At 41.4% G+C, this 245,017-nt stretch overlaps 15 protein-coding genes across 31 annotated transcripts in view; 7 read left to right on the top strand and 8 right to left on the bottom strand.

The window, feature by feature from the left end:
- Positions 1–18,456: 18,456 nt before the first annotated feature.
- rbis (ribosomal biogenesis factor) lies at positions 18,457–21,335 on the bottom strand. Its single transcript, XM_019254166.2, has 4 exons — positions 21,208–21,335; positions 19,491–19,606; positions 19,289–19,405; positions 18,457–19,196 (listed from the first exon to the last, which is right to left on the bottom strand). The coding sequence occupies exons 2-4, from the start codon at positions 19,599–19,601 to the stop codon at positions 19,128–19,130; spliced, it is 297 nt and encodes a 98-aa protein (XP_019109711.1). The 5' UTR covers positions 19,602–19,606; positions 21,208–21,335; the 3' UTR covers positions 18,457–19,127.
- Positions 21,336–23,239: 1,904 nt separating this feature from the next.
- On the top strand, positions 23,240–29,489 carry LOC104931498 (carbonic anhydrase 1). Its single transcript, XM_010746514.3, has 7 exons — positions 23,240–23,510; positions 23,763–23,960; positions 25,460–25,578; positions 26,082–26,174; positions 26,269–26,331; positions 26,416–26,571; positions 27,966–29,489. Exons 1-7 carry the CDS (start codon positions 23,483–23,485, stop codon positions 28,083–28,085), a joined length of 777 nt encoding a protein of 258 aa, XP_010744816.2. The 5' UTR covers positions 23,240–23,482; the 3' UTR covers positions 28,086–29,489.
- A 29,200-nt stretch (positions 29,490–58,689) lies between these two features.
- rdh12l (retinol dehydrogenase 12, like) lies at positions 58,690–65,884 on the top strand. The gene is made up of 7 exons (XM_019276261.2): positions 58,690–58,848; positions 59,116–59,231; positions 62,542–62,697; positions 62,778–62,882; positions 64,723–64,932; positions 65,026–65,218; positions 65,463–65,884. The coding sequence occupies exons 1-7, from the start codon at positions 58,835–58,837 to the stop codon at positions 65,563–65,565; spliced, it is 897 nt and encodes a 298-aa protein (XP_019131806.2). The 5' UTR covers positions 58,690–58,834; the 3' UTR covers positions 65,566–65,884.
- Positions 65,885–66,974: 1,090 nt separating this feature from the next.
- On the top strand, positions 66,975–75,707 carry LOC104937073 (phthiocerol synthesis polyketide synthase type I PpsD). The gene is made up of 6 exons (XM_027273971.1): positions 66,975–67,095; positions 68,436–68,589; positions 69,061–69,221; positions 69,303–69,509; positions 69,619–69,800; positions 70,154–75,707. The coding sequence occupies exons 1-6, from the start codon at positions 67,038–67,040 to the stop codon at positions 75,674–75,676; spliced, it is 6,285 nt and encodes a 2,094-aa protein (XP_027129772.1). The 5' UTR covers positions 66,975–67,037; the 3' UTR covers positions 75,677–75,707.
- A 1,420-nt stretch (positions 75,708–77,127) lies between these two features.
- pks1 (polyketide synthase 1) lies at positions 77,128–84,460 on the bottom strand. The gene is made up of 6 exons (XM_010753227.3): positions 83,780–84,460; positions 83,541–83,694; positions 83,286–83,446; positions 82,994–83,197; positions 82,725–82,906; positions 77,128–82,643 (listed from the first exon to the last, which is right to left on the bottom strand). Exons 1-6 carry the CDS (start codon positions 83,835–83,837, stop codon positions 77,142–77,144), a joined length of 6,261 nt encoding a protein of 2,086 aa, XP_010751529.2. The 5' UTR covers positions 83,838–84,460; the 3' UTR covers positions 77,128–77,141.
- A 312-nt stretch (positions 84,461–84,772) lies between these two features.
- Positions 84,773–92,708, bottom strand: LOC104937072 (ATP-dependent zinc metalloprotease YME1L1). 4 transcript variants are annotated; one of them, XM_027274178.1, is made up of 18 exons: positions 92,458–92,708; positions 90,376–90,495; positions 89,838–90,006; positions 89,624–89,725; positions 89,419–89,528; positions 89,135–89,285; positions 88,885–88,992; positions 88,406–88,579; positions 88,138–88,290; positions 87,917–88,049; positions 87,769–87,831; positions 87,260–87,372; positions 86,778–86,933; positions 86,520–86,671; positions 86,291–86,417; positions 86,127–86,200; positions 85,801–85,887; positions 84,773–85,707 (listed from the first exon to the last, which is right to left on the bottom strand). In XM_027274178.1, exons 1-18 carry the CDS (start codon positions 92,611–92,613, stop codon positions 85,567–85,569), a joined length of 2,289 nt encoding a protein of 762 aa, XP_027129979.1. In that variant the 5' UTR covers positions 92,614–92,708; the 3' UTR covers positions 84,773–85,566. The 4 variants fall into 4 exon arrangements, with proteins under 4 accessions (XP_027129979.1, XP_027129981.1, XP_019109694.2 ...); XM_027274180.1 differs by having other exon boundaries at positions 88,909–88,992; XM_019254149.2 differs by lacking the exon at positions 92,458–92,708 and adding an exon at positions 91,001–91,317.
- A 93-nt stretch (positions 92,709–92,801) lies between these two features.
- Positions 92,802–99,039, top strand: mastl (microtubule associated serine/threonine kinase-like). Its single transcript, XM_027274412.1, has 10 exons — positions 92,802–92,921; positions 93,798–93,937; positions 94,027–94,115; positions 94,200–94,306; positions 94,409–94,565; positions 94,674–94,822; positions 95,287–96,327; positions 96,979–97,120; positions 98,055–98,168; positions 98,882–99,039. The coding sequence occupies exons 1-10, from the start codon at positions 92,802–92,804 to the stop codon at positions 99,037–99,039; spliced, it is 2,217 nt and encodes a 738-aa protein (XP_027130213.1).
- A 1,747-nt stretch (positions 99,040–100,786) lies between these two features.
- Positions 100,787–107,762, bottom strand: acbd5a (acyl-CoA binding domain containing 5a). The gene is made up of 13 exons (XM_010753219.3): positions 107,617–107,762; positions 107,297–107,420; positions 105,869–105,989; positions 105,086–105,158; positions 104,873–104,990; positions 104,276–104,509; positions 104,001–104,195; positions 103,666–103,760; positions 103,348–103,570; positions 102,708–102,910; positions 102,434–102,493; positions 102,204–102,313; positions 100,787–102,114 (listed from the first exon to the last, which is right to left on the bottom strand). The coding sequence occupies exons 2-13, from the start codon at positions 107,391–107,393 to the stop codon at positions 102,102–102,104; spliced, it is 1,542 nt and encodes a 513-aa protein (XP_010751521.3). The 5' UTR covers positions 107,394–107,420; positions 107,617–107,762; the 3' UTR covers positions 100,787–102,101.
- Positions 107,763–109,169: 1,407 nt separating this feature from the next.
- Positions 109,170–156,691, top strand: abi1a (abl-interactor 1a). Of its 10 annotated transcripts, XM_027273978.1 has the most exons (12): positions 109,170–109,437; positions 121,717–121,884; positions 137,470–137,646; positions 142,005–142,019; positions 142,660–142,763; positions 143,295–143,441; positions 148,785–148,885; positions 149,839–150,003; positions 152,878–153,159; positions 154,543–154,629; positions 155,641–155,826; positions 155,917–156,691. In XM_027273978.1, exons 1-12 carry the CDS (start codon positions 109,321–109,323, stop codon positions 156,090–156,092), a joined length of 1,725 nt encoding a protein of 574 aa, XP_027129779.1. In that variant the 5' UTR covers positions 109,170–109,320; the 3' UTR covers positions 156,093–156,691. The 10 variants fall into 10 exon arrangements, with proteins under 10 accessions (XP_027129779.1, XP_027129781.1, XP_027129780.1 ...); XM_027273980.1 differs by lacking the exon at positions 154,543–154,629; XM_027273979.1 differs by lacking the exon at positions 142,005–142,019 and having other exon boundaries at positions 109,174–109,437.
- An 804-nt stretch (positions 156,692–157,495) lies between these two features.
- Positions 157,496–162,506, bottom strand: pdss1 (prenyl (decaprenyl) diphosphate synthase, subunit 1). Of its 2 annotated transcripts, XM_010752764.3 has the most exons (11): positions 162,249–162,506; positions 161,175–161,242; positions 160,824–160,956; positions 160,600–160,730; positions 160,326–160,467; positions 160,136–160,247; positions 159,945–160,054; positions 159,764–159,844; positions 159,502–159,615; positions 159,322–159,402; positions 157,496–159,017 (listed from the first exon to the last, which is right to left on the bottom strand). In XM_010752764.3, exons 1-11 carry the CDS (start codon positions 162,390–162,392, stop codon positions 158,877–158,879), a joined length of 1,257 nt encoding a protein of 418 aa, XP_010751066.3. In that variant the 5' UTR covers positions 162,393–162,506; the 3' UTR covers positions 157,496–158,876. The 2 variants fall into 2 exon arrangements, with proteins under 2 accessions (XP_010751066.3, XP_027129813.1); XM_027274012.1 differs by lacking the exon at positions 162,249–162,506 and having other exon boundaries at positions 160,824–160,981.
- A 688-nt stretch (positions 162,507–163,194) lies between these two features.
- Positions 163,195–168,503, top strand: LOC104936694 (UPF0061 protein YdiU). The gene is made up of 19 exons (XM_010752766.3): positions 163,195–164,335; positions 164,419–164,537; positions 164,620–164,748; positions 164,829–164,893; positions 164,980–165,036; positions 165,115–165,213; positions 165,574–165,641; positions 165,727–165,814; positions 165,913–165,982; positions 166,143–166,215; positions 166,300–166,383; positions 166,477–166,606; positions 166,693–166,737; positions 166,826–166,907; positions 167,014–167,106; positions 167,324–167,400; positions 167,487–167,530; positions 167,623–167,702; positions 167,789–168,503. The coding sequence occupies exons 1-19, from the start codon at positions 164,086–164,088 to the stop codon at positions 167,909–167,911; spliced, it is 1,776 nt and encodes a 591-aa protein (XP_010751068.3). The 5' UTR covers positions 163,195–164,085; the 3' UTR covers positions 167,912–168,503.
- A 484-nt stretch (positions 168,504–168,987) lies between these two features.
- Positions 168,988–193,145, bottom strand: apbb1ip (amyloid beta (A4) precursor protein-binding, family B, member 1 interacting protein). The gene is made up of 14 exons (XM_010752765.3): positions 192,507–193,145; positions 187,273–187,332; positions 185,606–185,693; positions 183,846–184,132; positions 181,879–181,956; positions 180,345–180,504; positions 175,793–175,914; positions 174,389–174,463; positions 174,145–174,288; positions 173,703–173,813; positions 171,428–171,526; positions 171,220–171,343; positions 171,050–171,111; positions 168,988–170,003 (listed from the first exon to the last, which is right to left on the bottom strand). Exons 2-14 carry the CDS (start codon positions 187,330–187,332, stop codon positions 169,374–169,376), a joined length of 2,040 nt encoding a protein of 679 aa, XP_010751067.2. The 5' UTR covers positions 192,507–193,145; the 3' UTR covers positions 168,988–169,373.
- A 2,850-nt stretch (positions 193,146–195,995) lies between these two features.
- On the top strand, positions 195,996–202,518 carry nell3 (NELL (neural EGFL like) family member 3). The gene is made up of 5 exons (XM_019254160.2): positions 195,996–196,501; positions 196,590–197,273; positions 197,861–198,420; positions 198,726–198,792; positions 199,028–202,518. The coding sequence occupies exons 2-5, from the start codon at positions 196,616–196,618 to the stop codon at positions 200,557–200,559; spliced, it is 2,817 nt and encodes a 938-aa protein (XP_019109705.2). The 5' UTR covers positions 195,996–196,501; positions 196,590–196,615; the 3' UTR covers positions 200,560–202,518.
- A 13,158-nt stretch (positions 202,519–215,676) lies between these two features.
- On the bottom strand, positions 215,677–232,906 carry gad2 (glutamate decarboxylase 2). Its single transcript, XM_019254182.2, has 16 exons — positions 232,081–232,906; positions 231,767–231,829; positions 231,477–231,623; positions 230,654–230,887; positions 229,508–229,598; positions 228,684–228,796; positions 228,055–228,170; positions 227,225–227,304; positions 225,887–225,941; positions 225,661–225,777; positions 223,784–223,848; positions 223,618–223,696; positions 223,379–223,528; positions 222,903–223,010; positions 220,882–220,971; positions 215,677–218,710 (listed from the first exon to the last, which is right to left on the bottom strand). The coding sequence occupies exons 1-16, from the start codon at positions 232,154–232,156 to the stop codon at positions 218,537–218,539; spliced, it is 1,758 nt and encodes a 585-aa protein (XP_019109727.1). The 5' UTR covers positions 232,157–232,906; the 3' UTR covers positions 215,677–218,536.
- A 690-nt stretch (positions 232,907–233,596) lies between these two features.
- myo3a (myosin IIIA) overlaps positions 233,597–245,017 on the bottom strand; it is a 62,454-nt gene continuing 51,033 nt past the window's right edge. For 3 of the 4 annotated variants that reach the window (XM_027274364.1, XM_027274365.1, XM_027274366.1), the window contains exons 25-37: positions 244,520–244,576; positions 244,198–244,272; positions 243,909–244,114; positions 243,428–243,539; positions 243,016–243,178; positions 242,834–242,920; positions 242,638–242,761; positions 241,261–242,554; positions 241,045–241,189; positions 237,755–237,846; positions 236,603–236,643; positions 234,853–235,083; positions 233,597–234,328 (exon numbers count right to left, since the gene is read on the bottom strand). In XM_027274364.1, coding sequence (XP_027130165.1) covers positions 234,214–234,328; positions 234,853–235,083; positions 236,603–236,643; positions 237,755–237,846; positions 241,045–241,189; positions 241,261–242,554; positions 242,638–242,761; positions 242,834–242,920; positions 243,016–243,178; positions 243,428–243,539; positions 243,909–244,114; positions 244,198–244,272; positions 244,520–244,576 — 2,742 coding nt within the window. In that variant the 3' untranslated portion in view covers positions 233,597–234,213. The remainder of the gene's footprint in view (positions 234,329–234,852; positions 235,084–236,602; positions 236,644–237,754; positions 237,847–241,044; positions 241,190–241,260; positions 242,555–242,637; positions 242,762–242,833; positions 242,921–243,015; positions 243,179–243,427; positions 243,540–243,908; positions 244,115–244,197; positions 244,273–244,519; positions 244,577–245,017) is intronic. The other variant, XM_027274367.1, reaches the window with a different exon arrangement.

Below are 245,017 nucleotides of genomic sequence, written 5' to 3'. Positions count from 1 at the left end.
GCATGTGTTGTGCCAATAATCTGCTAGAGCAGAATGGCGATTTTCATCTCCGCAGAGGCTTTAACGAAATCAGCGGATTTCACGACAGCAGTGAAGGATGAGACGTCGCGGAGACATGAAGTTCAGTCAGAGGCTAGCAGGCCAACATAAGCCATGGTGGATTATATGACCTTTATGGATACACAGTTGATTTATCAGTGTCAGTACAAAGTCATATTTTTGTTATTTTACTACTAACGTTACATGAACAGACATTCGCAGTACGTACATGACGCGCCTTCGTGAGGAATCAAATCGTTTGAATGCTACAGTACATTCCACAAATTGTTTTATTGCCGGCGCAATTTTATGCCTGTTGGATGATATTACATTGATTTAGAGGCGGGAAAGAACAATCACTCCTCCTGTCCCCCGAGCTGCGAAAGTCATCAGGGTTCTTTAGATGACATCCATCACCGGCTAATTTAAGATTGAAAACATGTCACGGTGATGTATAGCGAAGGTAGAGCGGAGAGCGGGTCGCGTCGTGAAAAAGGTTAATCCAGTTAAATCTGAATCAGAAACAGAAAGCCGCGCTTTATGTGCGGGTTCGGATTTGCAGCTTCAGCAGAAAATGAAATGTCACGACGAGAACTGGAAATCAAAAAGACAAAGATGAAGAGCCGAAAGTTTGATTCTTGTGCAGGAAGAGGAGGAGCAACACTTCAAGAAACTTCAAGAACTGTGCAGAATATAAATGAGATGTAACGTTAGGAGTAGATTTCACTTATATAAAATGGATTCAACAGAATTAGATTACTCTGATATGGTTTTAGTGCTATATATAGAAGACAAAAAACACCTTGTATCATAGCTTTGTTAATATATTTCAATTGTTTTTGGTGTAACCATTTTTGAGGCTGTTTTCTGTTTTGTAAAGCAGAATCGTGTCTTCTTAAAGGTGCCCTGTGAAGTTTTCTTGTAAATAAATAAAAGTTATGTTTATATTCACTGTTTCCATCTAAAATATATGACAAAACTAGATTTAAAAATATGTCAAACTGTGTATTTTACATCCATTTTCACTCTCTAGCAGTCTTCTTCTTCGTTGGCTTTACTGGTGCATCGTTTGTTTTTTACTCCCAACAACATCACTCCACACAGCAGCACTACGAGAGATCAAAAACTCCACAAGGTACCTTGAGGTTCTTTGTTGCTAACACAGTTTTTCAGTGTAATTTAAGACTCCCCTCCATGTTTCCTTACATACTTTAATCTGCGATTCAAGCAAAGACTTCCTCTTTAAGATGCTCTTCTATACGTCACCTTGACAGTGTGTGACGTCTTGGGTAAGATTAAGCTATTTGGCATTGGGACAAAGCTTTCCAGGAATTAAAACTTAAGACTGAAGAATGAACGTCACAATGAATCAGTAGCGAATGGATCTGCAGCTGGAAACAAACCAAAGCGGTACGTTTGTCGGCCGTGAAACCAAAACAATCGACTGAAAGATGCTAAAAGGGAAACTGCTTTGTCTGTGGGTTCATCATCACAAGTGACACCTTTCACATCACATTAGGTCTCGTAACTTTGGTGGATTTTGGACATCGGTTTATTGACACTGAGCTGTAACTCACCAAAAAGCAATTACTGTCAACCTGGTTCATATTTTTGGCATTGTATGTGTATATTTCAGATTGTATCTCTTTAATAATATTTTCCGTCTTTCATACTTTGTGCTGCACATCGTTTCCTCTCTGTACAAACAGTTCTACCTCACCGAAGTCATTGTTATTATAAGAAAACATTAATTAGTGCGGCTTTTAATAAAGCAGGATAAAAACATAGTATTTATTCTTGTATCTGTGTTTACAGTAGTGTATATATATATATATATAAATATATGATATATATATATATCTGGCATTGTAATTAAAATATGCAGTGAGTGTAAAATTAAAGACATGAAATCAAAAACTAAAAAAAAGGAGAGACTCAAATAAAGTGGCAAACAGCCAGTGTGTGGAAGTGGAGACAGGATGAAACACATCTCCCCATGCGGTGGAAGATCTAACTGCTGGAAACAAGAAGGGAGCAATCCTCATTACCTATGCAGCTGTGTGGGCTGAGTTATCCCTTCAGTTCTGCACTAATTGCTCTGAATCAATAAAAGTGGATAATCCAAAGGAAAAGTTCTCAGTCATATTCAGGGCATCGTGACCTTGGGAGCCACTTGGGTACGAGAGACGAGTCGCATTTATCTGTGTTTTACGCTTTGCAGAGGAGCAGGTTAGGAATCATCGAGCGAGAGAGAGGGTGAGACAGGCAGTCAGACAGATGGAGATAAAGGGAGAGGATACATTTTGAGTGATGTCCTTTGAAGCAGTGTGCTTTTGCTACATGCCTCAAGGTGTCACTTCATAATTGAATCCCTTCCTTTGTGCCGCGGTGAGGCCAAGGTGGCTCGGGGACTGCCCGAGGACGACAACGTGAACACCTCCCGGGCCCCACAGGCCACTGTTTCCCCCTGCTGATAACACTGTACACCACCCCCCCTTCCTGATAACTGGATGGAAAATGGGATGGAAAAAAGAAAAAAAAGTTATTATGCATCTCAATGGGGAAATGATAACATAGTACAGAGAATTGTCACATTATAATTATGAGCCGTGAGTGGGTAGAAATGGAGCCCTTCAGGTTTCGTGACTGAATCCGCTCCTGCTTCAATTACGTTCTCGAGAGGCCAATGTCCATTCATGCATAGCCACAAATTATTGTCATCATAGTCCCAAACTGTCGTATCTATCATTTACATTGTGACAAAATAAGGTGAGAAAGGTAACATGGTGTTTGAAAAGGGAGTAAGGGGAAATGTGAAATCAGCACGAACGAGGATATTTTATGTAAGTAAAATAATTAAGATCACAGGTTTTAGCAGCAAAATCAGAAGAATCAAAAGTATTCATTATTTAGGAAGATAGTCTGTGTGACTGATGTATCAATATGTATTTTTAGATTGGTAATAGTAGGCTTTTACTGTTGTAGCTTGGCGAGGTATACCAAGTTTTAAGCAGTGAAGTGAAGCCAAATACTGCAGCTCCTCAAACGTCCACTTGAGGCTGGCTACAGAAGTGAGTCAGTCTCCATAAGTCCCCATGTTAAAGCAAAAAATAAACATGTTTACAGCCTGGTACAAAAAACAGTTTTGGTCTCTGTAGCTAATTTCTGACAACTGTACTGAGGCTGAATTTATATACAACTCACCTGTTCAGGTTATATTAAGGCTTAAAGTTGTGCAGAATTAAGAGCGTGGTTGCTTTGATTGGCAGGTTACAGAAAGGCACAAAAGCCCGCCTCAGGTCCACAGATGAACCACGTCTTTGTCGATATTTAGATTAGCCAGTTGCCGCCAGAGTCCCGCATCCATCGGCACTCTAAGCTCCACAGCGGCTCCTCCCAACCCAGGCGTTAAGGTCCCTTCCAAAAGGTCACAAGATCAATCTGAGGGGTTGTGAGATGATTAACAGGTTATAAATCTAGAAACCTTTTTGATGTCAGGGTTGGGGAACTCTGGGGAACTCTGTCCAGCTTTCTCAATCTTATTTAACAAGTTTCTACTCACATTTTCTATAAAATATTGGATGTTTTATCACTCTTGATGTCCTCATTGTGCTTGTTTCTTTTCTGGTTTCAGGTCTCAGGTCTTTTTGAATTGGTAGAGCAGCTTTAGAAACCTCTCAACCTCCCTTTTCCAATGTCAGGATTAGAGTTGGCTCTGTAACTTTCTCAAATCAACAATATGACATTTACACCCACTTCATGTAGTGATTGGCTAGAGGTTTGAACTTCTCTCTCAAGACTTTTATTCTTTAGAAATCTAAAGGCCGAAAAGTAGCTGTCAGAAAAATGTATAAAATTAGTAACAAGTTTAATATTTCCCACTGAAATGTTACCTACCACATTGCACCACTATGTCTTTCACTCTGTATGAGGGGGAAATGAGCTTATAAGGAATATATAATGAAGAAATTAGGTGAAACATACATCATGTGTGAGCAATCGTCTGGCTTTTTCTCAGCATGTTATATATCATATATACCAAAACTGCAGATCACAAAGAAGTAATTTTACAGTCTTACCCTCACTGCCAAGGTTAGCCATATACAGCCAATGAATGATTCACTTCTTTACTGTACTGGTCGTGAATGTTCATCATACTTTTCCCGACTTCTCTGGGCTGAGAAGAGGAGAATAAAATGAATTTTCCTTGATCCATTCTAGACTCATTCCAAGGCCAAATTGGCTATTGATCTTCGTCTCTTTGTCTATTAAGGGAGAGTCTTGCATGCCAAAATCGGTCACCGCCGTGACGGCTGCCCATATCTCAATGCTGATTGATTCTGTGCAAGCTGTGGCCGACTGGGCCAAACCAAGGTTGATGGGAGAGGGGATGAGGATGATTGTCCGAGGTTGCTGTCAGCTCGGCAGTCGATACACATGATCAGTGGAGCAGGGATCCACACAGACCGATCCTTTTGCCTCGTTTCTTTGGCTCGACGTTACCCACACCCTCTGTGTTTCTGCCATCAGTTGAAAAGGAAATGGATACAGAGAGGAAGGTTATTCCATTCATCCGTTCGGACGGACTTGATGCAATCAATAGTGGCAGAGTGGAATGATGGAGCAGTGGCTCAGGCAGTGCAAAGACTTAGACTGTGGTATTGTATAAGAAAGCAGAAGAATGGAAAATCCTCCTACTGTGACCTAGTGAGAGAACAACAGTCGCTTTGATTGCTCTTTTCTCTGAAAGAGTTTTCAACTGTGCCTCGTGGCCTTCGCTGAGAGAACATTGATTTTCAGAAATCCCTGTGAACTTCAAGTTATTTTTCCCCGTTCATATCCAATTATCAGAGTTTGGACATATAGACATATGAATAGTTTTCACAACTTTATACTTGACACATGGATTTTTTTTTTTAAGTAGTCCAAGTCGTGTAATCTAAGGTGAGATCCACGGTTGTCCTTCAGGACTCACGCTCAAGTTACAACAACAAAAATCAAAATTTCACCTCAAGCACTGTACTACAAATGCGAGTTATCTGTAACTTTATTTGTCCATTTTATAGTACTCTATAACTCAGTATATTTCATGGGGAAATATTGCACTTTTTATCCTACTTGACATCTATAGTTGTAGTTGTTTTAATATGATCATCTTGACACAATTCTCCAGTTATATATCACTAACAGGGGGACGTCATCTGCATAATGATTTACTTTTGATACTAAGAACATTTATTTAGTGGATAATGCTTAAACCTGATTGGAGTTTCTGTCCATGTGATTCTTTGATTGCTGCACTATGTCCACCTGCTAGTTGATAACTGTGTCTGTCTGCTGTTTGGTGCTGGGTTGGTAGGATTAGAGTTAGTTTCTGAAAACAGCTGCCTGATGCACCTGGAAACAATGTTTTACAAGAGCATTAAGAGTGGACCAAAACAATAAATTTCTTTTTTTTTTCCATTGTTAAAGGTTTAAGTCCTAACTACTGCGCTGTCAAAGGCTGCCATGGCCTTTAATCAGAGTGGTTTTGTATTTTCTGTTGAGTCATTATGATAGTATGTGCATATTTTGTGAACAAAGGGTTTCCTGTGGTGTCTAGGCTGGGGGTTGGGCTCCAGGTGCTCTCATTACAGGGATGGGTGTGGTGCTGTGGAGCTGTCTGCACACACCTGAAGCTGATCATCTCGAGCAGTATTTACAGGCTGGCCTCCTGCATGCTGCTGCCAGATTGTCACCGCGTCGTGGTAGATCAACTAGGCTCCTCATAAGACTTTGTAAACTGAGATTTATCTGAGTATTGACTTTTATTTCTGTCTCCAGACTCCAGCTCTTCGCCCTCCTCACCACCAGGCTTCTGCACCAGTCCGCCCCAGCCTAAACCCCTCGACGGCCTCTCCCTACCTCGTCCCCGGCTCAAGCTCCCCCCGTGAGCTCCCCTGCCCCTGCAGCCTTCCTGGCGCCCGTGGCACCCCCCTGCCCCTTTTTCCCGTGGTCTAATAAACGGCTGCTTATTTGGCAAACTCTGCTCCTCTGCATTTTTGGGTCCACTACCAGCGAGACATCACAGTTTCGCTTCATTTAAAATATATTTTCTATGAACTCTGCCGTACACTCAAAGTTCAAGCTAATTAGAAAAGTGTCTGTCTTGGGAGAAAGAAAGAGGTTTGTTTTTGTTTTTTGCCACCTTGAGATGGATATTTCTTCAATTACTGGCTACTATGGTATCCAGTAAATTCCTGTTCTGTGGTATTACATAATGAAATAACAATCATCAAAAATACTTTCAGAGATGGTGCTGCTTTGGAAAAACAGCAATAAAATGTTCCGGGTTTTGTAGCATGTCGAAGAAAGAAGTTGTCATTCAGTGATTGCGTGCCTGTCGAAGCAAACGGGCTGTTTCTGAAATGTCAAATGAAACGGGTGCAACCTTTTCGAAAGGTTAAGCATAACAAGGGAAGCCCTACTGTACAAACCCCACCGCCTGACAATCAGTGTGGCCCCAACACAAGATTAACCTCCCTGCAAACCGACGGAAAGATAATAAAGACATCAGGATGGAAGCCGATGATAAATTCAGTCAGATGAGTCTTCATCACAACGACAATATTAACGTCAGCTCCAAAGTATCAATAAATCATGAGTTACACTGAAGGTGGCTGCTGAATTTAAATTTTATCTCCATGCATAATTTGATTTTCCCAAACAGCTGCTCGGGGTAATGTGGAGGACTTTGTGGGAAGGTGAGCTCTGCAGGATCCAACGAGGGAGGAAGGAGCCAAGAGATAGTCTGTGAAACGATGAGAGTGGCTTGAAACTGGCCTGGTTTAATGAGTTTTTTAATTAAAGGATGTGCTGTGATCGATTCCGAGGCTGTCTATGTGTGAAGTGGCTGTTGTTTTAAATGAGGTGGGATTAAACTGGAGTCGTTGGTATTACGGCATACTGCAGGTCAAATACTCACGTTACCGCTTCTCATTTCAAAGCAAACACACCTGTAATCGCTTTGCGGTGTCTCGCACTGTAATGAGGTTTGTTGTGCTGCCATGTCGAAAAATCAATTAACAAGTTTGCTTCTGAAATGACATCAACACATACTCGTCCACAATGAACATTTGTCCTTTAACAACTACTGTAAAGCTGCACTAATAAATATTTTTATATTCCCATTGGGTCAAAGAGTTGTCTCTTTGCAGTTTTCAGCTCTACTGGGTGTTTTTGCGACTTTCAGCTCATTGTTTTGGTTTTGTGGTCCATACTGCAATACTCCAAAGAGCTAAAAGAAGAGTTAATATGTTAAACTTGTGCCAGGCAGGACACTGAGCCCACTATGCAGACCAAAACAGGAGTTGACTTTGAAGGCTTTTATTGCCAAGACACAAAACGAACAGGAGGAGTCCAGGAGGGAAACTTCAGGGTAGGACGACGAGGACAGGTGAGCAGACGAGGGTAGACCGAGTACAGCTAGCAGGACACTTCTAACAAAGACGCTTGAAAAATAGTTTCTTCAGAACCAGTACAAGAATAGTTACCAACGACAAACTGGTGGAGTCTGGGACGGTAAACCTGTGTTAAATACTGCAGGAGCTTGATGAGATGATGAGATGGAGGTGTGAGAGTATCACTCTGTGTGGGATCAAGAAAATATGAATTATGTTTTGAAGGTCAGGAGTATCGCCTCACCTGATCTGGCTGGACAGACAAATCAATAATCCTTGCCTTAGTCTATGAATCACTGGTTATAAAGACAAAAAAATTGATTTTAATCCACCGGTCTACCATGGTTTTCTTAACTGAAAACAATCAAAAATGTTGTTATATTAATCAGAATTCAATAGTAAAATAGTTGTTGATGAGTAAATGCAACTGATTATTGTTTCACTGCCTCCTCTGTGTTCTGATGACACTAACTTCAACACTTCAGGCATGTTTTCTCTCTGTTAATGGATGCAGCTATTCAAAACGCATTTTGGATTTCAGAACCAACTCATTGTTTTTCAAAATAAGTCATCGTGTCGTGGGGGAAATGACTTGTAAATGTGCTGTTCATGATGACATTACGCACACGTTCAACTTTATTCCAAATCCAATCTGAAGACTCCACATATCAATACGTCGCGTGAGAAAATATGTCCGCGAGGTCATTAATGGCGTTGCGAAGATGTGCCGTACCGAAAATGGAACGCAGATGGGTTTTCGCACAGTTCATTACTTAGATTGCCTTTCTGAAAGCACACATTGTCAGAGTACAGTGTGTGCAATGGTGAGTCATGTAATGTACTGTATGGGCAACAACAACAACTGTCTGCCGCAGCTCTGAAGACCACAGATGCACCGCTGTGAAGCAGAAAGACAGGGCCTGCTGCCTGTAGCGCAACATCAGTGGATGTTCTTTCTCTTATTGTTGCTCGCTGAACATTTTTCACTGGTAAATAATGAATCATCTGTTGATAGATTTGGTGTTACATGTCCTGTTGAACCTAACATTTTAATTGGATTGCTGATCGATACTTACAGCCCGCCGGAGAACGTCACTCGGAGGGTGTAAATGAAAAATGTATTAATTGAATATCAAGTATTTCAGTTACAGTGCTGGACTGAAAACAGCAGTTATTTAATTGCATAACTCGATTATATTGTCCAATACGTGTATTTCCAGCAATGATTTCAAAGGACGGATGCCAAAAAGTCAGATTTGGAAAGGAAAAGAGAGGTTTGAAAACGTGAAACATTCATGGAAAGATGAAATATTCTACCTCGTGAAAATGTTCACAACCATTCTGAATGGCAAAATTTCTATTCAGCACAAAAGCTGTGAGCGAAAGACTCTAATTGACTGAATGAAAGTGAGTCATAGCTACGGATGAATAGCAGAAAAGGTCGAGCTGCACAGTAAACACTTCACTGTAGGTACACACTCCTTATTTATATTCAACCTTTAACAACCCAGCTTTCAGAGTTCAGATGTGTGCTTATATTCACATTTGTTTCCTCCTTTTCGGTCCAATGCAAGTCCCGGAAAAAAAGGGGGGATGATGTTGAGAGTGAGAAGCAGTGGTTAATAAGACATTAAATAAAAAACTGCTCTCAGTTCCACAGTTTTCACTCTTCACACATTTTAATATGCATCAAAATGCTCCCACAAGCCCAAAATGTAAAAATGTAACCCACAGGAGCAACAGCTTTGGAGCTTTCACTTTAACTGATAGAAGACTAAATCCGTCTTTTCACTTTCCACCTTTTTAACTTAAAGATTCTGCCTTAATTGAAACATTTCATACGCGTATTATAAATCATTACGTTCAGCTGTTCCTGCTGCCAGTTGGTCGCTTCACTCTACATGTGAAGCTGCTTGAATAGAGACTTTTAGTTTCTATTCTTTAGTTTTTTTATATTTACAGATGTGCAGGGTTGTTTGTGCGTCTCACAGCCACCGTAGAGGACGAGGCGAGAGGGTTGCAGTCAGCAAATACAACAACATGTTCTTGAGGGTGATATCTGACATATGGATTGAATTGTTTGAATACGGTCTGTCTAAATGTCATTATTGATGTGTCTCTATATGTTATTTTTCTTTCTGCTGATACCCAGTATCGATCCACTCTCAGCTGCACCACCCATTTTGTCTCTGATGTCTCTACCTGTGTGCATCTTCACTTCCCTCCATTTTAAGTCATCTCAGTGCAAAGCGGCGCTCCACAAATCCATTTCTTCACAACACCTCTGGGCTCGTCACCTCCCCGGGGTGAGGTGAAGCCCCGCTGTCATCATCTTCTCTCTCTGCTCGTCTGCAGGTTCAAAAAAACTTCCCCCGCTCTCGTCTGCAGGGTCTGAAGAGACCTGAACACAAGTCGGGGAAAAATGCTGGAGGATTTGAAATCTCCGACATCGATCATCGTACAAGTGTTTTACATCATTTTAGTTATTACTGCTAAACCGTTTAAAGACTGAAAGATTCCTATTTTTTAACATTTATTTTGGTGACAGCCAAGCAGTCGTTTACCAGGTATCACCTGTCAATCGAATGCTGTGTGCAATATTGTGCAATCTTTTCTTAGTTTTGCCTGTGAATGAAAGCTGGACAGTGATAGCTGTTCATGCACCACTTCTATATATTCCGTGATTTTTTTGGAGAAATATTAACAACTGAACAACTGCAGGAATTTTTGGAGCTCATCAAAGCAAAAGTCTCCAAATTCAGTCCAAATTTCTGATTTGCCAGATTAGCCACGTCTATATTTGGAGCTAAAGCTGCAGCTGAAATCATAATTATGTGGTGTCCTCGTGGCTTTTAGTGGTTTAGATGCAGACCATATACTGTGTCCAGCTGTGGACCTTTGCTACACATCATCATCTTCTCCTCTCTTCCCTTATTTTCTTCCACCTCTATCCAAAATGCCTCATTACTCAGGAAAACCAGCTGTGGCAAGTGCAGCGGGTGAAAGCTTAGACCATGAGGTGTGGAAGTGAACTGTGGATGTGGATGTTTGAACAATTTTATAACTTGTCTTGGTTTTCTCTTCAAAAACTGTCAAATTAAAGTGAAATATCACAATTAAAATGTCAAGAACTATAGAGTTACTGAGATTTTTAGGCAAGGTTTTACAATTTTTCTGAAATAATACAGCTACACATTTAATTACAGATCATTTTACATACATTTCCATGTCATTTAAGAAGAAACTAAACAAAGAAGAATCTAAGAAGCAACTTTTTTTAAATGTCGTCGTTCCAAACATATCTTTCAAGATATTTGAACATGCCCAAAAAATGCAACATGATATCAACTTTAAAATGTACAACCCTTGTGCCAGAACCACCTCCCCTCCAGGCTACAGTCCTGCAGGTCTTTGTATCATCTCCCCATTCAGCTTCTCGCTCTCTCTTCCCTGCGGCAACCTCCACACTGCTCCTGGAGAGCCTCAGCTCCTCCACCTCCAGGATCCGTGACCATCCTGTGACCTGTTCACCCCGATCAGGGACAGCAGAGTCTCCTCTCCGTCCTCGGAGCCTTCCTCTCATCAACAAGCACTTCACGTCCATCCTTTTCTCTCCTGAATCACAGACCTCGCTCCATTATTCTCTGGAAATGTTCATGCCTTGTTACAGAAATGTATGAATACCATTTCCATCTGTCCTTGTGCTTTTGTACAACTCCTCCCTCATGTCTAATGCTTGTAATTTTGGCGAGATACTTAAAATGCAAATGTGGAGAGGTCAGTTTTCAATTGAACCACTCACTGTGAGAAAAAAAACAAAAGAATCATTAAATGATAATCACACAATTAAACAAAAACGTGAAATGAAAGTGAATTATCATGAGTGAAATGTCAAAATCTACAAGTTTAAACTTGTAGATTTTGACATGAAATGTCAAAATCTACAAGTTTAAACTTGTAGATTTTGACATTTCATCGTTTCAATTGTGGTTTTACAGAGAAATGCTGTAATTTTACAGATTTTCCTTGAAATATTACGATCAAACAGTTTGGCTGTTAATGTACAGATTTCTATATAAGATTTTCAAAAGACAAACGTTAATGTACAGATTTCTATATAAGATTTTCAAAAGACAAACAAACAAAAAACAACAAAAAAACAACCAAAATTTAAAAAACAACAACAACAAAAACGGAAAACTACTGTAAAAAAAAAAAATCCATAAATGTACTTTTTAAAATTTTTACAGAACTATATCTAGTTATAGTTGATTTCAAGACAGCTCAGAAATGCCCTGCAAAATAAGAGACTGTGCAGAAAATACAAGTATGTATGTATGTATGTATACTTGTATTCAGCACCATCACATTTACAAACTTTTTACTTCTGTACCCTCCCTGTAGTACGATAGTTATCCTCTGCCTGCTAGTTCTCATTTGTACCCAAGGGAACTTCCATAGAAGCTGTTTGGAAAACGGGAACAACACAAAGTTTCTTGTCTATATCGGATTTTCCTACAATTCTGGGAATTCAACACAGAGCATTGTTGTTTGGCCGTCCAACAACAACACAACTCTTGACGTCAGACCTCGGCCAAACAATGAAACAGTCCACATGGTGATGATGAAATCTGAAGTGAACATTTCTGGGATGGGAACTCGGACTAAGTTTGTAGCACTAGTGTGCCGAAACACACCGCAAACTAACTTTGAATTTCAAATGATGAAACAGATGAAAGTTTTCCTTGGTGCATCGTGAAAGTTGTGAGGAAATGTTTCACTATAACGTCTCTTAAGATCGTTTTTACTAAAAAAAAAAGAAAATCTGCCAGCAAAGGGAGTAACATCAACGATTATAATAAAGTCCAGTGTGATTTAAGGGGCTGTATTTACAGAATATGGCAGCAATTGAATATAATATGCATGCAAATATATCTACAACTTAATGTTGTTACATTAAAATGAGCCTTTCGTATCTACAGACTCTCTAGGTCCTCTTCCACGGAGACTAAACAGGCTTTTATTTTTCCCACGTTTTGGGGCCACCATAGTTTCTCCGTCATGCTGGGAAGGAGAGAGCGAGGCAAAATCTCTTTCAAGATATTTGAACATGCCCAAAAAATGCAACATGATATCAACTTTAAAATGTACAACCCTTGTGCCAAAACAACCTCCCCTCCAGGCTACAGTCCTGCAGGTCTTTGTATCATCTCCCCATTCAGCTTCTCGCTCTCTCTTCCCTGCGGCAACCTCCACACTGCTCCTGAAGAGCCTCAGCTCCTCCACCTCCAGGATCCCTGACCATCCTCTGACCTGTTCAGGGACAGCAGAGTCTCCTCTCCGTCCTCTGAGCCTTCCTCTCATCACCCTCTCCATCCTTGTACCATACAATTATAACTGCATCCGTCTGTGAAATATTGTTTAAATGTTGCATATTTCCGCTTTTGCACACAGACAGACAATAAACACAGAACCAGGACCATCAGGCAGGAGGCACGACAGCCTTCAGACAGCAGGATGATTTCTATACGGCTGTAAACAGTATTTGCATTGTGGCATTGCTTCTTCTTCGAACAGATCTTGCAGCACTTTCTCTCTTTGTCTGCCTGCGTGTTTGTCTGTGTGCTCATATGAGTGTGAAAAACAAAGAGACAGTGAGACAGAGGCAGAAATAAGTGTGCCGTGTTTTTTTCTTTTCTTTTTCCCAAAAGCCCTGTTTTTAGACGCTGACATCTGACGAAGGAGGAGGGGATGAACAGATGTACTTTGTTCACGCGTCTGACAGGTGTACCAGCTCTCTCCTTCTCTCCACTTTACTGACAAGCAAGCAGGCGCTTCTTTCCAGATCTCCTCTGAGCCGTGCACCGCTCCTCCTCCCTCTCCCCGTCCCTCAGCCTCTGGCCGGCCCACAGTACCTGCAGGTGGGACCTCACCGGCGACTCTAGGAAACGTGCTCAGGATCCTATTAAAAAAAAGCAACTCTGTGTGCTGTGCTCTCTGAAGTGTAAAGCCTATTTCATTCCCTACGAGCCAAACAGCTTGCAGTCGCTTGACGCTCTGGTGGTTTGTTGCAGATGGAAAATAGAGCTGCAGAGGCTCGGGTTTGTTTGTTTTGGCATTTGGTTGTGATCCTGATGCAGTTTTGGGGGTGACGGTGTTCTTGACTCGGCTCAGTATTTGAGGCTTGTACCTATAATCTCTCGGTGGTCAGTCTGAAGTTTTGCCATGTCCAAATCGCAAATTTGAGATTGTGAGAAGTTCTGAATCGGACTTCAAAAATGCTTTTTGTGTGTCCCTGTGAGCCGGGTTTTGGTTATGATGCAGATGTCTATACCTTTTAATTATAATGTGCTTAAATGGATTCAGAGATAACTCTTAATCTTACAGCAAAGGTCTAAAAGGAAGTGTTATATGTTTATAATTTGACAGAAAGGCTTTTAAACAACATTTTATGCAACTTAGACGCCCGTGCTTTCCAGAAAAACATCTTTGTAAGGCAACAGCAAATGATTATTCAGATTTCAGTGAATGAATTTATTGTTTTGTAAAAGTCAAAAGCTGGAAGTGACATCCTCAAACGTGTTGTTTTGTCTGTCTCATCTTACATTGATTCAGAGAAGCAGAAAATCTCACATCGGAGAAGCTGCAACCTGCAAAATATTTGACATGTTTGACTTCATGCTGTGTATATTGTCTGCAAATGATGACTGTCAAGTCTCAGAATCAAAGGTGGAAGTGGTGTGATGTTGCGATGACTGTACCCTCATCCCAACCCGTACCCAGAAGTTTTAGTCGCTTAAATGCAGCCAAGCATAACCAGAGAGGAGCGGCTGCAGAATTAAAACATAAAACACATTGCTGGTCTCAATGATTTGCATGTGAGAAGACGTTGAGGTATTTCGGTTCATCTCGACAACATTTCAACAACTACACATCAACACTTGGCAGATGAATCACCTGCAAGTCTAATTTAGCCTCACCAGATTTAAAGCAGTTCATCTCTAAATCTTTTATTGATTTTTGGCAAAGCTGGGCTGAGTTTTTCTGCAAAGACCTAACTTGATCTTAAATTCTGTTTCTTCCACGACCTCGATGCAAAGACTGCAGAATCTCTGTCTGCGATTCAAAGAATAGAGGAGACAGGGCGAAATAAAACAGTAAATCACCTTTCAGTGACGTCATTTTGAGAATTCAGACCATTTTAATCACGGCTGGCACTTAAATACTTTAATTAACTCAGCAAAGACGAAGATTTTGTACTGTACCCAAGGTGAGAACTATTCCAAAAAGGTCTTTGCAAAGACGTCCCCAGTGCCCAGAAACAAACTTAATTGGATAATTCAATTAACTTTTTTAGATATATAATAAAGCAATGAATAAAAATCATCATTCATTACCCGGTCACAGATATAAACTATGACAATGTTGGTCGAGTAATAGTTTTCTCTTATTTGAGTTCCAAGTTCTTTAGGTTTAATGTCAAGATCGGGATCTGGGAATGAATCGGATCCTCAAATAATTCCTTGTACCGCGCATCTATATGGGTAAAAGTGGTAAAATCTGTTCTCTTCTCTCCTGCTCAAAGATTTTCAGATTCAACGTGTTTAAACTTACAATGCTGGCTAGCCTTGTCACATACACAGACCCTGGTTTTATCTGAGGTTTTTTTGGGGAGGACAGGACTCTCGATCAAAAACCAACGAAGGCACGGCGAGCGGCAGAAAAACTTCCAACGCTGAAGATTGAAGCAGAATATACTGATGCGAGATAAAAGTCTGCAGATGTGAGAGCGTGAGGAGAATTCTTTCTCTGGGTTAACTGTGATGACAAAGTGAGACATTAGTGAACTGAACGCCGGCCTGGAGAGAAACCTTTAATCATAATTTGGCTGTCTAACTTGTTGGCAAAATGCCTTAAAATACATTAAAGGACTCATTTTTAATGGGAACAGTTGTCTGTCAATGACAAGTCGATGATAAAAATGCGTTTCAGTATCGAGGATTTCACGGGCAAATATATATTAACATGTTTCCCTTTCAGGCAGATTTATCTGATATGTAGCCCGCGCCGCACACTGAGGCGTTAGAGATGTTTAATAGCCATGTCAAGATAACTTTTCACATTTTATCGCGGCTAATAATTCCATCTGAAAGCCATTTTGACCTTTCATTAATTCAATGGCTTTTTTCCTTTCAGTGTCTTTGCGTTGGAATAGTTCACCGTGTTCTCTTTTGACGGATCAAATAAAACCAAGCTGCCAGAAAAGCATTAATCATCTAGAGGCACATTTCAATCTGATAAACGTACGCCCTTGACACCTATATTCATTTTTTATTTTATTTTTTCATTTTAAATAGTTAAGAGAAGAGTGTGTCACCATCGAGGCTTTTGTGAGACGCTGTGATGTCTGGTGGTTGTGACGACCGCCGCGATCCGTAAAATGGCTGTGAAAAGCAGATCTGCGTAGACAAACACTCGCCATGTGTGTGTGTGTGTGTGTGTGTGTGTGTGTGTGTGTGTGTCAGACAAACACAGCGATTCTTATTTCTGTCACAGGGAGGAGTGCAGGTGCTGTAACCTTTTGCTGCAAGTCCTGTCAGAGTGAAAAACCCAGCTGTGCGCTGGGAATGACATACTGCAAATAGGCCTTCAGCTTCTTATTGGCATTCAGAGTGCCTAACACTCCTCTCTCTCTCACACACACACACACATATATAGAGATCCACTTCCTCGCTTGTCACCATGCATATTGATAAGCCCTTCCAGAGCACCATCTCGTGGACATTTCCAACTTTGGTGCTTGTCTAAAATGTCACTTTTGATTACGTTCAATTAAGCGACTGACTTGATCAGGTTCAGTCTCTCTTTCAATTATGAGTCTAATTTATGGAAATCAGTTCTCGAGCATCATTAGCATTGTCTGTCTCTCTTTTTGCTCAGTGAGACACACTCAGGTCTATTTATAATTTTATAACTTAAAGTTTGAAGTTGGTTGAGTTTTAGTTTTAGGGTTTTTTTTTGGCGTAATAAACAGCAACAAAAAAAAAAGACAAACACAACCCTCATCCGGCAGCTCACCCACAGTTCCAGCTGCCCCCCCACCACCAGCTCACGTAGATTACATTCAGTGTGTTAGTGCGCTGGCATGATATCCGTCTCCCCAGGGTGTGTAGTGGTGCAACCCCGCTGCCTGTGTTGTGGTGCAGCCATCTGGATCACAGTGGGGAGCATCTGACACCTTAACACTGCATCTGCTACACTCCTCCACGCCAATCGTTTCCAACCGAAAAGAAATAAACGTCTCTGCCCCGGAGGTGTTGATCTGATGCATTTCAGAGCAAATCTGTCATATCTGTTGTTTTGATTTCCCTTTTTATTGACACTAAACACAGTTTTTCTTCTTCATGAGGTCACATGTTTATATCTTTAAAGCTGCTATGATCCATATTTTTATATTAACAAAAGCATAAAGGGCTACTTTGAATGTGGAATTAATCGCACCAAGAGATCTCAGCTTTATGTAGCGTTTTAGGCTCTTTCAGCTCATTGTTTCGGTTTTAATAGTCTGCAACTTAAATTTTTTTTTGGCCCGCTCTCATCAGCGCTGATTTCAGACACACCGTTTTCTAGATAAATTTCAACTATTATATCTGCCCAGCATCAAATCGGCATAGGCAAACAAACTTTTAGCAATTAGTCTGTGAACCTATAACAGCATTTAGCAGCTAAAGAGCCGAGATGTTTCCCTCAGGGATTGGTGGAGACCAAAAAGAGAGTGAATACCAGGTGAACACAGAAGAACGACAAGCAACATTTGTCTTATCGTTCAAAATTGTGAGAGATGCCAACAAGATAATTGGCATGCAGCAGCTCTTTGACAGACGAGTCCTACAGAAGGCTCGGTCCATCCTGTCTAGCCCTGACCACCCATTGTTGCAGGAATCTATTTCTCTCCCGTCTGGACGGAGATACATGCTACCTAGGGCACGAACAAATAGGTGTAAATTCTCCTTTGTTCCACGTGCAATCAATGCAATTAATTTGCACAACTCTTAAATTGCACTGTTCTTGTGGCATTCTTTATCTTTTTATCTTTTATAGACTTTTTGCCTTCTGTCACTTATATTCTAACTTCATTTAGGATTGTTTAAATCAAGTTTTGGTTGCTTTACTTTGCGTCATTGTTCTATGTCACTGTTTGTCTATTTATTGTTTGTTGTGTAAGTTGCATTGTCACTGCAAATCAAATTTCCCCTGGAGGGACAATAAAGCTCTGAACTGAACTGAACTTATCAACTTAAAGGGCGAATATGTAGGAGTGTTTAGTTTAGTGGTGAGGTGGTGACCCTCGTCTTACAAGTGTGTAGGAGAAACTACACTTTGTGGATATGCAGGACTCATTCTGAGGTGACAAAAACACAATAATATTTATATTTAAGATGATTATACACTAATAAAAAGATATATATTATGTTACATTTCTGCCTCTTACACACTGGACCTTCAACATGTGATGCTGGTGTTCTTAAAGCTTCTTTCTGCTGCCCCCAAGTGGTCAAAGAAATCTTTCAAGATTAAGAGATCTTCATTCATCTCCAACATGAAAAACTCATTCTTAGCTTATTCATCATGTCATCAGTCATGCACCGGTTTGTTTACCAGCCTCGTTTGTGCTCTCACCTTGTGCTCGGATTTATTGACCAACTAACTCAGTCAGAGGTCGCCACGGAGACAAGCAATCAGCCAGGCACCGGTACCCGTGACCTCTGATGTCGAGCTGCTCCAGCAGGATGCAGCAGCAGAATACTGATAATGTCCCGCTACTCACAGGTGGTGTTGAAAAATCCATACTTCATCTTCAGGAGCAGCCATGATAGAAATGATAGTCCGAAGCCTTTAAATAGAGGTGGATGAAATATCGGAATAAGCTGCACAGCACAGATTGCAGCCTGTAAATGAGATGAACCAACACCTCGTCTGTGCAGATTTACAGTTTAATGATACATGAAATATAAATGTTTTAGGATGAAATGTTTTCTATAAGAAGAAACAAAACTCTTTGAAGCAAACACTTCGTTACAAACATGAGTCACGACGATCTCCTTTGTGACTTCGTTTACACTAAATCCAAGGCATGAAAAGCACGAGGATAAAAAGGTGTGGACACCTTGAACTGCCTGGAAAAACAAAAACTCAAAAGAGAGTATGAAAAGAAAAGAAAAATTGCATGATTCTTTTGATGATGTTCTGTAGAAATTGCCTTTAATTGCGTACGGATTGAAGACGGTGAAGGACGAGGCAACATTTCAACAAGCAGAGCTTAAAACAGTCGCTCGGTTTCATCGTTTACGGTCATTTTCAAATACTCTCTGTTTACATTTGCTCAAATTGAAGTTTTGCGAGTGTTCTTTGTTTATATGATACTTAGAGAATATTTTTGTACTGTTGGTTTAAAAAAAAAGAAACAAAACGACATCAGTTAATCAAGAAAATAAGTTAGTTGCAGCTCTAAGAGAAAGCATTTCTACAAAATGTTCTCAATAAAAATAAAACAATATCACAACCGACAAGTCTGTAAATTGTAATTTCTTTGCATTGATTATAAAGAATATTCCTTAAACTTTATGACAGTCCCGCTTTCATGGTTTATTATAGTTGAGAGAAGAGCTGAGCAGCATTGTCCATGTTGACAGATTCCTTCGGTGGCTCCCTGACAACCTGGCGAAAAACAAAAATAGAATTATTATTAATCAAACCAAGAGAAATAAAACATCGGACGATGAATGCAAGTTTTAAATTCACGTCTCTACCTGTGTTTGTTTCTTCGGCGGAGGAGCGACAGACTTTGAAACACTCTTAACGTCCCGCTGGACCTCTGTGAAGATCTGGTTGAGGTTCTCCACCTTCTCATTTTTCACAGCGTTGATCTGCGAACGCACGAAAAGATTCCAGAATAAGTAACAAACGCTAAACACGATAAAAAATATATGCAGTAAGAAGAAAACATCTTACATGTTTGAGCGTCGTCTTGACGGGTTTGGCTTTGTTCTTCGGCTTCAGGTGTTTGTTTGCAACCTGAAAGACGTTCTTGTGTTTTTTCCCCTTCTGCTTATTCTTCCCCATGTTACCTGTGAAGAGAACGACAATCACTGAGGAGGGATTTCATTTCTATTTCTTATAATCTCTGTTTGGTCCTGTGTTTGTTCTGTGCCCCTGCTGTGTTTGCTCTGAAGTGGTACAGTTTGATCTCACAAGGTACGCTCTGTAAAAAAGACAGATGTTGATCAGAGGCACATCTGTTCACGCCCAAAAGTCCAACCGTCGAGACAGAGAAACATAAAAGTTGAACAAAACGCATCACTGAAGGCTGACCTCCTCAGTTTGATGCACAAATGAGACGTCTAGACGTTTACCGAAGATTGCACCAGAGTCGAGTTTTTGACTCATCACTCAAAAATAAAAAATATCAGCTGCTTTTGAGAAGAGTGCCATAAAAACACACAAGCAGTAACGATAATAAACTTCAAAGAACAGCAGCTTCAAGCTTCATTCTTATCATTTATTATTCATGGCCTGCTGTTATATCTGTAGATGTGACACTAAATATTATTTTCTGAATGATTTTGTTACAGAGAAGAGAAAGAGTGACACGTTTTAAACGTCAATGTGACTTTGCATCACTCATAATAAGTCACGTTTAAAAATGAAGATGAGGTTCAGAGTTGTATCAACGTATTTCATACAATTTATTCTTTATTATCTGACTCCAGATGTGACAGAAAGGAAGAACTGGTTTTTAGATTTGTTCACGGCTGATTGGTTTAGATTTGGTCATTTTTTTAAATAAAAACTTGAAAACAAAATTGTTCATTTGCATTTGTATGTAACTTTTTTTAATGTTAATATCAGCATGTTCACGTTGTCAAATCTGTCTCTCTTTAAAAAAAGAAGTTTGGATAATCTTTTATTTTAATCATCCAACCATCATAAATGTTATTATACCATATCCATTGTGCAAAATGGGGAAACTCTAAAGCTTCTTATTCTTCTTTTATTAATGAATTCAAGATATTTTTTTCATCATTTAAAAAGCTAAACAACAAGTATGCCAAAAACTTTAGCCTAAATATTTCTCCTTTACTTTCTCCTATTACCTTTCGTGCTCTGTTTATGTCGAACTTGTATTTCCTGTATTTGATTTATTTGCCTCTATTTTATTTGTTTAATGATTTCCTCTAACTGTTTGTTTGCACTCAACACTGTATTGCTGATATCAATGTCCTGTTTGAGAGTTTGTATTCGATTTTGGTATTTTGCTTAAAAAATAATAATAATAATAATAATAATAATAAAGTTTGGACACCGCTCATCCAGACAACCTGACAGTGATTTTTATAAATAACTTTAACAGATTTCATCATGAAGTGTGAATCAATGTGTCCAACAGACAGAACAGAATAAAACAGACGTAGATAGAAAAAATTAAAATAAAACACAGAATAGGACAAAGACACCAGACAGACACAGACAAATATGACAGCTGCTAATATCTTTATATAAACAGATCTGAAGAACATAACCTGCGTGTTGCAGAAACATTTAAACAACATTTACTGACTGACTCCCTCTCTGCACGGGGCTTTGTGTTTTTCTCCGTGTCTCTCTCTCAGTGTTGATAAGTGACTTCATCATGAGTTATTTGTAATAAATAATAAATAAACATGTTTACCTGACCTCGCGCGGAGCCGTGGGTTGTTGTTGTTCCTCGTGCTGCTCTGAACGTGCCTGAGCTACGTACTTCCGGTGCGACCAGCTCTCTCCGCCGTGTTAGTCACGTTACATCAAACTCTTCTTCTCACGGCGATTATCGCCAACTAACAGCAGAAATTAAAGTTATTGTAGGAGAAGGAAAAGATTTTTAATTTTTTACATCAATTATTCTGATTTTCAGTCGATCGCTGGAAGTTATGCGCGTAATATGTGCCTTTATTTTGAAAGCGACTTCGTGCTGCTTCCGGTGTCAACGGCTGACCGTTTGTTTGAAAAATTGTAATAAATATGAATAAATATTTAATTAAATATTAATAAATAATGATCTTATAATTATTTGTGTTTATTTTGTGGTCGTAAAACTAAAACATACTCCGAATATTTGATTTTAAAGTACAGAAAACTGCGCAAAGCTAGCCGAATAAAACAACAATTCTACTTCCGTTTGTTTAAAAAATAAAAGCACAAAAAATAGTACACGTCTAAACATGACAGTCACTGAGTTGGGCAACACGTTGCTCTTTAGGGCAACATGAATGCATGAACAATAATAATCTAATGCATTGAGTAACTTTCAGTACATTTTTCCTGAGACATTTTCAATGCTGAACACTTCTAACATTTAATGACATCCTCATAAAGTATTATTAAATAATAATTTATTTTTACAATCTGTCTGTATAATTAGGAGAAAAGACTTTACAAACAGGTAGAACAACACTGTCCTATTTTAACCTGTTTTTAATGTTGTATCTTGTATTTTGATACTTTTATGGTTCTTTTTGTTTGTTTTTTTTATTTGCTGCTACTTTTATTTATTGTAAGGTGTCCTTGGGTGACAGAAAGGCCCTATAAATAAAATGTATATTATTATATTATATTATTATTATTATTTATATTAGTATTTTATTATTAGTATAGAACCTTTATTTTGAAGAGAACAGCGCAAACATAATTGGCAGAATACTCAATCATAAGATAGGGGGCGCTGAAGGCCCACCCACCAATGACAAGCAAACTTTGAGTGGTAAATTTGTTTTATCAGAGAAGTTTCTCTTATAATGTTATTTTGTAATTGGGGAGTGATATGAAGATCTACATCTATAGTGCATTAGTTTATAAAGTCAAGACACTTGAAGCCATAATTCATAATATTCAGTCAATTAAGAGACTTTCTTTGAACACCTGTCTCGCTGTCTCACTGACCGGCAGCAGGTGGCGCCGCAGCACCACCACAGCTGTGTTCACTGCAGGTGTATGATTTTCAGAAAAAAAAAAAAAAAAACGGACCAACCTTGAACATTGAACACTGGGCTGTGTTGCCAACTAGAATGTAATCTGATTACATGGTTCCAATACTTTAAATGCAAGTATTTGATTATTTTTTTTCTCTATATCAGTGGACAAAAAGTGTGTGGATGTCTGCTGCAGCACCATCACTGACAGACAAGTCATAATGTCCAGCAGGAAACAATTAATAATAATAATAATAAGTAATCATAATTACTTTGATTGTTTTATGAGTTTGAAGTTGATGTCCCATTGAGAAATATAGAGCTCTGCTGTTGGTTAATATTCAAACGCTTCCCTCGGTGATCCAACAAGTGATAACTCATATTTCATAATAACCTTTTTTTGTATTTTATGAGTATTTGACACCCATCTACCTTTTTTGTTTCAGCCTTTTTCAGCATTTTACGCACTGGCCCTGCTGTTTTCTAATAGATCTCCATAGCGGTTCTTTCTATTATGTCACAGCTGAAGCCGACTTTCAGTTTGAAGGTGACACTCTGCCACACGCTGTCAATGTGTAATTCCGTTACTTCCTGACGCGTCAGGCGAGTCAAAAAAAAAAAAAAACCCGTTAGACGAGAGGTGAAAATGCGCTCGGCACGTTGGATCGAGGAACATTATCCAGCTCGGAGATGTTAATGAGGATATTAACAGAGCGACGGATTATCAAAAGAGAGAGGGGGAGGAGGAGGAGGGTGGTGAGAGAGAGAGTGTCATTGATCCACAGTGTTGCAGCGTCGCGGCGCATCTAAACTCCTCCCGGTCATTGCGCGGACATCATGTGGCCAACAAAAGCCTGACACCCGCTCACCAGGGGAACCCTATATAAGCTCTGCAGCTGTCAGGTGGAGGACACTGGCTGCTTTGCGCTGGGGGAACGACTCGCTATAGGGGAATTACGCCTTTTAGATACCCACAGATCCAAAAAAAAAATTGTAACAATGTCTTGGGGATACGGAGCAGACAACGGTGAGGCGCTCATTTGCACATAAAGAACATATGCTGTTATAATATAAGGAGAGGAGTGTTAATCCCAGTCATACCAGCAGGCAGTGCATAAATGGGAGCACGGGTCACTGCACAGATTTTTCTTTTTTTAATTCTGCGCATTTTTACGCACCATCCCCCCAAGATGCGCAATTTGTTTAAACAGAAAACATATTTATTATTTTAATATTCCAATAATCACAATTTTTATTCTCATATCATCATTTTTTTTAGGACCTGAGAAATGGGTTGCTAACTTCCCTATTGCCGATGGACCCCGCCAGTCTCCCATTGACATCGTACCTGGTGAAGCATCATTCGACGGAGGTCTGAAGCCGCTCAAGCTGAAGTACGACCCCTCCACCTGCCTCGATATCCTCAACAATGGACATTCCTTCCAAGTGACATTCGCAGACGACTCCGACAGCTCAAGTTAGTGTGACATTAATATTACATGAATACACAATCTGATGTGTCGCCTTAACCTGCAGAAAACACAATATTTGCCTTTATTTCCAATTATCATTGCAATGTTTGTAGATATAATAGAAGAGCTGCGAGGTTATTGTTGCAAACAAAGACAATCAGGGTCCTGATGATGGTTTGTGAGGACGCAGTAACCTTCAAAACCTTCCGCAGCTCTGCAGCTCCAATAAATCTCAAGCATGTTAATATTCGGTTAATATTTATAGGAATGCATGAGTCATGCGCCCCAGTTTCGCATCCATACAAAGCATGGAGGATGCTGAACAAACAGACTAAAACTGATTTTTTTATTTACTTTATTTTATTATTTATTTAGTATTTTGATGATTTTTCACATCTTTTTTTTTAAATAGAAGAAAAGTGGGTGAATACGCTCTAGGGGCTCTATTCATAAGGTACTAATTGAATTGGTAATGTAACCCCTGGTAAACCTTTCCCACGCCAGCTCCTTTCTGCTGCCAGGGGAGGTCAAAAGCGCAAAAGAAACGGGGGTTAATTCTGCAAACAAACGCTGTTTTGTTTAACTATTAATGCGCCAAATGTGCATGGTAATGAGCCGCAGTGATAGAGCTGCATTTTCCACCCACTTCGTCATATAAAATGGAGATTGCATATTTTCTCTCTGTGCAGTTTCATTTAAATTCATGCGAGATTTCAGAGAGAGGCTTCTTTTGTGTCGAGGATTTTGAGGTTTGGTTGTCCTGATGTTGAGGATAATGAAGAATGTGGTTACATAATCAGCAGTCACGTGGATTATTTCTGTTGGATGCAACAAAAATAAGAATGTACATGATGAGTTGGAGCCTTTTGAATCTTTTCTTGGCCTTGCCCTTCTAAATAAAGGGCAAGCTGCAGGTTTGCACGTCACCCATCCATCATGTGTGCACAGTGGAAAAATTTACCATCAAAGCTTCTGTATTTTTATTTTTCCAGTAATCCCTATAAGTCACACACACACACACACACACACACACACACACACACACACCCTCGGCTTGCTACAGGACCAGTTCTCTGCTTTTTTTTTGTTATTTGAGGCCGACTACCAAGAAACAAATATCCTGTTTGGAGAGGACAGTGTGTGTGTGTCAGCATTTCATATCGCCACAAATAGAACAATATACAGGATTATCTGCAACTGTTTCATTTTTTTTGGATACTGAAAATAGCTACATCATTGTAAGGAGGTTAACAATACCTGCAGTGAGTGCAACCCTCAATCTGAGCCGAGCTTACACAACAGGAACTGAGTCTGCCTCCCTGAAACAGGAGAATAGTCTGACACAAGTGTGTGTCTCTGTGTGTCTGTGTGTGTGTGTGTCATCCTTGTGTTTTTCCCATTTTCCGCCCAGAAAAATATATTTCACAAACCGTGCACATACTGCAGCACCACCCACGTTCAGTGTGTGGCGTGAACTGACCGCAGATTTGTGTTTGTTCTGCAGCTCTGACAGACGGGCCCATCTCAGGGATCTACAGGCTCAAGCAGTTTCATTTCCACTGGGGAGCTTCTGACGACAGAGGCTCTGAGCACACCGTGGAAGGGACCAAGTATCCTGCTGAGGTGAGGATGCTCTGAGCCAATAAGGATGCTGACGTGGAGAAAAAGGCAGATTAGAGTTTTTAACGTTTTTCAAGAGGAGAGCTGCTCTAATCTCTTTGGTTGGATTAAAGCATAAATGAGAGATGAAAAAACAATCTCTCATTCTCAGATTAGACTTTGGCCTTTCATGTTTTCCATTTTACTAACACCCACTCAAAAAGTAGCAGCTCTTTGCTTGTTATTTCTTGTTTTTTTTGCTTGAATTTAACCTCAGAGATACATAAAGTTATCTGTGAGCAAATGTATGTGGCTACTCTCTTTATATATAATCCCCAAAATGTTAAATCAAGTTTTAATCTTCTATTTCCGCCTCTAATCTGGACCAAAAAGCTAAAAAAACTATGTCATCTATAGTCAAAGGTTCAGTTACCAGCTCAGAAATCACAAAATAAATCCACATTTCTGAAAATAGATCAGAGGAATAAAAGCTTGATTTTTTATTTATATAATTCATTTATTCTCAGCTGCATCTGGTGCACTGGAACACCAAATACCCCAGTTTTGGTGAGGCTGCTGGCCAACCTGATGGGCTCGCTGTCGTTGGAGTATTCCTGAAGGTGAGTAGAAATATAGTATTCAATATTACAGTAATCATAGGACAATTCATAGTTTTGTTTGGTGATAATCATTCAACATTTTATTGTTTTTCAGTGTGGTGACGACAACGCCAGTCTCCAGAAGATTCTGGACGCCTTCGATTCCATCAAGGCCAAAGTATGTTTCTATAAAAAACGATATTTTTTTTTGCATTTGATTATTTAAAATAAAGAATTTAACTGAACACTTGACTGTTTTCAGGGCAAGCAGACCTCCTTCTGTGGCTTCGACCCCACTGCTCTGCTCCCCGGTAGCCTAGACTACTGGACATATCTGGGCTCTCTGACCACACCTCCTCTGCTGGAGAGCGTCACCTGGATTGTCTGCAAAGAGCCAATCAGTGTCAGCTGCGAGCAGGTATGGCTTCTCACAGCACTCATTCAGCGTTGGCAGAAGGATTGGCTGCGTGCCCACACGGTCTAGAATAGCCCTGTCTGCAAATCCTCTCTTATACTACGATCTAAATCAAGGGCTTAATTGTTCTGATTAACTGCATGGCTGGAAAGAGAAGAAGAAACCACTGTAGTGGGGAGGAAATGCAATACAGCAGCATATATCACTGTCTTGGTAAATCAAGAGAATGAGGGCAGACAGGAGTTCTGATAGGCCTCACCACAGTATTTCTGAGTCAGTATGTGGGGAGTCAACAGGAAATGTTCGATGTCCGACCCACATATGCTGCAGATGAGTGTGTGATTTAATCCATAAACACAGGAGACATCATACCTGCATTTACTATAAGTATTTACGCCTCTGAAATGAATATTTGACTTCCAACCTCTCATTAATCTCAATTTAACAGCCCCCACGGAAGAGTTGTCCTTGGAGTCTTTGGGCCATGTGAAAATTAACACTGCCCGGTCAAATGTTTATTTCATGGCGACGAGCACATGTCTCAAGTGTAAACATGTGAGACGTGTGGACATAACCTTTAGACTTGGTTGTAATATAAGACTGGGTAAGGAGATAATTACAAAGACGTCATTCATAAATATAAAAATTTTGAAAAAAGTGATGAAGTTATGCTCTGTTCTAGTCTAAAACACAAGAGCACACAATAAGCTGTGTGTATTATACTGAAGTATCTGAAGCAGTGTAACACCCATGAACTAATTCATTAGTCAATGCCTTAAATAGATCATCTGACACGATCTTGGAGTGGCTTGTAAAAACAAGTTGACAACTTCCTTCCTAGAAATAGTTCAGCACATAACCCTCCCCATAAAAACACAACTTTTCATAGACAATTAGCATCAAAATGTTTATACTTTTAAATTTTACTCTACCATTTGGTTCTAAATTTTGGGAAATTTGCATTTTCTTGCGAGGAGATCGCTACTATTCTTTTATTTGTATGCTAAATATGAAGCCGTAGCCAACAACCACGATTTGTTTCAATTGTTGAACTTTAGAGGTTCTGGTTATTCTTGGACTGAGTCATGCTAGCTGTTTCTTTCTGTTTATAGCTTTTGTGCTAAGCTAAGCTAAGCTAACGAGCTGCTAGCTATAGCTTCATATTTAGAGTACCCACATGTGGGGTATCAATCTGCTCGTCTAACTTTGGCAAAGAAGCAGATGTTAAGCATTCCTCAGTAACACAAACTGCTAAACATAAATCCTCCAGTATAAGGCTCTGACTTGAAGTCAGTGACACGTGCTGCAGATGAAGAGATCAGTAATGTGTTTGCTGAGTGACAGTCACAGGAGGACGGCAGTAAAAACTAACAAGACTGTCTTCTCCCTTTTCACAGATGGCCAAATTCCGCAGTCTGCTCTTCTCCGCTGAGGGCGAGGCCGAGTGCTGCATGGTGGACAACTACCGTCCTCCTCAGCCGCTCAAGGGTCGCTCTGTCCGTGCTTCCTTCCAGTAATACCCCCCTCCCCCCTTTTCTCTTACCCTTTTTCTGCCCTGTTGCCCTCTCCCTTCCCCCTCCTCCCTTTAGTCAGACACCCGGAGTTACCTCTCTATCGAGCCACAAAGCACACATATCTCTCTCTCCGTCCAAATTTTTTGAAAAGAAATTAAAATTCCTTTCCTTTTTCTTTTAATGCCGGGCAGTTCAACTGTGAGATGAAGCACTTACAGGATTTTCATCTCCGTTTTGTATGTGTGCAACAAGCCAGCAAAGATGCCCTGTCATAATTTATTTCGTATGACAAACACTTCACGGAGGCTGTGACACGTTTACTCGGATTTAGCATCTGGTGACAGATAGAAGTTTTTTTGGAAACGTTACACCGGTGTGTGCAGATCTTCTTTGTGTCGGGCCAACAAAAACGCTACAAAGATGATGAATTGTAGCCAAAAATGTTCTCTCTCTAGAGCCAGCAGGAAGCAGAAAGCATGTGTTAGTTGCAACAGACAGGGGGAGGAGGAAATATATAACCTACTGTGAGGATTGCACAGACACATAACGCTCCCGCTGCCAGTCCGTCTGTAATCTCTGACCGACTGCCAGCCCGGCCTCTGCATCACAGCAGCTTAATGAAACACTGCAGCCGCCTCCATCACAACAATCCCCCTCACACAACATCGCACACTCTCAGACATGATGCCTATAGGCACTGACCTGCTTATTGATTTAAATTCAGTGTGCAGCAACAAAGGGCATGAGGACGTGCAACTGCTGCCTAGCTCATAACGATGGCTTATTTCTCTAAATCTTCACGTGCGACACCCCGTGTTGTGTCATTATTATGTTTTTGATTTTTTTGTCTCTGCCTGAAAGCTTATGCAAAATAAGTCTTAAGTGATGATTCCTGAATTATGTTTTGTAACCAAAAGATGCATTTTTGGATGCCCTGGTAATATAGCAATAGAGAGGAATGATCCTCCTTTACCAAATGAAATGAAAATCCTTCTATGTGTTTGTTTTGCAACCCCATCGTGTCGAGTGCTAAAGCTTAAAAACGCACAATCGCCTTGTGGCCGATGCCATAGTGGCTGAGCACAAAGCCAAGGATGAAATTACTCTGCCAAGAACGCTGATGTCGAGAAGAATCTGCCAGTAGATTATAGATTATAGCAACAGCCTGGTGTCGGGCCCTGAGTAGGAGAACAAGTAGTCGTGAAAACCTTTGGTGTTAGCCCTGTATGCATTTGTGAAACAAAGCTGATGTACTTCCAGGAAGATTGTAATTAACATAAAGAAAAGAAGAAAACGCCTTTTGCCAAACAATGTTAGGGCCATCCCGTGAGAATGTGTTGTCATTCTATTTTGGAAGTGGACGTTTTACTAGTTGAATAAATATATTTTATGACTAACAAACATCAAGTGTTCTGTCTGTTTTGCTTCTTTAAATATACCTGAGCAAATGCTCCATATCAGGTATATAATGACGTTTTATTGCCATTACTTCCTCTTTAAGATATATATATATATATATTTTAGTACATTGTGGTTTCAAGGTGTTATTAGATCATCTACTCCGGTATCTATGCTGACTTGTTTTAACTTATCTCAAAGACTAATATATGGAAATGAAGTCAAACTTCCAGGAAGTGTCACTGATGTTATCTTTAATAAACAAATTATCATTTGTGGACCTTTGCACAGCCTCATAAAAATATATGTATCTGTTGTGCTGCTTCCAGTCTTTATGCTAAGCTATTGTGGTGGTAGCTTTATATTTCCTGTAAAAGGACAGATATAAAAATGATATTGATCTTCCTATCTAACTCAAATCAATAAGTTTATTTAACAAAATATCCAAATACTTGAGTAAAAGTAAAAGTTCAAGTAATAGTAGCAACACCAGTGTTGTTCAAAGTCCTGCATTTGAAATGCTGACTGTTGAAGTAACAGCTATGTAGTTTATTGTGTGTCGTGAAATATAAAGTATCAGAAGAAAATACTCAAAGTACAAGTACTTCAAATTCGTGGTTTACAGCATTGGCATTATGTGTAGCTATTTTAGAAGCAGCTGTTGGGATTTTGTAAGTACGTGTGGAAATATTTGCTAAAACAATAACTGCTTATAATCCAAAGTACTGCAGTACTCTCAGCAATGGGTAAGGTGTAGATTCCTGTGTCAGAGTAGAGTTGCTACATAATATTATGGCGTGTATAACTGGGCTTATTTCAATTTACAATCAATAATAGTTGAACTGCAGAGGGAGACTGTGCAAAGGTGCAAAGATCGACCAGAAAAGCCACGATGTACCATCTCACAATGGTGTTAATTCCTTTATGAGTCATTATGACTGCTAACACTGATCAGATGCAACAGGTGACGATCTCATATCTTCATGTGTGGGCAAGAAGACACTAACACTTCAGTGTATGCAAGATTTTAATCAACGCTGGCATTTCACCCTGTTTGAAATGCGAGCAACGCTTGACTTCTCACCTCTCTTACGAACCCCTCCACAGGAAGATGAGACCGATTTTAATCAACGGAGCTTTTCTACCTCCTCTTGCTTGAGGGTGGGTGTTACCTAGTTTTTTCAGCTGGTCTTGAGACTCTGTTGAGGAATGTCTGTGTCTCTGGTGTTCAGGAAAAGTTGGCTTGACCACACACAGCTCTGAATAGAGCTGGACTTGTCCCCAGTACATCCTCACCGGCGCCCTCGGTCATCCCGATGGAGCGCGTGTCCTACAAAATATCAATAAAAATAAAAGCTATTGACTGTCTGGCTACTCCAGTCAGAATCAATAGCAAATTGTATAATAATAATAAAAATACTATTTGATACAAACCAGAATGGAAAAGTTCACCAGTGATTGCTTGTGGCAACACTGGGAAAAGTTTTATAACCAGTCACAGTAGGAGACAGTGACGTCTGGATTTCCTCTGTAGTTGAACCAGTTACACATCAGTCCGTTTTGTAATGTCAGGCCTATGACATAAGAGGAACTTCTGCCAATCCCTTTTAAGAAATCCGTTATGTCCTGTAGTTGAACCCTTCCCACTTAGACACTTTATGTCCGTCAAGTTTTCTGTTCTCTTGAATGTAAGAACACCTGATTAAGGTTGTCGAAGACCGCAGTCGTGTAGTTGACAATCTAGAAATGCCAAACACAAACAACCATTTCTTCTTTATCCAGCCACCCTCATGCACCCTCACGCTAGTTGTGCATGATGTCATATTAGTCGAGTCATCTAAAAATTTTATTTCTGTTTAATCGATTGCGAAATTAGTCGTGAGAAACATCCCTACACGTGATGGATATATATTATTTCATAGTTCATGTTCAGCATCACCCGTGCCATGAGCAGATACCTTCAGGCTTTCCCTCCCTTCCCCCTTCTACACACCTGTATCAGTCCTGCAGTTACCTGGGCTGCGTTCAAGTGTGGCAAAATGTTAATTCAAATCAAAACGGCTGTTATATTTGTTGTTTGGAACGATTTGGTAATGTGCTCGAGCCGGGTTGCACCCTGTTCAAGAAAGCATCGACCAACAGCGCACACCGTCTTCAGATTGAACGTCCTCCTGGTCTCCTCCACCTCCTCCTCACCTGCAAATAACTCCATCATCACCATATTTACCGGCCTACTTCCTTCCTTTGCTGTTTGCAAGATTATAAGTTGAGTCACCGTGTGTTTTTCATGTTCTTGTTTTCTGGAATCAGTCACTCTGTTGCAGATCGACTGATTCCAGGCTGTCAACTTTCAATTGACATTCGACAGCTTCTATATATAGCAGGGCTGTTTCTCCTGTATTTGTTAACTTAAGAAGTATGTTTGTTCACCCTGAAGTCTACAGTATCCTTTGTTTATCTGTTTACCTAAGACCTGTACTCTGTAGTAGGTTTTTCTCTTTCTGGTTAACCTTTTGCATGTTTATTGGACTTCACTGGAATCTTGCCTTGGACTGTGGCCTTCTGGTTTGGATCCTTGCCTCAGTATCTTTATTTTTGCATCAAGCTCTGCCTCGGTTGGGTCCTTCCCTTGTATTCTTACCCTGCTTGTACCAGCTGTGACGCTTTTCTTCCAGTATATTGCATTTGTGCTTGTTGCAGACTGATTGTTTCCAGTGGTTGACTTGTAGCTTCTGGGTTTCACCCTTAAACTTACTGATTTAGGTTTAGTGTTGACGGCGGTGCTGTCGTGGACAACATTTGTGCCTGTGTTAGTCTGTGGTTAACTTAATTATCTTCCATAAATAGTAGGGCTGTTTTTCCTGTATTTGTTAGCTCTAGGTTTGTTCTTTTGTTTGTTTGGAGTCAATTTTATGTTTTCTATTTTGGCCTCTGGTTATTTTCCTGCGTGAGATCATTAACTGCACTTTTTGCTTACAGCTCTGCTCTCCACGTCACGTCCTTTTATCATCCTCCCACTAGGCATCGATCACCTGTATCCCTCCCACTGCCATTCTCAGTCCAGCTTCCTATTTCCACCGTCTTGTTATCTCACCAGTGCTGCCTTTGCGTTGCATCTTTTTTTATCTCCCTTGGTGTTGTGACAGCTGGGTGAGGGGAAAAATCCTGCTGGGTACCATCATGTAACACAGATGTGGCCACGCTTATTTGCATGGTTTTGGTCTCCCCCTGAACACGTGCTTGTCATAAATTGATGAGGATATAACACAAGGTTTTGTCATCGTCTGCGGCAGCGTTTGTCAAGGTCAGAAACTTCAATGTCAAAAGAAATTTGTGTCAATGAGACTGGACATGAAATATGTCAGACATTGGTGTTCAAATAGATTTTATCGAGCACATAAGGTAATAACAAACACATCAGGGTTCATTCTTTATGGTCAGTGAATAGCAGCAGCACAACACGGTCAGCATGTCACACATTTTTCCCCTCCGGGCTTCTGACCAGCCGTGCAGCTTGTTGCGTAATCAAGCGTGGCAGGCGGGTGACATACATGAAGGAGACAGGAACCACGCACACACACACATCTGTGATCTGACAGAGTGAGGGAGTCAGAGGAGGCCATCTAAAAGCACACCACTGCAGTGCACGGTCAATAGATCTGACATTGCACTTCTGTGTGATGAACGACCGGGGTGAAATCTAACCTCTATCAAGGGCAGCTCAGTCCACTATCACAGGGGAAGGGATGAATCAGCCTTCTAGAGAAGCACTGGTACTCATTCAGTCAGGATATTTAGTATAACTATTAAGATAGTTACGATACAGTATAATTCAGAACTTTGAGGACATTAACAGACCTTGCAGAGAGATCGTTCTCTCACTTGCTTTTTCCAGGAACAATAATTAACTTATAGAAATAATCAAAACTATTGTCCGATCTGTGAACTTGTCAGGAAATCGATGAGTGGTCCCGTCTTTATCGAGCCTGCGGTCCTTCTTAGAGGTGGGTGATTAAGTGACGGCGATAACTCAGTCCGTAGGGAACCAGATGGCACGTGGTTCAGACACCATGTGCTTCACGTTCTTGCTTTCTAGTTTTCTGTCCATCTGTTTGCCTGACCTGCACCTTGGAGCCTATTTTTGGCTGCCTGACCTGGCTGTTTGACCTTTTGCCTGCTGTTTGAACTTTGGATTCTCGCCTCCTCTCCTAGGTTCGACTGCGGCCTTCTGGTTTTGATCTTTCCCTCTCTGCCGTAAGCCTTTCGTGTCTTTATTTTTGTGAACTGCATCGAGATCTGCTTCAGTTATCTGCACTTGGATCCTTTGCCCAGCTAAATGAGTTCGGCTCACATACTTTCTTGTATTTTCTTCCAGTGTATTTCACTTTACAACATTACAAGAGAAAAGGTTTTTAGATCTAACCAATCTGTGACGGTGCTGTTGCAGACTGACTGATTTCAGGGGTTGCCCTTGTTGACAATCAACCCTAAACCCACTTATTTAGTTTTAGGGTTAACAGTTCAACAACATTCATGCCTGTGCTAGTCCTTGATTAACTTAAATAGCTTCTATAGATAGCTGTTTATCCTGTATGTGTTAGCTTAAGGAGTTAGGTTTGTTCTTTTTTATTCTTATTTTGGCCCCTGAAGTCTTCACATCCCATCCTTATGTATGTGCTGTGTTTCAGCTCCTGCTTTGTGCAAGGCACTGAACGCCCAAACTGCTTGGGGCAGCTGATTAGCTGTGTATCAGCCCCATCACTCGTACAACGTCCCCAACAACTCGGTGTGTGTGTGTGTGTGTGATAACAGTAGAGAGTTAGTCTTCTTCACATCAGACAACTGGTATTGTGGTTTTATGTTCTCTCAGTGGAGGCAACAAGTCAACAAGCTCTTGTTCAGGAGTTGAATTTCATTAACGCTGTCTCACCAAGGCTCCACATGAAGATTTGATATCCCATTAGTGCATATATCTGATGCAGTTTCATCACCTGAGGTTGTATTATGTTCGAGTTTAAAGTCGGGGTTTGAACAATCCTGACTTAGTGGCCTTGGTGAGAGATGCCTGAGAACTCCATCTCATGTGTCTGTGCCGTCCATAGTGAACCATATGTGAGGTCTGACCTTAAAACAAAGTAACTCATAGGTTTGTATACTACTATAACGATATTTAATGGTCTATATTTCTGGCATTTTATGGTAGGAATGTGTGCTTTTATAGGTGTATGTATGTAACAATGTTACTGATCGGTCATGTGGTGGTTGATCAATCATTTCTTGCTAATGACAGAACATCTGTTGTTGCTTACGGAGGTTTTCAAGGCCTGAATCCATTTTGTTTTCTCATGAGGAGCTTTCAATGCACTCAAATTCACTGGTTCCCATATTTGTTCCAGTGATTCACCATTTGTAGGAGTGTAGGAGTGTGTGCAAGAAAAAGAGACGTGTGGGAGGATTAAAGTGGAAAAACATTGCTACATGAGTAAGTTGGAGTTTCCCCCTTGAACGTGAATTCCTTCAGACATCAGCGTGAAAAGCCGTATGAACGATATGTTCATTTCATATCTGCTCCTGTACCAAAACTCCCCGTGGCTCCACGTGTACGTACGTATGTCTAGAAGCCATCGGTTTAAAGATAGCATGCAGGAAGCCCTCCACTTTGCACTGAGCATTTTTCAAACTGTGAGCAAGAATGGCCTCACGTAAACATTTCGAAAGCAAATTTCCTCTGTAATTTCCTGCCCTCCCTCTTCATTGCCATTGTGCGTAAACATCCACTTATAAAGAAAAGTGATTCACTGACATATTAGGAAGATCTGAAGTGCACTGCGACTAAATAGTGATTCATTGTACTCCCTGCTATTGTTTCTTAAGGAAATAAATCTTTTCGACACGCTCTGGCCTTTAGCCTGGCAAAATGATGCATGGGATACATTTAATTTAAACAAATGATTTATTTATTCACCATACATGCAACTATAAACGAACTCTGACCATATTTGTGACTCTGAATGCTCGAGAGGAGCACAAGTAACTGTCCGGTTCAATGAATATGTCAAAAATGCATCGCATAAATACAAAGTTTTGTTGTTGCGGTTGCAGCCGAGACACTTTAGGACAACAGGATATTTGTCTCAATGATGTTTTCACATGTTAATCCATGGGGACGATCTCATAATAAACAGTGAAGATGTTCATGAAGTGGAGCACTCTATTTAATTTCTCATGAGAAAAAGCAAATAAACACTGCATCTTGTCCATTAGCTGAAATGAAGATTTAGCCATTAATCATCTCCCGTTGTGGCCTCTCTCTCTTTTTTTTCTTCCTCTTATCCTGCTTTGTTAAAAATAGTATCTTTGTTTGGTTCCTACAAATAAAACAGCACAGTGTGAAGCTTCATCTTGAAAGCGGAGTGACATAAACACAAGAGGAAACAAGAGTTTGACACTTTTTATTCACGCATTGGCTTTCTCGTGAGTATTAATAGATGCAAAGCAAAAACATGACGAGTCTGTTCTGCATTTCTGCGCGAGGCCATGAGCATGATTCTGCATTATGCATGGCAAGTCCACATGGGCCAAGTGCGGCTCTAACTTAATGAGATCATGGGATAATCTCCGTTAACTGCAGAGTCATGCTACAGGCTGCTCAGGCATATGTGGCATTCACCGGACACACTATGACCGGTATCCGTTTATATTTTATTATTTATTCATCCCACGTCTCGGCCAGGCTGGAAAATTCTGACTGTGCATGTTGCGTGTGGTCTTTTTCTAAACCCATAATCCACAGGATGCTTATTCATTCGGCTGTTGTCAGTGGGCACTAAATGTCATTTTTCCATCCAAAAGTCTTTAAAATGTTCCAGTTTTTTTCCAGCTAACCACTTTCTTCTTTATTCCAGCTGCAATACACAAGAATCTAGGTCATTTTTACCGTTTTCTTACGAAATCGATGACTCTGCAAACCCTTGTGCAATGCCCAAGAGGAAACTGCCGTGTTATGTGCCCAACCCTGAAAAACTGAACATGCAAAATGTTTATTTAGAAGTCAAAAACTGACTTTATAGTGGCGCAGCTCTTTTTTTATTGATTACCATATTGGCATTGTTGAATATGACATCTATAAACATGCATATCCCTCCTCCTACCATCACATATGACTAATCATTTATGCAAACTTATTTGAAATGACATTCCTGTGATCTCATAGTTGTACTATTTTCATTCAAAACAAAGTATTAAATGTTTCTAAATGTATTTATTTAATGAAATAAACTTCCGCCGTGTAACAACCAAGGGAACTCAAGTACTACTAACGCTACTACTACCACAGTTTGAGAACCATTGCAATACAGCAACTGTTTTTATCACCATGCACCTTTAAACAAATATGCCTTTAATGGTTTAAAAAATTTTCCTGAACACAATTAACAGTCAGTAGAAGCAAGATGTCATTTTCTGTCCCACTCAATGTTACCTAACCCAATATAAAAACATAAATAATGCAAACAATCAAACTGATTTGTCTGTATATGTGTCAATCAATCAGTGTGTCAATTGGCTACAAAAATGCTGCAGTCATGGTGTCCATGGTGCATGCGTAGGTGTATGTACATGTATGTGTGACACATTCTGGCCGCAATCCACCTGCCGGGAGCTGATCGCGGCCTTTTTTAGACAATGCTTGTCATTCCACCAGAATCTCGCTCAGGTCTATTTTTGGCAAAAAAAAGCTGCGTTCAGCAGCACAGAAACCGGGTGATCCGGTCAAATTTCAAAATAAAACACCATGTGCAGACTCCCAATCATAAAAACAGACGGAAAGGAAACATGGGTACAGAGAGAGAAGCACAAAAATCAAGGAAAGTGACCAAATCTGAGCAAATTAGCAAGACCTGGCAGGCAAGGAGAATGGACCAAAACGCCATGTACCACTTTGGGGGTTTGAAAATTAGGAATCATGTCCTGTTGCACCTTAATGGATAAGGTGCAGGGCAGCTGTAGTTGCACCCATACTCACGGTTGTACCCTAACTCCGGCCAACAAGAAACACTGCGGGGGGAACTTGTCTCGGGTTGACGTCAGTACTGGTTTCCACTAGCATCGTGCTGGTTGAACCTGTGCCACTGCATGTTAAGACTCAGCTGTACTTCCTGTTCATGACGTTAAACATCTACATTTATGTGTGTTTCCGTTAGGGTAGGGTTGTTTCCATTATGCATCTACAGTATTATGACTTTCTAAGACAGCAGGATTATCCAGTTTACCGTGATACAATGGTGGCTCTAGCGTGAATTCCTTATGTTAGAGAGCCCAGTAGCTGAGTTTGAACGTGAGATCCTGCGGCAGACGCAGTCCTTGTGAAGGCCATGTGACATAACATGAAGTATCGACCGTGTGCTGTTCGGCGACATGTGAGGTCCCTCGTGCTGATATCTCCTGACAAACATGACAATATTTTTCACTGATAACGGAGGAGAAGGTGGGGGGGTTTGATAGCGGAGGGGTGTGCCGCCTTCGGAGGCCGCGTACAGCACAGGAATAACCTTATGTAGGTCACCTACACAGAACCTGACCTCCTTCTCTTGCTCCACCTCCTCCTGCTGCTCTGCTGGCCATGCTGATAAGAAGAATGAGTCTATTCAGTGAGCTATCAGCCCGGCTTGGTTTGCTTAGTGCGGTTGTGCCAAACCTGTACCAGTCCCAGCTTTCTTTTCTTTGTCCGTTTGATTGTTCCTTCCTTGACTCTCCTTCTTTCTCTCTTTGTCCCTCACTTTTTCTCACACACACAAGGAGACAAACTTTCTGTGAAGGGATGTTTCGCCTGAATAGATAACAACAGACGGTCATTCACTTTCTCATTCCTTCGTCCCTTTGTGCCTTTTTTTTTTCTTCTCCTTCTTCTCTCCAGTCACTCAGCTGAAAGACTCTTCCTCTTCTTCACGTCACCACGGTTATCCTCCGATTCCCCACTTTCTTCGCCGCTGACCGCACAGTTCAAATTAATCCGGACGGATTTCTGTTCATGCTCCCGTGCTCTGTCGGTGGTATGCTGACTACCCATGGGAGTAGAGTTTCCTGTCGAGCCACAGGAGGTCATGTCTCTCACGTTACCACCTCTTAGGTAGAAAAGTGTAGCAGCATTTGCTGTTCAGCTGTTCGTCTAAAGAAAGGTGCTGAATGCAAAGACTTTGTGAAAAATTCCTCCATGATGTCAAAGCTTTGATTATGCTTTATTACTTTAAGGGAGCGGTCAGGGATTTATTTTATTCTTTTAACGTTTAAGTGGTTGGACCATGACTGCAATCAGAATTTAAAGGCGTGTATGTGTTTGTTTTGGATTGTGTTTTACAGACCTAATGTTTGATTTACTCTCCGCTATCAAACGATTACTGTAATCTACGTTTTAGTCACCATTTTCCTGTAAATGATTTGACAGGCCTTTATTTAAAGAATGTGACTGTTAAGCACAGTACCAGCACCAAAATCTGCCAGAGCACTGAGAGAGTGATTTATTTATTTAGCTTTTATTACACTGTAAAACATGTAGCATTCTTAAAACGAGGTATAAGTAGCTGTTATAATGTATAAATGTGTAGATTATATTATGTATAGATGATATTTCATGTGTCACCTAAAGTTCAAGATGAAAACCGGATCTAAGTTTTTAGCAAAACTTGATTTTGTCTTCAGTTTCTTATCATATAGCCTTTGTAACACGCCTGCAGTCAATCTTCTGGATGAATGAAAATATGTTTTGTTACATCATGTATGTAGGATAGATAAAAGGAGGACAGCTTTGGATAAAATAACGTTTTGAGTTTAGTGAACCCGAGTCAGACTGTTGCACACAGATGTCCATTAACCCGGATTGTGCTGGTTTCAATCTAAAATAGTCAAATAGTTGTCAAGACTGCGAGTCTAAAGGATATGAGTCTTTGACAAGTGTTCAGTGATTGTATGCATGAGTAAGCATGAGTGAGAGTGCCCCGGCTGGATTACCAACCTAATGGCCCTACAACTGTGCAGGTCATTTGATGAAAATATTCTTGATTAATATCCACCGATGAAGCACAAATTAACCTGAAATAAAATGTTGAGGACCCCTGTGTTAAAATCTACAATAAGAAAGCTTGTGCACGGCACCTGATCGGTACAAAAAGACAAGAGAAAGTGTGTCTTTTCTAAAGAGCGCACAGCCACGATGCATAAAACGGTAAAATAGTTTTGATTAGGCCAATGTGCTCTGTGCAAACATGAAGGACAGCTTTTATATTTATAGTTTACCAACTGAGGTGGACGTAAACACACCCACACGTCGTTATAATAAACAGTCACTGATGACGGTGTAAACAGATAATTATTTCTGGTGCTAAATGTCTCATTACAGCGTTTTTAGGTTGTCTTTAGGTTTTTTAGGACGTATCAGACAACAACAATATGTACACGTTGAATGCATATTGTAATCATGTACGTACTGTGCTGTGTGTGAGCAGCCCTCGTGAGAATAAGTCAAAACACGTCAACAAAAGAAGTCAAATCTTATCTTCACAGAAAGACTCATGAAAGCAAAATGGCAGCCCTAGAAGCTGTGGAAGAATGATGGTGACGTGACATGTTATGTAATAGATACAAGATAGTGACTTTATGGATTTACAAAAAACATAGGAGACATTTTTTCTTATTCAGCTGTCACCTAAAGTGCTTTTGTCCTCAATAACGCGTTGAAAATACCGTATATGTCTATAAACACATCAAAGTCGGGTGAAACAGTGCACATTGTCCTAAAGATAAAAATCAAAGCCTCACACGTATCACACAACATCTGTCACCACACCACCACTCCGACAAAACAACACAACAACTGTCGATACGTTTGACAGCAGCGTTCGTGTCTGGCGCCATGGATGTAAGGGAGGAAATTCCTCCAACGTGGTAGCAGCCTACAGACAGATCACGCCTTTGATACACCAACAGCCTAAATAGCTTCAATGGGAAGGAAAGGAAATGAGCGCCGCAACATGGGGCGATGAGGTGATAAAGTGCGACAGCAGTGTGGCCCTCATCAGCTTTCAAACAGGCCGGAGATGGAGAGAGAGATCCTCGGGGTCCCATGACAAGTGATGTGTATCACACGCATGAAGCACATGTAGTATTATCTAATATGTTGAAAGTCACAATGCACATGCCTACGCACGATTCAGCCGTGATTAATGAGCTCCAACATGAAAAGAAGCTCCCATTTCACCGTCTTGTAAAGGTTAGGTTCATAATTAGCTTCAGATACATTCAGGACATCTGTGGCATCACTCATAGATCTGAAGAGTCCCAAGAATGGGCAAAGACATGGATCACTAGTGGACCTGAATGAAGCCTGGGAGCTCAAATCTGTAATGGCATCCACGCTCTTAATCCTGCAGAACTTTAAGCCTTAATATAACTTGAACAGGTGAGTTGTATATAAATTCAACCTCAGTACAGTTGTCATGAACAGGGAAACTGTTTTTTGTACCAGGCTGTAAACATGTTTATTTCTGCTGTGAAGTTGGACATTTGGACATGGGGACTTATGGAGACTGACTCACTTCTGGAGCCAGCCTCAAGCGGACGAGAAGAGGAACCAAGCGTAGGTTACCGCTTGGTTCTGGAGGAAACTTTAATTAGTGGATGGACCAGTTTTGACTTCTCAACAGAGATACGGTTGTGGATGGATGGTTGGGTGTACAAAGCAGAGGACTTTGACATTAAAGACCAGGATTTAAAACCTGCATTTCATGGATCTTAAACCCTAAACTCCTTAAAGATTAGGGTTTCCGTAAAAAAAGTTAATGTGCCATAATCTTTCCATAACATCCCAAAGTTGCTCATTGTTGTGATGGAAAACTAAATCACATTTTCTGCAAATCATAGGGTATTTTTTTATGCATATTAGTTGTTAATAAAAATTCTGTTTACAAGACATGATTCATGTGTGTGTTGGAGCATTCTGATCATTTTGTTGTTGGCACTTTCTTTGCCAACCTTCATGTAAGCATGAGTGAGACATCCCAGGCTGGGTTACCAACCTAAGAGCTCTACAGCTGTGCAGTTTTTGGTCATTTGGTTGCAGATTTCTTGATTAATATCCACTAACGAAGCACAAATTAACCTGAACTGAAATGTCGAGGCCCCCTGTGTTAAAATCTATACAAATCTATACAGCCATGTGTTCCTGATGGGTCACAACAAAATGCACAGAGACTGTGAGAAAATACGGTGATCAATAGAGGCCAGTATGAAAAATGCAACAACCACAGCATCATTTCAAATGTAACCAAATAAAGTTTTAAGAGTCTTCATATAAAATTACACACATTTTCAGAGCCTAAGAAGAAGAGAAGTTTCTGTTCTCACTGTGCCAGGGGGAAGTGGCAAAACAACCAAAACAAGTCGACAGGCAGCCAACAGGTCATTAAAAGTGGACCTGGTTACATCTGCTTAAACTTTTATATTAAACCAAACGAATGGGTAAGTCGCCTGCACCATAGCCTCATTCTCCTGCACTGCCACTGCACCCACTTCTCTGCAGCAGTAACTCTCACTCAGACACACACAGTGCATCAGTGCCACACAAACTAAAACCTAAGAGGAAGTTGGTTATTTGCTCTCAGACTTGTGGGTGCAATGGGTTTCACATCATGTGTGTCACCACCAGCGGAGATAAGGTTTGTGTTAAGACTTTACTATCATTTCCCACGGAGTATGAGGAAGATGGAGGTGAATCTGACCTGAAAAAATGTCGTCTAACGTAACACGTCTCTTTATTGCGGCGGGCAGATGAGCACAGTTCTCAAAGTGAAAGCCATAAATGTGACGTTGATTGATGTGTTGTGGAAACAAAGGATGAAAAGTGTCGCTTCAGTAGATAATGAATACAATGAACTGATAAACTTTAAAGCAACATGAACTTTGGTGTATGTAACGTTCACCATAAACCGACAGCTCACTGAGCTTCTGTGTTGTTACATAATGGTTAATCTTCTACCAAGGTTATATTTCAGTCCACCAACAGAAAGACGAAATGTAAAGGCTAAAAAACTCTCGAGTTCTGAATTTTATTTATTTTTCTTTAAACGAACAAACTTCAGTTTGTTTTCGAAGCGCTCAAACTGCATCAGATACGATAATTCACAGGGCGTGGTTGTCCTTTGTCTGCTCCAGACTTCTGGCTCCATATGTTGGTTCTCTGATAACATACAGTTGCTCTGATAACGTACAGTATGTTCTTCTTGGGGAGACTGTGAGCGGGAAAACTACCCTAATGTATAGATGAACTGTTTAAACCGGTGGGAAACATGAGAGATGTTCATTGTTTTATTTTACTTTATTAATTTGATATCTGAATGATTATTCTGCCTCCGTTTTGTGTCCCTGAACCACTGAACAAATTTAACACAATATATATTTAGTAACAGTTTTGGAGCTTTCAAACTCGTCGTCATAAACAGATGAAGATGTGTTTTTACTTAAAAATTTGACTTAAAATTTTGCCACAAGACTTAAGAGTTAAAATTTGTTCATGAAGACACGATTGTAAGCTCAAACACAGCGACTAATTGGTGAGGAAATTGTGTTTCCATGGACAAAAACGAGTGCTGAGTCTTAAATATGTCAAATATTTTATCATATATTAAATGATATTTTGAACACAAACGTACTTTAACAATTTGAATTCAAATCCTCGATGTGAGTATTTAAATCTGTCATCATTACTCCAAATATTTACTCTGTACTATGTTTAAGATGCTTGCATTGGTTATGACAGTGGCTGCAGTACTCGCTCGCAGTGCAGGAGATGCCGCAGCATCGTCTGTGCAGCCGAGCAAAAAACTGAACACAGCTGAAGTGTCATCTACAGCGACTCGCCTCCAGGCCCAGAGGCTGTACGAGAGAACACGAAATGACAGCTCCATTGTAGATGTGACAAAGAGGAAGACCTCGAGGGTCGAGGCTGCGAATCCGTGGGATGGAAGCATGTTCGTGTGGATGGGAGGAAGGAAAAGAGGCACAGGGAGAGAAATCACTTACAAAGATTGCATGGACAGAATCTCCAAAGGTTGTGAGCTTTGCTGTGTGTTCCTCCCGTTTAAGCAACAGTGATCTGTGATGATGCAAAAGAAATGTTCACTGACAACTTAAGGTGCACTTTGGGATTTCTCTCAAGCATACACGTGTGCACAGTCCTGCAGAAGAAAGCAATAATTCAACATGTGTAGTATGCTGGCTCATTATCATCAATAACAGGTACCGGAAATATGAATTTTTGCATCGGTATCTATGATTTCAGTCTAAAAATGCAAAGCGTCCCAGGGTTGACAATCTTCTCGAAGTCGTAAGATTGTATTGTGACCCACCATGCATAAAGACACTGTGAGTTCGAGTGTTGTTGCTGCTCGGGGATCAGTTTAACGAAGAGTTGGGAGGCAGGACCGAGCAGCTCGCGCCTACTTTTCCACTTAATTTACGAAGAAACATTAGAACTGTTTGTTGTAACAATGTGGTCACTTGATTTCGTCACATGATCACCGTTAAAGATGGATAAACGGCGGGACTTAGCCGGCTCTGAGGCTGTTTTCCGGGGGAGGGTTGGCAAACTGGACGGGAGGACTGACCTGGGTCACGGTGACCATGAGGTGTACTGCTGTAGTTTTGTTTTGAAGTGTTGAATCAAACTATTTAAAAAGCTACAAATGCCCCATGTATTTTGTAACAAATTAAAGAGGAAGTTGTGTTTTTTTTTTAAAAATTAAAACAACTTGTTACACAAAGGGCACTACTGCTGCGTCACCTCACAAAAAAAAAAAAGGCAGGAGGGGGATGTTTAGAAAGCGGGTAATCAAAAATTATGTAACTGTGTGCTTCCCCTCGGCTGCTTTTGATGAGTTGTTCTGATCTCTTTGCAGATAATGATGATTGCAGTTAATTATCAAGCTGCAACAGACGGAGGCATCAGGATGCTGGTCGGGCGTTGTTTCCAAAGCTGCTGCAGAGTTACAGATTTTGACAGGCAGGCACACACTCATATGATTTTATAAGCAGTTTTCATGACATGAATTTGACATTAACTCTTTCACACTTATTGTGCATGACATTTCTCTGACCTACACATATAATGTCGCCATAACAGCCATCCAGCTCAAAAAACAGATACCGACCGTGTCTCGGTGTTGGCAAAGCAAACACGAGTGGCTCCGTCATTTGAAGTAAAAACAGACTAGAGTAATAACCCAGCTGATTGCCATCGCACTTCCTCCCCGGTGAGCTCCGGGGCAAGCAGGAGGAGGTCACCGACCGGCCTCCTTCTCCTGAAACCAGATCCGATCAGTCTGTCAGGCGGATATCAACACAAACTGATACGGTAGAGGGGATGAGGGAACAGGTTCGCCCAAAAAATGACAGAGGTATTTGTGGATAATGATCACACGTTATCTGTCACAGTGCATGGGGTGGCCGTCAGAGTTTATAGGTTCATGGGATGCAGAGATATGAGCATGTAAAGATTTAAGTGTGTTATTGTGTAGGACCTTTAGTATTCTTGTCTTCGGGTCCTTTAAAATCTCTAGAAATGCTCCCACGTTTCAATCAGAGGTGAGTTTTGTTGCGTGTTTTATAAATGCAGCCAAGCATTGTTTCAGACAGTCTGTCAATAAAGGTGCGCAGACATAACGAGCAGCCAATAAATAAGGGAAAACTTGTTCTCACCCCCGGCGAGCGCAGCGCTTGTTTCGGAGGCTAATATTTGGAGTCACAACACAAACTCTTCGCTGTTTTCTTCGCTGGGATTACAACACTCTATTTCCTTTTTCTCAAACCATCAGCGATTTCCTTAAGACGATTATGAATGAACAAAGGTCTGCATTTATCAATAATTAAGGCAGCTTTAATTGTGTTAATTCAGGGATGGTTTGCACCTAAGGCTTACTTCTTTTCCTTGGGAATTTAACCTAATCCCTGAATATTTCTCCAGGAAACAATGAAAACCATTGTCAAAAAAACCCTGTTGTCTTATTCTCAGTTGTGGGTCAAGGTCGTTCTTAAGATCTCTCCCCAGAAGGTTGATCTCATTATCTTAATATAGCACACAACAGGGTTAATCCAGATGCCTCTCTTTGCAAACTCACAGTCTGCTGGCTGTAATTCTGTTCGACTTGCTCACTGACCGTTAAACGTCTGAGGCGGACAAGTTTAATAAGATTTCAATTTGCACCTCGGACTTTAAACCTTCCCTTAAAGACATCTGACCAAATCTGTCAGCAAACATGCATATCAGACAGCAACATGTCTGAAAAACTTCCCACTGGACCATAAACCCATTTGTCCGACACCTTGTTGAACTTATGTTGGGTAACTTAACAAACTTACGTATTTTAACCCAAGTTATGATTTTTTCTTAGACCAAACAAAGTAGTCGTGGTACTTGACCCTATAACCAAACTGCATCTTTTACAACAGTTGTCAGTGTCAACCATGTCTTATTATTATTGTTACTATGGCGACAAAGGTCACCATACCACCACATGTCTATTCCCTTTCCTGCACGTCCAAATCACCAGAGTGTATTTTTGGAAAAACAGGCCTTCGGAGCTGTGTGGTTTTGTTTTTGGAATAACAGGCCGTTCAGTCCAATGGGACTTTTTTGGGGGGATTACTGTGGATTCAGAAGGTCGTCAGCTCAGTGATACAATGAGTCAGCGTCACCTGAAGACTATACGTTTAAAAAATAACGAATGTAAAGCCTACTCATCGTCTCTGCTCGTGGTTACGGCTGCATTTATCCGCCACATCTGAATCTCAGTTGCATTGTGCCACGTTAACATTTCTGGTTCTACTGCATCAATTTTGATGCTTTCTATGAGTCAGATAATGTTGCTGTTCAATAACAAGGGCGACATTAATGTCAGCATATTAAATTATCTTTCATTGGATCGAAGGTTAATGACCAGCACGTTATTATTTTTATTGTGTTTTATTCGATCTCTCTCTGTCTCAGAGCGAGAGAGGCTTTAATACATCGTTTCCACAAATTGCACAAAGAGGATTAGCATTCGAAAGTACCGCAACAATCAGTCCGGCCCTGATGCAGCTGGGTTGGACCTCGGATCACCTCTGCCTTTACACAACAGGCCATGCCCGTTCACCACAATGCTATATTCTGATAATAGTAGCACACAGCAGTTACTACTGAAGGCGATTACACCCGAATAAGTCATTTGTAGTGGTGGTTAGGAGGCACAGTGTAAAGCCCCGCGAAGATAAGATATGGCGAAACGTTATCGACCTGTGTGAGCAAATGAGGTCATTGCAGCAGTAAATGTTGGCAGTGAGTACACAAAGGACATGAAATAAGCACTAAAGAGAGGATGAAATCTAAAAATAGGATCCTCTGTTTGGAAAGAGGAGACAGAGGCATGGGAAACGTGCAGATTTCTTCACAATATCACTGTTAAATAATATTTATTTCATTACTCGATTACATACGGTACAGGTGGATCTATTTGTGTCGTGCAAACTGATCTTACCACCCAAAATTGATTGTTTGAGTACAAAAAAATCTAAATAAAGTTTGTTTTTGCAACATTTATCTATTTCCAGATTGACTCCTCTCGGTATAAATCACAGACAAACATAAATTTCCATTATTTGTGTCTTTTAGATTCATAAGCTCATTATAAAAGGACCTTCCCAGCTCTGGTTATGTAAGTGGTGCCCATTTTATTATAGTGGTTGGTTTCAACCAAAGGGATAATCCATCATTTTGTATTATGAATTATATAAAAGGGTTTCCAGGAATCTGATGCCCTGTAGTTATCAGTGTTCTCCCCCCTTTTGTTCATTTGTCCAAACCATAATTCATCAGCAGTCCTTTAAAAGATTCATGTACCGTATGGTCACACCCTCACACTAGACCCCATTTCAGGCTGTAATACAGAAACTTATGGTTTGTTAGTAAAATACATCCCAGAGCAGACACTTTGGGTCCAACAAAAACACATTTTTTATCACAGTAAGAGGCCTTAGAGAGCTGTACGTATAATATTTTCATTCTAACAGATGGTCTTCCTGAGAAATTGAAGGTCTCTCTCGTTACCTGAGGGAGACCATCTGTCCAAAACATTGTTAGTCATGTATGCATAAAATAAAACAAGTTAGGGATTGAAGAAGACAGCACTATGGTGTAATTTCTCCCTCTATTTAGTCCCCAAAGAACCGACAGACGCACTTTTGTGGCTCTTACAGGACTAAGAATCTTTTCTTGTCAGTAAATCAGCGGGAGACGGGTATCTGGGAGCCAGAAATGACGGGTGTGGGGTATTCAGCATAAACGCTGCGACGTGCCAAGCTCCCCCCTTTTAAAAAGCACTTTTGTGCACTATAAGTGGGAGGCACAGACGCAAGGCCAGCTCCCTATTGTGCTGAGGGCTGAAAGCACAGAAGACACCTGCAGTGACACACATTGTCTGTGTGCTTTGTAAGATGAATAATGATTTCAGCATCTTTTCTTTCTCTTTTATTTGTTCATTTAACTTAAAAGATTTAATTTCTTTTCAGAATTTTAACCTGAAATGATGAGTCGAATGAAGAGTTCACTTCGCTTATCAAATTAAGGTAAGCAATTACCCAATACGTCTCAAAACTCTCCCTTTTTTTGTAGTTTAAAAGATACATACATGACGTAAATGTGTCTTTATGTAAAATTAAGTTATGGCTGTTTCTTTTCAAAATAATTACAAACTAAGATGAAGGTATTTATATCGCTCCTTCACCCCAGACTCTTTTAAATTAACGCAGATTCAACAGATCTAACTTGATATTGACTAACTTGATTTCTACGTTCAGGTTTAAGGAACTTCAGTCAGCTGGTTTTACATTTTCAGAACTCATAAGATGAATTAATTATTAAAGTTCAGTTCAGTTAACTCACATTTGAACCGCCCTAAAATGTGTCACAGTAAAACAAACTTTCAGAGCTCCACTTTTCCTCCCTCGTCCCCATAAATCAACATTTCTCCCTTGCATACACACAGTTTTTAATTGTTTAAGAAAGCCAAAAAAAAATAAAATAAATAAACCCTTTTCCCGTTACAAAGTTCAAAACTAATTAATTATTGAAACAAGAGAAAATCTTTTAGCCGCTTGGGGTTTGTCTTGTTGTTGGTGATGGTCAGCGAGTGTTTAAACAAAAGCTTCCTTGGTGATGGCGTGTGATGAAGCATCTGCTGAGACCTGAAATTCCCTCAGGGACGCAAACATGAATGGAATATCAATGATCCATGGCTCGACTGTTTTTCTCCTCTTCCAGAATAAAAAGAAGTGCCAAGAATCGCGGCTTAAATCCTGTTTGTTATGCTCTCATTCAGATGCATATGAACCCTCAGCCTTGTGCTCCGGCCCTAGCTTTCTTTTGAAAGTCCTAGTTTTCTGTCCCTCTGTCTCTGCGGCTCATTTTCCGTGAGTGTGTCCTCCTGTGAATAGCAAAGAGCTTTCTTTGCCGTCCTGTTTGCAGCTGACCACTTCTTCCTTTTTTGCCGACGACCAAACTTTGCAGAGGAGACGTGCTTTGCATGGTAACACTGAGGAATAAGACGTGTTTGGGTCTATTCATAGTCATGCTTCATCTTCTGCATGTAGGATGTTGAGATGTTACTGAGTATGGAGCTGTATACAGTATGTATGTGCGGTGTATATATGTGACGATTTATTGCCTCTTTGCAAGCAGCAGCAGTTGTGCATACTTGTCTGACATACAGTGTGGTGCAGTGTTTAACATAACACCTACTAGTGGATTCACTGCAGTGGACAAATATGGCAAATTTCCAGGATTTTGTAAGCGAGGGCTGCAGAGGGAACAAGAACAGTGCTGCATTCAAGGTCCTTATATATCTGCAGCATAACTTTATGATCAAAAAACCCACAGATTGATCAGGGTTGAAATCTAGTTCAAATAATAAAAAACGTGATTATGTGAAATCCCTGTAGGGAAAACATTCAATCAAATCCGTGTCTTGGTGGAGTTCACTGGTATTTGCCTTTTTAACGCTGAGAGTCTCACGGCGGCTCGAACCGCCTGAGAAAGGTACATACAACATGTATGCACTTAACGAGCTGTCGGCGAACATACACTGACCAGACCCGGTTTCATGTATTTCCTGTGCCCGGTCCTGCAAAAGACAAACAAAACTCTCAGTCTAAACGTTCTTATCATTCTCCCTCAGCGCCTCTTGAGATATCTTAAGTTTCCCTTCATACCGTCTGTGTTATCAATCATAATAAATCGTCCTGAATGAATTCAGCGATTAAGTAACACAGATTTTGGACTGTCGTCAGCTGTGACTGTAACATAACCCCACTCAGATTACAAAACAGTGTCCCCCCCTCTCCAAATCCAGTTGCTGCTAATGAATCATCTGGATTCGGTTTGTGTATTTTTGGACCCCGTCTGTCTGAGAAAAAGACCGAAGAGGTCAACGTCGTTTGCTGTTGCATGAGGGAGCTGAACTGTTATTACTCCCCCACTTTTTTAAATGTTTTTTCACGCCGCTCATCCATCACAAGCCTTCAGACCAAACGTGCACTTTATCATGTGTGTTTTTGGGTCCTGTGAGCCTGTTTGTGTGTGTGTGTTTGACTGCAAAGTGACCTTTTCCCACCAAAGGAACAGGATGTACTTGTTTTTGTGTAATGACATAATTATCTTATGTTCGTAATTACTTTGCGCAGTTTAAAATGTTGCAGGTGGGTAAGCAAACTGAATGGTACACAAAATACGTGAGCATACCGTAAACGTGTAGAAATATCTGAGTCAAATCACTGAACAGTAAATGTTGTTCTAATATTAAATATACTGGAGAACCAAGCAGCCTTACTGTAAGTAAGTTAGGTTGCAGCCAAGTTCTGACGCATTTTAAGTTGTCGGGAAGAAAATCATCTAAATTTAGCAGCAGGTTTGGCACATAAGCTTAAGTTAATAGTTGATACCCTCGGGTGGAGCTGCTGGTTAATGACACCCACCTCTTACAACCACTCTGACACCCAGTTGGGCTCAGTTCAGTAAGCTGGGTTCAACATTTCAAACTTTTCAGATCTTTTACTCGAAGTTATCGCCCTTAAAGCTGAACTTATAATAAATGCAATACTTTCACTTTCATGCTTCACTGCTCAACCTCATCTCCGGCCCCAGCGGACAGCTGAACACTGATCTGCTCGACACCACGAAGGGAGTGACAAGTTAGCAGCCAGCGAACTGTGAATACAGTTGAGCATTTAGCAGCTGACAGATAACAGATATTTCCATCAGAGCTAAAAAAGGAGAGTAAATATTAAATTTGCATTTGCCAGGTGAGCAGAAACACGACTCCAAATCGATGACAATGTTGCTCATTGTCGTTTGGATATGTCCAACACATTCGCTGTATCCACTTACTGAGGTCTAAGGAAACAACACGTCAGTGTGGCATTTCAAGCTTGTTCCTGGTGGTTCCCGAGTGTTTGCATGCACGACGAAATGAGGATGAAGACGAGGATTGCAGCTTTAAAGGACAAGTGTGTAGGATTTATTGGTATCTAGCCATGTAGTTGCTTGATTCTTTCAGAGAAGAGAGAAAGAAAAAACAATGATGGCCACAAAGCGTGTGAAAAACACTAGAGGTCCTTTCTCAAGGATGTTCTCTAGAAATGTGGTGGTTCGAAATGGTTTACGCAAGAAGAAGACCCACAGCTTCTGTCGACATACAGGGCTCAATCAAATGTAACAAGAACATAACGATTCTATTTCCAGGTGATTATAAACGAATGAAATGCATGTTATATCAAATCTTTTTGCAATATTATGTAAAAAGAGCCGCCTAAATCTGACCGATGGACCTTTATACATATTATGTATTTACAGTGCTACTCCTCAACAACAGTAAATAATATTTGATGTGTTTACCCTGGCATGGAGAGGCATAGGACAGTATCATCAGCAAAAAGAACAAAAACAGCAGAACATACATTACAATACAGAATAAAAGACATTCATAGATATCCACAGACAGCCTACAGGCACAGATTAGGGATGAGCCGTGGTTTTTCTAATTAGCATATCAAATGTAGCCTCAGTACTTCCAGGCCATGCAAAATCATCTAAACCAAGAGATAATAATTTGTTTAGTTAGATATTCTGGTCAGCATTGAAATGTCCTATTCATTTTCCACAAATAGAAGCACAGAGTGATGCATTTTATCAAGAATCTTCAGAAAACTGTAACGTCTTTGTGCCTCGACATCTAAACTGTGATCATGGAGGCTGCGAGATAAGATTCATTAATTAATTAATTAACTCTCAATTTCAGGGAGGCTTAAAACCTGGGTAATAGTCACTCGATTTTACTGTTATCAGTCTATTTAATAGGCACACATGTTGAAATCACAATATGTGCCGCTCCACCGTCTTTCTCTGATGAATTACGACGTGTAAAAGTCGAATCATGAGAACAGCAGGTGTGGGAACAAACGACACAGCAAACAAGCGGGATATAAATAACATGATATAGAATAGCATCATAAACCTCATGCTGACAGAACATATGAACTGACTCAGTGGAGTAACGGGGGTTCCCAAACTTTTCATGTCAAGGACTCCCTACATAAGTCCATGTACGGTCTAATCTGAGAGGGTGCGTTTTGATTGGAGATAATAAAATCATTACAGGCAATCAATTATTAAATATGTTAGTATCTTAAAGGATCGCTACAGCCAAATCTATTTCTTCCTTAACTTCCATAAAATGGGATAAAATTTCCAATTTCCTATCCCTCATTTTGCCCCAGCAACAAACTCAAACAACTGAAACTGAACTGTATTCTGTTCTAAATAAATATATATATCATATAATATCATAAAAATAATATCATCCTTAATTTATTCATGTATTTATGTATCTATTAATACTCCTGGCCACAGTGGGAAAGTTTAGCCATAAGTCACAGATCATAAGTGCAGCACGGGGATCAGATGATACAGTTGCTCAGCTGCTGAAGGGTGAGTCTGATGGATTACCGTTGATGACTTAGTGCTCAGTACTTGATGAAGTTCATACTTAGTGAAGTCGTGGCAGATATGTTGTAGGAAGAGGAAGCTCACACTGGATCAAGCTCAGAGTACTTACTACACAAAGTTACATTTTAACTGCAACTCTTGGCGGCTGATGAAATATATTTGCCTGTGTAAAATAATATATTAGCTCGATGGCTCAGTTATGTAAGAGCGTGCCGCTCCCATCTGGAGTATTTGGCAAAGGTGATGTCTGGGATGACAAGGGTAAAATAAATGTCATGAGGCAAGGACATGTAAAGATAGTACAGGCTCGGTTACTGCGCGGTAAAAGGGTACAAGAAAAAGTTTTTCCCACCGCAGAGAGATCATAAACTAGTGAATGATTAAAGAAGTCATTAAAGATACAAAAACCAAGCTGCCAGATTTCACAAAATGACCATCAGGACTGCGACACATTAACTCAAATCCATCATTTTAGTTAATTCTTTACACTGAAATAAGATATTGCATCTAATACTGCAATAAAGCAGCCAGTAAAACAGGCCAAAGAAGCACATTAACGCAGCTCTGAACTGCAGTATTGACTCCTTGAGATGGCTCTATAAATAGCACTGAACGCCTGTTTCCTGGGGCTCTAATGACTGTCTGCACACCCTCACAGAGCAAAATAACCTAAATTCACAGCAGTGCCATTTGCAGTGACAATCTTTGATGGACGGAGCAGAGGAAGACATGAAAGGCTCTTTGGTTGGTGTTAAAAACGACGCCCGCGATACTGACTCAGTTTTCTGGGTCAGGGTGACACAGATGCTGCGATGACGACGACGAAACAGTGAAGATCAAAAGCTGGGTATGAAATGAGCGAAAGTGAAATGTGGGCCGCCTCTTCTTGTGTATTTCAGAAAGAAATCAAAGGCCCTGTAAACATAGACACAACTCTACCTGCTGATTTGAAGTGGACGGCACCGAGTGATGTCACATATTTATGTGCACCAATCAGGATTTAGCAACATTTGACATGTTGACGTGAGAGATCTCAGTGTGAACTGGCCACATTTTGAATTGACCCGCTGAGGCAGAGTTGCAGCAAACACCCACCCAAGGTTTGTTGTACAGAAGTGTCTCTGTCCCTCCACCGACTTTCAGCATCGCATGATGTAAAAGTTGAATTATTTCTGATATGACAATTGCAAAAAATTGGACATCTATTGCACGTCTGTCCGTCCTGGGAGAGGGATCCCTCCTCTGTGGCTCTTCCTGAGGTTTCTTCCACCTTTTTTCCCTGTTAAAGGTTTTTTGTGGGCAAGTTTTTCCTCACTCGAACCAAGGGTCTAAGGACAGAGGGTGTCACTCCCTGTACAGATTGTAAAGCCTCAGAGGAACATGTACTTTGTGACTTTGGGCTATACAAATAAAATCTGATTTGATTTGAATTCACAGACACTGAAGGAGACAGAAATGTCAAAGTTTGGCCAAATGAAACCAAAACCGTTTTTTAATTTAGTTTAAATGACCCTTAAGTGTAAAACCAAGTCTAGGGTACAGATCAATCTCAGGTTTAAGACACATTATACAATATATGTGATAAAGGGTCAAACAAAACCTGTAAATGAAGCAGATTTGAACCCATGAGCGTCAGTTGTTGTGTAACATACAGTCTGTTTTTTCAAAAGCATGCTCTGTGATCTATATCTACGAGGGAGGAAACACTTTCACCTTCACATGACCTTCCAGTCTTTACAATGTGGCGATTTCTCCAGAGAAAAAAACGAAATCTGGTGTGAGAAAAAAAAAAAAAAAAAAAGCTTCAGCCCAATTACAAAGGAACTGATGTGGCAGAGCTAAACGCTGCGGTGCGTTTCAGCCAGCAGTGCCGTGGCGAGATGAAGGGATCAGTCATCTGGTGTAAAACAGGAACACTGTTTAGCAAAAGAGACTGTAATTATGAAAGCATAGATCCGTATCTCAGTGGAAATGGTGCAGCAGTTTAAAAAAAAAGCTATTACAGGTCGAAGATTTGGATCAGTAAAGAGGGGGACGGTCGCAGCACAAATGAATGGCACCGTTTATGTGTTATGCAACCATTCAAAGATGTGGGGGAGGCCAAGAGGGTGAGAAACTAAATACAGAAGCAGAGAATGGAGGGGCGGTGAGGGAGGTGGGGGCTGCTGACAGAGCCAGACTAAACAGAATATGAGTGGAGGATGAGCCAGTTTGTCTTTACAGTAAAGGTGATATGAGGAGATGGAGACACGTGGATATATTTATCATGTCCCACGGCTTCAGATAATTTGAGGTTTTGCAGATGACAGATCGCTGCACAAGCCAGACTGCTGGCCGCCTACGTGTGTGTGTGTGTCAGGGATGTGACCTTGGAAAGATATTGTTATAATGTAAACAGCAGGGTGGCTCGTCCTGCGAGCTTTGCTACTGACTTTTTCTTTTTTTAAACACGGTTATTCTCTTAATTACTATGTTTCAAGTGTTTATGTGGCTCTTTAATCCCAACTTAGTCAGACTTTTATATAAAGTCCTCCTCCACTCAGAAAGTAGTTCACTTTAAAGTCTTGACTTTCATTGATGTGTGTGTCGAGTTTAACAATAGAAAACTGTTCGTCTGTACGTCTGGGAGCCAATCACAGCTCAATATTCAACTTGGGGTTGGGTTAGACGCCGTGAGTGTTCTTCATTCATTCAAGTATTATTCAAAGTCTTTGTGTATGTCTTGATCACTGACAGTATAAAGGATGGACAGCGTATCTGTGACATCACCCACAGGTTTCTGAAGAGTTGTGGCTCTTCCATGGATCATCAGCGGTCCCAAAGCATCCACGCTGTTATTTCTGCATAACTTTAAGCCTTAATATAATCTCAACAGGTGACTTGTATATAAATTCACCCTCAGTACAGTTGACATGAACGGGGAAATTGGCTATAGAGACCAAAACTGTTTTTTGTACCAGGCTGTAAACATGTTTATTTCTACTGTGAAGCATGGGGACTTATGGAGACTGACTCGTTTTGAAGCCAGCCTCAAGTGGCCTCCCAAGGAACTGCTGTTTTTGACAACCATGGAGGTTGCCTCTTGAAAAAAGTTTGAGGGATCTTTAAGTTTTTGTGTTTTGGGGTGTTGTTTAGCTCAGCTGGTGGAGCAGCGGCCCCATGTACAAAGGCTCAGTCCCTGCCGTGGTGGCCCAGGGTTCGAATCCGACCTGTGGCTCTTTCCCACATGTCATTCCCCATCTCTCTCTCTCCCCACATTTCCTGTCACCCTTCAGCTGTCTCTATCCAAAAAAAACAGCTGAAAGCTTGAAAAGTTTTTGTGTTTTACTTGTTCTCACTTATGATTTATTGAAAAGTTTTTGTGTTTTACTTGTTCTCACTTATGATTTATTAATAAAGCACCCTGTGGCTTTGTTTTGAGGAAGTAAAGAAACACGTATTTTTAATTTGTCGTGATGAAAGCCAGTTAAATTTGATATGAAACATTAATAACGCATGTTGACAAAATGCCATTTGTACGTTATTACAGCTGTCACCATTTCTTGGGTGTGTTTTGTTGTTGCTGTTACTTCATCATATCAACACGAGATGTTCTCCTTCAGCTCTCACTTGTCCCTCTGTGTCTTCTTCTCCCCTCCCCTTGTGTAAAAATAAAATTGTGCATCCTCTTACTCTCCATCTGCTAAAGTAAAGTTAATAGTCCCATTATAGCTAATGGATTGTTCTCATGGTTTATTCAGCACATCCTCTTGCTTCTCCATTGTGTTCGGCCTCCTAATGCGGCGCCGGGAATGACCGAGGTAAACTGTTATGTCTGATGTTTGTTGCCCCTGATGACAAAACAGTGACCCATCAACAATAGCAAGAACATAAGAGGGCAGCAACAGACAAATAAACACACAGATGGTTATTCAAATTCAACCTTTTCACTTGAATGATATGACGTAAATGTGAGTTTTTGTTGTGGGTACCACTCGATCCACAGAAATATCAAGATGATTTCCTGCGAGGTGATCACAATAAAGTCCAGCTGTCATCCAGTATATGAAATAATGATATATGAGAAATTAATCAGCAGCCACTTACAAACGCTTCCCGTCCCCAGTGTCCACCACTTGTTGCTTAAACAAACATGGAAAGGGAAGTGAAAGAGGGGAGGCGGAGGCACAATCAGGAGAAGAGATGTCCCACACACACACACCTCTGATGTCACACTCATACACTCCTTTGCTGACTAATTTTGCAGAAAAAGGGGGAAGGAAATGTTTGCTTCTGCACAATCAGCTGATGGCCGGAGTCTGTTTCCTGTGCTGATGACCTTCTGGTCAAAGTATAATCCCACTGTACGCTGTAATAACGTCTCTATCGTATTAATGAATGAACCATTCATGATGTTTTGGTGGAGCTTTTGGAGAGGCGTGACAGAGAGAGGCGATTAGGTCATTTGTGTTTGTTGCAAATGATTTGCCAGCAGAGTGAGATCTCAGCCAAGGACAAGCTCTACCCGAATACCAGCCTGTTAATCTGTGTACAGACACAACACAGCAACCCAGAGCTGATGTTAAAGTGTAACAGGCTCGCTCAGCTGATTCATGGTGGGAGATGGTCACTGACTGCCACCTGCTGGAAGGAGCCTGAAATACTAAAGAGGGACGGGAGCTTATGTCTAAAGACATAGAGAGGACATAATCTTGTTTATTTAAATCATAATTTATTGTAAACTGGATACAATAACAATACTTTGTGCTGTAATATTAAACGCTTAATGTACTGCACATGTTATACTGAAGAGTATTTATAGACTGTAACTTAAGATAGAATTGAATGAATCAAAACATTAAAATAATAAAATATATATTCAATTAGTTTTGCTTATATTCTGTTCTGTTTTCTGCTGTCTACTACACTTTACGGTGCTTAATTATTATTGAAACATAGCAGACTGAAGATAAGATAAGACAGACTTTAGTGATCCCACAAGGTGCAATGTTAGACATGTGTCACAGCAGGTCACAGAACACGAGGTAGACAAGAAAAGTACTCATGAATAATAAGAATAAAATATAAAAAGTATATAGTGATTATATAACAGAGAAACAGAGGTACATTCTCAGAATAACTATAATGACTTTGTTTATAGAGTTCACAAAATGTTTTACAGAGCAGCAGACCCAACAGAAGGCCTTGAAGAATTAATGGAAATTAAAACAGATTCCACAGAAACAGGCAGAACAATGAAAAGAAAAATTAAAAACAGCTATTCACTGATGGTCTGGGAGCTTCAAAAGAAGAAGAAGAGGACAAAAATAATAGTAATAACATGGGGGACATAGACAGGAAAGATAGTAAATAATAAATAAATAAATTATTAAAATAATAACATAAAAAAACAAGATAATACTAAACTAAAAGATTAAGAGATTGTAAGATAAAAAATGTAAATAATACTAATAAAAATAAATACATTCTATCATGCTTGTGTTTCATCACGATTAAAGCTTTCATCTCGTAATAATACATTAAGAAACTAAACTTTAAAACAGGGTACAAAAACAAGAAAACACTATTTTATTATTATCATTTATTATTCTATTAGTAGTCGTCGTAGTAGTAGTAGTAGTAGTAGCAGTAGTAGTAGTAGTAGTAGTAGTAGCAGTAGTAGTAGTAGCAGTAGTAGTAGTAGTAGTAGCAGTAGTAGTAGAAGTAGTAGTAGTAGCAGTAGTAGCAGTAGTAGAAGTAGAAGTAGTAGTAGTAGCAGTAGTAGTAGTAGAAGTAGAAGTAGTAGTAGTAGTAATATCAGTATCAGTAGTAGTAATATCAGTATCAGTAGTAGTAATAGTAGTAGAAGCAATAATAGTAGTAATAGTAGTAGAAGCAATAATAGTAGTAATAGTAGTAGAAGTAGTAGTAGTTGTAGTACTATGTAAACGTATATTTACATAAATAAATAAACACATGTTGTTGTCTGTGCTTGTCTCCGCTCCCCACCTGTCCGGCACTCCCCGCATTAATAATCAAACACCGTCACCACCAGGAGGGGCGGACCCAAACATAAACCTCGAACCAATCAGCATCGTCCGTGAGGGACGGCGTCACCGCCGATTGGCTGAAATCTCCTGTCCATCAAACATTACTACACTGCAGCACTTCCTCACCGCCCTTTGATTCTCTGACCAGCAGCTTCGCGTTTGGAGAAGTTTGAGAGGAAAGGAGAGATTTACGGTTTGTTTACGCGTGTTTACGGGCAGACAGCTGGCTGTGGGTGAGCAGTGACATGCAGGCTATAAGGTGAGCCCTTCTACACTCATAAAAACACACTAACTGTGTGAATACTGCAGTTTTTAAGTGGTGAGCTGACTTAAATACTTCATCAGCTGATCCCAGGTCTGTTTATTTACAACACAATGACTTCATCTAATGCTATAAAACAAAAAAAAACAGTGAATTAAAGTTTGCCTGTGTGTGTTTATATAGAGGGTGTGTTTGTCATGTTGAAGCAGGACATTTTTCTGCTGTGACTCAGTGAGGTAACAAAGTGATTTCTCAATTTTTCAGAAACTTCTTCCGGGCTGCCTGGTCCTCTGCTGAGAGGCTGGAGGACAAGACCGTGCTCATCACTGGAGCCAACACTGGGATTGGCAAAGAGACCGCCATCGACCTGGCGAAGAGAGGTGTGTGTCCTGCTGCAGCCTGAAGTTTGGATCACACACTGGGAAACACAGTTTGTTGTTGTGTGACAGCTGTTTTTAACTCATGTTTTTGTTGCAGAATCCAAACACTGATCAGTTTTTCTCTATCAAGTCAAGGTTTTGAACTATAGGATCCCAGTTTTCTTAAAAAATATGAAAAATACTGTACTTAACAGCAGGGGCGTCACCTCCAAATCAGGCCCCCTCTGTGCAGCTGATGTCCCCACATCTCTAGGACCTAACTATCCCATCAAAAGCTTTACACAACTCTAATTAAAGGCTTGCAACTGTTTTGCATCTTTGTCCATGCATGCAAGTCTGCATACAGGTTCACTATTTGATGCAAGATTAAAAGCCACCATAAAAATGTGCTAAAGGACATTTTTTATTTCACTTTTACTGCCCAAAACACGTAAAAAAACAAAGAGATACTTAATTTAATTGCTATATTTGAAATGTATATACTCAATGATGATGGTTTAATCATTTTATATTGGTGTTTACCTATTTTTTGGGGCCCTTGTTATTGTCCTAACTTTTCCTCCCGTACACGGCGCCCCCTGCTTGTTTGTTGAATCCTCGTGTTGCTGTCACTGCGTTCTTCAGCATCACTCAGATCTTCTACAGGAGGAAGTTGTTCGAAAACTGGCACTGGAATTTCAGCTGAACGAGGCGTTGGTCTTATAGCTGACGGTAGATTAGAAGTAGAAGTAGTAGTTTTACTATAAGAAGTAGTAGTAGTAGAAGTATTAGTATTAGTAGTAGTAGAAGAAGTAGAAGTAGTAGTAGTTTTTGTTGTTGTTGTAGTAGTAGTAGTAGTAGTAGTAGTAGTAGTAGTAGTAGTAGAGAAGTAGAAGTAGTTAAAGTAGTAGTAGTAGTAGTAGTAGTAGAAGTAGTAGTAGTAGTAGTAGAAGTAGAGAAGTAGAAGTAGAAGTAGTAGAAGTAGAAGTAGTAGTAGTAGTAGTAGTAGTAGTAGTAGTAGTAGTAGTAATAGTAGAAGTAGAAGTAGTAGTAGAAGTAGAGAAGTAGAAGAAGTAGAAGTAGTAGTAGTAGAAGTAGTAGTAGTAGTAGTAGTAGAAGTAGTAGTAGTAGTAGTTGTTGTACAAGTAGAAGTAGTAGTAGTAGTAGAAGTAGTTGAAGTAGTAGTAGTAGTAGTAGAAGGAGTTGAAGTAGTTGAAGTAGTAGTAGTAGTTGAAGTAGAAGTAGTAGTAAAAGTAGAGAAGTAGAAGTAGTTGAAGTACTAGTAGTAGTAGTAGTAGTAGTAGTAGAAGTAGAAGTAGTAGAAGTAGAAATAGTAGTAGTAGTTGTTCAAGTAGAAGTATTAGTAGTAGAAGTAGTTGAAGTAGTTGAAGTAGTAGTAGTAGTAGTAGTAGAAGTAGTAGTAGCAGTACTTTTATTTATTTTTTGTTAAATCCTGATGTTTTCACTAAACAAAAATATTAATAATAATATTACATTTTTTATTTCATAGGCACCTTTCTGTCACCTAAGGACACCTTACAATAAATAAAAGTAGACAGCAAACGACGAAAAGAACCATAAAAGTATATCTAGATACTATATTACATAAATACAACGTTAAAAACAGGCTAGAATAGGACAATGCAATTGAATCAGATGGAAAAGGCGATTATAAACAGGTGGGTTTTGAGTGCGGACTTGAATTGTGAGAGTGAGTTGATGTTCCTTATGACGGGGTGGGGGGTAGAGAGTTCGGGTGGTGAGATGGGCGGAGGGTGGACAGTCAGGTGAATAGAGGAGGAAGATCTGAGGGGGAGCAGCAACATGGAGAAGATCCGAGAGGCGCGATGGTGGTGCGAGGTTACGGATGGAGCAACAGTAACAGTCTGTGCAATGATGTTTTTGCAGGGTTGTTTAGGCATTTATGACGAGAAGTAGCAGAAGCAGACATGATCTGGAACAAAGAAAATATAAACACTAAGATGGAATAGTTACAAGCTTTGAAAACTACAGAAACAGCATCAATAGTATGCCCATGGTTACAAGGTTAAGAAATCCTCTTCGTTCCTACTCTGCTGGCTTGCAGATATTGATCGTACTGACCTATTGGAAGCTGCAAACACCTCTCACCACACTGTCTCAACTGTGACCGCGCAAGCAAGTTGCCACGTAGCTGTAGATGAGTCCAATCGTAATCAGCTGGCAAGTCTTACTACAGCTGATCAGTCAATTTTGCTTATCTGGAGGGTCAGCTGTGGAGAAAACAATTTTGCAATTTTGGAATCAGCATGCCAAAATTTTTATCAGCATAAAAATCTAACTCTCTAACTAACAAATTGTTCCCCAGTGTTATAAACCAACATAATTACCCTCGCATCAGCAGAGACAAACACACCGCTTCATTCGTGTTGCTCTGTCGTTCTCCTACCTGTCCGCCTCACGCACATTTAAACATTAGTTTCTCAGTCAATTAAGTATCAGTCACACAAGAACCAAGACTTCATGAAGTACAGTCTTAAACTGAGGGAAATGTTTTTAAAAGGTTTAAATCATGAGATATCCGACTGAAGTAAAAGATGACACATTTCAGTCTCTGTGCTTAAAAATCGTTCATATTCTTACTTATTAGTTGTTTAGTTAATTGTCTGTGAAGCTTAATATGTGACAGGAGAAACGCATCTTGCTTTTATGTCGTATAACTATTAATTTTCACGCTGCTGCTTCACACAGTGCAGATATGTAAACATATTAAAACACAGCAAATCAGCTCAAACTCCATTTTAAAATACAGGTTATGTACCCATTCTGTCACAAGGTGGCGCTCTTAACCCAAATCACATGCACCGTCTGTGAGCGCACGCACCAAACATTGCTCATCATCTGACATTTTGTGTATGGCGTTAATATGACAACCACAAACAATGCTGATTGTCCTCTCTAGCTGTCGAGCCTCACAGACATCCAAACATTTGTTATTCCTTTAATTAAATTACAGTAAAAAGGAAGTAGAAATAAGAATGTGTGTTAGGTTTTACTCCCAAACAATTCATGAACTGTGACGTGTTCATAAAATACAGTTTAACACTGACACAAATGTCGTTTAAACCATTAAATATCGAACTGAAGACACAACAATGATACTGAGTACTCTGTACCGTATCAATTCCCAGCATCAACATGAAATCACAAGACACTACATCTTGTTAAAAATCGGTTAATAATGTATCATATATCATAAAATCCAGTACACACATTTTGTGACTGCGTACACAAAACCTTTCCTCCACTGTTTTTTTGTTTTTTTACAGTATTTGTCATTTTTCGGTTTCAGGGGCAAAGGTCATCATGGCGTGTCGCGACATGGAGAGAGCGCAGGCCGCCGTGAAAGAAGTCATCGAGATCTCCGGCAACGAGAACGTCGTTTGCATGAAGCTCGACTTGTCGGACAGCAAGTCCATCAGAGAGTTCGCCGAAGCCATCAACGAAGGTGGAACAGTTTGCTGCACGCACACTTTAACAACACTTTAAGAGGCGTGACGTTTTACCTTACACTGCTGTTTTCTGCAGGAGAGCCCAAACTCAACATCCTCATCAACAACGCCGGCGTGATGGTCTGTCCTTATGGGAAGACGGCGGACGGCTTCGAGATGCAGATCGGCGTCAATCACTTTGGTAAACTAAACTATGTAGCCTCTTACCTGTGCAAGGAGTTAAAGGTTTGTGAATGTTTGACTGAGGTTACCCCGAGTTAATTTTCCAACTGGCCTCTTCCTGTAAGCATCTCTAATCGTTTCAGAGGAACTCTATCAAATTATAACAGAATGAATCAACATGCAGATTACCTTAAAGGAAATTTCATTTTAATCTTTTACAATGACCTGTCCGTGATCACCCCTTTATTATACTTTACTTTTTTGGAAACTTCCTTTGGTGATGCCTGATAAGATAAATTCCTGTATGTCAGATAAAGAGTTTTATCATGAGAACAATTTTCCAGCGAGGTACAAGGTATCAAAGTTTTACAGACTCTTAATAATGCTCTAGTCAATAAAAGTTTATGACGTCTGTCTTCTTGATCGACACCTGTATACACACGGAAGTCCATTGTTCCTTGTAATAGGTAGAAATGTGTTTGAAAAGACAAGGAAGGAGGAAATAAACCAGATATATTACTGGAAATTACCTTAGCAAGATTTTTTCCCCCATTTTGTAGCTGTCCAGTAGTCCAAACAATCCTGCCTGTTTATCATTTACCTGCCGCGATGACCTGAATGAATCAGAGACTTTGATGTGTGTGAAAACAACCCAGATCTTTGGACCCTAACTGGACTACTTACATGGTTTAAGCTTAACCTAAGAGGCCTTTTTTAATATTTCATCCACCCCATCAGCCGCTTATCAGCAAGTGTTAACTCAGTATAAGACAATACAACAATATTCAGCTTCCTAAATGACGTTTTTAAGTCGAATCGGCTGAACACTATCACCTTTGTACAGGTAAATTACGTTTATAGAGTGCAAAACAACAACACAGACAGTGAATGAAGAGAGAAGAGAATATAATGTCACTACATGAACCACAGAAATAAAGATCATTTTAGAATCTGTGTAATTAAAACCCAGAGACAAACTCTTTGTTAGACATTAGATATTAACAAGGTTTGAGATGTTCAGCAGTGATTCTTTGGAATTTATCAAGTTTGTAAATGTATGTGTTTTTCCAGTTTAAATCATTAAGCAAAGTCCTTAATATCATGTTGGAACCCGGCCCACTGATATCTGTTTTCGGAGTACACCGTACTCTGACTCGTCTCACTAAGAAAAACTCTGACGTCGTTGCCTTTTCCTCGCTTATAGCCAGCAGACGCATTTTGTTACACTGGAAAAGTCCAAATGCCCCTCCTTCTGCTTCTTGGTTAAATTGTTTAATGTCTTTTTTATCTTTGGAAAAAGTTAAATATTCTCTAAGCGGTTCAGCAGCCAATTTTTTTATCATTACTTATGTCAGCACCCTCACCTCTCTGGATTCTAACTAAACTGATTTGACGCATCAAGTTTTTATTTAACTATTTACTTATTATTATTTTCATTATCTAATTTTACACACTGAGCATCCTTTATTTACTCGTCAATTGTCCTTAATATTAGTAATATTCTTTCTCCACTACCTCTTCTTATATGTTATATTATTTATTTTAGTCTATTATTAATTTATTTCCTTCTTCCTCACCATTCAATTAATTTCCTCATATGTATTTTTACCTATTTTCCTATTATCTATATATCATTGTTATTATTTATTTATTTTATGTAATTTTATTTTATTTTTTTTTTCCTCTCTCCCTCATTGGTTTTGGGAGAAGTTGTTTTTCTGTGAAATGAGGATCTCCAATAAAAAAAATTATATATATATAAAAAAAAGTTTGTAGATGTAAAACATTTGTTTGTTACGATATCCTCTTTCTGCTTTTTTCAAACTCTGGATTTAAATCTGAAAGTCTTTGTCCTCCAGGTCACTTCCTGTTGACACATCTGTTGATCGACCTGATTAAGAGATCGGCACCGGCCAGGATCGTCACCGTGTCGTCCATGGCTCACGCCTGGGGCACCATCAACCTGGAGGACATCAACAGCGAGAAGAGTTACGACAAGAAGAGAGCGTACTCTCAGAGCAAGCTGGCCAACGTCCTCTTCACCCGCTCGTTGGCTAAGAGACTAGAGGGTTTGCATTACGTCTTTATCTTTGTTTTGTTTTTTTTTTAGTCGATTAAACATCCTGCATTAGATTTTGACAGACTCGTCACTTGTCTTTCAGGCACGGGTGTGACGACGTATTCCCTCCACCCCGGAGTCGTCCAGACAGATTTATGGCGCCATCTGAGCGGCCCTCAACAGTTTGTGATGAAGGCGATCAGTCCTTTCACCAAAAACTCCACCCAGGGAGCTCAGACGTCCATTTACTGCGCGGTGGAGCCGTCACTGGAGAAAGAGAGCGGTGGATACTACAGGTAAACACAGAGACGGCGCATGTTACATTTCTGCTGTCTATGGAGGTCAAGAAGATCGTTTGCAGCGAGCAAATAAAAGTCTACAAGTTGATTTCTTTGAAACCTGAAATATCAAACATGTTTATTCCAGTCCTGCTGATCATCTCGCCACCTCTTGGTGGTCTCCAAGTACCAATCAAGCCACAGAGGACATGAACCTTAAACTCAAGAGGTCTTAAGTTGCTCATCTTTCTTTCTATTGCAGCGACTGCGCTCCCGCCGACTGCTCAGCGGCCGGTAAAGACGACGACTTGGCGGAGAAGTTGTGGGCGCTGACCTGTCGGCAGCTGTCGATAGAGTGGGAATGAAAAAATCACTCTGCAGTCTTAATCTTACTTCACTGCCTGTCGAGAAATAATGTGCACTTATCTTTAACATTATTTAATATACAGTATTTGCTCTTTTTCTAATGCAAAGTATATATTAAGGTAAGGTTTATGAGTCAGATGTCTAAATGTTTTTCTGTGTCTGTATTTTCATACATTAAACCAAGTGTTACTCTCTTTTGTGTCTGTCCTCTGCACATGTTTGATATCTCAATTTATTAAATTTTCTCTTAGAAAACACATTTTTGCCCGACTACAAACCTTTGTTTTACAATGGAGCGAATAAAGAATGTGTTATTCATTTGTTATCCTTGTGAGGATTCATTCAGTGCCATAAAATGAATGTTGAAGAAACTAGTCCTCTTGAGACAGCTGTGGAAATCTACTGACATGCAATCCAATGTCCATCTGGCAAAGGTACCGAGGACTTTTTGACTTTTCGATCGAGATAAACTTCTCCTATCATCTAATATAACATCACTTCCGTCCACATCTTACTTCCGCATGATAAAGTCAACCACAGCTGATAGATTTTCCACCCTGTTCACAGGAATATTAGCCTGTCTTTATCATTATTATTATAATTGTTATAACACACCGTATAATCTCTGAGTACTGCAGCGGATTGATAAAGGCAATAAAGATAAAAATAATCATAATGATAAAATTTTGCTTATTTTTCTGGAGTGCATTACTTCTAAGAAACTACTAAGGAACTTCCTTAACATACATCAACCATCTCTATACCTGGTCTTTGTTTGTCCTGATATTTAGTGTAATTATTGTTGCACAATGTGTCCGAAGGTGACTTTGCATACATTATTTATGGCCATTATTGCATTGTTTGTGAAAAGAAACAATGCATAACCTTGTGTGCATTATATCATTTACTGCAGTATTGACTCAAAAACATGCCTATTGCTTAACATATATATTTTATGTAAAATGTGGTAAATTATTGTGTCTAGATGTCTCTAAAGTTTCACTTATAAGTGTCAGCAATAAACATTTTAAACTCGATTTCCTGGGTCGTCTGGTTGATTGTTAGTTATGACTATGACGTATCACTGTGATAAGCTTCGATGAAACAAGACCTAGAGTAACCTCATTGTTTGATGACATATTGGTTCAATCATTTGCAAGGCGCTATAAATGTGTGCACTGAAGTCCTTCATCTCCATGGTCACGTATACAACCAATCATTAATGTTTTATAAAGAAAAGAAGCTGGCTATAAGAACGATCGGCGCAGCCAGCAGTGATACCATCACTGAGAGAAAAAGCAGTGGGATGTAAGGATGCACCGGCGCATGACAATACTGGACTAATTGGATAATTTCAAAGAATGCAAATTTATTTCTGGATGAGATGTTGCTTGGAAAAAAAGAGAGATGCTGACATGATGCAGTAAAGATTTTTGATTTTTCTTTTCTTTTTCAGTGATGTTCAGTCACAATGGAAGAAGCTGAAGACGATATTGCAGTGGTGGGCATTGGATGCAATTTCCCAGGAGGTAAGCTATTTGAATTTAGAAACTTATTTTTGTTTTTTCTTTTTTTGTGATTCTTAATTTTTTATTGACAGATTTTTATGATTTATAGATTTCTCTCTGTCCTTTACAATTTGTGAGAGGTTATAGCAAATATCATTTCAACATTATTAGATCAACAGACGCACAACCTCTTAATCATTATCAGGATTCACAAAAATCAATCGCTGGTATTTCTTTCTTTTTCTTTTTTAATATTTTTATTAGGAAATAAGGCACAGTGGAACAGGAACCAATGTTACAGTTACATTGAGTATCACGTCACATCCGCATCACATTTGGAAATGTAAACATATCGATACAATAGAAATACTGTGGATCTTTATGAATGAAGAGTCAGACATACGATCTGCCTCCTAGGTTGTTTTCTTATTTTATAATAACTAAGGACTCTTGTATGTAATAAGTGAATAAGTGTTTAAGCTACAGGGTGTAAACAAAAATACAAGGGAAACCAAAAGACAGGCGAAGGGAAAAAATAAACAGACAAATAAATAAATAAATAATAATAATAATGATCAATCAAGAGGCATAGATTGAAGAGAGTGGAAGAATGTCAAAAAGGGAAGCCACTTGTTATCAAATTGATCAGAGTTATCTTTCACTGAATGTCTGATCTTCTCCAGCTTTAGAAAAGACGTGGTGTCATTGAGCCACTGACTGCTAGAGGAAATGGTGTCTTGCCAGTAAGGAAGTAAAAGCTAAAATATCTAATTGGTTAGAGGTAAACCGGTTATGTTCCTCTGGGAGCCCAAATATGGCGACATGGGGGGGGGGGGATTTTATGGTCATTGAAAGTATTTAAAACACATTACTGCAGGGTCGCTACAATAGTATCAAAATAGTTCTGCCAGAAGCAAACAGCCTTGACTTTGGTAACTGGTGAGCAATCATCATAAACTTTAGAGATGAGTGACTTCTGAAGCTCCTCCCACTGTAGACTTGGTGGTAATGAGGGAAAAACTGGAAACAAGGCGCGAGCACAGAGTCTAATTTGAAAGTAATGAAAAAGATGAGAGGGTGGGAGATGAAATTCTTCTGAGAGCTTCCCCATCTTTGGAGGTCAGATTAAATTTTAGACATTAAAGGCAGGAAATTAGCAGAAAAAAGAAAAATCGCTGGTATTTCTAAAATGGATGTTGTGGATTTTACTTTGCTCAAATTAAGTTACTGTAGACAAATCATGTATCTCAAGTTCTACCCTTTCCATCATTTCCAATTCTTTGACTACAAATCAGCCCAATGTGCGGTTATCATATCAAAAATACAACATTTTAAACATGTATATGTATGTTTCCAAACAGGAGAGGGACTTGACAATTTCTGGAAGGTTCTCATAGAGGGGAGAACCTGTTCTGTGACAATTCCCAAAGAGAGATTTGACTTAGCCAGCTGGTATGACCCTGATGACAACAAAGCGGGTAAATCCCGCACGGCCAAGGCTGCTCTCATTGACGGGTATGATCTTTAAAGTTTATTATACATTTGACAGCTCTTCTTATGTGTTTTGTAAATGTACTGTATGTATATAGATAGTCTTAAGACTTTTCTGCACTTTTTTTTTTCTGCCTGTTCACAGATGAAAAATTTAATTAGCCTTTTTATTATCACCTGTTCTTGAGGTAGACACAGTGAAACATTTTTGATCTCACTTGCCTCTCAGGACTTTTGAATTAAATATTCATAGAAATGATTTTGATTACTTAAAATAAAGGAAGGGGCTTTCCTCAGCTCTGGATCAACTTTAAAACCACGTGGTGTGTGGAAACCCCCTTTCTTCAGGTTTTAATCCTCTCACATTGTCTGTGCTTAACCAGCATCCAATAGAATCATGCTTCTGATTTTCTCATTTTAAACTACAGCCAACACCAGGTTAAGTAATCTCACTTAAGGCAATTAAGGTATTGAAAAATGATTTTATGTTTTCAGGTTCAATGAATTTGACAACAGGTTTTTCGGCATCAGCGACAGTGAAGTGGAGCAAATGGACCCTCAACAAAAGCAGCTCCTTCAGTGTGTCTACAGGGCTTTAGAGAACGCTGGCATGCCCATGGAGAAAGCCAGTGGGACCAGGACAGGAGTGTTTTTTGGTAACAGAATTATCTAACATGCAATAACATATAGTTTATGTGCACTTCTCCTACAGTTCTTTTATGGTGCTTTTATTACAGGTCTAATGAACAGAGATTATGAGACAACCGCTACACAGGTCCACCCGAGTGTGATCAACCACTGGACTGGCACAGGGTTCGCCATGAGTATTGCTGCAAACAGAGTCTCCTACATCTTCAACTTCACTGGGCCCTCACTGGCCATCGACTGCGCTTGCTCATCATCTCTCGTGGCTCTTCATCTTGCCTGTCAATCCATTAAACAAGGTTTGTACAGTATAAATAATTAAAGACACTTTTTGGAGCAACCTGTAAGGTAACTGCACTGTACCGCTCCTGATGAGCAGTTGACACCCTGCACCCTTTCTCTTATCAGGCGATTGTGACATGGCTGTTTGTGGAGGGGTCAGCTGTATAATAGAGCCAAGAGTGTTTGTTGCTCTCAGCAAGGCCAAGATGATCTCGCCTGACGGGACCAGCAAACCTTTCTCCAACAGAGGAGACGGTTACGGTAGAGGTGAAGGCTGTGGTGTTGTTCTCCTGAAGCCGCTTAAAAAGGTCAGAAAGTGCAGAGTAATAAACATGCCACAGTTTCCTTTTCCCTTTTTATTGACATCCAATTATATAAACTATAAGACTGATATCATTGGACTAATATCAGTTAATAACTAACTGACTTACTATAACAATGCAATTGATTCCTTTTAAACATTAAACATTCTGGACAATTCCTGTAAATGTAATATTAGGGACTTTTCCTTGTCCCGCTTACATAACAAGTCCAAAACCATTTTTGACAAATTGTACTGGGACTACATAGTATAATTATTCAATTCCCATGTCATTGTATACCAATATAACCCATTCAACAGTGTCAAAAACACAATACTGTCATTGTTGTCACTTCACAGGCTATACAAGACCATGACCATATCTGGGGTATCATCAGCAAAACAGCCGTCAACCAAGACGGACACTCAGTCACTCCAATCACCAAACCGTCCATGACCCAACAAGAGGATCTCCTGCGCAGAATCTACTCAAAGTCTGACCTTGCAAATGTCCAATACATAGAGGCACATGGGACTGGAACCCCGGTTGGAGATCCAACAGAGGCAGGAAGCATCTCAAACGTCATCGCTAAAGCCAGACCTCCTGGTTCAGCGACACTGCGGATTGGATCTGTGAAGAGCAACATTGGACATACGGAATCTGCTGCTGGAGTAGCCGGACTCATTAAGATTCTCCTAATGATGAAGCATGAGACCATTGTTCCCTCAGTTTACTATTCTGAAGAGGCTGCAAGTGTAGATGCCAAAGCCTTGAACATTAAAATTCCTAAGGAAGCAGAAAAGTGGGAAGCCTCTGGTGCAAGAATTGCAGGGGTGAACAACTTTGGCTTTGGGGGTACAAATGCTCATGCCATTGTCAAACAGCACAAGCAGTCCCGCATTGAGCAAAGGAATGACAGGAAACAGGCAAAGTATTTTGTCATGTCTGCAAGTTCACAAAAATCTCTTACTCTGATGATGGAAGACACCATTAAACAGATAGAAGATAGCAAAGTTGATCTAGATGCTCTGCTGTACACATCAGCTTGTAGGAGGAGCCATCTAAAACATAAATACAGAAAGGCCATTGTGGTTTCATCTGTAGTTGATCTTAAGGAGAAGTTAAGTGCCACCGTGGGCAAAAATATCAGCACGTCCTACTCAGATTCAAGGTTAGTGTTTGTCTTTTGTGGAAATGGCCTCACTTACCATGGCATGTGCAAACAGTTACTAAAACAAGAGCCTGTATTCAGAGATAAGATCAAAGAGGTTGCACAACATTTCCTCAGATTGAGTACGCTGAACATCTTGGACACACTTGAGAGTGAGTTTGAGGGTAGTGACTTCAAAAGCCCACATGTTGTCCAGCCACTCCTCTTTGCTATCCAAGTTGGCATTACCACCCTACTCAGACACTGGGGTGTCAAGCCTGATGCAATACTTGGACACTCTGTTGGCGAGGTTGCAGCCGCTCACTGTTCAGGCCTCTTGTCTCTTGAGGATGCAGTAAAAGTAATCTACTTCCGCAGCATTCTCCAGAACAAAGTCACTGGGGGTAAGATGCTTGTGATCAGCAACATGGCTGTATCCGAGGTAACCGATCTTCTCCCTCGTTACTCTGGTAGAATTTACGTCGCTGCTTTCAACAGCCCACAGTCCTGCACCCTCTCGGGTGAAGCAGATGCAATTGCAAGCTTCCATAAGGTGCTGAGCACCTCAGCCAACAGTCAGAATCTGTTCCTTCGTGTACTGGACGTCCCTGCTGCTTACCACAGCCACATGATGGACCCAATTCTGCCAGAAATCGAGGAGACAATTGGCTCCTTGCAGGTGAATGATCTTGACACAGAGTTGTTCTCAACAGTGACAGGCAAAGAAGTGCAGCATGGTGATTTCTGCACAGGGAATTACTGGGCTAGAAACATCCGTGAGCCGGTAGTTTTTGAGCAGGCAGTGAAGTCAGCAACTAAAGGAATGAAGAATACAGTCTTTGTGGAGATAGGGCCAAGAAAGGGGCTGCAGAGAAACATTATGGAATCTGTGGGTAACAACACAGCTGTTCTTGCATCGGTTGAGCCAGAGAAAGATCATGAAACAATGATATCTGTTGTTTCTAAGCTGTTCGAACTGGGTGTCTATGTAGATTGGAGCACCTTCTACAGAGGATATGAGACAATGCCTCTGCCTATTCCGAAATACCAGTTTGATAGTTCAGACAGAGATGTCATCATTGGGGCAGCACAGAAAAGCAAAGGAAGTAACCATCCTGTGCTTTGTCAGACAGGAAGTGAAAGTAATGTTTTCAGCTGTGATCTGAAGTCTGACTCTTGTTTTTACCTGAAAGAGCACAGACACAACAGTATACCCATCATCCCTGGTGCTTTCTATGCTGAGTTGGGTTTAGCTGCATTCATGGCCAGTGCCAAACCAAAAGTACCGCTCAGCTCACTACAACTCAGTGTCAACTTTCACAGTCCATTTGTTTTAATGCAGAATTCACCTGAAATGAAGGTGCAACTTGAGCAAACACAGAATGAATCGAGGTTCAAGGTACTCTCCCCTTCTGCAATGTATGCATCAGGCACAGTGGTGTCAAAGAAAGAGAGGCTGATTGAGGAGCAGTGCATTTCCCTAAGCTCCATCTACAAAAGATGCAAATCTGTTGTGAGCTCGCAGGAGTTCTATGCGTATCTCGCTCAGGGAGGCTTTCAGTATGGAGATGTCTTCCGCAACAAGGGGGATGTGCACTACGGAGAAGATCTCAAGGAGGCTTTTTCAGTTGTCACAGTTCCAGAAGAACTGCAGTCTCAGTTGCATGACTACCACATTCATCCTGTTATGCTAGATTTTATGATGCAACTTCTCCCAGTTACAGTAGAGCACATCTTTGATGGTAGACCAGGATTTCCTGCCAAAATAGGAAGTTTGACAGTGTTTGAACCCTTGCAAGAAGAGATGATTGTCTATCTGAGAGCAACTGATGTAGGTCTTGATCACTTTGAGGTTTGTGGCTGCTTTGCAGATAAAGAAGGAAGAGTGTTGGTTGAGGTTAAACAAGCGACAATCAAGTACCTTGGCAGTCGCTCTCATGTGGTTGAGGAGTATTTCTACCATAATGACTTCAGTGTCATCTCTGAAGACGACACATCTGCTCCTCCTCCTAAGGCCTTGGTCTTCTGTGACCGTATAGGGATCGGCAAAGGCCTTCAACAATATTTGGACTCAGAGTCTAAATATGTTTCCTTCACGCATGCAAAACATATCTTGAGCCATGGATTTCCTTCTCTCTTGGAAAATCTCAACATAACGGATGTTGATAAAAACTTTGATGAGGTCTTATTTTTGTGGGGCAAAGAAAACCTGACCTCACTGTCAGCTGATGTTGTTCTGCAGAATTTGGCGAACTGCTGTGAGATTTTCCGCCAAATAGTCCTTGAGCTAAAGAAAATTTCCTTCCCGAACTCCATCAGAGCAGTCACCTTCTGTTCCTCTGACATCACAGTAAACCACATAAGTCCAGGTTTTGCTCTCATTGGTATGACAAGATCATTTGCTGCAGAGTTACCAGATCTTTCTTTTCAGCTGATTGATATAAGCTCTGTCTCTGCTGAGGACATCGCAGCTCTGTCTGAGGTCCTAAGATCGTGTCCTTGCAGCAAGTACCCAGAGTTGGTGATAAAAGATGGACAAATTCTTAAACCTTCCATTGTCCGTACTCCACCTGAAATCACTGACTGTTCAGAGGGTAGTTTTACTCCTACATTGTCTAAGCCATGCATCCTTCAGACAGCTGATGCACGTAAGATGACTCAACTGAGTGCCATTCAATTTGAGGAGGAAGCCCAGTCATTGAGGAATACATCGGTTGAAATTCGGCCCAATAAGATATGTGTTCATTCATCTGACTACTTCCCTGTCAGTGCTTCACATCTGAATTTTGGCCAGACATTGTACTGGAACAAACACTCATCATCACAGCACCACAAGCTACTGGCTCTTGATTTCAGTGGTACTGTCACAGCAGTTGGAAAAGATGTAAGGAAACTGAAGGTGGGGGATCATGTTGCATCCTGTTATCCTGTGGTAGCAGCCAGCAAGGTTAGTGTTCCAGAGGACGTGTGCTACAGCACCAAGCGGTTCCCATTCCTTAAAAACACACCCTGCGTTTCCTACTTTGTGCTTGCATGGGAGGTCCTGCACCGAGCCTTGCCCAGAACCAAACGTAATCTAGGAATCATATCCACTGTGCCGAATTCTGCTCTGATGAAAGTCTTGGCAAGCACCTCTTACAAGTCAGGTTGGAATGTAATTGTTGGCACACAGTGCAATGGCTCTTTTGAAGTCAATGTCAAAGTCAATGTCAGTCAAATAGATGCATTTGTCATCCTGCCCCCATTTGATGAATCTCTGATTGCCACAGTTTGCAACTTGCCAGGTGCCAAACATGTTGTCTTGATCTGTGAAACTCAGAGTCAGTGCTTGCTTGCTCAGGATGTGTTCCAAGGTGTGAAGGAAAGTGTTCGTGTGCAGACAATTCAGATGCCGGCCATTTTCCAAAAGGGATTCTTGAGTGCAGAAAGGCCCCACATTTCTAACTGGCTGAAGTCCTTCAGGTTGAGCACAAAGTTTGGTCTTGAAAACTTTACCTTTCAGAGTGTGAACCCTGAAAGCACAGAGATTATTTCAGAGAGACAACAATCATACTTCACCTCTAAGAAACTGGCAGTTGTGGCTCTGGAAAAAGATGTCAGTACCACGCTGTCTGACATCCCACTGCTGCCAACAAAAAAACAGCTTTTCCGAAGGAGAGCAGTGTACATAGTGGCAGGTGGTCTTTCTGGTCTGGGCTTTGAAACCGTCAAGTTCATCTCACAAAAAGGGGGTGAGATCATTGTCATACTTTCCAGGAGCAATCCCACACCAGAGGTGCAGAAAGAGATACATAATGTAGAGAAACAGTGTGGAAATCACATCACTACCATGGAGTGTGACATATCTGTGTCTGAGTCTGTAAACAACGTTATCAGTGTCATCGACCAGAAATTCTCTGGCTGTCCAATCAGAGGAGTGTTTCACAGTGCAGTTGTCTTGCATGATGGGCTCATTGAAACCCTCGACAAGTCTCTTTATGAGAAAGTTTTCAAACCCAAAGTAAACGGTGCACTGAATTTGCACAGTGCGACACAGCACTGTCAGCTGGATTACTTTGTGTGTTACTCCTCCATCTCAGCCTTTCTGGGAAATGCATCACAAACAAATTATGCAGCAGCCAACACATTCCTTGACATGTTCTGTCAGTACCGGCGCAGTCTTGGGCTGCCTGGACAGTCTATCAACTGGGGAGCTCTAAACCTTGGTCTCCTCTTGAACAAGGAACATTTCCAGCGGTTTCTGGAGGCAAAGGGTATGATGGTGATGGATGTGGCTGAGATTCATAAAGGTCTGGAGGAGTGCCTTGTGCTAAATCGACCCCAACAGGCTGTTTGCAGGTTTCATTTCAGAAACATCAGGTTTAACGTCCTCTCTCAAAATAAAGCCCTGACCCTGCGCCTGGCTGCATTGGTTTATGAGGCTTTCGAAAAATCCAAAGAATCGGATTCTCAGGATATAAAAACTGAAACTGTCTCACCAAAAGAGTACGTCACCTCTCTGCTTAGTGAGACCATTGGCATGGATAAAAGTGAGCTGAAAGATGAATCGCCACTTTCATCCTTAGGCATTGACTCCATGCAGGCCATGACTCTGCAGAATCTCATCTTTCAGCAGAGAGGTGTGAATGTGCCTTTGGTGAAACTGCTGGATCCCAATGCCACACTGTCAACAGTAGTAGCTCTATTGAGTGAAGGAGATGAAGTTGAAGATGATGTTTCTACCAGACTGTAAAGATGACAAATACACATGCAGAAATCTATAAAGTCAGATCATCATTATCAGTGGTTATATTGTGATATTGAAAATGTTGTCACTTCATGAGAAGATCAAGGCAAGCAGCATTCTTGAGTTAATGCCACATGTTCATGTTGTGTTTTGCCTATTTTGTCTTTTTTTTGCAAATGCAAGGCTCTGGTTATTGATGATATTTTACTCACTTTTACTTTTTACTTTTACTACTCTTTTTCTTTCTTTTTTCTTTTTGGAGGTGTCCAATTTTGAATGTATGTTTTTATCACAGTTTTATTCATTCTGTTTATTGATATGTTCATGATGAAAACATGAAAACAGTTGGTGTGTTTGATTCAATAGAAGGCTGATTCATTGCAATACAGCAGCATTCTTGTGGTAACGCCATGTCATGACATGTTCATATTGTATTTTGCCTCTTTTGGCTCCGGTTATTGTCTTGGCTCAATAGTTCTACCATACACCATCACTTTTTATCTGCTTTATTCATTCTGTTTATTGATAAGTTCATGATGAAAACATGATAACAGTCAACATACACAATTATTTTTGATAAATTAGTATTTTAATGTTGAATAATTGATGTAAATGAAGTGCATTCCTTTTTAACGTTCAATAAATTTCTAAATTTAAACAAGTCAATAATATCTGTCCCTCTGCTATAGGCTGTGGTCCACATATTACTAATGCCAATGTACTTTTACCTGCCTGTCTTACATTCGCTCATCTGTCTTAGGTCATGGTCAGTTGTTATCACTGCTAGCTCATTGATCCTGATGGATTATCACCTTTATGATGATGATGATGGAAAAAGCATGTGATACAGTATTATGTCCCATAAATGTAGAATTGGGGGCATGTGTGACTAGTGAGCTTCCTATTGTTTGAGCCATTCATTTATCACACCATGCAGACGAGGACATTGCTCTCCTGGAGGTCCATGACAGAACAAGGAGATGCATGCAATTAACATGATAACAGATACAGTAATTTATCATGGTAGTGTTTATAGCACTGTTTTTCTGACTATAACTGTAGATTATTAAATCACATTACACATTGTCAAAGCAACATATCTAATGTTATTTAATTTTTGCTTCTTAATGACACGATAAAACAATCTTCCAATGTCTTTGCACTTTATTTAAGGTTCATTTATTTACATCAAGATTACACAATTGCAATTTGTGGCAGGAGTGGCTCCAAATAGGTGTGGTCATTCTGAAGGCCTTCACACTTCCAAAATTCAATATCACAAAATCAAAACAATCTGCACAGCTTCAAAAGTCATTTCTAGATGTTTTAGACATTTTTATAGCTATAACATACGCTTGCTTACTATAAAAGACTGTTATAGGGTTGCATAAAGTAACAAACAATTTCAACCAATTTGAGAACCATACCACAGCAGTGAAACAGTGCACTGTAAAATGAATTCCAAACATTTTCATGCAATCACAAAACCCCCATTACTCATTACAATAGTCTCCAAAGTGGCCAGTGTACAGCTGGGGTCCAATATTCTCACTAAAGGTACAGTCACGCCTGTCTCTTGGAAAATCTTATTCTGCAGAGTCATGGCTAACATCGAGTCAATACCCAATGCACACAGAGCTGAATCATCATCTAGCTCATCTACGCTGACATTGCTGATGTCACTGACTATTGCTCTCACATTTCCATTTGTAGGAGAAACATGATGAACCCCAGGTTCACTACTTATATCATCTTTCAGCTCCATTGCCACTAAAGCCGACAGCCGCTCCCTGAGAGACGCATTTTGTGAAAGTACGTGAATGTAAAGATTTTTGAAGTTGAACTTGCATATGACTTGTTGTGGTCTGTTCATCAGAAGACATTGTTCGAGAGCCTGTGGAATTTCACACACATCCATTATCATCATCCCTTTTGACTCCAGGAACTTTTGGAAATTGTCTTTCCTCAGCAAGAGACCAAGATTCAAAGGACCCCAATTGATGGACTGTCCAGCAAGTCCAAGGTTTCTCCTGTAATGGCAGAATGTGTCCAGGAAGGAGTTGGCTGCTGCATAGTTACTCTGCGAGGGATTTCCAATGAATGAAGAAATGGAGGAATAGCACACAAAGTAATCTAGTTTGTTGTGAAGTGTTGCATAGTGAAGATTTAGAGCCCCACTCACTTTGGGCTGCAGCACCTTTCGGAAGAGGGACTGATCAAGTGTTTCAATCAACCCATCATGTAACACTGCAGCACTGTGAAACACTCCTTTGATTGGACAAGAGGAGAATCTTTGTTCAATCTTTGAGATCGCGTCCACTACCTGCATCGACACAGAAACGTCACATTGGACATTCATGATTGTCACCCCATATCTTCTCTGGAGGAGATCCATTTCAAACTGCATTTCATCAGTCAGAGTACTTCTGGACAGTGTTACAATACAACCGCCACCATTATGGGCAATGAACTTTACTGTCTCAAGTCCCAAACCAGAGAGCCCTCCAGTTACCATATAAACACAGCTTTGTTTGAAAAGTTGTCGAGGCGTTGTAAGCAAAGGGATATCAGACACTAGACAATCAGATTCTCTGTGATGTAGAACAAGTTGTTGCACTGTCTTTGTTGTGAAGTATGACTCAGCATCTGCATTGCTCTGTGGCTCTTTTGTGCTTGATAATTGGAAGGTTTCCATTTTCAAAGGTAGCGATGCTGTATCAAAGCCTAAAGATATTAGCCAATTAGAGATGTTCCTGTTTTGTACTTGCAGATTGGCTCTCTGGAGAACATCAGCCACATCAAGTGTATGTACATGCATGTGTTCACTCTTCAATGCAGCAATGTTTGCTGAGAGTGAGGATGGCATGTGATTGCTATGTACAAAAATAAAGTGTTTATCATGACCACCACTGCCAAACAGCCCCGGCCAAGAGTGTTCAAACGGAGGCAGAAAAACAAAAGCATGACCCTGATCAAAATGTAGAGGTTGTCCCGGCATTGAGGAAACATTCCAGCCTGACCTGTTTGCTGTCAGAGCCAAAACCTTCATTAGTGCAGAGACTGAGCTGGAGGAGACAATGACCAGCTTTCTGTGTTGTGGGTTTACCTTAGACAGCATTCTCTGCAGGATCTCCCATGCAAGTATGAAGTAAGACACACATGGAGTCTTTTTCAGAAATGGGAGTCTCTTCGTACTGTAGCACACGGCTTCAGGAATTATGATCTTTGCAGTGGCAACAACTGGATAACATGAAGCAATGTGATCTCCCACTTTAAGATTAGAGACATCTTTCCCAACAGCTGTGACAATGCCGTTAAAATCCAAAGAGAGAAGCTTGTGATTCTGTGACGTGTGCTTACTCCAGTACATCGTCTTGCCGAAATTCAAGTGTGAAGTGGTGACAGGAAAGTAATCTGATGAATGCAGGCATACATTGGTTAGCTGAATCTCAACTGACTTCTCTTGGACTGGATTTATATTTGTGTCACAGGGGATGGCAGACAAGTGAGTCATTCTGTACGGATCAGTTGTCTGTACAACAAAGTTGCTCACAAACACTGAGTGAAAATCACCATCATGTAAAGTTTTGTCCCTCAGGGGGGTTTGTGCTATTCTTGTTGTTGATGCTTGCCCTTTGCTGATCATGACCTCATGTTGTTTGCAGGTGTTTATTACATGGACCAGCGTTTGAATGTCTTCACTGGTCACAGAAGCAAGATCAGTCAGGTGAAAAGAGAGACCTACCATCTCTGCTGCACAAGCCCTCGTCATACCAGATAGCACAAAACCAGGATTCACATGGTCTGCGGTTGTTTCTGTCGATCTGTAGGTTATTACGTGGACAGTGCAAGAGCGTTTGCTCTCTTTCAAAGCCAAAACAATCTGGCGAAAAAGCTCACAGCAAGTCACCAAGCGGTCCAGCATCTTCTCAGATGACAAGTGACTAATGTCCTCAACACCCCAAATGAAGAGAATATTCTCCAAATCCACACTGGTGTTAAGTGAGTGGGAAACAAATTTTCCAACTCTGTCTGCCGTCCAATGATCTCTGCTCTCCACAAATGCTGACTCTGGGTGTATGTATGGCCTAAGTCCTTTCGCAATGCCAAGTTTGTCTTCAAAAACTATTGCTTTTATTTGGCAGTTTTGCAAGTCTCTCTTTTCAGGAATTGTAATTATTTCATTGTGGAAGAACCACGACTGAAGAACATTTGAGCAATTGCACAAAAATGAGATCCTCACACCTTTAAGTTCAACCAGTACCTGACCCTCTGTGGTGGAAAAGCTACCACATACATCGAGGAAGTCTGAAGTCTCTTGAGTGGCTCGTAGGTACATGACCATATTCTCTTGTAGTGGTCCTGATACGGCAATGCTACCGATAGCTGAAGGGAATCCCTGCTTGGCCGTTAGCCGTCCGATAGCTACCACAGCAGTCATTTGCAAGAAATAGTCCAGTAACACAGGGTGAATGAAATAGTCATGAAGGTGTTTTAGAAGTTGATCTGGAACTTTAATTGCCGTCACAGCTTCCTTGAATTCATCACCAAAATGCACATCATCAAGCTGTTTGAAGACAGAGCCATACTCAAATCCAGCTTGAGAAAGAACTGAGTAAATCTCTTCTCTCTTCATAACCAATTTGCACCTTTGCAAAATCATGTCAAGACAAAGAGTTGGTTCTTCTAAAAGCGGTCGGCCGTCTGTGCACCTGTATGTACCGGAGGCATGTGTTGCAGCAGAGGATTGTATTTTGAATGAAGCCTCATTTTCTGCATGCTTCAGTGTCACTTTTAACTGATGGTAGTTTGAGCTTAGTGTTAACAGACTCTCAAAACTTACACTGAGCTGGAGCAGAGAAACAGGTTTCTTTGGCCTTAAACTCGCAATGACTGACGCATAAGCTAGTTCAACATAAAACGCACCTGGTACAATGGGAACACCATTGTTTTTATGCTCCCAAAGATATGGTGTAGTATCTAGTGAGAAGTTGCATGTGTACTCTTTCTTACCCTGATTTATTTGGGATATGAGTGTATAAGGAGAACAAGCATTTGATTCATCACCTTTCCTCACAGCTTCAAAATTCAATTCTTTCTTTGTGTTCACAAACTGATAGACTGGAAAAGCTGTGGGCAATGTCTCACAACCCCTGTAGAGCTGATGCCAGTCCACATTGATACCGAGTTCAAATAGTTTTGCCACAGTGGACAAGATTGTGTCATAATCTCTCCCTGGCTGGACGGAGGAAAGAACTATGGCATTATGTCCCACAGTCTCATGTATGTTCCTTTGGAGAGCCTTACGTGGTCCAATCTCCACAACGACAACATTTCTCCTTGACTGCTTATCTTTGGTAACAGCACGCAGTGTTTGTTCAAATAAAACTGGCTCTCGGATGTTCCTTGCCCAGTACTTGCCTGTTGTAAAGTCACCATCTGAACTACTGTCTGCAGTCACTGTTGAAAATAATTTGCACTGCTTGTTGTTGGCATTCAAAGGATCAATACTTTTCTCAATGTCATCTAGTATAGGATCCATCATATGGCTATGATATGCTGCTGGCACATCTAACTCATGGAGAAAGATATTCTCCTCTGTAAACACAATCCTCAGCCTCTGATGGAGGAACTCTATAGCATCTGCATCCCCTGACAGAGTGCAGGATTGGGGGCTATTGAATGCTGCAACACAAATCTTTCCAGCAAAGTCTGGAAGGACTTTTAATACCTCTTCTACAGCCACGTTACTAACCACAAGCATTTTCCCTCCTGAGACCTTGCTCTGAAGAGTACTACGGTGGTGCAACACTTTAACGGCATCCTCAAGAGACAAGAGGCCGGAACAGTGAGCAGCAGCAACTTCACCAACAGAGTGTCCAAGCATAGCATCGGGTTTGACACCCCAGTGCTTCAGGAGACTGGCAATGCCAACCTGAATCGCAAAAAGAAGAGGCTGGACAACATCTGGCTTACTGAAATCATCCTTATCATATTCACCAGCAAGCCACTGACTGATGCTGGTTCTTTTATATCTCTGGAAGAGATTCTCAACTTCTCTGACCTTTTCTCTAAAAACAGGAACCTCTCTTAGGAGCTGCTTGCACATACCCCTGTAGGCAACCCCATTTCCACAAAACGCAAAGATCACATGAATGTCAGATCTTATTGACTCAAACTTTGTTTTCAATGCAGATGTTAGCTGATTTTCTAAATCTGAGAGGGAAGATGTTGGAAAGACCTTCCGATATTTATGTCTAGCATGACTCCTTCCGCATGCTGAAGTGTAAAACAGTGCCTGTAAATCAACTGTTTGATTGCTGCAAAGCCTCTGGTGGGTGTCGGTGACGGATAGAATAAATGATTTCTCAGATGCTGCAGATATTACAAAGAGTTTTGGACAGCCTGTTGGGATCTGTGTGGGAATGTTGGTCTGACTGTATTCTCTTACAATCACATGTGCATTTGTGCCTCCAAACCCAAAGCTGTTGATCCCAGCTACCTTTTCTAATGACCCATTTGTCTCCCATCTTTCGGCTTTAACAGGAATACTTATACCCAGAGCTTTTACATCTATGCTGGCACTATCTTCTGAGTAAAAAACAGAGGGAACAATGGTCTCATGCTTCATCATTAAGAGTACCTTAATGAGTCCGGCCACTCCAGCAGCAGATTCCGTATGTCCAATGTTGCCTTTCACAGAGCCAATCCGCAGTGTCGCTGAACCAGGAGGTCTGGCTTTAGCGATGACGTTTGAGATGCTTCCTGCCTCTGTTGGATCTCCAACCGGGGTTCCAGTCCCATGTGCCTCTACGTATTGGACATTTGTAAGGTCAGACTCTGAGTAGACTCTTCGCAGGAGCTCCTCTTGTTGTGTCATGGACGGTTTGGTGATTGGAGTGACTGAATGTCCATCTTGGTTGACGGCTGTTTTGTTGATGATACCCCAAACTTTGTTGCAGTCTTTTATGGCCTTTGTACAGAAAGTCACACTGTCACACACTGTATGCAATGTAATCATGACTGTCAAAAAATAAACACAATATATACTTACTTCTTTCAGAGGCTTCAGGAGAACAACACCACAGCCTTCTCCTCTGCCATAGCCATCTGCTCTGCTCGAGAAAGGTTTGCTGAACCCCTGAGGTGAGATCATCTTCGCCTTGCTGAGAGCAACAAACACTTTTGGCTCTATTATACAGCTGACACCTCCACACAAAGCCATCTCACAGTCTCCTAGTTGAAAAAGAAAGTGAAATCAAAGGCGGATGTCTTAAACTGGCTTTTGGGCATTGTATTTGTAGGGAAAAGAGAACCAAATACCTTGCTTTAAAGCCTGGCAGGCTAAATGTAGAGCCACCAAAGATGAAGAACAAGCACTGTCAATTGCAAAAGAAGGCCCAGTGAGATTGAAGGTGAAAGAAATTCTGTTGGCAGCCACACTCATGGCCGTCCCAGTGCCGTTGTAGTGGGTTACTGTAGTAGAACTGTTACTTTGGAGCATCTCGTAATCCCTGTTCATTAGACCTGCAACACGATTACAGAAGCAGTGTTACAATTTGTTTATGAAACTGGGGATGGAGGTTAAAGTGTGTCATAAAACGATGGTGGTCACCTATGTAGACTCCAGTTCTGCTTCCACTGATGCTTTCCATAGCGATTCCTGCATCTTCTAATGCCCTGTATGTGCACTGCAGAAGGAGTTTCTGCTGTGGGTCCATGAAATCAGCTTCTGCTTCACTAATGCCAAAAAACCTGTGATCAAACTCATTAAACCTAAAATATAAAAAACAGAAGATGGATCATAATTCAAACATCTCTCAACAGAATGATAAACTGAATCTAAATAGTCTAAATAGATGATGCTTACCCTTCTATAAGAGCTGCTTTGGTTGTCTGTGTTTTTCCAGGTTTGCTATCATCAGCATCATACCAAAAGGTGGTGTCAAACCTCTCTGCTGGAATATCCACAACGCAGTTCTTTCCCTCCGACAGAATACTCCAGAAATTGTCCAACCCCTCACCTGAAATGAAATACCTAATAAATGATCTTACGACAACTGGAAAAACTCAAACGATGCTTGCAACAGCGTCATAATTTAGTCGTACCTCCAGGGAAATTGCATCCAATCCCAATAACAGCTATGTCATCCACCGCGTCCTCCATTGTTCCCTTGAGATAACAGTGAAGCTGCTTTGGAGACTTGGTTGTTTTATTCTAAAAGCCAAAGTGAGATTTCAAACCACTCCATAGTGAAGCTTAATGTTCAGTCCGGGTTGCTGTCTTTGGTTAGAACTAGTGTTTCTGTACCTCCCGGTCTTTATAAACATTGTGCCAGGCATCAATGAAAAGAGACAAGAGGACACAACAGTGCTCTGGTTTGTTGGCCTCATCTGGAACTAAATACACTAATTATAGGTCGAGATCACTCAAAGGCAGCAGTAAATAAGCTTTTGTTCCCGTTTGCAGATTGACAAAAGAAGCCAGTGTATACAAAGCATCTGATTATCACTGTCAGGCGTCCTCTGACTGGTCAATTTGATTCCAACCTGTGGAGTAGAGAAAGTAAGGACATACTATACTAAGTGGGGAACTGAGTGGCTAAAGCTGATTTAAACGGATTTATACATACAGTATATATAAAATACACTGTATACAGTGAGGTGTCACAAACCAGACAATTATCACCCAACTCTGCAGTTCCCCTCAACTTTATTGAGCATTTTTAGTGTCTTTTGACTCTTTGTTTTGGTTTTAAGGGCCACAACTTCACAGTTTTGATCCAACCCAGCTGTCAGCAGTAACAGGTAGCTGTTTTAAGTTAGAAAGCTCTAATAACATATATGTGCCGCACGTAACAGCAGACTGATATTCCACTTGAGATAGCGTGATTCCGAAAAGTGATTATTGGACTTGTGTTCCTCAGATGGCCAAAAACACAATACCAAATGACCGCTGAGTCTGCTAGAAGAACTGATTGCTAATAAATTTGCCATATCATATCCCAATGTTATTGATGCTCAGTGTACTGCCCCAAATGACCATAAACATAAATTCATGCAACCTTTAAGTTTAATTTGAGTCATGCACCGTACGACACATTCATGGGTAAGAGTAACCTTTATTTGAGCTTCAAGATGAACAATCAGAAGCACAAAGCCAATCATTTTACACACTTACAGTTTATATACAGCTTAGAATAGGATGTGGGGGGGCCTATAAGTAATTTTCAGAAAATAAGAGGACACACCTTTGGGCACTTAAATAAATAAGAACACACAAAATGATAGCATATGGTAGATACAACTGAGAGACATCATTCAGAGACAAAAACTCAGTTCAACAATGAACAGTGGTAGCACCACCTTGCTACAGCTGAATGGTACATTGAGGTACTTTAAGGTCCTACGGTGTTCACCAGTCTGTACAAAGTTAAAATGACACATCATCTGACCTGAATTAAACACAATCTTTGTCAAATTCATTTGTTCTGAGACCTTGTTGTTACCAAATATGACTCTGATGTATAAAACTACGACAGAAGCCATTTCTCTTGAGAGTAGAGGTCCCCCCCAGGTTCTCATGAAACCCCAAACATCTCAAATTTGTGGAGAACAAATATTTATTTGAATCCAATTAAACTGTGAAGTGCTTTACAAATCGCTGTGAAACCAAAAGTCATCTCTATGGGAAAATGCAGGACAAATGAAGATCAAATAAAAATGTATACAAAGGGGGTGACAGTGATTTCAGTGTCATCTTCACATTGATAATAAGAGGAATACAAAAAGAAATGCAATACAAGGCCTCCAAAAGGCCTGTGCACCAATTGCACAGCTTCATATATAGGTATGTATATACATGATACAAGAGTCTAAAAGATCTACTGAGGTATCTAGTGGTCCAGTGATTTTCCCTCAAGCACCATCTGGATCTCTTTGGCGTCCAGAGTTTCATATCTTAGCAGAGCATCGGCTAGCGTCTTGTGCTCCTTACTGTAAGTCTTCAGGATTTTTTTAGCACGTTCATACGAGTCCTGGATGGAGAAAAAGAGAGAGAGTGATTAATCAGAAAATGGACACAGAAAGTTGTGATCAATTATCTTTGAATTTGCTGTGGGAACGGTCACCTTCAGTAAAACTCGGACTTCCTGTTCGATGGCAGCTTGCGTCTCGGGGCTCTGCTTGGTAACGTCACCGTAGGTCATGACACCGAGCTGCAACCAAACACAAATTACATCCTTTGGTTGGACGAACAATAGACTTCTAATGTTACTTATTATAAGCTTCATTGTCTTAGGTGTAATTATATGTTAGAGGTCTGCAGTGTCGTTGTATGGACTGTCAATAAAGGCCCCTATAGCAGTGTATACAGTAAAGAGCGCCTGTCTGTCTCCTATGTCTGTGACAAGGATCAAAATGTTCACTCATGAATCACACAAATCTATAATCGTACCTTGTCGCTCATGCCGAACCTGGTCACCATCATTTTTGCTATTTTGGTTGCTCCATCGAAGTCGCTGGACGCTCCTAAAATGCACAACAGCAGGAGAAAATCAAGTAAAACATACATTCAGTCAACAGCATCTGATGTCTAAGCATCAAGCAAATCAAGCTCACCAGTGGTGATGTATTCATCTCCAAAGATGAGCTCCTCTGCTACTCGACCGCCCATACTGACATCCATCTGAGCCAGCAGCTGAGCTCTCGTCTCGCTCCAACGGTCGTTCTCTGGGAGCAAGGACACCTTGAGGACAAAGAGCAGGGCCGTGTTTGATTAGCTCCAGTTGAGTTTTAAGAGAAAGTAACACAAATGGTAAGGAGATATTATATTAAAAAGAAAGCTCACGTGTCCAAGAGTTGGTCCTCGAGGCATGATGGTGGCCTTATTGATGGGCATTGCATCTTTGGTGAAATAGGCAACAATGGCATGGCCGGACTCGTGGTAGGCTGTGATGGTCTTGTTCTTCTTGTCGATTTCAACACTCTTTCTCTCAGGGCCTGGTGAGAAAAAGCACATTCTCGTTAACATTCTTCCTGTGTCGAGGTAATCCGTCTCATGTGATGTGAAGGATGCAGAGCGGATCGAAACACTGTGTGTAATCACCCATGAGGATCTTGTCTTTAGCGAATTCCAGATCCTTCAATGTGACCATCTCTTTCCCGTCCACGGCTGCCTTCAGGGCTGCCTGGTTGACCAGGTTCTCCAGTTCTGCCCCAGAAAATCCAACCGTGCCCCGGGCAATAATCTCTGCATCTATGGCTGTAACACAATACAAAAGGCCTTCTTTATAAAAAGGTGATCAAAAGACAATGGTGTCCTTTACAGAAAATGCAAACAAAAGGTATTCTCACAGGCTTTGAATGTTTGAAAATTGATTTAACGGCTAAGAAACAGGCTTTGAATGTTTGAAAATTGATTTAACGGCTAAGAAGACTTCATGTTTTTGCAAATTTTTCAGCATTTCCTTACTAAGATCACATAAGTTACACAGTAGAAATTGTTTCTGACATTTTAATAAAAATATTATAATAACAATTAAGAGTAAAACAGGAAACATATCCTCCCATATGAGACACCAAACGTACCAGGGTCCACTTTGATCTTGGAGAGGTACCAGTTGAGAATTTCAGTGCGTCCTTTCACATCTGGACGAGGGACCGTGACCTGCATGTCAAACCTTCCTGGTCTTACCAGAGCGCTGAAAAGTATTAACAGAGTAGTATTCATCAATCTTCACAGGTACACGGATTGTTAATTTCTGTTAAATGACTTTACGGCTGTACAATCTGTACACAAAAACACCCTGCATGACTTTATGTTATTGTCTCAGTTTAGTTCATATTAAAACAAGTTGGCCGTTAATTTATTTCCGGGTGTTTGTTATCAGTACTATAAAGGTGTATTACGGTAAATAGGACAAGGCCATGAGGATAAAAAAGCCCACAAACCTCTGTGAGAGGACAAAGGTTACAGAGTGGGACGTAAAAATCTGGAACAGGTTTGTATACATTAACTATTCGTACACACTGTATGGATTGACCTTATTTAACACAGGAGCTTTGGTTAAAAAAATGAAATAAAAATGTAAACATACTTGTCCAAAGCCTCTGCAAAGTTTGTAGCACCAACAACGATGACGCCTTCATTTGGTTTAAACCTGTAAAACACCAAAACATGAACAGGAAGTTCTTCACAGAGACAGTTTATTCACATGTTGCATTTATAAAAGTCAGAAAACTGACCCGTCCATTTCAGCCAGCAGCTGGTTGATTGTCTGTCTGGAATATGGATGCATAGGAGACTCGATCCTCTTCCCGCCAACGCTGTCCAGCTCGTCGATGAAGATGACACAGGGAGCATTCGCTTTTGCCTCTTCTGCAAACCACAAACAAAGTAAACATTAGTGTTGTCTGGTTACACCCTCCACTAGTTGCTCACAGTTTCTCACATTCGGCAAACTTACTGAAGAGATTCCTGATTCGGCTCGCACCGACACCCACGAACATCTCATCGAACTCTGATCCGGACGCGTAGTAGAAAGGCACGTCGGCCTCTCCGGCCACAGCCCGCGCTAACAGAGTCTTTCCTGTGCCTGGTGGACCAACGAGGAGGATCCCTGAGAGGAAAACAGAGGAAACTAATTATGATAAAATATCAATAAAAGTTTAAGATAAGATCCGCTGGCAAAACTGGAGGAAGGAAATGAAACATGTTGAGAAAATATAAAACACCTTTAGGCAGTTTTCCGCCGAGCACGGTGAACTTCTGGGGATTCTTGAGAAACTCGACAACATCTTGTAATTCGTTCTTTGCCTCCTCGACTCCTTTGACGTGCTCGAACGTCACATTTTTCATCTGGATGGGGTCGACTGCCGAGTCAAGACCAGATGTAGTGCGGAACCTCACTGTGGAAATCACAAGACAGCCAGTTCGGTACAGTAACGGCGGACAATCATCTGTATAAGACAGTGTCTCACGATGACAGACAATATGACTGCTGTACATTTATTGTGTCCATGAAAATACATAGTTAATATAGATTAAAGTATCACTAATCAGTAGTATGCAGCAGTCAAACTCTATATGCACACCATGGGAGATGTTTTTTCAGCCACGTTTCATCAGTGTTTAACCTTTCCTCCATTTACAGTGTGCATGTAGGGCCGGGTATGATTCACAAGCACAGGAAGGAATAAAAACTGAAACAAACCAGCATCAGAAAAGGAGCCTTTACCCGAGAGAAACGGGGTTCTCGACAAGCCGTAAATACCGAGGAGGAGGAGGACCAGCAGGATCAACCTGGTTCTCCTCAGCGAGTCTGTCAAAGAAACAGAGCAGGTTCGAAGGTCAGTTACACAGCCTTGTGTGAATCATGGGATCTCTCTGGGTTTTTAACTCAGCACTGCCACCCAAAGAAAACCTGACGCAACTGTACGCAACGCTGACTACCGCACACATGCCTTGTGTTCTTTGAGTGAAGGCCTGAGACCTCATGAAGCCCTCAGTGAAACCCGTCTTGAAAGCCTCCTGCTGGTTGTCTGGGAGGTTCTTTTGTTTCAACAGTTGGTCCAGTGATTGCGCCTCTGGTCCCTTTTCCCTCTGAAGCAATCCCTGTGATGGAAACAGAGAGTTTTCACTTCTTTATCCGCCCCCTAATTATTCAGTTTTATGTGCACAATGACAAATAGTTCCTGTTAATCTTTCTATTGACACAGTGTAAAAACAGCTGGAAGTGTGCAATGACCTTCATGAAGGTTGGTGTGTAGGGCTCAGACTCCACTGGACCGTCATAACCAGACTCCATTCGTCTGGCTTTTGTTCTAAGTGTCTTGAAACCCCGAGTCTGGACCCATACTGAACAGAAACACACGGAGATAAACATTAAACACTAAAAGCCAGGCTGCACACACACACATAGACGCAGCAGGTATTCAAATCCAGTTTCTTACCAGGCAGGAATTGTAGCTCTGAGCAAACTTCTTTTAGAGGACTGTGATACTGTCTGTGGAATATCGGGGAGCCAAACACGCCCAACCTTCTGTGTGAAAACCCTGTCAGACGAAAAGGTGCAAACGCTTCGTTAGATTGAGTCAGCTCTGGGCTGTTTTCTTAGAAAACAGTGAAGCCGGATCTCCTTTCGGCTCTGCGGCCCGAGCTGCTCACCGTGCTTGTTGTGGAAGAAGCTGTCTGCAGAAACGTGACTCGTCCTCCATGACGACGGAACGGCGGGAGGTTCTTCAGGGCCCGGTGTAGGCAGCAACCTGCTGACCAGCTCATCCAGCTGACTCACCCTGATCTCTGATAGGCCGAGATCCCTCAGACTCACACTGGGCTGCGGAGGAAGGACAAGAAACATAGGTTATCTACACCTTCGTGGATATAGATACAGATACATTACAAGTTATACCTGGTTCAGTAGTCAGGGGTGTGCTAAAAAAACATGAAATAGACTATTTGTCAGGTACTGGTAGGCTTAAAGCATGATGCTATAGTTCTGTATTCTGTATATTACACCTCTTCTGCTGCTGTGGGATAAATAAAGTATATTCTAATCCCTTATTATTTACAATGATTCACGAAAAGAAAGTTTAACTAAAGATTTACTGATGTAGGATTTGTCTTTTGTCATTTGTCTTGTCGGTCCAAAAGTCAGTGATGTTTCATCATCATCGTGTCACGTCTCCACCGGTGTCCGTCTCACCTCTTTCAGATATGAACTGTGCTCTGGGATGAAGTCTCTGTGCAGCGTCTGGACCGAAGCTGTGGCTGAGTTCTTCAGAGAGTGGAGGGCGTTGATGAGCTGGCTGAGGGGCAGCATCATCTGACAGACACACAGACAGAGGAGATGACACAAGGTGACATGAGGAATCTCACATTTACTATATTATATGCACTCTTGTTGGTGTTGATGTGACTCCTCCAGGCAGGTCTGTTAGTGTCATTCAACCTAACCCTCCCACGTCAGACCTACGTGACTTATGTAACCTCTCCTCCTTGAATATGAACCTTTATTTAGCTCTTCCCAGCCTTACAGTACGTTAAAAACCTCACGTACACAGCGTGGGGAGTCCCCGCTTCGAGATATATCCCTGCTAAGACGACGTGACGTAGACCTGGGCCGACCAGGACCAGTCTGCCGTCAGGCGTGCTAACACAGGCCGAGCTAAGTTGTCATTGACGTGACATAAACAACGTCAGACAAGAGCCTCTCGTTGCTATAGCTCCCGTAACGGTCGTTCCTACGCAACGCTGACCTTAGAACTAACGGACGGTTAACGGTTAAATGTGAGACGTTAGGAGGCTTAATCAAACAAAAGTCGGCTTACCTGCTGCGGCTGAAGCGACGTTGACAGTGAAAACATTTTCTGCCGGATCATAAAGTCAAAATAGGAATATGGAGGGTTGGTGTGACGAGGAGAGGAGAGGAGAGACCCTCTGTATGACCTGTATGAGCGATTCCTCCCGGGACTCGTGTCCTTTTTGTTTCCCTCGTTAAGCAAGTTTCAAGCAGCTTAGCTTTAAACGGCAAATGGACTCTCCGGCATCTGAGGTCAAATGGACTACAAAATGACGTCAGGGTCGAATTGCTACCGGGTGCAGCTTGCGTCAGTGTGTCACGCGAGGAAGGCAAACTGACGTCTGAAGTCAAACGGACTACAAAATGACGTAAAAATCGCACAGGAATAATTATAATAATGATATTCTTTAAATTAAAATCAGCTTTAAATGTTTTTAAACATTTATTTAAAAATATAGAACTATTTAAAATGCTTAACGGACATTATGGCGTCTGAGGTCAAATGGACTACAAAATGACGTCAGGGTCGAATTGCTACCGGGTGCAGCTTGCGTCAGTGTGTCACGCGAGGAAGGCAAACTGACGTCTGAAGTCAAACGGACTACAAAATGACGTAAAAATCGCACAGGAATAATTATAATAATGATATTCTTTAAATTAAAATCAGCTTCAAATGCTTTTAAACATTTATTTAAAAATATATAACTATTTAAAATGCTTAACGTGTATTATGGCGTCTGAGGTCAAATGGACTACAAAATTACGTCAGGGTCGAGTTGCTACCGGGTGCAGCTTGCGTCAGTGTGTCACGCGAGGAAGGCAAACTGACGTCTGAAGTCAAATGGACTACAAAATGACGTAAAAATCGCACTGTCTTGAACTCATACACCTCTTTTTTTTTCAATTAAAAGCTTTAATGCTTTTAAACATTTATTAAAAATATATAACTTAATTTAAAATGAAGCGGAAGAAAATGGAACGGAATTTAAAATGTCGCTTAACGTGTATTACAGCGTCTGAGGTCAAATGGACTACAAAATGACGTCAGGGCCGAATTGCTACCGTTGGATGCAGCTTCCATCAGTACGTCACGCGAGGAACGCAAACCGCTTTTTAAAATTATAATCATCTTAAAAATGTTTTAAAAATAAATAAACAAATGAACCTTTGTTTAAAATGAATGAATGCGTCTTACAGAAAAAAATAAACCGTTATTACACAAACGTTATATTAGTTCTCGCGTCTGTCCGTGACTGCCTGATCAAAATGTAACATAGAAAATGTGAATATCGTTTCATTACCTTATCTGAGCTTCTTTCTTTTTTTTCTTACAATATTGACAATAGTAATACACTCGACGGTGTCGCAGCTGAAATAAATAACTTAACACTTAAATACAGCACACGCTGACACACAGGCAGTTAACAGGGACAGCTACACGAAACGTTCCTGTGGAGGAGCGGAATTCAAAAATTCAAAACAAACCGGAGTTGTTGTTTCACCATGCGAGCGTCCCGCCGCCTCTGGACGGACACAGTGCGGCTCCTCGCTTGAAAACCGGCACATAAACATGGACGCGGACGAGAAGCGGGACTCGGCTACACTCGACAAACCCGCGGACGCTCCTAAACCGCCGTCCATCGAGGATTTCGCCGTTTTGAAGCCGATCAGCCGCGGCGCTTTCGGGAAGGTTTACCTCGCACGGAAGAAGTGCAACGCGCGATTATACGCCATTAAGGTGAGTTTAGCGCAACCTCTGACACATTTAAAGCAATAACTGGCACATATTTGACCTCTTATTTCTTGTGCAGGTGATGAAGAAAGCAGACATGGTGGATAAAAACATGACAGGCCAGATGAAGGCAGAGAGAGACGCACTTGCTTTGAGCAAGAGCCCCTTCGTGGTTCACCTGTTCTACTCCCTGCAGACGGCCACCAAGATCTACCTGGTAACACTCATTTATTTAATCCTAGAACACTGACGTTAAAGTTAGTAACACCATCACTAACGTCGGGTATATTTTACCCGGATAAAATACAGTTTTCATCAATTTATGTAAGATTAGATTAGATCAGATTAGATATACTTTATTTATCCCACAACGGGGAAATGTATTTGTTACAACAGCAAAGGAAAGTGTAGCATACACTACAGGATTAGAAACAAGTAGAAAAGACACTAAAAAAAACACAATAAACAGACAGAAATATCTATAACCTACACAATCAATCTTCAAAACAGACAAGAACTGAGGATAAAAGTGGCATGATGTATAAAAAGAGTATTGTAATGTAAAGTGACCATGATGCAAATAATATTATTCGTATCATGGTTATTATTATTATTATTATTAAAAGTACAACACTGTATGCCAAATTGTAGTACTCTTCTTTAATTTTCCAATATACAATATCACATAAAATTTTAAAAAAGGTACCATGGGGGACCCTTTTTAAAAAAACCTTTTTTTCAAAATTATTGAAAAATTAGGTAATCCTTAACGAGAACACCCCATTCCTGGGACATGTGAGCCTTGTCTGGTCTTTCTGCAATACATTGTAGATAGACAAAAAATGTCACTCTCGGTGAAAGTCATCCCTCTTGAAAAACCATAGATGGGAGGAGGGAAACAAACATCCCATTAATGACATCAATGAGCAGCCTGAAGCTACTCAGACAGCAGCAACACAATAAAAATCACATGGCAAGAAAGAATTGTGTGGGTGAAAATCACCCGACGTTAGTGTTCTAGGGTTAAAGGAAGCACTCCTGGAAATAAAACACACAGCTGTTGTTAAATCTTTATTTTTAATGTTGCTTACAGGTGATGGAGTACCTCATCGGCGGAGATGTCAAATCTCTGCTTCACATCTTTGGATATTTTGACCAGGATATGTCTGTGAAATACATCTCAGAGGTCGCACTTGCTTTGGACTACCTCCATCGTCATGGTATAATCCACAGGTACTTCTGTTTCTTTTAGGTGTCGTTAAATGTCTATAACGCTGTTGGTGTGACACGGCATTTACCCCGATTCTGACTTTTTTTTTTAGGGACTTGAAGCCGGACAACATGCTCATATCCAACGAAGGTCACATCAAATTAACAGATTTTGGCCTTTCTAAGGTCAAGCTTGACAGAGGTATGGAGTCCCATCTTGTCATTAAACAAACATGACCATCACCACTACTTTCCTTTATTTTTTTATCTCCGTTCTCTCTGTCAGAGCTGAGTCTCATGGATATCCTGACGACTCCTTCCTTGGCTAAACCAAAAAAAGATTACTTCCGCACCCCGGGTCAAGTCCTCTCCTTAATCACCTCCCTTGGATTTGTGAGTGACTTAATTTTGCACGGAGGAAACAGAGACGCGGATCTGCATGCCTCATGCATACATGTTGTGTAACGATCCTTCTTTTGTTCCTGTTATACACAGAATACACCTGCAGCAGAGGGCAAGCGTCACTGCAGCGCATCAGCTGTATCCAGCCCCATGTGCTGCAGCAAGAAGAAACAGAAGAACAACTCTCTCGGTTCTCCCATGATGAAGAAAGATCAGCTGAACTCCCCGACTCGCTTCCCCTGGAAAATGGGTGATCTGTTTCATTCATTAACATAGTGGAATGACTGGCTATGCCGGACCTGTTTAACTTGTCAGACACATTAACTCTGGTGGTTTTTCTGTGTGTGTGTCTCTGCAGGACCTAACGCCATTATGTTTAGTCCTCATAACTTGGCAAAAAATCTGACTCCCACTCTGCTGAAGTCCAGGAAGAGGTTTGAGACGATGAGTGCAGGCAGCACCACGGACACTGAAGGTGGCATCAGTCCACTGTGGGAGTGTGAGGAGGTCAGTGATTGTAAACTGTACAATTTATGATTTATTAAAGGTCCGGTGTGTCAAATTTAAGGGGCTCCATTCATAGAATATGGCGGAAATGGAATATAATATGCATAAGTATGATTTTATTAGTGTATAATGGACCTTTTAAAATAAGAATCATTACATCCCAGAATGGACAAACTGGCTCTAGATAGCTTTCTCCTTCAGGCTAGAAAGGAGAGGGTGAGGTGACAAGGTTGCAATCAGCAACTAGATGCCACTAAAATCTACACATCGATCTTTAAATGATCCGTTTTGATCAGGGGTGTCCTAAAAACTTTGTTGCACCCTCAGATCTGACATCGAGTAACTTAATGTAATGGATCTGATGTAGTTTAAAATATTTGGATTGGACTTTCTTCATACGTCTTCATCAGTTCTCCTGTGCTGTTCATACTTTGCTGTGACAATAATTTATTTCTCTCCTTCAGAAAGAAAATGAACACACCAATGAACAGAAGGGGAGAGGAGAGTCCAAAGGGCCCGAGCAGGACCGCGTGCCCACAAAACCGGACACTGCCAAGGCGACCAGCAATCCGATCTCAAATAAGTCAAATTCAGATCACGTTACTGAAAATAAACCTCACGCCAACAAAGCGGGGACTGTCTCCGCAGCTCGGGATGATTCTTGCGTGACGGCCTCGGCTGTAAAGAGAACATTTTCTGACGTCGAGAGAAGTCCAGAGCAATTTCAGATCCAAGCCAAGAAGAGTAATGCGCAGTACAAGAGATGCTTCGAGATTCCAGAGGAGGCTGCGCGGTTTCACACTGGACTGACTGGAGTGTTTTCCGGCATCCAAATAGGCGACTTCATGGCCTCCACAGAGGGGATTGGGCTAGATGAAGGCCGCGCCCCTATGCGCTCCAGTCCCATCACCGTAGCCAAGAGTCTGTTTTGTGAACTGGAAGAGCCGACGGAGGACGTGTTTGACGATGGAGCCAAAGACTTGTTGCATTCAAGTTTCACATCGCCGCTCACTGGGAACAGTGACGTTTGCAGGAGCTTGAGTCTCGACTCTGACGGGTCCATGCATGAAACGTCTCTCACCATTGACAGCCGTGCATCTGCCAAGCCTTCCAAAAACAGGAATTCGCCGTCATCTGAGGAGCAAGAGGGAAATAAAGACTCATCCATTAATGAATCGCTACAGACTCCGTCTGCCGCTTCCAGAGAAACACCAAAACTTGGCAACTTTGGCCGGAGAAGCGAATCTCAGTGTTCCTTCCTGAACCGGCTCCCTGATCTGGGTTGCGGCGTCGCACAGTCCCCCTCGTTCCTCAAGCCGCGAAACGTCGTCATGTTCCGTAGCTACTGCAGCTCCATTAACCGCTCCAACATGTCGGGCGTGTCCCGACTTAGCATCGGGTCCGTCGAGGCTATGGATCTGTCCACGGCAGCCTCTTATCACTCTGCGTCCGGCAATGCGACACCAGTGCAGAGAAGGGTCAGCTCCAACAGCTCTCTCTGTCGGGTAAGGACACAATTCTTCTGAAAGCGAGCCACAGATTGTTTCACATTGGTCCTCCGTCCATAGAACGCCTTTGCACTAGTGTCTCAACATATCTCAACAACTATTGGATGAATTGCCATGAAATCTGAAATCAAGATGTTCTTGGTCGCCAGTTGATGAATCCTCATGATATCTCTATTTGTGGGGTTTTTTTTTTTTTTTTTTTGTGAAATGTCTTTGCAAGTCTTGGATTAATCGTTCACATGAGGTTTGGTAGACATTAATTAACTTTGCTGATCTTTTGTCCTTTACTTTGGATTGTGTCCGGATATCTGCAAACATTATACTGGCCAAACAGCAGCACGTTACCACAGACACTGTGAGTCTGTTAGCGTCTAATAATAGCACCACCGTGCCCAAAAACAGCCTCGCAGAACCGCCAGCAAGGTCGCAGACTTGTAGTGTTGTTTTTATTCTGTGCACAGAAGTTCTCATCTCTAAAACTATATAATTCCAAGTTCAATACAAGCCTGACTAAAACGTGAAATATTTGGCCTTTTCCCCCCCAAAAAACGTGGTGACTCAGCGATATTTCTCCAGGGCGTAGCTGGTGCTGTATCAAACTGCATCGTAATTGACATAAAACACATTTTTGTTTCCTTCTCGCTTCAGACTCCTCAGCCCATGTCGACGTCTCACACTCCCTTCAGGACTCCGAAGAGCGTCAGACGGGGTGCGCTGCCCGTTGAAGGTGCACCCATTTTAGGAACTCCTGACTATTTGGCTCCGGAGCTTCTTTTGGGAAAACCACATGGTAAGATGAGGAAATTCAAAATTCCCAGCCCGGCACAGTCATACGGTATTTAATGTATATATTGGATGGTCCTGTAGTGACAGGCATTCTTCTTTAAGTTTCAGGGAGTTTTCAGTACGGTAAGTTTGTAACGATCTTGCTTTGTCTGCAAGCGAGCTTGCATGATCCCCCAGCCTGCTAATGGAGATGAGCTGATTCTCACCCCCCTCGTTCTCCTCTCCTCCCCTCTGGTTTCTGTCCTTGCCCCTTTGGATTGGTGAATAAACTGTGTTGGCCTGATCAGAGAGAAGGGGACAGCATTTTTTATTTTTTTAAAATGTGTGATTACAAAAACGGGGATTGTCTCCTAACATTAAACTAACACATTGTCGACAGTCGACGTGCTTCAAAGGGGGTTTCCTGCTCTTAAAATCTGCAGACTTTGGGTACTGCTGACACATGTCGATGTGTTGTGGCACTCGCTTTATTTCTGACATTCAGTAACTGACATGCAAAGTGTGATTTAATAATATCCCAATGATCTGACATGCTCCATTATCCGTTCAAACGTGAACACGCCGAAGGCGATGTTCCCTGTCAGTTGCACAATGCCATTTTGTAGCACGATCGCAGCTGTTCTGTGATCCTTTGTGGCAGCATTCATTCATCGGCTAAGTGTTTTTCTCACCTCCAATAAAAAGAGGTTATGAAAACTGTCATTTAAAATCCCATTAATGTGAATTATTGCCGTATGTTCCCGATGATTCTCTTCAGTAATCGAGTGCTGTGAGGAACGTGAAGTTCAATCCCCTCCGTCCTCACTCTAACTCGCTTCACCGCCACCGCAGTACGATTAGTGCACACTCTAACAGGAAGTCGTAGTGTTCGAAGCCAGCGGTGGTCCGAAATGTCTTGACGCGACTTTTCTTTGCCTCCCCCCTGTCCCGTCGTCCAGACTTCATGGTGGATTGGTGGGCGCTCGGCGTCTGTCTCTTCGAGTTCCTCACGGGCGTGCCGCCTTTCAATGACGAGACGCCTCAGCTGGTCTTCCAGAATATCCTCAACAGAGGTGAGCAGCCAGACCCAATCTACTAAATACGTGATTGACAAATTAATTGATGCATACCACGCTGCCGTCTGTAGATATTCCCTGGCCCGAGGAAGAGGAGGAACTGTCTGCAAACTCAAGAAATGCGATTGAAATCCTCCTGACGATGGACATGACAAAACGAGCTGGTTTAAAGGGTGAGAACCATTTTTAAATAAATTTTTTCAAACTTTAAAACATCATCGCTCCTTGGGCCTTCGCATATAGGCTCTGGTCGCAACCACGTTGGCAGTGCTTCCTCATGGCTAATCTAAAAATTGCCGAATTAAGCCTGGTTGCTCAAACAAGTCATCTGTAACGGCACCTACCTGTCAGTCTGTATTAGATTAGTTATTGTGTTTTGTACCAGGCTGTAAACATGTTTATTTCTGCTGTGAAGTTGGACGTTTGAACATGGGGACTTATGGCGATTGACTCGTTCTGTAGCCAGCCTCAAGTGGACGTTTGAGGGACTAATGTCAAAGATTTGTTTTAGAAGCACAACAAATCTTTCTGACAAATATTTAATTGTGTATGAGAACTTTTTGTGGCATTTTTAAGTACCCGTAATCAGGGGATTATCTAAATAAAATTTAAATATTGGCCTTAGCTTATTGTAAATAGATCTAATTCTGGTACAGTTGTTTGAATTTAAATGGGAGGTGCATGCTAATCACTGTTTGAACATCCTCCAGAACTCAAATGTCACCCCCTGTTTGAGGGCCTGGACTGGGAAAACCTGCAGAACCAGCCGATGCCCTTCATACCTCAGCCAGAGGACGAAACCGACACCTCCTACTTTGAGGCGAGAAACAACGCTCAGCACATCGCCGTGTCTGGCTTCAGTCTATAGAGTTACAGAGTTTCATTACAGAGGCAGGCCGAACACATTTTGGCTGTCGATGAATCGTTTGATTTAATCGTAAAAACGCTCCAAAGAAATTCAGATCCATCATACAAATAAAAAAAAGCACAGTATTGACATGGATTCTCTGTTAAAGGTTTTAAACATTTTACGTGCAATCACTGGTCATAAGAGTCAGAAAGAAGCTGAATCTGTTGACTGTTCATGTTTCGTATAAAGTAAATGTCTTTTAAAAGTATTACCACATTAAATACTCTCTTATTTCTACTGGCAAAGTATTACTTGCTACTTCTTTATCTTATATTAGGTTTTGATTCCTGTGTTGTATAGAGCCAACACAGAATAACGGTATCTGAATTCATGTGAAAGTTAACTTCCCGTACTGATACGCCCCATTTTTTTGCTGCACTGTTCATCGTTGTAATGCTCCCCTGCCGGGTGGGCAGGTCTGCTGAACTTCTCTTTACTTCTGAAGAAAAACTAATGTTAATATATTCACAGATAATGTATTTTATATGTAAATCTTGTTAATAATGTGTCGTTTTAACGTGAGTAGGTTCAAGGACTGTATTTTTGCTGTTCTTATGTAACTGATATCTCCTGTCCATTTTCCACACTACTGTATTTTTCTTTTCTTTTTTTAGATAAGTTCACTTAGCTTTCTGCTACATGTGAAATTTTATCTTGTTCAGTCGAAGAAAAAAGAATTTTAAATACAAATAAAATATGTTTGTAACATGATGTACTTTGTGTCTTTCCTTTTTAAAACTTTAAAACAGATATTTGGGGAAATTTGCTATCTCCGCCAAGAGTTCCACTTGCCGTGTCCGTTAAATGTTAAGCCACAGCCTGTTAGCACAAATACTTAAAACATCTAAATTTCTTTCTTTGCAAACACCAAAATATAAAAAGAAGTTGTGGTTTCACAGGATTATTATGTGCTATGTAACTACTTCTCTGTTTTTGTTTAGAGCTAAGCCAGCTAAAACAGTCAACTTGGCGCATCCGTTAAATGTTACGCTACAGCGGGTGTTTCGGTTCAACGAGTGACCCTGTTAACCGGTGACCATCAGTTGAACGCATCCATGGATGTCGTAGTTACGATAGCTATTGAAACTGGAAGAGAATAGATAGCCAGGAAAGAGGAAACCAACGTTTTAACACCTGTCGTAACTACGACAACCACTGAGCATTCGACTGAATGGGCACCAGTTAACATGGTAACCGGTTAAACCGAAACACCGCTTAGCTAGCTAGTTTAGCACTTAAAGCAGTTAGTCTGGCTGTGTCCAAAAGTCTTTTTGTTTCCTTCCATCTTTGCAAACATCTAAATATTAAAACAAGAAGCTGTTGTTTCATGGGGGTTTTCTGAATTGTGCAATTTTAAAACATAGTTTGATATTTTAGTAAATTATTTGCTTCCTTCGCCAAGAGTTCCACTTTCCGTGTCCGTTAAATATGAAGATCCAGCCGGTTAGCTGGCTAGTTTAGCACAAATACTTGAAACAGTTAACCTGGCTACGTCCAAATGTCTTTTTTTGTTTGTTTTTCGCCTCTTTGCAAACACCAAAATATAAAAACAAGAAGCTGTGGTTTCACAGGTTGATGTACCATGTGTTTACGTACGTCTTCTCTTTCTCAGAGCTACGCCAACTGACGACTAACTGTAACACCAATCAACCCAAAGTAATATCAATCTCAAATAATATTATTTGAAATAATTTTGGACAAATTAAAATGCTTCATGAAAACTTTATTTGAGGCTTAGATTATCACATGCAGTCACCACTCTATCCACAGGCAGAGAGGGCGAGAAAGCCTTGGTACATTTCAGTAGAAAGGTAAACTTATTATTTGTTTATTAAAACATAATGGCTCTGGAAAGATTAGTGCTATTGCAGATGCAAACCTATGTAAATATGATATTTTTATATATATATTCTATATTAACAATTAAATGGGAATGCAATTAAAATACTGCATTCTAATCTGATCTGTACAGCTATTTTTATACAATTTGTATAGATCTCAAACTGTTGTTGCAAACATCTCAGGACTACTTATCAATCACACAAAATCTTTCCACAATATTCGTACAAACATTACATCGTCACACAGTTAAAATTATACAATATAGAAAAAAACGTGACTGCGTAAACAACACAGCGACAGTGACGCGTTAGCTGACCGCCTCATGGCTCACTAGGTATTATGATTAATGATTATTTGGTCCAGCGTTGGAACAGCTCTGCTACAATATGTGAATGTCGGAAACCATAATGCCGCCTAACAGTAATGAATGTACCTTATGATGTTGAGGCACTTCTTCTATATTTGAATAAAAACAATGCCAAAGCACTGAGACAGATATGGACATCGTTTAAAACTATACACGACATGTAGCAGTCACTTTAAACATAAACCTCACTTATTACAGCTGAAATCTGGCCTGCCGTGCCGTCATCGTAACTGTTGCTAAAAGCAATAAATACTAACTTATTCTCAGAATTTAAAAAGAATCTCACATGAATATATTAATACATTCAATCCTCCCTTCTAAACTATTACAGTTATTACAACATTTTTTATTATAGCAGCATTGCCTGGGCAACTAATGGAAGTGAATCGGGAGGGGAAGATGTAGAACCACGTTAAGCTCAAAACAAAAGTGTCAGGCCCATTTTTTTTGTGCAACAAAGCCTTAAAGCTGTGGAAATTATTGAGAAGCTACTTGGTTTATGAACCCGCTGCCGACATCACAACAGTTCCCCCCTGCTCAACATTTCTTACAGAGAAAAAAAGTACAGTGGTATCTTGGAAAAGCTTTCCCCGCGAGCCTGTACATTCATGTTTCTATTTGATTCCACGTCCACACACACTCAGGAGACGCCGTCCTCGCGCTCGTTCCTTTCTTCATAGTGCAAAAGCAAATTACTCGGCTGGATGTTGAAGCAGGCAGGTGTGGGGGGAGTTACAGCCATTAGCAGCCCAGACCAAAGACATTTAGGGACTCGTCTTTATCGTCTACACCCGGGGGTGTTCGGGCAGGTTTAGTTGATTCGTCTGTTAAAGAAAGAGAAAATTAAGGAGTTAAATTGGTTATCGCATTAAGATTATAGTAGATATGTTGATATTTTGGTGTAAAAGAATACCTGCTCCTCCTCTGCAGGTAAAGGCGAATGAGCCACTGTACCACAAACGGCCATATAACAGCGAAGGCCAGACTGGTCGGAGAAATGTCAAAAGGCCACCAGGATGGTCTCTGAGAATTCAAAAAATAATAATAATAATTATAACAATAACAATCAGAGACTGTGGCTCATCATATGTGGCCAAATATGTTTAAATAATCGTAGTTCCCACTGCTGGAAATCTTTTATACCTGACTCCTCTTGTTCACGGCGGTCGATGGATAAGTTGGAGACAGAGCCATTGATCTGGCCTGAAACAAATAAAAACAAACAAATGGAATGTTGTCATAGAAACCGCAAACATCAACATGTGAATGTTTGAGTGAAAGGTACAAAGTGCAAACTCCTAATCTGTGTTAAAAATGTCTCTTTCTTGTATTCTCCCTGACAAAACAACCAGTCGGATCACTTTCCGTTACCATTCAGGACCATTGTTCATGTCATGTGACTCTTCTTTCCACTGACCTGGCTCGCTGTGAGAGCCTCCAGGGTGTGCAGCCTCTCCAGGACGCTCTGCATGTCCTCCTGCAGTCTCGCCAACGCCACGACGATCTGCTCGTTCAGGCTCCCTCCGGGCGCCACCGCTCCTCCCCAGCGGTCCCTGTCCCCGTCTCCACTGCCGTACATGGGCACCAGAGATCCAGAGCCGGGGCCTGGAGACTTGGAGCCTAAAAAAACAATGTTTATAATTAATACACGTTCACACGATGCGTACGACGTGAACGGGCAGTCATTATTAAATAATCAGATGGTTATTCGATCAATTTTTGCCCATATAATGTCAGAAAATAGTGAATATTGTTCAAGGCTGGTGTCTTACTTTATGTTTACTATCATATATGACAAAAAAAAGTAGCAAATCCTCACATTGAAGATGCTGAAATAAGAGAAGAATTACTCAAATGATTAATCGATTATCAAAATAGAAGACATATATGACAGTGAGTACAGGACCAAAGGTACGAAAAACAGGTCAGGTGAGGGCTAAAATGTTTCAGGAGTCAGATTTCAAAGTCCTCCTTGTGGTTACAATTCTGCCTTGCAGGTGTAAAAATAAACATAAAAAGGACAGCCAGATGCAGATTTAGAGACAGGACAGCCTTACCTCTTCCTCTTCTGACTGAGCTGTCCGGCACGCCTGCATTCAGTCTCTGCCTCTGCGACATCGTTCCACCGTTCTCGCCGTCCTCCCCTCCGCACCGGATGACCTGCGCTGTGCCGTGAACGTCCTCCTGGAGCTCCTGCGTTGCCTGCGGCTCCGCTAGAGGAGGCGTGACGTGGTTCTCCTCGTCGTCCAGGTCGTCCAGAGAGCGGTTATGCTCCGAGCTCTGGAGAGGAGAGGCGCATTAAAATTAAATGAATCGATGACGAACTAAAAGCTACAACCACAGAACTGAGGGAGAGGTTCTGAGTGGTTTCTTGCCTCTTCCTGGCCGAACTGGTCCACAGAATCACAGTAGACTTCGCTGTCCGAGTCACTGGCCAGGTGACTGGGGCTGGACACATCGACACTGGGATCTGAGATAAAAAGAGGACAGAGGTTTTGTGTGCCAGTTCAACATCACACTTATTTTAGTCCATTAAAACTATTCTGGGAGCAGCTGATGTGTAAAGTGTTAAGATTCGGTCTCTGCCACAGCTGAACGAAGCTTAGCAGATTATCTGATCACATGGTGCAGAGGGCGAGGCGAGTGCAGAGTCCTCGGTTATGAAACATTTCATACGCGACGCACCGTCAGACTCATAAGTGTTTCTTACCTGTGTGGTGACCGTTGAGCAGACCATTGGGCTCGCCTACTGAACCATTCTGGGAGCCTTCGTCTTTCAGGGCAACCCTTGAATGACTCCCGTTGGTCAGATGGGTGACCCCATTGGCCACTTTTCCGTTCGCCAGGGGAGCTTTGTGCCTCCTGGCTGAAGATTTCTTCTTTGGCTGAGAAGCTGGTTTCTTGTCTGAGAAAATAATAAATTGCATCAACTAAACTTTTTTTCTTACAATATTTTCTGGCCTCGTTTCTTGAGTTGTTTGTTACCTTTTCCGACCTCCCTTATCACTTCTTCTTCTTCTTCTTCCTCCTCCTCCTCCTCTTCCTCCTCATCCTCCTCATCCTCCTCTTCCTCTTGTGCCTCTTCCTCCGACATTTCCTTCACTTCCTTTGATTTGAGCCTGGCAGGACGAGTCTCCAGGGTGCCGTTCATTTCCATCGTTCTGATGATGCTCTTTGCGACGCTCTTTGACGGCGCTGAACCCAACATTGTGCCAAAGCCTGTGCAACAAAATGGATCTCATTGCAATCACACAAATACCAAGAGACGATGCTCCTTTTAATACGTAAGCAACAAAGGAGAAGCTACAAAGGATATAACCTTAAGTTTGGATCTAATTCAACACGTGTGACATGACTGCTGAAAGCCACTAAAAGCATCTGAACTACAACACCAGACACATAAAGAACTACGCCAGCAGCATCACATATATACACGGGGTGATGTACTTGCCTTCCAGTTGCTTAGCAAACAATGTCAAACGGGCTGAGCGTCGGACAAGGGGCAAATTATAAAAAAATGTTAAGCTCCGGATGCTGCTTCGCAAACAAGAGTTACACCTGGTGAGGAGAAAGCTTCTGTACCTGTGCTCAGGTCCGAGATCTGCGAGATCTTTTTCTTCTCCTCTATCAGCTCGTAGAACGGGCCGAGGACACGCAGGAGCTCTTCCACCTCATCCGTCATGGGCATACCCTCCAGGATCTACGCAACAAACGCAGCAACAAACGGTCAAACTGATGGTGTTGTACATATTAAACCTGTTTTATCTTCTGTCGAAATAACTGGAGGAAACATACCAGCTTCATTTCATCAACATAGGCCACCATTGCTTCTTCTTTTGTCATGTTTCCAAGAGAATTCCACGCATCCCTGAATGATGAAAGTCAGTCATTTTATCACTTTTATCACTTTACTTATTAAGTAAGAAGCAAAGGTTGCTCTCGAATGCCTCTGTGCCAGTTTCAGCTCTGTCAATAAGGTCAGTTTATTTTAGGTCAGCCTGTTCTCTGTTAACTTTGGGTTCAGGGTGAGAAATTAACTTTTTAAAAATGTGAAGCCACCGACAGATAAATGTACAAATACACAGTAATAAATCTTTATTTTGTATCTAGCAGTCACCTTCATGTGTTACAGAATTTGGGCGGTGGCTGGTGAGAAGTTCCCACCCTGTTTGGGTCAAAGGCTGACAGAAACTTAACCATTTGTTAGTAACGAGAGCTATTTGTAAGTCCCGTCAATGTAACAGGACCATGAAAAAACAACGGTCCTGCCTAGTGTGTAGGAGGTTACATTCCAAGTAGAGTCCAGAGATTACCTTACACAACCCGAGACTAAACAGAGTGGAGACGAGCGGAGAGAGTTTTTACCCCGTCTCGCTTTGCACGGCGAGGTCAAAGTGAGCAAAAAAGCAACATGTTGAGCAACGTGCACAAGTCAAACACTCAGCTCGCCCTTGGAAGGAAAAGTATCCTTTTAAAGCGACAAATGTAACAACCACAGAGTTAATATTTTCCCATAAACGACACGCCAGTGTAGGAAAAACACACTGATTGGCTGTGCATTTCTTTTTGTGTCGTTACCATTTTGCTTTGCCCACGGCGTCCCAGAAGCCAGGTCGGGGTATATCGCATGCTCCCACAGTGGCTTGTTTATAGTAACTGTAGAACTTGAGCATCATGTCATTGGACGGCTGAAAGGGACCTGGAGGGAAACAATACTTTGATCATTTTAAAAAGTACTGAAAATGTGCAAAAACAGCAGTTTCTCTTGAAGGCACTGTGATGGTGTATTAAGTTGCAGACTGCTGGCACAGAGGCAAGAGTCTGTACACTGCTGGTTAAGTGGATTAGGACCTTTAAATCCAATGCAGACCAAGCTGTTGCAGTATAGCTGACAGCAGGCTGTGTGTAGATAGAGTATAGATAGTTAGAAATTAAACCTTTTACTACCATATGCAATATTATTTATATCATAGCCACTTTACCTAGCCACTTAGTACTCATCTGTTTGTTTGTTGTTTATTGTATAGTCTGAAGCCCTTTGCCATTTAAAATGTTCTTCTATTAGTGTATATTACACATTTCCTGCTGCTGTTACGAGTGAATTTCATAAAAAAATAAAGTATAATTTGCACAGGATTTGAATATGTACAGAGAAATTTAAAAAATGTGCAGGAGTTAAACATTTGCATAGAAAATAAATATATAACTGTGTTCAGAAGTTAACCGCTGCTAAAAATCTATACAGAGCCGGCATTTCTTGGAGTCAAATGATCTGACTCGCTAAAAAAAAACGAACTTCCCATCATTGATGTGCATGTTAAACCCCTGCTGTCTTTAGTTTGATAATTAGAGAAAAAATATATTATTAATGTTGGCTAATAGTGCTACACAAAAATATAAAAACAAGTATAAATGACAATACTATAAAGTTTTAGGTAAACATCTATACAAAGACAGATACAGAGCCGGCTCTTTTTGGAGTCAAATGATCTGACTCCCTAAAAAAAAGACGAACTTCCCATCCTTGATGTGCATGTTAAAGCCCTGCTGTCTTTAGTTTGATAATTAGAGAAAACGGACATTACCAGTGCTACACATAAGAATAAAAATAAGTATAAATAACAATACTATAAAGTTTTAGGTAAACATTTATACAAAGACAGACACAGAGCCAGCTTTTCTTGGAGTCAAATGCTCTGACTCCCTAAAAAAAGACGAACTTCCCATCACTGATGTGTATGTTAAAGCCCTGCTGTCTTTAGTTTGATAATTAGAGAGAGAAAAAAGATATTGATGTTGGCTAACAGTGCTACACATAAGAATAAAAATACAATACCATAAAGTTTTAGGTAAACATCTATACAAAGAGAGATACAGAGCCAGCTTTTCTTGGAGTCAAATGATCTGACTCCCTAAAAAAAGACGAACTTCCCATCATTGATGTGCATGTTAAAGCCCTGCTGTGAGCCGGATTTAAGTTTACAGACCGCCGTGGTGGTCACTCACCATCCGGGGGCAAACTCTTGATCACTTTGACGGCGGCATCGAACCTCAGCTGGGTCAGACGCCTCTCGTCCTCCACCGTAACACTCGCCACCTCCATGGTGTCTTGAGACTGTCAACACAACACCTACAGACAAGACAGAGTCAGTGAACGCACCACTGCTGTGTGATTGTTATGGGAGGTCTGTGTCGGTTTGTGTCGGTTGTGTATTTAGGACAACATATCTAGTGTGCGACACACCGCTAACCGGCTCAATATCAGCGCGAAATACAACGTACGTCCAAACTCTCGACGCAAAAGCTAAAAAACCGTTGAGACTTACCGTTAAAGTCAACGGCCTATCCGTTTGTCAGCAGGCGACCTGTCTTTACCCCTCGACCAGACGCCATGAACCAATATAATATAAGCTGAGCCCGAGGTGCACTCTGGGAGTTGGAGTTCTCTAACCGGGATGTTTTCCTACAAGTGCCACAATCCACCGCGCCGTCTGGAAACGAGTGGAAATGTAGTTTTTAAGAGACTACAATACGCCGACGGAAGCTGTTAGAACTACAAATCCCATCATGCTCTAAAGTCAGGATCCATGTTTTTTTTTCAGTTGGAAAGGTGATAGGTGGACGGGAGAGCAAAAGAAAGAGGTCTCACTTTGTCTTTGTTTTCGAGTTCCACAAGTTTAAAATGTAAAATCTCACAGTTTGATAATTAGAGAAAAAGATATTATTGATATTGGCAAACAATGTAACAGTGCTGCACATAAGAATAAACTTATAAATAATTATAAAATAAATAAAATAATATTAATAAATAGTAAATAAAAATAAGTATAAACTCAATAAATCATAATAAATAAAATAATAATTTTAAGAATAATATAAAACATTAAATAAAACAAGTATAAACTTAATAGTACTATAAAGTTTTAGGTAAAACAAAGAGAACAATATAAAATACAAATAAAGATACAATATATAAAAATATACTAAATATAATATTTAAAAAAAGGAAGGGTGCTTCCACAAACTGCTGAACATTATGGACAGTGACTCACATCCCTTTATGAACAGAACAGATTCATTCAGACAAAGATATAAAATAATAATAATAATGAAATAAAAATACCACCACAACAACTCGCCTCTGTGCAGGGAGAGGAGACTGAATCTGTAACAGTCTATCATCAAATTGCATATGTCATGTCCATACATGAACCTAAATGTAAGCCATGTCTGGTATTTATTTACAAATGAAATCATAATTATGATTTTTCCTGGAATAATTTAGCAAATTGTGGAATTTGGAGGATTATGTCAAATCGACCTGGTAAAGCTATTTTTTAAAATGTTTAAGTTGTTATATTTAATATCCAATCAAATATTTTGGCAGCCAAATTTCCTCTTTTCAGAGAAGCCAGGAGTCTCTAACATTCTCCTTAGAGAAAAGTATGGAATATTCGCATATACAAAACATATCCAGCTGTAAACACTTATATGTTTCTGAGCTGTTACACATTGTTTTTCCTCTAAAAAAACAAACTTGCAAGCTCCTACATGTGATCTATCATTTTTTTTAGAATAAAAACCTCTTAAAATTAAGTTAAATTTTGTGAGCAAATTTTATATCGTGTTGCCTGACTGTAGCCAGGATAGTGAGGTTATTGGTTAATAGCTGACCAGAAACCAAACATCCATCCATCTATCTATCTGTCTGTCTGTCTATCTATCTATCTATCTATCTATCTATCTATCTATCTATCTATCTATCTATCTATCTGATTCTGGCCGCTTTGGGGCTTCCGTAGTGGTTGTAGTCCTCAACCACTTCCCCACCAAGTGAGACCTCCTCACTCTCACGGACGATCTTCGGCCTGGGCAGGAGTCTCCCACAATAGCTGAGGATCTTTTTCCTTTTTTTGTGTGTGTGTGTGACTGTGTGTGTGTGTGTGTGTGAGAGCTGAGGCTGGTGGCTGTTTCAATCAAAGGGAAGGCAGCAGCAGAGAGAGAGGGAGGCTCTGCGGAGAGATGTTAAGATGGCAGAGCTACAAATGTTGTTAGAGGAAGAGATCCCTGCGGGGAAGAGAGCGCTCGTAGAGAGTTACCAGAACCTGACCAGAGTAGCGGACTACTGCGAGAACAACTATGTCCAGGTAAGCGCACCGAGGCGGACTGAGGCGCGCTATGTCGCGGGATTGCATGGTTTGTTGGGACAGGAAATGTGTGTGTGTGTGTGTGTGTGTGTGTGTGTGTGTGTGTGTGTGTGTGTGTGGATAAAGAAACTGGGCTCGGCTTCTCCACCCAAAAAAAAAAGAAGAAAAGATTGGAGCTGTTTTAAAACTGTTCATTTGCACATAGGGTGTGTCTACTTTTTCCTCTTTTTTATATATATATATATATATATATATATATATATTTACTTATCTCATCTAATGTCTAGTATATATTATGAACTCACTGCTAGGCCTGCTAAATCTCATTTTAAGGCACCAGGAATAAGTTAGTTTGGCTGTAATTCATGCACACTGTGCCTTAAATATACAACAACACAAGCAGGAACTTAAACCTCACATTGAAACTGTGACCCTCTATGAATATTATAGCGACACTGCATTCCTCAAGGGTCATTAAACGCACCATTTAATGCCACAAAACCAGGGTATAAGCCCCAGCACAGTGTCTACGTTATGCACATGCTGTGATGTCAGTGCATGGGTTTTTTTTTATTGTTGTTTAATCATTAAGTGAGTTATGATATGGAGTTAAGACTATGCATGCTTTGGTTTGCAGGCTGTGACACAGAGGATTGTTAGTTGGTCTATAAAGGTTGGCAGCTTTAATATCTGCATAGGGTTTAATATGTGTCTTCTTCTTGATAAAGTTTCTGATTTTGTCACCAAAGTGTGATTGTTTTTTATGTGGTTCACCACATATATCTCCTCGTCTTTTCGAGAGTGACAGAGGCTGAACATTTTTCAGCAGGAAGACAACCACCCACCATATCAGCTACAGAGAGAGAGAGAGAGAGAGAGGGTGTGTCCGCTCCAGCTGTACTCCCCAAGGACTCCCTGTAATTTTGTTTTTCTTCCTTGTCCTCGGATGATTTGGCATCGAGCTCTTGAAGTCGCCAGTTATAGCTCGCCCACCGCAGAACAAGAAGCATGTCATCTTTTTGTCTTTCCCGCCACTGCTTGAGTTTCTTAAAAAAAGAAAAAAGTCTTTGTGCAGTTATTTTTGAAATACTGCAGGAATTTTTGTTGAGCCGTAACGTGAGACGGAGCCACCGAGAACTGATTTCCCACGATGATACGATGTACAGATGTGTAATAAACGTGATAAAATCAGCAAGTGTCAAAGGGTCAGCGTTGGTATCTCGGTTCGTGTCATGCAGCTGAAATGAGACTCGCACCTACATGCTGACAGAAATGTAACTGTTATGAAGATAAAAACTTCTCACGGCTCGAGGTGTTAACTGTTTCTATCTCGGCACTAGTTTCTGAACATAAAATAACACTCAGCTCTTATTTTGAAGGGCGATACTGACCTTTAATTTGCCATACATGCCTTTATTTTGTACAGATTTGTTTAGTGTCTTAACATTGGACTGTTTTTATTCCAAAATAATCCAAATACATTCATTTATAGGGCTGCGTATTGAGCTGGTATCGACTGCCCGCACTTATTTCTTGTCTTGTTCCTGATTTAACTCATTTTTTCCAGTCCAGTGTTTCTCAAATGTTTAAAATTATACGAACAAGCAGACCCAGGAGAAGGCACGCAGGTAAATTCAAGAGTAAAACGGTCAAACGTGACGGATTCAGTATCATAAAACCGGCCGTGCAATGAAAAGAGAGAGATGATAAAGCAGTGATAAAAAGATAATACAGTAAACCACCTCAGGAAATATCTATGTGTCTTCAAGTACCACAGACGTATAAATTCACAGCGTAGTCCGACCCTGTTCGATATTAATAAGATTATAGATTATAGAACCACTGTTTGAGAAACAGGCTAAATTCATGCACGAAATTCTAAATGGAAAAAAACCATGAGCCTATTTTATTTATTGTTTTGGTATCAACACTGAAGTTTTAAATCAATATAACACCCAGCTTTAGTTTTAAAGGCCAATAGTTCAACTTCCGAACTAACCGTAACAGTTTTATTTTTATATCTGAACACTTCTTGTTTCTAAAGTGTGGAAATGTGCTTCTGTGTTTGTCATGTGGTATTTTAATTAGAGATGTTTTCTGTTGATAGTCGAACCAAACCGGCAGTTTCATTGATTTAAATGATCTGTAGATGAACCACAGTTTAAAAACCTCGGCGCCCGAAAACATGCTCAGATTTAACCCTCGTTTATACGAAGCAGATATTTATATTATAGATATTTTGTATTTTGTATGTCCATGGTATCGGCACAACCCTAGCTTCAAATGCTGCAGCTGTCCATATTTTGTCCAGAGTGACTTTTAAGTGCATTTAGACTCCAAACAAACAAACTCAAAGTGAGTTTAGGTTTCTGGAAACGAGGTGCAGCGTTGACTTTTCCAGGTGTTCGTCTGAAAAGGTGCTTTCGGTGTATTTTAAATGTGACAACAGGCTCTAAAAATAGTATTTAGAGCATCACAAGACTTAAGAATCTCCCCCGAGAGCCAAAGGTAACGACGCTCTCGTAGTAAGGGAGGATGATGTTGACAATTAGTCCCGAACTTTTCGACTAAGAACCGGAGCGCCTTGTGGATTTCTAAGCTTTTCCGAGGGAGCGTCAGACTTAACAGGGCACTTTTCACGAGCCCTCCCTGTCTGCCGCAGATAGAAACACACACACACACATATCAACATGCCTCAGCTTGAATCAGCTCGTCCTCTCAACACTCCTCCCTCACATTTCCATCCCCTCATCTCTCTCTCTCTGTGTTCTTGTCATGGAGGCTTTGGTGCTGTGTCGTGGAGCTGTTGTGCAGCTCGGCAGGCTGAAGCAGATGGTGAAATCTCTGTTATAAAGCAAGAGCAGAACAGATCACCGCCCCACTTTCTCAACTCGTCTTTGACTTTTGTGTCGACCAAGTGTGTGTGTGTGTGTGTGTGTTATGACACACTGACAGGTCAGAGTTATGTTTCCTGTTTGCCCTGCTTTCTCTGAAGACTCCAGCTCCCTGGAAATGCCTTCTCTCCGTGTCAGGAAGTGGCTTATAATAGAGCCAACAGAGCCCTTTGACATTAAGACGCTCGCGCACACATTATTCTGATCAATCTGCTGTTCTGTATTTTAATATTTTCCTGTTTATTTGAGCTCTCGTGAGTTATTTTCAGGGCACGAAAGCCCACCACCACCCGCCGTGACTTTTATTTTTTTGCACTGATGCAAGTCAGCGCCGTGTTTGTTTAACCTCCGAGACAAGGACGCATACACTGTATGCAAAGTGGGCCACCTGGCCGTGTTGGCAGGACACACTGAAGGGGCTGTGTGCTGCTTTGTGGAGTACAGTAATGCTTCCAGTAGTCGTGTTTGTGGACTGGGAGGAAATAAATGTGCATTTATTTTGACGTTAACGTTAAATTTGACTGTTTTTATTTTTTTATATCGCGTTTCTTGTTTCTGAAGTTCTGTTTTTATTTTTTTATATCGCGTTTCTTGTTTCTGAAGTTTGAAAACATGCTTCTTTCTTTGTCATGTGATGCTAGATTCAATTTTTTATTATGGTTTTCTATTAATATTCAGTGTGGAAGTGCCAAAAACTGCAGTTCCTCAAACGTCCACTTAAGGCTGGCTCCAGAAGTGAGTCAGTCTCCATAAGTCCCCATGTTCAAATGATTTCACAGCAGAAATAAACATGTTTACAGTCTGGTACAAAAAACTGTTTTGGTCTCTGTAGCTAATTTCCACGTTCATTACAACTGTACTGAGGGTGAATTTATATACAACTCACCTGTTCACATTATATTAAGGCTTAAAGTTATGCAGGATTAACAGTGTGGACACTTTGATAGACAGGTAGATGCCGTTACAGGCGACGTCATTCAGCCCACCTCAGGTCTTTAGCCAATTTTTAGATTAGCCGGGAGGCAGAAGAGGCAGGGCTACCAACGTGGCGGCGGTCAGAGCCACAGATTTTGAGTTACAGATACGTTGTGGATATGTCGTCCATTCTTTAAACTGTCAGTGATCGGCATCTAAAACATACTCAGATTTTAACCCTTAATTAACAAGAAACGTCTGTTGACAGAAGAAGCAGATATTCTTTAATATTTATTATAATTTTGCTTTGATTGTGAAATCTATAAAAATGTCATAATAACAAACAAAATTCACATTATGAGGATGGAACCAGAAAACATTTGGCTTTTATTCTTGATAAATTATTGATTGATCTAATTGAATTACTCTTTTGTCGACTAACTAATCGATTAACCGGCCGATTGGTCCTCAAACACTCACAATTTACTACGAGACTCGACTGTAGCGGCATCGTTTCAAATCCAAAAATTGTAGTGCACGTGTTTAATTTTGGCATGCCGCAGACAAAAACACAACCTGCTGCTGATGTGTTTCTCTGAAACTGATTGCCTTACCCAGAATTTAAATAAATACCACGCAGTAACAAAGAAAAGAGAAATGGAAGTAAAATGTGTGGCAAACACGGAGGATCCAGTGTCGCAACAATCGGGGCATGTGACTTTTGCCTGCTGCTGACCCAGCAGCGCGAAGCCAACTCGTCTGAGTTGAGGTAGCACGTCAGAGGACAGACGTCCTGGTGGTCATCTAACCTTGATGTGCCTGTTTTTTTTTTTATCGAGGACGTTTTAATGTGAGGAAGAGGAGAAGCAGGTGTGCTGTCTCTCTGGGTTACTCTGAGTCCTCGTTTCCTGTCCTTCTTTCTCCGACTTTCACTCTCTCTCTCTTTGGCCTGGTTTCCTCTCTCCCAGCATGAAGAGAGGCCTTGCGGCTCTCAGCCTCACCAGCCAGGCTCATTCATCCTTTTTTTTTTTTGACCACCTGTCACTCCTCCCCCTCAGCCGACCGACCGGGGTCGGTTTGGTCCAGGCTGTTGGACCGATCTGTTATGTTCTGGTGTAGGAGTGTAGGAGTTTCGGAAAAAAATCGGGAGCATACTGACATCATTGTTTCAGACTTTTCAAACATCGTCTGCTTGGATTCAGAACAGAATTCACTCCCTTCTTTCACCTTTTTGGAGGAAAACATCTCCTCCGGCGCGCACTTTTCTGTTTGTTTATCTCTGAAGTGTGTCGTCTCAGGTGTGGAAGAGTGACTTTCTGCCTGGACGAACCAATTATCAAGTCACTCGGGAAAGGTTAATGAGTTTCCTCCATGTGCAGACTTCCCCTTTGTGTCTCTTCCCTGACATACTGAAGGAATTTCTAATTGTGCGCTGGCAGTTCTTCAAGGTCAGGTAGACCTTATGGCCTTTTCAGGCAGCCTCCATCTGCCCCGGTGGTGGAGGTGGAGGAAGAAATGATGTATTCTCGTAGTGTACTGCTGAGTTTTTATAAAGAGATAAGACTCGATCTCGAGTCTTCACACGTTGTACCGTCGTATTAAAGGTGTGGAAGCTCACTCCTCTGTGATGAATGATGAGCGCTCTGTCATTTCATTGTTTACGATAAGATGAGATTAATTTGATTGATCCTACACAGGGAAAATTAGCTTGTTACAGCAGATCAAGACGCAACAGATAAGATGTTTATGTTTCATAGCGTCTTTTTCTTGGATTAATCGTTTAAATTTAACTCTTTGTTATTATCCACGTCTTCTCTCCAACAGGAAAGGCAGAGCAGTGTGTCCAGAGAGCCGTAGATGAGTTCAATCTAAGTTAATTAATGATACGATGTAAATGAAGTGTGCTGTTATCCTTAAAACCGAATGGGTATTTGGTAATCTGGAGGTTATTCTCACATTTTTAGGTTGGCAAACAACCAATACTGAATTTTTTTATATATTCACATCATATATTTGAGTTAAAAATGATACTAAGGGTGGTCGGTAGCGTAGTGGTTAACACGGCCGCCCCGTGTGTAGAGGCTATAGTCCTCGCTGCAGCCGGCCCCGGTTCGAGTCCCGCATCGGACGGCCTTTGCTGCGTGTCATTCCCCCGCTCTCTGCCCGTTTCCTGTCTATCTTCAGCTGTCCTGTCGATTAAAAAAGGCATAAAGGCCAAAAAAAAAGATACTAATATGCAGTATATTCAGATGTTGGTGTTTTTTCTGTCACCAATACGTAGATAGACTTATCTAGGGCGGCGCAGTGGTGCAGTGGTTAGCACTGTTGCCTCACAAGAAGGTTCCTGGTTCGAATCTCCGGGTTCTCTGGCTTCCTCCCACAGTCCAGAGACGTGCACTCAACAGGTTAATTGGTGACTCTTAATTGGCTGTAGGTGCGAGTGTGAATGGTTGTTTGTCTCCTGTGATGAACTGGCGACTTGTCCAGGGTGTACCCCGCATTTCGCCCCAAAGTCAGCCGGGATAGTCTTCAACCCCCTGCGACCATGAACCATGGACTTCTCTATCACTTCTCGGGTTGAACGCCTTACAGTAACGTCACCGTGAAGACGAATCTGAAGTCGCCTGAGGATGAACTAAAGATCTGAGACGTGGTTTAGGATTTGACCGTGTCGATGGCGGACCTAAAATTAAGCCAGTATTGTTGTTGCTCTTTAGACGTCTGCATTTCCCAGATCTGTATGAGTAAATGTCACTGTGACCAACAGTCATACTGGACCAAAAATAAAGGAAATAACACCGAGAGCGACAAATAATGAAATGTCTCTAATGACAGTAACATGAACTTTGCTCTTTAGTCGCATCAGCCGTAGAAAGTGCCACAGTATCACTGTTATTTAAGCCTGAAGCTATCAGTAGATGACATATAACAGCTGGCAGATTCACTATCGGGTTTACTCTTTTGTAATAAATCACAGGAGGAACTAAATGACCGGGAAATAGCTCGTGTCCAGATCCTAAACGTGTAATCTCATATTCATCGGCTCCACCTTATTCTGGATGTCAGACGGCCACATCGATACAACAACCCACAGAGCGCCGGCTCACTTATCCGCACCCTGTCCAGTCTGCAGTAATCAGCGGTCGATACATCACACGCAGCAAAGTGCCATGTGAGCTCTACGACCTTCCCGAGATGGATTTACGCTCCAGACTACACCGCCGCTCTCGCCGTAGGTCGCATTCCTCTGCTGAGGTGTCGGGGGGTGGGGGAAGCGTGTCCCGCTCACAGGATAGAAAAATAAACCCTCTGTGTTTGTGTTTGTTTTTTTAATTCCCCCACACGTCCACGCAACACTTGCGACTTCTTCAAAAAACACTTTTGAAAGACGTATGACATGTTGCAAAATTCCAAACATTCCTGAAAGTTCTGTTTTTTTTTCTTCCGAGAGCGCTTCCCCTCCGGACATGTGGGAGCACATAAACTCAAATCCACAGCACAAACACAGTTTACCGTCACACATGTTTGAACATTCAGCTCGTTACAACTATTTCTGTCGCGTTTTTTGTTCGAGGGATGATTCACTCACAAAAACCCCCCTGATGAGTTTTGATGAAGGTATTTCGTCTCACTTCCCCCCAGATCCTCCATGAGTCACCCTAGCAGGAGCACTCATTTTGTCCGTCTCCCCTGCTTAAGCTTCTGGTTTGCGGGATAAAACACAAGCGAGGACCTCTCCTTCCTACTGTGTCAATGCAGCTGGCAGAGGCCCTGACACACACAAAAAAAGGCATTAATTGCACCTCGGCGGCGGTTGTTGGCCGTTATCTTGCCAGACTGGATTGGCGACAGGGGTGAAATGGAAGTATTTAACCAGTTCGGTGCGTTTGAGCTTCGCAAAACATCCCAAAAGGAGACGCCACTCCCTTCTACCTGCCTACATGCAATCATATAAAAAGATTTCAGCTTTTTGTAGTATATTTAACTTCATTTTTAACCCATACGTTGCTTCTCCGGCCCTGTATTTCTGCTGTACCCAAGCAGTTGTTTGGTTATCTCTCTTGCCTTAGCTCCCAGCTATAATTTCATTGTGCATACACATTCCTCTGTACTCCTTTTTTTTTTCTTTTTTATAAACCCAGCTGAGGTGCTGACAGCCTGTCTACTACTGCCTGGATATTCTGCAGTCTCTCTCTGTCATTACTCAGCTCAGAAATATGAGATAAAGTGCCCCGGGAGCGCTCACCTCATTCTCTGCATCTCCTGCTTGTAACACAGTACAGCTCAGCTCTCCACCGCTGTTATTTACCTTTTTGTACTGAGCAAGCACAATTTGTTCCCTCTGTGAACATCTCGGGGACTGAAAGCGTCGGCTGGTTAGTTTTTTTTAGGATTCGTGGACGTCCGACCTCTGAAGGGACTTTAACTAGAGCAGACAGCTCTGAGATGCAGCCGGCGGCGGCGGCTGCGGCGGGCGATGCAATCAAGTGTCGCATCTGTCCTCCCCAACGCCCACCGCTGACCTCGCATCGCAGCTGATGCGGTTCAGTTTGTCCAGAGATGCAAATCAACACGGCGAGGATGCTTTCTGACTGGAATCTAAGCTCCGGATGTGAAGATTTAGAGTTGTATGATTAACACGAGGCCAAAGATTTAACCTCGTGTTAACCAGGAGAGCAAGGAGAACGCCTTCCCTGACATATTAATCTGATTTTAATTGTAGTTGTGGTCGCTGTGTCACTGCTGAAGGAAAGAAGAAAACTGTAGATATTTAGGGCCTAGTTTTAATTTGAAACTGATGCAGAGCGGTCGTCTTGTGCTGTTTCATCTCGGAGTTGGTCTGAAACGGATAATAAAGCGAGCATTCATACATGAACAAGTATGAAAGCGTATTGGACACATCTTTTTAAAAATCAATTACAGTCATTGAAAAACAACATCACATGTTGTTGTTGTCTTTGGGTGGAAACACGGCGTACCTCGAGTGAATGAGACATGAAATACATTTGTATGTCTTTACAACCGCAAGATGTTGATAAAACCAAGTTAATTGTGCAGTTTCTTAATATCACAGTTGGAAATTTGCATTGCAAATCACAGCTGATAGCAGTTTCTACCAGTGAATGCTCGATGTAAATATATTTTTCTTCACATATCACAGTCGAGCGTTTGTGTTAGATAGCCGTGGCATCAATGGCGCTGTGTGTCTATGTTCTGCAGCTGCAAGATATTAACAGAGCACAAGATAAAGGGCTACACCAGCAGTTTAGTACTGGATTTTGATTAAGTTGGGGAGGCTTAAAACTGAAGCAGCAAAGAGCAAGATACCCAGACTTGAAGCATCACGAACCTTGGGTCCTACATTTCACAGGATGCACCATCTTCGAGTAGTCCCTGTTGCGAATCGCAGCACGTAACCGCTGTGAAACAATCAAGAAATAACTTTTTATCGATGCCGGCGCTCCCTCACTCTCATTCACTGTCTGTGTCGCTCAACCACTGCTCGCTCTTGCTCTCACAAACCAAAGAAAACTTTGTCGTGTCACTATTTTGCAGAGTCAGACTCAGATTTAGAAGCTGGGTTCGTGAAATAAACAAAGCCAGGACACAACATAGAGTATCCGAGCTTAGATGGCCTCAGTGTCAGTGACAGTTCAAGCGTACGCTGTTTGGTTTGTCCGATCTGATCGTCTGATTGGCGGCCGCAGCGTGACGTCGGGCACAAAAACACACTACCACCATTGAAATGAATGGACAAACCTTTTTTCCCTATCTGAACATTAATACACACTAACCCGAAAACTTACACACACATACACCTGACGGCATCCTTTCTCTACTTTTAGAGGAGTCATGTGTCGTGAAAAATTGGTGGAATGCCCCTTTTTTAATCGAGCCACTTCTTAATGTTACACTTTCTGTTTGCATCCCAAATAGATGAGTGTATTTTTGTCGAGTTTAAGCCGGAGAAATTAAATTCTAATGCTGATAAAACTGTCGTAGCTCGAACAACCATCTCTGGACGTGCAGCTCGACATGTGGGCCAGCAGTTCTGCTCAGGCAAACATATGCTGCTCATTAATCTGTTTTGAAATCTCTCTTTGCAAACTGCCGTCATGGAGCTGTTTATATATTTTTGTCATTTCGTATATTTCTTTTTTGCTCCGTCTAACATGCTGCATATTGCAGCGTCAGTAGTCGGTAGTCTGGCGACGTGCCTTACACCAGATGGCCCTTTTTCTCCGAGCTCTCTGGAGGAATCTCCCCTCCTTCTCGTTGGCGGTTATCTCACGGCACATCTGCTGCTAAAAGAAACACCTTTGACTCCGTCACCTCCCGGCCCCTTGGTCCAGACTAACCATCACAACAGCTCTCCGGGTCGGGAGCTTTTAGACGTCTTGATTACTTACACGCTGCCATCAGCAATGAGACACATTTTCTTTTTGTCCATCTATCCTCCTGTGACCATTTTATTCTGTTTCGCCCTTTAACCACTACGACCAGCAATCATCTCCTCCACCACCACCGCCACCACCTACCCCCTGCTGCGACAGCCTGTTATCAAAGCCCAGTGTCGCCCCTCCAGGCAGCACTTCTCTGGTCTTGACTTTATGAGTGAGCGGTGTTGGGAAGAGCCAGAGATCAAACGTTGAAGCTCAGCTCTTTGCCTCAGCGTGTCATTATCACAGTTTGTCTGGTTTAGCCACTTTCTATGTGACAGCCTGCTTTTGTTTCAGATTCAGCGCCGTACAACAGAACAAACCCTACACAGCCTGTTTGTCTCTTTTTTTTTTTTATTGCTATTGATTCACTTCCAAGCAAGTGGTGCCATCATGCAAGCCCATAATTCTGACATACACGATTCTTTCTGAACATGACAACCCAAGCCAAAAGTGGAAAAACACAGTTCACAGCTGTTGTTTGTTCCCATATTTACGTAATAGTTGTGTTGAAATAAACTTTAGCCTCACAGTATTATGTCGTTATAGCTTGTGTCAACTCAGTTTTAGCCCGTTAACTAGCCTGCAGGCTAACTAATTAAACCAGCCCTGTGTTTTTGATGCTAATGAGCGTCATTAACTCTAGACATGAAAGGAGTATTCGTTAAACATATTTAGCAGAAGCTATCATTTAACAAAAAAAGCACCTAGTGATTGCTTTAGAAATGAACATTGCTAACTAGCATAGCCTAAAAACAAAGTAATGTGCCTGTTTAAGTAACTTAACTAGTAAGCAAGCTAATTTATTGACACTATTTGGTGCTTTTGATGCTAACGTGAGCTTCTGCTAAACATATAAAATAAATACTCAACCAAAACTTTTATTAATTTGGGGTTTTAAAAGGTGCCCCGTTAGTTTGTAGCTACGTTAGCTTGCTTATCTTAGCTTAGCTTAGCTTAGCCGTGCTTTTGATACTAATGCGCTTTATTATCTCATGAAAACACATTTAGCATAAGCTAACATTTAACATCCTTTAGAAATGAACATGTACTAGCTAGTTTGCTAACTAGCAAAGCTTAAAAACAAACTAATGTGCCTGTTTAAGTAACTTAACTAGCAAGCGAGCTAATTAATTGACACTATAAACACTGCTAATGTGCAACTAAACATATAAAATAAATACTCAACCAAAACTTTTATTAATTTTGGGTTTAAGGTGCCCCTGCTAGTTTGTAGCTTAGCTTAGCTTAGCTTAGCTGTGCTTTTGATACTAATGCGCTTTATTACCTCATGAAAACACATTTAGCATAAGCTTTGAAAGGACATGCTAACTAGTTTGCTAACTAGCATAGCTTAAAAACTAGCTTGTGCTTGTTTATGGAGCTAATGCTGCTAGCTAGCTAGCACACAAGCTAATTTATTGAGACTATTTGGTGCTTTTGATGTTAACGTGAGCTTCTACTAAACATATATAAGAAATAGTCAACCAACCAAAACAATAAGCTTAAAAGTTTGTAGCTATGTTAGCTTCTTTTTGTCGCTAATGCAGTTAGCTGTTAGCCATTTGTAACCAGGCAAACTGTTTATTGTGCACAGACCTTTAGCAATACTTTAACACGGGTGTTTCTCTGTAATGGGACCAAATACATTTACAAGATGCTGCAGAACTCTTATTTAATGCTACAGCAGTAGAAATGATTGTCTACATGCGATTAAATTGTCACTAGTGAAAGGACGTTTTGCAAACGTGTGGATGAATTCAAAAATCCACCGAGCTGTTTACGTTCTCAGAGCCGTACGCTCAGTTACATCATCTCACGTCCCTGCGGAGAGAGAGCTCGGTATCTGGGGAATGAAAGTCAGTGGGGGTGGGAGAATCTCTTGACTGCTCTATTGGCCTGAATCCACCACAAACCTGACCTGGATACGGGAACGCTGGAAGATGGATGTGAATGTTATGTGATATTAACAGTAACTGGGTTTCTCTCTCTCTCTCTCTCTGTGTGTCTAATCCTTTTTTCGTGCACAGGCTCAAGACAAGAGGAAAGCTCTGGAGGAGACCAAAGCCTACACCACCCAGTCCCTGGCCAGCGTGGCCTACCAGATCAATGCCTTAGCCAACAATGTACTCCAGCTGCTGGACATCCAGGCCTCGCAGCTGCGGCGCATGGAGTCCTCCATCAACCACATCTCTCAGGTCAGAAAACACACACAGAGGCGTACAGCTGTGAAGAATGGTACCCCACATTTCCCACTTCTCTTCTTGCTTTCACACAGACTCTGTTATTTTCCAACACAGACTCCATGCTTCCTTTTTTATATATATATATATATCGGTTCGTCCGTGTTGTGCAAGCGTCTTGACTGGCTGTGTGTTTGGCTGAATGACTGGCGGTCTGTGTGTGTCTTTTTCTTTTCATTCACTGCAATCACACTCTAACTCGTTGGGCCTGCAAATTAAGCCTGTAATAGTGGTTTCTGATGCACACAGGGACATTTTGACGCATACACTATCACAATATTGTGCAATTTTGTGGCTTATTTGACGCACTAATGCGCAAATTTAAGTTAAATAGTAGCCGAGTTTTCGCTGTACCCTTTATACTTTAGCATTAAGTCATCGTTTACATTATTTCCAGACACTTTTATGGGTCATGTGATGCGGCATTTTGATTTGTCAGATATTTAATCGACCAATTATCGTATCAATAAAGAACATTTATTAAATCACAGCTCATATCGTGATCTAAACATGCAACTTCTTGACCACAACTTGTCACTCGCGGCCCATGAAGCGCTGTAACCGCAGCACACGGTGCTTCACAATAATTTGCTCATTCTCTGCTGACCTCAGCTCTACTGTGCGGAAATGACGCCTCACCGTGGGTTTCATTATGACTTTTAGTATTCTTATTAAAAGACCACTCCCTGAAGGGGTCATAGGTATATAAATAGTTGGGATTAGGACCATTAAGAGATTTAAAAACTAACGAAAGAATCTTAGAATCTGTTTGGAAGCAGATGCAGAGACTTCCTCTCTTTCGGGTCTTCAACGGACGAGCAGCTGAGACTTGTAAGCTGAATCGAGCGTTACAACGGTCGATCCTGCAGGTGATAAAAGCTTTAATGTCTCCGTGTTGGGAGAGAGAGAAACAGTCGTACTTTGGCGATGCTGCGACGTTCTTAAGATGATGATAAGCTGTTTTAGTTATGTTTTTGATACAGTGTTCAAAGCTAAGGTCAGATTTGTTGGACTTCCTAACTTCATCTGTGTCTTTCTATAACATGAGGCGTCTGCCATGTGCAGGTAAATCCAGCCGCTCATCCAATGAAGGCATTAAGAGCTCAGACAAATCAAACGAGGAGCACGGGCCATGTGGCATCTCATAGTTTAGAAGTCACAACACACACAACGTGTAAAAACACGATAGTTTAAAAATGAGAAATCGTTCTTCATGTTGTGTTGGAGCGATCGGGGATGGAAAAGTAGGAGCAGTTCCTTTCTGGTTTTGTCTCTCTCGTGTTTGCTATCTGTGTTTTTCCTCTGCTGCGAGTGCCAGACATTCTTTCAGGATACACTGAAGGTCAGTTTTTCAGCCTGACGGAGGAAACGAGGACTTGTGAGACTGGAGGGCTTCAGAGAAAGAGAGAGAGAGCGAGAGAGATCCGGCGAATCAGAGAGAAGGAAGGCAGAAGGAAAGAGAAGACGGATGGTGACAAGCAAAGAAAGGCGAGAGAGGAAAGGCATATTTACACTCCTTCAGGTTTGGAGTCAATATCCTGACAAAACGGCACTCAAGCCGACGCCGAGGTCTCGGTGACACCGCCGCTGTCTCCATGACAACCACAACCAAAAAGCACATGAAAGATGGGAGGCGACGAACGCCGCGGTTATATACGATGAACTCGACGTCTGCCTCCGTCCCGAGTGCTCGTTTCTGCCTCTTCTTCGTCTCGTGCGCGGGAAATTCCATCCGTCCTGCGCTATAAATATAAACGCTTGTGTACTATTTGTGTAACCATGGTGAAGATGAGCTGGATAGTTGGGTCCCACGTGATGGACGGTAAAGATTCTTCCCCTTTCGGGGTCAAAGAAAAGTGAATCTGCAGCAAAACTTCCAGCTGATCGTCGTCGTAGCTCCTTACTTTGCGTGACATGTCCTAGAGACATGTGAGCAAAGCTCTACAACCAGCTTAATGATCCCTACAGCTACATAACGAAGCCTATCTCTGTTTTAATAATAAAAAGTCAGCGTGCCTGTGAGCTCTCCAGGCTGTGGGTGTGTTTTATTGCTCTCCACGGTCCGGTTCAGAGGTGGATCATTATCGCGTTGCCCTCGCCTGCTCATGGATATGAGATTAGCGGCAGGCCCCCCCTGAGGTCCTTGCTGCTCCAGCTCCAGCAGGATGTATGTTGTTTTAACAGTGGAAAGGTAGACGAAGCCGAAACTTGACTACCAATAATAAACATACCTCAGAGTTTCCGTACGTAATCACACCAATATATATATATCTGCCTATCTCCCTTTGCCCATTAATCGTTCTCCATCGTGCCTGAAGTCTCGGATGCCTTTAGGATGCGGCTCTCTTACATTACCCTGTCAGTCAGCGTGTGGTGAGACGTTGCCTGGCGTCAGGGCTGTTTCCTTTTGGTCTGCCCACAGTTACCAGGGGTTCGCTCTGGGCAGGGTGTGTCTGCTTAGCGGTGGCGTGGAGCTGATGCATCCCTCTGGAGTTTGGAAGTGTATTGTACTGTACTACATGTGCAAAATGTGTTTGTTTTTTTTAACGACTGCAAAGTTTAATATCTTCAGCAGTTAATCCATAGAATATTTTCCTACAGCTCGAGATGAGATGAGATAGACTTTATCGATCCCACAGCGGGGGAGTTCACTTGTTACAGAGTACACAAGGTGAATAATAATGAGTAAATCAGCTGGTGGAGTGGGTAGAAAGGCTGAGTCCTTCCTGCAGCGACCTGGTTTCAACTCTGGCCTGGTCCACGGACGTTTCCTCTGCTGTGTGTCGCCCCCCCCTCCCCTCGCTCTCTTTCTGGTTTCCTGTCTGTCTTCAGCTTGTTGAAAGCCGTCCAGAGTTACCGCAGTGAGTTTATTCAGCCACATCTCTGTGATGTTACGCTCGCCATACTCCCCTCCGTACATTCCTCACGGTGACCGACGGCGTGGATGGTTTGTGAGGCCTAGATCCAGCTCTGCATCCTTGTCTTCTTTTTCTCCTCCTTCACTTTCAGCAGTGATCTCCAGTCTTTCCATGGAGAGTATGCAAGCGTTGCCTGGCACTAACGATGTGACGTCAAACCGTTTTAACCAAACTAACAGAAAAAAGTCAAATTCAAATAAAATCAGCAGAGAAAATGAGCCAGTCTTCACATTTAAGAAGCCGTGACAGGCTGATGATAAAGTGCAGTCCATTAACTCCTCCATTAATCCAGAGGCATCTAATATGAAGCAATAACTAACTTAAACTAGTTCAACCCAGTTTTATTTGTGCGTGTGCTGCCAGAAATGAGTTATCTAGGAATTTCAAACCAAATAAGCAAAGATTAGATGTCAAATAAACATAATTTCTGCTGTTTCTCATGATTCCAGCTCGTCGGATCAGATCTCCGAGGCTGTTTTTGCTGTTTCATGAAGTCTGTAGCATCTTCACCTGACTTGCTCATTGATATTCGGTGGACGTCGGCGCCAGGCTGCAGTTTGACTTCATGGAGAAACGCGTGTGTGTGTGTGTGTGTGCTCGAATCTGTTTGTGTGTTTGTTGACAGGTATTTGTCCGCGCGTCACCTCCCCCGCTGCCGTCGCTCATTCACAAACCCGGGGGTCTCTCTTCTGCAGCTACCGAGGCAGAAAGGGCCGATGGGAAAATAGAGTAGCTCGCGGGGATTCCACCTTGTGCTGCGTGTGAAGTGGCTGCTAAGAGCCTGCGAACAGGGAGCGCTTTGTCTGCCCCGGCGGAAGAAAAATGCCTCGCATTGAGAGCGTCTCTGTGATACCCCGAATAGAGGAGAGGGAGAGAGAGTGAGTGTGTTGGTCGGGTCGTGCACATGCAGGCTACGTTCACGCTGCAGCTCCTGTGTCCTGATTCTGATGACACAGATCTGAAGTTTCATGGAGCTGCAGCTTCTTTTTAAATCCGATCTGCTGTTTTATAAAACTGAACCCAGAGGCGGCAGCTACGCAAACTCTCTGTTCACCTGAGACTGTCGCGGTGGTTTTGTGTTAGCGTGGATTAAAATTAGAATAAAAGCAACTTTTAATTTGGAGTACTGAAACTGAGAGGAGCTCAGAATAACAGAGAGAAGAGTAGGTACAACAAACAAGAACAGAAATACATGTTGTCGCTGTGCATGTTAGAGGTACAACAATACTTTTGAGCGCAGTACAGGAGTTCTTCTTAAAGTTTAACCAAACTTCAACAAAATCCGCAAAAGAAAATGTGAATTAATGCAACTTTTCTATCCTCTGATGTTTTGCGAAAAACGCTTTAATTTTCCAGTCGGGTACCGTTAAAACATCGCAGAAGAAGAGGGTGAAGAAGTTCCTCAAACGTCCACTTGAGGCTGGCTCCAGAAGTGAGTCAGTCTCCATAAGTCCCCATGTTAAAATAAGAAATAAACATGTTTACAGCCTGGTACAAAAAACAGTTTTGGTCTCTGTAGCTAATTTCCCCGTTCATGACAACTGTACTGAGGGTGAATTTATATACAACTCACCTGTTCACATTATATTAAGACTTAAAGTTATGCAGGATTAAGAGCGTGGACGCCAGAGCCACCACACAAAGCTTCAAAACGGCTCTTCATAAACCTGTGGGTGACCTCAGAAATATGCCGTCCATTCTTTAGACTGTCAGTGTTTCCATCCTCTTTATTAGTAGTCGGTTCGTTGAGATAAATGCGCTCATTTTTCAGTCAGGTGGCTTTAAACCAACGCAGAAGAAGAGCACACAGTGTTTAAATGAGTCAAAGTTCAAACGGTTAAAAACAAACCATGTGGCGTTGAAAATGAAAAATGTTTTAGTAGCTGCCAAGACTTTGTTGCATTTTACTTTCATTGATTCACTGACTTTTTACATGCAAATTGAAAATGTGCATAAAAACAAAGGGAGTATCTGTCGTATATTGGTGTTGCGTGCAGGTAGAAACGAGCACAAACAAAGATAGAATCTTTACTGACAAACTGTGCACGAAGACCTTAAAATATCCCGCGATGCTGTGATGATGTTTTCGCTCGTTATCACGCTCGGCTATAAATGAAATCTCTTTTCATGTTTTGTGTAGTCAAAACATTTTGTTCCACGCACACCCTCTTAGATAACCCGCACACTCTCGGGTCTTAGTAAATTCTTTCGAGTTGTTCTTTGGAACATTTATAAGAAAAAAAGCAAATGTCCAATTTTTCCATCTGTCTCATGGCAGCGTGTCAGTCACGGAGGAAATGGTGAGTCAGACTCAGGCAACAATTGTGGGAAACTCTGGTCAGCAAAAGCTGAAGTGGGCGTCTTATTGCAAGACAATAGAGCATCAGTAAAATCCTAAATTCAAAACTTGTATTTATCTTGTCAGTTTGTAAGGCTAGACCTCAAACTAACCATCCCAGGGTTGATTTATCAGATGGAAATGTGGAGTGTTCATCTCCAAAAGAGCGTTGATCAAACAACTTGATGGATTTGTTGAAAATCACATTTTTACAACTCACTGTTTTTTTGCCAGTGCAGCTGTTTTACAGCGATGTAAGTGGCTTACTCTCTTACATTTGGAGCTGGCCAGTGTGCCGACCGAACCCAGCGACCACAGTGATGATGCAGACTGGATGCAAGCAGCAGCTGACACACACACACACACACACACACTCACATAACTAGAGTACACACACACACAGTTTGTTCCCACAGCTGCGAGTCTCACTACAGTTACACAATATTCTTATCTGATCACGTGAGTGAGTCAGCCCAGTGTTTGCGTTCAAAGTCGGATTCACTTTTGTAATTATGATCTCAACATCAGCACATATTTGATTTGGTTTGGTTTCATTCCTCAAATGTACAGTTACGTGCCGTTACACTCAGCTGCTGCTGTGCGTGTGTGTGTGTGTGTGTGTGTGTGTACAGTGTCATGATAAGAGTGCACCCGCATGCAAAGACTTAGGGTTGTGTGCTGCAGTGCTGGCTTTTTGACCTCCCGTCGAGGAAGGATGGCACTCGTCCAAACAGGAAATGAAGTCTTATAGGTCTCTTTGTGTGTGTGTGTGTGTGTGTGTGTGTGTGTGTGTGTGTGTGTGTGTGTGTGTGTGTGTGTGTGTGTGTGCTTTCCTGCTGATCCTTGCTTGTGTATTTTGGTCTCTCTCCTGCCTCTCCTGGTGGTCTCTCACACTTTTCCTGGCTGTGAAATGCAGAGCTCCGTGCAGAGTTTGTCTGTATTTTCTCTCCTCAGCGTTTATTTACACTTAATCTACATGCCTCGTTCTCTTTTCACTGGATTACAGTGATGTGTGTGTGTGTGGCTGGATCTTTGTGTGGTCCATCGCCTCTGGGCAATGATTATTATTATTATTATTATTATTATTATTATTATTATTGTTTTTATTAAGGTTAAAGTTGGGGTCGGATATTGGAAAATTAGAGAATTCTGAGAGAATTCAGTAAACTTTAATTCATGGCAGAAACTAGTTATTCTTATTCAGTAAACTTTAATTCATGGCAGAAACTAGTTATTCTTTGTATTATTGGGTTTTTTAAAGATATGTTTGTTTTCCCATGAATTCATGAACCTCAGGGGTTTATAAAATTTCATTTGTCTGAATTAAATCCAAGGATAATCAAGTTAAAGTTGTATGAAACCTCTAAAATATCAAAATTTCTGAGACTTGAACCAGAAAACCTTTGACATTTTTGCATAATTCAACAGCAACAATGAATCTATTATCAGAATTATTGCACGTCGATCAACTCATTTATTTATTTATCTCTTCAGCTCTAATTCAAAGATTCAAAAACCTCAAAACTTTTTATATGAACAGTAAAATCCAACAGAGATGTCTGACTCTTGTCTGATATTGCCATGTCACTTGTAGTGCTGATCAATCGATTAGTTAGATATTTTAATATTAGAGCTGTTGTAATATATTAGATTTTAGGAAATTTAATAAATAAAAATGCTAAATATTTTCAGGTTTAACCCTCTACAGTGTCAGGATTTGCTGATTTCTCTATAATAATCATAATAATATAAACTGAAGACTGGAAACTAAGTCTTGAGCTCAGAGAACTTTGGGATTTATAGTCTAAACAAGTAATTGATTAACCAAACAATAAATGATGCATCGACACAATGGTTTGCTCCGCTTTCTTTTATATATTCTTTCATGGCTGAAACATTGTGTGATATTGGTGGCACACTTTTGGCATCATCCTGAGCAGCTAATGGGAGTCAGCGGGAGGGGGGAGATTGAAAATGTTGAAAACTGGAATGGAAAGCAGCTTTTTAATCCAGCTGGAAAATTAGTTTTGTAAACCAGTATACGGAACATTTAGGAAAAAGTCATTTTGTAAAAGAAAGGAACAGTATTATGGTGGACGGAGGAGCAAAAATCTCACAAACTACCTCATGGGACTCCAACAAAACCATCATTTTAAATCATTTTAATCGGTCGATAGCTTTTTTTTTTAGTTGGTCCATAAATCGTTTAATCTTTATGTGCCACAAAACAGAGTTCTATAAAGATTCACCCTCAGTACAGTTGTCATGAACGGAGAAAGTAGCTATAGAGACCAAAACAGTTTTTTGTACCAGGCTGTAAACATGTTTATTTCTGCTGTGAAGTTGTGACATTTGAACATGGGAACTTATGGAGACTGACTCACTTCTGGAGCCAGCCTCAAGTGGACGTTTGAGGGACTGCAGTGCCTGGCACTTCTGCATTGGTTTCACTTCACAGAAAAGCTGCAACCAAGCACATTTAATTTCAGTCTTACAAATGTTTAAATCATTCTGGAAGCCTTTCAACATCATTGCGGCACTTCTTCCTGGAAGTCGTCGACGCCTCAATCGTCCTGCGTGAATAGAGGTTAAATTTGAGTAAGTGATGATGTGAAATGACTGCCGACTGATGTTGTTCAGTGAATCATGAGTCGCTTGCCTCTCTGTGGTTTACTTCCTTCCCCCTTCCCGCTGCAGAGCATCATCATCGTTACCGCTGCATTCTTTCCCACTTAACAACCCTCTGCAATTACCTCTAATCATTACACCTCCGTTGCGCAGTGTGTAAGAGAAATGCAGTTATTTGACAGCTCCGTATAAACAAGTTTGATTACGGAAGCTGTGATCTGTAGCTGAGATTTTGGTGCACTGTATGTAAACTTCATAGCTCAGTCAGAATGCCGTTTTGGCCTCAAGCCCAAGAGTTAGATTGGCAAAAGTCAGCCGAGGTGTTTCCATATGTGCTGTGTTAGCAAACAAAGTGTCGACCTTGGCATGCTGTACTCACTTTTCTTTTTTTTTTTAATAGAGGGGATTTTTCTCTCTGCCGTGTGAGACAATCTCTCCGAGGTTTCACACTTTAAATCCCTGCAGCAACCTCAGTTTCTGGCACCATCGCACCATAAGTTGGGTTGTTAGATTTTACCAGAGGAATCCAGCTTTTGAGGGATGTTAAACAAGAAGCTGCCAAAACTGAGAACTCCCCACGGGGTATTTGACCTAACATTTTGGCTCGGAGTGCAAATGGAAGCTCCGACATTCTCGGTTTGGCCCCAGCGAAGGGCCTTTGGACAACTGTTTGACTCCACAGTCGACGGGTTTCATATGTGCTGGCCGTAATCATGCTGAGAAACAGACCAGACAAAGAGGCATTTGCTCTGGTTCAACAGCCGTTTTGGCTCAGTAGAGAGTCGAGAGTGTTGGATTGCACCGCTCCTTGCAGATGAGGCCAGACACAGAGTGAGAAGGACAAGATAGACCTGGAGCTACAGTGGCCTAGATGGCTAAGAGGCAGACATGTGACCGGAGGTTTACCAGGTCAAATCTAGGACAAGGTACCCTGGGGCAGTGGTTTCTTAGGGGGGGTTGGGCTCCCTAATGGGTCACAAGGGCAATCTACAAACAAGAAGAAACATTTTTAAGGAAACTTGGATATTTTTCTGTAATTTTTGCTTTTAGAGACCCCTAAAATTATATTTTTGACACCCTTATTTAAGAAATATACACACATTTCTTTCATGGCAAAAGAACCCAAACAATAATTCACTTTGTAGCCTAGAGTTAGTTTTTCATATCTGTCTCTTAAATATGGAGCTCCATCCAGTTCTTTGTAGTTCTACATGTGTCTTTAAAGTTTTTAAAATGAAAGCTTTAAATCAGGAACTGATCAAAGGGCAAGTAAGCATGATTAAAACTTGGTGCTACACAAACATTTTGGTTGGTACCCAAAAAAGTACCCATCTCTATTCATATGAAACATGAGCCCAATGTGACCAAAGGCAACGATACCAATCTCTCCACCGGCAGTGGAGTTTCTCCGTACACGTTGATGCAACAAAAACCACAAGATGTCTTAATGATACAGCTGAAACGATCACATTTCCAAGCCCTGTACGCGTCTGCGTTTCCACATTCCACAGAAGCAACGCCAGCAGCAACTCTGAGGAAGTTATTTCAGGAAATGTAGGAAATAACTGTAGTACAAGCCGACCGAGGCAGGTTGAGGGAAGGTGGGCACAGCAGAAAAAAAAAGAAATAGAAAAAGAAAAGTGCACTTCATCACTAAATAACTGCTGGAACACATCGAGCATCACAAATTGTTCAAATCCGCTCTCGGAGGTGAACGTGGGTAATGGGGCGAGCGTGACTTTCTTTTCCTGGATAAAGCAGCAGTTAGGGGAAGAGATGTTCACATACTCATTGAGGCTGTCTTCACCTGTTAGCCGACTCCGACCATTGCACAGTAAGCCTGAAATTGAGGTTTAAATGTGTTGAACAGACGCTTGCTTCATAGTTATTATCTCCTCCTAATCCTAACAAGAACAAGGATTTTCTAACTCATGGACTGCTGTAGAGACAAGCTTATCTTAGCTCCCAGCCAGGAACGGCCTTTAATAAGACCTTGTGCCTTTTTATGTCTTATTTCACAATCGTGTGTGTGTAGTTCTAGATTATGATATTACACGCCAGTAAAAATAGTCCACGTCCTAAATGTTCTTGGACAGCGCACCATGGGAACTGAGTACTTTTCAGTGTTTTGTGCGTGTGTGGTATCTCAGAGGAGCTGGAGGAAGATGCCTCGCTGCCAGTTTGCTTATTACCGTCTTCAGACGAAGTCTATCATCAACGATTGGCATTTGTCTGGGTTTGGCTTGCCACACACGCACAATGCTATGTAGGGTGTGTTTGTCTAGTAGCAGGCATTTCCCCATGTTGTGTTTAAGTTCCCTACTACGCCTACAGTACATGCTCTGCAGCTCTTTTTGTTTGTGCATAGCAGGCATTTTATTGAGGGTATCATCCTGCGGTCAGTCTGCCAAAGCACTTTTTTTTCTCGCTCTCTCTCTCCAACGTGCTGAAGTGAAACCAGCTGTCTCAGTTCAATATCAAAGTCTACAGACGTGTTTTTTTTCTTCTTCTTACCTCATCCTCCACAACAGTGTTTGTGTGTGTGTCTGGTGGGAAGTTGTCAAGATACGTTTGCGCAAGGCTTCGAAATTCCACTCCCGGCCCCTTTGATTGGACAAACAGTTATATTTTCCCGATGTTGTGTGGACGCATTCAGTTTCCTAAAAACTTTCCCCTGGTCTGAGCAGTGTGAATCAGTATGAGTGAGAGGAAATGGGTCATCGAAGTTAATCCAGTGCTACAGTTTCAGATTTATCATTCACTACCAGAAGTCTCAAAAAGGCTGCTCCATTGTATACACCCAGCTGTATATTGCCTAAGCTTGGGAGAGTCATTACTCATCAACAATGTTTCGCAGCATTTTATGAAGATCTGTTTTCATTTGCATTCTTAACTTTTTGCATATAATTTAATGTTTAACAAGAAAACAAACTTCCAGAGAAACATAACAAAGAAGTAGGGGGAGGCAATTTGGAGGAAATCCACTATCAACTGCTGAGGGAGTGTCTATCTGTGCTGAATGTAACCGCTGTGAAACAGCCAGGAAATAACTTTTTGTTTTGTTGATTAACTGGCTTTATTGATGCCCGTGCTCCCTCACTGTCATTCACTGTCTGTGTCGCTCAACCACTGCTCACTCTCGCTCTCACAGATCATTGGACGCAAACCAAATTAAACTTTTACATTTAGAAGCTGGGTGCATGAACTAAACAAAGCCAGAACACAACAGGTAGATTATCAGAGTTTAGTCCATGAGTCCACCTGGATAGTCTCAGTTTCAGAGAGACAGATTTGACCGGTTTGATCGTCTGATTGGCAGCTACATTTGAATCCGGCTCTTAGTGAAGCATAGCAAAATCTGAGGTGGTGTATCATCCACCCATTAATGGAAGTACATTCTACTCAATGGTCAAATATAAGGCCAGAGAAATGCAGTTACAGAAGAGCTAAAACAATGTGCTTAAATGTAAATTTAAGGGCCAAATAATGGGACCATCTTTTGTCAAAGGTATATGATTTCATTATCAGTCCTCAGAAAGTCCCGTAGGTTGTAAAGAGTCCAACTAAAGGATCCTAAAGTTTCCAAAGCTTTACTTCTTAATTCAGCATGGCACCTTCTCGATTTCTATTTCTGAAATGCTTCTTCCAGCCAGTCAGATGGACAAAATGTCAAAAATCTTAAAGGAAACAATAACGAACCAAGTCATAATTGGGGCTGTTAGGCTGAAGAATGTGTCATCCCCTTAATTGGGTGGAATCACCGTCTTTGCTTGGATGATATTCAGGCAAATGACAGATTTGAAACATGAGATCAAAACAGTTTAAAGTCTGTCTCCCAGTCAGCAGTGAAGCTGTATTTTACAACGCTGGGTCTTTTGACAGCATCTCTTTGGTATCCAAACTTCCCAGGTGGATAAACATGTCAGTGTTTCATCGAGGGACACAACATCACGTCATTGGATTCCTTGGTGTTGAACAGTTGACCTTGTGTCCTCTTTGGTGCAAACTCAAGCTTTTCCAAGTGGAGCCGCAACCAAAATGGCAACAATCTGGATTAAAAAAGAAATAAATAACAAATGAAAAATATTTAGGCACTTGTTGCTACTAACAACACAACAAGAATCTTTCATTGTGGCAACCACTGTGCTGACTCACTGGCATCCTAAAATGGGAATAACTTTTCCAGCCTGAAGTGATCTCGACTCTTTTTTTCTGTCTGGCGAGAACGTGTGGATGACGGTGATTGTGTTGGCAGCATTTCCAGAGTATGATGTAGGTCCTGAAACTAGACATATAGGTGGGTGACTCTTCTCTAGGATGTGGGAAGAATTAAAGGCATAGAGAAAAGATTAGACTAAAAGGATGTAGACGAAGAATTGGGTGAAAGGAAGACAGGATAATGGAGGCGATGCGAGCAAATAAAGAGAGGGCAGCAAGAAGTGGAGGCTCTTAAAGCCTGATGGATGAGCCAAACATCACAGCCAAAACTGCTCAGTGTTCTGGGAAAACACCCGCAGGCCTCAAACATATGGGTGACAGTGGCTGAAAACACATGTGAATCATCCACCTTTCAGTTTGGCAAGGCACATTCAGAGTTCAATCGCTTCCCACCCAACAGATGGACCACTGGGATCAAGTAAACACCTTTTAGTGCCAGTTTTACAGTCAATAGAACCACTTGAAGGAAGAGATGTGCCATTAAGTAGCTATTAGAGCTCACAGGGGTCAACCCAGATTGTGAATTTCTACTTAGATCTTTGCATTTTTGTCAGATCTATTTGACGTTTTTTTGGTCAGCGGATTAGAAAAGTGCTCTCTCTTTCGAGTAGGTGGAGCCACTCACAGGGCGAAAGTTGCGGTTTTGAGTTTACCCTTCTGTCAACGCTTCTGAAACATCAACCCGCACCACCGCAGTGTTGTTTTCTTCACATAGAGGAAGGAGATGAAACTCACCACCACCACTTCGCCTTCTCACTTCCCTCCTCTTGCCAGCTGCGATGATGTTTGTCCACCAGCTGCTCTCTGATAAGCGCCGCATGTTCAGCCAAGACCAGATGCTTTCCTATTTTAGCTGCGATATTTCAACAACAGTTCTCTTGTTTGGGAGGTTGGTTTTGTTGTGGAACTTTTCCTATTTTTGGGTTTTGGCTGCGTCTTCTTCTCCCGTTATATCTTATCATAACAGTGTCCCTTTTGACTTTACAAGTTTCGAGGGTGAGGTTGGGGTCGTAGTGAGGTTAAAGATCTTTGTTGGAGTTCGACCAGGCAGAGGATGATGGAGCTTTTCCCCTCCTCTACTCTTTTATTTTTACTCCATCCTGTGTCTGGTCTTATCCTAGCCAATCACTCCCCTGCAGATGGAAGCCAAGAAGCTTGATTAGATTTTGGCTCTGTTACTTCCAGACGATCATGATTTATGACATATCTTCTGAGCTGTGTAGTTAAGTTATTAGCTCACTTCCAATTGTAGTGGAGGACTTACACGCTGGTGTTTGCTCAGTTCGGTCACCTCATTGGGAAGACTTTAAGAGCCTCTCATGTTTTGGCAACCCAGCTCAGGTTAAAAACAAAGACTACCGTCATCACTCTTAAATCAAAGAGACACAAAAAGTATTGGAAGAGAACCGATGTTGTCCCTTTGCATGGGAAGTCTCTGTAGAAGCAATTATGTATGAGCAGCCCACTTTCTTATATCCTGTAAGATGTTTTTATAGATACTAGAGCTTGTCTCAGGTCTATACCTCGTCTTTTGACTTGATATTTTCCAGGGATGTCAGCACTGACTGTCCTGTACTGGGCTTTATATATAAGTCAACCAGTGTTGTTGATTCCCTCAACTCTGGGCTGAGTGATCCTTGAAGGCTAAGTCGTCCGTGCAGTGGAACAGTGCAGCATAAAGAGACAGAGCTCAGTCCAGCTCCAGATCCCCGTGGCATGAAAGGAATCCTCTGTTGGCGCTGGTCGCTGACTCCTTCCCCCCCTCTCTTGTGAGAGACCATCGTTTTACTGGTCTGCCCTCAGCAGACATTGCAGCCTTTCATCTCTCAAAGGAAGGGCAGCTGCTCCTGGGCTCCTCTCGGTTTTTGGTCGGAGAGCAGGGAATAGAAATGCAGAGCTGTGTCGAAGGTTTGACAGTGGTGTTTGAACTTGAAAGCTGCCTTGATGACAGCCGACTGACAGAAAATATCAACTTAATATTGATCTATTGATCGTTTATTCAGCAAAAATGTAAAATATTGTTTGACTTTAGCTTCGCAAATGTGAGGATTTGCTGTTTTTATGATTCAATGTAATGCCTCTGAATCTGGGATTGTTGGTTTAGACAAAACAAGTGATTTGAAGACGTCACCTTGGACTTTTTCACGACATTTTATAGACTGAATAATTAAATAGTTAAATGAAAAGTGTAGCAACAGTATAAAGAATGGACAGTGTATGGAAGACATCACCCACATGTTTCTGAAGAGCCGTTTTAAAGCTCAAAATCTTTGGCACTGGTCGTTGGTACTTATGCCTCCTGGCTAATCTAAAAATTGGCAAAGACGTGGGCCAAATGACGCCTGGGTGTTTAAACAAGCCATCTGTAATGGCACTCACCTGTCAATTAAAGCAATTATACATAACTGTAAGACTTAATATAATTTGGAGAAATTAGCTATAGAGATCAAACTGTTTTTTGTACCAGGCTGTAAACATGTTTATTTGTTTTGGGGTCACCATCACATAGTTAGTTTACGATTATTTGGTAATTAAATGAATAGTAATCAACAGGACTTCCTCCAAGGCATTCCCTCTTTGGCTGCCAAGTGATTAAAACTGTGTTACGTAATATTTTGTGAACAAACAGTCATCAGGAGCCAGCGATAAATAAAGGCTTCTTATCAACAGAAAGTTTGTTTGACACAGATTCACCTTGTGTCCACAAATGAAAGTATGAACGGACAGCGATCAAGTACAAAAACTTTGGATCCACTGCTTCATTCAAGCCACAATACAGTATTCTTTATCATCAAACCCCTGGCTGCAAACATGCACCATTCATTTAAAGGGTAGCATTAGTTATTTTTGGTATTTGAAGACAGTAGATTTCCTAATGCCTCTTTAAAGTAATTAGTATTTATAAATGGCACTAGATAATTAATCTAACATTCGTGCAATTACAGTTAAAAACACTCTCCTGCAGCATAAATTATGCATCACAATTTTCATATTCTGCAAAATGAAGATGAAAGAGACATTTTTTCTGTTAATCTCTGAGAATAAATACACAATAGACCTCATTTTATCGCAGCGTTCTTTTTTGAGTTCATCACCTCACATCGTCTTCACTTTTTCTGTGCATGCACATGCCTCGGTCATTGTTCTGTGCAGGACCTCGGCTCAGCCACAATCGATTTTATTAGTGTGCATTGACTGTTGTAAAAAGATTACGACCTCGGTGATGAAAAGCAAAGCCTCGTGATTTAATTAACCCGTCTTAAGCTGCTGTATGATGAGTTCATTCAATCCCAGAGGTCCCTGTTGTGTTGTGTTGTGTTGTGTTGTGTTGTGTTGTGTTGTGTTGTGTTGTGTTGTGTTGTGTTGTGTTGTGTGACTCTTGGTTTTTCCACTTTGGCATCGATCACATCTCCTCCTCCGCACTGTGTCATTTTACAGACGGTGGACATTCATAAAGAGAAAGTGGCCAGGAGGGAGATTGGGATCCTGACCACCAACAAGAACACGGCGAGGACCCATAAGATCATAGCGCCAGCTAATATGGAGCGGCCGGTCAGGTACATCAGGAAGCCCATTGACTACACTGTACTGGACGACGTCGGCCACGGCGTCAAGGTGAGCGGACTTTCCTGACTTCCTCTGCTTTACACCCGATCAGATTTCTCCACACTCAGTCCATTACTTTATCTCTGCTTCTGTTCTTCCACTCTCTTGTTTTACTATATCTACTTGTCTTCCCTTCCCCCCCTCCTCTCTTTCTTGCCAGAGGTATTCCCATCTCCCTCCTTCTCCTCTCACTCTCTCCCACTTTGACTCGTTTTCTCGCTCACGCTCGCATCTCTTGTGCTTTCTCTTTCATCTTCAGAAAGCACCCCTCCTGAACCTACAGGAATATGTTTCAGTGTGGGTTGGTGGGAACGGGTTGGGGGTGGGAGAAGAAAAAAAAAAAACGCGATTACATCATATAGGTTTCAGAAAACAGCTCTATTCTTAGAGCGTTGTGGAAGTGGCGAGCGGAGACAAATTTTGTGAGACTTTTTTTAAAGGCACTTAGGCCCAGACCGCCCTCGTAATCGCGTTCTCCAGTTTCTCCAAACCTTTGCAGAGGAATGATGATGTTACAATTAGATTTGAGGTTTATTCTCACATCAGTGCGATCTGAAAAGCTTCGAGCTGGAGCTGATTTACTCTCCCGAGTAGACACTGACGAGTGTGACATTTTCCTGTGCTATTAGGCCATGCTTTAGGGGTCACTGGGTCGTCCTGATAGCAGCGGTAATGACATCATTTCCTGACGGCTGCGGGCATTTTTTTGCGATCTCCATCCTCCCCACTCGAGCGTCCTCCGCTTCATCAATCAGCCAATCAATCGCAGCTTTCAGACAGATTGGATTAGAGGCCTGCCATTACCATCCCGTATTGTCACTCTCGATTTACTGTGGAGGGAATTACACTGGACCCGTCCGTCATTGGGGAACAGCAGTGATGGCTAACGGGGAGTGAAGCGTTTTTTTGGGTTTTTATTTCCCACGACCCCAGCACCAGGTTATCGTGCTTGTTGTGAACATTATGTACTTAAAAGTGTGTGAAGAGGTTGTTGTATTACGTACAAGAAACATTTCTTATTCAGCAAGGCAACCACTTTACATTTTACATTTAATATGTTGGAAAATAGTTGCTGAAAACACGTGAAAAGACAAAGAAAGAGTTTGTCAGACCAAAGAAGAAAGTCTTATTAACCACCCAGCCAAATTTAAATGATTACAACTATCGACAAGTTTGTGAAATTAGGTAAAAATCAGGTAAAAATTAATTCTCAGCTCCAGGACTGTAGGAGCGTGTCCTCTGAATGCCCTGCATTCCCTGCAAGCGACTGAAACGTGTCAGATGAGTTCAGAAAATGACATGACAAACTTTGAAACACTCTGACCCGAGATGAATTCATCTCTATCTCTCTGCTCAGGGTGGCCTCAGCGTGTCATCAAGCCACCATTTAAGTACCGCCCACAAAATCCAGAGACGTGTTTGCAGCAACTATTTTCCAACACATTTAATGTATTTTGAAAGGAGAATTGCCTTTACACAGACTTTAAAGTGCAGAACAGTGAAAAGTTTAAAACCCTGGTTTGGAATTTCAAAAGAACAAGAACATGAGTTGGGAAATGAAGTGCTCTGTGTTGATGATGTCTTCATGTTTAAACCTAATCCATTTTCCTACACATCTTCTTTCACTCTTAGAGATGTATTGTGAGTTATAATCCATTTTCTTTCCAACATCTGTACTCTCTACTATCTAAGTACTGACTTGATTTTCTCGTGATGGCCTTCCTACTAGCTATTGCCCAAAATTCAATACTGCATTTCTTTCTCATGGCTCTACTTTTAGGCAACGCCACAGAATGCGTGCATGATTTGCATCTTGATTTGTTTTTGCTGCCTTAAGAGCTGTTTATCTTTCACGTTAGGTGTGACAGAGAAACGATTCTTCCAATTAAATTCTCTCCAGTTTTGTGAATTTCTGTTTCTGGTGTGCTACAGGACTGAATTCTTAAGAGAAGAGTGACTTTCAAACTATCCCCTTTAATCTAATCTCATAAACTGTCACAACACAAAATATCAAAAGGATTGCAATCTAACTTCAGACGCCCCGACGTCCGTGCCCGTGCGTTCCTGAAAGCCCCGCTGACTAGATTAAACATCAGCTGACTGGAAGAATAAATATCATCTTTCATATTAAAGCTAAAAAGCATCATGTCATCGTCTGCACGCCTTGAGATGCAGGAACGCGCCGATCTATCAGATGTGAGGTCGTACATATTATTGATACGATGCTGCTGTGTTCAGAGAGGAATCAGGGGGATTTCATGTAATGTTTCTTCTCTGTATCACAGCTCAGACTTTGGTGTTTTAATTATACAAACTACGCGAAGGCCAATTCAACATTTAAGCCACTGCAAACACTCACAGCCAGTTTCACAGCTAACTCGAGGCAATAGACGTGATTTAAACTCCCATTAAAGTATCGATCCTGGTCAGTAAGTAAACCGTGCCTATAGATATTCTATACAAGCCTGCGGTCTGACAGCAGCCATCATAGGATACTATATGATTTAATATGGAATATTGATGCCGAGTATTGATCGGCTCTCTGGGCTGCGACATGCATAGATGAGAGGAGTGCTGCTGGAGTGTACGTGTGCTCTTCATCACATTCACTAACTAAACGCAGCATAAAGACGTTTGAAAGGAGGAAATCCATCGAGATTAGGCCAAGGGAGTAATACGTAATGTTCTTAAAATAGACTATAGCAGCCACGATGCACGACGGTTTCAGTAATTTGACACTATTGTGCAATGATGTTGTGGTATTTTTAAAATCTTGAGCCAGAACAAAACCTCACTGTGACTCATCTCTCCTCAAAGGGCCGTTTAGTAGCTGATTTGGAGCTTTTGATCACATCACATGGTGTTCATCATGTCCTGTTATCCAGTGAGATAAAATGAAGCAATCCTAATCCGGCATGGTTAGTGGCGCCACTATCCACTTACAGAATCGAATACATTTAAAGGTCCAGTGTGTAACATTTAAGGGGATCTGTTGACAGAAATGAAATATGATATACATAAATATGTTTTCATTAGTGTATAATCACTGGAATATAACAATCGTAATGTTTTGAACCACTATGTTTCTACAGTATCCCAAAACACTGGATCTACGTAAGACCTTTTCGCATCAGTCACTGACTGTTCCTTCACGCTTGCACCTAGAGGGTGAGGTGATAGGTATTCAGTCGGCTAAAATCTGAGATTTCACCACTAGATGGCACTAAATTCTACACACTGGACCTTTTTAATGACCAAAACGCTGACCACAAATTGCGTTAAAACAGGTTCGGATGCCTCGAAAGCCTCAAGGATTATAATTTTAAATACGATTAGTCACCGGCATGAGTCACAACTACATTTTTTAGGACGTATCCTTGGTGACTGACCTCAGGAGGAAGTGTCCTCTATACTGAACGTTGACCCGACAGACTGCTTTGCTCTAAATGTTCAGCCTGACACGCTTAAGCCTTTTCGGACTTGATAATGACCTTAATCTGAACCTGTCTGTCGGTTATTCAGCTTGGACTTTACTCAAGTATTTCCAAAGCTGGTTTGTGCAGTAAAAACAGAGATGCAGAGATCCAGGAAGATAAGCGAAGGCAGTAGTAGGCCTTGGCATGACCCAGATTGTGAATTAAATCTCGTCTAGCTCTTGATAACCTGAGGAGAGTGAAATCTGAACGTGAAATCTGCCGTGCGAGATCACTTCGTACCAACCTGTGCCTTGAATTTGCTTCTGGTTTCAATGTCTTTCTTTCTTTCTTTTCTTTCTTTCTTTCTGCTCGTGGTCTTGTGATGATGCTACAATGCTTTCTGCAAAGGCCACAGGGGAAGCTGCATTATAGATGAGCCACTTGACTCTGCAGTTGTCAAACCCCACTGCTATGTTGGCTCTATATTCTCTTTGACATCGGCCCCCACACGTGGTGGTTTCTTCATCGCGGGCAGTAATGTGACAATCTAAAACTACTAATACGCACAAATATCAATCGAGCGCTCACATATAAGCTCTTTAGACGCAGCTTTTTTTATGCACAGAGATAAATCCTTTAGTCTCAGACGCCCTGTTATGAGATAAGACTTGTTTCACTTGTGCTCAATAGACGCTGCAGTTTACGTCCAGCCTGACTGTGGCACTGGGTGTGGTACTGTAAGTAAAAAGAGAGCCGCTGTGTTTTCCTTTCGGTAGTATGAGTTGACCTGCCCGGGTCTCGCTAAATGTTTACTCAGTGTAAATACAACGAGGAGTCATTTTTCTCCTCCTCGCCTGTACTTTGACTTTTACTGATCCGTTCAGACATGGTCGTTTTGACTTTCTCTCTCTCTCTTCTGTTTTTTTCTTTCTCTCTCTTCGCCCACATAAGTGGCTAAAAGCCAAGGTAAGTGTGGTTTGTCACATGACCCCCTTTTACTATCATGTATTATTGATAGATCTGTACAACTCCCTTTCACAGCAAACCCCTCTATACATGTGGTTATCGTTGTTACTCCCCGTGTTACTCCCATTAACAGCCCTGTACTTGTAGTCCTCTTAGCCCCGGAGCTCATTTTGAGGCTCTGTAACATCCTCCCTGTTAATTTACCAACTGTGTATGTTGTCATTTACTTTACATGTTGTGTAGTTGTCCTGTAGTTTATTTTAAATTCCTTATAGGCTTCCCAGATAAAGCATATACTGTAAAGAATTATGTGGAATTTGCAACACTGGCTTCAGTTTTTTTCAGTTTCTTGGCAGTTTGTTAAGATGTTTTGCAAGAAGCCTTGTTGAAACAACCTGCAGTTTTCTAACCTGCAATCAGCAGCAAGCAGCCTGTGACTTCAGTTAAACACAAGCCGGGTTGGCATTACATAACCGTCAGCTCAAATATGCATGACTGTGCCGTTGAATCATCTGGGCAGCCTATAATATTTTGATTTTTGTCACACCGGGTAGTCCTCGCCCACACTGTCGTCGTCTGAGAGGAATTCGTTTGTTAAATAAGCGTCTCTGGGTTCTTCTTCTTCTTCTTCTAACCACAGCAACATGGGAACAATCAGTCAATCAGAGGAGGAACACTATCGAGGACCAATCCGCCGACGCAGAAGCCGCCGAGCCCGCCCATGTCAGGGCGTGGCACGCTTGGGTAAGATTTCTCTTTCAGTCACCATGAAAGGAGGACTGATCCTTTTAATTATGAAACACTGAGTGCAAATTTGGTTTGCGGGGGCGATCAAAGAACATGCAGTTGGAGTACGTGCCATGTTTATTTATTTATTTGGCATTTGTGCTTTTTTAAATCAATAAATCTCAGATCAAGATGCTCCAGGACTTTATGATTTTAACTCTGTTGTCGTGTTTTGTGGTTCGATATAAAAGAACTCAGAGAAATTCAGTAACAAGAAAAGTTTTGGAACTTGTATGTTGTTGTCGGACATGTTTCACGCCCTGCTGAACCCTGTTTGTCGCCTGATGCTCAGCAGCAGTCACCGACACTAATCAGATATTAATTTCAAGGGTAAACTTCCAGCCTGTAGCACACAGCGCCCAGCTGGGCAAACTGATTGGACGCTCTAGTGAGCACTGCCTCACCTTTTTTTTTTTTTGGGTTTGCACAGAATTATCATCACTCTCGTCCTTTTTTATCTATTTATTTATTATTTGCCTTTCGGTTCAGGCGCAACACGTCCTACAAGACCCTGGAGCCGGTGAAGCCGCCGACGGTGCCCAACGACTACATGACCAGCCCCGCCCGGCTAGCAAGCGGCCAGCAGCACAGCCCGGGACGCACGGCGTCGCTCAACCAGAGACAACGCACACACAGGTAGATAAGAAAAGTCGGTCACACATGCACAAACTAGTGCTGAGGTTATTAATCGACTATTTTGCTAACTGATTAATCTTTTAAGTCGGGTATCAGCGTCTCAAATGTGAGGATATACTGAAATCTTACCGTCTTGGACATGTTGGGCTTTATGAGCTTGATATAATCAGTCACTGGTCTGGTCCCATAAAGCAGAAGCTTACTTAGTGCAGATTGCTGCGGTTAGTTAAGTGTGCTTTGAATTTTAAATAAATTACCAACAGGGTCACCAGCAAAACATCTCCACAGCATCACTCCTCCTCCTCCAGGCTTCACAGTGGGAACCACACATGCAGACACCATCCGTTCACCTTCTCTGCGTTTCACGAAAACATGTCGGGCACGACCGAACATCTCAAACCTGATGTCCTTTTTTGGTGTTAGTCTTCCTCAGTCGTGGTTTCTTTGCAGTTCTTTGCAATTCAACCATGACGGCCTGATTCATGCAGTCTCGTCTGAGCAGTTGACATTAAGATGTGTCTGCTAGTTGAACTCTGTGAAGCATTTATGTGCTGTTAACTGGTGAGTTCTGAGGCTTATAATGTTTTTAACAGACTAAATGATTCAACAAAAAGAAAAATAAGAAATAAACTTGTCGATAGAGACACTAATAAAGACGCAGAGACACGATGACTTGTGCTCACATTTCTTTGTGGACACATGCATATCTACATTAGTTGAGATACTTTGAGCTACAGTACCAGATCAATACACACACACACACACAGTCAGACATGCCAAGTCAAGTCAGGTTTATTTTTATAACCTAAGACTCTCTGAAAAAATTCAATAAAGTAAAAAAAAAAAGTGCAGAAAGAGCAACAGAGGATGAATCCCTTCACTAAAACAGACCTGCAGTGATTGTGGTAGAAGAACTGCGATACAGAAATATAAACTTGCAGTACACCTCGTACAAAATGCAAAGAGAGAATACACCAATGAGGACTTGATGTGTACAAAACGTAGCATATAAACAAGATAAATAGCTTCAAGTGAGGAGATTATATTGAGTCAGTGTTGTCTTTTTTTTATATCAAATTGATAGCCAGACACCGCTGATATGTTTTAAGTTTGAGATAAAAATTTGCACGGCAAACTTCGCGGATGAAAGTCTCTGAAAATCTGCACGGCTTTTAATTGGAGATCGATACAAGTGCTTCATTCTTTTTCCCTCATTTTTGGAAAAGTATGTGGAAATAGTGTTACACTCAGTAATGTGAGGAAAGTATCTCTCTACAAACCACCGGTTCTCCTTCATGCCAGGTAGTTCTGATCTCTTCACTGACTTCAGCAGTTTAAAACGCTTTCGCACCTCTTCTTCCTCCCCGATGCACTAAATCCAGCATTTGTCTGACAGGCTTGGAGGGTCTCTTACCGCAGGCCTGAATCACTCTGATATTAATATCTGTAAAAGCCTCTGATATAAAGTGCTGTATCAAAAAAAAAACAACCTCTAAGTCAACTGCAGCATGGAAACCCTTGAACACGACTCTCCGAGTATTGTTACGTCCACGCAGGAAACGCCGGAGACGCTTTCATCAAATTTGAGTTACGAGTGAGTGAAGTCGCCTCATTAGCTAAAAAGCCTGTTATGCTGACTGCGATGCTCATAAATATTACAGAACTTTTCTAATTTCCCCCTGACCTCGCCACCAACTTCTCGTTTATGTTTGCACAGAGCTGCTTATTCACACAGAAGTTCCTCCAGTGTTTTCTTCTGCTTTAGGTGCTGCGGGGATGTACGCCAAAAACGCAGCAGAGGAGTTGATTTTGGAAAAACACAGCCCAACATCAAGACCAAGATCAGACACTTAGATCGGTCAGATCTCTCCACAGTTGGCCTGAAATGTCTCTGAAACTGAGACTTGACTAAACTAAATCTACCTGTTGTGTTCTAGCTTTGTTTATTTCATGTACCAGCTTCTAAATCTGAGTCTGACTTACAATTTAGGCTGCAAAATAATGACACAGAGAAGTTTTAATTTGGTTTGAGCAAGTAGTGGTTGAGCGACAAAGACAGTGAATGAGAGTGAGGGAGCACCCGCGTCGATAACACCGGTTAATCAGCGAAATAAAAAGTTATTTCCTGATTATTTCACAGTGGTTATATGCACAAATAGACAAAAGACTCCTCACCCCTACATACCGCCGGACAACCCTGCGACAATTCTTGGCAGGCCGATCTCTGAATACACCCATATCGATTTAAAACCTCTCCAGGTATTTTTGTAATTTCTTGGCTCCAAATGTTTAAAGTTTTTGGGGCCAACAGCAACAAACGCAGATCCTTTTGACCGTTCAGCATCACTGTCAGACCTTCAAAGTCGAGATGCACCCGCCCTGCTTCAGCTAATATTGCTGTGCCGTCACTATTTGATTACACAGGCTTGAAGTCGGCTGTGCTTATTCAGCTCATCAGTCTCTGCCATCCTCGACTGAGGTCTGAATTCAATATCGGCATCTGCTGTATGTTCCCTGTTATTATCTCTCATCACTCTGCGCGAGACATTACTCATATGCAGGTATGATTGTTTTAAGGTAACATGTTTAGTATGCTCGGTGATCAAATTTGATTCTTCTTCTTCTATCCAAACAAGCATTTACGATAGTGACGACTCTGCGGATGAAGCGTACATCAACACGTCATGAATTATTTACTGAAAGAAGTAGATAACCGCGTGCAGCTTCATCATCTTGTCATGTCAGGAGGGATTAGACTTGCCTTTGCTGCTTTTTCTCAACAACCGTCAGCTCTTCATACTCTCATTCATCCTTTCTTTGTCCATTTTAAAGCAGATTTAAAAAATAAATTACAGCATTAAGCCGGGGACCTTTTTTGTTGCCCATCTATTTCTCATAATGTCCTGCGATCGCTCTGACAAAGACATGATGAAGAAGAAATGTAGCTGAATAAAAGTACAGCACCACACATTAAAACAGCAGCTCATATTCGCAAGGTGGATAAGAAATAACTCAAAGAGTCGTGAAGTCATGCCGGTTCATCTTACATGGTGGGAGTAGCAGCAGTTTGAAGCCTTCACAGTTCACTGAAAACATTTTAAAACATTAAAAATAAAGAATTATTTCCATTTTTATCATGAGAACTTTGGCATGTGGGAGTAGTTTAAGTCTTTTTGGACTTTAAAGACTTAAATGAGGCTTTTCAAATATGCAGGTTAAATATATTAACTGTAAAGTTTTATATTCGTAGTTTGCTTATTTCGTATTAACTTCCCGTTTCCCTTCTCGGCAGTCGTGTCGTAAATAACTATTACTGTATATTGGTACTTTTTTTGGGGAGTGGGTTGGGTTAGAAATAGATGAGTAACATTCCCAGCATATTATAAATTCACACAGAGAACAACACTGTGAGAAATAATCCCCATGTTTTATTAAACTTTCTTTCTCCAACTGGACAAACTGAAGAGAAGACTTCCACCTCAGCAAAACAAACCGTCTAGCCAATTAGCCGTGAATGCTGTTGGTTCAGATTGTTACTTTTTTAATCATCTTAATTGTCATCAAACCTTATCGTGACCTGTCCGCAAGCTCAGCATGTTTTTTTGGTTTTTAGCTGAGTAGTAAATGTCTCAAAATAGACTCTGAAAAGAGAAGAGCCCTGATCGGAAACCACTTTGCATTAGATCACAGTTTCTGGTTATTTATGCACGCCTGAAGCTTCAATAACGAATATTTCTCAGCTTCGGTGAAGCTCTGTGCTGCTTATGTGGCGTCACATCCCGTCACAAATAAAGAGGCTGAATGGGCGAGGTGGAGCAGGAGAGATGGAGCTCAGTGAATGTTTTGAAACAAAGACTGACGGATGAGGAAAGGCAAGAGATAAATGGGTTAGCAAGGATACGGCTGAGTTATATACAGGGATTAGGACGGATCAATCCAGAACATGCGGATGGGGGAGTGAAGTGTGGCGTTCACTTCAAAAGAGGGATGACGTGATATTGTTTAGCCTTTACATCCCCGCAGACGCTGCCACCAACAATCTTCAGCGGGGTTACCCCTGCCGGTTGTGCCTGAAGAGCCCCGGGGCTCAACTGATGTGGATCAGAGAGGTGGAGAGGGTGGGGAGGATGATGATGATGAGGGGAAGGAAAGGAAAGGGGATAAAGAAATGTTGGGGGAGGTGGGAATCCTGCCGGGCGAGGGGTTCGAAAGACGAATGGGTAATCACTTGAGGAGATGAGAAGGAGAAGAAGAAGGAGGTCGAGAGATGTTTGGGGTGAGAGCTGTGGAGTGGGATCAGTTGAAAAGCAGAGGATGAAAGAGGAAGGGGGGGAAGGTGGAGCGAGGAGGATCAAGGCCAGTGGGAGAGCGGGAGGGGGGTGGAGGTTTAGTCGGTCAGGGCATTGATGTACGAGCCCCGGGGTCAAACACGGGGTGAAACGACGCTTATTCAGGCCACTGCAGAGCTGACACACATGCTGCATTCCCACGTCGTCTATCCGCAGAGCTGGGCAGTGTTGATGCAGCCTTTAAGAGGAGTGGTCCTCAAACTTTTTACACTATGTACCATCTCAGAAAATATTCATCTCGCCAAGTATCAAAACTTTATTCAGCTACCGTTATACATCTATTTACTCTTACATATCACACGTTATAATAACCTAAATCTATTAATTTGGGGTCAACTCATTTTCTTTTCTGTTGATTGTCACTTTTTTGGTCAAATAACTGAAGATATTAAATGTTAGGATGATAGGAAACTGAGATAATTTTGCTTGATAAATGTTATTATTGTTAGATGTTTGATAAATGTGGAATTGCACCTCAGCTCGGCGTGTGAATCACCGTTCTCGTAAAAGGTGTTAAGCGTTTTGTCGCTTTTTAGTTCATTCACTAAAAAAACTACAGCCGAGCATTTGGATAGACTGTTTGGCAGAGGATCACGTCACGTACGACAAAGTGTTTGTTTTGGATTCGCTCGTTTGTTTTGGACGTCAGCTGCCAAAATAAAATCAAAACGTATTATTTGACTGAAGGTTGTAAATTGGTTGACGTGTTTTGAGGACGTTCTGCATTGAAAAAGATGGAATATTTTATCGTGTTGCTGACTTCACTCGAGTGATTCATGTGTTGCTCACCTGGGCGTGTCGCTCTGCGCCTCAGTCCTAACAAGAAGAAGAAGAAGAAGAAGTGAAAATATGGACAGGCATTTACAGTCTAAATAGGACACGAGCATCACAGCGTCTGTATATCTGCAGTGTTACCTGCTGTGCAGTCTGAACAGGTTGCCCTGAATAAAAAAACCTGATGTCCTCTTTCCCTTCTGTCTCTCTCCTCCCTCAGTGGAAGCAGCGGGGGTAGCAGCAGCAGGGAGAACAGCGGCAGCAGTGGAATTGGCATTCCCATCGCCGTGCCTACACCCTCCATCCCCAACTCTGGACCAGGTGAGCTTTGCTCGGCTGCAACATCACCAGTTCATTAGGGTTTGGAAACTCCAAACTGTCCTGGAAAAAAAACACTTTGAGTATAAACAAGAGCAAAAAAATGTGACTTATGCTCCAAAAAAAATCAGTTTGTGCACTGGGAAACTCTTTATCAGTTGACGTCCGGTCTGTTTGAGCGGTGTGAAAAGAGATAACGCTCTTTAAACATTGACAGACTACGCTGAGTTTACTTTGTGCATACTTTCAACAGGAGACAAACTACCCAACGCTACATACTACGACTACGTGCCTATGTGTGCATAAAATCTGCATAATTTAGAAATCCGGAGCAACAAATGTCAAGAAAACAAGTGTTATTACTTTCAATAATATACACACATTTATGCTGATAATAAGCATTACTTGACAAGGTGTAAATGTAATGTACTATTTGCAGAAAGTGAGGCTACGCTACACACAAAGCCTATGTTTACCAGACAGGGATTATGGAGGCCCATTGTGTCCCGAGCACAGCTGATTCTCTATCCGACGGCGTAAATAGGCCAAGCTGCGTTAGGCCTGCTGCTTTGTAAGGCCCCCCGTGTTTACATATAGTACTGCATTACACACACACACACACACACACACACACACACACAGATACAACTGCTTTCAACTTTTTTATAAATTTAAGTTTTGAGTTGAAGAGGAAATATTTTAAGGTTGTCTGTTCAGCTTTTGTTTTTTTGTTTTTTGTACCTTCAGTGCCTAACCAAAGCTCTCTCCCTCTTTCTCTGCAAGCCGGTTGCCATGGAAACACTCAGTTCATACCACAAAGAAATGTGTCTATGTGTGTGTGTGTGTGTGTGTGTGTGTCCTGAAGCGCTCTTGAGTAAAGTGATGTGGTGTTATGTAACAGCGAGGACCGACTCCGGCTCCAAATGGTCACTAATGTTAAACACTCCTTTTTTTAGTCCCGCCCATGTCCGCTCCTCCGGGAGCGCCTCCTCCCCCACCCCCTCCTCCTCCTCCTGCTCCTCCTGCTCCTCCACCACCTCCTACCATGGCCGGGTTCAGCCCGCCAGCACCTCCACCACCACCACCACCACCTCCTCCACCTCCACCTCCAGCATCTATAGGTGAGACTCCTCGGACGATCGCCGCTCCTGACCTCTCCGGCGGTGGATAATCGGCAGGTCTACTGTGGGCGCCTCGTGGTTGGAGATCGCACAAATGAGGGTGTTTACAGTGTGGCAGGTGTCTGACGGTGTGTACACACTGCAAGCAAGAAGATCTGGTTATTTCTGTGTATGAAATAGGCCAAAATAATGAGGCTGCATTTAAATTGATGAGTAAACAAAGCTGCTGGGAAAAAGTACTGGTAATGAAAATAGGCACAACTTAATGCTTACCTGACACTTTAACAATGGATACAGCTGTTCTCCAAACTTAATTTGACATGTCGCATTAGTCTTTCTTTTAATCGTCGTCCATCCGCACAGCAGCAGGACTCCCTGGTTATTTAGCTCTGTAGGAAATGACCTGCTGATACCGATCGTCCTGCTTGCAGTGTGAACAAACATGTACACGTTGAAGACACAACAGGTTACACACAATAAATAACAGGTGTCTCAATCCTCGGTGGTGGTGGTGGTGGTGCTCTGCTTCCTCATTCTTCAATTATATGCTGTGGTTGTCTAATAAAGAAGTCTCTCATCACCTGAGGCGAAAGTTAATTGCACCTGTCGGCTATAATTGACATAACTTTTACAACCTAAATTTAAGAATACAATTTAAGGCCTCCTGGCTATGCAATTAATTTACCTTAAGGGCTTTGAGACTTCTTTTACACAGGTGTGTTACTGTTTTAAATGATTTTTTTAGTTAAAGCTGCATCAGGTGAAATAACCTGCGACCCAGAAAACACATTTTGGCACATTAACCTAGTTTTAGTGTTCATGCACTGAATTAAAACAGGTTGCACCGCACAAATTAGTTCATACGCGGATATTAATCGTTACTATTTAATATTTTCAGTAACCAACTGACAAAACTAGCGTTAGCTTGCTAATACATTCAAAATTGAGTTTAATAACAATATAAACTGGATAGATTTTAAATTACATTTCAGAGAAAATACAGAACATGCCACGCCAATAATCTCAGACTGGCTAAGTTACCAAATATCACCTTTTTATTTGGTCTTTTGGTGACTTAGCTTAGCTATCTTAGCTCACATCAATTAGCATGTTCCAAATGCTTACTGTCTTTTAAATAAACAGGCTTACTAGTAACTTTGACCCACTTTCCCATGTAGAAACACTGACACTAACAATAATAATGAAGAATAAATGAAGAATAAATAATAAAAGTCATGTTTATTTGGTAACTTTGGTAGCTTAGCCTAGCTAAGTTAGCTTATCTCATAGCTTATCTCGTTAGCATGTTCAGCTAGTTCCTCTTTTAAATAAACAGGCTTACTAGTAACTTTGACCCACTTTCCCATGTAGAAACACTGATTATAATAATAATAATAATAATAATAATAATAACAATAATAATAATGAAGAATAAATTATAAAAGTCATGTTTATTTGGTAACTTTGGTAGCTTAGCCTAGCCAAGTTAGCTTAGCTCACATCAGTTAGCATGTTCTAATGCTTATTATCTTTAAATAAACAGGCTTACTACTAACTCTGACCCACTTTCCCATGTAGAAACACTGATAATAATAATGATAATGCAGAATAAATGAAGAATAAATAATAAAATTCATGCTTATTTGGTAACTTTGGTAGCTTAGCCTAGCTAATATCAGTTAGCATGTTCAGCTAGTTCCTCTTCTAAATAAACTTACTACTAACTCTAAACTTCTCGTATATTATTTGTCACCTTAAAACTGTTATACTGTAATTTATATTACAGCCGGTGATGCCACAGTTACTTCCCGTTATCATAGTTAATCACCGTTTCCTAGTAATGAGTGTCTAGTGAATCATTACTTTGAATTTATCTTGTAGTTACTGGATTAACGATTAGTCCAGTCCATGTGGCGGTTATAAAACCTTCTGCCTGCTCGTTAGGTGATTTATTGATACCTGAAATACAAAACGAGCAGAGCTAACAGTCATTTCTGAGACAGCTAGACTCTAATGTGATTTCTGAATAACGAAGTTTTAAAAGCAGCTCTTTGAGTGCTTCAAACCTGATGCAGCTTTAATTTACACAGAGTGATACCGCCTTTGATTTACTGTCAGAGCTCAGGAAGGCTGAAAAACATCCAGCTGTTTGATTTGTACTAAATACTGTGAGTGTATGAGTGTGTGTGTGTGTGTTTGTACAGCAGCTACTTCTATCTGATCGACTGCAATCCTGAGAAAGATGAAGCATGTTTTTTATCCTCCCAAACATCAACGTGCAGCTTTTTTCAGCTAATGATTACTTCTTGTCGGTGACAGTATGGAGAAGTTTGTTTGCTCCTGTGTTCCTCTGAAGCCTCACTTCCTCTGGTTCCACCCATCCCTATCTGAAAGCAGGGCCTCTCCTCCGAGACTGTGCCGTGTTATCCAGAAATGCGAAACAGGAAACGCTTTCTTTAACCCCTTCTCTCCCTCCCCGTGTGACACACAAACTGCACATATTTCAGCAGTATTTATCATTCACGATCACTTATAATGTGACGTTACGTTTTACCGGCAGCTCTTGTCTGTTCTGTTGCCGCTCTCTTTTCTGCTTACTCGATCTTTCCCTTCAGATTCATTCGGATGACCTCTCGGGACTCTTGAAATACGTTTGTACTGTATTAATTTACAATCTGTGTTGCTTCCCTAGCTCACCTGCTTCCTTTTGATTGGTTATCGATTGCCTTTTGATGAGGTGTGGGGCTCTAATCTGTTTATTTTCTTGATGATTCATGTTCTGCTTGCTTTTTTCCTTCCCCTTTCCATCTCCTCTATCTATCTAACCCCCCCGCTCTTCCCTCTTTGGTTATCTTTCGTTGGGTGTTTTTCTAGTGGTGGCCCCTGGGCCTGGTTTGGGACCCGCTCCAATGTCCCAGTTTGGAACCATCTCGCGGCAGATTTCGCGGCACAACCCCTCCAACTCCTCTGTCTCTATGGTTTCGGCCACGGGCACCTACCGCCGGGCGCCGTCGGTCACTTCCCAGTTCTCCTTGCAGCAGCAGCAACAACTACAGCAGCAGCATCAACAGCAACAACAACAACTACAGCAGCAGCAACAACAACAACAACAGCCTCATATTAATGGAGGCACTCCTGGCTATGGCCAGAACTCAAGTAAGGCCCTTCTGTCTCCGGTCCAAGCCCGCTTTATCGATCACTGAAGCACCAAACGTCACGTTTTTACTTCACTAAATCATGCACAGGCACAAACTAAAGAAAGCTAACCTTTGTAACCGCAGACCAATACTTCATGTTTCCAAGTGAGTCACTGCTTTATGAAGGTCGAGCTCGCATTCATGTCAGAATTATTGACTTTTACTTGAAGTCCTTGCAGGTTAAGGCTTTTTCATCTGACTCTTTGGTATTGATGCAGATTGTCTCGTCCTTGGGTTTCACAGCAGATACAATGCAGAAAAACGATGCCTGCCAACAATGCGTAGCTGCAATGTTGGGGCTCATGTAAAGGAATGGTCAAAAGTTGGCGTAAATGTATTTCTCTGTGCATCCTCTGGATTTTAGGTGAGGTACTGTTTGTAAATTTACATCTGGATTGCCTGGATCATGACGTCCAACCCAGCCCATGAATAATTTAAAGTCTTGGAAATTGTCCAATTGACCCCAGGTCAAGAGAACCTCCTTTAAAATAACCATTTCAGGGTTTTCAAGACTTGTTAGCTACTGCTACTTCTTGAGGGAGTCAGGTGACCTTTCAACTTGCTGGAAGGACTTCTGACCGATGTGGTTGCAGTGTATGGGTTGCGTTTACACCTGGTCGAGGTCAGATCGCAGATGTGGCCGATCGCATTCCAATCGTAACGTGTTCAGTGTGCGCTCGTAGATTTAGAAAGGATTTCCAGATGTTAACACCAGGTGTAAATGAGTTTCTAGTGTCTCGTATCTATAAGACAATCCTCAGCCTCAATGCACAGAGCTTAGGTCCCTCACTCAGGATTGATTGATCTGGAGTTCTCCCTAGAACAAGGGAGTCCAGCAGGCTTGCCTGGGATTGGGGTTGAGGTTGATAGACATCCAAGGCAAACAGTGCCTCCTTCTGGTTGTTGGCAGCTCTTACTTCTTTAGAGGCAAACGCCTGATTGACAGAAATCAGACATAATCCGATGCTGATCCTTTTGGCCTCGGTGATCCAAGTGAAATCTCATCATGCTCGCAGACATCAGTGAACTTTCCCACGTTATATTTGTGTCCAATTCGTGCTGTGGCTACAGACGACGGCGTGAAGGAATATGATTATTGCTTCGATAAATTGATCATCTTCTCTTTGAAATGTTAAAGATTTGGGATTTATAAAGCTAGACAACAGATAACTCACTGCTGCACATCACTCTGTCCTGTACAAGCTCACGATTCTTGCAGTGTTTGTGTCCATGTTGTGTTTGCTTGGGATCGGGGTGCACTCTTTAACTGTCCTCTGTACGTTCTTGGTGACTGATGGGCTTTCTATGTTTTTTTTTCTGTCTTCTCTCTGCTGGCTTTCAGTGTCTATCGCTCCTCCTCCTCCCCCCATGCCCCAGCTGACTCCACAGATACCTCTGACTGGCTTTGTGGCCAGGATGCAGGAGAGCAGTAAGTGAAGAGGCTAAGACATACTTTCCTCCTGATGCCTGCCAACCATTCCCCATTTCCAGAACACCCAGCATGCATCGTGCTTGTTCATCCCTCTCCCCCCGTCCTTTGAGAACAATTAATGCGAACTTCTTGCAACAATGAACCAATCCAGGAATGTGTCTCATCGTCGAGTGTCCTCATGATTTATGTAACTTTTCTGCTGTTTGGAGACGGATTCATTTCTTCTTTCTGTTAGTGTCTTGGTAACAATAGGGGGTAACACAAAGCTGCCAGAGTAATCCCTTTATTTTTAAAAAATATGTGCAGTGCAATAGCAACCAAGCGACCTCGTCATGGCCGCCACCTACTCAGCTTTTTTGTTATTTAGTGTCACGCTGACTGAAGCTTGGTATTCATGCGCTGAATGTTCTTGTAGAGCTGCACGGTTGAGCTGAGGTGAATGATAATGTTTAAAAGGAAGAAGTGCCAAGGCCCTGCAAACACAGGGCTGAAGAAAGATGGGGCTCTTTGCTTCCACCTACTGGTTTGAAACCTGCAATACCATCAAATATTACAGTTGAGCAGCTATTTGGTAGTTTACTCTTTGACCTGGAAGCAACTTTAGAGTCCTGTGGTGGCTCAAAGTTAATGTAATGTTAGATAAAGTTGATTTTAAAGGCGTCCACGTACCTTTTTTCCAATGTAGATGCCATCATACAAGTCTGTAACCTACTAAATAGCATGACTCTGCATGAAATAATCACCAGAAGATCGTTGAAGTCCAGTTTTTACCACGTGCATGTCTGGAAAGTGTTTCAGAGCCACAAGAGGAGCACAAACTCCTTAATAGGATCATAAATGTCACATCTTTGTAAGTGGGAAGTCCTAAGTATCTTCCATCTTCTGCATGTCTTCTCATTAATTCTGCATGATTCAACCGCCGCTCTCCACCACCAGCATCAGGCTCACGTTGACCGGTGATGAACCTTTTAGAAGCTTTGAGTCTGACTTCCTGTGTCTGTTTATCAGTTGCAGATACACCCACTCCACCTCCACCACCGCCTCCAGATGACTTGCCAATGTTCGACGACTCTCCTCCGCCACCACCGCCTCCTCCGGTCGATTACGAGGAGGAGGACGCCGCCGTCGTGCAGTACAGCGACCCCTATGCTGACGGAGACCCACAGTGGGCGCCCAAGAACTACGTGGAGAAAGGTTTGCTCAAAGCACGAACAGTTTCGGGTTGACGCTCGAATCTTGCGCTGGGTCTCGTCCTGAACAAACGTCTCCTCTTCTTGTTTTCAGTGGTGGCCATCTACGACTACAGCAAGGACAAGGACGACGAGTTGTCTTTCATGGAGGGGGCGATCATTTACGTCATCAAGAAGAACGACGACGGCTGGTTCGAGGGTGTCAGCAACGGCGTCACCGGACTGTTCCCTGGCAACTACGTGGAGTCCATCATGCACTACGCCGACTGAAGGGACCTCGCAACAGTACAGTCTATTTATTCAGTCATATCATAATCCACTGAGAGACTGACCGCCGCAACCTTGACTCCTGAGACGCATAGACATAACTGTATGATCCCCTTTTGATATGAAAGAATGTTCTTTCCCTTACTGATTGCAAATAAAATGAAAAGTAATATCTATTTAGTTTTATTTTGGTGTTATATGGGCGGGTGAGGGACATTTATGGAATATGTTTAAAAAGAATTGGACTGCACGTGCTCATGCCGGTTGAACTCAAAGACGATGGTCACGCAGCTGAAGGATGTACGTCGTCATCTTGCCTGGACTTTAAAAACAAAAAACAAATTCGCAATTCGGAACTGAAACTTTTTTTTTTTTGTGAACAAGAGTATTAGCTTTGATGGAACAAATAAAAATGTTAATGTCATGTTAAACACCTTCAGTTGAAGTGTTTGTACTGTCAGTTGTGTATATATAATGTGAGCTGCAGCCACTTGGGTTTATGTAATGTGAATTCAGTGAATGTCGATTATGATAGTTTTCATTAGTGGTGCCCTTCTCGACTCCGTAAAAGGCCGATTTTGCTAAATTAAAAAAAATACACAGATGGCCTGTCGATGATTTACAAATTTAAATACTGTGTATGGTATTTCAAAAAAACACAAATCACTACTACGGAAAAATCAGTCTTGGCGTTAAAGCATGCAAAATTTTAAGAGATATAATGTAATCTTAAGTTTATCGACATTATGCTTCCATTATGTTGTAAATGTATTCACCTTTTTGATTTTTATTACACTGTTGAAATCACTGAACTTTTTTTTTTTTTTGGTGGGACTCTCACAGTTTCACCCTTTAAAGTCCGTGTAAAGAAAGAATAAATATGTGTTCGGACCAAAGAAGAAAGCCAAATTTGAATGATTAAAAATATCGACAAGTTTATAAAATTAGGTGTCAAAATCAGGTAAAAATGAATTCTCAGCTCCAGGACTGTGGGGGCGTGTCCGCATGCCCTGCGTTCCCTGAAAGCGACTGAAACGTGTCAAATGAGTTCAGAAAATGACATGACAAACTTTGAAACACTCTCAGCGAGATTAATTCATCTCTATCTCTCTGCTCAGGGTGGCCTCAGCGTGTCATCGGGCCACCCTTTTAAGGACCGCCCACAAATTCCTGCGACTGAAAACTGTTTTAAACTGTAACGCCACATTTCATGATGTATCAAAGTCTTTTCACGTGTTTTCAGCAACTATTCTCCAACATGTTTAATGTATTTTAAAATAAATCACGGAATTGCCTTTACACGGACTTTAAATGCCGTTTCGAATCACGAAAATAAAAAAAAATAGTTTACTTTTTCATGCATTTAGATCTGTTTTGAAGCAAGGACACATTCCAGATATTTTTTATTTTTTTTGGCTTATTATCAAGCATTTTTTGAGATTGTCACATCACTGTTATTAACTTTCTACTAATCCACTTTAAAAACTCGTAGGATCCATTGGTAACATTGGCAATAACGGACTCCTTGATAGATAGACAGCCGGTGGTGTGCAGTGATAGTTAGACTGGAATTGTCGTTGCCTGACACTGCCATGAGACAATTCAGCTGTAACGTAGACCAATAAACAACCTCTAATACCTCCGCAACCTTCACCAAGCAACAACGACCTGCTCTGGGTTCAAAAGGACCATGTTGAATGCTCTGAACATGAAATCCTCGGGGCTGCACAGGTGTACATATTTTAACTTGAGTAGCCGAACAATATTAGGTTTCACTCAGGTCTAAGAATCATCTTTATGACATTGTATTTTTTCGTTGTTGGCCCTCAAACGTACATCTAACATGACCTTTTTTTTTTTCAAATGCATTCATCATTTCAGGATACTGTAGCTAATGCCTTGATATTTTTGCCCGTTTGCTTTAGTATTTCCAATATTAAAAAAACGACGTGTTCCGGCTCAATTTCACAAGTAGAAATCTTGATCTATCCCTGTCTGCCCTTCATTTGTACATATAATATGTTGATTGAAAAATTAATGTACAGTCTTTTATAATAAACAATTCTATGTACAACATGCATGTGTGGTCACTTTGGAAGGAATTAAAAAGGAAGCGAAGGCTCAGCTTAAATAAAAAAAACAACAACTTGATAGTTTTATTGAGTACACAGTCATTGTAGATGTTAAGGCCTTGATTGTTACGGGGCACGAACCGTATGACATTTCACAAGTCAAAGAGACTTTTTGGCCTCGGAGGTGTGGACGGATCTCGAAACAAACACACCAATGACAAAGTCTCATGATTTCTTTTTTTGTTTTGTTTGTTGCAACGCCGCAGCTCAGCGCTAGCGTGTAACAGACTGTCGAGTCGCAGTCAGCTAGTGTCGAGGCCCGGGAGGTCGTTGCAGTTACAGTACTTGGTTTTCAGTGTCACCATCCATTACCATTATAATATTTCAAATCATCACTCCAGGATTTTACTAAAAAAAAAATGTGTTTTTTATAATATAAGCAACTCAGCCTTGTGTATATTTTGGTTTTGGTTGAGAGAGCCATGAAACATTAGCTCAGAGAGACCCCTGCATGCTGTTTTGATCCCTTAATTCTGATTAAACCTTCTCACAAATCACTTTACTGCCATGTGCATCCAAACTTGGCACTAAAATCAGCACCAGGGATCCGTCTGAACCAAACTCTCCGTGACGTCTCCCTGCCATTTTGGGTGATGGGCAGGCCGAGTTGCTTTCCCACAGGTAGCTGCCTGAACTGAAGCCCAGGAGTGGAGGTTCACTTGTCTCTGGTGAGTACCATCTCAGTGAGCCTGATGAGAGCGTCTCTCTCTGGCGACGGCCTCAGCATGCTGACCTGCCTAATGGCTTCTTGACAGTAGCGCTGGGCCAGGTAGTTGGTCTGCTGCACGCCGTCGCTCTACAACGGAAGGAAAAGTTTAGCGAGGATGTTGTGTTCTACTTCTCTTTCACAGTTAAATGAATACCCCTGATAGGATTTTTGGACCATCAAGTAGACAGTTGGGGCAGTAAAAGTGCAAATATGCACCTTGGTTTTGACATAAACAACCTCTAAAAAGGAACACTGTCTCAATAAAAGCCACCTCCTCCATCACCAAGTCAAACTACACAGCTTACGTGAGGTTTTAATGTGTCGTTTTAAGGTTTTGATCACACGAGCAGATGTTTTTAAAGTCTAGTTTATTGTATTTGATTGGTTGTACCTGAAGGACGTACTGCCAGGCTCGATCTACGTCTCCTTTAGTGCTGAAACGTCTCATGATCATTGCGTGGAGCTCAGGAAACTGCAAAGACAGAAAGACGTTGGGGTTAAAGACTGACAGCAGATGGTGACGCGTGGCGAAAAACACACGACCCAGCTAAAATTTTGATGTCCGTCTCACCTGTTGACAAGCAAACAGGACCGGACCGGTGGCCAAGCCCAGTTTGAGATCTGCAGCCGTGGGTTTCCCCAAGTGGCTGGCTCCTGATGTGAAGTCCAAGACGTCATCCACCAACTACAGGACGGAGAAAAATGAACCCAGTCAATCATTTTATACTTTTAGACGTTCAAAATTCGATTCATGTCGTGCCAAATCGAGCTTTGGGTCTCACTTATCAAATAAACTATAGATATTTTAAGTCCAACAGATAAAGAAAGCTCACCTGAAATGCGATGCCAACATTCTTCCCGTACTGATAGGCTATTTCATGAACTTCGGGATCAGAGTTCACGAGGATGGATACCTTAAATCGAAGGAAACACAGTCAACAAAAGGCAAAAAGTGTAGAAGCCGAGGCTTTTTTCCAACTATGTGATATTTGTGTGGAGACAGAACGTACATACTGCTTTACAACTGTTCGCAATAAGACTCGCCGTCTTCTTGAAGGTTTTCTCGAGGTAGTGTTTGAATCGCTCGTTCTCGTTCTCTTTGGAGCCCAGCTGCATGAACTCACCTGGAGGCACAGTCGGCGTACATTAGATCAGTTTGTTAATTAGTTAATGGACATGTTAGCCAAAAAATCTGATTACCGTACCTCGCACCAGGTCCTCTATCACCTGGGACAACACTTTAACCACAGTTATGTTACCAATACGAGCCAAGGCCATGGAGGCGGCCGAGAGGATGAAATCTCCAACCAGGATAGCCTGAAAGAGAGTAAAATAAATCATATTTATATCCTCAAAAAACATACAGGAGATCTGGACTGACTTTAGTCTCCTTACTTTTCTTTCTCCCCACATATTATTGATGGTTTTCTTCCCCCTTCGTTTATCTGATCCGTCTATGACGTCATCGTGCACCAGGCTGGCAGTGTGGATCATTTCTGAGATCATAGCTATGGCCCTCTGCCCCGGGAGCAAATCTCTGCAGAGGACAAAGGCCGACGACAGATCGCATGATGCGAGATGAAATAAAAACCCTCGATTATACTTCATGTGATAATATAAGAGGGTGTGGTGCTCTTATAGATGTTACAGATTAAACATAATAGTTTACCCAGCTCTGTTGCTGTGGATGTTGAGTGCCCGGGCCATCAGGACGACTATCATTGGTCGGATGGCTTTGCCTTTGCCATCAAAGTAGTAGTCACATAGAAACTTGAGCTCTTCTTTGGATACAAACAGCTCCTGTGAGGCAGAGGAATGAAATTCATGTTGTTTATTTCAACTATCATCAACTACCAAGCCAGACTCCGAGTCCGTATTGTATTGAAAACGTACCTTTCTGATGTCGTCGTATAAACTCTTTAAATCGTTCTGGGCTAACGTGAAGGGGTCCTTCGGCTTCGCATCGCTGTGTATCGTTCTGTAGCAGCAAGACGGTATCGTGTGAACCAGCAACCGTGACTTATGTCTGCAGAGAAAGACACAAACAGGAACTGTGAAAGAAAATGTCAATTGTATTATTCGACGGGTTGATGTTGGAGCTGCATCTTCCTGACGTCAACAGAAAAAAACCCTGCAACTATTTCATGTTATTATGAAAATCTCGGCTTGACATTTAACCAAAATTGCAAAATTATAGTGTGTTAAAAACTGCAGTGGATAGTTTGGTCACAGTGCAAAACTCACCTGGTGAGGGAGGATGTAAAATTTAGAGTATTTGGGTTAATCTGTGTTGATAGCGGTGATGGTCGCCCCTGAAATGTCAAAGAACACGACACTGAAGGACTTTAGAAATGAGACGACTTCAAACAAACATCATCAGGTACACCTGTACAATGTAATGCAGCTGTTCATGGAAACTACTTTTACGAAGCTCAGAAAGTTTCAGTTTTTGTTGACACCGTCAGAAAGGTAATGAGTCTACTAAATAAACCTTATTTTAACATTACATGTACGGAGTTGGACTTGATATCTTAACTTCAAATATCTGTATGATCTGATGTTACTTTGAATTAAATCACATATTTCATGCCGCATATGTCACTTAAGCGAGGACGAAGTTTAGTCACAAAGTCAAGGAAACTTTAAAGTCTCTGTACATTTCCTTTAAGGTAACAAAACCAGTTTACAGAAATGTAAATATACTGATATTTTTTAAATATTTGTTCATGTGTTTCTTGGGAATCTGGAGTAACACACGTGAGTCGTGTCAGCTTATTTTTTAAAAGAGGTTCTTTTACAATTCAAAAATGTTTCAAATACAACAAAAACATATAGATTTTTTTTTATTTTCTTCCCAAATCCTGCAACCCTTTTGTACTTTACTACTTTATTTTAACATAACATGTGTTTCTTGGGAATCTGGAGTAACAATGTCAATGTCAAATGAATGAATGAATGAATGAATGCATGGTTTGAATCCAGTCTGCATGAGTGTGCATTGATCAGATGTTGGTTAGTTGGAGGTGACCAGCTTGCTCAGTAAAGGACAGAGCTTAGTGTAACAAACCAGGAGCAGGTCTTGACCTTTGTGGCAGCTGAGCGAGCTTTGAAGCAGCCTGCAACAAGTCTCTGCACGTTTAAGAAATTCTTTTAAAAGAAGCAGCAGCTCCTGTTGAAGCAGCTACACTGTCAGTGACTGTCACAGCCGACAAACTGATGAACCAGGCGCGCAGTGGAAACATCTCAGAGGTGTGTGTGACCTTCCTGTGTGTTTGACAGCCCGGACCAGACGCGCTGCGTAACCGGCCACAAACTCACCTCGCTCCTCGGTCCGGAGCTCCAGGGTGACCGCCCCAGCGAGGACACACACCCGCCGTTAAGACGCCGAAATGTTTGGCGTAAACCCGCGTTAGGACACCTCGTACTCCACCTCCGGCACTGGCTCCACCACGGACCCGCCATGTTCCGCAGCGGCAGCGTGCATCAGGACTGGATGTATGTGAACGGAACCGGAAGGAACGGCTGTCGGTTGGTGACGTTGCGCAACAAGGAGTTAGCCGTTGGAAGTTGAAGAGAGAGCAGCTAACGTCCTTTAATATTTAATATTAATCCAAATTAAAGTTTTTAAAACAGAAACGCGGCGGTGTAGACGTGATGTGGCGTTATGTGTTAATAAAATGAAGTTATAAAAATATGTTATCAGGAAATATACGACCATATTTGGGGGGACGAGGCTAGTAGTAGTCTGGTGGCTAAGAGCTAAGCTAACGTAGCTGCTAGTTCCAGCTAACTATGCTATATGAGATATTTCGATAATAAAACGAGCTGAAATATGTTTTACAGTTCATATGGTGTGTTTTTAGTTATATTTGTTTGAATACAGCTGACAAAAAGTTAATAAAATAGCGTTTTTAGTGAAGGTGGAAGTATACGACCATATTTGGAGACGAGGCTAGTAGTAGCCTGGTGGCTAAGAGCTAAGCTAACTAGCTGCTAGTTCCAGCTAACGCTATCAATGCTAACTATGCTATATGAGATATTTCGATAATAAAACGAGCTGAAATATGTTTGACACCCATTCAACGGTTCATATGGTGTGTTTTTAGTTATATTTGTTTGAATACAGCTGATAAAAAGTTAATAAAAGCGTTTTTAGTGAAGGTGGAAGTTACGACCATATTTGGGGGACGAGGCTAGTAGTAGCCTGGTAGCTAAGCGCTAAGCTAAAGTAGCTGCTAGTTCCAGCTAACGCTATCAAGGCTAACTGCGATATTTCGATAATAAAACGAGCTGAAATATGTTTAACACCCATTCTACGGTTCATATGGTGTGTTTCTAGTCATATTTGTTTGAATACAGCTGACAAAAAGTTAATAAAATAGCGTTTTCAGTGAAGGTGGAGCAGTTGGATGGTGTGCTAACTAACTTAGCATTGGGCGTTTTGGTGGAAAGTAGAGAGAGCAGCTAACGTCTAAACTTTAATATTAATAAAAAATAATGTTTTTAAAACAGAAACGCGGCGGTATAGACGTGATGTGCTGTTATTTATTAATAAAATGAAGTTATAAAATATGTTATGAAAAGTCAACAGGAAATATATGACCATATTTGGGGACGTGGCTAGTAGTAGCCTGGTGGCTAAGGGCTAAGCTAACGTAGCTAACTAATGCTAACGCTATCAAGGCTAACTATGCTAAATGCGATTTTTATTGGTAATAAAACGAGCTGAAATATGTTTAACACCCATTCTACAGTTCATATAGTGTGTTTTTACTCATATTTGTTTGAATACAACTGACAGAAAGTTAATAAAATAGTGTTTTCAGTGAAGGTGGAGCAGTTAAATGTGTGCTAACTAACTTAGCATTGGTAGTTTTGGTGGAAAGTAACTAGTTAGGTACATTTATACACATATTTTTTTACACTTAAACACTATATATATATATTAGTCTACAAAACACTACATCTATATAGTATGATAGAGTAGTACTAGTACATGTACAGTAGTACATTTAAAAGAAAAATAGTATATTTTAACTCCAGTTTAACTCTTTAGTAGGTTAAGATATGATGCACTTTAGCAGTATATGAGGTGGTTTCATGTTAATGCATCAATATATGAATAATACATATACAGAGTACAGGTTTAGAATACATGCTTGCTCACAGTGCAGGTACATCTGTAGAGATGTCCAGCGTACACACAGTGTTAGTCTTTGCTCTGGTAGCAGCAGTCAGTGTCACACCTGTATACGCCCTCGAGTCCTGCCAAAGTACTGACCGTGACTGCCACGGTCATGACAAAAAAACGTCACCAGACGCCATCAGATCCAGGTGGAACGTGAATGCTTCAAACCTCATGCAGGATCTGGACCAATTCAGCGTGTCCTGCACGAAGCTTATAGGTAAAACTGGATTCATAATGTCGTTACAGGAAGGTCGATGCATGCAATGAAAGGGTCACCGTCATTCTGTCCTCTCTCTGCAGATGCATTCCCGTTAGACGAAGTCGATGGAAACTTTGTTCGCACTGTGAAGAACTGCATCTTCTCCAAATCCATCCCAACCCCGCTGAAAGGCCCGTTAAGACTGGCAGCAGTCTCCAAGGTGGATGTTGTAATATCACCATGAGTACGCACTGTGTTTTAATAACACAACCATCCACTTATACTTCAGCTTGTCTCAACAGGACGTCCTTGAGGGGATCTTAAACGTAGACATGGCTGTAACGCAGTCTGAGGAGTTCCTGCATTACGCCAGTGGTGGCAAGCTGCTGCCAGGATCTGTACCGCTTGCACACAGATATGGAGGTCATCAGGTAGAGTGTGCTCTTTAAAGATAATAAAACTCGTGTACAGACTAGATCTGATCACAGTGTGTGATGACTATATCCATCAGTTTGGCTACTGGGCAGGTCAGCTGGGCGATGGTCGAGCACATTCTCTGGGTCAGTATACCGACAGGTAAGAGTATTTTTGAATGCTTCTTGTATATTTAAGGTGCACCACCAGTTAAAGATTTATTATTTACCAAATCAAATGCACCACAGGAACGGAGGAATATGGGAACTGCAGCTCAAAGGCTCTGGCAAAACACCTTATTCGAGGTATGTTTGGTTATTTTTCCCGGCATACACTTTTTTTGTTCCCTCTTTCTTTCTCATTGTTTTCATCTGTTCATACAGGTCAGGAGACGGCCGAGCTGTGATCCGTTCTTCCGTCAGGGAGTTCCTGTGCAGTGAAGCCATGCATTTCCTGCATGTTCCAACCAGCAGAGCTGCCAGGTGAGGCACAGGTGGAGCTCCTTCTTACATGGTGGGAGTAGCTGATGTATCTGTTGCTGAAGGGGGCAGTCCAGGACAGAGCTGACCCTCTTGACTAGTTTGTTGAGTGGTGCGGATGCCACCATAGGGTCATCGAAGGTTTTTAAGAGTCCTGCACACTCCAAGGATGTCTGTGTTGTCCAACCAGTTTAGTTTATCGTTGTCTCCCACCATCTCAATATTGAATCCCTGGATGTTCATCCATTGTGATCCTTTATTTGTATCTTTATTTGTGTTTGACCCCTATGAAAGGACAGAATTTGAATCAATGAAGCAGACGCACCACGTTCTCCTGATCTGATGTCTTTGCTTTGTTTTTAGTCTAATCGTGAGTGACGAGCCGGTGATGAGGGATCAGTTCTACAATGGCAACGTGAACACAGAGAGAGGTACAAAACATTTACTCATTATCACATTAATCACGTTTAATTTGTGTCTTCTGTTTTAATCAGAGCTTCTTTTTTTTTTTATCAGGAGCTGTTGTTCTCCGGTTAGCAAAGTCGTGGTTTCGGATTGGCTCTTTGGAAATTTTATCTCAAAGTGGAGAGATAGATCTCCTGAGGTGAGTTTCACCACGTAATGTTCTTTTCTTTACATTTTATAACCTCTTATTGAATACTAAAGTACAGCTTGTAACATAATTATGTTCTGTTTTTTTAGAAAGCTGTTAAACTTTGTGATCGATGAGCATTTTTCTTCAATCGGTTCAGATGATCCAGATAAATATTTGGTGAGTTCAGTCAAAAAATTTTTGTTTTTTTATGGGAATTTAACTGTTAAAGAAGCTTTTCATGTCTCAGAAACTTTACACTGTAGTAACTGTATATCCGTACGTTGTATGTTGTTTGTTTCTTACTTGTTTCATCCTTCGTATGTTTTTATATTTCCAGGTGTTTTACTCCACAGTTGTAAATGAAACAGCACACCTGATTGCCCAGTGGATGTCGGTTGGGTTTGCACATGGTGAGCACCTAACCCGTCTGAACATTTATCACAGTCTTTACCAGCATCTACTGATATCCACTGTGTTTATTATCATCACGACAGGCGTGTGCAACACGGACAACTTCAGTCTCCTCTCCATCACCATCGACTACGGACCGTTTGGCTTCATGGAGTCGTATAACCCCGGTGTGTACCCACACTGCATTGTCGGCGTTTCATCAGAATAACTGAACTGTCTTGCTCTCGTCAAATGTCACAAACGAAGCTGTGATGTTTCAGATTTCGTCCCCAACACGTCCGACGATGAGGGCAGATACAGCATAGGAGCTCAGGCCAACGTCGGGCTGTTCAACCTGGAGAAGCTCCTGACGGCTCTCAGTCCCGTGCTCACTAAGAAACAGCAGAAAGAGTACGAAGAACATTTTATTCTTCTACTTTTTACAAATTTAAATATATTTTGCATATTTTTGGACTTACTCCTCTTTTTTTTTTCAGGGCTAACGTTATTTTAAAAGGATATGTTCATATTTACCAGATGAGGTGAGCTCCACGTGTTCCCGCTATATCCAAGCAGGATAGTGCAGTAATATTATATTATTTTCCAGCCTCAATTGTGCATATATTTCAGGTTTCACCAGCTATTTAAAGCTAAACTGGGGCTCCTCCGCGATGAGGAGGACGATGGCTACCTCATCGCCTTCCTGCTTAAGGCAAGTCAATAACAGATGTTTAACTGTGTTGCTCTCCATCTATTAAATCAATTTAATCTCACCGGCTGTGTACAAATTAGATTTTTTTGTGTGTTTGTCTCCCCAGATGATGGAGGACACACAGTCAGACTTCACCATGACCTTCAGGCAGCTCGGTGAAGTTTCAGCGCAGCGGCTTCACAACGGGAACTTCACACAGGTGGAGCTGTGAATGTTTTACATCCCTGTGTTTAGAAATTAGAGCAGCAACTGTACAAGTGCAAAAAAGGATTTAAGATGCATGTAAATGACTGATAGGCATAGTGAATTAGTGTTTTGTTACTATGCAGGCGACCCACATGCGAAATATGCAAAACAAGTTCATGAATTATGATTTTAAATCCTCTTTTTATATTTATCTTTATGTTTTGTGTTAGATGTGGGCTCTTGAAGACTTGTCCTCCCACCGGCTCTTCTCCGACTGGCTCAGCATGTACCTGCTCCGGCTTGGCAGGTAACGCCAAGTTAATTTTGTAATTTGGTCTGCGAGATGTTTGTGCTAAACTCTCGTATTCAGTTTAAGTTGTTTCTTTTTCTTAGACAGCAGAATGATCACGACTTGGATCGTCAACACAGGATGAACAGTAAGCCTCTAAATCTACATATTTACAAATCAAGTGTTGACCACAAAAGATGACAGGAAGCGCTTCGTCTGATCGCCCAAAATATCTTTCAGATGTAAATCCTCGATATGTGCTGAGGAACTGGATGGCAGAGTCTGCTATAAAGAAAGCAGAGATGAATGATTTCTCTGAGGTGATATTTAAATTATATTAAATTCTTTAATATAATAAACTTTTCAAGTTGTTTTAACCTGCTGTCCTCTGTGTTTCCAACACTAGGTGGAGCTGCTGCACCACATCCTGTCCTCTCCCTTTGTTACACAAGAGACTGCAGAGGAGGCGGGCTATGCAGCAAGACCTCCACTGTGGGCTAAGAGGTTAAAGGTCAGCTGTTCCTCATGAGCGACTCCCGGATTGAGCAAAATACTAAAAATGAAGACAGATCACGACCGAGCTGAGCTCTTGTGGTTCATGTTGGAAACTTTCGGTCATGCTGGTGGAATATATTTGGTCCAAAATGTCAAGGTCACACCTGTTTAATGTTATTTTCTACTGAGATTACCAACCATGTGTGGAAACAGTGACCAACAAAGATGAAATACAGTTCTGAGAGCCACAAAATAATTAAACTGTGATTGTATTTCGACTGTTTGACAGCTACACACATCTTGTAATTGCAACTTGTAAACAATAAATACAAAGGTGCTACTGTGGAGGCTTGTCAGCGCGACATTTCACCCAGTTCACATACAGTATACACACATCAAAGCTTTAAAGTGGGAAATAGGTCCAGTCCTTTTTACATAGCTGACTTTACAGCATTTCTGAGGCATGATATTGATTATGAGATGGTTTCCAGGAAGGTCGATCCATCGAGTAGGTTGTACTCTATGACGGGAAGAAGAGTCGATCATTCAGTCCACACATTCTGTATGCCACCAAGAATTGTGTAACTTTTAGGTCCATTACCAAAAATAATAACATATAATCACCTCAAAAAATTATTTTTTAACCTTTTTGTATCTACATATGGAGCGGGTCCTCTTATACGGAGTCCGCCATCAAAGCGGTCAGCGGTTCTACAGAACACATAGCGCAAAAAGAAGACGTAGAAGTTCAAATGGAGAGTCATACTTATTATTTTACCCAAGAAAAGCAGCAAACTTTGCATTTTAGAAGAGAAAACCTAATAGATTAGCTTCTTACCCTGTCTAATCTTAGTCTGTTTTAGCACACAGAACAGCCAGTTAAAGTCAACAAATACACCAGCACAATGCAGAACAACTAACAATGACATAGTTTTACAGAATATCTAACTAAATACACATTTAGGCTACTCATGCGGTCGAGATGATGGCCTCTTCTGGCACATGAAGGCCACCGTTTGAGTTTGAGCACCAAGTTGATCGCGGTCTAAATTTTACAGACTGCACCTTTAAGGATTTCCTGTTAAAGCTGCAGTAACGGGGTACACTGTATAAGTAACTTGTGATTTTATTGTACAGCACTCGATGCAAACGTGTGACAATATATACAACTCTATAAAAGTATGACGACAGCAGAATGTTTTTACACCTTACAGATCATAATTTTTTTTGTCTTTAAGCAAAGTGTGACAGTCATTGTGAACCCAAGCTTTCAAACACTGTACAAAACAGGTCATGTGTAAAAGATTTTGACTGGTATGAAGAATAAACACCCTCTCATTTGATTCATGCGAGATTATGTGGATAAGCAAGGATGAAGATGAAGTCTGTTGATCTCCACCGGCTTCATGGTGGAGATGTTGTGGATGTGAAGAGAAGCTGAGATCATCGTTGAGCGGGTGCAGTTCGTACTATATTTATACTCCACAAGTTCCTCGTTAATGAGCGCCACGCTTCTTGTTCATGGCCAGCATCAGTTCAGACATTAAGTCTCCATCTCCTCCTCCTCCCTGCAGCGATGGTGTAGTCCTCTTTGGCGGAGCAGGAGGCATCTTTTTCACTGAGCCAACAGGCCGCAACGCTGGTCTTGGGAAACCACCTCCTCCTCCAGCAGCAGGTGGAGGAGGCGGAGGAGGAGGTGGAGGTGGTCCTCCACCCCCACCTGTGAACACTGGCTCAGGTGGAGGCGGTGGTAAAAACTCTGGATCCGGCGGTGGAGGAGGCAGAGACTGGTCCATACGCCCAAAACTAGCTGGGGGAGGCGGCAGCGGTAAGGAGCTCATCGGGGGCGGAGGAGGTGGCAGTGAACCAAAGCCAGAGGTAGGTGGAGGGGGTGGAAGGAAGTCTGGCGGGGCATCGTCGATGGGTGGTGGCGGCGGAGGAGGAGGGAGGTTGTCCATTGAAGGTGGAGGTGGGGGGAAGTTGGTTGGCAGTTTTCGCTGGGGGAGAGAAGGTTTTGGGGAACCTTTGGAAGGCAAAGAAGGTGGTGGAGGGAAGGCGGGGTCCGGAGGTGGTGGGGGAAGGATCTCGGCCATTGGTGGAGGTGGAGGTGGAATATTTCCAAAGTCCTGAAAAGACAGACACAGAAGAGGAGGACACATTTTTACAAATGAAAAATGGTGTTGTTACCAGGCATGTAGTGAAATGATGCTATTGGTGGCATCGTGGGAAATGTAGGATCCAGCGTGACTCATACAAGAAAGTGAAAGTCAGGATTTGTTGCCTCTAACTTCATGAAAATGCATTAATGACTCATCAGAGTTTTAATTAATTAATCAAACAAAGAAAAACAATCACTCACTGCTCTAACTTCTCAAAATTTACTTTATTTTATGAGTCTAATTACCTAATTTCCTGAAAAGAACGATGTAATTTAGTTTTAATTGTAGACAAAAGAAAGTCAAAGTTCTGAGACGAATTAATTAGTTTAGAGCTGCAACTAATTTCATTATTGATGAATCATTTATAGTTGTCAACTGTTGTCAAACGGTATTCACAATCTCTCAGAGAACACGTCAATGTCTTAAATTTGCTTATTTTGTCTGACCAACAGGTCCAACGGCGAAAGATTTTTAATTTACTGTCACATATCGCAGAGAGAAGCAGCTCAGGGCGCTCCGCTCCACCATCTCTCTCTCTACATTGCATGTCTATGAGCCCTTGTACTGCATGTGTGTTCTGGGTTAAAATGCATGTAAATAAAACATGAGGGATTAATAAAGTATCTCAAAAAAATAAAATACTCACATCTGAGGAGCTGATACCACAGAAATGCATGTTTAGCTGACATGCTGTGCACAACTAAAAGACTTTTTAAGTCACACTAGCAAATTCATTTGAGTTATCCCATTCAAAGTCCACAATCGTTTCCAGAAAGCTCTCTGTGAATTTCCTGTTACATATCAGTTATGTTCTAGAGAATATTGGGCCTTTAAAATCTTAAAATAAAAAGAATTTTCTTCCTTTTCTCAGTTTTTTATCATTGTAAATTGAATACATTTTAATTTGTTCTTTAAAAAAATACAAAAGCACATCATGGGAACCCGTTTTATAGACTAAACAATAAGAAGAAGAAGATAAATTGATAAATAATAATCAATGAAGAGTTTTGTACCGCAGAAATCGGTCCTGGTTGCGGCGTGGGAGCGTGACCGTTGGCCTGGTTTGGTGATTTAGCTAGCAGAGAAAGAGAAACACTGTGAGTGAACATCAGCAGAGTCACCACATCTGGGTTGTTTTACATCAGTGAAACGCTCGGTAAGGGCAGCCTGCGTGTCGTGATACCTTTGATGGTTGGTGAGGGGGTTGATGGATTGGAGCTCGATGGAGTGCTGCGGTTCGTCCACACGGAGCTGACGGCCGCCTTCTTCTCGGACGTTTTAAAGTTCTCATACAACGACACGCCATACTGGAAATGTAAGAAACACATTCCAGAGCATGAGTCCTGAGATTATTTCCTGTGATTAAATCCAGAGCTATGAGTTAAAATTACCTTTGCAATACGTATTCCAGTCACCCAAAGGTTCATGGTCCGAGCATCATCACAGCACAGGTACTTGATGTACTGAGACTCTTTTTGGATCTGAGGATGCTGCGGAGACAAATCCAAGTGGATCAGGTTAACACAGCCCTGCCTTTCAGTACAGCATGCATTAGTAACAGTAACATTAGCCTCTGAGGTGTCATGACACTGTGCTCTCCTTTTAGCTGCTGTCCAAACACTGCTGCGTTTCATTAGCACACGGGTTCTCAAACTACCACTGGTGGTACGCAAGCTCCCTTTGGAAGAATCTCTGAATTTTCTTCCAATAAATTCATTTGGAAACATTTAAAACTCTGTTTTGAATGAAAACAGTTCAACTATGAGTTTTAAAATGTTTTATTCCACGTCAGGCTGCTCTGTAGTCGCAGTAATGCAGGTATCATACATCCATGATTAGTTATGAGCTAAATGTGATGGTAAGATAGTAAGACACTGTTCAAAAACTCTGCAATCGTGCCTCTAAACGTAAAATATTTGGACGTGTAGAACAAGAGAACCTCTTTTGTACCCATGCAGCTCTGGTTCTGATCAGGATTCAACAAGTCAACAATAAGAAAGACTCTTTCGTAAACTAGCTGAACAGAGCTGGTACTTGGAGAGACGATGTGTAAAAAGTTTGAGAAACGCTGCATTGGTATATCGATAGAAATACGTACAGCATCCCTTGATTCTGTCCATAAGAGCCTGAATTAACTCACTGATTGGATTATTTTAATGTTATTTTCGGCTGATTTAACACTGAAGGACAAAAAATGATCAAAATCTGGATGAAGTCTGGTAGCCTCGCTTCTTTCTCCTACACTCCGCGATGTTTTTCATTTTCAAACTTGTAGTTATCAACCCTTGACTCAAGTGACATCACTTGAGGAACCTTTTTTGCACATGTGCAGTAGCACTCAACAAGGTCTTAAAATCAGTTTCCCCTCTTCAGGGTACCCACAAGGGGGCAGAGTGAGTCTAGTCAGCATTTCTGAAACCCGAAAAGTAAAAGTCAGATATGTGCCACTGAGTGAATCCTGGAACACGGTGCAGGAAATTAGAGATGTTTGATGCTCAAATAGTCCTAATTGTTGGATTTATGCCATCTTAATGATATTTTGCTGTGCAGTGCATACTTTATGGGCCTGACATTAATCCCTCAGTCAGTTGTTTCCCCCTGCGGATGAAGCTGACTTCCCATAATGTCGTGATATCAGCTGTACATAATGAGGATGTATTAGTGATCGCCTCAGGCCATCTCCTCTGAATATATATCAGCTAAATCATGAAGCTAAATTGTTTTGCTCTCGTCCTTGAATTGCTGTAGTGAATTTTTTTTCTTTTTCCTTTAGCTGCCCAGAAACAAACACAACCACACCGACGTGTCAAAACACACCCTAATTGAACGCTTTAGCAGCCGAGAACAGCTTCAGTTTTTAGTCTCATCATCGTCATGCTATCTGCCACAGCTGAAGCAGCTTTTAACACGCCCTAAACGAGGACACGAGAACACATGAAACCCCGGCTAGCCCTCCAAATCGTCCACTCTGGCAGGTCATTTTCCTTTGCCCTTGGCCAGCATCTCCCTTCAACTCAAACCTTGAGGACTCTGTCTTTCACTGGTGGGTAATTCACTTTCTTTGCCTCTCTAAGCTCTTTCTCTTTTCATTCTCAGTAACTAGTCTAATGGTATCTGCTGATTCTAGGACTTCTCAAACAAGATAGGGGAAAAGAAACAAAGTGGACTTTCACTGACCAACAACTCATCTAATTCCTGTTTTTTTTCCCACCTCAGTCAGCATCTTTCGCTCTTAAATAAGTACTTTAGGTACTTCCCATCGCTGCTAATATTCTTAATTTTAAATCCTTTAATTAAACGCATGGTGCGTTTACAGTTATTTCTTTTAAGGGAATCGCTGCTGCACAAAAAGTCTTTAACACTTTCAGCTAAATTGCACAAGACAGTCTCGTTTCACTTCTTCAAATCAAACTATTTATTGCATTTTAGAGTTCCAGTGAAGAAAACAGCTGTGTAGCTTACCATACACGCTGAAAACCACCAACTCACAATAAACCCTGCATTGATATCTCTTCCACCATGCAGCCCTTAACACCACAACAGTAAAACAGGCACTTGCACATTTGCAGATTTTATTTAGTTAGAGGAAGTTGCAACTTTTCTGTTGATCTAAGGTTTCATGAAGCGAACCGGACTGATAAGAGAACAAATTCGAGGCTGACCTACCTTCAGCACAAAGCAGAAGTCAGTGGGTGCTTTGTATTTGCTCTTAAAGTCTTTGCCGTAGTAGACGTTTAAATTGTCAAACTGGACGAAGCAGACAAGGTCACGGGAAGACTGAAAAGAAAGAAGAGATTATATTGCAACATTACTACAAGGAAATAGTGTGCAGCATAATGTATGTTTGGGAGTAAGAGCTCCTGTAAGATGTAGAGTAGGTGAATGTACTGTATTCAGGTATTCAGCAGGGAGTAAAAGCTCAATTATATTCAGTGTTGCACGAAACAAGAGTTTGGTTCATGAAACAGGAAGACTACACACTGAAATAAACCTTATATTTCCTCAGGTTTCTGTTGCTAAAAGTATCTCTGAATGTCCTTCATCACTGCTTGAGCCCGACTGAATGTCGGACGGGTGCACAAAATGATGTCACGTTTTGACCCCTGACCTTGGTCTTCCCTTTGGGCACGTAATAAATTCCTGAGGCCCTCAGCTGGAAAAGCCGCTGTTTCCACGACTTCTTGCCGTCTTCTTTGAGGTGCAGCACCGCCTCGAGATCAGGCACGATGATGGAAGTCCCGCAGAAGTTCTCCTGCAGAGGGGAAGATGGGATGAAAAGGGACACTGACAGGAGATCCCACTGGGAAAAACTGTCACTTTAAAGAAAATATTCCACTTTGCGTGTATTTTACCTGTACTAATAACTCCTTGTCTTTGTCTTTTATGTCTTTGAGAGCTTTCTTATCCTTCTTCCATAGATAAAAGTTCTGCAGAAATAAAACAAAAAGTATATTAATGATTACAGCAAACAGAAAATATTAGCCACACAACTTTAATCCAGATGGAAATATCCCAACGACTATGAGGTGGATTGCCGTGAAATTTGATGCAAACATTCATGATTTCCAGTGGATACATTCTTTGACTTTTAACTATGATGATGTTCTGTATTTTCCACTAGCACCACCATGTTTCAGGTGAAATATCTCAAGACGACAACATGGATTGCAATGAAATTTGGTACAGACATTCATGATCTCCAATGGATACGTCCTACTGACTGTGATGATCTTCTGACATTTCCTGCAATGCCACCATGAGGTTGGCATTTGTCTTTTCAAGTGAAATATCTCAACAACTATGAGGTGGATTGCCATGATGTTTGTACATATTTGGACATTTTTTGTTTGTCATTTTTCCAGATATCCACTGGCTATACCAGGAGCCCAGACTCATTTGCGGTTGTCCCAGAGGCTCAATCATTGTCACAAGATAGTAGAGCTGCTAGCATGGCTGTAAACTCTTATACTCATTCATCATTCATCAAATGTCTGTTTCAAATATCTACAATTATCCTGACTTTTGTGAAATTATTTGCCTTTGTCTTCTGTCTGGCCAAAGATAAAAGACTAAATGAGCTATATTAAGTATCAGAACAAAACATTGGCTATCAGCATCATGGGCAGAAAAAAATGAAACTTTCAAAAATCTTTTTAACTCTTCCTCTTTTGTTTGATTTCACTTCATAGTCTGGACCTATGTTTTCTTTGTGGCCAGAGAAAGCTCAAAGAGGAGATCTGCTTTGGTAGCTCTTGTCAAAAGTAGAAACTGTAAATTGAATGGGACGTGCCGTATAAAACAGATCAGCCTTTTGTTGGGGAACGTGGAAGGCATGATGGAGTAGTTTAAAAATGAGAATATCTCACCGTTTTTTCCAACCCGGCTATTTGTCTCTGCCAACAGACTGAATCCATTAAACACTCTAAGATTATAAAGGGTTCCCATTATATCAACAAACATGCCAAGATCTTGATGTCTTTTGCCTGAAGCTGTTTTGTCTGATATATTACAGTGAGGACATAAATGTAAGAGGTCATCCTACACGGTGGAAAGACATCTCATAACTCAGACGGCGATTCAGCAGTGAAAATAGCCAGATGGCACTGAGCTGAAACAATGTGGAGATAGATTTGCACAAGGTCAGGAATAATGAACTAGCCAGTGTTGTACTTTTTACGAAATCACATCACTTCTGATCACTCGGTTTATGTTCACAGAGGTATATAAAAGGTACGTATAATGAGGGGGGGACCAACCTGTGGGTTTTTGAAAACCTCATTTTTTTCCCTGCGCTCTTGAAAGAGGATTTTGTTCTCGCTGTCCCTCGTCCAGGCGAGAAGAGGCTCCACGAGGTTCTCGTGGTCTTCAAACGTCCGCTCTGTCGGAAGAAAAGCAAACTTAGACATCAGCAAACAAGAAGTGGAAGTATTCAGATTTAAAGCCACTATATGTTTAATTTTATGCGATGATGGTATAAGTTTTGGTTTGTAGACCAATGAGACAATCCTGGTGAACATCTAGATGTATTTTTGTGATTCAACATGTCCTTTTGATTCTTCCATTGTGGGATGCCAAAGTATAAAATTTTCTAATTATACACGTGGCAAAATAATGCAAAAATACTCAATTACAAGTCATGGATAGGTTACTGAATGGATCTAACAAGCACAGACCCAATGGGGTAAAGGTCCATTGTCTTGTTATACATCCATGAGAGTAAAAGTTTTGGAGTAAACATACAGGGTTGTTGGTAACAAACTTAAACAATTCATTAAGATTACAATGTCTATTAGTCAGTCTGTAAAGCCGCACTAATCATTCAAATGTATAAATATATATGTGTGAAAAGGAAAGTAAAGGAAATTCAGACATTCACAGTAAACATACACTAAAGTTAACCTATAAGATAAACCTGGATTTAAATGAAACCTGCGTTAAGATCTTTACAAATAGAAAACTATATAAAAAGTAAAACTAGAATATATTATAAAAAATAAAACTACAAATAGAGAAAAAACTATATACAAGTGACAATGACAGAATGAGACGAGTGGCTGTCATCACAAAACACTGAAGCAAGTCTGAAACTGTGCCATGTGACCGTTAAAAATGACTGAAGAAAGGCTATAATCAGGTTAAAGTTAAGGTCAAATCTCCAGCACCAGTTCCATAAAGAAAGTCTTTATTGTGAGTTTCAGCTTGTGGCTTTTATCAGGGTCAGTTTAGATCTGTAGACTTTCTCCATGCAGCTTGTAAGTGGCTGAAGTTGTGCCAGAAACCCCTACGATGGTTGGGCAACTAAAACTTTGATAACAGTGGTGTAATTTTCCAGAGAGAACGGTTTCGAAATGTTCTCAAGCAGCAGTAAAAAGTAAAAAAGTAAAGTACAAGTAGCTTTGAATTTCAGTCAAGTACAGTACGCTCATAAATAAATATACTTGCTTACGTTTCACCTCCGCAGTAAACACAGCTAATCTCTCTATCAGCCGTACAAGATCATTTCTCAGCACTGATGACAGCACTCTGGGCTTTGGGAGATTAAAAATATCTCCAGTTTACTTTCTCACACAGTACATTATTATTTAAACCAGAATCTACAACCGTCTTTAATCTCACTTTATATTCTCCGCGTCCCCCCGGCTTTAGCTTTGTACCATAAAACATGTCAAAACAAATGATTTACCATATGTACAGTAGTTCACTCTGTCACGAAAATCTTTAAATCAGCTGAGCTCGGTTCAAAGTCAATTTCACAGCTGTAAGAAAGTCTTCTTCAAGTGGGATGGATTAAGGAAGGGCTCAATAATATACAAGCCTCCTGATTTGTTGGAAGGACTTTAAATGGCACTAAACCACGAAAACACATTAAGGCCTATTTCCACCACCTTCTCCTCCGCCTCCGTTCTGCCCACCCACACACTCAGTGCCACAGATCTCCATCATGCACTGGGCATTTGACTGTAGTTTAGCCATGGTCCCCAATTACAGGATACCAGCCAAGGTGGAGGTAGGCATTAAATAAATTGCTGCCAGGGTTCCAGTCCATAGTTTGACTATTACAATCATTAAAAGGATGGTGTGACTTTGCTGCCAGAGTGGAGTAAAAACCCCTTTGAACTGCTTTAACCACATGATGTGTTTCGGTGGTGTGCATGGTGAGCACATGGATAAATTTAAACAGAGAGATCTTCACTGTTTGAAGACGCCGTTGAGCTCGGTGGGCGTTTGTTGGACATTTTTTCGTTGATAGAGATTAAAGGTCGGGGGGGAAAATGTGTTTCCATTGTCAAGCTGTCATCTGGCCTTGCTAGTCAGAGGTGACACAAGACTCTGTCCACCCCCGTGCTCATGAGTCAAATGACCCGAACAGAAGAAGTTTTGTTTGGATGACACACTTTAAATAGATGTGTGTGTCGGACATGAGCTGTCATTTGGATAAAAATAAACTCTGTTTTAACACCTCATTTGTTTTGCACCGGCAGCACATATATATATTTTCACTTAGCCTCCAATGCATGAAGACGCATGTTTGTACTTGTTGTGAGGTTGAATTTGAATGTGTCTATCAGATGTTTCAAGTGTTTCAAACTCAGCCACATCCATCAAAAAATCAAAATCAGCTTGATGTTTATGTTTTTGAGTTACTTCTCTTCGCAATGCTACAAAGTATTTGCCAACAAATCCCTCTGTGCCGTACTGTTAAGGTCCAAAAACTATTAAAAATACATGAATTAGACACGTGTTCCTTTATTACGGTGCTGTAAACACTAACATAGCAATTGTGTATTAATCCACTGCCTAAAATAGTCCCCAACATACCCGTTATGTACTCTTGTTTGAGAGTTGCTACAAAATATAGTGACCAACAGTTGAAGAGAATTGCTTAATCTTTCATTTTATAATAAAACTATATATTTCTGATTTATTTATTAAAGATTTGGTAGGATAAATGGGCCTTGAGGCGGACAGCTGGATAGATTAGGGAAACATTCCTGGTTTTGTTCCCTTATTGGAATAAGTTGAAAATAAGAAAAATATGTAATAAGTCCAGGCTTATCCTTTAATTAAGTGTGTCACGGCTTAACTAGCTGCATATAAAATTACTTGAATATAATTTTCATTTAAAATAATATTGACTTCACCGCTCATGGAGGTTAATGACTTTACCATCAGTATCTCATTAAAATAGTTTCAGGACGAAGTAAAATGACTCCCTGTTCATGATATATAGGATCGGTTGCTATAAAATATGAATTATCTCTGTGACAATCTGATGAAATCATTAGAAAACAGCGGCTAGACAATCCAAGAGTCTAGCAGCTCAAGTAAATATAGCATAGACAGCTCAGACGGAGGATTGAGATCATAAGGCTTTTATTTCCACATGACAGGGAGGATGACTGACAGTGTCCGATACAGCAAATTAAACCCACCTGTCTGCACTGTATGTGTGTGCGTAAGCAAGAGAGAGAGAGATAGGGTAAGAGAGAGTATAGGAAAGAGAGGAGGACGGGTGGGAGTAAGATCAATGTTTCATTGTGAGCTTGCTGCAGTGTGGCTGCCATCGTGCCAATAAAAACACAGTCCATCATCTGGGCCTGAATGAAATATCCCACCCTGCACGTTTGTGTGCGCAGTTGACAATTCATATAAAAACACACCGAGGGCTTATGTTGTTAAAGTGGAAGTCTACGTTTACCGCTGCACTGTGTTTTGCAGGTATTTCCTGCCCAGCTGCTGTGTTTGTGCACTAAAGTCACCACAAATTGTTACCAAAGCAGTGTTACCAGTTACTTTATCTTTGTGTTTTTTATTCTTTGTGTGTCTTTGATTTATTCTAAACTGCTGCTGCTGGAATTGTGCACCCCATTATTTTTAAATTTCCCCCCTGAACATACTTAACCTGTCACAAGGTGTTTAAAAACAGCAAATCTCTCACAGATTTAAGCCACAATGCTGCTATATAAACTAGTGGCAACACATTAAAGGTAATGGTGATTGTTGATGGATTAATCTTTGGTCATAAACACTCCTCAGCTGGTTACAGTCTTCTAAATTTGTATATATCATGAGGAGAATGTGTCTTTCTACGCTGATGACACGCGGCTTTATGTGGCTGTGTCTTCTGATGACACAAAGCCTACTGATGCCAGTTTTAGACGTGTTATTTTATATATAATACTGCCTTCATGTCACTATATAGCTCATCTGAAATCTTAGACAAAAACTAGCCACAAAATTACATTTTCTAGGACTTGCAAATAAGCAAGAAACTCCTGTGTCATCTTAAGATTAAGTGTGTGCGGTATGTCATAAATCAGCTTTTTAACATCTGAAAAATGCAGCTAAAGTGCGACCATTTCTCACTCTGATGGATTCAGAGTACGCATGATGTACACTTTTATATCCAGCAGGATAGACTCGTCCCAAAAAAGTCATAAATCAGCTAAAGTGCTAACCAGAACCAGAAGGAGGGAAGTCATTAAACTCATCTTAAAGTCGTTAGATTGGCTTCCTTAAAACATTTTTATTGTATTTTACCGTCTGATATATTTTATTTTTGATTGTCTTTCATCATTATTTTTAGATGTATCATTTCGACCTTTTGTGTGTGCACTAGTCTCAACTTGGTTTCGTTGTTTATGCTTCTCTCATCATCAGCTTGTTAGTCATCTCTGAAGCGCTTTGAAATGCACTAACCTGATATGAAAAGTTCTATATATAGATATAAATATAGATGCAGCGCCACAATGTCGCACCCACCACATGATGTTACAGTATTTTCGATGCCGTATCGCAGCAACTCACCGAGCTGCAGCTCATGGTTGGTCTCGCACAGGCTCCAGTCCACGTTGCAGTCGCAGTGAGTCTTCTCGAACAGGTTGTCCAGAACTTCCCTGACAGTCTGCCTCTCGTCGACCATCAGCGTCTTAGCGCTGCCGTCGTTCAACAGAAACTTCACCACCAGCTGTCACAGAGAAATGTGATTTTATTGTACTTTGCTGTATTTTTCCGCAATAAACAATAAACGACAGAAAATGTTCCAAGCAGCGAGACATAAAGCAGTAATCTGACATTCTTGTCTTTCAGAAAACATGAGGTTTTCTGTCATCTGCTCGCCAGATTGAAGTTAAAACATGTTGTGGACAGCAGCAGGTGTCTCTGAAGTAAAACATCAAATCCAGCCTCGAAGCACATGCAGCTTGTTTGTTAGCCAGTTTAATTACAGGCCATGCAGAGTAAATGGTTGTTTCTGTTTTCTTAATGTTAGTTTTACTCGAAGAGTTGGAGCATCAGCACTTCTGTGTCTCCACTCTGTTGAGCTTCTTCTGTAATTTCTCCAGTATCGAATTTGTCTCCTTTTGGGTGAGACAAAGTCGGCAGAGATTAATCATGCTCTGGAGCGCTGCGCAGGCTCATACGGCTTCACACTTCCTCTCATCTGAATGAAATCCAGCTTTTGGGAAGCTGAGGAGTTTCACAGAGCCAAGGTCAGCCAATCGCTTGCCTTGTGTCATAAAAATGTGGGTTTCAGAGATGGTTATCACAAGAGGATTTAGAGTGTTAGATCACATGTTTCTCTGTCTCGACCTTCCCTGGAAAACAATATGGGTTTGGCATGTGGCTGAATGAAATGTCACTTATATCAAGTTGATTTACCTCTTACAGCTCTTCCATATGCATCTTCAAAACATGTGATACGTGTCAGGAGCATGCCCCCGGAACCACTGGGGTTCATCCGAAACGTAACAGCCTTTGCCTTCAGTGGTTTCTGCTGAAAACCACTGAGAGTGTACTTTGCACTCTTGCATCTAACAACTATGATACAGATGTTCCTGTGAAAGTTGCCAGTGGTCTGTGTTTCCTCATATCTGCGCACACATGGCTGCTTTCTTTAGGTTTTAAACAATTACTGTCTTTTCAAAAAAGGGAAAAACAGGCCCGTTAATGCAAGTTCTAACTTTCCTCAGCATTTATTTCATCGGTCAGATCATCTATGATAAAAGAAAAGATTGTCGGGAAGCTAGTTTGTATAAAATCGCAGATCCTGATGTGAAGCTTTGCATGCAAGACCACATGTCTGCGCTTCTGTTGACTTGGCTTTGAAGATGAGAAAGTGTCCACATATCACCCGCAGAGGAAACCGTGCTGTCCTGCACGACATTGACTGGATGAAAGTGGCCATTCATTACCGTGATAGATGGCTCTTCCAAAAGAAGAAAATAAAAGACTACGTTTGAACATGACGTCTTTTACAGTGATGTCCATGTAGCCGTAATTCACGATGTCTTTAAAGTTTATTGTTTCCAGCGGATGTAAGATCGCTTCACCATCGGCTTACCTTCTTCACTTTGGCTTCCTTGAGCTTCTCAAGAGCAAGTTTGATTTTGTCCGCTTTCATCTGCGCCTCGATTTCCTCCTAAACAGGACAAATAAGAATATATAATGATTATTACAGTGAGGAATAAACATTCATCTGCCACGAGTTATAATCTAGTACACAGAAAGTGGGAAAACGTTTGGAAAATCAGGACCAAGAAATTATATTTGATGTCAGTCCAAAGGTAACAAACTCTGCCCACCAGCACCTCTAAAGCTCACTAATTATTACTCTATAACTAATTTATGATATTAAATATAACTATATTTATACAGCACCTTTAAAAGTTTACAATGTGCTTTACAGAGCAGCTGACCCAACAGAAGGCGACACAGGTGAGATCAAAAGTAAAAATGTAAGGCATAAAAAACGACTGTACAATGAAGAGAGAGATGATAAAAGCAATGATTAAAAGATTAAAAGATATTAAATAACAATAAACATTTATATGAAAAGGATTAAAGGAGTAAAGGATAAAGTAAAACTACAATAACTAAACTAAAATAAATCAATCAATCAAAGAGAAGTCATTTAAAATTGAGTCTTAAGAAGTCTGACTCAATCAGCGAGCCTTATTTCATTTGTTCAGTTCATACAAAGAGCAAACTGACTGCTGGGCGTTTCTTCCGCTGATCAATTTCTTGGCCAATAGCTGTGAAATGATGAAAGCAACCAGCGAAGACTACAGGAAGTCACTGCCCATGAACCAAGAAATAGTCCGGCACGCCCTTAAAACTGCAAGGTGTCATTTTTAAACTTTAGTCTTTGTACGATTAAAGAAAACGTGTTTATTTGTGAGTTTTAGAGGTGCTGTTAGGTGCCTGGGTAGCTGTTCCTAGTGTTGATGCTAAGCTAAGATGATCTGCTGCTGGATGTGTCCTCGTATTTAGAGAGTGGAAGAAATCCTTTCATCTAACTCTCAACAAAACAAAAAAGTGAATAAGCGGATAAGTTTCTTAAAATGCTGACCTATCGCTTGAAAACGATGCTGAAGCTAAATGAGAGGAAATGATCCAACAGTGGTGAGTTTTTCTTTTTCTGTGGATGTTAGCACTTTACCGCTGCTCAGGAGGTGTAATGTTTTGTTTTGATTCAGTTTTAATTTCGTGACTGGAATGTGCCGTCGAAAGAATTTAATTTGGGGACATCGCGTCTAATCTACTGGATCTCAATTAGCGAGGGTAGGACACGCTTTTTCTCCGGCTTATAAATCAGATGTGTTTTTTTTTTTTACATAAAAATCCTGCTTGTGTTGCAGTTTTAATGAACTTGTACACCTCTGACTAACAATGACACATTCTCTGCCTCAGCACAGCTGGTGTTTTTACCTCAGAAGGATGAGGTAACAAGTCCTGCTAAAGCAATAAGCTCCCGTCTAGGCTTCAACCCCCCCCTCCGCCCTCTCACCACTGCCACATCTTTACCTCCCCTTTCTACAACCTTTGGTATTGATCCTGTTACTCTTTTCCTGCCTCATGTGTTTGATCTCTTCCAGACAGACTCTCTGAGGCTGTTTGGCCTCACGAGTCTCTGTAACTGTAACAGATGCCTCCGTCAAAGCAACAGCTCTCGCCATGATCTCACCGTCCTAACCCGTTATAAGAGAATACCACTCATCCCAGCTCCGCAAAGACAGAAAGAGTTCACCAGATATGTATACGCTGGGAACTGGTCGTGTTTGCGTTGTAATACTGTCTTGTCACGCATGGTTTAGAAACTGCTTTCTCATGGTAAACCAATAAAACAAAGATCGTGACATTAGTTCCTTTTTTGTGCTTCATGTTTCTTCTTCTTCTCAACTTCATCATCTGTCATCCAATATTTGGGCTTTTTCTTCAAAACCATAGCAACTCTCTATTATCCTCAATTAATTAAACCTCTCACCCAGTCCTAGCAGAGAGGTGCTTCTCTTATTTTACAAGCTGTACCTTTGTAGGCTTTGAAGACTGAGGAGGTGGTATAGGGGAGGTGGCAGAGGAGGCCGGGGTGCTGACGCTGCTGCCGGTGCTGCTCGCTGGTGAGGTTGGGGAAGCGTACGATGAGGCAGGGTGTGTGCTCAGGTCCGTAGGTGGAGGCGGTAAGTCTGACGGGGGCGGTGATGGCACCTTCAGACCCTGTATCTCTGCTGCAAGTTTCTCTTCCGTCGCATTGAGGTCGGCCACCAAATCAGCCATGAGCGCGTCCAGATCTGTGTCTTCCAGTTCATTGAGAGACTCTGGTGTGAGAAGAAAATGGATTTATTTGACTCAGGCACAGTTTGTATATTAAAAGTGAACTTTTAAAATGTTTAAACCACTCAGCACATCAAGGATGTCTTAGTTCCTTTTTGGCAATGATGTGTGTTTTTCTGTTTTCATCATGCTTCGTAATAAAAACAAATAAAAGGATGTTCATGTTGTTCCTCATGTCTGTCCCTATTGCTAAAGGTCCAATGTGAAACATTTATGACGATCTACTGGCAGAAGTGGAACTGTTTTCATTCGTGCATGAAAAATAAGAGTTGCTTTGTTACCTTAGAATGAGCCTTTAATGTGTACAGACACTGTGTTGAACTAGAGAACTGAACTGAACTGAAGAGAGTTACTTCTAGATAGGGAGCTTCATGTTTTGTTGCAGGTTTTACAGCCAACATAGTTTCTGCAACATGCTTGAAAGTGCAAAGGTGGATTGCCATGACATTTTGTACATGTTCATGGTCCACAGGGGATGAATCTTACTGACTTTGGTGAAACTAAAAAAAAAAAAAAAACACGGTGAAATGACAAAACAAATCAAAAACTGTAAAATTAAAGTAAAATATCATAATTGAAATGTCAAAAACTATAAATTTACTGACATTTTCAGTCAAGGATTTGCAGAGAAACACTTATTTTACAGATTTTCCTAGGATTATTTCACAATAAAATTATGATAATAGGTCACAGTTTACATAGATTTGTACGTAATTTAAGAAAACAGAAAAATACTGTATAAATAATTGTACGTAATTTAAGAAAACAGAAAAATACTGTATAAATAATACAGCATTTAGCCTGTGAAATATTGGTATGATACTTTCAAATAACAGTTTGGTTGTTAATTTTACAGTCATTATCTGTAAGCTGTACTGTTAACCGCTAATTTGTAATCAATATCAATTGTAGTTAAGTTAAGATGTTGAGAGCTTCCAGCTTGGTTGCAGATTTTCAGTCTTGTTAGAAAATGTTTATTTTGCGGTTGGCTGCAGTTAAATCTCTGAAGGTTTGTCTAAAAAAAAAAAGTAAATTGTGATGAAGAGCTGCACGGACAAACAAACCTGCTTTTAAAGCATTTAATTATACAGACATAGCTAATGGAAAGACAACAGGGAAAGGGTGAGACTGAGCACCGATAACAGCAGCTGCTGTAACCTTGCTGTAACATTAACCTGCTTGTTTTACAGCCCATCAGAGCCGGAGTAATTAGCACATACAGTGACCTCAATCTTTGTCTGCAATCAGCCCTTGAACGGTAGCCAGACACCGCAGGGCACCAGTTTTTTTTTAATGTCATCTCTTTACATCACTAAAAGCAATCATGAGCAACCATTTTCCAGATAATTAATGAAACATGCAATATACAGTATATGTTGTAAGTCAGTGTGCAAACAGTCAACACCCGGCCTTTTGTGGTATTTCCACACACGCAAGAGAGAAAAATGATAAGTCACCATTCAGGTCGGTGAAGCCGATGGAGAAGTTGACTTCCTTGTTGGTGCTGGGTGGAGATGCAGGAGGTACTGTTTCCTGCCCGAGACTCTGCGGGGAAGAATAAACAAGGCGGTGTGTTTATAAGAGCATGAATACAATATCTGTACAGCAGTAAGACCCCCGGAGGCTCAGGGAGTTAATCCACAACATATTCTGAGTGCTCTGAAACATAAACTGTCCCCAAACATTATGTAAGCGGGTATAATGTTTACATGTGTAATGTTACATCTGTTTTTACGTATTACACCTCGACAGGCCTTCTATGTGTAACATTAACCTCCCCTCGGGCGAATGGGAGTGATTTAAAACGACTGGTGGGCTGGAAAACAACATCAAAGTGATCAGCAGGACTTTCACTAAGAGAGAAATGTGTAATCTTTAGCTGGCTTATGAGTTTGCCATTTGACCCCCTCCAAAAGAGTGTAATTTATGGTTGTTAGATGACCACAAAGAGTGTGTCCCCCCCCCACTGTGTCTGTTGTGCTTGCCAGTCTAGAGTGTCTCGATGATCGATGGTGGTTTTTAGTGAGTTTGTCATCTGTCTAAAGGAAAAGCCCATTTAAGGTATAAGATGAGAGATTAAACCACAGGAAGTCTGGAGAAAATGTGTCGCACGCCAAGTCTGTATAATCTCTTTCATTAAAAAAGTTATATTTCACTGCTGAAACAAAGAGGAAGTGGTGCACTCAACTGGAAATTTAACAAGTCCTGCTGTTTTTAAAGTTGGTCCTTTGTGCCATATGTACCTTAAATAAGTAGTTTTCAACTTTTAAGACTAATCAAGTTGGTGTTGTCAGCTATCAAACTCACAACCAGGACAACTAATTACACTAAACAGAGTTTTTAGATGAAATAACCCACACGGTCAGCAATCAACACGTCTGCTTTAGGCCTAAAAGAACAATAATAGATAGAAGAATATTCATGTATACATATTTCTGAGGTAACTGGCTCTGTTAACATGTACAGTATAAAAACAGAGTATAGTATAGAGTATTTTAGAGCATGCAGCCTGTAGTATTCAGTGTTTTTGGGTTCTCGTCTCTTTTGTTTGTCTCAGAGCTGCTTCCTGTCTCTTATTCTGTGTTGTTTTATTTTATTGTGCACGATAAAACCAAAAATGACTCGAAAAATGTATCTGGAGACTAAATTATGGACAAAAATGGCACCAACTTACTGCAAATAATAAGAAACAAAGCAAAATCAGAGTGGGATTCAATGCTACACAATGAAACTTCATGAATCCATCCACTTTTTTAATTATTTTTTATTATTTATTCACCTTTATTTGTCTTTAAAAAAAGAAATTCCTGCTTAACTTTGCCATTTTCTAATCCAGACTTTTGTTTTTTCAGGTTTTTATCGCTGAAACTTGCAAACTGCTTTTAGCCATTGACACAAAACAAACAATATGTTCAATAAACAAATAAATAATAGTAATGATGATATAAATAATAATTAAAAAAGAAAAACTAAATGCAATCAACCCATACCAATATATAAGAGTGTCTCTAAAGCAGTACTTACAGAACAGTAAGTAATATTAAGTGATAAATAATGATAGGTAACAAAAGAAAAAGTCTAGAAATTACGCCTTGTAGTTGTCATGACGACAGCGATAGCTCACCTGAGTGAGGAGGTCCATCTCCCCCAGCAGGTCACTGAACATGGCGTCAATGTCGTCCATCTGTTTGACACACAAAAATAGAAAAACATCAGACACCTCGTCACATTAAGAAACAATCAGTGACCTTGATCGATTAGTGTTGGACGGAAGCAAATGACTGCGGTTGTCATGACGAATGGCATGTGAAGGAATGTGTGGAATGAAGACCATCTGCACGGAGAGACAAATGTTAAACACACATGCGTGTTACACAACACACAGAGGCGAGACGCAGCACTGCCACTTGTTATACGTGCCCCGAGGCTACGCAATCCAACAAAACATCTCCAACTCCAAAGATTAGTAAGTATGCATAACTTCCAGGCATTCATTTTCTGCCTGGACTTGTTGTGTCTTGTTTGCATATTCCCGAATCTTATACTTCTGCCGCATTCAAACATAATATTTGCTCTTTTTTTGACAGACACTGTATGTTTTTGTAGCGATTTTAATCTGACATGTTAATAAATCTATCGTTCCTGCTTGTCCCGCACATGTTCTAGTTTATTTTAAGCCATAAATCCTTTGACACACCGAGCAAAAATCAGACCTAGAATATGATTCATGCACTCACATTGCACGATCACAATAAAATAAAGCTTCTTTTTTTCTATCATGATGGATGCGTGGAGCGAAACAACAGCACCGCCGAGGTTAAAACTTCAAGTTGAGAGTGGAAAAATATCCCGCGGTAGCCGTGTTTTCCCAGAAAACAACCAACCGAAGATTCACTTGAGATTGCCCGTCTGTAATTATGTACAGCGTGTTGTCTCTCACACGTGTTTTATTTGAATCCCCCTCCATTTCTCAGAGCAAATGTTATGATGGGCTAGAATGTGCAGTCAAAACAGAGAGTCTGTTTTCTTACACTGGGACACGACCAGTAGCGGGAAGGTGTCAGTGGGAGTTCATTCGGTTTAAGTGGGTTTTTTACTAGATGTAATTTTCTGTATCTGAGCTACCGTGCAGCTCTGACGGGTGTTTATGACCCAACGTGACTGAATAAATATTCAGATCGAGGACATTTCAACAGAGAGTTTGACTGCTGTAACTGCTTAACTGAGTAATGGGATGAGCGAGCTCCATAACCACTAAAACACTGATTAATGTTTGAGGGGGAAGCTCACCAGAACAAAGTTCTTCTTCTTCTTCTGTGGCTGTTTCACTGGCCCGACTTTTAGCCACGCTACAGGCTACGATTTAAAATTACCATTTGAAATGTAAAACAGGGTTCAATGTTTTGTTTTCATTTTGGTTCTTTGTTTTATGGTTTTATGGCTGCAGGACCAGTGCAGACTGGAATACCTCAACAACTCTTTATGACTTTACTGATCCCATGACTTTTTCCTTCTTGTGCCCTCATGAGGTCAAATTTGTCTCTAACCCAGTAAAATATCTCACAAATTGACCTTAATGGTTCCCAAATGACTGTGATCTTCTAACCTTTTCATTGGACACCCTCACAAGATCAAAACACTTTGTCCAGCACTTTGGGTTGATGTGATTTGACCACATCGTCATGTCTTGGGGTTCGATGTTATCCAGGCCGCCTCTTTTTGCTCTCCACACAGATTGTTGCAACCAAAGCATACTCAAACATGATTGGTCAATACTACTCGGACTACAAACGTGAACCAGAGTGCCATCGGTGCCTGCCATGGCAGGCGTTTTGCACCTTCTGCCATAGCATCTATGCACAGGATAGGGAGAGATAAATGTGGTAAATGTGCTGTATTGAATGTCTGGTCTTGCTGTTATGTTGTTTGCTGTTATGTTGTGGTGTTTCTATGTATCTTTGTGTCTATGTTCGTATGTTTGTGGCTCTGTACATAGAGAGACACCTGTCAGAGCTGAGCAGAGTTTGCAAAAAAGGGAACACAATCATATTCAAATGTTTCGTATAGAGAAATATAAATAAAACAAGCTGCTTTGTGTTCATTCATTCATATTATAAGAACATACAGGCTCAGAAGCTCGTTAGGTTTAATTATAAAGACTTGTATCTGAAGTTTAATGGTCGTGTGCTGTGGTTACATGGAGGTTTGGTGTGGTTATGGTTACAGTAATAATAAATGGGCCATCTTCTGAACTTCAAACCAAGTTGTCAGTGGCTACACACTCTTTACACCATGTTTTTTTTATAGGCCTCTCATTGTGAAGCCATCAAACCAATGATATTTCCTCTCCCTCAGTCAAGCCTTTTCTTTCTTTATTCCTTTTTTTTTTCATCCGTTACGGTACATTAGATACAAAAATATTATCTCTAACAAAGTGTAACTTGCTGCTTTCACTTCATCACGGTTTGGAATTTATTTAGTAAAAAGCAAAAGCAGAGATTTAATCAAAAACAAAGTAAGATACTCGGAGGGGGGAACCCACAGTCAAACTGCGGACAAGACAAGAGTGATTGATTGTGCTCCAAGAGTTCACGGAGTACTGTGACACGATGTTTCTCATTTGAAATCAATGGATCAATATTGTTCCAGATGGCCTGTGCGTATGGTTCAAAAAACTCATGAGAAAAAAACTGAGCTGATCTGATTCCACGGATAAATTTGAGTAACTCGACTGGTTGTGATCGTATGTTCCATAATGACAACATTTCTACGAGTGTCAGGCCGTTATTTCCATGTGAGACGTGCGTGCATGTGGGCCCACGTCACCCCTTTTTTTACTCGAATGGTTTGCCCCTTCGAGGAAGTGGTGACGGGTAAACTTCCTGCCAGTGCGATGTTGAAATCATATATAGGAAATGGTGACACGAAAAAGACATCTGCACACATACCAACGCTGCCGTGTCTCTCGCTCACAGGTCACATTTGAATGATCTGAAAAAACGTCATTTCGATGGACTCCATTTGGAGATGTAACGGCACAAAGAAAACAGTCCAAAGGCCAACACTGAGTTCCCGTTATTAAAAATAGATCTGTTATTTCCACTCCTTAATTATATTCATTCCTCCTTCTTCTTTTGCGCAACAACCGCAGTGTTATTTTGGACCACGTCAACTCATTTGCTCATTAGCAACCACACAAAACATGTAAACACTGTAAGCTGCTGATGACAATTTGAAACGTGTATTTTACAAGGAAAATATGTCAATCGGGTCGTTTCCAGCAGCTTTTAGAAGCCAAACGGATTAAAAAGGAGCGCTCCCATCGAGAAGTTAGAGGAGGTCAATGCAGCATCGGTCACAAAACAAACGGTCGTCTGTGAAAACAAAGTTTGTCATTTGACTAAAAGATGAATTCAAATCATACATTTATCAGCGGAAGACAGGAGCACAAAGAAAACCTAGAGAAGTATCAGTGTTTCGTTTCATTTTTTTAAATTTTCAGTACCTCATTTGTAAGTGTGACATTGTAAACAAAAAAAAACAGAACCACGGAGAAAAGTGTTAACCTTAAACAGGGGTCATTAAAAACATGTTAACATATATAGCATCAAAGGTTAGTAATTGTTAAGCGCATTTGCATTCTTGCAAAGAGTTGAAACGAAAGAAAATCCACCTGTTAAATGTAGTGTAGCTCAGCATAAAGGCTGGAAACAGGTAGCCATGCTTGTTCTGTTTGAACCAGCTCACTAGTTAACAAATTAAAACATGTTTGTTGAATCCGTACAAAGCCCAGGCTAGCTATTTCCCTCTGTTTCCAGTCTTTATGCTAAGCTACGCTATCTTTGGCTCGGCGTATCGAGGTCGACGTGGATCTGTTGCGAAATCATGCAAAACGATTTTTATCAATCCTTCTGGAGAACTTTCATAGTTGGAAGAGAAGGTTTGGCATGACTAATGCTGTTTTGAAAGAACCATTACTGAAGCATGGAGCGCTCTGAAGTGAGCTCAGTTTTCCATTTTAAATCGAACGTGTCTCTTCAGGACAAACCGATGACAACCGTAGATTGTCCATCTGTAAGGTGAGATGGAGGGAGTAATGGGATAATTTCATTTCCCCTCAATAACTGCGTTTACTCCGTTTGTGAACTTATGATTCATATTCAAATTACTTTGGACAACGTTGCAAAGCGTGAAGGGATACAATCATAAAAATATGTCCTCCCTTCTTTGCACCATTTTCTATTTTCTTTCCAGAAACCGCTCTGAAAATATGTGATTTGTCAGCGTTCATAAATATTATTGGAAACACTCAGGCATGAAATCTGGCGCCTCGCCAAAGACCGCACAATGCATTGTGAAAACATAGCGTTCTACTTCTGCTATCCAAAGAAATAAAAGAGACACAAAGTGTAGCATGAAAGCAACTTCTACATCCCCCCTTCAAGTTAACTCTCAAATATTAAGGTTTCAGCCTCTGCACACATGTGCAACCTGAGTTTCAGGCAAAGAAAATGGAAACCAGACAACAAACTCACTCTAAGTGGCCATATCAGAGCACAGCGTGTTTACCATAATGTACAGGAACTCCCTCTCTTACTCTAGGCTGAACATCTATACACGGTGCTGAGGCAGATGTGTGTAAAGAAGTGGATGTACTCGACTGTAAATAGGCAAATCGAGAGCTCTGCGGTGGAAACAAAAGCAGCAAAGAGCGTTAAAGAACCGATGTTTGTCAAAAGCAGTTTATAAAAATCATTTCCATCCAACTTTTGTCTAAACAAAACTATTGCAGCATTTTCTGGTTTGACCCCTGTCAACTAAATGTTTTTTTTTTACGGCCCTGGACACATGAAAAGATACAGTTTCTAAGTAATTCTGTCCTCTTTTCTTCTTTCTGTGATTTAATCTCATCTCCGAGGGCCGACTGTACAAAATGTTCCTACAATCAGAGACAAAGTGACAGCATTATTAAAAGGAGAAGGAGGCCAATCCTATCGGTTTCATGTGGTCATTGAGTCATACGGCATTCTGAAATTAGAGCCGGGTCCACCCAGTTGGTAACTGGGCAAGACCACGTATGAACTAACACCATTTTTTCACCATATTAAAATACGCCTAATGTGCCTCATCACTGCGCAGCAAAGTAATTTCGCCTTATCTAATGAGAACAAAAGTAATAACGGTAAAACAATAAGAGCTTTGTGTCGTTTCTGTGCTCTCGTAACTAGAATTTGACAAGCTGTCGCAATCAGCCCCTTGTACACAGTAGTCAAAGTCATGTCCGCTCAGAGGAAAGCAGGGGTTTACCGTTAACTGAAGGTACGGTCTCTTATCTAACTCAACGGAGATGCGACTCACCTTTTCAAATGTATTAATCCTTGTTCTAGTTTCAAGATAACAGCTTCATGGACGTCAGCTCCACCTCAGAATATTCTCTAACACAGCTCAACACCAAGAAATACAGACAGATTTTGGGTGTGCTGAGGGTGTGGATTGTATCTGCCGTTCTGACTTCTTGACTTCTTCCTGCTTAATGCGGAAGTTCAGGTCCAGACCTGTCACTGCATTCCTGCCAAGAGCTTCAAAACTTTCACAACAGTCTTGTCTAGGCAGCGTTCGAGCCGTCCCCTCTCTCTTCTCTTTAACAGCACTTCTTATCTGAGCCGTGTGCTGCAACTGTTGTCAAAGCCACAAAACGTGGACGGACTGCAGGACGAGGTTTGCTCTGACTTCAAATCATGGTTGCTGATTGACAGACGCTCGAGCATATGATGAAATGTTTTAATTCTTTTTCAAAAAGAGCGAGGTCTCGGTGGGATCAAGAGAACGGCTGAATCAGCACGAGGAATGTGACGGTCTCGGTTAATAATTCACCTCACTGAAACTGATTTACAGCTAGTCTTTAGGCGGGAGTGGTAATGTGGCAAGTCCCAACGGTGACTCCGTCTGAGCTCCAGTGATCTAAACCCTTCCACAGATCCATACATGCATCAATATCTGCACAACTTTTTAAACATAAAACCGTCTCACTTTCACTTTTACGGTCTTTTCGTCGCTTAAAATCAGGAAGGAGTATCTTAAGACAGTGGCGTGACGCAACAAGGTCAGTTATCTTCAGGGGGGAACTAAAGGAGAGTCAAGCTGTCAAGCTATGAATAGCCTCCGGCTCTTATCTGACCACGCAGACACAGATAGATCTATTTATTTGCATTTCTCCTTGAGTCAACCTGGGAGGCCCAAAAACAAGATTTCACAACCCGGGCTCCGTTATTATCCTTCTAATAACTTTCCCCCCCGATTGCTACCTTCATTATCAACCCCCTAATCTGTTTCAAAAGGGAAATATTAGTTTACATTTGTGTTATTTTTCTATTATTAGCCCTCTCATAACCTTATTTTCCTCCCTCAAAGATCAGCCGTGGCCCCGTTGGGAGAGGCAGACCACCCTCTCTGTGGCAAAACCCCTGTCATCAGAGAAGCTGAGCGCCACAGGAGGGGGGAAACCAAATAACCTTGAACGCGTCCAAGAGTCTTTCGTGACTCGTGATGTATTAAACAAACACTCTGGGTACAGGCATGTGTCACAACCACCACCACCACTCATTTCCTCTCTCTCTCTCTCTCTCTGGACAGCAAAAGGCAGCCTCCCATTCAGCTCAGAGTTTCTCCAGCGCGCCGGTGCCTCCGGGAACATTTCTCAAGTAGAGATACACTGATTAACGGCCGTGGAGCTCGGCAGCTCGAGGAGAAGGGTGATTTTTTTCTGCTTTGTTGTGTCTTTGCACTCACTCTTCATCCGCTGAGGGTGGTCCAACAGAGAGGATACTACTGCCCCCATGTACGCTGCAAGCTCATACCTCACAGAAACTGTGCAGGGTTGTTATTTTTTATCAAATTCTGCAAAGAAAGTACGAGCTGCAAGTTTAAGCGCTGTGCAGCAGAGCTCCAGATGTGAGGTGTAAAAAGAGGGCATACTTTTAAGCTATTAGTCTCCGTCATGTAAAACCTGACTTCTCCGACACATCTCTAAATACCTTTCCTGTTTTTTTTTTTTTTTCCCCCTGCACTAAAAGAAAATGAGGTGATAATGACAAAACCAGTGGGCACCTTGCAAAGCGCTTGTTAAACGCGGTGCTGCGGAGGACAATCTGTCATGATGATGTGAAAAGTGATGCATGCAGGAGTGCTGTGGTGCCCTCTGTTTGTACTCTGCTGCACTGAACACTTTCTGTGCTCGGTGGGTGGTGTAAAAAAAAAAAAAAAAGCCGTTCATGCTACCAACCTTCACTTGTTATTGTCTTTGCGGAGCGCCGCTCCACTCTGCATGTTTACAGAGAGCGAGCTGGATCTTTTTTTCTGTGTATGCAACTCATTTAAGTTTCTAATCAGCCTCCCTGCTCAGCTTTTGGCAGGATTCATTTGCCAACAGAGTCCAACAAACAAAGAATTTCAGGGTTTGTTTTGATTCATTTTGTCTGGAAGTACTCATGATGAATAAAAAACGGGACTTCATGCAGTTATAAATGATGTTTTATTAAAAAGGTCCAGTGTGGAAGATGTTTTCATTAGTGTATAATCGCCCACAAGTTTCTGAAGACTCATTTTGAAGCTCAGTCCTGTCTCGTCCGCCTCCTGTCTATTTAGGATGTGGATCATCGGCGGACCTGAGGCGGGTTGAATGAAGTCTGGGTGCTCAAACAACTGTCAACCTGTCAGTCAAAGTGTCCACAGTCTTAATTCTGCATAACTTTAAGCCTTAATATAATCTGAACAGGTGAGTTGTATATAAATTCACCCTCAGTACAGTTGTCATGAACGGGGAAATTAGCTATAGAGACCAAAACAGTTTTTTGTACCAGGTGTAAACATGTTTATTTCTGCTGTGAAACATGGGGACTTATGGAGACTGACTCACTTCTGGAGCCAGCCTCAAGTGGACGTTTGAGGAACTGCAGTTTTCGGCACTTCTGCGACACGAAGGTTGACGCCTGATCTACAGATGCCACAGGTCCTCCAGACTTTGTGATGAAGCTTTTTGCTCGTTTTGTGGCCACCGTAGTAATACAAAGTCTGATTTTTTAGAGTTAATAATTGAAAACTATGTAAAAACAACAGAGGTAAGAGCTATTAGACAAGTCATGAGAAGTGAACATTATAAGATCAGTCGAAACAATGAGACACCGAGTCGAAATGATCAGACGACAAGTCACAAATATGAGAGTTAATGAGACGAAATTATGAGATAATAAATCCAAATTACGTGAGAGTAAGTACAAAATAAATGTTTTAAAAATCAGAAAATAAAACTAAATTATTCTGAAATTACTATTATTATGACATTATTAAAGTCCAAATTTTGAGAGTACATCAAAATGATGAGAAACCAAGTGAACGTGATGCAACAAATGCGAGTAAATCAACATTTTTAAGAAGAAAATAAATCAAAATATTCTCAAAACTGCAACACGAGATTGTAAATCAAAGTTCTTTGTGACTTATCACCGCTGTCATGACGTCAAATCTTTCCTCCTGTTCTTGGCTTCCATACATAACCTTGAAACGATCAAACAGAAAACTACATCAGAACCTGCCGAGCTACAAACACCATCCTACCAGCACCACCTACCACACATCAGCCTCAGATAACCTCCTGAAACACACACACACACACACACAAAAGAGAGGACACGGTCCAAAAACCAGCTGTGGGCTTCACATTCCTGACTTCTGCCATAGGTCCCTTCAACAAAAGTTTGACCTCTGTAGGCTCTGTCTATAAAGAAAGAGAGGAGGAGGAGGCGGGTGGTGGGTGCTCGGTGTTGACAAGGCCAGCAACGTGAAGGACACTGATCAGCAGCTGTCTCAACAATCAGGATGTGCAAAAAAAAAAAGGCACTGCCACTTTTTGAAACTTGGACGGCCGTAAGGTCACAGGAAAGTCAACAGTGAGCAAGATGAGAAGTGACAGTCACCAGGAGAGGGGAAGATAATTCTGGCACCACATGGACAACCAACATCCCCCCTTTCTAAACATGAAAACAGAGAGAATATTTCTACACCGTGCATTAGGAAAAAGTGTCCTTCTGCCTTGTTTCATCTCATTTTCTGGAGGTGGTGGTGGTAGGGGGGGGAATTCCAGCATGGAGAGCAGGGAAGGTGAAGGGTTAATTTGTGGCCGGGGAAACCTGATGCTAATTAAGTCTTAGGAATGCCACATAACTGACATTGTAGTGCAGAAGCCCTCAGAGTGGGTCAGGCATGGAGAGAGCCAGCAGTAATGCGTGTGTCTAATGTTTTTATTCCTTACTGACAGTCAGGAGGAGACAGTCTCACCAAACATCCTGGAGCTGAAGGTAAGAGAGTCTGTGTGCGTCAACTTTAAGAGAGAGCTGATGGACTTTTGGAGATTTTTATCCAAATGTATCATTTCTTCTTTTGCAGGCAGAGAGAGAGAGAGAGGACACAAAATGGTTTTAGTATCACCCGCGCTGTTGCTGCTGCTGCTGTCTTGGTTGTCACTCCAAGCTGTCGCAGAGATTTGCCGTGGGACGCACTGCTACGGCGCGGAGACCGGTGATCCAAGACCGTGCACCGGTGCGCACTGTCCGGGGAGCAGATCCTCCAGACCGCCGCGGCAGTTTAACCCGGCAACGCAGGGGAGATCGGCGCACATAGCACACAGCCATGCCAGCCAGCACCATGCGTACCCGGGCTCTCCAAGAGAAGCCTATCCGGCTGTACAGCCGCTCCGCGGGCGGCACGGTGACAGCAGCAGCGGCGGCGGCGGCGGCAGCTCACGGATAAGAGCGCCTGAAATTTCACCTGCAGGGTGCACGGATGTGGACTGCGCCGCGCCTCTTGTGAAACAATTTCAGCCCTCCAATGACACCCGAGACTGTAGAGGGATCGAGTGCAGACTGCCGCTGAGGATACGGCCAAAACCTCGAGCGAAGTCTTGTGTGGGTGAGGGATGTCTGGTCGGATCAGAGGAGAGCGAGCTTCCTCCCGTGCATCTGTCCGACAGAGCCGCGCAGTTTCTGGGGGATTTTCCGGAGCTTGGATATCCGTCGCCGGAACTTGGCGGCGCGCCTTTGGGTGTCCAACTCACATGTGACATCAAGCCAGGTCTGTTATCTCCATCATCATCATCATCATCATCATTGTCATGTAATAATGTAACTGTTGTGTTTAGATGATTAGAGGCTGATTGACTCGTCCTTCCTGCACAGTTGCGCACGCTGAGAGAGATTTCTGCTTGAGTGAAAATCAAAAGAAGTTGATGAATTCTCATCACGAGCTGAGATCCTGTTATTTAACCAAATGCACAACACTCTGTATTGTCTTAAATCACGTTTCCCCCACCACCAGTGATCAACAGATTTTAATTTTAATTCTGATTTAACAGCAAAGACTTTGTTGACCTTCAGCCCAAAAAATGATACCTGCAGCGCAACTAGAGCAGCTGGACTGGAAAAATGTCTCAGAGTCAATTGTGCAGAAAATGCAGACTGCTTTGATGCTGGTCCATATAGGAAACTTTCATTGCACTTGCCATGGCTAGACTAATAGAAGGGGGTCACTGGGTGTTCACACTTTGTTCCTGCAGAAATCAAACTACTGAATCAGCCCTAATCTCATTTAATCACTTCCTCCGACAATAAGAACATGTCTGTCTGATCCCATTGTGCCTTTTTTTTCCTCCCCTCTCTCAGGGGAGAATGAAGTTCCCTCAGAAGACGCCCTCATCTTACACCTCCAGCTGGCCAAGGGGCAGGAGAAGCTGGTGGAGGCCCTGCGAGCCCAGCAGGTGATCATCCGCGACCTGCAGCAGAAGCTCGTGGACCAACAGGATACGCTACTGTCCCAGCAGAGGGAGATCCTGGAGCAGCAGCAGCGCATGTACGAGCAGATGGACGTGGTGAAGGCTCAGTACGGTCTCCTCTCTGACACCGTCAAGCAGGTTTCCTTCCAGGGCCTGCAGGGCGAGCTGCAGAGCTACTTCCAGAATCACCTGGCGGGTCTGCAGAGCCAAGCTCGCAGCCACCTGCAGAAGTCCTACGCCGTCCACAAGATGGACATGGACACGAAGGTGATGGACGTAGTCGGGGAGGCTCATTTTCCTCAACCTCTGCTCGGATGCCCTTCGCCCTGTGGGCAGGAGGAGTACTGTGATTTTCAGAGGGACCCGCCTCAGTGTGAGAAATGCACCATGTGTCCACCGGGGTTCTTTCTGATCTCACAATGTTCTCCTACTGCAGACAGGATGTGCCAGGTACGGTCCTTTAAAATACTGATATTTTATTTTAAAAATACACAAATGTTTTCACCCAACAATAACAACAGCTGATTTGGAGGCACAATATTTACACTTTAGCACCTCGATACATGATATTACCTCTAATTATGATAAATAATTCAAGAGAAAACACAGATATTTTATTATTTTTGTCATTTAATGTCAATTCATGAGGCAAAAAACATCAGATATCTGCAGTTTTAGGCCAAATGTTTTTAAAAAATACACTTAAAATCGACTGTTATTATGATATGTATGATATGAATTTGTATGAATTGCAGGACAGAGATGAATGCCTTGAATTACCAAACATTTGTGGAGAGAGAGTAAAGTGCCTTAACACTCCTGGTGAGTTCAACAAATGCTTATTTTCTTCATAATCAACACAGTTTGCAACTAACTGAAAAAATACTATTGCCTTCCTTCATTTTTAGAGCAAATCTTCCTCCTCTTTATTCATATTTGATCATGTTTGGGTACAATGCTGACTAACAGAAGTAATTAAACCATTTTTCATACTGACTTTGTGCTGAGTCTTCAGAGCAGTTTGACTCCTTGTTTTCTCCATTCTTTATCTGCACAGGGGGGTTCAGGTGTCTGGGAATCTCTGCAAGAGAAGCAGTGATGGGCTTGTGTGGTCATGGCTACTTCTACAACCAGGAGCTGCAGGAGTGCCAGGCCTGTTCGGACTGCGATGGAGAACCTGTCGGCAGTCCCTGCACGGCTATCAGTGACGCCGTCTGCGGCCTGCCTTCAGAGAGCCGACTCTCCCAGTCTTGGAGGGCCAATGTGGTACTCCCTTCTGTACGGACCTCCAGCACCCACATCTTCCCTGGGCTTCAACTAAACATCCGAGGCAAAGAGGTCACTGATCTGTTGTCCAATGAGGCGGGACATGTGACGTTCCTCCAGCACGGCCTGGTGTGGTTGGATCATAACTTTGCGATAAAGCACAGCTGCAGGAACTTCCTTCAGTTGGGAATGAGGCTTAATGGGAGCCAAGAGGAGGATGGTCAGGACCTCAGTGGTGTTCGCATTGAACAGCCGGATGGGAAGTACTTCCAGGGTGTGAGCGTCAGCAGTGGAGTCGAGGTGGAGCCCAACCACACCTTTACTCTGCTGCTGAAGAGTCCGAATCAACACTGCAACCAGAGCAAGGATCTTCACGTCTATGATGTAACCACTCCGTCTTTAAGCGTGCTCTGGTTGTCGCATGATACCGGTGCCGTAGCGATGACGGCTCAGATGTCCCTGTTGGCGCACTACCAGACCAGCTACCGTCCAACTTTCCGCATAACCTCAGTGTCCGACCCGTATATGATCATCCTAACTCATGACAATCGCGGCGTGCGCTTCACGGAAAGCGGTGTTGTGAAGTTTGTCCTCCAACAGGCGCTTTACTCTATGGGCCACACCTGCATTCGAGAGGGTTTCTCCCTGATTGCCTACACGAACCGAAACGGGACTGGCCAGGAGGCGATGCAAGCCTTCAAGACTGGCGTCAACTACAGGGACACCTCCATCACCCTCTCCGGTGCCGTGAGCGTGGAGAGCGGGGACACGCTTAGCTTTGAGATCACGTCTCCATCCCAGTGTAACATCCGTTACTTTGGGGACAGCACTGGGATCAGCATGCTGAGTCTTATCTGGATTCCTTCGGCGGTGTCTTCAGCCCTGGCGGCTACCGTGTCCAGGACTGGCCTGCCCTCGGGAGCAGTCAGGAATAAACCGCTGTTGTTCCAGCAGATAAGCCCGGACACGCCGCAAGTTCATTTGGCCCGCTCAGGGGAGCCGAACAGCCGTAAGAACTTTATATTCCACGAGAAAGGGACTGTGAACATAGCCCTTAACCTGAAGCTGATACACTCTTGCAATATTGTAAAACTCACTTTGCAGCAGGCGGGGGGTCAGGGAGGGCAGGCAGGTCCTGTGGCTCAGCAGGTGTCTGGTTTTATGCCTGAAGGAAGCCAGTGGGCCAGCATCGGGCTCAGGGCTTCATTTCAGGTACAGAACGGTACAGCTGTGTATGTTACTCTGGACTGTATCCGTGGACGAGTTAACCAGATAACACACGAGGGCGGCACTAACATTTCAATCCTCTGGGTTGCAGTGTGAGCCCGTGGGACGATTTATTAACACACTTTGTGAAAAAAAAAAAAAAGACAGTTTTGCACGATATTGAATTGCAGAGCAGATTCAACAATTTACCAAATCAAGGAAATATACTGTTGATGAAAAACTTTTATTCCCATATTTTGTCGTATTATTGTTTTAAATGCATCAGCTGTTTAGACTTTTTATTGAATGATTTACATAGTGTAAGTACTGCCTTTGCTTGAAGTACTTCGGCTGGTTGAGCAGTGACCAATTCTACATGGAGTGTGTTTGTGTGTGTGTGTGTGTGTGTGTGTGTGTGAGTGTGTACAGTACGTATGAGTGTGTGCACATACATGTGCAGCGGTGCTCATATACAGTGTGTGTGTATGTGTGTGTACGCACACATTGGCATGCCTACTTTTGCAGTAGTTTGATAAGTATATCCTTCTGTTCCTGCACATATTTAACTTACAGTACGTATGTAACAAACTTTTTTGGTATTATATCGTTAGGCATTTAAAAACGTGGTTTGACATTTTGGGAGTTGCACTTGTTTGCTTTCTGGAGAGGAAACAAGGGGAAAAAACCTGCCTGGCTCTGTCCAAAGGTAACAAAATCCACCTACCAGCACCTTTAAAGCTCAATAATCAACACGTTATATCTAGTTTGTACAAGAGCTGCAGTGTAAGTACATACTTCTATGTAGTACACTGTGTACATTGCGTACTGCACTGATTTTGACAGTGTTGTCTCAATTCAAGTACAGCCGTTGTGCACTTACCGGAAATGGTCGCGTCCACGGAATTGCATCCCAACGGAGCATTGGCTCCAACATTTTACTGCCAAAATATAAAAAATAAAACATAAGTACAACTTGTATATTGTGATATTCACCACAACCGCTTCAGCAGCTTCCTCGGCCGCCATTTCCACAACGTCTTCTTCTGCTACGTAACCATCCGAGTACTCACAGTACACTGCGTTTTGACGTAATTGACTTATGAACTGAAATTAGAAAATATAAGTATGTAAGTACATGAACTAAGACACAGCACAGCAAAGATATAACCTCATCTAAAGTGGTGAATTGACGTTCCCCATTTCCAGTCTTTATATTATGCTAATTTAACTCTTGGTAGCAAATATGAGAGCACCAAAATGGAAACAATTTAACTACTTAGCATATTTACATATTTATAAGCACATAAACCAAGAAAAAAAGACCAAATCTGAGCAGGTTGGCAAAGTCAGTTGCATGCAGGACAGACTAAAACTGTTGCGAACACGACACGACACTTTCCCATTGGAGTTCCTCCGTTACCCTACGCCATGAAGCAAACACATGCACTTTCCAAAGTGTCACCTCCTTTAATGCTCTGAAGAGTTTGTCATGAAAGAGCTATACACAAATGTTAATGTAGTAAACTTTCAATAAGCAGGAGTTTTTTGGTATCGGATGATGTTTTTTTTTTAATGATATTTATTTGTCTTTTATAAAAACAGGACATTTTGCATTTACACTATAAAATGCATAAATTTGTCAGACATGAGAAAAATATAAAAAAATATGTCAAGTATACGGTAAATCACTGAGTAGTGCAGTGACTCCATCGTACTTTTATTTGCACGCGTATAGTTTAACATAGTTTTACGGAACGTGCAAACATCATACTTTCTTATTCTTTCGGCTTAATGTTGTTTCCCTGTGAAGACTTCCCCATGCGTATCATTCCTAATTGCCTCTGTGTGTGTTCTGTCCTCTAAACAATTAGGCACAATTAAGTGTTTCAGGGAGTTGGCAGCGAAGCCGCCGCTGAAATTCTTCAGCTTTATTCTCACTTCATCGTGGTTAGTGATTTCTATATGTTTTATTTTTTTTTCTTCCTGTGGTTGAGCTCCCTGCACGTGTCTTGTGGAACGTCAATGCATGCATATTTGTTCAACACCAAATAAAATGTACGTATATTTTGCCAGAAACGTAAATGTTACTGTTGCTTGTAAAAGCTATATGTTTGCCTTGTTGGGTTTATTCCAGAAACAGACTGCTTTAGGGCTGAAAACAGAACCTAAGAGTTAATCATCGTTAAACAACCAGAGGTGAAAAAAGTTCACGATTTAACACAGTTTAATTTGGCATAATATGCACCGAGTCCAGCTACATCATTTGACCTCCCACGTGACCTTAATTCCAATATCTTGACATTGATTTTATAGTGAACAGCAATTATTTTCAATTAAGTTAAAGGGTAAAAGTTTAACCTTCAGACGTTACTCATTCCATTTAATCTCAAACATACTGAACCTATTTTGAAAGCAACCTTATTCAGCAGCTAAGGTGCCAAAATTGCAGACATAATACCTGGAAAATCATACACTGTATTTTCCTCTCAATCGGTCTTAATCAAGTTGAAATTATTCCACCATCTATTACCTATAGGAGAGCTGTTCTTTCGGTTTTGAACATAACAAATAGCCCGTGAGTCAGTGAGAGGAAGAAGAAGACAAAAAAAAAGAGGTCTGGTTGTGAGAAACAATCAAATGTTTCTGTCGGTTGCCTGAATTGAAAACAGGTGTTTCAGCCGGAGCGGTGCTCCAGATGTCTGACGCTGTAGATCAAATGAGACCCACAGCACTCGAAGAGTTTCAGAGACATCAGAGAGAGAAACAAAAAGACCCAGAGGAACTGAAGAGAGAGTACACTGTGGAAACATGAAAACATTGTCTTTAAAGCACCTGTAATCAATATTTTCTGACTTTATGTAACGTGAAAGAGCTTTCTAGCAATGACAAAGTCATTCCCCAACTTTCTCTAGTTCCTCTCAACTCCACAACGCTTTTATTAGTTAGCCTTAATTTGTTTTATTTTGGTTGTGCGCCCAACAAATTCCACTCTCATCAAGACGCCGGCAGCTGTTTCCAGCAGAAAAATAAAAGCTGTGATAAGCTCACTTCATGGTAACCACATAGCACCAAATGGCAGACAGATAAAGTTAGCAATTAGCCCTTTGAAGATGCAAAGTCAAACGTCAAGCAGCTGTTGTAAAGAGCCAGATATTTTCTCCTGGAAGGCCTGGAGGCCAGAGCTGTAGCTCGCATTACATCAAGTGGCTACAAAGATGACTCCAGACTCTGTTTCACAGTTTAGGATCAGTACCTAGACCACAGTAAACACATTTTTTTTGTGTGTGCTTGAGGAACTAACAGACCTGGAAGCATACTTTGATCGTTTGCTCGCACAAATTAGAAACTGCCTTTGCGATGCACCCAAACAAGTGAAAGAAGACATCTGCAGGCTACAGAAATAAAGCTCATTCATCAGTAATAAATTTTACTCGCTTGTCACACTCGATGACAAATTAAAAAAATGTAGCTGTGTCTCTGCTGAATGAGTAACAGGCAATTTATTGATACCACATTAGCATATATGACTTCATATGTTGGTTTTGTATCTCTCGGGCTTTTGAGGGGGGTTTGTTCCCCCCTATTGGTCCAACAGATCATTTAAAAACTTAAAATAATGGGACAGTGGAACGACCTGATACACAAAAATTATACACTATCACCTTTTAAGATGAACTTTACCCATTTAGCAGAGACAGAGCAAAGATAGCATTCATTGTGGTCACCTGTTGAGTTGAAGTCCAATATTCACGTCCCCTTTTAGCTCTGTTTTTGGTCTCCACCACCTCCTGACTGATATATCTGGCTGTCTTGTGCCTGTCTGATGATTATTATTGATGAACAGGTTGCATAAAGTTGGTTATTAAGAGCTTCATCCCTGAAAATAGATGCCTTCTGCAGCTGGAAAAATTACGCCACATGAGCAATGAGATATTAAAGAAAACCAAAACAATGGGCTGAAAATCGATAAAGCTCCATTGGTGTCCCTTACATATTAGTAGCCATGTGATCTCTTGGTTATATAAATAGTTTTTATTATGGCTGCATTAAAAGAGGTGCATACTTAAGCAATATTACACTTATGGAGATCGTGGAGTTTCCCAAACTAAATAAGTAGCGCACATATAAACACTAAACTTTGTTAGTTCAGTCTTGTAGTGACTAAGATATCTGCTGTCAAAGAGATTTTTCCATGAACAGATTGGCCTCCTAACTTCACATTTATTTTGAAGCAGCCTGACTCACCTGCACAGCTGATGGAGGATGATCCAAACATTTCCAGTAACTCCACAGCGTTGTAAAGTCCCAAAGTCAAAATGTGTTGAACAAAGATCGATGGAATCAAAATGAACATGTTTTTATCTAACGAAATGTTCTTCAGTCCAGATTAGTCCACCTTTAGTCTTTAAAACTGTTTGATATCTCACGTGCTGCACACAAACGAGGTATACACCTGTATTAACGAGGCGGTCTAACAGCTGCGTAACACACAGAATATTCATTTTAAAAAGCTAAACTTGTAAATTCAGATGTATTACTTTATTAAAGTTTACTTCCAGTGGACTTATTCGTATTTGTTTGTTGTATATTTTCAGGACGAGACAATGACCAATCAGTTTGCTTACTTGTTGTAAAATTCCACGTTTTATATGTATGGTAACGTTCATCTTTCAAGCATACACATGAAACCAAGAGTTGCGTAGATATCGGTATTTCTTGGATTTAGCAAGTTGACAAGATAACAGCCAAGACATAGCAGCCAACGACTAAAAGTCAGTCCCAGTTTTTACCCTTGTCAGGCGGCTTCTTGCTCCGTCACTCTCTATTTTCTCTGCAGTGTCCCCTTCGGTCTTTTCTCTGTCATTATGTCCATCGAGGTTGCTGAGTCCAGTTATATTGTCCGCTTGCCCAGTTCTGGTTCTGGCACAACACAGTCAACATTCACCCACGCCTCGGGGTCTGTTAACCTTCTCTTCCCGGTGGTCCAAACCCCCTGTGGTACAAACACTAACAAACTAGCAGAGTGGGAATGACAGAGACACCATTACAGGTCAGCGCAGCATCAAAACGATTTTATTGTATGGTAGAAAAGTCACACAATGTTGCTTTCATAGAACTTTGGCAAAGCTCTGAAGCCTCAGTCAACATTGATTAATCAGTCCAAGAATTCAGAAATTCAATTCACAAATGTTGTGATGTACAAACACGAGAAGGTGGCATGCAGCTTGATGAGCTGCAAGTCTTTTGCATGCCAGTGTATCTGTGGCAAAACCGAGAGCATTCATTCATCATTCATCGCCGCAATGCATCTGTTGTGAGTTTATTTGCTTTCTGAGGGTTTTTTTCCGTTTGGATTTCGCTCAAACAGTCGAAGGCATGCGAGGAAGTAACTTCAACACAACAGAAATCTCTGATGATTCCAAAAGCACAACTGTTTCAACAACTAAACAATCCAATATGTTGAATATCACTCCTTTTTTTATGTTAAAGTATCTCACTATAAATGTGTTCCTTCACCATTTGTTCAAAAAATGCAACACGGTGTCACGTTAATAGACACATCAGTCGCAGTGATTTGTGGTCGAGGTGAACACTCGCCTAACCCAAAACTGGCCCCAGTCTGCTCCGATGTTGACTTAAAAAGGACAAAGTTGGAGACAGGCTCGCTTTAATCAGAAGCGGATGTTACTGTAAGAGCCAAGGCCTCTTGTCTGTCAGGGAAATGTTTAGACCATGTGGTCAGGTTTGATGCTGTAGACCTCCGCACAGTGTTACAGTGGTACTTGACGGTGGATTTATGAGGTGTGAAGAAAGTTCGTAATGATGTCATTGATATTTTATCCAACTTGTTCGGTTTCTTCTACGAATTAATCAAATCAAATGACTACTAATTAAAATTAAATCTATTGCACATTTAAAATGTCTGGATTCTTAAAGATTTACACCGCTATGAAACACAAAAGTTTGGTACCAATTTTGGTATGTTCCAACAATCGCTGATTTATCACGTTATTTTATACGTCTGGATGTATTTAAAACAAAGTTTTCATCTTTCCAGTTTGGATGACATCAAGTGGACTTAATCCCTCTAGACAGGAAACTGAATGGTGTCATTTGTGCCTGAGCTGAAGAGAATTTACGTTCAAATCAAGTTCAAGTTTGAGGCGACATCATCTTCATCTGGTGAGACTCCAGATGACATTTGCTTTGAGAGCTTTTAAAGTTTCTCTTTGTACCATTACTGTACAGTGTGACTGTTTTTTTCCCTCTCAACAGTAATCCAGTGATCATTCATGAACAGAAGTGTGATGATCATGAATGACTGTACAAGTAATGGCAATTTGTCAAGGCAAGGTGTCTTTTTTCACAGTGTAAGTGGCAACCCCATTGGTTATAGACTTGGCAAAGGACAAATTATATTTCTCAATCCTGAGGGTTGCGTGAATTTGTACCGCATTTCATGGCAATCTATCCAATAGATTTACTCAACCACAAACGTCAACATCATGGTGCCGCCTATCCAAAGCAACTTACCAAAAGGGAAACAGTCATCATACAGTGTGACGGGCACGTTAGTGCAGCAATAACTACTGTGACAGTTGTAGAAGGGAGATAGATTTAGCATGTCTAGTTGTTGGCAGTGTTGGAGACGAGGTCCTCTCTGAAGAGCTGGAGGTTTTCAGGAGGTTTGTGAAGGTAGAGAGGGACGCCCCTGATCTGGTAGGAACTGGTAGGATCCACCAACGGGGAACAACAAGAAGAAGAGTCTAGATTGCCTCTGGTGGCAGAGCCAGGCATCGTTCATTGGAGGTCTGTATGAGGCCATCCAAGTAGGTGGGTTCAGAACAAAACATGTGTCCTTTTGGGTTGAGGAGTCAGGAGGACGTTACCGTATTTAAGTTGTGAGATGACCACAGCATGTATCAAGAGTTGGGTAGCATGTTGAGACAGGTGAGGCCTGATGTTGTAAAGTGCAAAGCTGCACAACCGAGCCACCAAGGTAACGTAATCAAAGTCACCGTGACACATCATCAGTCTCTTAGATAGATGTTGACAAACCAACCCACTGCCATTCAATAAGCCAAGCAGCTAGTGTGGCTAAAAACATAATTCTTTGTCATAAAACTCTGATATTACCTCTACTGTCCCTGTGCCTTAAGTCTCTTGGTTTTTCTCTTCAGTCTTTATTCCATCGTAAATTCTCCATCATCCTCCCTTTTTTTTCACATCCACTGATCTGTCACCATCCTCCTCCTCCTCCTCCTCCTCTGTCCATCTGTGCCAGTGTTTTTCTCCTCATTAGAGAGGTTACTGATGCATGAGGGAATGGGCTGGCAGGTCAGTAGCCACAAACACAAAGTGGGATTCATATTGAACAGGCTCTCTGACAAACACAAAAACGTTGACCACCGAGCTCTTTAAATTTTCTACGTCACTGAACGGGGAAAAGTATATCAAGAGGTACTGCATAAATAAAACTTTATGGGATATTTTGACCAGCCAAAAACCTACAGTAGACTAGCATTGAAAATAATCCTGCTGGACATGTTGTATCTCCTTTTTCCAGACTCTGCAAGAGCTCTGCATAGTTCCCTCCAGTGTCTGGTAAATTCCCTGATCACCAGGAATGCAGCATTTAATTTTCTTGTTCTTTAGCTGACCTTAATCATTTGTGCGTCAAGGGCAATCTGAAACTCCAGAGCCATGGGGATCAGTCAGTCTGGGGTGGAAATAAATACCTGTGTGTATGTGTGTGTGTGTGTATAATATACACATATATATGTAAAAGGGAGGGAGGCCTGTCCTGCTGTCTTCATGAGGAGGCCATTTAAAGCGCTGATGATGAATAATAGGTTGGCTGAATGTGAGCGAGTGAGTCCCTCTGGTGTATATTTAAATGGCAGGGAGATGCTCTCTCACTCATATCAACTCCCCGGTGGTCCACGAGGTTAATTGCTTTCTCCGGCAGGCGCTTACAGATTAACTATCTCACTGAATGCATCCATACAAATGACTCGGCATATACCACAATAAGTTGAGCAGAGTTGTGTGTGTGTGTGTGTGCGTGCAGTGCTTTGCAGCAGAACATATGTATGCTTAGGTAGCAGGCAGGGTGCACAGCGAGGTCAGAGAAGCTAATGAGTGCGACTGACTTTGACTAACGAACGGGGCTCAGCAAAGTATCTCTGGCTTAAGTAGACTGTGAGAAAAGTGGAAAAATCCCACATTTATATTACCAGCATGGATGCAACTCAGCAAGAATGGATTTGGTCATTTGTTAAAGTTTTTAAAGCTCACAACAAATCCTCTTTTTTATATAACTGTGGTCTCATTTTCAGTTTAAGTTTTTCTCATTACTTTTTGGTTTTAATGACATTATACTTCCTAAAATAATCTGTAAAATCTGGGAACACTGAAACATTTATATGATTTAGTGACATGAGGCAAAAAAAAAATGACCCATTGTCCTTAAGAATTACCCTCATATTGGACGCAGTAACGCAACTTGTGGTACGTCCAAGGCTAACGTTTACTCGTGCAGAAACGACTCCACCCTTTATGCTGTGAGACATGTAGCATGTCTTCAAGGACAAGGACAGTCTGTAAACTGACGGTCTGTAAACTGTGATACGTCTATAACAGACAGTGTGGTCGGAAACTTTCATTGTTGTCAGAGGAATCAAAGTTTGGTGAACTTGGAAGTTTGTATAAATATGGTCTGGTTAGAGTTTTTTAGCGACATCTGAGCAGTTAACTTAGTGAGTACAATGTGCAATGAAAGAAATCTGGGCCAACTGGACTTGGTTGTTGATCCATGAAGACATTTCACCTTGCATCCAAGAGGCTTCTTCAGTTCTGACTGACCGGTGGGGAGATCCGAGTATTTAGCCTGAGGTGGGATCATTGACCCGGCCATAGTTTCGACTTGGTTCGTTAGTGCTTGTTGTTGCTATGATGACTTTCGCCAGAGTCGATAAAGCCACCTGAAATCTGGTGTGAACGATGGTCATTGGCGTCTTATGAGGCCAGGTGTGATGTGGCTTCATGTGACGACCATCAACGACCATCGTCCACCTATTTGAACACTTCTCGAAGAAAGATGACCTGAATGACCGAGAACCTTCACCGACTTAAACCTGAACAATTTTTTTGGACAGTTGGGAGCAGAGAAACAAGCAGTAAAGTTTATATGATGAACAACTAGTTGTCCATCTACACATCCAGCGGATATGGAGCAACACTGGCTTGAATTTTAAGTTGTTTTTCTGCCTTCTTCTTGTGGAAATGATATAATGACAGTGCAGAGAGTGGATCAAAACAGTTAAGTTTGGCCATAAAACCAAAAAAATGAGCTGGAACAGACTGAAACACTTGAGTTGTTTTTAGTCAAGTGAAAATTCTCTCTGTGTTTTGTCATCACAAAGAACCAATTTCATATTACGCCTAGTCGTTTTTATATATTTTCAATTTAAAAATATTGAGTATAGCAGCTTTAAACTCGGAGGCCTTAGAAGTCTTTTGACCTCCAAACCAACAAATTCATGATTAGTGGCAAACTCCTGGCAGGACAGCTGATAAATGACACAAAACAACAAAATGTGTCTTTGCAACAATCTTCTGCTGTCAACCAAGCATGTGGCCTCTCCCCTAAGGTGACCGGGCTTTCATGTGTTAGCTGAGTGGTGTCAGGGTGAAACCAAACACTAACGGATGGCCCATCAGCTTCTGGGTTGACACTAGGGCAGAGGCAGAATTCAGGCAACGTATGGCTACAAGGCAAACGCCACCGATTCCAACAGACACCGACATCTGGCTTGGCTTAACCGACCTGCACACTCATGCAGAAACCTTTTTTTTTTGCCTTTCTGTCAAAATGCTTTGGTGAGCTTTTCTCAAGCCAGCCACTCTGATTTTACCATCTGTTGTCTTGCTCGTAAATCACCGCCAAGTTTGAGAAACTTCGACTTAAACTTTATGACATGTTTGCTACATTTCTCCTATCTGCAACCCGTGTGTTTGGAGAGAGCAGCTCTTCCCGTCTTTGTGTAATCACATGTAGGATTAGAGTGTCAGGACTTTACAAGGGCCCGTGATGTGCTGCACATGGTCTGGGGCGGTGGGGGGGGGGGAGTTGCCGCAAACACTGAGCAGATCATCCAGGTGACGCCGGTGATGGACTGCTCATGTGGGAACGCGATGGGGGAAAGAAGCTTGCAGGATTAATCTCTGAGAAAAGACAGATGTGGTCATTTAGTCATTATTCTTTTTGTTCTTTGAGTTCATTTTCAATCTATAAAGTCGTCCGTGAAAATATTTACCCTCTGTGAAAGACTGAGTTTCCTGTCAGGAAGATAACAGCAGCACAGTCTGTAGAGGCAACATGTCAAGGTTGATTGAAATTAATTTGGTCTCCTGACACCAGAATCCAAATGTGATGTCAAGAGTACACATAGGTAATGGCCTTGATGATAATTAATGGAGGATGAGCCGACACGTCATTTTGTGGCTCTCTGCAGCAAGAACAATGGATCGTAAAACTCCCTATGTGGGCTGTAAGGGAGGATAACTCACATAATGACTTCATGCGCACGTGTCCACGCTCTGTATCTGATGCCTGGTGTGTGTCTCGGGTGTTTTTATGCAACCTCAAAGACTTAAAGTGGGTTTAAAATCACTAAAGCTACTGTGCCGATCATCCAGCATCATTGACGTTTATCTTTTATCTTTGTTTTGTCCTCCTTTGGGGTTCAAGTTAGCCGAGTTAATGATGTTTCTGTGGTTGCACCACTTCATGTTCAATTATAATCTGAAGCTACATACGTACCTGTGATTTTGCCTTGCCTTGCAGTGCCTGCAGTGGTCAGTCCACTTCATGAACATGCTCTTATTTTATATCACTATAACTGTTTTTATTCTTCTCATTATGATATTTCACAGCAATAAAGTTGGGTTTGAAGATTGCACTGAAAATAATCTTAATGATGACAAATCTTTGTTCTAACACCACCATCAAGGCCAGAATTTCTTCATCAGAAATAGCACAAGCTTAATGTAAAGATGCAGAGGATGGACCCTTCCCAATCTGGGTATTGCATGAGCTGTCCTGTATGTAATACAAAGATACAAAGATAGTCCATCTTTATATTACATACAGGACAGCTCATGTAGAAAAATGATGTCAGAATATTCCAGTTGAATCACGATTGAGTCAGAAACCTCCTTTAACTAATTAAAACCAGGACCTATGAACACTTGGCCATACACCAGCGTGACATGTCGTCCAATTTGTTAAGTTCACTCTAGTATGTTGCTGATGCTGTCAATGATTTCACACTTTGCAATATGATTAATACTTAGACCACAAGAAAACTTTTCAAAGACTAAAGTCTGACACATCTAACAACAACTACAAATTTACGATTTGGCAAAGACTGAGGATCCTGCAGGGTCACTGTTTACTAGACTACATTTTAAGATTACTTCCCATTCTACACCTGGTGTAAATTTAACCAGAAGAAAAAAAAAAAGTTAAGAGCCAAAACAAAAGCAGCTTTTGGCCTCAGCTGTCCTTGGGTGTGAATTTCGAGGGCTGCAGCAGCTTCTGTCCACTTGTTTTCTTTCTCCGCTCCATTGTAATACAGATGGGAGGACACATCGAAGAGACACTCTCACTACGAGTCAACAAATTCCTCCTCCTTTTCTAAAACTCAAGAGAAGCGAGACTTCACGTCACGACTCCACCTCCATGGTTAGCCAGTTGGCTGCCTCCTGATGGTGCTAGAGCATCTAGAATCTATTGGTTCACATGATCGAAGGTCGCTTTGCAGGAGCTGAGACTAAAAACCTCAGAAAATATTAAACATGTTTGATTTTTACCGAAATTATGACCTTACGACCTTGCACCAAATGTTTGAGATGATGGGAAACTTTCAAATCTTTGAAAAGTCATTTGGTGTGAGGCCAACAAGAGTTTTGCAACTCCACAAACATATTTAGCTGCGGTAGAGGTTCACAGTAACAGAGTAGCCACAACTTATCAACAGTAGCTATACAGGAAGGACATGTACGGCTGTCAGCCGGGCTTACAAGATAAAATCACGTCTGAAGAACGCTCAGCAATGAGACCGTGTTTCCTCTTACTGTCCACTCTCCTGCTGAGGTTTGATCAATGACTGCATTGAACCGTCTTGGACCTCATCGAACCGCTGTGTGGAAACAGTTAACCAACTGAGTGATTACATGTCACATTTGTAATGTTAAAACCATGCATTTCAGAGCCAGCTGATAAGTGTGCGCCCCAGATGTTCTGTTTAAAACGCACACACACTTATATACATATATCTCACGTTCTTATCTGGGCCTTTATGTCACTTAAACAAACAAATACGGTAATTCTCTGCCTGGTTAAGTGGTGAATCTTTGTCCGGAGGTCCGCGATTATTCCCATGTGGTTACTTTTCCTCTTTATCTGCATTACGTGCACGAGAGGGGAAGATGAGGCAAACCATCTGGGAACCTTTCACATAGTTTGGGTTGTCTTTCTTCGTCCTTTTCTTCTTTCGTTTGGACTTGAAAGGATGTTGTAATCAGAGATGATTGAGCGGAGGACGTAAAAATAACAGCTCATTCAGACAATAATGGAAAATTACTTTTATTTGCCAAAAAATTCCAGCCACACTTGGAGCACATGCCAACTTTGAGACAAGTTACAAATACACTCCTTTCTGCTCAGTCATGACTAAAATGTGGGGTAGCAGTGCCATCTAGAGAGACGTTAGTAACCTACCGGCATCACATTTTTCACTGGAGTGACACAACTGTCATGCTTTTATAACTATTATCATTATTTTGGGATGTTTTTAATTAGTTTATCTCTATTATGTTTGTTTTATCTGCTCTGACTGCTCGTTAGTACGAACCTGTTTAGTTGATGCTGTTTGCCTTCCTGTGGAGAACATTGTCATTTCCCCAGAAAGTAAATCAAGTAAATCAATTAATCAGACTTTGTTTGTACAGCACTTTTCATACAAATTAAATGAAACACAAAGTGCTTCAGATAATAATCCACACCATCCGGTGTTATAAACAAAAGCACAACACAAACGATGCACCGTCTCATCATGCAGTGACGAAACACTGAATGAAATAAATCAATCAAATAATAATAATAAAAATAATACTATAATAGACTAAAAACAGTAATAATAAAAGAGTTAAATAAACCATTAATGTGTATAAACAGATAACAGACAAAGTAAGAGTGGGAAAGCAAAATAAAATGTATAGATCGTCAAAAATAAAGGTCCAAAAACACATTAAGATGCATAAATAGACAGACAAACTAACTAACAATATAATAAATAATAGTAAAATGATGTACCAGATTCAAATCTATAAATAGACAAACACATAAATATAAGTAAAAGTTAAGTCTTGAGTTTGCTCTTAAAAATATGAACTGTTCTGCCCTCAATGTGAGTTTTCTTCTGACTTTAGGTGATTAAAAGGTCACTACCAGAAGAGCTGAGGGTCGTGGAGGGAGCGTAGGTTACAAGTAAGGCTCATAAATGTTGGACTAAGATCATTCAGAGACTAATGAACCAATAAAATCATCTTAAAATTAATAAAAACGATCACTTGCTTCCTTTTTTTTTAAACATGATACATTATCAGTAACCTTAAGGTAATATTTATCAATTTTTTACATCATAAACTTCATAAAGATATCATTAAACTTAGTATTTTATTGTATTTGAAGTTATTATTAATGTGTCCAGTTTGGACACAGGATCAGTGATGACAAACCCTCTCTTGTGACTATCACTGAATAATAATTCGAGAGGCAGCGAAACAATCAGATTACATAAACATGACCGGTGTGTCCCACTCTGCTGTTCAAGCACGTTATCACCAGATTATGCAACAGTTTAAAGTCTGTTCACGTAACAGCACGACACAATACAACACAAAGAAGAACAAAGAACATTCGAATAAAGTTTGTTTTCACAATATTTATTTCTATTTTCCCGATAGTAACATATATTTCAGGACAAATGAACGTTTTGAGAGAAGCTAGCACAGAAGTTTGCAGAATATATGATTCAAAATTGCACCATATTCAGTGAAAATGAACTGCACTCAGAGTACTAGGGGGTTTAAATTCTCAAAAACAAACTGTATATCCTGTAAGCAAGAAACCAGGGTATATTTTTATGTTTTATACTCTCGTGTTAAAGGCTAACAACACTTGCATTGGACAAGTATTTGGACAATCAAATCTAAATTCTCGTGTACATCCCGTAGAGTCGAGGGCCTTGGCGAGACAAAGAAAATCAGGAGCGTGGACGTTACGGCACCATGACACGAGTCAACATACCGCCTCAGACGTACAAACAGAATGACAGCCGGGTAGCCGAGAAACGGTTTTAAAGGAGGAAAGCTACGAGGACAATGTCGTCACTGCTACCAGAGAGGGCGAAGCGGAAGAGAAAGAGAGAAAAAGGTTACAGGTGCAGAGCAGAAGAGAAGCTTTCAAGAAAGAGAGAGAGACATGCTGAGGGACTACACATATAGATATAATACTCTACGTTCAGAGCTGCGACAGTCTTCAAGCAGAAGAGAAAGACGGAGGATAGAGATAGTCAGATCAAGCGCGGAGAGGAATACAATGCTCGGCGAGGTCAGCATGCTTTGCGGCACGGAGAAACTTTACAGGAAGCCCAAGACACAGAGATCACATGTAAAGGCCAGAGCGACAGTGCACTAATCTACAGGCTAAGCTATACATTGGACACTAAAGCTAATTACAGGAGCTACACATACTGTATATATGTATATATATGTATATATATAGAAACAGATATATAGGAGACCGTATATCAAACAAGCTGGATAGGCAAGGCATCGCATGCACGTGCAAAGGAAGCAAGTCTAGCAGCAGCAGCAAGAGGAACGAGACGTCCGGCTTTCCAAGACTACCACAGTGAGATTCCTTTGTCGCTGTAATAAATCTGATGTCGTCCGTGTCACAGTGTGTACGCCAATTTTTTAAATCTGGGAGCAATGAATCTTAAAAAGTACTTCAAGCTGCAAGGGTCCTCTCTGTTTTGTTGGGATGTTAAGACAAGTTAAACAAGAAGCGTTTTATCATCGAGAAACTGGCAAAGAAATTCATTTCATTTCAAACAGACCCTTTGATTCATGTCACATTCAGACCAGAGAGCTTTAGTTACATTTTTTCTTTTTTCTTTTTTGTTTTACATCAACTTATGAACAACCATTGGACATTGCACGTTATTTAGGTCATGTGTATACTCTAAAGTGCACAACCTCCCCTTTTTTCTCCGGAGGAAAACTAGACAATACTGGCAAAATTGATAATACTAAGGCAACACAGTTACAAACACACTAAGGTACACGTTGGCACATACCGTCAAGTATCACTTGTGCACAAAAAACACAGTGCTTCAGAGTCAAAATGGCTTTGCATATTCGTTTTTCCAAAATCCACAAACACAACGCCGGAGTCTCCGTCTTTTTCGTCTTTGTCTGAGCGAGGACTCGTGGAATATTTCAAGGTGAAATCTGTCAAATTTCGTTTTTTTTTTTGTTTTTTTTAAAGCCAGTCCCTGATGCACGTTTTTCTTTGAAATAGCTATAAGAGTCACAAACCGAGTCAAGTATCTGACATACAGTACATACACACAGGGAGGGGAGAGAGCGGGAAAAAGCCTTTTTGGACTAACAGGATGAAAATACAGGTAATCTATATTGGAGATAGAGAAAATATGAATAACTTTACCTCACAAATAGTCTCTGGTTATACGTCTTATATACACTTATGTATACACAAAGATATGTACTTAGGACATCTTGAAATACTATTTACAATCTATGATCAAAAGTGATTGTACACTGACCGACCATGTTGAGCAAATTGTGCTTTTCTAACTCGATCTAATGGAAATGCTACAGAACCTCTGCGCGTTAACTCAGGGTTCACGTCCCGTCGACTAAACCCGCCTACAGTAAGCATGTTTTTATTTAGGTTTTTTAAATTTTTGTGCTAACTACTGTGCGTAGTAGGAAACTTGATTATCGTTAACTATTGTACACTTGAATTCACTGTTTTCTTTTAGATATTTTGCAGGGTATATATATTTATATTTATGTATATCTATATATATATATATAGATTGGACCCATACTCGAATATTGCTTGTGAATTAATAAAGGAGAAATCTCAGTTGCAATGCTAAAGGGATGCTCGTCGTCCCTCAATGATTTAGTGCAAGTGATGTCAGGTATACAGTAGCTGCAAATCAGGTGAGGTTCCTATATTCAGGCGTAACACCGTTATTGCCCCGTTCCCAGTTTTTTCTTTTTTCTTTAAAGATCCTCAATCTTTCATTAAGTGCTCATCCCAAAAACAACAACAAAAAGAAAACACCACTGACAAATAGTCCCTCACACTATGGTGCTGTAGGTGAGCGGTTTACAACTTTAAAGTTATAATTCTTAAAATTTCAGTCTAGTTCATGGCTGGATTAACCTCATCAGTCAGCCCATAGGTGGAGAATTTACTTGTCTGGCCACAAGATTATCTAGAAACACACAGCCTGTCGATTTTGTTCTTTAGTAAGTAATCAGATTACTAAAACCAGTTGACATGGAGTGAATTTTAGGGCTTTTGTGAACCCTCAAAGTCAGGGGCCCTTTGGCAGTTTTGCCCACTTGGTAATCCAGCCTTACCTCCTACAAATCACTACCAAAAACAAGCTGATTAATTAAATTTAACATAATTAATACGTGTTTTAAAGTGCCACAACCACATGATGCTTCAGATTATCAGAATTTGATTCATTAGGTCAAACAAAATATAATATATGTATGCATTGCTTCCTGTGCATTCTCTCTGTGTTGGTTGATGCAATTTGAACTTCCAAGTGAGAGCGGCGGACCCTGCCACTATCAATTAAAGCTAATATAGATTAAAAACAGCAAAATACTTTTAATGACCATTGAATCGTAGCAAAAATGAGAAACTTAGGGAGAAAAATTGAGATTCTTAATTTATATTAGCTTTAATTGCCTGTGGCTGGGTCCGCCAATAACAATTAAAGCTAATATAAACGAGTCTGTGAAGGTTTTCAGGTCATCTTTCTTCAAGAAGGTTAAATCTGGACTCTGTGAAACATCTTTAACCTTCCCAGATTTAACCTTCTTGGACTACAAAATACTTTCAATGGGTCTGACACGAAGACAACTTTAAGGATTACAACTTTACGTCACCTGTGAAATGTTGGTTATTCATCACTATAACATGTAAAGCACACTCAGCACAGCTAAATATACAGTCCGGTTTGGAAATGGAAGCCTTCACCACCTTAAATACACAATAGAAAGAAGTGTGTGTGTGTAAAAAGAGTAGAAAGTGTCAAGAAGCAACGACATTAAATTAGCATCGTAAGCTGTTAATGATGGACCAACGCGCCTTCGTGAATGTTTAATATATATATCTGTATATTTCTTCCTTATTTCTACGATGGCCTGCTGTGTGGTTGGGATACTTGTTTAGACGATGTTGGCCAGAATCACTGCTTCAGGTGCGCAGATGTAAAGGCAGTTGATTAAGCTGAGGTAAGGTGAAGTGCTTTTTTTGTCGTTGTTTAAGTTTTAAAATGTAAAGTTTACAACAGAACACGACCACGTTTGGCACTTAACAACATACTCGGCGTGAGAAATGATTGAAAAATAAACTCTTCCTCATCGACCCTATTGCACAAGCGTTTCATTTCACAAAAAGTACATGTAAAGTTACGTCACTTGCACTACTCTGGGATCTACTACACTATAGGAAAAGGCAGACAGAAGCACTTTTACATAGCTTTGGACCAAGTTAGCCCACGGCAAAGCTACAATACATAATATATGGATATATCTTCTTTTTTTTTTCTTCAAATATACTCTTAAATATTTGACTTTGGAGGAAAGAGAGAGAGAGAGAGAGAAAATAAAAGTTTACCAGTACATTCACGACAAACAATTCATCCGTCAAGGGGGAAAAGTACAGGAGGATTTGGTCAGATGAGTCTTATAGATCTTGGCCCAGTCGCTCAATCTCCTCAATAAGAAAGTCGATGTCCTCGAAGGTAGCAGCGGGATTCGAGATCACCATGCGGAAAAAGTTGACCTTGTCCCCCTGTGGTTGGTAGCTGACCATGGTTGTGCCATACTCCATCATCCTGGCCTTAATCACCGGAGCCACCTGAAAGATCCGATATGAGAATAAGATGAGTTATGAGCGCTTTCAGAGAGAGCGTGTCCAGATTTTAGTTAGCAGTTGCAGCTCTCGAAGTTTCTCGAAGTGGACTACACATGCAATAGTTTGACATTTTTTTTGTTATTAAATCCGTCCTTGCACACTCAAGTGTCTTTATTAATCAATCCTTAATTTTTAATGTTGTTTACTCGTTAATTTTCTCATTAAAAAACTGCCAGAGGTTAGAACAATGCAGTTTGAACTCTGCTGGCAGTAATTAATTGATTTTAAAAGTCTGAAATGTTGAGCGTGACTCTGCAATAATAACATAATTCAAACTAAGTACACATAAATTAAAAATGCTGCTTTTTTAAGGAGGTGTTTACATTTTGTAAAAAGTGACCAATGATGACCTCTCCTGACCCTGCACATGCCATTTTAATTTGTTTTTCTCTCTGTTTTTTCTTTTATTTGTTTTCTTTTTCAGCCACTGAACAACTTCCATTTTCTCCTCAGACTCTTCAGATCCGGGTCCGTGTAGTCCATTATCTCCCACCCGGTCTGACAGCTAAATCTGACACCAGCCGGTGTCTGTGGGGACACCACGGCACTCTTGGCTGCTGCTGCCAAGTCGAGGAGGTTATCTCGGGGAGCAAAGCGGTGACAGTCATTTATTTTGTGCACAGTGTGGATTCTGTGCTGTGATGAGCTGTGGCAGATTCAATTACAAGTTAGAAACTCACTCCTCGATTTGTCCAACAACCAACGCGTGAACACATTGTGCCGAGGAGAAAACATCTCAAAACGCGTGTCTCTGATTAGATTTAGGGCTAGCATTTGTCATTTTTGTAAATATTATGGGACAATTCGGAAATAAGAAAGACAATAACTACAGAAGCAGTGAAGCTGATGGTTGTAGTTGGTTGTAGTGCTTTTTTTTTATGTCCTTTGATTGATTAATTTACCAAAAAACTACTAAACGCTGAGACAAACTGCAATATCAAGCTGTCCAGTCCAATGTAATTATTTTATTTTATTTTTAAAACTTAGTTTATATTGAGGTATGCTCTATAGTCCGGAAAATACATATATATATATATATATATATATATGCTGCTGATGTTTTCTATCTTCCGGGGATATGCATGGGTTTCATAATTTGCAGCTAAGGTTTAAGGGCTTAAGTTAACAGTGACTCATCGGTACCGTCGACGTGCAGCATAATATAGCAAGAACTTTAATAAATCTGAGGGGTTTTAAGTTGAAAAATTGAAATAGACTCGCCTCAAACGAGTTGCAGTTGATTTCAGTGTCACTTCTATGATTTTAAGCCTGTTAGAGCAGCTCGTTGTGCAGCCTACAGAGGCCCACACGGTGATGATAGGTACTGAACTACTGTACTCCTGAGTACTTCTTCCACTAACTGGTCTTACATAAATACCGCAGTCTGCTGCTGGTCCTGTAGTTCTCATCACATAATCAGTCATTGCCTGTAAATCTCTTGCAGGTGTCCACCGTTTGCAGTTGGCAAAGCCTGCGCACACTTTCTTCTGTAAAATAATCAATCAGGCTGCTGCAGATTCCCGTCAAATCAAGTCTTTTGATGATTTTCCAGTCATTAAGTGGAAACTGAGGAAGGCTCCTTCAGTTTTTTTTTCATTACATCATGCCTCAATCTTTAGTGTCAGAGTGTGTGTGTGTGTGTGGAAAAAAGGCGACCTGGCCAAACACAGTGAAGCATATCCACTGTGTGTTTTTTTATTTTTTTTATGTCGTCATGACAAACGTGGAAATGATTTATGGCTGATGGTTTTTACGGCACAAAAAGAGAGCAGAGCTTTTTGTATGGCTGGCACGTACACCATCTGTTTGTCCTAATTGTCAATTAGTAGCCCCCTGCTGCTGTGGGACCCTCTCAATGGCCCGACACTTTAGCTAACTGAATGGCCTCGCTCCGTGTGACACCCTTTCCTCCGTGATATTTAAAGACACAGTTTACAAAGTATACCTTCATGTGCATATGTATTTTTTTAATCCATGTTGTCCCTAATGAGGACACGTGATGGTCAAGCTGGATAGTAACGACAAGGCTTGTAGGGCAAATGAAAAGTGCAGCGAAAGGTGTTTTTTTTTTTGTTAGATATTATACTCGGGCTTCTTATCTCGGGCTCACACACCTTGTGCAAGTGTTTCTTCCTCTCCTCTTTGTCCTCCATGTAGCGGATCCCAGGAGGGAGGTACCAGAAGCAGACGTTGGTGTGCTGAGGCTGTGAGAACACACAGAGAGAAAGAGAGAGAGAGAGAGAGTTAGGAATAAACCGATGGCAAAACATGCACACTTAAGGATGGGAAATAATTCAATATGACTGTTGTTTCATTAAGATATCAGTGTTTTTTAAAGAGTCTGAATCCACAACGTGACGGGCTTACAGATGTCCTTTCTTTGGCGCCGGAGGCTTGTCTCATTTTAATTTTAGCTTATAGCTTTAATGTGACTTTAGGAAACTAGAAACTATGTTGGCCACAAAATCAAATGAGCATTTTTGCATCTTTCAGCTGTTTTTGCTTCCCACAACTTTACTGTTTTGATTTAGTCTCTCATCAGAGTATTTAACAGCTAACAAGACAAAGGGCCAGATATTCCCTCAGGAGTTGGTGGAGACCAAAACAGAGCTCAAAGTGGAGCGAATATTTGTTGGGTGGTCAGAAACAAAACCTCAACTGAATGCTAATGTTACTCTGCTGGACTGGATGTGTAAATAAGCTGCCAACATTGTAGTGATGTATTAAAAATGTATATTTATGATGTACTGAGCTGCAAAAAAATGAAATAAATAAAAAGTAATGAAGATTTAGACCGTCAGAATGATTTAGGAGACGCTATAATAACATCACATTTATACAATATTAGTTCTATAATTACACATTTCCTGGCAAAAACTTTATTTGTACTGCATTTTTACAGAATAAAGTAATATTTTCTATTAGAGACTGTTAATTGTGCAGTAAAACACTGATATTTCATGACAAACTATTCTTTTATACTGTATTTTCATGACAATTATATGACAATTCTTTTGATGAAAATAAACTTGTCCCTATACGCTAAACTATGGAATAAAACACCAACATTAAATGTGAAATCAACAGTACTAATATCCTTTTACCGTAAATGTTAGAGAAAGTTTTATCGTATTTATTACGGTAAAATTCTGGCAACAACAAGAGGTTTTTTCCACATGTAAACATGACAGTTAATTAATATCAACATCAGCCTGATTAATTGATATTATTTTGTAAAAAATATGATTATTGATGTACCAATTTCAAACACAGCATGCAGTCCCACACACAAGTACTACACATACCTATAAGTACTATAGGTATACTACTACAAATACCTCAAAATAAAAGGTAATCCTAACCCGTCCATTTCACCAAACTCTGTTCAGCACTAAAAGGAAATCCATTAAGCATTCCCAACATCGGTTATCTTGCCTCCTTCTTCGACTCTCTATCCGCCTAAAAGCCCGACTCGATTTTTTTTTGGAATATGAGGCCCTGCCTGAGACATTCATTACCAACGGCTGACTAGCCATGCACACCGGCCTCGTTTATACAGCCGGGGCTGGTTCAGCCGTAGTATATTCAACATCAGATTGATGTAATGGCTCAATGGGATTGCAGACAAGTGAACACCTGGGCGGATGCCCAGAGGACTTGGCTTTTTCCCCATCACCCTCTGGGTTATGATGCTCTTAGCCCCTTTTGTGGCTCAGCGGGAAAACAATAAGCCTTGAAACATTAAAGAGCTTTCACTATAAATGACTCTGGGTGTCCAAGCACTCGTCATACAAAAGATTTTTTAGCTTAATAACTCGGTCGTACCCGCGTATGTTTGTGCCGCTGGAGCTTTGCTCAGGAGAGGATATTTCAGACACCACGCTATTCATATGCATATGAGCAATTACAGGCCGTTATGCTATTCATTAAACATAATAGCAGCACATTATACTGGCAGCTAGAGGTAAAAATGGCATTCATCCAACACAAAGCCAGAGCACACAGCGTGCCAATCAAGTCACCCGTAATGACACTGAATACACTGAGGCAAAAGAAGCGACGTGGACTGATGGTAGCCACTTTTGGCTGCAGATGAATGACGTTTGCAGAGAGAGAAAGTTAAATGCGGGCATACCTTCCCATCAAAGACCATCTCGTAGCCTTCTCGGTCTTTGATCTTGTTGTAGAGGTACTCTGACAGCTCCAGACACTTGTCAATCTGAGCCTCGAACCCAATGGTGCCCTGTCAAAGAAAAAGATTGTGAGGTTTTGAAGGTAATTTGTGGATAAAAAGAGACACAAATCTGATTTTTCTGCTGGAAAATTGCACAAGAACGTCCAAAATTTGCATTTTCTTGAGACTCATGCACAGAAAAGCAACAATGAAGGGACACAATAATGCAGAAATACAATCTAAGGAAGTCTAAGAGCATTTGAACTTACATTTCCGTGAATAGAAGACAAAATAAACTTCAACTTTTACATTAGGCATGAAAATATGGTGGTTAAAACACAAAATAAGCAAAAGAAAACCCTGCAAACTCCTATCTCGGGCGTCTATCGTAACAAAATCAGTCTGCGTTTCAAAGAACCGCCTGATTTTCAAGTTACCTTAGCTCTCCACATGAGCCACAGCTTGAAGATGTCCACGTGTCGTCCACACTGCAGCGCTTTGTCTCCGGTGTCGTAGGACAGGTCGTAGTGCTTGTCCTGCTGGAAGAGGTAGCAGGCGTGCATCTGGTTGCAGTTCTGCATCAGACCCTGTGAAATCAGAGCCAGAATATTTAGGATTATCCCAACAAGAAAAAGAAGAGTATTCACCGATTTTGGTTAAATGTGATGAGGCCTACCTCCTCTCTGACCAGCAGGGCTGAACACTGCAGAGGGACGGACATCATCTTGTGCGGGTTCCATGTTACTGAATTAGCTCTGAAGTTAACAAAGACAAACCAACGCTTCGTTACTTTGAATCCTCGTCAGCTTCCAACACTAATTTAAAAAGAAAAAGCCACTTGCCTCTCGACTCCGTCCAGCTTCCACCTGTGTCTCCTGGACATGAGGAGACTTCCTCCCCACGCTCCCTGTAAAGACACACAAACTCAGTTCTGGGTCACTCAGCACCGCCGCGAGGTGCTGACGGTGGAAGGTCAACCGAGGATGAAGCGACGGCGATGAGCCGTCCAACATGTACTCCAGTGTTCTGGAGGAGCTGGAGAGTTTGGGGAGATGTGACGTGAAGGTGTGGAGGGTCTAAAAATAGATGAGATCAAGGTGCATTGCGGGAAATGTAGGCGCTAGAAAGTCAGGATACTTCTCAACCTCTGCTGCACTGACTTTGATTTCTTTTAAAAATCTGTCTCTTGCAAGTTCCTCAACATTTACAGACATGCAAGGCCCGTTAAACCTGACATAAACAAATATTTCTGTTAGGTTTTAATTGTTTCTAAATTACCTTAAAAACATGTTTTGCTGAGCTGTACTGGCTGATTCATCAGTCTACCTCCATAGACACCTTTTAAAACATAGGTGGCAGTCCTGCCTCCACTATACCTTCCAGCTAATCCAAAAATGGGAAGCGTGGTTGGACCTGAGGCGGGTTGAATGAAGCCTGGTTGCTCAAACAAGCCATGAGTAACGGCCCCTACCTGTCAATCAAAGCGTCCACACTGATAATCCTGCATAACTTTAAGCCTTAATATAACCTGAACAGGTGAGTTGTATAAATCCCCCCTCAGTACAGTTGTCATGAACGGGGAAATTAGCTACAGAGACCAAAATTGTTTTTTGTACCAGGCTGTAAACATGTTTATTTCTAAGGTGAAGTTGGACATTTGAACATGGGGACTTATGGAGACTGACTCACTTCTGGAGCCAGCCTCAAGTGGACGTTTGAGGAACTGCAGTTTTTTGGCTTAAGTTTTTTGCTGCTTGGTCCACCTCTACTGTGAAGTTTTATGATGTTAGTCAGCCTCTATTAAGCTCTATAAACCTGCGAGGATAATTTTATTTCAAGTATTTTATTTATTCATATAAATTCTCCTCCAGACAGTTTTCTTCAAAATTTATTTTTGTCTAGAGCTGAAGCAATTAGTTAATTAACAGATAACAATAACAATAGGAAATTATGATAATTTGTGAGCAAAAACAGCAAAAAAATATCTAGTTCCCGCTTCATTAAATTGGTATTTTTCACTATTTTCAGCCATTTTATAGACAATTAAATGATTAATCAAGAAAATAATTTCCAAAAAATTTGATGAATGGAATGGAGGAGTTTCAGCTTTGCACGATGATCGACCTTCTTCATTTTTCAGGAGTAAATCATGACGAGAAATTGCCATCAGTCGGAGGTTCATGTGCATGTGTTTGCATTTCCAGACTTCCCAGCCTCGTAATGTTTACTACTGAGGAGTGCAGCCAAACACAGCACAACAGCACATACCCCGAGACGCTCGACAGCAGGATGTTTTCTCCCCGCCTATCGCCGGTTGAGGAATGATAGATAAGGACATTTATGTCTCTTAATAGAGGTGTCCCCCTGTCAGGGCTAAATCACCTTCATTAATAGATAGAGTTCCTTCAGTGAGAGGGCCCATGATGGCAAAGTCAGAGGGAAGAGATGATTTACAGCCTGTGTTCCAGTTTTTCTAATCCCCAGTGTTAGATAGGAAATGGCTGGCTTCTATCTGGGTCAACCGCACGCAGTTAGAGGCGAGACAGACGTAATGGATTTGTCAAACTCAGCGCCGAGCTCCGTATTTCTGTGCATTCCTTCACTGAAAGTGCGGACAGATATTGTGCATCGCGTACGTTTTCAGGTAATTGCGAGGCAGCAGGAAGCGGTTATGCAGATGTGCGTCTGCGGAGACAAACAAAAAGCCTGATGCACTCACGTCCACGTGCATCCAGATGTTGTACTTTTTGCAGATGTCTGAAATGGCGATGAGAGGGTCAAAGGCTCCGTACACGGTTGTTCCAGCTGTCGCGCTCACGAAGAAAGGTACGAAACCCTGCGGAGGCACAAAGAAATAAATGATCGCACTATACCGATATGTTTCCCCTCATCAGCATGTCTATCTGCAGTTTTTATAGCTGAGGTATCAACGTGGATCGCATTACCTTCTGTTTGGCCTCCAGTATTCTCCTCTCAAGGTCAGCTGGGATCATTTTGCCGCTGCAAAGAGGGAAAATATTTAGTTGCTTCTTGAGTCGTTTGTGAATTCATCAGCGGAGGAAGAATATTATAAACAAAAGTCCTCCTGTCTCCTGTATTTGATATATTATATACTGATGCATCATTATGTAAGCATCGTCTGTAGCTGCTGGAGTTGGATCTAGATTTAACTACTCTATACACAGTTCCTGCAGTGGTTCCCAAAAGGGGTCGGACACCTCCGAAGAGTTTCTTCAGATAATAAATCTGAAGGTTGTGAGATGATAAATGGTAGAAAGGAGAAGAAAAAGAACAAGTTCTGCTTCCTTAAATGTTTGCTGTTATTATTTGAATTTAACCATCTGAGAAGTTTCAAGGAGAAATGTCTGAAAACATCTGAAACTCGACTCTAATGTTCTAGTAAAGGATGGAAACCACTGGTGTGATCTGTAATACTTCAGCAGACTATGACATCTTGTTTCAGGTCAAACCATGTCAGAAAATCTGAAGTGTGATGGAGTAGAAGTATGAAGTACACCGTTAGAAATAAAGGTCAGGGGAACGTTTTACCCCATAGTTCATCAGGGAAACATTTATTATCAAGTCTTTCCAAGAATCTAGTGTAAATATTTAATTATTTTAATTACTTAAAGGTCCAGTGTTTAAGATTTAGGAGTATTTATTGTATTAGCAGGTCCTCTTCCATCATGTTGACCCACCATTTTTCTACAGTAGCCCAAAACAGACAAATCAGACTCTGATCCAGATATGACCTTTATGCTTTTAATGTGAATTTGACAGCCTTTGAGAGTCTCTCTTAAATATCTTGGAAGGAGATGTTGAGACATGGGAGAGTATTCATTTGGTTGCAATCTGCAATTTCCCCACTAGGGGCCACTAAACCCTACACACTGGACCTTTAAGGAGTGAAGTTATTTAAAATAATAAAGTTATTAATTAGCAGTGGCTGTAGAATATGACCCTTTATAATTAGAAATGACACCACAACAATAATTTCTGGATAGGATCAGCATATAGCAGGCGTTAGTTATTAATGTACTGTATACCAGGTTTAAAAAGGTGATCAAACTGTCTTTTTAACAGAACCAGGTCACTTAAAGAACCAGTACTCTGAACTCCAAAGAACTTTTAAAGGGAAAAATATATTAGCAAACATAAAAAGGTTCTTTAAAGAACCCAAAGTGCTGCAGAGCACCAGTTTTTCTTAGATTGTAGTAGAAAACAGACGCCCAAAATTCTACTTTAGTCCAGTATTTGAGTGAAAGCAACTTCTCGTGTTTTACCTTTCATCCGCTTTGATGCAGATCACACTTTCTGTCCCGATGCCGAGAGCTGCCGCTCCTTTTTTGATTGAAAAATGGCTCTGAAAGAAACAAAAGTGAGGTTGTGTTTAACTGTCGGCACGCCAGGTCACAGGAGGGGGTAAAATATGACTGTCATGAGAATTTTTTAAGAAGAACCTTTGAATAAGGAGGACTGGATTCAAAGTATCAAAGTTTAAGTTGAATTTCATATTCTTGTACAAGAAGGAGCGTATTTAACAGTGCAACACACAAGAGGGTTACAGAGAAAAAGGCTCCCTGTGGAGCTCTGTCAGGTAGTTTTTATACAATGCATTCAAAATGGGCTGTCTCGAACATCTTCCCACTAACGATTTCCTTTTTTGGTTTTCCCCTTAGTAATGAACATTATGTTTCTTGTCCAAAATGACACTTCCTTTAGTCTGTTTCTCATGTCCTTGAACATTTTTAAAATTTCCTTTCCCAGGCAGCTTTAACAAACACATGCTAGATAAGGGGAATACACAAAATAAACAAAAAGACAAAACACACATACACTCCCTCTAAGAGTTAAATCACCTGCAGCCCAGTACAATCCTTATTTTTATAACAATGACTGAATAAATAAATATATAAATAATTACATCAGTCAGAAAACAGCTCTGCACGTTAATGGCTTTTTTTTGTTGCTTTCATAAACGTCCTTTAAAGATGAAAGAGGTGACACGTAATGTGACAGACACACCAGTCACCTTGTATCCTCACACTCACACACACACACACACACACACACACCAGCAATCAGTGCTCAACACGGCTGGATTGAAACATACATGTTCGGATGTGAAGGCCACCAGTCTGGGAACGGATGACATTCCTTTCTCCTTCACTTCAGGGAACATCTTGAAGCGGGCCAGCAGCATGGCATACATGTTAGAAATAGCACCACCTAGAGGACGGAGAGGGCAGTCCAGTGTCAGTCTGGAGTGTCTCATAGGGGGGATGATGATGATGATGATGATGATGATGATGATGATGATGGTGGTGCAGGGCTTCAAAGCTGACATGAAGCGTGGCAGAGTTTTAAAGACGTCCGCGCATGTTCAAAACAATGACGCAGCAAACAGCAACAAAAAGCGTATCGAGAGATGACACAGCATCCAAAATTATAGCTCACTGTCCGCAGTGTCACAGCCAATCACGGTCTTTGTCATTAAAATCCCCCCAATGAGTGCTCCTCATCATGTGTCAGACGGGAGAAATTAAAGATCGGAGGGAGACGGGTTGGGGTGGGAGCTTAAGTTGGAAAATGATTTTATGCTAATTGGCTTTGAAACGAGTTCCATTTATATCATCAAAATGCAAATTGACACGTCGCAGCACAGCACACAGTGCAGACAGTTCCACTTTCAGTGAAACAGGGGAGGAGGTGGAGAGGTGGTGCATCGTCTCACATACATACCAGGAGAGAAAATGCCATCTCCTCGCCCGTCCGGCCAGCCGATGATCTCCCTCATCTTCTTCAGACTGACGTATTCCAGCAGCACAAAGACGGGAGCCACCTCGTAGGTGAACCTAAAAGCAAAATGTGGCATGACTCATCACCGAAACACAGCCGGCAAACGGACATTTGTTGGAATCAATCAAAGCTCTTGCACAGGCAGATAAAAGACTAAATAACTCACTTACTAAACATTTTTGTGTATTAAAGATGGAGAATTGTTGTTTTCTGAAGAGGCAGAAATATCTTATGCTTTGAAACATAATATACGACATAAAAATGAACTGATTTCTACATTTCATACACCCGAAAGTGTTCTACCTTCATCGTCTTTGCTGCACTAAAACATAAATGTGCACCTTGTTTTATTTCTGATGCACAAGCTGCAGTGATTTCCAAAAAAACTGTTGCCAAGGCCGACTCTCGCAGAGTTTATCACCCCAAAAACACGCGCACACCCAAAAATTGGCTTCAGATTAGTCTGAATTTAATTTCAGGGCTAATTTTCTCCCCCCTTGTATCCCCCCGTGGGGATCAGAGGTAAGAGGGGGGAGGGATGAAAGGCAGTGAGGGTGGAGGGAGAGGAGGAGGAGGAGGAGGTCTGCCTTTCATTTCACCCCCTTTTCATTTGCGATGATTGAGTGAAAGAAAAAAAAAAAAAAGCTGCTATCAGTCGGTGCAGACGCAGAGCAGAGTGCACACACGGACGGACGCCCGGAAATGGAATTCATTTTCATTATCACCATTTAAAATCACGACGAAGGCCCTGGGGCCCACGTACTCACATGTTGGTGTTGGCAGTGGATGTCAGCCAATCGGCTGCCAGTCCGACCATGTCTAATCCTGTGGAGAGCTGATTGAAGTACCTGGGGTGAGCTGGAAAAAAAAAAGGAAGGAGAGGAAAGGGAACATTTTATCTGGTGTTTATGCTGAGTGTGTTTCATCTCCTAAACGCTTTAATTGCAGGTTTGACGTCAAAGAAATGATGAAAAGAAATGGTGCTGCATGGGAAATGTAGGAGGTTAACACACCAGAGTTTTTACACTTTTGTTTTATAATTAAGGCAACAACAAACACAAAAAAAGAGACATAAAAATGTGTTTGTTTCCAATACAAAATGTATAAAAGATGAATAATGTATTTTATTTTATATTATAAACATTTATAATGTTCTTTTTAATCATATAAGTTGGCCCTGCATAACACTTCCTTTAAGTGACACACGCAGTAAAATATACATTAATAAACATTTCAAAATATCTCCATGTTGACACTCTAGTGTCCCTATTTGTTACCATAATTATCACAAATCATTTATGACCTGTTCATAAGCTGTTATAAATGCTAAATATGTATCAAAATAAGGAATATATCCTAAAAATGTGTCTGTTGTTTGTTATTTTCTGCATGTTGACGCTGTAAATCTCCTGTGTGTGTCAGTCAGGGGAGAATAATGGACTTGGCCCTATGAATCCTGGTTATTAGCCTATTATCTCCCAGATTTACTGCGTCACTGCATTTATCGGTCTGCTGGACAGGGGGAGGAAAAAGGAGGACAACTTCCAGGTGGATTTTATTTTATTTTTTATAAAGATAGACTATAGATTTATTTATTTATCCATTCATGTTTTTTATTCTGTCTTGACTTTGAGTTTTTAGAGGACGTCCTTCAATAAAAATCACCTTAAAATCTTCAAACTAGCTGATTTTTGTGTTATTATAATAATAATTTGTGGTTTTCAGGTAGATTTGAGATTTTATGTGCTATAATTTAAGATTTCAGGACATGTCTTTATCATTTTTATTGTGATTTTGACATTTTTTAAAACACAAACTAGGCCTGAAATTAGGCCTACATATATATATGTGAATATTACTTATTATTACAGTATTTTTCTGTCATGCATCCACACGTCCACACCCAGGCCTACCTGTTTTGATGGCGTATTTGAGAGTAGCCCGGCAGCTGATCAAGATATCATCCAGAGTCGCCGGCTCCTCCTGCAGCTCCCAGTTGTTCATCTGCAGCAGCTCGTTGGGATAATGAAAATCAATCACTTTCGTGTCCCGGTCGAAAGACTCCACGATGTAAGCCAGTAAAATATCCACAACTTCCTGCAGGAAGGTCATTGTTTTGGTGTCACCGTCCATGGCAGGTAACAGGTCTGCAAAGAGGGGGAGACATTTTGTGATTCACGCAACATTAAGCTGCACATGTGAGGCCCTGCGACATGATTTAAAAATATATTTCAGGCCTGAAAACAAAAAATAATTAATACAAATAATATTTTTTTGTTTTTTAAAGGTCTAAAAGGTTTTGAAGTTTTTTTATTTTTTCATTCAACACCTGAAAACGTGGGTGAAGGTGACCTCTGCACAACAAAGCTCTCATAATAAATCCAGATGTTTCAATAAAGATGATTTATTTCACACAAACCGAAACATGCTGCATTTATTTTTTTAATGTGCATCACGTTTATTATTTATTTTTTATTAGAACAAAGAAGATGAATAAAAATAACATTTAATCAAATATTTAAGCGTTTAATTCACTTATGTACAGCTTTATTTTTTATTGAATAAAATAATGACTACACCTTTTTATCAAATAAATCTTATTTGTGGCATTTTTACACCGAATAAATCAGCTCAATCCCAAAAGCAAGGCCACGATCAGACTCAGGAGTCTAACACTGTTTGAAATCTGTCTTTGTGTGTGTGTGTGTGTGTGTGTGTGTGTGTGTGTGTGTGTACCTGTTGAATAGAGGTCGGAGAAGACCACAGCACCTTTGGTGCAGTTGCAGGATTTGTTGCAGCCGCAGGTGCCTGCAGCTTCTGTCTGTGGCGGCTGTTTGGCGGCCGGATCCGCGGGTTTCTCCACTTCCCCGACATTGAGCAGCGCTAGAAAAATAAAAAAAACACCAATGAGATGTATTTATTTAATAACTCTCTTACGATGCAATGATGGAAATAATAATAATAATAAAAACATGTCGCACAGATCGCTTCTACCACTCCCCAATCACCTCTGTGAACAAACATACCACATAATTTCGATCCAATCCCTCCGGAAAATTTCTGGGCCGCCGCTTGGCACCAAGCCCTGGCTGGAGAGAAAACAGAGAAAGAGGTGGTGATGAATCAAAATGCTCCAACTTTAAGACAGGAGCATCGTGCAACTTGTAAATTCTTGCATCCTGCAGGATGAAACATGAAAAATAGAAACACAGCAGGCCTATTTTTTTTGTAGGGGGGATTTGCGCACGACTCGGCGGCAGAAAAACGCAGAGACAATGCACTGGAGTCCATCACAGCTTCTTTTTTTTTTTCTTTTTCTTGAAGACAAAAAGCCACTCACGCGTACTGGGGCTTTGACTCCCGGTATTGGCCCCGGTATTATCTCCGCCAAGAGACCAGAAACCGTGTGATGCCATTGTTGCCGGTAGTTAGGAGCTGCAGGAGACACGGAGACCGACAGAGCCCATCCACACGCGACGACCCGGAGCTGTTCAAAGCTGATGCGGTGCTGAATCTGACCAGACCTCTGTGCAAACTGCTGCAAATCCAAGCGTGCATCCGACAGACGCGGGAAGCCTGGATCAAAAAAAAAAAAGAAAAAGAAAAAAGAAAAAGGAAAAAAGAAAGAAACACGCGTCCACGGAGATTTCTCTTCTTCTGCAGGCGTCCACAGGTGCAGCCGGCGTCTCCCCGCACAAATCCGCTGGTCTGACTTCACCGACGCACTCCGAGCAAAAGCAAAAGCTCCTCACCTCAGTGCAAGAGAAGAAGGAAGTTCAGGTGCGTTTGGATGTGGGGGGGAAAAAATTCTCCAAATAAAAATAAAGAAAAAAGAAATAAGCAGCTAAAAAAAAACGTGTTAAAAAGTGATTTCAGCGCGCAGCTGTGCAGAGCTGCAGCACAGGAGCCATGACTAATTGCATCTAACCTAAATTTCACGTCACTACAGAAATCCCATCGTGATTCACTTCAGGTCATGACGAACTGCGTCGCGTCGTGCGTCGTGACTCCTCTATACATCCCGGAGACTCGGTCCCACACGCACACACACACACACACACACCCCTCTCATCCTCCTCCTCCTCCTCCAGCATCATCCATACAGACAAAACTAACTCATCTCAGCTCAGAAATTGCAGATCTGTTTTCTCAGGGTGGCTCTAATTGTCCGCCTCCGGTGGAGGAAACAGCGGGGAGGAGGAGGAGGAGGAGGAGGAGGAGGAGGCGAGGACGCACGGTTCAAATCCAAAAAAAAAAAAAAGTGCGCACAGGTTCCGCCTCTTTCCTCCTCAGTGTTGGCGACTCGTTACTCCAAAAGTATTCATTACTTTCGTTGTGTGTTCAAAGGTAGCAGTTAGATTTTTGTCGCACCATTACGCATTTGGGTCTTTTTACGCACAAAATATTGCACCCAAACGATCAAATATCTGAATGTTTCATCACCCTGAAATGAAATGAATCTTTGAAATTTACAAATTGTGAACCTGGTTTGTAGATTTTGGATTTATTCCCACATATTATCTGTTACAAATCTCAATAAAACGATCAAACACTGTCACCGTTTATCCATGAATGAGAACAAACTGAGCCTGCAGGCCTGAGCCACATCCTTGATGATTTATTAATCCAATCCAACCAAAAAAAGAAAGAAATTGAAGCCTTTGGCAAAATTTTGTGGATTTATTTTTAAAGTTGTTTTATTCCTTTAAGCTTCCACAGATCAGTTATTTATAAAAACAGAGATGTTTCTATATGATCCAACATCCAATCCTGACTCATCCTCTGCACGGCTTTCAGCACCTGGACTCAGTTCTTTCTCGCTGCCTCGCTGTCTCTTTTGTTGTTGTAGTTTTTAGTGCCAGTGCGTGCAGTCAGCATGTCGCTGGGGATTCGCTAACACCCCCTGTGGGGCTTTCTCTCCTTTTTCAAATGTCACATTGAAAGGTCAGAGGTCGGATCTCAAAGAAACGCTCAAACCAACGTGGAATTCACAGGAGCTGATATCGCCAACACCAAACCAGACAAAGAAGAAGTGTGTTCAGTTCAAATGAAGCTGATTATCACGAGAAATGACGCGTCACAAAGATTTGGATATATTTTCATGTTTAAATGAACAAAACAGCAGAATAAAAATGTACATTTCATACAACGTGACAACACTGAGGCTGATTTTTCAAACATACGTCCTTGGAAATGCAAAGTTTTCAAGTGCAGGCGCGTTGCTTTTGTATTTACATCATCTTTATTTTACAAGTTAGAGATGTTTCAAGTGGACGTCTAGTTTACAAATGACATAAATAAATAAAACCTTCATTTACAGCCGGCTTCAAAGTTGGAGCGTTTTTTTATTTACAGCAGCCTTCATGAAGAAGACGGTGACTTGTAATCAGTCTGTGGAGGTTTTTTCCAAGAAGCTGTGATGAATCAAATACTCATAAATCATACAGCATGATGAACGCTAACAGTTTTTTGTTCAGTACTGTTTGATGAGCTTCTGTCTCTGCGAGGTCTTCCTCAGTAGATGTCTGTAGTCGTATGGGTTGTCCTCAGCCCGGCTCTCCGTGGACGACATCCTGGGAAGAGAGCGCCTGGAGAGAGGAGACGTAAAAGATTAATGCTCGGGAGAAAGGTTTCATGTTGTTTGTCATCTTTCAGTGACCGTTCATCACGAGCGTGGCGCCGTCCGGAGAACTTCTAAAGTCCACATCTGTCTTTAGAGCATCTGCAGGTGACCTCCATCACAAATAACAAACTGAAGCTTCATCTGCAGCTGTCTTCATCGTTTAGCAGCTGGGTTGTGTAATCCGTCTGCTGTCTTTAATTTGAGGCATCCTCAATTAATAAAAAGCCAAATTAATTTCTGTTGTGTTAGCTGGGTCTCTTGCTTCTTATCACGGGATTTGACACCCAGATACGACTGCAATAAAGTCTACTGCGTCTGTGTGTGCAGAGAAACATCAAGGAGGTCATTCACGACCTTCATCCGGGTCACATGAGCAGCTAATAATGGAAAAGGGCCCCAAGAAGATACCAAGAGGACCTCTGAGTCCATTCTTTCGTCATAAATTAAAACATGACTCAGCATAAATTGGAATAGGACACAGTGAAGTACCTGTGGTCACCGGAAGCTTTGGGATGCTCCGGTTCGGTGACGGCTCTCTCTCTGGTCGGTCTACCGGCAGCGGCTGCGTCTTTCAGCTCCGCAGACTGCCTCCTGTCCATGGACGACCTCCTCTCCGGCATGCTGCTGATGGACGCGTCCTCTGTGGGGATGCAGGGTTCAGACTTGCTGCTGGACAGTCCTTTGTAGTACTGGTCGTCCACATCCAGGAGCTTTCCTGGACTGGAGCACAAACATTAGACATTAGGAGGACGGCCAGTCTGGACTAACAGCATCTACAATGTGTAGTTCATTTGATTTGTTGATGTCCTGTGTCGATACTACACTAAGAAACTCCAGATTAAGCAATAACATGGAGGTTGCATGGTAAAGGAAGTGGATATGTGGTTCAGGGCGGCCCCCAAAAAAGTCGAGGAGTCAGTTCAGGAATGAGATTTGGAGCTGGAAGAGGCTCAAAGACCAACTGATGCTGTCAAATTCTTACAGAGCAACAAACAAAGAGGCTTAACATGGACTCATCCTCCTACTGGCCATCAAGACTTAACAGATGACTGCTGTCTCTCTCAGAGACTAAAACTGGACATGGAAAATCTCAAAAATGTCGAGTCATTGCATTGTGTGTAAGTTAGCACTTAGGTACAACCTCGCCGAGTCGCTGTGGACTCATTTCAGTTCATAAAAAATTTGGTCATTTCTTCACTTGCTTTCTTTCCAGCTCCCACCGGGGGGAATGAGTTCAAACCCTGGCTGCTGAACCGGGGCTGGTTCTGGGGCCGGTTCATCCCCCCGGTTCACTGCTCATGCTAACTATCTTGTCCTTCCTCTGATTATCTCTGAACAAACTGCTGCCGTCGTTGCTATCAGACACACAGGGTGCGGAGGAATTTCAAGTAGAAATACGAGAGATTTTATGAGTCCGACGATCGGCTGAATCACTGTTATGTCACATCTTACACGCCATCGCTTTGATATTGGCAATAAAATACAGATATATCTGCAGTTTCTGGTCAACTCTGCCTCCCTATTTCTCATCTGGACGTCTTTGCTCCCATTTACTATCATCGCCTCTCCAGGTTCCACTCCTCTTCCCACCCACGCTCGCCCGTCTCCCATCCTCCTCTGCTGTCAGCTTCAGCCGGAGACGCTATCTCTCCTGCTGACCTTCTCATCCTTAATGATGCATGTAAACTGCTCCTGTCCATCGCCGGCTTTATTTATCTGCTAACAAATTATTACCCTTGATGTTTAAGCGTTGTGTTGCACTCTGTGTGTGTGTGTGTGTGTGTGTGTCTTCAGACTGCTGTGATAAAGTACCCCGGTCTCTTCGGCCCTATCGGTCTATCTTCGCCCCCCCTCCCTCGCCCTGGGTGGTACGCTCACCTCGTGGCCTCTGTGACACAGCCATATGCATGAACACACACACACACACACACTTTCCAGAGCTCCGACTGTACTGTATGTGAAACATCGTCCACATTTCTGATGCCTGGCATTAAATTTCACTGAGTGCATTGAGCGGATGTAACCATGGTGAAGGATGAGGCTAATTAATTTGGCTGAGGATGTGTGTAATTCTGCACATCATTAGGTTTGGACCCAGACGCTGTCCTTATGTCGGCGCTCGGCTACAGTCATTACTCTGGAACCCAGAGCCAAGCCAAGCAGGCGTCAGGCCAAACCTCTTTAAAAACAGCAGCGATAGGTTGTTAAGACGAGGTGGAAATAAGAACCAGACACTTACTCCTCTTTCCTGGGCTTGCGTTTATCGTCCTGGACAGACCTCTGAGTGGAGACAGAGAGAGAGACAGAGGACAGATTATTACCTGTCAATCAAACGCGCCTAATCTCTGAGTTTAGGTAAAAGAAACTGAAGCAAAAGAAATATCTCAACTATTGGATGGATGAAACGAAATCTTGAGCAGACATTCTTGACACCCAGCTGCAAAACCCAAAATAACTTTGGTGATCATGTGACCTTTCCTCCAGCACCCCAATGAGGTTGAAATCTGTGACATCATCTGTCCAATACTTCAGTTTTTGACCAAATACCTGCAAAGCCTCAGCTGTTCTTGTGTTTAATGCTTATTACCACATATTAAGATGGTAATATGTTAAAGTAACATGATACGAATCGTTCATCTTTAACTTTTATTGTGAGTTTTGCCTCTTAGTGGCAACAACCAGCATTGACGTGCATTACCACCACCCGCTACGTTGGAGCAAACCACCAAAGATTTCGCTATACTGCTACACCCGTAATTTGGATTATTTTATGTAAAGTCATATAATAATTAAAGTTTAGAAATAAATAGATGATTTTGTGTTGCAGGTTGTCTGATTTATCATGTGACCCCATGTTGGAAACCAGTGTTTTTAGAAAGATAGAAGAACAATCAAAGCATTTCTAAAACATTAATTGTTATTAATCATTACCTGAAAGATTTCAGTGAATTTTTGCTCCGATACGTGTGATCACATTTGTATAATCTCATCATCATTTGCACTGGTGTAATTATTGTTAAAATATTCTTTATTGAATGTTGATTAAAAGCTTTATACTATGAAACAGAAGTGGCAGCATGTAAACAAACCTGAAGTTCTGCTAAAGGAGCTACAGTTTGCTGAAATGATCCAAACAAACAATTACACGAGCAGAACAATAAATCAACTGTTTAATGTACAAAAAAATAGAAATTGTTATTTGTCAAATGTACTAAAGAAACTTTTCCAGACGTCTTTGTAACCGTCTGATCTTCCTCGTCTTGGGAACAGATAAAAATTGTTAATCGATGCGCTGCTGGAGTCAGTATCTGGGGAAGGAGTTCTAGGCAGACAGCAAAACTTTGCTGTGTCAAATATCTGAAATCGTTCCTCATCTCTTTCTTTAACTCACATGAATCAGGTTGTAATAGGTGGAGTCCTCCGGCGTGTTCAGGGTCTTTGGCTGCTGAGTCCTGCGGGGGGTCCGCGACATTCTCTTTTCGGCTGAAAGGAAACAAAAGACGGTTAAAACTCGTCTGTTTGTTCCAGGATAAAAAAAAAGAAGCCGGGTATCGATGAGCTCGATTCAGCTCAGTGAAGTGTTGTACTTGTTTCAGCCTCATCCTGCATCTTCCTACACTTCCCAGAATGCATTTCAACAGCTTTAAACAGATGTTAAAGTGTCATCTGTATTACTTTAAGGCACACTAAGGTTGAATTTAAGGTAGGAAAGCCATTTTTCTGCACGTAAATCCACATTCATGAAGAGATGCAAGAAGAATAAAACTAAACTTGGTCTTTAAATACAAAGTGCAACACTAAATGATATTAATGCATTTCATTTTATCAGTTAATGATTATTTTTTTCACTTTTTTGTGTATTTTTGGTCATTTTAAGTCTTTTAATAGAGATTAAACATTAGAGCCACACTGCACTCTCTTTTAAAAATGACATCTCAAAGAAAAAGTGCAACATCTTTCTTTAACGTGTTCTTAAGAAAGTCCAACCTCGTGTCTGTACCACCTTAAATAGAAGTGAAGTTGGTGATAATGTCTGCAGAAACATCTAAACCTTAACAAGATGATGTGAAGTGACCTGGATTTAAAGGAGTGAGCGTAAAACAGTGTGCAGCCTAGTTAGGTATCTTAATACGAAGCTGATGCTGCCCTGTGTTTTCTTTTGCTGATGAACTCTTTGAGGTTCAGAAAGTCAGATTTCATTACAGAAGACATCTGACATCTCTTCCCAGAGAACCACAGCTTCTTCTTCTTCTTCTTCTGTCACTCACATTCACTTCCTCTGAGTGAATGTAAAAGGGCGCAGGGAGGGAAGTTTCACCTCCGTTCACAGCGATGAAGTCATCGAATAAATCAGATTTATTGATCTTGCTGCAGTTTATCTGAGACCTTCAAAAAGTGTCAAACAGCTCGAGAGGCGGATGGACGGATTACCGGACGGACTGTTTGTGTGACGTGACACTACGCCTCTGCTGTACTTATTGAGCTGACCTCCATACATGCTGGAGTTTAACCCTAAGGCCCTTTTGGCCTGTGTGAATTTTCCAGCAGAGATGATGCGAAACAACCTCTGACACAAACAAAGCGGCGTATAACTTTGTAATGATCCACGTTCGATTTCCCCGCACAGCTTTCCATGCACGCTGTACTGGATTTGTTGCAATATACTGTTACAATATTCATCTATGGACGCAATTATTACCATATTACAATGACCTTTGCTTGCTGCTCATTATTAATCACTGCTCATGCGAGAGGGGGGGAAAAAACAAGCAGCAAATAACAATCCATCATGTGCAAAAGCTCTCAGGTAAAGGAGGTGAAAAGTTTGTAATATTATTGAACAACTCCATCTAAAGGTCACCCTGCATTGCACAAACGACTAAAGCCAATTTCACACAAGCCTCTTTATTAATTCCTGCCATAATTGTTGGAAATGCTCGCTCACAAAACGTGATTAACATTTGACGACCTTTCTCCCCCCCCCCCACCATGAAGAACAATGTGACGGCGTCCCCTTTGCTTTTCGCCGTGCGTCTCACAAATGATTCCGATAATTTTTACGACGTTAAGCAAAATTTTTCACGAGGGACAGCTGTCGGGAGAAATGAGGAGGGAGGGGGGAGCAGTCTTTGGAAATAACACAGATAACTCATTCTGCTTTACCTCAGGCAACGCGCCACGCTGAAGAAAAGGGCAAACATGCCCAGATTAAAGGAACACTCTGCTCTACTGGAAACTATGTGGAGTAATGTGTGTGATATTTATAAAAGATTCACTCTTTGGTGCAGATTTGTCATTAAAAAGTCAAATCAATTCAGATTCAGGGGACAGAATGCAATATAATATACACAGCTGTTTTCATGAGTGTATAATCACTTGAAAAATATAAATTGTTATGTTGTTGTTGTTGCGTCATAATTAACCTTTTATGTCCACAGACACTGCAGGTTCTCTCGTTGACCCGCCGTGTTTCTACAGTAACGACAAACAAAACACCGACTCGCTGAAAAGATTCTTTAAAGAAACAGTTGGATATTTTAGAAATGCTTGTTCGGTTTGTTGCCAAGAACCAGATGAGAAGGTCAACACAACTCAAGCTTGCACCAAGCAGCCACTTATCTAAACTCAACATAAAGATCAGAAACAGGTTTGCTATTCATTGAACGCTGCAAAACCCTGAAGTGTGTAGGGAAGGGATGAGTAGGAAGGGGTAGGGAAGATCATCTCTGGACAAAACTTGTAGTTAAGGTTTAGTTTATAGAATATTAGGCAGCTAAAACACTGAGTTAAAGTGAGACGTTAATGTAACATTTGAAATAAGAAATTAAAATATGAAAAGTTTAGTTTATAACCCAAAACATGGAACCAGACTCCGGGGACCAAAACTGAAGAAAATTCAGTTTGTCATTCACCACATTGTTTCTTTAAGCTCGGCTCAGGTTTAAGTAGAATAAATCACAATCGTGGTGAGCACACGCTTACTATTTGTCCATCAGCAGTTTTTGTATTATCTCATCTCTCTGTGGAGTGTGGACAAAATTAATGAGGAGCAAACGTGTCCAACATGAAATCAAAAATCTAATTTAAATGTTCAGAATCAGACAGATCCAACTATGATGACATATCATGATGGCAGTCGATCATTTGTATCATTACATAATTATTACATTATTGCGTCGACGGCGACCTTTAAGCTGCCGGCTTCGTTTTGCAAAGATGGCAAACTTTCAATTTTCTCTCTCTCTCTCTACCTGTGCGCTCGACACCCTGAAAGCAATTACACCTATCACCTGTGCAGATCAAATTTTATTTTTGATGACACATCAGGGGGGGAGAGAAGCGCTTCCTGTTTTGGCACTTGACTTTCCTGATCTAATTAAGCCTCACGAGAGAAACAAGGGACGAGCGCGAGTCGATAACATCGCCTTCTTCTGACAAAGAAAACATGAACGAGCCGAACAAGGAGAAACTCCCACCTCAAATCCTCGATATTTACAATCAAAGCCTGAACATAATCCTTTGTTTTCTTCTCTGTGAGGCAGGAAATGACACCTCAGCATGGACACATTTCCTCCTTAAATCTGCAGCCTGTCATTCCTAACTATCAGACAGAAACTCGCATTCACCCCGGGTCATTCCATGCCGACAATATGAATTAAATCCATTGCTCAGTGATCTTACCTGATTGGACAGTTGGCGGCACCAAGCCATTGACCGCTTTTCCTCTCACAAACATGCCATTGTTCTCCGGGTTGGACTGATGGGCCTGGATGATCTCGTTCAGCTTCTGCTGCAGGGCGGCAAAGTCCTGAGAAGTCTTCATGACCTGTGGAGGAGATTTGCATGAGTGGAAAGAAGAATAAGTCGGTGAGAGGTTGATAAAAACTGTAACGTTACCTCTCTGGAGAAGTTCTCCAGTTGTTCAGCTTCGGTCTGCGCTGCTTCCTTGTTGGCCTTCAGCTTCTTCCTGTCTTTACACCCTCTGAAGTTGCTCTGGATCTTCACCGCAGCGTGCTCTTCCTCCAGCCTTTCTTTTTCTTCATCCGCCTCGTCTTTACGCTCTATCACCACGTCCGTAACATCCAAGGCCTCCTCCACGGCCTCCTCTGTAGTTTCCATTCCTGCATCCTCGTCGGCCTCGTCTTTCTTCGCGTTCTGTCGCGTCTCTCTCTCTGCTTTCATTTTCTTTCGGTCCCGATGGCCTCTGAAGTTGCTCTGAAGGACGGTAGCAGCTTTTTCCTCGTCCTGTCCATCCACGGCAGCATCCGGCTGGATTTCTGCCTCTGAGTTTTCTGTCGTCACTACTTGCTCTTCTTCTTCTTCTTCTTCTTCTTTTGCAGGTTCCGGTGTAACGTCTTTTTCCTTGTTCTTCTTCGGAGGCAGCTTTCCTTCCTCCTCGAGACGCTTGCGCTCTTTGTGGCCACGGAAGTTGCTCTGAAGCACCACAGCGGCTTTGGCCTCGTCTTGGTCGTCGACCTTGACATCAACTGAAGAAACATCTACTGCGTCCTGAGCTTCTGCTGGTTCTTCTGCTGGTTCTTCTTCTTTTTCTTCGGCTGGCGTTTCGACTTTTGCTTCAGCTGCAGGTGCTTTTGGTTTCTTAGCCGGGATCTTACCTTCTTCCTGCAACTTCTTCCTCTCTTTGTGACCTCTGAAATTACTCTGGAGAACAGTGGCAGCTTTGGTTTCATCTTCTATGTTGCCGACCTCTTCCCCTGCAGCCTCTTCTTGTCCGTCCTCCTCCACCTTGTCCTCCTCCTGACCTTCTTTTCCATCCTCTGCTGCTGGTTCGTCCTCCATCACCGCTTCATCTGCCACTTCTGTATGCTCCTCGTCTTCGGGCACCTGAGTGTGATCGCTGTCGTCGTTCTCCTCTGCTTTATATGTACTTTCTTCTTCTTCTTCTTCCTCCTCCTCTGGTTTATCTTCTGTCTTTTCTCCTCCCTCTTGTCCACCTTCTTGTTCTGCTGGTATCTCTAATTCATCGCCAGCCATCGTCTTCTTCCTCTCCTTAAACTTTTTCCTCTCCTTGTAGCCCCTGAAGTTGCTCTGGAGAACCACGGCGGCTTTAGCTTCGTCTTCCTCGTCGTTTGCTTCGTCGCTGGGACCAGCAGCGTTCTCTTCATTGTTTTTTCCCGGCTCCGGAGTCTCTTCTTTTATATCTTTGAGGGCTTCTTTCTCTCTCACTTCCCTACAAACAAAAATCGACACATCAAAAACAACAAACCCGACTTGTTTTTTAGTGCTAGATCGTGGGAATTTCTCGCTTCATACTTCTTTCTTTGGAAGCTTTTCCTTTCCTTGTGCCCTCTGTAGCGAGCCTGAATCTTGGTCGCAGCTTTGTTCTTCTCATCTAGCAGCTCCTTGTATTTCTGTTTTGCGAGGTAACCCCTGCAAACTGAAGGAGACGAAGAGTTAAACCAATGAATTACACACCAGACACAGATCCTGTTGGATAACTTGTTCTCACCAGCCTGAAACTGGACGATGAAGGCCTCTAACTTCAATTTGCTCTTGTCGCCAGCCACCCTCTTCCGAGCTTTCTGACCTCTGTAAGCTGGAATCGATGAATCGGCACGGAAAAAACGTTACAATAAACTGCCTGGTGAGTCATTTTCTGGATAACATTTGCGCAGAGTACAGTTTACGAACCTGACTGCAGCACCAGAGCACTTTGTTGTCGCTCTTTTAATATCCGCTGGTATCGTTTGACCGCCAGCCAGCCTCGGACGTAAGCCTGGAGCAGGACGATCCGCTGCGTGGCCTTCTGCATCATCAGGTTCAGATGCTCCACGTGGTAGTACTTGAGAAACACCTGAACGTAGAGACACGTCACACACTTGAAATCTATTTTAGATCTACTAATACCGGAACAGCAAATTACATTTCTTCATTGTGCCTCTCACAAGCTTCATTAGGGTGGCACCTGTTTGCAGCAGAGTGTGTTGTACCACATAATATCTAAGTGTCTCACTGCACCTGTTTGTGCAACAACAATCTTGCACGTACTACAAGAAACTGTGGAGTGTGAATAAATTAAAAAAACTCAAACATCTCTACTTACCTTAGTCTTCCCCATCGCCCAGTGCTCCAGCTTGGCTTTCTCCAGGATGGTAGCACACGTTTCTTGAGACGCAGCTGGCTCCTCTTGAGCATTAAAGGCCAAGGTATAATACCTGTAACAGTCAGTGTAATCAGCTGGACGCCTAATGCAAGAGCCAACACACATACAACATCACTTAAAGTCTAAAGTAGGAAAAAATATGTTTTGTTATTAACCACCCAGCCAAATTTAAATGATTCCTCTGTGTGTGTGCCGACACACGTAAACAGATTTGACTACACATATTCCCAGACATAGGCTACAGGCTGCTGGTAGACTCAGGGTGGCCTCAGCGTGTCATCGAGCCACCCTTTAAGGACCGCCCACAAAAAATCCTGGACTGAAAACTGGTGAAAAACTGTTTTAAACTCCACACTTCAGTAATAAATCATTTAAAGTCTTTCCAGCAACATATTTAATGTATTTTGAAGAGACTGCTGACCTCTTCACGAAGTTAGCGAACGCGATGCGGTGAGAGTAGCCCTGCCGTCTGATCTTGGCGGTCTCCAGGACTCCCGTGTAGCGCAGCTGAACCAGAACCTTCTCCCGGTCAAACTTGTGGGCCTGCCGATCGTTGTTTGGTTTGATACAGCGAACAAAGTGAGGCTGCCCTGCCACCATCTTGGACAGCAGGTCCATCAGAGAGTACTGGAACAAATATAAGAAGAGTGAAGAACATGAGACGCAGCTTGATTCATGCAACAAAGTTTGGTGAGAGAAAACAGACTTACTCTGAAGTACGAGGCCACGGTCTGCGTTCTCATGTTGGTGGTTTCTCTCGGGTGGGAAGGCGTGTCTTCACCCGGCTGAACAAACAAACACGAAGCTGGTCAAAAATCACAATAATCCACGGCTGACTGTACGTGTCTCTACAGATGCAAGGGAATATTTTAGTACGATGACATGAGGCCATGAGGGAACGGACCTAAAGTTTAAAAGTGCAAACACATCTGAAAAGGCGATTCACGCCTTACAGTAAGAATTGTAATGCAAGTCACATTTTCATTACAATTTCTCTCTACAAACGACTTTTTTAAAAAATCACTAAATCACCGTTTGCATTTGTACTTTGGTATCGAGAGCGGGGGCGAGCTTTAATTCCAGAGAAGGCTGCGAAAAGAGACGCACGAGATGGACAAACAAAGAAAGAAACATCAAGAATACGGCCTGCAGAGACGCAACCCGTCACCTCACAAACACAAACTACACGCTAAGAAACGTCTTTAATTAACTATTTGCTCTCATAAAGACATGAAGTACAAATGCATTAACCTGCATCCAGCATGTTTCATGTTTCACTATTACACCGGGGGGGGGGAACCACTTTATAGCAAGCCTAATACTGTTCATAGCATTTTGAATGCCTCTTAAGAGCGAAGCCCTTTGATGAGCTTTTTGTCTAACGTATGCAGATGAATGGAAATAGATTCAAGAACTCATCAAACAGTTTCATTTAAATGTAGCTACTGTCAATTGCATAAAACCACCACAATCGAAATAAATTCACTAAAGTAAGACATGTTTTTTTTTTAATTAAGGTCTTTTTTGGCC

The sequence above is a fragment of the Larimichthys crocea genome, chromosome XXIII (genome assembly GCF_000972845.2).
Source record: "Larimichthys crocea isolate SSNF chromosome XXIII, L_crocea_2.0, whole genome shotgun sequence".
NCBI lineage: Eukaryota > Metazoa > Chordata > Actinopteri > Sciaenidae > Larimichthys > Larimichthys crocea.
This window is presented reverse-complemented; position numbering and strand designations above follow the sequence as displayed.

Excerpts from the sequence above, each read along its gene's own strand:
- rbis (XM_019254166.2), bottom strand. The coding sequence starts at position 19,601 with ATGGGGAAGAATAAGCAGAAGGGGAAAAAACACAAGAACGTCTTTCAG. Across the intron at positions 19,406-19,490 it reads TCAAGACGACGCTCAAACAT|ATCAACGCTGTGAAAAATGA; the intron begins GTAAGATGTTTT and ends GTGCGTTCGCAG. Across the intron at positions 19,197-19,288 it reads CGCCGAAGAAACAAACACAG|GTTGTCAGGGAGCCACCGAA; the intron begins GTAGAGACGTGA and ends GTTTTTCGCCAG.
- LOC104931498 (XM_010746514.3), top strand. The coding sequence starts at position 23,483 with ATGTCTTGGGGATACGGAGCAGACAACG. Across the intron at positions 23,961-25,459 it reads AGACGACTCCGACAGCTCAA|CTCTGACAGACGGGCCCATC; the intron begins GTTAGTGTGACA and ends TTTGTTCTGCAG. Across the intron at positions 26,332-26,415 it reads TCGATTCCATCAAGGCCAAA|GGCAAGCAGACCTCCTTCTG; the intron begins GTATGTTTCTAT and ends GACTGTTTTCAG.
- rdh12l (XM_019276261.2), top strand. Across the intron at positions 59,232-62,541 it reads CATCGACCTGGCGAAGAGAG|GGGCAAAGGTCATCATGGCG; the intron begins GTGTGTGTCCTG and ends TTTCGGTTTCAG. Across the intron at positions 62,698-62,777 it reads CGCCGAAGCCATCAACGAAG|GAGAGCCCAAACTCAACATC; the intron begins GTGGAACAGTTT and ends TGTTTTCTGCAG.
- LOC104937073 (XM_027273971.1), top strand. The coding sequence starts at position 67,038 with ATGGAAGAAGCTGAAGACGATATTGCAGTGGTGGGCATTGGATGCAAT. Across the intron at positions 69,222-69,302 it reads CAGGACAGGAGTGTTTTTTG|GTCTAATGAACAGAGATTAT; the intron begins GTAACAGAATTA and ends CTTTTATTACAG. Across the intron at positions 69,510-69,618 it reads CTGTCAATCCATTAAACAAG|GCGATTGTGACATGGCTGTT; the intron begins GTTTGTACAGTA and ends TTCTCTTATCAG.
- pks1 (XM_010753227.3), bottom strand. The coding sequence starts at position 83,837 with ATGGAGGACGCGGTGGATGACATAGCTGTTATTGGGATTGGATGCAAT. Across the intron at positions 82,907-82,993 it reads CTGCCAGGCTTTAAAGCAAG|GAGACTGTGAGATGGCTTTG; the intron begins GTATTTGGTTCT and ends TTTTTCAACTAG. Across the intron at positions 82,644-82,724 it reads TCCTGAAGCCTCTGAAAGAA|GCCATAAAAGACTGCAACAA; the intron begins GTAAGTATATAT and ends TTCTGTACAAAG.
- LOC104937072 (XM_027274178.1), bottom strand. The coding sequence starts at position 92,613 with ATGGACGGCGGTTTAGGAGCGTCCGCGGGTTTGTCGAGTGTAGCCGAG. Across the intron at positions 90,007-90,375 it reads ACAGTTCATATCTGAAAGAG|CCCAGTGTGAGTCTGAGGGA; the intron begins GTGAGACGGACA and ends CTTCCTCCGCAG. Across the intron at positions 88,050-88,137 it reads CCGAATCAGGAATCTCTTCA|AAGAGGCAAAAGCGAATGCT; the intron begins GTAAGTTTGCCG and ends TGTGGTTTGCAG.
- mastl (XM_027274412.1), top strand. The coding sequence starts at position 92,802 with ATGGTGGATAAAAACATGACAGGCCAGATGAAGGCAGAGAGAGACGCA. Across the intron at positions 93,938-94,026 it reads CGTCATGGTATAATCCACAG|GGACTTGAAGCCGGACAACA; the intron begins GTACTTCTGTTT and ends TTTTTTTTTTAG. Across the intron at positions 94,307-94,408 it reads TAATCACCTCCCTTGGATTT|AATACACCTGCAGCAGAGGG; the intron begins GTGAGTGACTTA and ends TGTTATACACAG.
- acbd5a (XM_010753219.3), bottom strand. The coding sequence starts at position 107,393 with ATGGAGGTGGCGAGTGTTACGGTGGAGGACGAGAGGCGTCTGACCCAG. Across the intron at positions 105,159-105,868 it reads GCCGTGGGCAAAGCAAAATG|GGATGCGTGGAATTCTCTTG; the intron begins GTAACGACACAA and ends TTCATCATTCAG. Across the intron at positions 102,314-102,433 it reads CCGTGAACAAGAGGAGTCAG|AGACCATCCTGGTGGCCTTT; the intron begins GTATAAAAGATT and ends TTGAATTCTCAG.
- abi1a (XM_027273978.1), top strand. The coding sequence starts at position 109,321 with ATGGCAGAGCTACAAATGTTGTTAGAGGAAGAGATCCCTGCGGGGAAG. Across the intron at positions 143,442-148,784 it reads CAGAGACAACGCACACACAG|TGGAAGCAGCGGGGGTAGCA; the intron begins GTAGATAAGAAA and ends CTCCTCCCTCAG. Across the intron at positions 153,160-154,542 it reads TGGCTATGGCCAGAACTCAA|TGTCTATCGCTCCTCCTCCT; the intron begins GTAAGGCCCTTC and ends GCTGGCTTTCAG.
- pdss1 (XM_010752764.3), bottom strand. The coding sequence starts at position 162,392 with ATGGCGGGTCCGTGGTGGAGCCAGTGCCGGAGGTGGAGTACGAGGTGT. Across the intron at positions 161,243-162,248 it reads GCTCCGGACCGAGGAGCGAG|GGGCGACCATCACCGCTATC; the intron begins GTGAGTTTGTGG and ends TTGACATTTCAG. Across the intron at positions 160,731-160,823 it reads TATACGACGACATCAGAAAG|GAGCTGTTTGTATCCAAAGA; the intron begins GTACGTTTTCAA and ends TCTGCCTCACAG.
- LOC104936694 (XM_010752766.3), top strand. The coding sequence starts at position 164,086 with ATGCTTGCTCACAGTGCAGGTACATCTGTAGAGATGTCCAGCGTACAC. Across the intron at positions 164,336-164,418 it reads GTCCTGCACGAAGCTTATAG|ATGCATTCCCGTTAGACGAA; the intron begins GTAAAACTGGAT and ends CTCTCTCTGCAG. Across the intron at positions 167,531-167,622 it reads TCGTCAACACAGGATGAACA|ATGTAAATCCTCGATATGTG; the intron begins GTAAGCCTCTAA and ends AATATCTTTCAG.
- apbb1ip (XM_010752765.3), bottom strand. The coding sequence starts at position 187,332 with ATGGACGACATTGACGCCATGTTCAGTGACCTGCTGGGGGAGATGGAC. Across the intron at positions 171,344-171,427 it reads CTGGAATACGTATTGCAAAG|TATGGCGTGTCGTTGTATGA; the intron begins GTAATTTTAACT and ends TTACATTTCCAG. Across the intron at positions 171,112-171,219 it reads CCCCTCACCAACCATCAAAG|CTAAATCACCAAACCAGGCC; the intron begins GTATCACGACAC and ends TTTCTCTGCTAG.
- nell3 (XM_019254160.2), top strand. The coding sequence starts at position 196,616 with ATGGTTTTAGTATCACCCGCGCTGTTGCTGCTGCTGCTGTCTTGGTTG. Across the intron at positions 197,274-197,860 it reads CACATGTGACATCAAGCCAG|GGGAGAATGAAGTTCCCTCA; the intron begins GTCTGTTATCTC and ends CCCCTCTCTCAG. Across the intron at positions 198,421-198,725 it reads CTGCAGACAGGATGTGCCAG|GACAGAGATGAATGCCTTGA; the intron begins GTACGGTCCTTT and ends TATGAATTGCAG.
- gad2 (XM_019254182.2), bottom strand. The coding sequence starts at position 232,156 with ATGGCATCACACGGTTTCTGGTCTCTTGGCGGAGATAATACCGGGGCC. Across the intron at positions 225,942-227,224 it reads TGCATCAAAGCGGATGAAAG|CGGCAAAATGATCCCAGCTG; the intron begins GTAAAACACGAG and ends CCCTCTTTGCAG. Across the intron at positions 225,778-225,886 it reads TACTGGAGGCCAAACAGAAG|GGTTTCGTACCTTTCTTCGT; the intron begins GTAATGCGATCC and ends GTGCCTCCGCAG.